The sequence below is a fragment of the Balearica regulorum genome, chromosome 8, assembly GCF_011004875.1.
Source record: "Balearica regulorum gibbericeps isolate bBalReg1 chromosome 8, bBalReg1.pri, whole genome shotgun sequence".
NCBI classification, from domain to species: domain Eukaryota; kingdom Metazoa; phylum Chordata; class Aves; order Gruiformes; family Gruidae; genus Balearica; species Balearica regulorum.
Window position 1 is genome coordinate 26,520,787 of NC_046191.1, and position 243,793 is coordinate 26,764,579.

Sequence of the window (243,793 nt, forward strand, 5' to 3'; positions counted from 1 at the left end):
TCAGTTTGCGAGTTTCAATTATTATGTTCAACAAGTACCAACTGCAAATGACTTTTTATGTTTAATATGTCAGTGTAACTTTAGGATATAGTTCAAGCAGTCATTGTAGTGATTTCTCCAAACATTAACACCTTCTGTTATGCATCTATTTCCAGCTAAATAAGAGAGAAAGCAGTTGCTGGAGGTATTTCACATGTACAGTCTCGCATCTCCTTCACAGCCTGGCTGAGAAAGTCTTGCCTTTAATTAAAGAATTCATCCAGCTCACAAAAGATTTTAACACAAATTCTTCAGTCTTGACTGATTTCAGAAGTTTTAATGAAGCTGCAGAAAATTACAAAGTCAAATCACATACCTAATTCACTACATTTTCCACCTTGCTTCATTTTCATACCACAACTTGTTTACAACAAGACAACCCTGTTTAAAGTGGAAAAAAATATTTCTATATTCACTGTAGGAAGCCAGTGATAAGCAGAAAAATCGCTATTAAATTCTCTTTTTCCCGAGTTATATCACTGAATATCACCAAAGCACTTACCTTTCCAAACCCCAGGTCCTTTCCTTTGGACTTGTATAAATGTTTATAGGGGGATTTGATTACATTTGCCTCTACTCTCTTACCAATCTCTTCTGCCAGCTGATTTCTTAAATGCCAGGGGAAACAAAAAAATCTGTTTCTGTCCTTCCACCAGCAAATCACTTTCATCCCTTGTTATCTCAGAGTAACCAACTTCAAGGCATATTTGTTGTAACTTCCAGTATTGACTTTTTCCTCCCTCCTTTGTCACTGTTATCACACACAGACACCCCAAATAATTTTAAAAGGTGGTAAGTAATAAGGACAAACTGTTTCCGAATTGTTGGGAGGGAAAAGTAACTTTGTTATTCAAGCTTGTTCCCACAAACCTTGGTGGATTGGTTCTCAGTCTTCTAACTACTGCTAAGGTTTTTAAGACCTCTGTAGCCTGTGGCTGCAAACTTCTAAATTCGCACAGGCCAACCTCTCTGCTGGCACAATTACCTCTATTTCTTTGGATTTAGCTTAGCAGCAAATTTGCCCTCTCTATCTCTTTGTACATTACTGAAACTATTTAAAAATTCTAGAGCATATGGATGAACCTGAGAGGATTTCATAACTGGCCATAACCTGGGGAGACACAATGTTATATGATGAAAGAATCTACACCTGAAACAGGATAAACAATGCTGGCCTGGTGAAAATTGCTAGTGCCAAGTATTCAGAGTTTAATGGTTAAAGATTGTTTCCTTGGTGTGATGGAAAAGGCAGAGTGAAAGTTTGAACAAATGTTTAGTTATTTTCCATTTTCCACAAAGAATAGTTTACATTCCTATCACATTTAAACTTAAGTAGGAATGTCTTTAATTTCAATTGTATGTCTGAAGTTTCTTTAAGAACAGCGTGCTATTCTCTTCTATTTCTAGCTTTAAAATTTCTTCAGCCTAATTTAACAATGCAGGTGAAACAAAACAAGCAATTAGCTAGTCATTAGTTACTGTAAATCAGCGTGGACTTTCTGAAGACAGTGAAGTGATATCAATTGGGTAACACTACTGACTACCCCCCCTTTTTTTTTAAACTTGAGATTTGTAGGAAATTCTATCATGATGCTAGAAAATAAATTTTTATATATTCAGTTTTCCTTTCTTTGACATCAGGTGTCCATTCCGACAGTGAAAATTGAAAAAAGATAATATACCTTTTAGTGTTTTGTTTGGGTTCTTTTGTCAATAGCACACAAACCGTATTTATCTTCTAAATGTCAAGGTAGATTTTAAATGTGTTGTAATATATACTTAATTTTTTAGGGAGGAATGAATAGGTAATTATCTTTCTTAATGAAATGTGCTGTAATTTCAGTTAAATTTTAAATGGGGCATGACTCATATTTAAAAGCACCATTGCATAAATACCTATTCATTGCAGTTTAATGAGTTAATACCCAACTTGTATTTTTTCTATCTCTTTCTACATGATTCTTACAAACTTATTCAGTACAAGGGAGCAACTCGCTTTCTTCAGATTAGGATGAACCACTGTAAAATGAAATTATTGAGCATTGTAAACAACTGTGCATTCCTTGCTAGCCCCTGCCTGTAACTGAACAGCAAATGAAAAGAATTAGAACTTGAAAGCAGCAGAATCACATAGAACTTACCAGTTGCTACCCAAAAATAATTACAGTGTTATCACGGTAGTGGCAAAGTACTAGTCTTCATGGTTAATAACTCTCACAAGGCCCCTATCTTTACAGGGACCATTGCCTTTAAGTCATTAATGTATAATAGATTTGCAGTGGTGAGTAAACAGGATGGATCCTCTTCTGCCTCTTACTTTACCCTTTCCACTGAAGAGGCCAAACTGCCTGTGTTTAACAGCTTTCCACTTCTAGTGGTGGAGAAAGAACTTTGCATCTCAGTTAATTACCGTGTGCCTTGGTTTGTTTACTTGATTTGCAAAGCAGATGTCTCACTGGAGAAAATGAGAATTTGAATATATGTCCAAAGTACTTTGCTAAGCACAATTGGATTTCAGCATATACGTATTTACTTGCATTATATCTATAGTACTACATCTCTGTAAGGCATTCACTCCACAATATAACTTCACAAAGTCCACGTTCCAATTTTCACCCCTATGAATCGCAAACATGTTTTATCTCACAGATTGCACAGGAGGGATATCACGCTTGTTCATACATGTAGATACAGACAGTGATTTATCACTGAACTTGGAGTCATCTCCAATAAAAAAAATTACTTGCTAGCTAAGAGACCTGGTAAGAAAGTGGGATCTAAAGTGGATCCCTAGTGTGGATAAGGTATTTCCATTATAGTAATGTTTGAGACATGATACGCATTCTTTCTAAACTTCTAATTTATTGCTGTTATTATTTCTTATTCTTCACTGAATTTTAAAACTGTAACAAAAGGAAATTGAAAAGTTCATGACAGCAAAATCAAGCCTTAAGTGTATTCATCACACAAACAACTTTATCCCTTGGTATTTTATGCTCCAATTCGAACAACACATCTGTTCGTAATTGCATGCATGACTCGGTAAGATTACTACAGGCTATAAATTTATGTCTATGAGTACTGGAAATATTGTAGGAAGACAAGGATAAAGCATTTGAAATGGGAAGACCTTTAAAATAGTGTATATAAAATATAATTTCAGACTTTAAAATATATCTTAATATGGGTTGTTTTTTTTTCAAAAAGCCAAAGTATTTCTGTACCCAAGTCTGGTTGTATTGATGGTCTATCACACAATTACTTTAGAGAAAAGAAGCATTTTTAAAAAAACTTGGAATTTCAATCTCCAAGTAATCAGTACTTAGATAATCACCATAAATCCCAGCTTCCATAACAATATACATCCAACTTCCTTCTGGTCTTTTACTGTTCCCTACCAAAAAAAAAAAAAAAAAATAATCACCTTTATCATATACAACTCAGGTCTAGCTTTTCAAAGTTAATTCTATATCTCACCTTAAAGCTGAGAAATATTTTTTTATTCCATAATACTGAAATATTGATGAATTTATAGCTCTTCTATCAGGACTCTATAAAATCCTCCTTCCCCAAAAAACTACATACTCCTCCCAACATCCGGTGGCATCAATATGCAAATGGCAGCTGTCCCACATTGTACACTTCCAGAAAAGATTGAGTAGAACAGAATAAAACCAGTGGAAAGCAGCTTGTATTCTGAGCAGCATGAATATCCTGATGAAAGTGTGAGATGGAAACTCTCTCCAGACAATTGAGCTTGAAGATTGTGCCTATCACTAGAAAGGAAAAATATCAATGACTTTCAGCAAGGGTTTGTCTTGACCCAAGAACTCAATATTATGAAGCTTCATTGCATTTATCATTCTCATCTTATTGCAAAACTACTAAGTTCACCTTAATGCATAAGGAGGAAATTACAGAGCTCGTACACTCAAAAAAATTATGTCTATAAATGAAACATAACAATTTGATGTTAGGGCAGTGCTATTAGTTAATATAGCATTGAGCACACCTGCCACTGTTTAGGAAAAAAAAAAAAAAAAAGCAGCACTAATGCTAATACCTCTTCCATCATAAAGATCTTTCTGGCTGAACTTGCTACCCATGATGTTGCACAATATAAAGTTGTTTGAGCAGAATGAAGAATGAAATCTTCTGCCCTTTGTTGTATATCTGTATGTTGCTTTCCAGCCATTTACAGAGTGTTTAGATTGAGTGAGATCCTTTCTGCTTATGCAACTCTCATGCTCACAGCTTCACTTACTGCAATGACATTCTTGTGTGTAATAGCCTGTAAAGAACTGAAAACGTGTATCCATTACCACTTCCTGATGACAATTCCAGATCTAATCAATTTTAACTTGATGTTACAATGAACCTGGGGGTATCCCAACAACTTTTTCCAATTTTACAGGACCAATTGAATCTGCTGAACCAAATAGAGATACCTACCATCATCTAGCATTAGACTGACTGATATTGCACATCCATATGAAGGAACAAATAAGAGGTCCCAACACTCCAGAGAGCAGAACTATTTCCTTTACTTTTCCTGGTAGGTGGATAGGAATTCAAGCCAACTGAAAATGGTCTTGCTAAATGTAAACCAAAAAAGAAAAATGTTCTTGGGAAAAAAAGTGGGAAATGTTTTGGAAAGAAGAAAGCTCTTATAATTACATTTCCAGAGCATGTGTTAATGAATAAGAATAAAGACATTCGTAAAAGGATTTTTCATGGAAGACACTGTTTCCTAAACAATTCTACCAAGCCCTGTAGGGCAGCTCAAGGTATAAGTCTGACTCTCTCAAAGAGGAATTAGAACCTCATTACTTTTATTCTGTCTATAACTTATTCTGTTTTCTTGGAAGAGTATGGAATCACAGAAAATGAAAGCTAAAAGTTAACTTAAGAATTCTACAGAGATCAGAGATTATTTATTTTTTTAAACAGGAAGCTAAGTCTAAAATTGAAAAAACTGCAGAAAACTTGAGAAGTTTAGCACCCTGATAAAACACTTCCATTCAAGACTGAAGTTTTTATATCCTTGAAAATGCTTCTGTAATGAGGAAGATAGTTGTTCCATTTGAGTAACAGTATCTGCCCTTTCACTTAGCTTTGTCAAGGATTTTTTTAATTCCTGAACACTGTACCAATCAATACTTGTTCAATAATATACATGATTACTGCAGTATGTACAACAGTGTTTTCTGTCTTTTAATGTAATAGAGAGCAAATATAAGGAGAGATTCATTAACCCCTTTTGGACATTATTCCATGAAGAGTTTTGTTAACCCTTTTGAGCTATTTTGTACATTTTAATTTAGAAAGCTCAAATATCTAAACATGCAAATGACATTTTTCTAATTTCTTAAAATATCAGAGGTACATCACTGAGTTGCTGAACATATCAAGCAGTTATTAATAAATTGAAAAAAAAAAACCCACCAACCTCTGTGCAACTTACTTTATGATAAGAAATCATTGCTTTTAAATAGATAAAAGGCATTTCGGAATTATATGAAAGAATAATTTCCACGGCTAATAACGCTTCTCAGGATTTCAGCTGCCTGATTCTATCACTTGAAGATCCCAGAACTCTTCCTAAAAACATGCCTAAGCTTTACAATTCTTTGAGATCAGTAATGTTAGTCCTTTATAGCAAAATGCTTAAACATTTGCATTTACAGGCTTAAATTCAACCATTTGCTTGATCTGATTTGGATACATTACCTTCATTTTACCAACTGCAAGCAGGAACACAGGAAAGCTAAAGAGTGTTTATAAAGCCAATCTATGTCAGAGAAAGAAGCTGAATTCAAGATGTCTAATTCCTGGACTCTTTCTGGAAGTCCTTCATTTCTAGTTATTAAAAATTAAATAAAATTATTTAAGCTTTTTCCTCCTCTTTGACACTTTATGCATTGCTTTCCCTGGGTACAGAGTCTATAAAAGAATGAAATGCAAGGTATTCCAAATGGTTTATCTAAAATGAGTGCTAAATCAATGCTAAAGTTGTCATATAATCTTGTACACCTTCAGTCTAAAAGTTTAGGCTGCAATAATGTCTCTAAGATGCCTGGAAATACAAATGGATACTATCTAGAAGTCAATGAAGCTGCTGAACTGAAAGGGCAACCTTCAAGATTGGATCAATGTATCATGCCATGTTATAAACATGATTGTTGTTGCCTTTCTGTCTGAGATAGGCTTGTATTAATCAGAAACAGGAAAACAAACAAGCAAGTATTTAGTAGCACAGAATCTTTTTTGAGAAAAAAAATAATCAATCCACTTTTGCCTAAATGCCTGTTTTCAAGCAGCAGTAACAGAAGTGGAGACCAGTCTTATAAAAAAGTGACTGATTCTACACACACTCCCACAAATGTTTCAAAGGGCTTAACTGTCTTTTAAGCAATTAATATTATAGAAAATCCAAGGAGGGAGAGGCTGAGTTATGAAAATAAAGCAATGTTTGGGGAATACATTCTGTTCTTATCGTGAACGTTTTACATCTCTAGGGTGTTGTGCATCCTAGGCCACATACCATGAAACTAAATTAATACCTGTCAGAGTCAATGAGACCATTTCTTCTGACATCGATGAACTTTGTGTTAGGCTATGTTTTCGGTGCAGAATGTGACAATGGATAAAAATACAAGAGAGACTATTCAGACATCTAGTGTCTGTTCCCACTTTCATCAGTACTCTATTGTGTGGCCTTAGGCAGCTCCTACCTTCATTATGCTTTAGTTTGCCCAACATGTAAACATTTCTTGGACTGGGGAATGTAAGGCACAATGAAGCCACTAATAAGTGTAGAGGCCCATGCAGTAATTTCCCTTTGAACTGGATTATTTGCAGAAAAGGCTACCATATATAGTCATCAAAAGATGAGCATCTCAAATTTTCAAGGCTGAATAAGAACCACCTTGCAAATAAAATCCTTGTTATCCATTAAGCATCTCTTGCAGACACGGTCAAGTTATGAGGTTGCTGAGTCTAACTTCCACGCCAATATCTCCCTCTCAGACTCCGAAAATACATTTGACTCCCGGCCATGTCATAAATAATCCACAAAACCACCTTCCTGACACTGGTAATATTGTTAATTACAGCATTACTTTCTAACTGAACAGAACACAACTTAACCAGTAGTAAAGATGCAACTAATGAAGCAGGACTTTTCACAACAGTATTAAACTGCTGCCTTTAAAGTCATACACATATGTAAACATTTTTCATCTAATTACATGGAATGTGAGCAAATAAGAAAGCACGACTTTACACATTCACATTTTAGTGGTGTTCTTAGTAAAATTTAAAAAAACCTCAACAACAAAAAGCCTGTTTTCATGATTACATATACTGTGAAAAATACCCAACCTTTGCTAATAGATATAGCCAAATTTATCCTATGTGAGGAAGCTGTAATAGAGAGACAATAAAAAACCAACTGTGCAAATAATACTGTCAGAAACTGGGTAAACATTTGTGCAAACACATAATATACATCCCTTCTAGTTAGACAAAAATGGTCCTCGAGTATTTGGAGATCACGAAAATTAAATGTAAACACCTGACAAAAAACCAACACCCAAACCTACATATTAGAGTCTACTGACAGAAAAGCAACATAGCTTCTTGACCTTCTGCTTCTTAAGATCTTGACCATTTGAGGAAAAAAAAGAGATTCCTTTGTTAAAATGGCTGTTGCTTTTCTCAGCATCTTGATACTTGGATCATTTTCAGTAGGCGTATTGCAGATAAACTGAAGGCTGATGATTCCTAGTTTAAAAAGAATGCATGCATATAATACTAGTTTTAAAACAATATAAATTTCAGAAACATTTTACTAAACCCAGAAGACTTTTTTCCTTCAGGAAATTGTGTTTTAAATCTGGAAGCCATAAGCTGAATACCAGTCTTTAAGACATAGGAAAAGGAAAAATTGATGCCCACAAATCCTATGCTAAATATAGTAACTGTGACCCATAGTAACACCAACTATTTTCTAGCTACAAGAAATATATTGCTAAATCATTGTAAAGATAGTCACGTTCTGCTTCTGATAACATTTTCCATGATTTCAATCTAATCTTGTTAGATAGGCATAACTGAGAGCAGAATTTTAACCATTAGTTTCAATTTAGTTAGATTTACCATAGGTAAAGAACTCTCTCCCTGTTCATTGCCAAACCCACTCACCAAATAAGATTGTCTACTCTAGAGACCAAACACTAATCACATAAAGATTGTAATTAATCTTGCTTTTGGTGATTGCCAATTCCCTTTATATATGCTTATACCTATATTTAAGAATCTTTCAATGCATTACTGAAGCATGTGAAATATTTTACTAATTCTTCTCTCCAGTGACATTTAACTGTATGTAATTCATGGATAAAGCCCATTTTACTATCTCTTGTTCTTTGTAAAAATCTGATAAAAGCTGATAATCACATGTACTAGTTTCTGTACAAGCCCTCCAGCATCCCTTTTCCCTTCTGTTGTGTTTTTTTGGGAGGTTGGGTGGGTTTTTTGTGGGTTTGTTTGTTTGTGTTTGGTTTTGTTTTTTCTGTAGTACAACATCTTAAAGATACAGCAGTCCATAGGCAGCCTCAAAGAGGCACACACTTTTATTCAGATATGCAACATAGGAAAAAACTTCATCAGATGATTTCAGAAAGAATTACAGAAGTCCTGATTTTCAAAAGTGCTGGGCACTGGCCATTCCAGCTAGGCTCAGCTGAAGTATGCATACACTAGAGAACTATGCAAACAGCTCCTGCTTCCTGCTGTTGCTACCTCACATTCTCATCGTCTTTGCAAAAGGCATAGAAATGCAAAAAAATTTAGTCAATTACCAGAGTGGAAGTTAAAATGGATGCAGTGACATCTGCAAATGGACAACTTTTAAATTGTGATTGATCTCTCCTATATGTCTATGTGCCCTCACAGGACCAGCGCTAATGCACTGTTAACAAGTGTTCCATCACCTGATTTGGAGCTCACTGAGAAACTGGATTAAAGATTCAGGCACGAGTCCTGACTCTGTACATCTTTCTATGCAAATGTAACAAAATTGTTCAAGACAAACATTATAGGTGGCTAATTTCCTTAAATTGTCTTACTGTAAACGTATAAGTTTTTGTTGTTGTTCCAAGCTCATTTTCTGACACTTCTTCCTTTACTAGTTTTTAAAAGTAGAAAGAACTCTCCATCTCAGGAAAGGGTCTGCTTGCATCCACAAAATGAATCAATGAGAATGAATCAATGAGAACTTTTTATCATTATAATTCTACTATAAATAACAACCAAAACCTTTGTGAATGACAATAGCTGAAAATAGCGGTAAGGTTTGAAACAAAATAACAGTTGCTCTGTAAGAGGTCTCTTCTATTCAGCTGTTTTTCACATGTGTACATAGGCAGCACCATTCGCATGCTTGGCATTGAGCTGAGTGGATAGACAGACAAACACACACAACAGATGCGAGTAGAAAGCTTACTGTCAAACCAATAATTCACAAACAATATTAAGATCTATACAAAAGATGTTCAAATTTATAATTGCCAATATAAAAAAAAAAAAAGACCAAACCAAAAAAAACTTCACAACCATCCAGTTATTCAATGATAGACATCAGCTTTGTCACTTCAAGTGTCAATGAAACCAAATATATCTGTTAGCACTGAAAAAGATCTTCTGCTGCAGAAACATACTTAACGTGATCAGACTTAAGTGTGGAGATACATACTGAGCAAGGTAGATACAGAACACAAGCTCAAAACCTAGGGGTCATATTTTGACAAAAAGAGCTGAATAATTCCAAAAGCTTTAGCCTTCCAGGCACTAAAAGGAACCTGATCTCAGACCACTTCTTGGGGTTAGGACAAACTGTCCTTCTGAATGAGAAGCTCTTGGCAGATTTGGTTTGGAAGAACATCTCTTCTGTTTTTTTAATCTCTCCCTGTACACACAAGCCCAATTATACACAGCCCTTTGTGAGCAAGCCTCTTTTGCTGCAAGAAAAGCTCTGTTGTGGCTGCCAGTTTACTCTTACCTTACGTACCCATTCAGCACAGCACAAGATGGCAGCTTGAAGCAGCCGGGTCTCTCTCATTTTCTGTCACCAAGAGAAAGCGGAACGTCTCCTGCAGAAATGTACTGGCCTACAGCATTGCTCTGAGCCATCTAAGCAAATCATTTCAGGCAAAGAAACAAAGCTCTTAAACATAGCAACAAACAACATTTCACAGAGAGAGGAAACTGGCTGAGAACAACAATGTGAGCATTTGAGATAGTGCCAGTGTATGCAGCAGAGAAAAAAAGACAAAAATTCATCCAACTACCGTAGGAAAAGATGTGACAATAAAGGATAGAGTACGGGAAAGGTGCCTTAAACGGGATGAAACTGAGAGGCGTTAACTTGGATGTGAGAAAGACACATGGTATAGTGGTTGGTTATTCATGCTAATGTAAAAAGCACATGAAACATAAAGCAAACTGAGGCAAGAGGGTTTTCCTCAAAATACTACTTATTGTACTAATGTTACTTAGAAACTGACAACTAGACTTCAATATTAATATTTCATTCTGAGTAAAGCAACTGTTTTCCTAAATAAAAGTACAAGGCTCTGCTCATAGTTACTCTTTATTTTCAAACTTCTTTTATGTGTATGTTTTCTGTTGAGCAATTCAATCTACATACAAGATCCCGATTTCCTATATTGTTCTAGCATTAGAAATACTATTTCAGAATGAATCCTTATATTATAAGGTAACAGTAGAGATAAGAATATGTCTGCTAATTTTGCACAGCCAATACCACAGGCAAAAAAAATGTGCTCAGACAGCAGACTAAAGCACCTACTCTGTTTTCATTGTGTCATAATGTATTCCTTCCACGCAGAAAGGAGCTCAGAAATTCTTCTTGATTCTGATCTGACATTTGAATCATATGTTCTTGTGCTAATTAAATCTGCTTTTGTGTAGCATTACACTCGCATTGATATCATCATGTGTCAGATCTCACTGTGATCACATGGATGCATAGCTGTCTCCTCCCTTCATCTATGTCATAGATTTATTTGTTCCAGGCAGTGGTGGCCGGGTAGTTATGTTTCAGAAGCTCTGTTTCAAGACATTTGCTGTTTAGGAAAAGAGACATTTCTTTCAACAGTGTAAAAACCACTCTAAAAGCAGTCATTCATCTCTCTCTCTCTTGTTTAGGAATTTCTACCTGCTGGGGGTTTACAGATCCAAACCAGAAATATTTCTAAATCCACCACAAGTAATAAACATTTCTGCAATGTTCAAGATCTTATTTATTATACAAAGAGGAAATACAATCTATGTTGCTTATAGAAAGGCTGACCTACAGAAATGTAAGTTGCACTCAGTGTTTCTAGTAAACATAAGCTGTTCTCTGAATAATTTTTTCATTGCATGAATAAACATTTCTCTACCTTTCATTGTGAAGCAAGGGTAACACCTAAAATATGTGCAACAATGTCTTTTTATCATTACTAGAAGCAAATGAGAAGACTAGAAAAATTTTACTTAAGTTTGCATTGTCTCCCTTTCATTCAGGCTTATTGCTTCTTCCTGGGTCTAATACAGAGCAGTGAGGTCACTCTGAACATATACAAACATAACACACTTATACACCTCTTTCAAATTTCCTGAGCCAGAAGCATTATGGAGAAAGTTGCAAGACTTTCTTACATCTCCCCAGCCCTCTGTATAACCATACAGAGAGAAGAAATCTGAAAATGTATTGTGTAAAAGGTAGTACAAAAGGTGAACCTAAAACAAACGAGAGTCTCTCAGGCATCATAGGAAACTTGAGAAGCTGAAGTTCTAACATTCCCAAGGACATCCACACCTGCTGCTCTTAGACACAAATTAACATGGACACCAAAATCAAAACTAAATGGATTAAAAGGGGGGGGTAGGGGGGTGGGAAGCTAAATTTGCACAGCCAATGTTAAAGCGAAGGATTAAAGACAAAAACTTAACTGCACTCTCAGTCTGTGCTTAGGAAAATAATTATGAATTATAAATCATGTTTTGTGACATCCCTAATCAACATAGCTATGTTGGAACAAATCTATATACTAGAGGAATTTCTAAGGTGAACAGAAGTACTTTGGATGGTATGTATCTTCTTTCTCTCCTTTAACAAAATACCCCAAACTCACACTAGGTAATATCTAATTCAGCACATAAAATTACCATCTCCAATGGGTCTGCTTCACACTACATGAGACATACTAACAAGGTAGGAAGATTCACACAAAAGCCCTTAAAACTCACAGGAGAGATTTCCAGCTGATGTGAAATGTCACAGCTCCATTGACTTCAAATAGAGCTATGCCACTGTATCCTAGTCGAGGATGTGGCCTGCAAGCTTTTACCTATCCAGCAGGCTAACTTACCATTCAAAGTATTAATGTCATCCGTTAGATTTGCTCTGAAGAGTATATGGAAATTTCAGCCTGCGAGCCAGCAGGAAATACATGTTTTTACAAGCATGAATTCATAGCAGCACTGCTCAAATGAAGCGCTGAGTTCAGAACAGATCCCTCCATCAGAAATGATACCACTTGGAACCTGCCGCAAAAACGGCTCCTCTGTGGCTCCTCTCAGAAGAGGGACAGACCAGAGGCAAGAGGCAGTGTGAGAAATACAGGGCAAAAAAACTGAGTGTTTTCAGAGAGATCTTTTTTCTCAAGAAGTATCAGACATAAAAAGGAAAATGGATTAACTGTCAAAACAGCACGGTAAACATAAAAGGGTAAGAGATACAGCCGTATGGAAAGGTAAGATGTTAGGAAAGTATGTGCCGGGGCTACTTAAACAGCACTTTTAAAGCATAGTTGTAAAAAAAAAAAAAAACCACATTCAAAGATAAAATGTTTCTATCTAATATTGTTCTTAATAATGTCTGAAATTATCTAAGAGCAATTTCAGGCAAACATTCATGGGAGAAAAAAAAAAATCCATTTTCTCAGTTTATGGTATGCACTTTGTGGTACAACTTGCTTAGCTGTTCTCTATGTGTAGGTAGTTTGGCACCAGTCCCATGAAACTTAGGTTATTTAGCAAAAAGGAGGCTAAGACATGAGGAAGTCTACAAATTTATCAAGGTGTAGGTACCTTTAGAGAGAATATATGATAACTAAGAGGCAATGCTGGGCCATGAAAAAAATGACTGTACGCCGGCCAATACGTTTAGAGTTGGAATTAGGGGTAGGTTTTTAACCATGAGAGGAAAAACATCCTGGAACTGTCTTCCATTTAGAGTATCAGAAAGAAAACTTTGCCTGCTTTAAAGATGGAATTATTTACATTTCTAAAAAGGAGAATATAATAAGGGGCCTGCAACAGTGTAAGATTTGATACTGTTTGATAGTTTTGTGTTTCAAGGGAAGAAATTTGATGATCCCAAACTAATTCCTACTGTATAGGAATCAAGGACTGTATAGGAATCAGAAGAAAGGCTAGGAGCTGAAAGTCAAATAAAAGAAGTCCTACAGACTCAGTTTCACAGATTCCAGAAGTCTAGGCTGTTACTTTGTGCATTTAATTCACTCGATTACTTGCATTTGCATGGTCAGATCCATGCCTTTACAAAGAGTATAACATTAGGAACTCTGAACATCCCAGGGGAGCTAGAGCTGATCAAAACCTCAAATTTCCCTTTTTGTGGTTAAACACGGATTTTACTAGAAGATTTGTTGTGCCCTGGAATGAGAAGGAAGGAACTTTAAATTACACATCTGCACAAAATGCGTAGCTGTATCAATTCTCTATTTCCTAAATGAAACAAAACATGCAGCCCTTGATGCCTGGGCATTCATCAGACTGCCCAGAGCCTGTTGCTGTAGTTTCAAGGGCTGATGCCGAAAGCCGAAGTTCCCATCGGGATTCTTCCAAACACTTGCACAGTTTATGCAGAGGAGCTGGGAATAAACTCAGAGTTCCCATGACTTTCAGGCTTCGAGCATTTCTGCATGATGAGGCTGCACAAATGCACCCTCAAATACCTGGCCCTTGCAGCCCAAATTGTAGAGCTGCTTCAGCATTGGAGCTGCAGGAAACCTAGCAGTGTGCCAGGTGATTTTGTTAGAAAGCAGACTGGTTTCCAATAGATGCTTGCCTGGCAAACGCAATTCAGTCAGGACTATAGAAACCAGACAAAATGTTCCTAAAACACTGCTTGCTCTTGAATTCTTGACTATCTGTAGTTTATTCCAGCTGTACAGTACATTTCTTTAAGAATATTTGTAAATTCCGGGGTAGATTAGATACAAAACAAATATTAAGCACAAAAAGACAACTAGAAGATTACATACAGGCCTTTGGAACATAGACCAACACATGTGGTGTCACCTCTAAGACCACTGATGCTTCACCCACAACTTCAACAATCATAAAATCCCTGGTTAGACATTTGACTGCCTTGTAACTTATACAGGTTTGCTTAGCTGTCTGCACTCTTAAGTAAAACTATTATAATTGAGATAATTGAGTGATTTGACTTTAATGTGGAATTTGGTACTTCTTTAAGTATATTTGGTTTTGCTTGGCAATAAATTAGTCAAATATTTAAAATTAATAAATTCAGAATAATGTATATCTCCCTAATTGCAAGTAAATTGCTTACAAATACAATTACTACTTCAATTAAAGTACAGGAGTTGAGTCTAATAAAAGACTTATGAATATTAATCTTTAACCTGTCCTGATCCTTTTGTCCAAAACTATCATAACTTGCTTTTATCCTCAACCATAGGTTTGCTTGGTTTTTTATCAATGACCAGTATAACGTGCCTCTAATGTAATATGGCAATATCAAAAACTCCTGCAAAGTAAGATGTGAGGACTTACTTCATCTCCAGCATCTTACTGCAGTTTAAGGCCCAAATTCTACAAGAATGCTTAAAGGGAATTCTCCAGGTGATTTGGTACATGAGATCAGAGAAGATACCCATAACATCACTTCTGGGATTAAAATCTTACAGCAGACATGTGTGCCCACATGCAGACAGTTCTGGCATCTGGTCTATTCAAGACCAAACAGTTCTTTCTAACAGCGCTAGCTTTTCCCTTCCAGTCATCTCAGATTTTTAATTGAGATTGCTTAAATCCATATGGACCATTATTTTCTGAAAGATATTACCAAATCATTTATCTCAATCTTGTGTGTAATGGAATACACGATAGCATATTAATATATGCAATTCCATGCTAAAGTTAATTATTTACACAATTAATTACTCAGGTAGCATAGTTTCTTAATTTTCTTCATTGATTTTATTTCCTAAATTAACTTTACTTAAATGAAGTTAGACATAAATAAAGCATATTTGATTTATACTTTCCATAGGATCTGTCTTCATTTCTATTTTTAAAAAATGGCAGGGAAGACTAACTGAATCAAATTAGGCATATCTCTGTCATAATTTTTCTAAGGCTTGAACTGGTGGGCAAATTAGCTACCCATTTAAAACTTTAGGAGAGAATGATCACAAAATAAGGGACACAGGATGAAAGTGCAAGGAATCACAAAGGCAACCCAGAATGAGACGGAGATGCTGGTGAAGCCCACTGCCTGCTGCTCAGGACCCTGCTAGTGAAGTGTCACTTGACTAGCAACAAGTGCGTATTGGAATGCCTTCAAGTAAATAGCAACACACTGGCTTGTCGTGGGCCTGCGAAGGCATCTCTGCAAGCAAGCATCCACACTCGTGAGCCTGAGCTTCAACTTGTACCACAGTTTGCCTCCAGACAATCACAGGAGCAGAACATTAAACAAGGAAAAGGCATATAGGCAGATAGTTGCAACCAAAATCTAAATGAAAATGCCAAAAAGGGACAAAAGAATTCTGGGCAAAACATCCACCAGTCAATGGATATAGTTCAGAGAAAACTGGCAACCTTGGTTGTTGGAGTCATCCATAGATTAATCTGTCCCCAGTCTCCTTCTTCGCTCCACCAGACACCTTTTAAATAATTGAATGAAACTAAAATTTACCCTGAAAGAAAATCCAATGTTCAACTTTGACAGCAGAGGCCATTCTGCAATCACACTTCTGAGCTATTTTAATTGTAGAGGAGCCAGATCAGTAACATCAACCTCAACAGTTTTATTCACTACAAAGTAACAGGATAAGGCCAAGGGGAAGAGGTAATATTTGTGTTACAAAATAAGCTAAGCAGGGAAGTTCTCTGCAAACATTTAACCTAAGGAAGAGCAAAAATATAGATTTGGGCTTTTCATTTTTCTTTTTCTGCCACTTGAAAAAGTGGCATATATCATAGAAGAATCACCAGAGACATATATCATAGAAGAATCACCTTCATGTCTGAAAAGTGTTAGCAATGTTTGTCAATAGCAATTCTAAAGCTCGTATGTCTGGAAAGCTCTTTAGTAACACATTGTTTCCTAATATTTTTACCACCTAGATCAGTACTGATGAATTTCAGTTCTAGTCAGAGACAGCGCAGCCTACATAGATGCTATGGGAAACAGCCTCATTCATTAAGCTCTATGAAAAATCACCCATTAGGTAAACAACCACCACTTTAGCCACAATTTTTAAGGGAGGTTAGGATTACCATGTCCAAGGCAAATGTCCTGGGCAGAATGGGAGCTATGGGGTTGATTTTACTGATTCCTTTCATCCTAAATGGTTAATGTCACTTCTTTATTCTCACAGAAAATATGAACTCTCCTTTTCAATGGTTATCTCTCAGCTCTCAGGAAAACACAAGATCTTTTGGCATTCTGTATTATAATTATTCTATATACCTTAGAAATAAGTTCAGTATTTTCATTCAAGGTATTTTAAAAGGAATGCCTAGAAGAATAATGTTATTTCTTGTGCTTGCATGTCAAACAATAAAGGTATATGAACAGTGAAATTTATTCTGGTCTTAAGAGATATTTACTGCAGTGCTATGATGTAGACTCCTCATTATAAAGTAAGAGACCATTTGCGAGCAAGCTTCAGGTGCAGAATGAGGCTTGAATTTCAAACGACAGCATATTTTGGTAGTGTTTTCATCAGAGAATGTCTTAAACTTTATGCACAAACTTAAACATATGCCAAAAACAACACATCACAAATATTTCACTGCTATGGTATTTTAGTTTTGGAGATTTGTCAAATACCTGTCACCCTTCTTTTTTTTTCCTCTCATTTTTTAGGCAAAGCCAGAGAATAATCAAATGACATACGAATACAAATGTATAGACTTCTTCCCAATCCAAAGCAAGAATGGGAGACTGAATGGGTCATAAATAATTTTACCTGTTCCATATTCCATGAAGTTAAATCTGAGTAGCTCAGAATGAGCTGGCTGCAGCTGCCTCTTATGAAACTGCAATATATTTGGTAATTTAGGTCAAAATATCTTCAGGCACAGATTAAATCCAAACACAGAGACATATATCATTTAAGTTTGTCTTTAATCTTTCATATTGCTTCCATGCTTCCATATTATTGCAGTGAAAGAATTTGGAGCCTGTCTGTATAATACTTGTGAAAGACCTTGAGAAAGCCACAATAATAGGAAATTTTATGCCTCAATATTAACTATAAATCAGTGCATAGGAGAGAGACATTTTCCAGCATTAGGAAGTGGGCACAAAAGCATGACTTAAGCAGGAACCAAATGAAGAGGATGAAAGTTATAATGGTGCTCCATAATCAACACAGCTGTGCAATAATTTGATTTTTATTATAATGACGCTATTTAGACATGCCCTGCATATTGAAGATTGAGCACAGTACATAATTATTGATTACTTATAAACCATTTGTGTTTTATGTTTATTTCATCTGACAATAATTATCATACATTTGCACTAATTAATTCATCATCTTTTATTACTGGAACTGAAAGGTAACTAGCACAAAACAGAAGAAAGGGCATTGAAAAGAAAAGTAGGAGGCCTTGTAAAGCAATGGCATTATTTGCAATACAATACTACAATGATGTTCCTTCCTGGTTTTATTTTTATAACATAAATAGGGGCAAATGTTTTTCTAGCTAAAATTTACTTGAAATTACTAGTAAATTGCTCTCTAAACCATGCTGAAGTGAAATTCAACAAATATGCTAATGAGATGGATATTGACCTATCATTCAGTGTTAAATTTTTTTTCATGGAGGTCTGTGAAATTATTGGTCATTTTGGAATACATTTTAGAAATTATGCAGAAGATTGTCTGGCTTTGGGAGTAGAAATTCTTACACAACGCTTCTCATACAACAGTGTATTGAAAACTTTATAACATTTTGTGAACTGAGGTTTGTTCCCTAAATAGAAATAGGAAAGCTTGCATTTCTACTGATGGATGGCTTCATCAGCTAGTAATACAATTACTATGAAGTACTGATATAAAAACACTGTGCAACACTGCATGGTGCAGATAGCCCTAAGCCAGAACCAAATGAGATAGACGCTAGAGACATAGACACACATCAGCATGGCATTGCTACAAAGCCTTATCAAGAGATGCAATACACTAACTAGCAATACTAATGTGGTTTTTGTTGCAAAATCTGAGCTTGTAACTAACTTCTGTCTTGTATGGAAGTACAAACTGCCCTATAGCTATGCTGAAGATACACATGACACTCCATTGTACCTTGTGAATACACCTAAAAGGGATTAAATAAGGCAATGATAAAAAAAAAAAAATTAGAAAGTACAAAGAAATATTTGAATACATATATAATATGATGGAAAGACATATGCAAGGAGCAGCCTGCTCTTCCAGATACCCAGGCACCCATTCCTTAGGAGACATCCATAGACAGTAGTGAAATCAAGGGCAGGCAATGACCTGAAAGTTTATGAGCTAAGTGTCATGCTGGAGGCATGGCGTGATAAACAGCGCGCAGGGTGCAAGCCAGAGCTCCTGCATGGGATACCAATGGAGATGTGGCTAGCAGAGCCATGCACTTGCTCTTTTTAATTACATGCACCATGCGTATTTAGTCTATATCTTGCTTCTCTAGTAGGGTTCAGATTGTTTTCGAAATGTGAAAGACTGTGTAAAAGTGTACAGTGCAGTTCCTGTACGTTACCATCATGTTACTGGCTCATGGTTGAAACAAACTCCAAAATTATGTTTATTTTGCCAAAAAGACCCTTCGTCTATTTTACTAGTGAATTTAATGCCTTTTGAGACACTATAGTAAATTGTACCTATCTTGATATGTGAGAGATCCATACTGAACTGGAAGACCCTGATTTACTAAAGTGAGGGAAAGGCAATTTCAGACCACTTAGCCTGGTGGCTTATGGGTGATCAGTAAGAACTTGTGGTGGTGAGAAAAAGTGGACAACTAAGTTTTACTTTATCAAACCTGCACGGTCCTAGCAAATATTTTCCCACTTTTATATCAGCTTTATTCTTAGCACATCTGCCAGGAGGCTTGTGGTGTTCTTAAGCATAGGAAAGCAAACAAATGACAAGAATTTTGTATAAAACCTTAACACTCCAGAAACAGCAAGCAATTCTTTTCATGCTTAAATTTGATCTTTAGGGAGCAATAGGATAAACTCTCACAGAACAGCCTGATAACAACAAACAGAACCCTTGAATAAATGCAATTTTGAAGATAAGACTCACAGAAAAGCAGGAAATCATACAGCAAAATGCCACTGAATAAATATCAAAACACTTGATATAGTCTCAGAGCAATATACATCACAACAACTTGCTTTTTTTTTTTTTTTTTTTTTTTGGCAGCTTCACCTGATTTAAACATGTTCCAAAGATTGTTTTAAGTCCCAGAGTTTGGTTCAGTAATTTTGTATTTAGGATATTCAAAGGTATACTTATGGTACCTCATTTTTTGTGGCTGATGATATACTAGTATTTTCTTAAGCACACAAAAACAAGACAGTGACGAACAGATTGCTAAGGTAAAACAAGAAACGTGACTTAATCATTTGTTTCAGCCCTCAAGTTGTGAATGATGCTGCACATCTACTTACATTCACCGCCCTTTCTGCCATTTTTCTCCCTATCAAATTATTCCTGATGAAAAGCTCCATCTAATACCTGACACCTATTCGTGTTCCACTGATTTCTCATTATCCTCCTGGGGAAGCTCCCTCTTTTTCCCTGATTCCCACCCACTGAACATTCCTCCTACTTCTACCTCCCCTGCTAATGATTCCTCCTGCACATCTGCTGACACTCTTGGTTTATATCTAGGTACTGGGACACCGATCACCTCTTGAGAAACAGACACAGCAGCTGTCCTACACAAATTTCCCAGGTAAACAAGATACTAAGCCCAGGAAGCATTACATGCCTTTTATACAGGGTGATTTAGGAGTTCGCTGGTATCAAAGACAGTAGCTGGCTTATCACCTGGACCTGATTCAGTACAGTCTTTATCTTCATGTGCAGTACAAGGTTTAGATAATGTATTAATGGCCCTGTAGCTGAGAAAAAGTCCCGAAGTGGAAGAGAGCTTCTTCCAATAGAGTTAGCAGCTCTAGTTTACGGGGCAGAAAAAAAAAAAAAAAAAAAAAAAACAACAACAAAAAACCAACAAAAAAAAACCAACAACAAAAACCCACCCAACAACAACAACCACAAAAAAACCATATTCACTTATGAAGTCTGCTTAACATGTTGAAGAAAAAAGGTCCTGTTGTTTCCAGTGACTGTTTCTTTTCAATGGTACAAGAAGATAATATGGCTACAATTCATTCTTTTCATTCATTCATTGTTGATTTTTACACTGGGAACTACTGTAGCAACATGTGAAACATCATTACTAAAAGACGTACCCCAAGGTTCTACTTTCTAAGCTCCTTGTTTAAGTATGCAGATTTCCTTCTTGTTTATTTTTGTCCTATGAACAGGCTTGCTTCACCCCATCATAAGAATATAAACAGAATATGTAAAGCAGAATAACTGTGTTATCATCATAATATTTCCTATATTTGCAGATTCTCTAGTTTTGTAGCCAGACTAGATATCTGGTGTAATATTAAATACTCTCTTATGATGTATATTTGTGCCAGAAAATACCAACACAATTCAAAAAAATGTCTGAAAAAAGGGGGTTGCAAATTCTTCAGAATTTTCGTCAGTCCCCTCAGAGCTGATATTTTCTGCCTATCTCTTCACCACGCTAGAAAGAGCCAGCAGGTCACATCCCCTGCTACATCAATACAATCACCCTGCTGTAGAGGGTTAATGACAATCAAAGCACATTTTAGCATGACTGATAAATGCATTCATCCTTCATGTGATTATAATCAGGAAGTTGATTATCAATAGCAGAAAGACCACTGGAGAATGCTTACCTGATATTAGCTGGGCAAAGTTAAAATACAGACAACCATTATTGATTATTTTTCATCAGACCCCCTGATAATAGCTAAAAGATAGTTAGATTTAAAGGGAATTCTTTCTGCTTTAAAACTCTGCTCACATGAAGCAGAATCATGTTGCACGACATGCACGTGTAAACACACACCCATGTTATGCTAAATGCACATGTAAACACGCACTAGAAAACAACTATAGATGTACAACATGACAAAGCAGCACAGTAATGGGAGATGCACCATATTATTGCTTTCATTTTTACATCTGAACACAGAAGCAGAAAAGAGATTCATTGATTCGTGCGTAATCAAACAAGAAGTTTCTGGCAGTCCTTCCCTAAGAGGGAGTCTAACTGAGCTGTAATTACAAGCCATTCCAGACACAACTGAAAGCTAACATGCATCATCCTCCACATTAACGCTCATAGTGCTGTCCTGCCCTGTAAAAAACCAAACCAGCCTTGGCTGCCTGGAGTGGCTGAATTACATCTTCTCTTGACCCTCCCTTGACTTCTCTCGCTAGATTCCCTGACACAACAGTTTCAGTGAAACTGCTGTATATACAAATTTAATTAGTGAAATTTTTAAAACTGGTGATTTGTTTGTTTTATTGTTTGCTTAGGGAAAATCAAATGGGAAACTGTTGACACATTGTAAATTGGGACACAATTTCTAAGCCATTACTAAATAATCAATAATAGTTAATGACTTGTTTGATGGTTAAATGTCAAGAGGAAAAGGCCAATGAGTTTAATGCTGTAACAGATTGGTGTATTAGCAAATATTTTTGCTGTTGAAAACTGTGATTACCAGGTAAAGTAAACAATAACCTGTTCTCAAAAGAAAAATACCACAGCTGACCTATCTGAGGTAGGATGAGAGCAAGGAAATGTGTCCAGTCTTACAAATTAAATAAAAATAACTGTGATATAATACAGGTAAATTTTGCAGTTCTGCAGTAGAGAATTTCTCTCTATACCTACCAAATAAATGGAAAGCAGGATTACCCTAGCTTTTGTAAAAAATAAAAAATAAAAAAACACCAAAACACCACACCACAACTTTAAATTATCTTTTCATCTTCCTTCCATTGTTTGATAATATACATCACTGTTTTTAAATGGTGCAATTAACCTGGTACAAACTAGCCTCTTCTGTAGGAAACCCTCTGGTAGAGGTTCAGTCACAAGGAATCTGCAGTAAGTGTTTTTACGAAGAGTACATTTACCACCAGTATAATTTGGGACAGTATCTTAAAATGCCAGAACCCTATGAATCCTGGTCTTTGCCACTATCTTCTGTGTGCCTCCACACCAAACAAAATATGTGCATATTAATGTGCACTGCAAAGATAACTAAGGCATTCTTAGCACACATTGCTGTGTGCGAAGGAGAGCTAAATCAGTAATAAAAAAAATGTGTAAAGTTGTTCTGAATGCTTGTATAACAAAAGCTAACGTTATTCAACTTACAGAAACAAATGAATAGATCATACAAAGTATTGACAATGATTTATCAAACCTTGCTAGGTTTCTGAGTCAGTGACTGATTCTGGTTCCAACCTCTTTTCACATACGCAGTTGATGGGAAACATGATAATGCAGCATACACAGCGTAAGGATGAAGCCAGTTCGAATGCTGCCTTTCAACTGCTCTCCTCACAACAGTCAACTTCTTTTGTTCCCCTCTCCCCCAGGTAACTATGTTCAGGATTCTTTATGTGTGTATGCTTAGAACTTGCCCGTAAATTGAAGCAATTCAGTAGAATATTGGGGAAAATGATGTCTTCACCATCTCCTCACCCAGGGTCATCCAGTAATTACTTTCCCCGGGGGATTAAAAGCCAAAGTGCTTCAGAGCAAACTAGTCCACACCTTTGTCCTGAGACACAGGGAATTGCTGTCCAGCAACAACCCAGTCTGCCCTTTTGCCTTCAATAAGGTGAGTATGGATTTATTTTAATGCAACTGCAACCAGTCAGGCCCTCAGGTCCATTAGCGATTAAGAAACAATCATGCAGTGTGCATCCAGCATAAAATTCTTTAAAAAGAGGGAATGAGAATGTTGGTATTTTACTACAGTTGCAAAGTCAAGCCTACTATAAATACCTCTGTCAAATAAATTGTTATTGGAAAAATACTATATTCAAAGAGGAATTGAATACCAGTTATCCTGCTTGTAAGCCTGAATTTTTAAAATGTAATTTCATGAAACCTCAAAACATTTTACAAAGTGAAGCCTTATGGAATTCAATTTGACTCACACCTGACTTTGATCAGTTAGCACACTTACGGTGATTGCCTCCATTGTCATGTTCCCTTCCCATCTGACAGTCTTCAGGACTAAATGTAGTCTAAAACATCCAGTCTCCAAATCTAGCTTGCTATTACAGAATTCAATAGAACATTCATGTTTAATTGCACATAAATTTGATAATTCTACACTCCATGAGGGATTATGAAATAATTGCTTCTCTTTTCCTGGCCTAAGGGGAGAAAAAAAGAAAACCCAAAGTTTGCAAATTCCATTTGCCACATGCAAAGAATATTTTAACAAATGCAGAGCACTCAGGTTTGCAGTACCTGCAGGATGTATACAGTGGGTTGCAGCATCAGACAAAAGAGAATTGTCAGCAGCTTTGCAACTGCCCTTTCTGGCTAGTTCTGTGGTGAAGGTCCCACAGATATATTGTAGAGGAAAATACAGCTACACACATTAGTGTGTATATACTGTACATAATGAATAATGAATACTAGAACTTGGGTTAACTTGATTAAAATTACAAAAAGTAGTTCTTCAGTTTTCTAACTGCAGGAAAATGCTCTGGAAAATATTAAAGAAATGTCCAGTTTAGCATACTCTGGGGATTAGAAACAGGATGCTTCAGCTTCCTTTAAGACATCTGGTTTTAGCCTTTTTAAATATAGGGTTCCAAAAAAGATGGATTTTTTTTTTTAGTCTCATAAAATAGTTCTTTTGTTCTTTGACAAGGTGGTTTTATGAAAACATAAATAGTATTGTAATATCATCAGATCACATATTTTGACTTAATAGTTTAATGAATGTGCCTTACCTAGACATAAATAAAAAGTGAGTCTTAAATATTTCTGTTATGGCAGGATGAAAGGACCTTGTTATCTTTTTAGAAAAGTATTATTTCAAGAGCAATTAAGTATTGCTTTAAGAAAAGATTTAACCAAATTGAAGTTAAAAACTTTTTATTTAATACTTCTTTTGTAGCATCTAGTAGGTTTCACTCTGGGATTTAGCTGGTTATTTAAGATTAATGAATAAAAGCTAGCTTTACGAGACTTTTATTTACTGAAACTCACTCTTAATTCACATAATACATTACATACTGTGTGAAAGTGCAGTTATTGACTGTCCTATAGCAAGTTTATTATCCTGTTAAAAGTTAATGTTGTAATTGCTTCTGGTCCATTGCTTTTTTAAAACTAATATAGGCCAACGTGTCATTAACTGTGTGCAATTCAAAGAAGCCCAAGAGAATTCTTAGAGCGTCAGGATTATGGGCATATGTTTGTCAACAAACTGGAGTTGGAAGTATAGCATTAAGTAATCTGATATATCTGGGAGCAAAAAATATTTATATGCAAGATAGTGAAGAAAGAGGATGGATTTTTCTCATAGGTAGCTTGTAGGTAAGGTAAAATCAAGAGTATATACAGTACATCTTGAGGGCAAGATTATTTTGAAGGTGCTACCACAGAAAAAAGCAAAATGTTAAAAAATTAATAAAACTCCATTTTACCATCAGTCTCCAGCTGCCTTTGCCACAGCCTCATTTGGAACCAATACTTTCAGAGTTGACACTAGAGGAGGAAACATTCTCTTTCTGCCTGGCAGTAGCGGAACCTCGCCCAGCTTTTCAGAATAGAGAAAAAGGCAGCATTATTTCCAAGAATGATTCAGAAAGGATAGTGTTCCCATGCATGTCTTCACATTGAGATTTCACTCAGTAGTCTCATCTTCGTTGCAAGACTACTCAAAATTAAATAGCAGAAAAAATTTCCGGCAAAAATTTATCTAGTCAGATATAACACACAAATACATCGTGAAAAGTAAGTATCACCAGCAAGGATTTTGTCTCCCTTAGTAATTTGCCAGTTACTCAAGCAATTGTGTAATGTATTCAGCCTAACTTCTGGTCACACAAGCAGATTGTAATACTAAAATTGTCTAAACAAGGACAGAAGCTTTGTAAATTTAACTGAAGTTCATTTGCCAGTAGTAAAACGTAAAGGCAAGCAGACAAATGTTTTTTCCAGCAAAAATTCAGCTGCAGTCAAATGTCATTTGCAGCTCAGATGGCTAACTTATGTGAAAAGTACAAACTATCAGGATTTTACCTTACTCCAATCAATTAAGGTTACCATCTTTTTTCTCCCACAGCTCAGACCCAGCAGAACATCTTATTCCACAAACAAGCAATATAGACTTCCTTCCCTCTGCTTCTAGTTACTCAAGTCACTAGACTTTCAAGCATCTGGGATGGTGACTATTTTTTATCAGTTACAATTTAGATAACATCCACAATCTCATTTCATGACGGAGTACACATTTAAGACAACGGGATTACTGAAATGAATAAATACTCAGCAGACTGAATAAGGTGCCCAGAATCTGGACTAAATTTTATAACAGGCTCACTTCAAGAAAAGTGTTACCTTCAACATTTACACCTTTGCGATGTTTATTTTTGCCTTTGCTTAAATATTTTTTAAGTATGTGCTTCTGTGAATGCTTTTACAACAATGCAGGATTTCCATGTCTTCCTTTACCTCTCTAGGGCCAGGCATGAATTTGCCAGGGGTATAGAACAGCTATGTGAGAATGCATTAAGCTCTCGTACAGTTCTAAAACAGCAGGACAGCTCCCTTTTGCACCTCCCTGGCACCAAGAATTACATTAATTTGAACATCACTGACAATGGTTAAGTCTCTATTGCAGGAGGAACTGTTTAAATAACACTGCACAAGAGAGATTTTCATTCAGAGTCTTTTAACTACTCCACTTATAAAGAGAGGGGTTGGCACCAATGACTTAAATGAGTATGTGCAGAGTTGTAATAAGTGCAAGTGTAGTATAAGATACTACAGGATACTGTACAGCATACTGCAGGACATCCTTGTGACTTTGTCCTTGCATTGTAAGAGCATATTCCTGAGTGGATTTCTTCTTGGAGACTCTGACAAGGAGGTCAACCAAGCCCACTTACTATTCTAAAACATGTCCTTGCAAATACATTTACACTGGCAGGTTCAGCCTCACTGAATCCCATGCTTGAATCAAATTAAATCATTTCAAACATAAGAAGCCATTATCAGGAGTGTGTCTGCTTTCTGCTCAGTCTAGCCCCACATTACAGCAGACAGGCATTCAGTGAGTGTTTAATCAAGGAGAGCTTATTAAACTGCAGGTTTGTGCTGTTTCTAGGGAAAATATAAAAATAGAAACATACTCTAGCTGTCAGTCAAGATGATTATTTTAATACTGCTACTCTTAGTTTAAAAAAGTTAGAAGCAGCTGAGTTTAAATATGTATACTGTGCATATTCACTATAGTTCTGTACCTTATTAACCTTTTTGCATTACACCAAGTTCAGTCTAAACTACTATACTCTGCAACTTAGCCACATTTTTTATTGTCATACACCTATGGTGTCTTTAGTAATCTTGTTCATACAACACCTCACTCTACTGATTATTCTTGTTAACAGAGAAAGGTTGGGATGGTTTGTTTGTTTTTTCTTTTTTTCTAAGCATTGCTGAACAGCGAGTGAACTCATAGTTGGAATATTACAGGTCTTTAGTAGTAGTATTTTGACTTTGGAGGAAGGAGACAGAATATTTGTCGCTAGCATTAACAAGTACAAGGTAAAAGATTGAACTGAGGGAAAAAGTAGGAGAAACTCTGGCATAGACAGCCAGGAGATGATAGGAGACAAGCCAACTGATGTGAATTATCTTGCTTCCTTTTTTCTGCTTCCAACACAAAAAGGATCAAGAAAAAAGTCATGACTGAGCCACAACTTGTTCTGTGGTTTGCACCTGAGTAACTGTAATTATCTGCTGTCACACCTTCCCACCAGGCAGACTGCAAGACTGCAGAGTAAGCCCGGAGTGAGATGATCTGCACTTCAGTGGATACAGGCTGACTGTACCTGAATATTCCCTGTGGCCAGCAGTGTGGAAGAACAACCACCAAATCAGAGAAGTTTGAAAAGCAAAGAAAAACAAAAAAAAAAATCTAATTTTTGAGATAATTAGGCAGGGGGGAGTTTATGCTATATGCTTGACACTAAATGACATTTACCATATGCCAAAATTAATCATAGAATCATAGAATGGTTTGGGTTGGAAGGGACCTTAAAGGTCATCTAGTTCCAACCCCCCTGCTGCGGGCAGGGCCACCCTCCACTAGACCACGTTGCCCAAAGCCTCATCCAACGTGGCCTTAAACACCTCCAGGGATGGGGCATCCACAACCTCTCTGGGCAACCTGTTCCAGTGCCTCACCACTCTCACAGTACAGAATTTCTTTCTAACTTCTCATCTAAATGGACCCTCCTTCAGCTTAAACCCATTACCCCTTGTCCTGTCGCTACACTACCTGACAAACAGTCCCTCACCATCTTTCCTGTAGGTCCCCTTCAGGTACTGGTAAGCCGCAATTAGATCTCCCCAGAGCTGCCTTTTCTCCAGGCTGAACAACCTCAACTCTCTCAGTGTGTCCTCATAGGAGAGGTGCTCCAGCCCTCTGATCAGCTTCGCGGCCCTCCTCTGGACTCTCTCCAACAGCTCAATGTCTCTCCTGTACTGGGGCCCCCAGAGCTGGACGCAGTACTCCAGGTGGGGTCTCACCAGAGCAGAGTAGAGGGGGAGGATCACCTCCCTCGACCTGCTGGTCGCACCTCTTTTGATGCAGCCCAGGACACGGTTGGCTTTCTGGGTTGCAAGCGCACACTGCTGGCTCATGTTGAGCTTCTCATCAATCAGTACCCCCAAGTCCTTCTCCTCGGGGCTGCTTTCAATCCATTCCTCGCCCAGCCTATAGTCATGCTGGGGATTGCGCCAACCCACATGCAGGACCTTGCACTTGGCCTTGTTGAACTTCATGCGGTTCGCACGGGCCCACCTCTCCAGCCTGTCAAGGTCCCTCTAGATGGCATCCCTTCCCTCCAGCGTGTCGACCATGCCACACAGATTGGTGTCATCGGCAAACTTGCTGAGGGTGCACTCGATCCCACTGTCCATGTTGCCGACAAAGATGTTAGTGCCAGTCCCAGTACCGACCCCTGGGGAATGCCACTTGTCACCGTTCTCCACCTGGACATTGAGCCGTTGATCACAACTCTTTGAGTGCGACCATCCAGCCAATTCCTTATCCACCAAGTGGTCCATCCATCGAATCCATGTCTCTCCAATTTAGAGACAAGGATGTCGTGCGGGACAATGCCAAATGCCTTGCACAAGTCCAGGTAGATGATGTCAGTTGCCCTTCCTTTATCCACTGACACCATAACCCCATCATAGAAGGCCACCAAATTTGTCAGGCACGATTTGCCCTTAGTGAAGCCATGTTGGCTGTCACCAATCACCTCCTTATTTTCCATGTGCCTGAGCACAGTCTCCAGGAGGGTCTGCTCCATAATCTTGCCAGGCACAGAGGTGAGACTGACCGGCCTGTAGTTCCCTGGGTCTTCCTTTTTACCCTTCTTAAAAATGGGGGTTATGTTTCCCCTTTGCCAGTTGGTGGGAAGTTCGCCAGACTGTCAGGACTTCTCAAATGTGATGGAGAGTGGCCTGGCCACTTCATCTGCCCTGCCAGTTCCCTCAAGACCCACGGATGCACCTCATCAGGTCCCACGGACTTGTGCATCTTCGGGTTCCTTAGATATTCTCGAACCTGATCTTCTCCTACAGTGGGCAGTTCTGCGTTCTCCCAGTCCCTGCCTTCTGTGACCTGGGCAGTGTGGCTCAAGCATTTGCCAGTGAAGACTGAGGCAAAGAAGTCGTTGAGTACCTCAGCCTTCTCCATAATCTGGGTAACCAGGTCACCCGTTTCATTCCGGAGGGGACCCACATTTTCTCTCAGAGGACAACAGGGATGGTCAGCTATTTTCCAATAAAATAATTTTTAATAGAATAATTCATTTAACAGAAGAGGTTTTGATGACATTTTTGTTGAAAATTAGTCCCTGAATCCAGAATGGAATGTCTGGTCAAACAAGGAGAAATACTAAATGCAAAACAGGAAGGGGATCAGTTTTAAAGGGAATCTTAACAGATGGAGAAGGCCTAGAGTCAGGACCATATTCAGTCCTGTTTAACCTTAGGACATGAGCTCCAGTTTCTTACAGCAGATAAGTGGAGCTGACTAGAGAGAGAAAATCCTCTGTGGCACAATGTTCAGCCAGCTATGAAATGGCTCTGGCAGGATCAATGCTACCTACCTCACAGAATGAGTAAGCTCCTGGTCACAAGCATTCCTGTCTCAGGGAGGGGGGTTATGGAAAATCTGGAACAGTGTAAGGTTCACCCTCATATAGATCAGGAAAAGTTTTTAAATCTCAAACATTCACAGAACAGGAAAATCATTCAGCTCTATCCTTATTAGGAAACATTTTTTATTTTATCACATCTGCTTATATAAAGCAAATGCAAAGCTAAATTCTGGTTTTAATATGGGTAAAAGCTGTAGTTGGGGCCTAAAGCCTGACTTACAGTTCTTTTTGTATTGGATGAAAATATTTTAAATTATAATCTGGAATACTAATTAATGGTCAACTAAATATTCTGATTTAAAGAACCCAACTTGCATTGATCAAAAATAGCCTAAGTTGTAAAATATTCTAAGAGAACATGAAGATAAACTGGACTGAAGAAAAAAGCATAAATATAACTCATATCAGGTAAATTTATTCTTCAGTCTCAGATTGGCATATCTAAAAATCACTCAAGACACTGCTTTGAAAACATCCACACATTCATCATGTAAGACTGCCAAATAGAAAACAAAAGTATTGTAGGAGCACTGTTATAGACATCTTTTTGAATACCTTGTTTGCTGACTTTATCTGAGCCTCAATATATCAAACACAAATGGGAAAATATCCTAATAAAGGACAAAGAAGAAGCCACAATGCCAGCTGGCATGAAGAGGGTACAAACTTTAGTTTCATTCCAGACAAATTAGAAGAAATAATGGGGGAATATAACATCTTAATATTTATACATGCTCATAAATCCATATACTTTTACTCAAATCCCCAAGTGCTGAATTATTGCACAATTCAACATAAAGAATAAAGAAGATTGAAATGATTCATTGCTCTATTGAATATAACAAAACTGTCATTCATTCAACGTTTCACCCCATAGTGAAAAACAAAATGCTATTGAGCCTTTTGGCCTCTGCATCCTTGCAAGAGCTAAAACCATGAAACTCATAAAACCCACCCTCTTTTTAAAATGAGATTTGCTGGTGAGTGAAGAACTGAGATTAGAGGCAAGTCCTAAAACAAATATTCATCCTTCTTCAAAGTATATTAGAGTGCAGACAAAAGTGATTTACACTTCTGCACAAAATCAGATGTTCACCAGTTACTTTCTCTTCTGTTGCTGGAAAACCTGTTCCTCTGGTTTTGCCATTCTGCTCTCTGCATGTAGAGACATTACTACATCCCCATAGTCTCATAGCCATTAATTTCTTATCAAGCGTTCAGCATGTCCAGGTAGGCGCTGAAAACTGAATTGTCAGTTCACTATGTTCCAGTCAACTGACTAAAACTAAGGATCAAACACAATAAAAGAATTAAAGTTTCCTCAGCAGCAGTATTTCTGAATCCTGATTTCCCATGGTTTTCCTCTTTGCAGATTTCCCTACTATCTAACCATATGCTTGAGGTCTTGCTTCTACTTTTCCTTCCTGAGAAAACTGGGGTAAACCCCAAAGCATTCATTGATGATAGAAATACAGATTTGCAAAGGACCTTGAGATCATCCAGTGGGATATCTGCAGCTGGCATACATCTCGCACGTGAACATGGGAGCCATATACTGTCCCTGGACTTTGCACCAAAGGAAACTTCCCAGAGACAGTATCTCCATCTAGAGCACAACCATTTTACTTTAGATATCATACTGTACTCCAGAGAAAAGGTCTAAATTCTATTCCAGCCCTCTACTTTCCCTCAGCACTGATGTGGACTGCCTCCACCATAACTAGAGATACAGCTTGGAAGAAAATGAGCAAAGCATGTGTGAGGAGGAGGCATTAAGGAGCTAAGGAGGAAATAGGAATAAATGAAAAAGGGGGAAAAAACAAACCCGACAACCCAAACAAACCTCAATACCAAGGGATCTGAACCAGAATAATTCCAAAATATGCAAAGGAATGAAACAATTTGCCTTCTCCTTTATGAAGGATTTTCTCTCCCATTTCTAAATCCCAGTAATTCCAGGTCTACATTTAAAAGCCAACTGCTATATAGAAGATAGAATTATTCTTTTTCCTTAGAATGGTAAACTGATGCTTAATTGGACCCCTAAAAAGCCTTTTTGTGTTCCTTTTCATTAAAAAGTAGTTGTGTTTACCAGAAACCTTAAAACAAAGGATGTCTAGCAGAGTACTAGGATCAATATATTTCTTAAACATTGTTTTCTCATAAAAGCATTTTCATTTGCTCTTCTCACTTTTTAGTACAGATAAGCTGCTTCTAAACCATAGCAACTGAATTAGGATTTATACTCTAATTTTAACTATCCAGGTTTGACTCCTTACTGCTCAGAGTCAACATACACTAAATAGGATTTTTTTAAAAAATAAAATATACAGGATAATTGCTAGAGTTTTCACAAGGCATTCTTTTCTTTATTGAAACTGTAAGCAGGGTAAATAGTGCTGTACTTTCCAATGCTAGGATTTCAATCCATTTCCAGTTAACCACTACAAGAAGTATATACTCTAAAGACTTTTGACTAGCCTAGAAATGTATCACTGTTACATTAAATCCATTGGTGTGTCCATCACAGCAGTTCAATAACTAAGCCACTAGCTGTGGAATTTGATACTAGGCCAAGCCACCTTTTATCTAAAAGCAATGCAAAGTTTCTTACTGTTACGGCTGTGGGAGGAAAAACTGAATCTGTAGCTCAGATGACAACCCAATATAAGGGCAGATTAAAGGATAATAGCTTGGGTTCCTTTTATTTCATGATGTTTGAGTGCTTGGATTGGCCACGATGCACCCAGGAGTTTTAAGGTTCAAGAATGATGAAAGATCAGTCTGAAATAACAGAAGCTACATTTAAAATACATCTGGATCAACAAGATGAGATTCATTGTTAAGGACAAATGTGCAAAATAGCAAAATAGATAGAAAAAAAAGCTCCAAAAACATGAGAGGCAATTTTAGACTTACAAGGTAGAGCACAGTCTAAGAAACATAAAAGTACTGTTTTTCTCCGCATTTTTCCAGTGTGAATAAATGCACTCTGAACTTAATTATATTCTGTGTATCTCATTAGCGCAAAGAATTTGGTGAATCAGAGAAGCCAGACAACAACAAAATTTATAGATATGCAACTTAGACTTAATTATAAAGGATAATTAAAAGAAGCAATATACACCCATGTAGCATGGCAACATACTTAGGAAAAAAAGGAAGTGAGAGAGGAAGAAAATTGTTTACAAATCTTTTAAAGCACCAGGAAAGACAACTAATTAGGAATTATAAAGAACAAAGGAGAATAGAGTAGTGATGGATATCTTGAAACGTATTTGAACAAGAATTTTCTTCAGCTGTTGAAAAGTTCCCCAATACACTTAATTGATCTCTTTTAATCAAAAATACCTTGGATAAACACTATGAAAACATATATTGGTAAACAACCAACCTGTGCCAGCAAGAGTGACTGTACAGGACTGCTTCACCTCTAACTCCTATAAGAACTGGAACTCCTAGTGGGTAGAAATCACCTGAAAAGGAGTGAATAGACCTCTGTGTATGATTAGGCCAGTAACAACAGACACATATACACTTGGGGGGGAAAAAAAAAAGAGAGAAGACAAAAAAGCACTCATCCTTCATATGACAGGAAAGTATATTATAGAAAGCAGATGATCTATTCCAAACAAATTCCAATAAATGAAAAATGGTCCTAAAGAGGCAAAGAGCAGTATTTCAACTTCTGTGTCAACCTATACTAAAGGGGACTTTCTGTTTTAATTTCAGATTTGACACATTTTTCCTCTTATGAGCATGAATAGCAGCAATTAGGTATCTTATATCAAAATACTATGGGGATATTAATGATCATCTTGTAAAGGAAAATCCAAAACCAAACACCTCTTGATCTCAGTGAAGCCACAAGAATTTACACCAACTGAGAATCAGAATCCAGGTTGTTGGGGGTTTGGAGGGGTTTGTTGGCTGGTTGGGGTTTTGGGTTTGTTTTGGGTTTTTTTTACACTTTTTTCTTACTGTTACGGTGAGGTGATTTTTGCCATAATTTCTAGGGAAGAAGGAAAAAGTATAGATTCTGGGGGGGGGAAAAAGCACTGCAGTAACACTGCAAGTGAGCTAATTAGTGGATGTGCTTTATTTCAGAATAAATCTGCCAACAATATTAACACAAACATACTTGAAGCAGGCTTAAGAGTTAAAAGTAAGTAGCTATGAAAATACTGAGGACAGCTACCTGTCTCATCTCTAAAAGTAAAAATGTTAGCATCTTTTGAACTTGAGTGATTCTTTAATTAATTGCCATTTTGATGTCAGCCTCTAGATAGCATGAAAGAGAATAGAGCATTGATGGGTGGATATGACAAAATCCAAGACATCACCTCTCCTTCCAGATTTCCTAATCATCTTTGTTACTTTCAGAACAGTGGGTGAGATCCAAGGAAGTTACAAGCTCAAAAAATCCCCAGCCTCCCTCAGTACAAGACTTTTTTCCTCTTTACAGCAGCAGTGAGGTTGTTCACTAAATAGCGATTCAGGCTCTAGGGAATAAGCACCACACTAAGCCTCGCTTGGAAAGGAACACAAACTCCCTAAGGCTCAGAAAAGAAACACAAGACTGCAAGCTGCCAGTGTTAATATTTGAGATTCTGTTGGTTTTTTCCCAGGAAATGAGGTAAGTCAAGGAGAAATAACATCTGTCTGAGGCAAGAACACACACACATTTAAGTGCTTTCTGAGGGTGGAAAATGAAAGAAAGGGGTTCTTTCCTTTTGACTTATTTAAGTTCTCCGTGGGTTTGTATACTGTTCAAGCTTTTAAAAGAGAGACTGAGAAAAATAGGAATCAATAGCATCAGCTAAAGGTGACAAACAGAGCACACGGTGGCTACTGGAGGGACACACAGTGAAGACGGTGGCTGGGCAGTGATCAATTGCATTTAGAGGTGAAGACAGACAGAAGGAACAAAAAGTGGAATCGATCCAGTCTAGTACATCTGCAGATATAGGCACCTGGAGCAGGTAGCATTTGACAGACAAGGGTTTAGTCTGTCAATAATTCATACTGCTTCACTGCATAACTTTTAGTAAGAGTCAGTCTTGAAAGCAACACTATTGACATATGTTGTATGGTAGAGTTTTACTAAAACCTGGCATCTCCAGTCAAGAGCGATTCAAAGCACACTACTCAGAATCCAGTCACCTTAGTCCTTTCTGCCGCATGAGTTTTAGGCCAAACTAAAATAGCATTTGAAATACCGGTTTTGCCAGAAAAAAATAACAAAGAAGCACTTCCAAAATGAGACACAAAGGGAAAAATCAAAAACAATCCTTCTCTTTTAGGCGGATCATTCAATCCAGCTCTACATTGTTGAAAATGCTGCCGTCGTATTTGGCCAGCATGCCTGATGTGATATACTAATGAATTCAGCTCATTATAAAGGCCTTGAATCTGAGTGGGAAGAATGATCTAAGACATCTGAAAGCAGAGGCTGCAATTGCGAGATGCTTCCTGGGCCAAGGGAAAAGAAGGATGCTATTCACAGCCTGGATTGTTCACAGCAGCTAAGAGAAACATCCTGTATTACTGAAATGTCACTAGTGGGCTGGTACTTAAAAGCAAATAGGGCTCGGCCCAATCCAATTTTTCCAAACCCTAGACGTTCAACTATACCAAGTGTAAAAGTAAATATGAAAATGGAATTTTAATACTTATCCTCAGAAGAACACAAGAATAAGTCACCCCTCCAATAGTCTCCCATAGGTAATAAGCATCATAAGAAAAAGTTGATTTTATTTGTAAAGAGGCAATTCAGCTAATTCTTTTAATAAATGCTTTACTGTCAATACTTCTGGTTTTATTTACTAACTTCAATATGGCCATTCTCAGGAGAAAAGACCGGTCCCTCAAGCAAAATAACGTCACAATTGTCAATTAATATTAGATTAATTTATTTCAAATCTTCTAAGTAACATTTAATTGGTAATTTACTTATTGTGACAGTTAATGTTATGCAAGGTCAAGCCTTTGATTAATTGCATCTTCACCGCTAAAGTTGGAGATAAAAACTGGTGGTGGCTATTTTAACAAAATCCATATGGGCAACTGCAGTGTCTTTAATGAATTATAGAAAAAGTATAAAAGTATTATTTACCAAAACTTAGGCACTTAGTAAATCACTCACAAAGGTTCGAAATTATCCTCCCACAGAAATACATATCTAAAGATAACGGGGTGGCTCAAGGAGGTCCACACATTTTAGCCCTGGTGACATCCTTTCCTGGCTGCGTATTTGAAATAATGTCAGTCATTTCTGCAAGAAGCTGTCATTGCAGTGTGAATTGTCTTTCAAACCATATGACTGTTTTCTTCCTGGCTGCTGACAAAGGCTCTGGTAAATTTTGTGACCCTCAACTGAGAACATTACATGAGGTGCATCTAAATTTGGTTTCTCTAAGAAACTATTTAAAACGATTGTATTGAAGAGTTTCTAAATCATCTATCCACCGCTACTGCTGCTTCTTCACCTCTCTCTCTTCTTCCAGGTCTGGAACTGATGCATGGTTATTAATTTAGGACATGGTTATTTTAGAACATGTTTTGGTTCCTTGCATTTGCTTAGTCCATATTATGTCGCTTCTCCCAGATGAGCATGCTGTACACAAGCATCATTAATTTGGTACAGAAAAGTTCATACTATGCTGAACCACAGGTCCCTCCTATTATAAAACAGGCCACTTGGCTGCTCTAGTGAAGTCTCTAGCAATCATTCACAGAGAAAGTAGAAATGATTCAGCAGAGCCTTAAATGTTTCAGAAATCTGTTTTCCAAAGCAATTGCTGGTACCCTGACAGCTATGCTTAGGCTTTATACAATGCCTACAGATAAGTACATTTCCAACCTCATTACAGTGCTATCAACAGAAGCCAAGCATTCTAAATGTTTTATGCATTGGCTGAACCATAATTTAGTTTAGAAAGAGCAGGTAAGATTTGTTTCATCACAAATACACTAGAGATTAAAGTAAACAAATCAACAACATTATTCTATGCTGTAAGATCAAAGCAAATATCGATTGCTACATTCCACTGCTGCCTGCCAATAATTAGTAAAATTAATTTAAACGGGTTGATTTTTTCACTTTCATTTTTAGTGATTATCCACAATTTCATTAGTTCCAAATGTAAAAACTTGTTTAAGTCATGATGCCTGTCAGAACAAGAGATGGTTATAACAAGCCCTTGCCCTTAGATGAGCACAGCAGGTTTTCAGCTCCTCAAAAATAAAGGCAGCAGGAATAAAGTCTACTTGTGGTTGTTCAAGCAGTATGGTACATACATCTTAAAATGTTCCATGTCATAGCCAATCTGTAATGCATCATACCTGCTTCATTAAGCTTCAGATGCACAGTTACTCTGATCATTTTGGGGTATTCATCTGCAGTTTTCCTAAGGCTAACATCATTTGCTAATTATCTCCCTTCTCCAAATCAGACCCATCTAAATCATTACCTTCTTACCATTCAGAAATTGAGTCTCTTGTCCAAAATCACTAGACAGTTCAAAAAAAAAAAATAAAAAAAGGAAGGAGAGACAGTCAGCACTGAGTTACTTCACAGGACCAAAATGAGTGGAAATTCCATGACATAAAGTCCATATGAGAACTGGACTGCATAAATTTCTAATGTGCTCATAAATGAAGAAAGTTACTTATTAAATTCTTATCAGCTGTAGTATTGTCTCCACTAATATGTTTCTACACACTTTTTTTTGAAGAACATACTTTTGGGGCCAGATTTTTTTTTTAAAATCTCTCTTGCAAATATCTTCTCTGAACAGAACAAGGTTGTTTCTAAAGTAATTTAGTGTCTGTGTGTGCAAAAAGTAAAAAACATGGACAGGAATCTTACAAGTTTAAATAATAACCCCTGAACACAGAAATTAGCCTGTCATGTACAGAATTAAATTGTTTAAAATGCATTTTTGCACGTTGCACTCTGATAAAGGAGACAGGCTTTTAAAGGACAGAATTTGTTCTAATGATCCACCTGAAAAGTATTTTTTAATTCAAAATTAGAACTTTTATAGAGAAGTAATGGAGTATTTCTTTTTGATAAGCCACTTCACAGAACAGGGATCAGAATGCAAATTACAGTTATTTGCTCTAAGTGGTTTTCCATTAGAATGGCATTAATATGAAACATTTTCTTTTTCCATCTCATCAAGACATTTCACAGTATTTCTGCTACCTTTAAGACATGGTGTATTAATTTAACAAAATTATATATAATCTTACGTGTATTATGTATGCTTCATTTACTTTTTGTAATGTTCATTATCTTATTTTTCATGTTTGAACCTGTCAATTGATAACACAGCTACATCTCCTTTCAGAAGATCAGGTTTCAGATCAGAGAAGCAAAGTCTAATTACAATAGTCATTTGTGAAAAATTGAGGGCTTTGTTAAATAAAAGGATGACACAAGCCCTTTTGTTTAATAGTCCAAAATCTTGTAGGTAAAAGCTTTCTTTTTCTCTCTTCCTTCTTGTTTGTAGTTTAACCAGTAACGCAAGTAATTAATAAATGTTTGGGTTTTTTCCTCTAATGTAAATGAAGGGTGCTGGCACAAAGGTGCTGTAGCATGAATGATCTGTAGCATCAAGAACACAGATAAGAATTATTGAATATATATAAGTAAGAAATAACAAACTTTTATCGGGGGCTTTTTCTCAATGACTGTTCAAAGCTACTCACACGTACCCGTCGTAGACAGCGGGACATCACTCCACCAAAGGTAATCCAAAGGGCGTGTACAATCATCAGAGCACATACTGCATCACCCTTTCTTAATGCCTGAAAATTGTGGTTTTACCAGCTTTTGGCTTAGCTGCAGCACCTGTGAAAATTTCTTCATTCCCCATCCCACATAGTATATTCTTTCTTTCTTCTCACTTGAACAACAGTTTCTGCGGTTGTGCAATGAAAATAGATATGTAATAGATCTGGGATAACCTTTTTCTCTGGCTTGTTTTCTATTAACCCCAAATCTTTCCCATATCTGTTTTCAAATACAGATGCACAAACAATTGTACTAGCACTGCTCAGAAGGTCAAAATATACATGCAGATATAAATCCTGTTTAAGCTTACACTCCTATAGAAAGATATGCTCATTAAATGAAACAACAATGAGAAATGGGTCACATTAAGGACCCCTTTATAGACTTGACACTCCAGGCCACTAGAAAGGCCATTGGGTAACCTGTGTCAGAGTAGCTTTGAGCCTCTTCACTTTCTTCACACCAGGGCATCAAGAAAGCATAAGAAGTGTTTTCCTTACTCCTCTAATCTCTAATAGTTTCCAAGGATGTGAACCATCAGCAGCCTATAACAAAGAAAACTTCAAGAAACAAACCAAAACAAACAGAACACCCTCTAAGACCCACTTGGTGCCACCACAAAGGTTATACAAGGTTTTTGTCTTCCACAATCAGCACACACATGGCTTACTACATAGTCATAAAAAGCTTGGGGAAAGTCAGAAACAGAAAAAACAGAATCAATGATCAGTTTTGTTATTTATGAAAATATAAAAAGGGGGGAAATTTTTTGTCTTCCTCCATTCTGTCAAGTGCAATCACTTCCACAGTAACATGCAGTGGTCTCAACTTGTAAACACAGCACTTAACACTTCTAAATTAAATTAGTAAAAATAATCTTTTCATTTTCTTATGTTATAATTTTTATTCCCTTGTCTCAACCATCTGGCTTTGTAGAGAAGGCTAAAAACAGCCCAGTGGAAATTTCCAGCACGCAGGCTGTGAATCACGGTCCTGGATGTCTATTACAGGACCCAGTGAAGTCTACAAATAAAGATTTTATAATACAGAACTCTTTAAAAAACACAATGTTGAAAAATAAGAGATATCCAGTGACATATCTGTGGTAATTACCTGCTAGAAAAAGTTGTGACAACTATCAGTGAATATAAAGAAAAGGCAGCGATAGCAATTGTTCCACTGGAAGAGGTGGACAAGCAATAGCACTATAGGATGGAGATAATGTCAAATGAAGTAAGAAAGAGACTAGTAAAAACGAGTGCTCTCCATCAAAAATGCAGAAAAATGAAGGTGGCAAGTGGGGTGAAGGAAAAGCAGGAAGAAAAAAAATCCAAGATGATGAGGAAAGACCATGTTATTAATAATTAAAGTGGAAATCCCTGCACTAGTGGCCATTATGGACAATTAACTATTGGTTTATTATTTTAATTACCCAACCAGAAGGCAGTCACATTAAAAAAAAAAAATATATATATATATATATGTAGTAATATTAGGTTTCAAGGGGATTAGCTCCCTTATAATCTGTGTTAACTAGTTTACAACAGCCATAATGTGCTTTTAAGTATGTTGGTTCTGTGGCTGCTGAGAAATTGATCTCTCTTCATCAGTTGTGTGTTGGTTTTGCGTGGCAAGGTTTTGGTAGCGGGGGGGCTACAGGGGTGGCTTCTGTGAGAAGCTGCTAGAAGCTTCCCCTGTGTCTGACAGAGCCAATGCCAGCCGGCTCCAAGACGGACCCGCCGCTGGCCAAGGCCAAGCCAATCAGCGCCTCTGTGATAACGTATTTAAGAAAGAGAAAAACAGTTAGAGAGCGCTTTTGCAGCCAGAGAGAGGAGTGAGAAGATGTAAGAACATCTGCAGGCACCAAGGTCAGTGAAGAAGGAGGGGGAGGAGGTGCTCCAGGCACCAGAGCAAGATTCCCCTGCAGCCCGTGGTGAAGACCATGGTGAAGCAGGCTGTCCCCCTGGAGCCCATGGAGGGAGGATGAGGGGGTGTAGCGATTCCACCTGCAGCCCGTGGAGGACCCCACGCCAGAGCAGGTGGAGACACCTGAAGGAGGCTGTGGCCCCGTGGGAAGCCCGCGCTGGAGCAAGCTCCTGGCAGGACCTGTGGACCCGTGGAGAGAGGAGCCCACGCCAGAGCAGGTTTGCTGACAGGACTTGTGACCCCGTGGGGGACCCACGCTGGAGCAGTTTGCTCCTGAAGGTCTGCACCCCGTGGAGGAGACTCACGTTGGAGAAGGTCATGAAGGACTGTCTCCCGTGAGAGGGACCCCACGCTGGAGCGGGGGAACGATGAGTCCTCCCCCTGAGGATGAAGAAGCAGCAGAAACACCGCGTGAGGAACTGACCGTAACCCCCACTCCCCGTCCCCCTGTGCCGCTGGGGAGGGCGGAGGTTGAAGCCGGGAGTGAAGTTGAGCCCGGGAAGATGGGAGGGGTGGGGGGAGGTGTTTTTAAGATTTGGTTTTATTTCTCATTCCTCTACTCTGTTTTGCTTAGTAATAAATAAGATGAATTCCCTCTCTAAGTTCGGTCTGTTTTGCTCGTGATGATAATTAGAGAATGATCTCTCCCTGTCCTTATCTTGACCCACAAGCTTTCCATTATACTTTTTCTCCCCTGTCTAGAGAAGGAGGGGAGTGATAGAGCAGCTCTGGTGGGCACCTGGCCCTCAGCCAGGGTCAACCCACCACAAGTTGACTATTGATTTCCTATCAATCCAAACACTATACTGTTTCACCATTTATCTTACATGTTTTCCATTACGTTTTAAGATAACCTCACACATAGAGTATGCAAAAATGGCTTTTGTTTAGGGTTTGGTTTTTGGTTTGTTTTCTTTTTTCAAATGTAGTGATTACTATCTAAAAGGAAGTAGCCCAAATCATTCGGTCCTTATTCCAACAAGTGTCCTGGAGTCAAATCCTCCAAATGCCTTATGTTTCTCAGGTCACTCATACCACTGTGACCTGCACATAAAATCAGAAAATGAAACAGACAGTACAAAATAAAAAAATCCTGTCTGAGATCGCAAGTTCTGAGCTGAAACACTTTAGATCACTCTTGTCCCAAAACATTTTCTATATCTGTATTTGTTTCAGTGAAAGAAGTGATCATGCATTTCAGAGCAGAATGTGACTCAAATATTAAACCAAAACCAAATCAGTAAAATACAATCTTTGCAGTATCTAATTCACCCCAGAGAGCAGAGCAGGAATCAGTACAAATCCCTGTGGGGGAGAACAAGTGAAAAAGCCCATCCCTCCACAATGAAGAGTTAGACTTGATCTCACTCAGCGTACAGAGCTGTTGGCTGGCCTCAGCATCTCATCTAGGCTTAAATGTCTTGATAAACTATCTGTGGTATTGGACTGGGGGTGTAACTCATTCATGCTATCACCATCTAAATAGGTAGACTTTGAAAAAATCTCCAGCTGATGCAGTTGGACTCAGGAGACTCATTTTATTTCAACATCTTATTCCTCCTCAAATAAGTTAAAGCCCTCTGTTCTAGTCCTTCAGTGTGCTTGTGTGGGCACCCCACCAAAATTCCCCTGTGACAACCTTGAAAAGGTTGGTATAAATGAAAGCAAAAATGCTGTTTCTTATGCTACATTTAAGAAGAATCAGAAAAGGCAACATCAGTCAGCAGTCTCGTGCAAACAAGTGCCATTCTAGATGTTACCATAAATGAATCTCAAATTATTTTGGAACAAACAAGACAAAAGTACAAGTGCAAAAACATATCTGGAAAGGATATATTGAAAAGCAGAAAGATGATAGAAAAAACCCCATTGTTTTGCATTAAGACAGAAAAACGTCAAACTTCAGATAGGTACAGAGTTGTGAATTTTAAGAGAAGGAATGACAGAAATTGATGCCATTTTATGTATCAGTCTTATGGTATTTCACAGAGATTCAGAACCTATTTATAATGCCAAACTCATTCAACTAACTCAGAAAGTGGTATTTTCCTGCACTACACCAGCCCCATCACTAGGAGGATTAAGGAAGAATACATCTGAAATACACACAAGTGTTTCTTCTATTGGAACAGAACTGAGATCATTTTTAAAAAGTCATAAAAACAAAGTCTATTAATCAAGTTCTCTTACATGTCTTGTTAATGTCATAACCAAACCTTTTTTAAGGTTAGACAAGCTCTCTAGCCAAATAATTGTTTGTTTATATAAAATAGGGCCATGCTAATAGGAGATACTGCACAAAAAAGTAGATCAGCAGATTTTTCTTATGATATCTCACTTTTAGTCCAAAGATTTACTACTGCTACTACTGCCAAAGGGGAAATACATCTTCCCAGTCCTCCCAGGCTTGAACTGCCTCCTTTTCCTTTCCAACATCTCTGGTACTTGCCTGGCTTCTCAGTGAGCCCATTCAGCTAAACAATTTTTTTTTTAATGCCTTTTTCTTCTAGTTTAGGAAGACTAGCAGGTTCTCCAAGGAGTCAGATGAGCACCAGAGCTCACATAACAGATTAGGTTCACAGAAACAGGAAAGAAAAGAAGTCCAGCCCTATCCTCAGTCATGGACTATCAGCCATCTCTTGAAACTTCACTTTAACTATACCGCCCTGAGGAAAATGCAGTGTGCAGAGATTCAGATTGAAGCCTCTATTCTAAATTAGACAGAACCAGCATCTATACCCCAGGAAGGTGTTCATCCTAATACAGATCCCTTTCACAGTGAGTTAGTCTGCCTTTGCATTATCATTCCTTTGTTCCTGAATTTCAGAAATGTCTCCAGTAAAATCTCTACTGAAATAGTGCATTTCTGCAAAAAGATCTGATCTCTCAAACATAATATATATTCAAAAAATCATAGTCAGTTTTCTATGGGATTTTTGTTTCATATTGTGGAGTAATTTATGGGGAACATATGACAGCAATTAGCTGGAGAATGTGTCATGCAGTACAACTGAAATAGTATTTCCATAGAAAGACAGTAAATCTGACATTACTGTTAAACTCTGAAGCCCTACTGGAACCCAGCAACTGCTCTTTACAGGGAGGGTGAATGGCTGATTACACAGGGTGGAATTTCATTATCTTCTAGACATAAATGTCCCATCATCATTACGCTCTTTTGCTCACTTTGAAATAATTATGGCACCTAAGAATGTTGGTTTAGTACATCATCCTTTTCCTGTTTGTCACTGCTTCTTACTAAGCTGCCTCTCCCCAGCAGACATATGCCTGCTCTGGTCTTAAAAACCTTCAAGGACAGAACGATCTATCCCTTAGAAATCCTAAACAGTTCCTGTTGTACTACATTTCCCTTTATGCAATTTGAGTCTATTCCTTCTTGTCACAGACCTGGACACTGGTGTTTTACTTCAAATTTCTTTAAATTCATTCAGTAAGATTTTTCTTTTTAAAGACTCCTAGATTGTCCTCCCATATTTACTGGCAAAATTCCCATTCTCTCTCCCATTCAGTATCTGGATCCATGACAATAAAAAAACCCCCATTTTAATCCAATATTCCTTTTCTTCCATGAGAAGCTTTCCAACAGAAAACAGGTTTAGTAAGTTGGATGAACCGTATGATATTCATCCAAGACATCTAAAGGAACTCAAAGACGAAATGTTTGAACAATTGACAATAACATTTTCATTAAAACTGCCTCTGAGTCACAGCAACGTAATGCCAAATTTTGAGAAGGGTCTCAGACAGTTACAGAGAAGGGATCAGCCAGAAAGACTGGCAACCTTACTGAGAAAAGGGGTAGGAAATAAAATACATAATACATTTTGCCCATGGAAATATGGACAAAGGTGATACATTGAAAGGAATACGTTATGGCAAAATCTTGTCTCACAAATACATTGGAGCTACTTGAATGAGTCTATAGGTATAAAAGATGGATCAAGATGATAAGAGTCAGCCTGGATTTCTGAAAGACTTTCTTTTAAAGTAACACAAAGTCTTAGGAAAACCGATTTTTAAAAGATTCAGGGAAGGCAGCAGGCCTTTTTACTTAAGAATGCTTGTTATTTAGAACTTGTACCAGGAGAGAGCAACTTATCGTCAAGCATATTGATATAAATTAGTAGACATTACAAATACCATCCATACTAATTGCTGAGAAGCACAAGTCCCCAGTTTAAAAGAAATGCTTCAAGGATTAAAGGGAATCTTGCCTTCTGAATTGCTGATACGAAAGCATTGCATTTTAATTTTCTTCTGAGCACAGTCTTGCATTTCAGTTTGGGCATCAACAGTCTGCATATAACTCCAGTGTTTACTCAGTTGCCAAAATTTGAGCTTCCTTACATAAAAGACAGTGAACAGTGAGGAGCTACTAATTTCATCACCTGCCTCATCTCACTGTAAGCACTTTAAACTACAATTATTTTTATACATCATGAAAATTAGGACCTCTTGGGACACTGAGACATCTTACTCAAAGTGCTATACAAACCTTAGAGAGATCAGGATCCATGTTAATTATTATGAAAGACATGTGCGTGTGTACAAGCAGAGAGGTAAGCTGCACGTTATTTGTAAAGTACAAATTAGCATATTAAAGTGGAATAAATTTTTAACTTAGCATCATTATAATTTTTATTTTTATGCTATGATTCTTTCTGCTGAAAGACCTGCAATAACAATTCACCTAGTATTATGCATTTATACTAATAAAATTCTATATAATGTGTAATGGCACATTATAAATACACATTGGAGTACGTAAACTTTATGATAATATCACATTTGGGGTTTTTTAACTTGCCATTAGGAAAATTTACTTATCTTTGTGAATAATGTTTGATGTCTGTTCTTTCTCAGAAAGAAGGTATTTCTAAACAGTAATTTACATTAGCAAGGATTTTTCTCCCCAAAGTCAGCTCAATTGGATCCTTTCTGAAGTGATCAGCAAACTTGTGAGGGAATAGAACTGACTACACAGGGAAGAATTTCAGCTCTGCCAAGCTTGGTTGTTTTTTCCTTCTTCCTTTCAGTTGTCACAGAAATAGATTTTATATAAATTACTAACATAACAGTACTGATAATTTTGAAAAGGTTATATGGAAATTGTACTAACATCAAAAGTCACATTTGGCAAACTCTGTGACAGCTTTTGCTATGTTGCTGGCTGATTCAAATTTCCTTGCAGAATACCAATCATATTGCTACATTTGTAGAATAAAACATGAATAAAATATGAAAGTTTGACATTAATAAATATTAATTTACAAGTCTTCCTTGACTTCTATTCCATCTCTGGCAAGTTCTAAGTAAAATCTTAGTAAGCTTACTTCACAATGCTCCATTGACCTCTAATGATCATGATGAAATTTGCTTTTCATAATGTTCTTTCATGGGCAGTCCATAACACTTTTATGTTGAATAAGGTTACATTTAGCATGTGAACCTTTTTTATGATAGCTACATAAAATTTTTATATAAATTAAGGAAAGAAAACATAAAAGATACAAGCAGGGCTTAGTAATACAGTTTTAAAACAACAACTGTAAATTCAATTGGTGATAATGAAATTATTTCAATACAACTCCAATATATTTTGTTATTAAAACTAAGTGTAAGCAAAGCATGATAATGAGAATTTTTCCTATTTTAAATGAGGATTATACTCTGAAAACTAATAGGCTGAAAATTATTCATCACATAATAGAAGTGCAGGCTCTATATGAACAGTAAGAATCAAACAGAATGGACAAAAAGTTACATACAAAAGATTGAATTTTGATAGAATGTCTGACAGGGTGCAAAAAAATACAAAGAAAATATTAGGAAAGGAGAGTTATCACTTTGCTCTATCTAATGATTCCCGAAATAAATCAATCAATCTATTCACACTCCTTTGTACATTATTGTTCCTATGCAATAACCAGATAGGATGTTGAAAAGGAATATCTCAGGTTCTAAAAGTGTAACCTTATGGAAATATTAAAAATCTGCTAACATTTTTTAAATATGGCCATGTTGAAAGAAACTATTTCACCTTTTTATTTTTTTCCCCATAAACATCATACACTTTTTAAAAAAAGGGGAGGGGGGCAGTATTTAAAGTCAGGTTTTATCATAGCATTTGATATTATTGAAAATGCAACATTTTTATGCTTTTAGTTTCTTACTTTTGGTATTTGTGTTCCCAAACAAATTACAGAATTTTCAGGTTTTTTTCTGAATTAGAAAAATAATTATTTTTAGAATGTTGCAGTGTCCCATTAAATGTACATTCCCATTTTTTATGAAACTGTTCCTAGAAACAGATAAAATCTTGGACTGTACTGAATTTTGTCACTTATCCCCATAAGCCAGGCTCTCAGCCCAGTGCTAGGAAGCTCAAGAGAACTGCTATCCAATGAGCACTCCTGCAGCAGAAATATTGAGCAACTTCCTCAAGAATGACATAAGGTAGGAGATCTACTCTTCTAATTTCTACTGAAAAGAATGTTTGGGGGGGGGCGGGAGGGGAGGGGAAGAGGAAGATGAATTGGAATTATCTACTGATTGTGTAATGAAAAATGGATAAATAATTAATAAATTATATTGAAAATTCCTTGTGCTGTTATATACCTTTAAAGTAACAGGTAGATTCCCATTTCAGCTAGACATGGTTCAAGGTTGCAAATATCCAAACCGGGGGACTGGCAATAGAAGTGAGGTAAATCATCCTTTTGCTACAGTTTCTGCTGAGCAATGATTAAACGATAGCCAATCATGTCAGCCTGTGCATCCTTTTCGGTTACCAACATACATTCCTCATGATTTTGGACTTCTGATTGTCAGAGAAAAAAAAGAATGCTGACAAGATGAAAACTTGAGTTTTACTAGTTCAAAATAGAAATTAAGGTATAACTGAAATAAAATATTTTTTAAAAAAATGTAAAAGTGAAGTGAAGCACTAGATCAAGCTGACCAATACAGAAATCTGTTCCTAATGGAATCTTTCATAAAAACAAAGACGGCTCTGGAAAAAGATTAACCTTAAAAAATTAGTTTTACTAAAATAAGCTAGCATTGGCTAGAGACTAATTTTTTTCTCAGTTTTGCATGAAGGTCAAATCTCAGACTGATAAATTAAACCCCAGGTAGCATAATAAAATTTCAAGATACCAGTCTTAAGAGGTCAGCTAGGGATAACATTAGTATGCTAACAAAATACAGTTTACAATGAGAAGGGAACAAAGATATCAAGATGTCAGAAAAGGATATGTAAGATGGTTAACTCTCTTTTTGACGAGAAACAGAAATTTCCACTGGAAAGTAAATAAATATTCATGAAAGGGTTTGAGCCACGAGATGAGTTTCTCTGATTATGACAAATTTCCCATCCACATTATGACGAGGCTGTCATCCTGAATATGAGAAGGGAGGGGAAGAAATATGGAGAGAGGTTTACTATCTCTCCAAGACAACAGAATATTCATAAGAGCCTTTCACACCTCTTGATGTTTCTAAAGCAGCAGTAACTCACTTTCTGCTTGGCTGTCAATAATGAAAGAGAAGCCTCTGCCTTTCCTTCTCTGTCTAAAAATGGTTTAACAAAGAACAAGGGATATTTTTATTCATATTATGTGTCCCTAGAAGGAATAAAATAAAGGTGTAGAATTACACAGACCCATGGGAGTGTTATAAACTTAACAGAATTTTTGGATTTCCTTGTACTCCAATATTTTCAAAGTTTAAATACATTCAGTTTCTGAAAGAAAATCCAATATGGGCATCCAATCTGAATTTCCTTCACAGTCCACATTTCCTTGCAGGGGATAGTCTGAAATTTCCTAGCAGAACAGGACACAGTTTAGAATATTTTTAGTAGCAACTGCCTTCATTACCTGGTCACTAAAACCTAAGATTAATTCTCATTCATCCCTGGCTTTTTCTGTGTAACGAAGGCTGCAAAGAGCAATAGCCATTGGAGCAGCCAGGGAAGATTGCGCTATGTTGTCATCACTACTAGCGAGACAAAGATTTTTCTGCGTTCATGTTTGGGTATAGAATAGCCTACCTCCAAGAAACAGAACCAGTAAGTCCAGAAGCATTAACATTTAACAGCAGAATTAACACCTGACAGAAAGACAAAACTAATTACTCTAGACACTGTATAGGACTTCTTTCATGTTCCTTTCCACCTTATGGTTACAAAAACTTCCCAAAAGCCTAAGTCCATTGAAATTGTAAATCAAGATAAACTTGCAGTGGTTTCTTTATAAAGCAACTGCTCACAGACACTTTGCAACCAAACTTAGGCACAAATGGCAAAAATTAGCAGGAAGGCAATCTCTGAGTGAAGAGAAAGCTCCATTTCACCTCTTTTTTTAATTTTTCTACACATAATGTGTTACACCTCTCTCCACATCCTGATACATATTTGTCTTATTTAGATTCAGACATGCTGTCAATTGGAAATACACTTAACATAAATAGATATAAAGTCTGGTTTTTGCTCCTACACTTTAGAACACTTGAATAGTAAAGCAATCTCCAAATTTATCTTTCAGACACAGAAAGCTCAGAAGTTCCTGAAGGAAAGAGAAAACCTTTCTTCTTCAAATCACTAGGCTTATATAGAAAATTATTTTACCCTAAAATTTGCAGCTTCTCTTACAACTAGTTGTGTCAGTTCATATCTCATTGAATGAGGTAACACAGTAAAACTGATGTAACCCAGCATGAATCATCACAAAACACACCAGTTAGAAAGCCATGCAAGAAACAGTTACTGCAATGGATAATAAACATATAAACATGTAATATGTTACGGTACTCGCAATGACGCAGCCAGTGGCTAGATGATGCAAAGCATTTCAGTAAAGTACCACCTTCATAATTTCCTTTCTGACAAGTTTCACTGATCATTTCATAATGAAAGTAATTTTATTCCAACATCCAGTAACTTCTGATGACTTTAAGCCTATGCAATATTTTCTAACTCTTAAAATCAGTAATATTCCTATATCTCAGGCAGAGTAAAAGTAAATTCAGTCACGCCCTATTTCAGCATTATGCATACATCCACTTTAAAAGAACCATCTGCACGTCTGTTTTACAAAGAACTCCAACATGCAACAATTCTTCACTAACACTTATTTGCCTTTGCCGGTCTCAGGCTGATTTACACTACAGGATATTACTATTAACAGATTGCTAGAAAGTCTTGAATTTGAGTCACCTGTGCAAAAGATTGCATCGCTATCTGAGATACTTTACAAGACTTGATTACAATGTCTGTATAGGCTACTCTTAGGTGAGCTGAAGTGATCTATAATGGAATTCCCCAAAAGAAAAATGGCATAGTGTGGAGTGCAGACTAAAATGCTTCTACCAAACAAGTATTGAACATGAGTCAGGTTCATATGCTCATTTTTTCCTTTGTTACTCATGCAGGAAATCCTCACTCATCTATCTTGAAAAAAGGAAAATAAAACGCCCAAAAAACAACCCACACAAACAAAACCAGAAGTAGTGCTTGTAGGGCAGTCCGGAAATTTGAAATCTCACTGTGTAACTCTGTAAAGACTGAAACCCTTAGACAATTAAAAAGATAACACTAACAGAAATTAGCCACCTCCATGTCCTTTAAAAATGCTAGTCTGGATTAATATCTGTAACAAGACAGTCTCACAAAATATAGCGTCTATATATAAATAAGCAACAGTTCAGCCAAGTAAACGAAGACTGCAGTAGCAGTCTTCAGTAGCAAGTAGCAATCTGTTTCAATGGACCATAAAGCAATCTTAAATGAAAGAAAATGAAAGAGCAGTTTAACTTTTTTTTTTTTTTTTGCAAAGCCTTATGACAATTACAACATTTACAGCCCACACACAGAAACACAGATGGGCAAAAATTAATCTGCCAAGATAACTTTCCCCAAACTTGTGGTTGACTTGCCTGAATGAAGGTTTTATTATGATATGATTAATAATGCTATTCAGAAGTACAGGGTCAAACAGTGGCATGGCAGTAAAGACGTGGGTAAAATTACCTATTCAGTGTAAAGGAGATCACTCATTTTTTTACACAAGTATGAAACCTATACATCACTGCATGCTGTTTTTAAGCATCTATCTACTCTTTTCACTGAAGTAATGGACATATAAACTACATAAAAAATTGTCTTGAATAGGCTATATGCTACAAATGCCATTGAGTTTATTGATACTGCAATGGATTCTGTGTTAATTTCCACAATAGGATGAGGGCAAATAGGTATATATTTTTCTTGGTTTTTTATAAAACAGATTTATGCTTCTAAGGTCAGTAACTAAAATTAATTCTGAAATATAGTGATTTTTCCCTCCTCATCAACACATTTACTTTTATCATGTCATATCAGACATTTCCAATTTTCAAAAGTACCAATTCCTTCTGCCATTTGTTCTTGTTATGCGACTGAGAATCTTACATCCATGTACAATTATGTTTATAAAAAGGTTATCCTAGCAAATTCCACTTAAAGTGTAAGATTACAAAAGCATGATGCAAGCCATTTACATGGGCTGTATAAGAATAGTTTCTTGTTTTCAAATATTATATTGCCCTTTCGTACCTTCCTCAAACTACACAGCAATCTGTTTTATAAACTCTTCCTCAAATGAGGCCACACTTATTAAAACACAAGGCAAAGTCCATACCACATGGACTTCAGGCCATTCTCTTCAGTAAAAAAAAAAAAAATTATGATTACCAGAGTCAACATTTTCACCTGTATGGTGTTCAAGGTCTGAATTCCTGGGGAAAAAAATAAAATGCAACAAAATTTTTATTGTCTATCTCAAACGACGCAGTAATTAATTTTTTCTCAGTAATGTTCTTCGTGGATGCTGTTATTCTTATGGTGACTGTTATAAGATTGCTTTAACATGAAAATGATGGCAGAATGACTAGAAACTTCAGAGGAAGATTTCTCTACCAGGGTCAGAGATAACAAGTGAAATACAGGATTAAGTAGAGAGTGTTGTTATAGCCAGAGATTTTTTCTTTCCCTTTCCCTCCTTCTTTCTTTTTCTTCCCATAACAATAATCTCTTGATTAAAACTGCCATAGTTGTTCAAGCGAAATTCTAGCGCAATTTCAACACACCAAACACCTTGGAAGGTTTTAGGATATCAAAGTGACCTTGAAATATTTGATAATACTTTGTTTACATCTTTCCTACTTGCCTTTTACTCAACAGTGATTTGAGGCAGAAAAACTAGAAAAGTGGAGGCAGGAAGATTTAATATCAAATTTAAATCAAGAAGAGACTATCTCAGCAGTGCAAATGAAGCAACACTACAAATATAAGAAATAGTGATTTTTTCCCTTGCTCTATAATCATAACTCTAAATAACATGTCTAATGTCTTTGCTCAATTTGAATTTGAGGATGAAATTATTCACACGCTTAAAGCATATACTTCAGTCCTTGGTGGGTCAGGGAATTTCTTTGTAAGTTAGACCTTATCTATAAGAAGATCTGCTACAATAGTTTCTAACATTTCTTGGTCCACAGACTGAGAATAATGTGTTTGAATGGCAACATCATGCTTAGATTTTTCTGGACAAACAATAGGATGCTCAGTTTTAAATTGTGGTTTGTGTGAATGCAAATGATTTCAGTATGATCTTATAAGCAATATGTTGCTCACAGGATGGGAAGCACCATCAATAGAATAGAACACATCCATATCCACTTCAAGTCATGCCCTCTCCCTCTATATTTAAAAAAAAAAAAAAGCATATTTTACATATTTTTTCTTATTTAACAGAATTACATTTCTTAGCTCAAACAAAAAAGGCTTATACTTTCAGGTAATTCAGTCTTTGCTATCAATGATCCAGTCAGGCCCAAAGTTTAAATGCATTTAACTACTACTTTGATAATTATCAATATGTATTCAATAATGTATATCAATAATTATCAGTGTGTGTATACATATATCAGTATATCAATAATTATCAGTATGTACATCTATATATGTCAACTATCAGTATTATCAGCATGGTAATACCCAATATGATAATACAGAGTATTATCATAAATGTATATTATTCTCTTTTCCATGCTCTTTTTCATACTTTTCCTGCTATATTCATGCAGTAATAGGTCCATTTCCTAATACAGATTTCTGACTTATACTTGGCACTGCACATTTACATTAAGATGAGAATTGGTTTCTTCTTAAACATCTGGAAGATCACTGTCCTGCTCCATATTTCTACTTAAAAAACAAAAAAACCCCAAAACAAAACAAAAAAACCCCAAATCTTGGAAAACAGATCTTTCAGATTTTCTGAATGTTGCTAGTATCATTGTATAATCATTCTTTCTCACATTCTAGTACAAGGAAGTGAGATCCCTACAGACAAACATCAAATGATAATGCGTTATGTTTATCATGCTTAAAATATTACTTGCCTTAGGCTCTGTCAGCAAAATTAGCCTCTCTCAATTATTTTCTGACTTTTGAAGCTATAAGAGTTTACACACAGTTTCATTAGGGGATGCCAGACTCTTCTTTACCCGTAGAGATTCTTACTCTAGAATGCCTAGGCACAATATTCTGTGCAAACAGAAAGATCCCTCAAAATGAATTCAGGTGAGTCTGAGATTATACCAGTAAACGACAATCTGTAGTTTTTCTCATACCTTCCTTAAGGTAATAGACGTTGTCATTTAGTCCAGAGGAGGGCCACAAAGATGATCAAAGGGCTGGAGCACCTCTCCTATGGAGACAGGCTGAGAGAGTTGGGGTTGTTCAGCCAGCAGAAGAGAAGGCTCTGGGGAGACGTTATAGCAGCCTTCCAGTACCTAAAGGGGCCTACAGGAAAGCTGGAGAGGGACTGTTTACAAGGGCATGGAGTGACAGGACAAGGGGGAATGGCCTTAAGCTGAAGGAGGGGAGATTTAGATTAGAGATTAGGAAGAAATTCTTCCCTGTGAGGGTGGTGAAGCACTGGCACAGGTTGCCCAGAGAAGCTGTGAATGCCCCATCCCTGGAAGTGTTCAAGGCCAGGTTGGATGGGGCTTTGGGCAACCTGGGCTAGTGGAGGGTGTCCCTGCCCATGGCAGGGGGGTTGGAACTAGATGGTCTTCAAGGTCCCTTCCAACCCAAACCATTCTACGATTCTATGAAAATAAAACAAAGCTGCTGCAAATGTACCAGACAAGTTTGCAATACTCTGAGTAGGTATACCTACAAAAAAAGTACTCCTAGCAAAGGTGCCTGGTAACCCTGAGACAAAAAAATGAGACTGTAAACTGAAATCATTCCCCATAGGACACAAACAGGGCATATAAATACAAGTACAAATACATTAATTGGTTTAAATACCTGGTGAGAAACAGTTTTCATCAATTCTAAAATTTCACTGACCTATCTTTCCCCTCATATATTTAAAATCCATTTTTAGAGCTCTAGCCTGATTTCAGGCAGTCATGTGTGTCATGACATCACCTGGAACATGAAGCATTACAGATTTCAGCAGTAGATTCTATACCATTCATTCACTTCTATAATTAAAGACAGGTAAGAATTAAGCCCCTAATAATTTCATAGTACTTAGACAATAATAACCAGACCAGCCCAACAACCTAAGCAAATAAGTTACTAGCAGAGATGAGATCAGAATAATGGAAGAAGCATGTTCACAGATGTTGAGCCATGCCAAGCCATGAACAGTATGAACAGGGGTTAGTTTCTGCCTCCTGCAAGAAGCATGGTGTTTGAACACCCTTGAACTGATGACTTAGAAAAGGCTCACCTATGTGGTCAGATGCACCAAATGCCATCACCACCTTTTTTTTTTTTTTTTTTTTTTTAAAAAAAAACAAAGACTGGTTTTCAAACAAAGGATTTTGGGGGGTTTTTTATTTCTTCAAAACATGAAGAAAAAAATAATTCAACAACTAAGGCTCTAACTAGGATTTAGAAAAACCTAGATTAAAACTACTGCACTGTCTCAAATTCCCATCATGATCTTGGGCATTCAGTTCCTAAGGGCTTGTGTAAATTGAGTATTGTATCACTTCTCTGCCTCACAGTGGGAGCATAATATTAGAACAGCCATACCAAAGCTCCAAATCCTGACAGTGACCACAGGAGAAGCAGACGCTTAAGGAACATGTTTCACCGCTGTATTTTGCCAGTTTTCATCAGTCTGCTATGTCAATTTATTTCATCTTCCTTAGATCTTGTATGGTGAGAAATAGTAAATAATTGTTCTCTATTCATTCTCTCCAGACAACTCATAACATTGCATTATTTGCTCTCTGGTAATTTTTTTTTTCCCCAAGATGGAAATTCTGTAAATGTTTAATCTCTTCTAGCAGGGAAGCTATTCCACACATTCCACTACTTTATTATCCTTCTGTCTATACTTTATGGTCCTCTACTACGTATTGTCAATATTGTCAACATTCTGAGCTGGTGGATTAGCAGACATTCACAGATTTATACAATAACAAGTATTTTCTGTTTTCTTCTCCATTACTTCCAAGTAATTTCTAACATTGTATTCACCTGGTTGACTATAGCAGCAAAATAGTCAAGTCATATCAGACAAATTTATTTTTATTAAATACATCCTCCAATTTTCTATCAAATGCCACTGCTGACAAAATGCATTACTATCCTTGTCTAGCATAACGAAGATCCCAATATATTGATAAACTTGAACAATCTCATTCAAAAAGAAACATATTTGTCTCTAAATTAATCACTCAAATATCCTCAGGATAATTATGGTATTAAAAGTTAGAAATTAAACTAGAAAAGTGAAGTGAACCTGGTTTGAGAGTTAGCAGCACTCAACAATGCCAAGTGCCGGTTCAGGTCAGGAAATTAAAAACATTATGGTCAGCTGAAACAGAGAAAGTGGCATGGATGAATAAAGTGGCCTCATAACTGACTTCTCTAAGGTGCAATCAGGTATTGACTGATTTCATCTAGTAAAAGCCTCATAATTTGAAAAGAAAGAAAATGGTATCTTTGCGAGCACTTCTGACATCAGAGAGGTGTTACGATTCCCATTTTAACGGCCTCAAAAAGAAAAACATTGTCTAACTGATACCATTTTATCACACCCTGGACTTTTCTAATTATATACTTTTCATGCTTGATAGAGCTGCCATTTCTGAGATCTGAAGATGTCACAACCTAAGGCAAGAAGACAACAGGTAACTGACGTTATCACCAAAGCTGCATAATTCTAGATCAGATGTTCATAGTGTGTAACTAGTGCTGGTGAATGAGGTGATATTGCAGAAACTATTAATAGAAATACATACAATTTAGGACAAACACTCAAGAATTTTTAGTCTTCAGTGTATCCCATACTAAAAACGAAAGAAAACAAAAGCACCTCTTTACTCATTCAGAAGGCATTCCTCAGAAGACAGAGATAGTGGGCTGCGTAGGCAGCATATTCCAGAGTAAAGAACCACGCTCTGATGTGCTCACAACTGTCATGAGGAATGAGAACCAGCTAATGCCATGAACTTCACCTACAAAATCAATAAAAAACTGGCATGATTCCTGGAAATGGAGGCCTAAGTGGTATTTTCTGGAGAGAACACACTAAGCAGACAGCTGGTTCAGTCTGCAGTCACTGCAATTTCTAAATGGCTATCTGATGTAGCCCACTGACAGCGTAAGCAGTAATCGACTCCAGAGACAAAGGGGGACGTCTAAGCCACAAGCAGCTGACATCCTGCTAGAGACACTTGTCTGTAGCACCTCGTGGAACCTGCCAGAGAGCAAATCCAGCCCTCACATTTCTATTTTCATTTGCAAGGGTTTCCCTTGGGATTATCTAAGAATGAAAATTAATGGTAGTACTTATACATACATACAGCATTACTTTCCAGCTTCGGGGCAAAAAAAAAAAATCTTTAATGCCTTATGATGCATAAAAATTTCTCTTCTGCATAGGGATATAGGATTATTGTTCTCCCAAAAGGCTGGAAGAAGATGGTAAATTAATTCTCTCACTGATAAATAGTTAATTTTCCTGTAAGAAAACAAAAATCAGGGGTTTTAAGTCAGAAAACTACTGACCATTACAATGAAGATATAAAAGATGAGAAGTCCTTAGATGAAAAGTCAAATGGCAGCTGTTAAGCAAAGACAGCACAAATAAAGCAAGAAAACATGCAGGAGAAGTTGTAGATGCTGCTTAGTTCGTACATAGCTCATTGCTTGGGCCTCATCTGCAGGATTATTTTTCTTACAATACCCTACCCTTCTTTCCATGACTCCACTTGAAAAACTGCAGCAATGAGATCTCTGACAAGGTATCGGCTAGAACGCAGGATCAGATATCCAAGTATGTTCAGCACACCAATAGTTGCCACTTCCTCTGCAAGTACTAGTAACTCCAGTTTGTACTGGTTATGGCTACGAAGCGCTTCTGGAAGTGGATAGAAGTCATAAGCAATTAAATTAGTCTAAAGTCTGCATGGCAAACGTGCCTCGAATAATGTTCCAAACTGATGCCAGGCTCAAGCTGCAGAAATGGTTTAGCAGCATCAGCCCAACACACTACCTAAACTGAAGAAACTTGGCTCCCAACAGGGATCAAAAAGCTCCTATTTTCATCAAAATGAATCAAAACCTTCTATGTACTTTTAAAAAAACATACTTAATTCACATCACTGACAAGCGAGGTCATTAGAAGGTGATCTTTCTTTTAAAATAGGAATTTTTTTTCCAGAAGCTCCCCTAAACAATCTTCTACACTTCATTTCTGTATCACTCTGTCTTCTTGTGGAAAAATGGAGGAGGAGGAAAAATGGCAGAAGTTACAAATGAACACATGCATAGAGTAGATATTTATTGTGAAGGTATGATGCTCTATCATATAAGCTTGTGAGGAAAAAAAATCAAATAGCTAAAAAATATTTTTGTAAAAAAACTACAGAGTGAAAAGTATTTCCACATTTTTCTTTAAGAATTCCTTTATTTATCTTTGTATTAGCAGTTTGAAAAATGCAACAGTAATCTCCACATAGCAATGCCTGTCTGAACTAAAACAAAAGCTCACAAATGCAGTAGAGTAGCTTGAAGATATTAAGATCATACACTGACTACAATCAGAAGGGACTACAACCAGGGGAAAACTCAGTCAAGACTATCCACTAAACATTTCCCTTCGTAACAAGAGAAGATAACAGTATAAGCATACAAATCAGCAGTCCAGATTTTACTACTAGGCACATGATTACTGGAAAACACCTCTGTGAAACTTGTGAACATGGATGGTGATGAATATTTGATAGAAACTTCTGCAGTACTTTGAATGTCTATATGTGCCTATACATGCAACACATACCTCAGTTCTTTTCTGTTACTTTTTTGTTCTTCAGTTTAGTCAAAGAGATCAATTAATTTTTAGAAGAAAATGAGAATGAAAAGTTAATATAAACATATAAATAGATCTTCTTTTTTATTGTCAAAAAAGTATCTATTAAAAATATTGGTTCCTCAGAATTATCTACCTCTTGAAAGTTATCTACCTATCCATTCCATCCTGAGCTTTTTCTCTGAGACGATAGAAGAAAACACACACTTGTAAAAGCTATTAAATGGAGATAATTAAACAAGCTACATAGACATATTGGAATATTGTCTTCTTGCATTAATGCAGAAACATGTTGCCCAGATGAAAGCAGAATGATGAAGTTAACTCTCATACACTTGGTATCATAATTTGCCTCTAACATCAGCATTAACACCAGAATTAACTTTCTGCTAAGTGACAGCAGATGTCTAGCCCATGTAGGACAGAAACGCTGAAAACAAAAGATGGTATATCCACATCTAAGTATATTTCATTTCCATGCTTAAATGAATTCTGAAAAAAAGATGATTACAGTAGCCCTTGGAGCAGTCCCGCTTTTTCAAAAACTTAGTAAATATGGTGTAAGACTTTTGTGCCATACACAAATCAATCACATGCAGACATGAAGAGACTACTAGTCTAAAACGAGAATCTTTAGGACCTAATTTAAATTTGAAATATGTAACTATACAATGTTTGAGGATAGTGGTGTCACAGAATATTCTTGAAAAAGAAAAGCAACTTATGCTCACCAAGCTATGGTTTTGAACTGTAATTTCCAAATATCAAGTACAGTATCAGTTTTAAAACTTAATTTAGGACATGTATAAGATCTTATTTGCAAATCACAAGAACAAGGTGCATTTAAAAGCTACAATCAACTGTGTAATGTTGAGGTTTTAAAACCCACATTTCACTAGAATTATTTTTTCACATTGTGTTGATTTTCTTTTTAGCTGGAGGATACTTCTCAGTTGTCCAGGGTTGCTCTGGCACATTGAAAAGACTTGATCATCAATTTCTTTGAATCAAATTGAGACAAAATATTATGAAAGATCAATTTCCATTGCAAGATACCACTGTTGTATTGCTTGTTTCTCTACAGTTACAGTACTTTTGGAACAAAAAAAAATATAGCAACAAAAGTTAGCATCTGTACCTAGGTACAAAGGCAGCAAATCCCCAAGGAGGCTGAGGGCAAGCTTGCAGCTGGTTTATGGAGTGAGAGGGTTACAGAGGCCTGTTCAAAATTGCATCTAAATACAGAAAAATGTCATTGTAACATACTTTAATTATTTATTTTTTTTTTACATTTAGGATTGAAAGCAAATCTTTCTAAATAGTAATAATATAATTATATTTTAGAGCACACAGTTATCAGTTTCTCCTGAAATCATCGGGCTACCTGCCATCACACATCATAGGGACACCATTTTTGCCATTATGAACACTTCATTTATATCTTAAAGCTAATTTTAGTTGAATTAGCTTTCTAACTTTACATTTCAGTATTACAATTACAGTAAACTTTAGTACCCTCTGCCTTTAGAAGTTAAAGCAGAGTACTTATTCAAAAGAAGAAAGAGCTATACAAAATTTCATTAATTAAAAAAATCTCACTGACTAAACTCTACCCATTACCAAGGAGATTTTAACCCCTTGTCTGACTGTGAGTCTCCTAATAATTTTTTTCTTTTTTGTTCACTCGTCTGAAGAACTTTTGATACACAACAATGACCAAGTACAATCAGAACTAGTCCATTCATTGACACACTAATAAATTAATAGTTGATCTAATTAAGCATTTGCCCAAATAGCTAGCTGTTACAGTGTTATTGCTTGGATACCATCATTTTGATCTATCCAGGCAGTTAATTTCTATGACAATTATATGCACAGAGATGCCAGTTTGGCATGCCAGCCTCGTTAACTCAGCTGCCTTCTTTCTCCAATCCTACCTGCCATCCAGTTCTGGGGGAGTCCTCCTATGCCTTGACACTGGTTTATTCCTGTTTTAGTTCTGTTGCACGGCTTGAGATTTTCAAAAGCCAAACTATAATTGAGGAAAGATGAATGTTCAAAATAAGTTAGCCTGGAGTTTAGTGTTATCTGGTAACCTTTTCAGCTGGGTAAGCAGAACTGGACCATCATGAGCCAATACAGAGAGCACTGGATCCCATTCAATTAAGCAGCAGATGATGTTCAAAACTCTCATTCCCATTTTCCTTTCTGGACAGGCAAGGTGTCATCTGAAGGTTTACAACTGAGACTGAGTTGGGTTTTGCAAAGGGCAATGCTTCAGTCTGGTTTTTTAGCATAAAAAATTCAGGGGTCTCCCATTCTCAAGGAGAATGAACAATTAACTTGTAAAATCATTAATGCATTTATTTTTGAGTTACAAAAATTAATCTACTCAAACTCACTACCTTTTTCAAATCTTAATATTAATGTGTTTTTCAGGAAAACCCAACCTTTGTCTTCTCCAAAGACAGCTTGACTTCACTCTTATGAGTAACAAGGAAAGGAAACCAAATATATAACTGAAATTAATATCATACAAGCTGGCTTAGAAACAGTAATAAAACAAACCCTCTCATTATTAAATTGTTAGTGTGGGGAAAAATAAGATTGCTTGGGTGCCATAAAAATGACTACTTTAGTAAGTTCATGTTTATTTTCAAGATATATTTACCTTTAGCTTTTCTGAACTTAGTGTTTTTTGTGGACAGTTGCAAGAGACTTCTGGTATATATTATTTGTAACTTTCCTCTTATGAAACAAACTATATGAAAATGTAGCTAAAAATACCTGTAAGTAGAAAGGAGATTATTACAGACATTTTAAAAACTCTGTTCTCCCTTTAAATTTTTTCTGAAAATATGATTTTGCAGCAAGAAAAAAAAAAGAATAAGCAAACACAGCAGCTTTTCAGACCAGTATAAGGACCTTCTTTACTCAAAGCATAAGTATCTGACAGTCTAAAGACATGAATGAAAACACTCATTCAAGTGAAATATACCAGATTTAGTCTCATTTTTAAACTTTTTACGAGTGAATTAAAAAAGAATAGAAAAGCTTTGTAAACTGGTAAAACTTTTACACATTTAAAGGAGCAAAACACTGAGGGTTTTTTAAATGAAAAGGCTTCTGTAATCTAGTAGACAATAGTCAGCAACATTGCAATAATCAGCATGTTCAGATCACAATATCTAGCCATCAGCAAAGTTCAAGACAAGAAAGTCACACTTTCTTTTACTCCTGAGAATAAAACAGCTGCTGAAACACCCTACCAAAGCATGTGCTGGCTTCTCCATTATTCAGACTTCACAAATCAAGTCAGGGTTTCTTTCTGAAAAATATGTTCCAGTTTGTCCACCAGTCCAGTTGAAGGGATAGTCTATGACTTATGTTGTCTCATGGATTAGATAACAATGACAGTCTTTATATGTCTTTAACGCCAGAAACAAACCATCTTATTGTTACTAATGGTAATAATCAGGTCAAAATTCAAGGACATGGAGGGCAATGTCCTACTTCTCAACTATGTTGCAGCTACACTAATGTTTATTAACTTACTGCAACATGAGTGGAAACACTCTGCTGACAGGTTTTGAAACAGTTTTATATCAACATTGTATGTGTACAAATCAATGAGAAAAAATACAGGTCCATGGAAAGTCAGGAATTTTTTCTGCATAGCTGATACTTAAAGCACAAGATGCACTAAGACTGGAATGCAGATCTCTATTAGATTGTTAGATTTTTAAATAATACTTTGTAAGTTATTCAAAGCATGTTGTGATCCCGACGTGTTTGAGAGTACTTAGAAACACAGATGAGAATTGGAACTGACAAACCATGCAAAGAATCTAAGTGGACTGTCATTTTTATTTATAGTGTCAAAAAGGACCTCTTCTTATGTTACTGACATCATGATTAGGAAGCCTGCATATCACTACATCTTTTGCACATTTTACAAGTTGCATTGTATCATGAATGAGCTAAAAATCTCTTTCCATACATTTTAGGATGAACGGAGATATCCTAACAGAAGTAACAAGCCACTCCTCCAGGAGAGATATTAGTAACAGAAACTAATATAAAGAGATGATAACATCATCAAGTATTGCTGCTCGTGACTTACAGAAATACATTACTTTTTAGTAGTGAACTACTACAAAAAATAAATGCAAATCTCATTAGATACAAGGCAATAATGCCTTTGTGGTTCATATTCACCCAATATTCCAAACACAATTAGCAAGTATTAGCCTTCTTTGCCATCACCTTCTAGTTCACAGATGAAAGGCTTTAGCCAGTAATGTATCCAAATGTTTTGCTTTAAGTCTCAGAATAAGTCTTTGACAAAGTCAAGAATAGATCTTATAGCTATTGAATCCCGTCACTACAAAAGAAGCCTAACATATACTTTCATTCCTCCAACTAGGATACCGGAGCACTTTTAACAAGTCCTCAGTTCTTCATGCTATTTGGGTAACAAACCCATCATGCAACATCTTCAGGTGAATTAAACAAAGGAAATAAGGAGAAGAAATGCAATGAAGGCAGTAGTGTTGGATCTGAGGTTTAGCACGTTTTGCATATGCATTTTGAACAAGCTTCAGACCTTCATAAAGAAAAAAGACTGGAAGAAGATCCTAACCATGCAGAGGATGAATGGAGATTTTTGACATTTTAGGGCACATAGAATTATGAGATAAACATATTTGGTATTGCCAAGCTCTCACTGCTCTAATTCAGTTGCCTTCCAAATCTCCATGTCCTGTTTCTGCTCTTCTCGCATGACATCTCTCAAACTTCTACATTTTTCCAACCCCAGTTTCTCTTTGTCCTGTTGAGGAGACCTTTCTGCCTAAGCAGCACTTACCATAACATGTCTACCTGCCTCCCCAGCTCACTTCTGGCAACTGTTAATTCTTTCATGTGCTTCTGTCACCTCCAGCTCACCAAGATGTTTCTGTCAGAGCACATCTAGGGTTAGCACAGACTCGTGCCTGTGCCACGCTGTCAAGAGAAGAGGTCCTGAGGCAATCTGGCTCTAACAGGAGCTCTTTCAAGCCCCTTCTGACTAGTGGTACAGACAGCAATAGCAAGAAATAAGTCTGTCTGTGGCTGTCTGCCCTGAGGAGCTGAGCTGAGGCTGGTTTGTCACACCTGTGCACCCAGCTGCAAGAATTTAAGTTCCTGGAGGGGAGGGAGGGGAGCTATTTCTGTAACATGCCACAGCAATCTCTACTGATGTAATGCAGCACACTGTTCAAGGAAACAGGAAATTTACTAGGGGATGGTTATTCACATTTAATCCTACCCTTTCTACAGAACATGCAACATTTTCTCTGCTGTGAAGGTGAATCTGCAGGGCCTGGGGATGCAGGGGACTTCCCCTCTCTGGCTCGGGGGGCTCCACGGCAGGACTCCAACCATCCCAGTCAGACACAGGTGGCTGATGCAGTTCCCATTTGTGGGTCTGGCCAGTGGCAGCACTGAGTATGTACACCACAGGCACAGATACACACACACAGATTCAGTAATGTGCCTACATGCACACACAGAAGAGAACACACTCATACAGAAAACAGTCAGGAATAGAGCTTAGTGAGAAGATAGGGTAAGCTGTGGTGACAACGTGCAGTGCTCAGCCAGGCAAGGGTACGGACCAGCAGCCTGCTTGTACTTAACTGGCCCTTTTTATCTCCCCTCTCTCATTCTTTCCCCATTCATCTTGATTAGCCCTTATGTCCCCCCCAGATGAACAACTCACTCCTATATACTTTTCCCCATTGGTCCCAGTTTTGCTACATGTTTGGTGTTTTTGATCCAGTTTACCTACGTCATCTAAGCTTTCTACCATATACTGACAGGGTTACTTAAGTTCTGTTGGTATTGCAAGATTTCACTCCCCCAAAGGTTCCCAATACTGCCCTCCAATTATCTGTGAAGTTCACTGTCTCACCTAACTCCCCGTTAATCACCTGTGAAATCAGCTAAGCTCACAGCACTGTCTGTACCCAAAGTTGGTATTTCTGATCCCATCACCAAGGTTATCTCAATCTTACACGGTATTACTGACATGGCTACCTCGATACTGTTGGCTTTGCAAGACTCCCTTTCCCAAAAGGTCCCCCTTGCAATTATCTGCGAAGTTTGGATACTTCCCATGTAATTCCTCCTTGGTCATCTGTGAAATCTGACCATTCCCCACTCTAGCACACACCTTCCCTCCACTCATTTCTGCTGTCACCTCTTCTCACACTTCTCTGTGCCTTCAGATTTCCCTTCCTGTAAACCTGCCTATCCTTCCAATTGCTTTGCTTATTCCAGTATCATCCTTCTGATCTCTTCTTTTCATGCCTGAAGATACTCAGAGAAAAACTAGATGATTCATGAAATCTAAGGAAATATGACTTTCACTTGGATAGGGGTGGAGCTATCCAAATTTTTACATGTAATTATCCTCCACCAAAAGATAAAGAAGTCTTTTCATTTATATTGTTATTTTTTTTCTCTCTTCAAGCCCAAGAAAAACAGTATCTTAATATAGTCTCACTCCCTTTTCCTCTATCAGATTTTTGCCTCTTAACAGGAAGACAGTCATCCATAAGAACTCTCTCCAGCAGATGTCAGCTCCTACTTCTTGTAATGAGAATTTTGCAATGAAAACAAGTAGAGAAAAGGGGATGATGAAGCAGGGCTCTTCAGCATCAGGAAGATGAAAAGTTTCCCTTCTCATTTACTAGTGGTGTAACAGCTGAGCTCCCATTAGTTTAACTCATGCACTCGGGATTCATTCCTTTGCTACCATTAATCACCTGATATCTCGCAGAGAGCAGAAAGACACAGGATTCTGCTTTTTGGGATCATGGCAAGATACCTCTGATGGAGTAAATTACGCAGGAAAGAGGGAATAAAGCATATTTTTTATCAAAATTGTCAAAGACTCCTTAATGTTGATATAAATAACTATGCTTTGATGTTTGGGATATTTGCACATGGCTAATGCAGTCGGTACAGGGCTGAGCCAATTCCAAAAGGAGTTGTCAAATTAAAACCCCATTGCTTATATCACCTATTGCTCTAATCTCCTCAGATCACACACAAGTTCAGCCAGTCCTGTTTCTAAGCTTTCTGATTTCCTGCAACACCAAAACACAATTGTGATCCACTTACACTGCAGAAACACCTGCCAGAGAAAAGATTCATTAGCAATTGCTCTTTCAGTATGCAGAGATATACTGTAAGAGCTCTAGCAGGAACACTGAAGTTTTGCAATAAAATGAGCATTTTTCTAAGTGTCCTTCAGCACTATGCTGTGCTTGACCTTGTTCTGAGCAGGAAGCATCACTATCCCCTCTCTTTGAAATGGTACGATGTGGCCCAATGAAGCCTAGAATAAAGAAGGGACCACCCTGGTCACCAATAATTCCAGGTATTCATGCAGTATCTAGATAAACAAGGCTCACACAGCAAATTCCTTCAACTTCTTTGCAATAGATACGGCTCTGTAAATAACTCAACACCAACAGAAAAGGTAGAGATTAAATCAGTGGAGCAAGGAAGCAACTTTGAATACCTAAAGAAAGAACTGGGGGAAATGGGCAAATAAATCACACCCTGTTGTCATTGTTATATTTAAGTTAACAGGAGTTGAAGGGGATTCAATCCGGTAGGCCAATACTTTGCAGAGAAATGTAATTTTGACAGCATTCAATTTTGGGCATCCCCAAAACCTGCTTTCCAGAGGTTATGGAATGTCTGACTTCTGATAATCAGGGCTCCTATTTTCAAGTTAGGCATCTAAAATGACTTTTTCGAAATCATAGCATTCATTATTAAGACACAGAATATTAATTATCGGTTCACTATGTCCATTCAAATTCTAAAGAATATTCATTTGTTCAAATGTCAAAACTGACACTTAGGCACTTGGAATATACTCTTAAGCAATGGCTCTCTAATTAAAGTGTAACCATAAAACTAATGTTTAAGAACCAGCCAAGAGTGAGGACTCATTATTGTAAACGCTGTAAAAGCTTAGTATGTTACAGCAAAGAGCATGCAGCCTGAACAGAAAACAGGCAAAGTGTGGAGAAAGGAATATAAACACAAAACAGAGTAATCAAGGATTTATTCTTATTTCCTTGGAAGAAAGAATAGGTTAGCAAGCTAGGGATAATCTAAACAGAGACACTCTCCACAGAATAACTAGTTGTAATTACTTTGTGTTAGTTTAAAAAAAAATTCACACAATGTTAAATGTTATGCCACACAACTATACAAAGCTAAGCAAAAGCTAAAATGAGGTAGGTAATAGTCCCTTGGTCACTAGATAATAATCTAGCAGCAGTTAGATGATTGCTGTTACAGCTAAACAAGCTAAAAAAAAAAATCTCCAGGCTGGCCAAGATAAGCTCAAAGCCTGACAGACGTTGAAGCACTTTTAACATAACACTGTGACCAGTTACAAGCAACAGCAGGCAACTCCACATTTACTGGGCTACAGGAGTACATCATAGGTCATACAAACACCTCCACTGTAGTAAAAAGATTTACACAGCTCTAATTTTCTAGGTAACTATGCAGAACTATAACAAGACATTGTTACATGATATGGTTTCATTCAATGATAATAGAACTTTGCTTTAGTAAACTTACTACTTTCAATTTCCTATTTCTTCAGACTTTAATATTAGGAATTTAAGTAAGATTTCAGCTGTTATTTCTGCTCCATGTACCACGCTTACTCTAAAGAGCATCTGTGTATGTGGTTCGGTTGCATCTTTTTTTCAGTTAATATCCACCTTTCATTTCTTCTTATAAATCCATTAGGATACAATTACATTTCCAGAAACCCAGGTACATAATATCTAAAGGAATCTCTCATCATTCAAGGACAAAAATGTTTTACACATTCACAAATTGAAGATTAAACTCCAAATCTACATTTCCTACAGAAATCTTGAGTAAATGTGTAAATATTCAAGCATATGCTCTTTAAGCAATCAAAGTGTTTGTCACTTCCAAATAGGACTGATACTAATAAAGAATAAGATTATTTGAAAACCAGAACTGAGTAAGCTTGTTTTGATTTTTCTCCCTCTGTAGTTTGTGATCCTGTAAATTATGCTTGAGTCATATCTGCAAGACTATCTTCACAGTTATAGTGGTTACAAATACTCATGAATTTAAGAGTTATTGAAATACAGAGGCCCACATCAAAATCATTAGAATTAACTTTTTAGGAACCACAAGTCTGTAGCACGATAAACAGGCATGGGAAAAAAGTAGGCAGGGATCCCATGAATTCATTTTTCTCTGGGACTCAGGCTGTAAATTTGACCATTGAGTAACATGTGTCATACCACTGCATTTCCTGCTGAAATCCCTTTGAAGATTTTAAGTTTCTCATGCTCCTTCCAGTGTCTTCAAAGTGGTTTTGTCATTTCCTTAACTTAATTTCCTTCCATTTAATGTTTTAACTCAGAGATTTCTCTGCAATTCTTTAATAGAGCAGTAAAATCATTGCAGTTTTTTCCGTAAAAAAATCTTATGGGAAATATTTTATAGTGTTTTCTTTTTAAAAAATACTTATGGCAAAGTTTCTGTAGTGACTTTCTAGATCTTGGAGTGAAGAGTCTGTAATGCAGGTAAGAAAAGTTTGGAAAAAATACCATGTAATTGGTTTCCATTAACATAACTAGGAAGCTGAGCTGAAGTTTATACAATTTTATACTTTGGGAATTGATAAAGAGCAATTTTGTTTTAAGAGATGAAGGTATAGATGGAAATCATAAGGTTCCATCATAAGAATTTTCCACTTTTGTTGGTGTGGTTGTGGGAATACCAGTCTTAAACAAAAGGTCAAAGTTGAGCATGGGAAGAAGGGGTGATAACTCAGGAGAAAAAAAAAAAAAGAAAAAAACAAACAACCCCCCCCAAAAAACCAAATCACAACTGTTTCTTTTTCTTTCCCCTATACCCCATTTCCTTCAGTTCAAAGGTCTTCTGCCTAAGCCTCCAAAAAGCTGGTTTCTCAAAGTTACCCAAATTCCCTGCCTGATTTCAGTTGGAAGCTCCGACAAAACCAAAGCATTCCTAGGGAATATTACAATTTCAAGGATGCAGTGTTTTACAACAGAAAGGCATTCTTTCCAAACATTGTGAACACTTTAAATATCAATACCAGTGCTGCCTCAAGATACCATTTTAGATTAACATTTCAGTCAACACTTCTGAATTTTGTTATATTAATTCATTTTCCCGCTATTCCCATAGCTTCAAGGATTTGAACTTAAAAATTAATTTCTGCTTATATTGAAAAGTGTTTCAGAATTCCATTTAAAAACCTCCAAGGAGAAGGCAAATAAAGAAACTTCCCTGCTAAACTTATTGCATTTTTAAATTCTTGTGGGTTGTTGTTTTTTCAGTCCTTAGTGCTAGAAAATGGAAATGGCAACTCATGAGAAGGTCCAACAGAGAAATTGGCATATACACCGTAGTAGAAAAGGTTTTATACACAACCCCTACAAATAAATAGAAAAATCTCTCCAGCTCCAGTAAGCTTAGTGCCTATACCTGATTTTATTAAGATGAGAGTTTTACCTTTTTTCCTGTCAGGTGTTTGTTTTTTAAGTACTGCTTCTTTCTTTAAGTTTCCCTAGGTTTTAGAGAACATTTGTCTGTTCACTCTTGTCTGAATACTGGGAGTTTTATTATGCCTTAAAGGAGTATAAATAAAGCTATTAAAAAACCATGTATTTTTCTTTTCCTAAATCTCAAGGTGAAATTTATTTTCAAACTAGACATGTTCTTCATTTCTCCTATTGTTTGCATATGCTAATTTCTATGCAGATCAAAAGTTTGACACATTCTAGTGCTTCAAGTTCATAATCACAAGACAAAACATATTTATATATGACTGAAAAGTGGCCTGCCCAGTTTTTACTCCATATGAAAAGGGTACGGAAGAAACCACAGCCCCAATATACATGGGAAGTGAAGGAAAGGTAAAATTTTGTTTTATGACTGCTGAATAGAGACTGGATGAGAAAATAGCCTCTTCGCCCACCGTCCCAGAGACCACCTGAGAACTTCGACTTATGAAAATAAACTGCTCAAATAAACTATTTTTACCTGTTCTGAAATGTCATGCTTCTTTGATAAGAATTGCTTAACTTCCACAGAAATTAGTGGCACTAAATACAGGTGTAATGAAGAGCACCATACTATGCTGAATGTAAAGTGAGCTCAGTTTACAAAGATAAAGCAACAAAAAACACCTTTGCCTGAAAGAGCGGTTCTTGACCCTGCAGTCCTTAATGGTGCTAAGTGAACTTGCCCCGCTGCAGTCTGCTACACAAGGCTGAGATAAATTTAGACAGTGCCAAACCCTACGCTCTCTTTCCTGACTTTTGCCAGTTATAGCTGTGCCTGTCACTGCAAAGAGCTTAAAAGCATATTGTCTAAACACAGGATGGGTTGGATTTTTTAGATCTTAATTTCAGCTTATATGTGGATCAGTAGAGTGTGTTGAGCTGGCTCTATTCCATCACTGCATTGCATCAGACCACCCTTTTTGGGCAGGCAGTAAATAACCATATCTTGTTTGGTTGTGACAATCGCTATAACACTGGCAACCTAGCCTGCAAATTTGTATGGCCTTTTCAGACCCATGAGGCTATTTCCAAAAGCCCCGCATCTGCAAACCAATATACACATAATGTCTCCTGTCCTTTTTTTGGATACACAAAGTTATGATCTATTTAGTTCTAATCAATACATTAGGTGAAGTTAATCAGTTTGTCTTATTACAAACTTTTAAATCTTAAGAATTCTCAGATTGGGCAACAAGTATGAAAAATAGCATTGCTGATACTAAATTATTGATAATTACTAAGTTCCAGCCCCTTGTGAAATTATTTCTGTATTTTCCTCTGCTTCTCCCTTTTTCCTCCCTAGATCGCCTGTTAGGAGTACTCCTACATATTTTTTCAGACATTGAAACCATAGATATAAGAAATGTTCAAAGAGTGATTTCAATTTGCCATCATACCTATGTGAAGTAGAATCTAATGAGTTTGAAAATAATTTGTTCTAATTCTTTTGGGAGTGCAGGGAGAAATAACCAAATTAAAAATGCCCTCTAAAACTATTCATTCTTCTTTCTTCTAAACAGAATTTTTCTATGATCCTGCCTGTAAGCCAAATGTTTCAGAAGCCAACCAGCATCTCAACATGAATTCTTTCATGTAAAAGACTATGTATTAATGCAAAGCACACAATGTCTACATTGAGGAAAACAGTGGTCAGATGAAGGTGAAGACTCAACATTTAAAGGCTGTTGAAGCTAGAAATGAGTGAAAACATCCTTACAGTACAGAAACAGCTCACAAGTAAATACAGAAGAACTGCTGGGTATTGGCAAATTCTGCAAAGGCTTCTGAAGCTGAGGTGTAACTGGATGCAGACTGCACGTCGAAGTTGTGGGTTTGGGGGTTTTTGTGTTTTCGTTGTGAGGTTTTTGTTGGGTTTTGGTTTTGTGGAGGTTTTTTAATGCGCTCAGACTGCAGGGACAGCAAAGCTTTTTCGCCTTTAATTCCACAGAGAAATGCATGAGATAAACAGCTGTCATTTTAAAAGGTGTTTTTTGTGCTATCTGTATGCCCCTTCTTTAGCCTCATCTGAGAATACAGTGCCGGGGAAAAGCACTACAATCCTGCATTGACAGCCCTAGGGATCAGGAGATTGAAGTTATCCCAAACAGGGGAAAACCTGTGCAGGTACAGCAGGCACAGCCTCCTCTCCACTCCCCTTCTTCAATTTGAAATCAGCCTGAGATTTCAGTTGAGCTGTTTCCAGCTATCAGGATAGCAAAATATTTATAAAGTTGATTTGGGGCTCTCATGGTACGATACCATACAGAGTCTGACACTTCTTCAGAGAACTGAGTCACATCAAATCAATAGTCCCTGGCAGAAATTATATTTAAAACATATGTTGCTCCCATAAAGTGCTGGTTTTATTTTAGGAAGAGATGAATCTGAAGCAGTCCGCATTGCATAAAGAACTACCAATATTGCCATATGCATATGCAAAAGATTTGGTTCTGAAAGCTGCCTTTTACTTCTGAAGGAAAAACTGTTTTCTGTCTCCTAAATGAAGTACAATAGCACCAACTGCTGCTATCTCAACCGATGACTGCTAGATCCTATTACTATAAAAGCATGAACTACTTTCCAGCACAAAAGCTCATTTACCTCATGAATCAGCTGCAACCCATCTTTGGCCTTAGCTGCCAATGAAGCTCTTTCATCTCTGTTCAGATGCAAACCTCCCTGATCTGTGTAATAAGACAGAAACCACCCTGGGGAGAGGGAGATCCAGCTAGAAAACATCTTCCTGGTTACAAAAAACAACAAAAACATCTCCCCCAGAAAAGTCAGTGGAGAAGTATTTTATTCTTGCAATTAGATATTATTACAGAACTCCTGTGTCATTCTTTAGCTTTGAAATGGCCCTTCCAGATGTTACATATCTCCGTCACATATTTCTATGTCTGTCCTGCCTCCTTTGACTTGCTCAGTGATCATGAGCAACACAGAGCTGCACTGAATAACCAGAAGCAGGCTTCAGGGTCTAACAAAAGAAGAACTGTTGGAGCTGAAAGCTTTTAGCAGCTGCATTTATCAAATGTTTTGAAGACTTTGACTTGCTCTCCTTTTCTAAAGTCTCTATTCTAACAGAGTATTTGGGAAAGGAAGAAATTTTTACAGCGAAAAAACACATTGCACTCTTCTGCTCTATTCTTATTCATAGAAATCTTCTTTCACACATGATGCTAATGCATCAATAAAATACAACAGATTGTGTGGCATGTCTTTAATAACTCGGAGGTAATAATAATGGAACAATTACAAGATAACATATACACCTGTAAAGAACACTGATGCTCATAATTAATGGCTATAATATCCAACATCAGTAAGAGGTTAAAGGTTATTTGTAATTTCTGGTTGCCTCTGAAGTATAGCACACATCAGGACCATATAATTTTACAAAGTCTTCACTGTGGTCAGAGATAATTGGCAGTTTTCTAAGTATGATTATGTCCTCTAATCTGTGCTACAATTTGGTTATTACAGCTTAGTTGTTTAACTGCATTATAACAACTACAGAATTCCAGAGCACTAAAGCTTTCTTTGCTGCTTTTGAATAATTAGAAATATGTAACAAACCTCAGGGAGGAAATTTTAAAATATTATATACAAAGGCATCAGACTTAATTAATGCAAATATATTGATGACATCTATAAACACTGTTTGGAAAGACAGCACACCTGCTTTTCACTTCTAACACTTTTACTTAAAGAACTAGGAACTTTTACTTTAAGAACTAAATCATATTAAGGTACCAACCAGCTCTAACCCAAAAGACAATGCTCAGAATCAAAACCAATGTCCCAAGATAAACTGCTCCTCAGCTGATAATGTGCTCTGGAAAGCTAGATAATGGTCCCTTCATTGGCAGTGGGTACATACCTTATGCCACCTTCCCACACAGGAATTCACTTTGTCATTTTGATCCACTGAATTTCCCTGTAAAGCAAACAGATTGTCTTAATCAAATGAGTGAACTCTGGAACTGGTTCAACATCTTTCGGGGCAAGACATTTTCAGCAATTGTTATTTTTTAACATGTATGAACCTCTTCTACTAAATTTCCTTCTAGCATTGTCCAAATAGACATGTCTGATTATGTAAATGTTTCATATGTTCTGCTTTTTCTTTTTTTTTGAGCTACTTTGATAGCAAATGATGTTCTTGTGACAGTTCTAGCAGATTGTATTTTCTGGTACAGTAAAGCAAGTCTCTCCAAATTTTTTTTTTTACAGTAAAGCAAACCACTCTAAAAATTACTTCATTTTAAGGCTAGAAAAGACTGATGATCACCCAGCTTCCCACAGAACAAATCAGAGTTTCATCCAGTAGTTCCTACATCTAACTCATCTCAAACTCATTATTCCATGTGTATCTTGAAGAATTTCAGTCTCTAATAAGCAACCAAAAAACAAAAAGCATTTTTCTTTTGACTTTGAGTAATAGTTTACATATCTATTTATACTACGGAGCATCGCAAGCAAGAATCCTACACTCTCATATTTATCAGACAAGGCATCTTGGTGTACTTCATACAAAGAAGAGTTGAACTGCTCTACTGAACGTTGAATCAGTCCTCGGTGCCTCAACAATAGCAGAAAAACTGATGAAACCCTTGAGTTTATGCTGAATGGTTCTTTTTATGTTAAGGATGGCAATGCTTCTCAGGAGGTTCATGAGCATGCCTGAGTTCGGACAGAATGTGCCATGAAGACAAGAGGAGGTTCCATTTGGAAGCCTCGTTGCAGGCCAGCAAAATCTGCAGTGCACTTGAAACAGGCTTGTGGCATTGCCCTAGTTTTGGATTTATCAGCTAGCAACACAGATAGTTGTCTGAAAGACCTATTTCTGTATGGGAAAGCCTTCCTGACCTCCCCTGTACGAAGAACAGGGTATCAAAGACATACTCTGTGAAAAAGAAGGCAAATTAATTTCTGAGTAATCAGGAAAAGCAGAGGGACTCCAAAGCACAAAATCCCTCATGTTTTGTATGAAGATATTTCATCAGAAGGGATTAAATTGCCTCCAATACCTTGTTAGAGGTGATAGCTATGGGGAAAGATGTCATTATAGAAAAGTGCAAGAGCAAGGTAAGCAGGTGAGTTACCAGTGGTTAAAATGCCCAACAAGTATAATCATATTGAGTTCCCTCACAAGACAGCCTTGGTAGAGGTACCTTTACTGTTAACCTTCTCAGGAACTGTAAAACAATAGGTTGAAAACCCAGATGCTTCCTGAAATTGGTAGGCTGATACATAAAAGAACTCTACTAAATTTCACTTGACATACAAGGGAGAAATTTGAGATCTCTCAATTTAATTAATCTAAAACATTCAGTACTCAGTTCCAGTAATGAGAAATGCTGAAAACCTGGCTCACTTTATGAGGTACACACATCTCGGAGATCTCTTTTCTGGTCATGAAAAGCACCTTTATTGGTAGCAGTAACACTGAGATTGGAAGACAAAATTTTTTACCTCTGTTTCATCTAACTGTTCAGCCCTCCAACCTTTCTTTTCACTTCCGTTCTCTAGATTCAACCCTGATTCACAACTATCTTCATTCTCCCACCCTATGCCATTTTTTCCCCTGAGTATATTATTCATTAAAAAGCATTCAGCATTAATCTGGACTTCAAGTTAAAAAGTTGAATTTACTTCACTTCTGTGCCCAAATTGTCTATTGGTCATGCGGAAAGAGTTATTTTCCCTATGAATACAAATACATTAAGGTTTGTGAAGGACAGTTACATCTCCCACAACTACCACCAGCAGCGCATCGATTTGCAGTAATACGTGGTTCAGTTCTACCATTTCTGTGAGAAATTACCACTTTAGTGTACTAGCAGGTTGCTTATGAAGTATTTCAGATGTAAGAGTTATGAAAATGAGGGATAATTATATTGGAAGTTGCCTATCTAAATCGTCTTGGCAACTCTGAAAATATGTGAAATTTCTATAAAAAGCTTGTTTAAAAATGGGGTTTCATGGTATGGTTTTGATTTCCACATGTAAAAATGTACTACACTAGTTGGAGGGAAGGTTTACAGAAACATTAATTTAGACAAGACTAAAACCACTGTGATTATTCTTAAAATGTTTGGATATAAATTTAAAAAACCCTGTGGTTGTCTCCATAATGCAGAATAAAAATCATAGCTAACACTTGAATAAAGCCAGTGATACATTTTTCCACAAAAAAATTTTACTACTACAGGTACAAGCTTGTATTTAAAGTACATTACAAAAAGTAATTTTCTCATCTGGATCTGAAAAAAATATGAAGCAACCCTTGTAAGTGCTTTTCTGCTTAAGCCGAGATAGGTGTGAATTAAGCAACGCTACTAATTGGCAGGGGAAACAATCAGCAAATAAACTTGATTGTTAATATTTACATAGGAAAATCATCCTGGCCATTATTAGAAGATTACTCAGAACAACATTTAAATAACATCATCTTCTGCTAATTATAAACTGTCTGATTAACCTGAGGAGACAACTGAAATACAGTAACAGCTGGGCAGGCCCAAACTTACTGCTTTCCTCTGCGTCCCAGTTCCTCCTGCCCCCCTGGCCAGGTACCTCACCGACATGGCAGCAGCAGAGAGAGGGGAAAAGAACTTTGTTTTTGTTAAATCTGCTGGGGAGCAGCAGGGTCAGTGGCCTGTGAGAGGGAGACGAGCTGGAGATGGGCTGCAGCTCCTGGGCAGGGCCTCCTGAGGCGGGAAAGGGACAGGGGGCTCCTGAGGCAGGAAAGGGACAGGGGGCTCCTGAGGCGGGAAGTGGGGGCAGCAGTGCTCTGCTGTCCCTGACAGGAGACAGTCAGTCTGTTGCCGCCATCAGTGTGTGATGGAGTCGGTCTGGCTTTGGAGCAGTGTATATTGTTCATTTTCCCTGGAAAGCACCAGTAAGGCTATTGTCATGGAAGCCCTCGACTCAGTAAGGAACATCAGCATGTGACTAACTTTAGGTGCTTCTATTTAAAGACAGGTATATGATTAACTGGGTCCTAACATTGAACGAGATGTTGTACATCTCTACCAGATACAAGAATGATCAGTGGCCTTGAACCACCATGAGATAGTAAGGAGACAACTCAGAGGATCTGTGGGCTCATGGAAAAGTCCGAGTCTTTGGAGATCCAACCTGTTAAAAGCAGGGCCATCGACAAGGTTATCTGAGCCCAATTAAACAAGTCTTGAGTACTCCCAGCGAGGAAATCAGTTTCAATTCCTATGCTGAATTGCTCTAATGAAGATTTTTTCTTTTTTTTTTTTTTTTTCTTTTGTCCAGACAGTTTCCCTTGAAGTAGATTGGCTGTGTTGCCTCTTATCCTATCACTGTGTATTCTTGTGACAGGACCGCTGCTGTCTCTACAGCTACCATTTAGGTACTAGAAAACACAGTGTATCTTTCCTGAGCCTTCTAAAAAGCATGTTAATTTCTCTTCCAGTGATGAAATAAACACCACTGAAATCAGATGGAGAGTTTAAACAACAGGAGAAACATAGTACATAAACAAAAGAAAACCAACCAAACAGAAAAACCCTAAACAAATTGCATCCTCCTTAGGAAAAAAACCCTAATGCTGACAAAATACACCCCTACCCCTGAAAAGTGAAAACAACGTAATCTGTTTACATTGAACCATCTCAATACAACCTCCATTTTTCAAATAATGTTTTACATAACACAGAAGTCCCCAGAAGGACTAGTTAGCAGGGCTTTCATTAGCCACAAAGCAACCCCCACCACTGCAGGATCAAGCTCAAGATGAAGGCTACTAGATGAATACAAGTTCTAGGCTAAGACTACAAGCCTTTCACTTACCCTGAAGGCTTAGAAGATCCTTCCACAGCAACTGAATTAACAGTAACAAGAACATGCCATGGATTTTTTTCATGAAGTGTCAGTCATCCATGACCATTTTATACAGAATTTAGAGTGAGCTTCAAAGGGTGCACCTACATTGGTGCTGCAGTTCGGACAAGGACTGTGTTCCCACAGAAAACCTGAACATTCCCTGCATAGTTTGCTTGTGCTCACTGTTGTTGCAAACTACGTAGACTTTCCACATCTAATTTAGTTAAAGTAAATTTACTTTAAAACTGGAAATACTTGATCTAGAATCATTCATTTTCTTTCTTTGTGCTCTTTTGCAAGCATAATCATTAAAAATACATCTGTGGAAAATTATAGGAAAATCGTATTAGCTCTGCATGACACAAATAATCATATTAGGGTTTGCATTTTATCCCACAACTTTGGTAAATCAGGTTTATCTTTCTGCTGAAAGATGCACATATTACTTCAAATAATTGGAGTTAAAAGGGGTGTAACAGGAAGGTAAAAGTTAATAGCACAGAATTTCTTTGTAAAGTGCACAAGGCATGCCATTTAGAAGCATAAGTCAACAGCAATTATTCATACTCTCCAGCAGACAGAATTTTTGCCTTCCAGGCATATAATATGATGTTGTCATTTGCTGCCCTCACAGGAAGGCAAAGAAGTTATCAAACACCAGTGTCATTGGGTAAAAGCAATGAATTTCTAGAAAATTTAAAGATTCAAAGTAATCCATCTCAAAATTAATACTTTACAATATCATTCGTATCAGTCATGTTATGGCATTGCTGATGCAAAATGACTCTGACTCGATGCAAGCAGCTGTTTTCTCAGGTGTGGATTTAAGGCTTTTTCCTAACTTTAAAATACTTAATAAAATTTTTTACATTGTGATCAATTTCCAATAGCAGAAAACCTGCTGTCTTTAGCAGTTATTAGCTACATACTCAGCTAATGTAAAAGCTATGTCAGTTTACCTCATGACCTAAATTAGGGTTTTGTAGGATGAACTAGCTTAGCCAAAGAGAAAGATGCAATAGTTAGCTGAGTCAGACAAGTACTTCATTAAGATTTAGTCACACATTCTAATCAAGGAAATGGCATGATGAAAAAGTGGTGTCATTTTTTAACATGTAAATCTTAAACTGAAAACTCCTCATATAGACTTTTTCTGGTATTTCAGTTAATACAGAAACTATATATCACTTCCTCTAACCTCCAGAACCTAAAACCACAATCAACAAAAAGTTAAGCTAAACCATGATTGCCTGTAGGACACTAGAAATATAACTCCTTGGATGGTCCTGAACCTCCTCACCATATCATTTTATGACGCTGCAGAACCCTAAAAGTGTCAAGGTTATCGCTGGTTTTTAAGGAGCCTTTTAGTCTGCAGACAGTGCCATACACTGCTAAGTGTGGTATGGAACATTAAGAGCTGCATTAAAGAAAACCAGACATTTATCTCTATTTTAGATGAACCAATGGACAGGATTGAAGAAAACTTTGCTACAGGTTGAGATAGTGTGGGAACGATGACTTGTTATGCATTTGTATTACTGTGCCCGAAAAATACAATTATTAAGCATTGACCACAATCTGTTTTTTCCATTTTTCTATTATGCCTCTCTTCCCAGATACACTACCACCCGCAATGAACATTACTTCCTGTTGCAAGAGATACTGTATACTTAAGAAGATCTATTAGAAAATATTTACACTTGCCCCTTCCCCTGATGTGACAGGTAACACATCTGAAGCTATTAATCCCAGAAATAACAGTATGTATCATGGTTCCAGAATATAAGGAAAGAAACACATTAAAAAATATGTTGCACAGTAATGCACAAAGAATCGTTGGGCTAGCGACGGCAAATTTATTACCATTTTGACTTGTAGATTGTGTGAAAGATGAGAATGAGAATGAAGATACCTTTATGACATTTCAGGACCATCTCCTATTAAATGGATAAATCCTGGACATATTCAATGTGTTTAGCAGATTTTTTGGCAGATTTTGTTCTTCTAAAGTTCTCAAAGGCTATTTCTTGGATTTTGGGAATGGCTCGAGAACAGAGTCTTCTTCAGTCTGCAGCAGTGTAAAAATAAACCTCCTGAGAGGCAAATTATTAAATGCAAAGTTCTCCTTACCCATAATTTCTTATGTAACTTAGTTACCGTATTGATTATTGTCTCCTGTTGTATGTCCAAATGTCAAATTTGTTCTGAAAAGAATTTCGACATATGGAGAGCACTGCACTTTAATTTTGATACATTGCAAAAGTAATGATGTACAAAATTACAACGCGAATCATGAGGGATGCGCATTTCTTCTCAGCGGAATAATAATGTGAATGTAGATACATGCATATAAACACAAAATTAACTGTAATTTTGTACTTACAAGATCACCCAGCTGCTGTGGTACTTGGGGGAAAGAAAAGGCTAGATGAACAGAACAGGTACTGACCAAAGCCAGAAAAAACATGATGATTAAAAATGAAAATTTATCAAATTTAAGAGAGATTTTATATCACTGAGTTAATTTACAGATCATTCAATTTGATAAAGCTAAAACAAGATTACTTGGAAGGTAATTTTGGGCATTAATCTGCTAAACACAGAAATAAATCTCTTCTACACAGATTTCACAATGAGTTGTTGTAGATGTATTTCAGTTTAGTAATCTCACTTTAGGAAGCTTTTCTATGTTTGGGGTTTGGTATTTTTGGGTTTTGTTGTTTAGGGTTTTTTCCCATCTTTAATCCCATTATACCCTTTTTAGCAACCAGACTAATTGCTTCCATCCTGCATAAAACAGAGGCTCTTTCATACAAGTTTTTTTACAGAATAAAAAGAGCTCCTCTCCAGTGGAACCTGCATCCTAAGTTTCACACAAGATGCAACAAATGAATTTAAATAGGTTGATGAACAGCTGAAAACACCTACCACACAAAGTGGCTATACATGACATTTTGAAGGAATCACATTAATCTTCCACTCCGACGTCTGTGTTATTCGCAGGATCTTCAGCACTGATATTTGTCATAAGAATAAGCAGAACAATACTAAATAATTTTATCCCCTTCATTTGGGTTGTATCTTTTTGAAACCCACAAACATACCTTCACAGTAGCATGTTAGCATCAAGAAAATCATGACAGCTGTCTTCAAGAATAGCAGAATGAGGAATGCCTGGTAGACAACCAAAACAAGCTCCACTTGGAGCTTAAGGGATTTGATTATGTAAAAGACCAGCTCCTTCCTCACTAGAGTAGGAACACCTGAATTGAGGAAGGGGTCAGCAGAGATGTCTCACTACATACAAAAAGGCAGCTCGTGAGATACCATTCAGTTACACTAGCTTTTTCTGTCACCATCTGAACTTTTTAAGGGCATCCTGCAAAATTTGTCAGTAACACAGAGTTCTAGAAGACAATCAAATCCACACTTTCTGCTCTTGTGATTAGTATTAGTTGCTGTGGTCACCTCACAGTTCTTATGAAATTGTAAATAGCTCTGTTACAAATGTTGAATAGCATCTGAAAAACAAGTATCAATTTTTTATTTTCTTCACTGCTCATAATTTTGTTATATTTCATCTGTCTCTCACAAAATCAATAACAAAGAAAACTAGTGTGATGCTCCCCAAATCATTTGCCAGCTGCCAGACAAAGGCTGCCAGGTAATTAAGTGTTTAGATTTCATTCAGTCTTTGACTCTTGGTGGAGTTCGGGGGATAATCATACACCATTCTGCTCCTAATATTTATCTGCAGTAACAGGGAGAAATCTGTAGTTAAACATCCTTGGAGAATAAATAGACACATAATAATAATAAAGAATAACTAGTATGCCCTAAATAATTTTATGTTAAAACCTCAAAGCTTCACTACTACTGGTCAAAACTAACTAGAAGAGAAGCATGATGAAGTATTCAGTATTTCATACTTGCATGCTTTTTATTCAGTATTTCATACTTGCATGCTTTTTTTTTTTTTTTTTTAATTTCTAACCAACTCCTTGATTTGTAATAGGGAGGAGCTTGTGCTTCTTGTGCTTCCACTGCCCTGTTGTGCACTGATGAAGATGGGGCAGGGGAATAATTCATATATGCGTGCTGAGCTGAGGTCCTCAGAAAGCTTGCAGGTTTGGGAACAGTCCCAGTTTGGGAGACATAAGAACGAATGAGACAGGGAAGAAGATGAGTCTCCTCGATAGGATTTCAAGAGGGCAGGAACAAGTAAAACATTAGGCACAGTTTAAGATACTTTTTACATCCTATTCCACCAATAAAAATCCATTATTATGGAACTATGGGGTTGGGCTTGATTGATAGGAAGAAGAGAAACATGCTTTCTTTTGTTTCTTTCACAGCCGAGTTGACTACAATTCTACGATTCAGAAAGACATCCCACCTTTGAAAGACTTCAAGATTTTTGCTAAGAATTTTCAAGTTGGACTTGAGCTGATACGAAGCTGTTAACTCTGTAAAAATGTCAATAATATAGTCCAGATCTTAAATAATAGATCAAGTGGCAAGACATCTAAAAAAATTTAAGATTTATCGAAACAGTAATTAAGCGCAAGTTTATGAGAGTCACGTGAGAGTTTAAAAGGCTTAACCTCAGGAGAGGTTTGTCTTCCCCTTTCATTCAACAGTGGCTGTAACCATCAGATTCTTAGATGATTTCATTTTAACTTGAACCTTCAAAACCGCTGTTAAAATTCGGGCCCACTGACAGAGTTAGGCCAGAATTTATAATCTACAAACTCATTTAACTTCAAGCAACTGCAGCTAAAGATTTACTTCTGACAGTTTGCAGTGATACATGCAGAAACTTTGTGAATTAAGTAACCAGTTTATCTGAATTTGAAATAAAACATACTAGAGCAAAAGAATTTACAGATGCAGCAAGTAAAAACCATAAACCAAGATTTTTTTTTTACAGATTTTATGTATCACCTCATCTCTTTCAGTTTTACATGTGAACTAGTCTGCAATAAGGTTTCAAACATTTAAGATTGTTCTTTGCATTTGCATTCTTATTAAAAAATGATAACGTTTTTGTTTAAAGAAAAATTAACACAGTAAATCAGTCTGGATGCATGGCCTGCCACTGTGGACTACCTACCAATGGATTTTGCTTGATTAAATCTCATTATTCTCAAAGTTGCCCTCTACAATAACATCACCACTGAGAAGAATGATCTACAGACAAGCCATGACAGTTGAACAATGGACTCGATGTTACCCACTGGATCACAGTTTCATTAAGAAACCATCTTTATCTTTGTCAAGTACAGGAGCTCCACTTAAACAACTTCATACTTAAAGTGTTTCAATCACTGCCTCAGAATTGTTCTATCATGGTAACAGTCTTAGGGTAAAACCAAACCAAAGGAGGTAAACTCCACAATTGCTATTAAGTATGGAACTGTTCAAAAAATGAAAGCAAAAAACTGCTGTCTCTCTTAAAAAAAAAAAAAATCAGTCAAATGAGCAACTCAGAACATGACATTCAGATATTCCAGTTTGTGGCACATTTTTCCACAGATTAGCTGAACTGTAACCTACTTGGCCAACAGTTTCTTCAGGCAGGGATTTTAATTTTTTATGAACACATTGCTCTAATAAAGTACTTGGCATTAGTTACGGCTTTTGAATTAAAATGCATTCATGACATTAAATTTTAAAATCACTAAGCCATTAATTTTGACCAGCTTTTTTTTTCTTTCCATATAGTGTTCGCAAGAATTAGCAACTAAGTGCATATTTCATCAGCAAAAGAATGAAAGCTGTACTAATAAAACTTACTTTTGCAGGTCCCTGCAGAGAATGATAATATTTTATACACTGACTGCATATTAAATGAAAGCCAAAACCAAATCTGCTGTTCTGATAAAGGCTTATCTGTCAAATATCACATAATAGTTCGACTTATGATCAAGGGCAACTTAACACGCAATCTGCTATCTACATTTTCTTCTGTATTCAGAAATAAAAAAGTTTACAGCATTGCAGAGCAGTTCTAGAATTTGTCTACCTCAAGCACTGACTTCAGTACCTATTTGTGAAACTATCTTGCTACAAAATTCTCCAGGTAATAACTGAATAGCTGAGCCTACTCAATTGAGGACGCTGATCTGCAATTTCTTCAGGTATGCAAGTCCCTGCAGTTGCCCTACTTTACATTACAAAAACTTTCCCCGTTGTCTGCTTGGTTCAGGGTAGCATTCAAAAAGCTCAAACAGTATAAATCATAGGTATTTTAGTTTTTAATATAAAATCATTATTTCAGATATATCTAGTGGCCCCTATAACCTTGCTACTAAAAGAAATAATCACCTGCTGACAGCATGGGAGCCCAATAGCAGACTTCAAACCAGTTTTCATCTTGTTTTATCTTATTTCATCTCATTCATCTTGTAGTTATGAAACAGTGTAGAGTTATGACACTTAAGACGTTTAATAGAAACGGCCAATTTGATATCTGATTCCCATGCTAGTATTATTGCCCTGTTCAATTAACTACAGTGAAGTAGCTAAGTTTTAGTTATACATTTCAATTGAACACAATTTACACACTTTATACACCTCTAAACAGTGCGTCAAATTTGCTCAACAATAAGAGTGCAGCTCACTAAAACAGATGTCTGATCCTCCAGCTTCCCCAGTTCTTAGTATTGGTTTTCTTTATTACTCTACATTAACTTGTAAATAAATTAAGCACAAGTGTCTAAAATTCCAGCTGTGTTGCAAAATGCTGCTGTAAGGCTAAATTTTTAAGTCCAAGTAGTTTCATAATCTATGTGCAGCTATTTATGAAGGCAGCAGGAATGCTATTCTGACAACCTAATTAAACTTCCAATAATGTCAGCAGGAATCTGATTGCAAAATGGCTCATTTTATAAACATCACTACTTTTATGACTGACAAAAATATGCACGATCAGGTGCCAACTCCTTCACAAATACATATTTTACAACTCATGTCGTAAATTGCTTGCAAGTATAAAACTTTAACATGTTAAAGGTCTATGCTCAATCCATATAAACCAGCACAGTTCATACAAAGATTTCATGGATTTTGCTCTTCAGTCAGTTTGACATCCATGTTAACTTCACTAGTTTCAGAGGCGTTACTCCCAATATATACATAAATTTACACCTAAATCAAGCCATCTCCTGTATACAATATTGGACCTGGAATTACACATGCATTTAAAACACAAGTGAAATACAGGACAGAGAAAAGATAATTGGACCTCGCTTATTTCAAGACCACTATATAGTCTGTATATCACCGTGCACATGAAGCACACATTTCTTCAGAATTTGCTTTTTAGGTTTGCTGCCCATTGCAGACGTTTCCTTAAAATTGCATGGCCATGAAGTACCGATTAAGTCTGAAAAAATTACATTTCTAATTAGAAACATTTAAGAGTTACAAAACCCATACATGATACCCCACTATTTTAAGCAGTAATGAACCCTAAACTGAACCACTTCCTCATGGCAGTGATTGCTATGTTGATAGCCATTACAGCTTTTCTAATTCTAGTACAGGTTAAAACAAAGTACTGAATGTTTTAGCTCACTCATGTATGACATGGATACATTTATAATAATCTTAAGTATTGGGAAAAAATAGTCATTTGATACCGACCAACTGCCCATACAAATAGGAGAACTTCTAGTAGTTCTGTATTGTCTGCTTTTCTCAGTCACTTTGCAGAATCCATTCAAAAATCCAGTCTCAACTTCTTCTAATCTTGGAGTCACCGGGGTTTTCTGTTTGGTGGTTTGGTTTTTTGTTTGGTTTTGGGTTTTTTTGTTTTGTTTGTTTGTTTTTTTGTGGTTTTTTTTTTTTTTTTACATTTCCATTAAGACCATTTAAAAATAGTAGTCTCGACATAGCAGGGATGGAAACATGTCATTAAAAGTCAGACCTCACAGTCCTCATAAATTTAATACATAGTTTTAAAAGCCTTTTAAGAAGATGTGCCTTCGGGTTTTATTAAAAATGAAGGTAACATCAAATAAAAAGCAAAACTAAAGAAGAATAGGTAGAACATTTTACTTTCATCAAACCTTAAATGTAAAGTATATTAAAAAAACATGGTTTGGAATTTCAAGAACAGGAATATAAACATGTATTTTTCTATCCCAGAAAACAATTCATGCGGGTGTTACAGTATTTGATCATTCTCTACATCCACTGGTATGTAACATCAACTTAATGTTATTAGATAGATACAGAGATACCATAAATTCATACAAATACCAGGGTCTTCCGGCCTCAGTTATACTGTAGATCAAGCAAATCTGTTCTTTGGTAACTGGAGTAGGCTCATTTTCCATCCCAATGCAGGACTGACAGGAGGCCCCATTAGCCACCCATCTCAGAAAATTACAACTCCTGTAGACAGTCTAGGCTACTTTTGTCACAACAAAATAATTGTAGATGTGGTATTAGAGGTGTAAATACAAACAAGTTAAAATTATTCATTCATTGTCATGGCTGTTTCAGGAAAAAAACAATCCAAACTCTCTCCTTCTCTATTCATTGTTTAATCTAGGTAACATTGAGACTCATATGTAAAGGTATTTTGATAGATGGGAATGTACACATGCACACTTTCAGTTTAAATAAAGAGACCTGTGTGGAGAATGGCAATTTAAAGTTAACATGACTTGAAGGTATTCCTATAATAAAGTTTAAAGATTTAGTAAACTGGGACATTACAAATCCAAAAAAATGTTTCTAGATTTTTCATCTTCCCTTTTTCAACAAAGACCGACAGAATATACATATACAGGTTGACATTTTGATTTATCCAAAACAATTCCACTTTGCTCAGTTTGCAAGTCCTATTGACTAAAATGTATCATTCACAACAAAATATTTTCAGTAAGTGAAACAATAAGCAAAGAAAACCAAAACTAAGCTCAGAAGCTAAGTGGTTTAGAAAGCCTGGTAACATCTATGTGTGTGTAGGTGTGTCTATTTTTTTTTTATACATTATATATATAGACACACACACACATATATATACACACACACGTGCGCACACGCGCACACGCACACACACACATTTGTAACCTGCAGTGAAGATCAATCTATTTTCTAATAAGGAACAAAACACATTATTTAAAAATGTGGCTAATTTAACAAAACAGAGAAGAAACTGCTGCTATCAAAATATACAATTTGGATTGCAGACTAGAAGGCTAACAACATTAAAAAAATAGTTTTAAGCAAAACCCCTTTGCTTCTGAATAAACAACAGGTATCAACCTGCCATAGCATGGAGCATCCAAACAAGATTTTATAAAAAGTTTAAACTGTGACCCTTCTTCATTTGTAAAGTTCTTGACATATCATATAGTGCGAGCTCTGGTCTCCAAATTGGAGCCCCTTTCATTTTTCTCAATCCATACTTCAGGAAATAAATGGCAGCTGAAGGATTCAGAATCTCAAGTGAGATTTGTGCTTCACCATATACCTGAAAAAAAAAATAACAGAAGACAACATTACTACTCTTCCGGTATTTATAGAAATTTCACTTTCAGCAATAATATGCATAGACTTTGTTAAAACAAAATTCTTAGAGAATTAGCAAGTTGCCAAAAAGACACAATGTTTTATATGCCATATAGCTCTGTCTTATGCAGGATATTTGTCTCACTGAAAGTCAGTCAGCTACTACCTTTGCTTCAAAGAAAATTCATGTTTTCCAAGACAGTGTGACTTCCAACATGGGAAGACCGTTGTTAAAGATAACACTAGTTCATTCTGGGAATTCAGACATATAGTTTAGCTCAGACTTTCAAGTAAGAAGCCACAGAAAATTTGATGCTTGGAATTATTTTGACAATTTCCATAGGACTTTTCTTTTTCAAGTTCACTCAATCATTCAAGCAGTTTGCTGTGCAATCAACATGAAAAGATTAAACATTTGTGAAATGCATGGGCTTCTCACTTCCCTCAATATTTCTTCAACTGCTTCATAATAAGAAAGTTTCTTCTCTACAGCATGGAAAAAGGTATTGCAATGGTCTTCCCATTCAGAGAGGGTTCTGAACCACAGAGAAGCAGAGCCAGAAGTAATGCTGCTCTTCACAGAGCTGCCAGTGCTCCTCCATCCCTCACTTCTCACACAAGGCAGGGCTAAGAACATGGAAGGCCCCTAAGATACAGAAGAATCACCAGTCCAAAACTCATTGTGGGCTGTATCTTTAAACTTATTTCCACTTCTACCCAGTGCTGTGGACTCACTCAAGGACATGAGGATAAGATAATGTTTTGTGGCTCTTTATTTTAAGGTACTTTCTCACCTCTTCTAGTATGTCATCTAGCGAGGCAGAGAGAAGAAGGAGGAGAGCTCGTAAGCTCAGAACTGCAGTCCACGCGGAGGGCTGGGGGAGCAAAGGAACACTCTACACCACCTAGCTTTTCTCCATTCCTTTCCTTCTGCCTAAGGGAGGTGGGGAGTCATGGTAATAATTGATGATTAATGGTAACTACCCTTCCTTTAAATCCATGCATATTACACTTTGGAGACTATTATTTATAGTTTATAATAAAATATAGCGGTATATATTTAACTGTATCATCAGGAGAAATCTAAACAAGCAGTATTTTCAAGCTAAAACATTGTTCAGATGTCTAAGTTGTATACGATTCCCTTGTTGCCACAACTTTTTATTTCCTCCAAACATCATAAAAGCATGAGCATAAAGGAATTTCAACAGGAAACATACCTGTCCAAAGTTTCCCAGAAGCGTAGAAATACTGGCCTGTCCAAGTGTCTTTTGTGGTAGCTTAGCTCTAACACTGTTACATCCCATTTCTGTACATTTGGATCCAGACGTACTTCATCATATTTGAGATGAAAAGCTTTAACTACAGGAAACAGGAAAACACTTAGTGTACAAACATGATGACTTTACAGTGTTTAATTACAAGTCAAAGAGAATTCCCACCCCTCTTTTTTCAGAGTAAGAGTTTGAGAACAAAATTATGTGCCCATCTCTCAAGAAAGTCAACTCGTTAATAAAGGGCACTGAGCTAAATATAGTGGTCGGTAGCCACTATCAGGCTCTCAAGCTATTACAGGTTTAAGTGAAAAGTGATTTTTAGATCCATAGATTCCAGGAGAATAGCAGCAACTCACTGCAAATTCAAGCACGTTTTCTTTGGAAAACAAAGATGTTCTTTCTGAAAAATCTTTGAACTGTCCAAGAATGGGGGGGGGGGGGGGGGGGGGGGGGGGGGGGGGGGGGGGGGGGGGGGGGGGGGGGGGGGGGGGGGGGGGGGGGGGGGGGGGGGGGGGGGGGGGGGGGGGGGGGGGGGGGGGGGGGGGGGGGGGGGGGGGGGGGGGGGGGGGGGGTGGGGGGGGGGGGGGGGGGGGGGGGGGGGGGGGGGGGGGGGGGGGGGGGGGGGGGGAGAGGGGGGGGGGGGGGGGTGGGGGGAAGCATTTCTGAGACCACTGAGAAGGAAGCCTGGCTATTTCCTGAAAGCCTGCGTAGAAGACTGATAGCAGAATGCCAGTGTAACCCCCAAAGCATTCTGAGAAATGTAGTAATGCCAGTTTCCCCTGATCTAGTACTCAGCTAAAGTGGTAAAATATTAAGTTATTTTGCTCTTGGGAAGTATTGTCACTTGTGAGCTATGTAAAGCCTACGCATTAACACAGTATTAAAATCTTCTTGCAATTCTTCTTGATTTCCTTAGCCAAAACCATAGTTTTTGACATAATCCAGTGCAAAGTCTTGTACAATTCCTATCTGGTAACCAATTTGATGCATTTTCTGTTCTGGATACTATTGGAGAAATAAAGCAGAAGCACTTGACCAGGCTTTTGGAAATCAGTTCTTTTAATGCCATGGTCATATCTTTTCTGGTACCACACTCTTCATTTTTTTCTTCCACAAAATCCATCCACAATTTTAGCCAAATAGCTAAACTAAATAAAATCAGTCCCCTTTCCCAGATACAGGTCAATCTAAATTGATATATGTAGAAGCTTTCTCGAAGAAAATCTGAAAGTATCTGCAATTCAGAAAGTATCTGAAATAAGCTTTTTTTTTTTTCTTCAATTAAAAAACTAAAGAATTGATCATCTGGCTTGTACTATTGCCAGATAAATTTCCAAGCTTTGTAAATGAAAACTAAGAACACAGATACGTTATCTTTGCCATACAGTTTGTATGGTTTAAAAATAAGTCCAGAGAAAGCAAATACAGATATACTGAGCCTCTGCATTTACAGAAAACTTAACACCTGCAGAGCCTCTGCATTAATGTTAAATGTTATTGAGCAGAAGACAATTCATTTCTGAATCTGAAGCAAATCAGTATTAAAGTGCACTAATGTGCTCCAGCAGCAAGACCTTGAAAATGGTATTCAAAATTAAGTATTTGTTCATTAAAGTGACATCATTCAAAATTTCACCTGAAATAATCACTTGCAGATGCAAAAATAAGCTTGTTTGCTATGTATTAAACACTCAGACCACATGTAAAGAACAATTTTAGAGACTCAACTAAAAGCTACATGACATAGCAATTGAACAAATAAAACCAGTTTGACAGGCTCTGGTGTAGTACAAATTTTACTGAGGAACTTTTTATCATAAGCTACCTACTTGTTTTCCAAAATGACAGTAATAAGCTTTGAATATTTGTTAATCTCTACAGACTCAATGACTTACACGAAGAAATGCAAATTGCAGAGGAAACAATGAATTGTTGCAGATCCCAGAAACCACATTCAATAAAGAATATGAAAGACTATAAATGTGGGCAAAGCAATAGCTTCAGGAAAAAGTAAACACTTACAAACCAGACCGATGTCACCTGTGCTCTCTCTCCATTACTTGAATTTTGAGTAAAGTCATTAGGAAAAAGCCCTACAGATACACTTATCAGGAAAATATTTTAAAAATACCTCGCTTTGAATGAAAGAAAGCACTTTTATGAGTCAAATAAGAACAGAAATCCTTCTTTCACCTTCAACAATGTAAGAATTCGTACACCTTTGGACTGAACTACGCGGGCTATTATTTTGATTTCCTGGCATAGTAAAGACTTCAAAATTGTCATAACAATTCCTATGGCCCTCCATACATTTGTATATACATAATTGTTAAAATTAATAGGAACTAGCATGCAACTACTAGCTAGATCTTAAATATTCAACAGCATTTTCTTGGTTTTGCTTTTCACAATTTCCGTTTTTCTCTATATCTTCACTTTGACATGCTATTTTCTTCTTTCATTAGTATCATTTGTTAAACTCTCTCCTGTGGTGTATTTTTTCTTTTACATTTACTTTCAGGCTCTTTCACTCTCTCCTTGTTCATTCTCAATCCTCCCCTTAAGCAGCACATTGTGTTTTCTTGTTCACAGATACATTCTTAGCCTTCCATCCGACTGTTTTCCTTTTTTTTTTTGGTCCTTACCAAACTAGCATTCTCCTTCTAGCCTCTTCACATACCATATAAGTGCACATATCAAACCTGATCAAATTTGTTTCCTCATCACACTGACCAGAAGATGACAGACTGAACTAAGGTGTTTTTTTGGTTTGGGTTTTTTTTTTCTTTTTTGTATATGCATTGGTTTGTGGGTTTTGTTTTTTTTTTTTTTTTAAACCTGTAGCTCAGAAACTACTGGACACTATAAAAGGTCTATTTTCTAAGGCAGCTTCACAATGATGACAGAGAAACAGAAGCTGACAGTTTCTTTAGATACCATCACACACCTTACAGCAGAAGAGCGAACTGTGGGAGAGAACTGCAGTGTGTCTCGAAGTATACCAGGTATTATTGTGGTAACTCAAACAAACTGTTCAGATCCATACAGTGGTAACATCTAGCTCACAACTTGAAAGTATATCTCATTAAACTCACAAGTTTTTGTCAGACAGCAGATTGTATTTGTAAAGCTTTCTTAGTGAAATACTAGGTGGTTAATCCTCTGCTCAAAGTAGTAATGAAATCTGAAGACAGCCTGTAAACCTGTTATCTATGAAGTGTTATAATATACATTGTCTTTTCACCTTTTTTTTTTTTTAAACAAGCTTGGAAAGTAAATTTATACACTAGCTATTTCTGAACCTCTTGTAAAGACGACAGCTCTGAGAAGATTTCAGTGAGCTTCCGCAGGTCTGACCAGAAGACCTGCAGAGAGCACATTAATACCTGCCACATGTGTGAAGACCTCAGCGCCTGTTTTGTCAACCACTCCAGTCCAACAGCACTTTGGCAGCACTGGGCCATACCTTGCCATAAACATAAACACCCCACAAAAACCCCCAAACAGAATAAAACCCCCAAAACACTTAAACAAAACAAAAACCCCTTACTTTTTGCAAAGATATCAACAGGTGATCCATCAGGCAAGAGCCAAGGCCAGCCTTTGAACTGCCAAGCAGGACCCTGTACAAACACCGCCACCACACGATCCCTGCCAACATAGAAAGAGATGGACACGTTGAACATTTAACTACGTTTTTCTTAAACAGGCAATATACCTTAGCATAGTTTCTTATTTTGGTAACAGCAGTATAGCACATTTAACAATCACATCTCCAGCATAACTGCTTTTTCTCTGTTAAGCAAAAAAAAAAAAATTCACATGATTTTTCTGGACTTTTAGCTCCATCCCTTTGCAGAATATAGCTCAGTTTTTCATGTTACATTTATAATAAGTCAAACAGTGTTTACTTCAGGTCATTATTACTTTGCTTTTTAAAAGTGCTCCAACATTTTACAGATAATCTTCTATGAATAACATTGTAAATTGTGTTTGTTATATCTATTTAAAAGCCGATAGTCTGAATACTGTTAAAACTTCTATTCTAAAAATTTATTAGAAGTGACAGCTGCTAAATTTCTGCCTCCAGTTGCAAAGCGCATCATTTATTGTAAGGGTATGTAACCACTACCTGTGGTCTAAGAAAATAAATTTGTGATTAAAATGAAGCTTTTACATTAATAAAAATTTAAAAAAAACCCCAACAAACCAACTTTGAGAACAAATGTCCTCCCTTTTATGGTCTTTCTTAAACATTTACATCATCTGGCCATGGTTCTTACCTACTACCACTAATACCTACCTCCTTAATCCAATCCCCAAATTTAATTCATCGTAAAGTCTACCAAATCCCGAATGGAAAAGAATAATCAAGATGGAGGGGTTTTGTTTTTAAAAAGACAGGCTCAAGCTTTGCCATTCCAAATGATGTTGCACGCTTTGTAATGGCTAATAGAAAGAAAAATAATCAGCGGCAACATGTTAATTTCTAGATAGTAATATCCAATTCTCCCTTGGATAAAAAAAAGTTAAAAACCCCACACCATCTCTTTGGTCAGAAGCACTTTAGGAACCATTTTAGATGGTTCTTACAGGTTTGTTCATTAAACATTAAGTGCTATTTGATATTTAGAATTTCAAAACCACAGATTCCTGATTAATTCAAGTTCTCAATACAGAGAACAATTAATTTAAGAACAGGACATTTTCAAAGTATTCCTCTCCATTAAAATCTACTTTGGAAGTTACAAAACCACCAAAAATGTCATCTTGCATGTCTAAAGTCCTCACATTTGTGAGGAAGAAGTAAAAATGTTGCCAAGTAACAAAAAGATGTTTCTCCAGAATTTTCCTACACAAAGAGAAATGTTTTCATAGCATTGAAGAATGGGCAACAGACAAAATAATCTGCAGCTTTTTATTAAAAGCTATCTAAGATTTTCCTTCCCCAACTGGGGCTCTCTCTTCTGAAGCCAGCTTCCATTATTGAGTCCAGTTCAATGAATCTGATTCACTACTGAAACCACAGTTCAGTCTTTACTATGTTCTCCTTCTTAAACTCTTAAAATTAGAATGTCAGATGCCAAAGGCCTGGAAACTTGTCTTTAATAGATCTCATGCAGAAAGCAGACAAGAAAGGAGGATTTTTCTCTCAGATCGTGTTTCAGTGACTTGCACATTACAGTACCACCAACTGGAACACTCATATGAATATTCCTATTTGAATTTCCTGAAGATTTCAGGCAAATCGAATAAAAATAGTTGTGCTGCTCATAGTGTTAAAATGTACAGAGTTGGATTTCATAAGAAACTTTTTTAAGAAGTCTTCCTCACCTGAAGAAAAGACAGTTAATAATCAAATCCATTTTTTTATCCATATCTTAACTTTTTAGGCAATTTAGTAGAATTTTATTGGTCCCCTCCAATTTCTGCATTCTCCTAAGAAATTTTGTAAAGGGGAAATCTATTTTACCAGTCTTGTGGCATAAGTTTCAGAGGTTGATCTACTACTCGATAAGGTACAGTAACGCTGACTGTAGTTCCCCCAGGCTGCATCTGGTCCTTCCTTCTCTGTATTAGAGTTTCATTTTCTCGTTGACAGCCTTGTTTCTTCTTTTCATCTGATGGTACAAACCTTGGGGAATAAAGAAACAGTCAGTAGACAAAAGCAATTTGTTTGATGTAATCAGCAGGAAAAGTAACAACTTTATCAGAACATTGCATTATTGGCAAGAGTCATTGAAGCCACTCACTTTCACTGTGCCAAGCCTCCACCACTACTCATTCAGAACAGCAAAACACATAAGAATAATATTTCATACGCCCTTATGATAAAAAGGACTAAAAGGTCCCCTGCCCCTCAAAACTATGACCAGACCCATTCTTACACCTTCCTGGCATTCCTTGCACACCTTACCCAACACATTTGCAGATGACAAGCCAGATCCCACCCTGCTGAACTGCTGGAACTCAGTCTTTTTTAGGGACCAAGGCTAACAATTGCTTCCTGGAGCAAATTTTGCTTGATATGATCTGGTGTCTTCCTCAAGAAAGCTGGGGATTTTGGTCAAAAAAGTTTTTGAGTGAGGTTTGTTGGGTTTTTTTGTGATGATGGTGATTTTACATTATCAATGATTCATCTGGTTTCTATGATGTATGATACTATGATTCTGGATTTATTTTTTCTTTTCTAAAAGCTTCTTTGATTAAGTGCTTGTAAAATAAGGATAATGTGATGCTCATGTCTTATGTAATCTACATATGACAAAAATAAATGCTTTTGATGTGACCCCCCCCCGCCCCCAAATGAATTACAGATCTTTGATTTTTCAGCCTCTTACCTTAAAAAAAAAAAAAAAAAAGTAAGCAATTCCATTTCAAGAGTCTCCTCTTTATGGCAATAATAAAATAAAATACACAGAACAGTTCTCAAAATTGTTATCATAATATGAGAGTCATGCAAGCCTTTTTACTGATGAATCTCAGTGGATTTTGTAAAAAGGAAAAGTAACAAAATCATGCATTTTATAGAACTAAAACTATGTCACAGAAAGTTAAGCTGGTGTGAGCGGTACCACCTACCAGGCCAGCAAAAGAGCTGAGCTCAGCCCCGTGCTCTCCTCACATTCTAGTCACAACCACCCAGCTGCACTACTAACACTGTTTCTTTTCCAAAAATTCTGATAAAAAGAAACACTATATTTCACTTAACTGCAAAAGTTATCAGGAGTATTGGTACTACATTTTAAAAACACAGTACTCCACATAATTGGTAAGATTTCTCTTCATTATAGTACAGATGGAGCTTTTTAAAAGTTTGCTACATTTTTGGGGTAAGTTATCCGCACCATTTCTATTTGTTCTCTTCAGCCTATTTCTATATTAATACTAAAAGCCAATTTGGATGTACTTAAACAGGAAGACCACGCTCCCTATTGCTGGAAAAATAGAAAAAAAAGGAATGAAAAATGAGGAAAAGTTCATTATTCAGTCAACTTGAAAATACTAGCGTTTGCTACTACCTTATATCCAATGAGAAAATGGCATTTTGGGGAAAAAACCCAAACAAGCATGTTTAAAGGCAGCAGGTGGAAATTGTTGATAGACTTGCAAGCAAAAGTCAGTATTTTCCTAATGTAAATAAACAGATGAAACCCCCTTATACTACTCCTCATGATTTAACAGTGCCTCAAAAACAGGAAGTCACAATATCTGAAGTTTGCCTCCAAATGCGTACAACTGCACTGGAAAATTTAACAAAACCTGCAAATGACTATCAATTGTGCATTAAAGTTAATTAGTACTGCAAATACAGAAAAAGCATTACAGATGTTAAATGATAAGCTACAAAGTAAATTATGCTTATCTGTCTAGTACATGCAAAATGACACCATTCTAAGGAAAATACAGACAAAAAAGCTATACAGGATACACTGGGAAAAGTACACTTAGGCCACCTAGAATATTACAAATATCTATTAAAACAGTCATTTCACCAATAATTGAAGTCCTTAGAAAACAGTTGATATTTACATATATTTTACCACACCGAACTGACACATACAATTGCGTGCTCCACACAGAAGCCTTCAACACAGTTCTACTTTGGAAAAAACTGCCAAACCTGACATCAGAATTCAGTATTTCTAATCAAGTCGGCAATTTAAAAACTCAAAAGTGAGATGCAACTTTAATCATGACCATACCTAATGGCCTGGCCTGCCAAAATGTTGCAGGCTTTGCTTTGCCAACACTGATAGGAAACCGTATTTATTTGCAACTTAAAATGAAGACTTGCTTGGTGGTCTTGAGTTTTTAAGAAAACCATTCATGAGTCTCTCCTCACCCATCATAACTAAGGAAGCTGGGCTGGAAAGATGGAAATAAAATAAAATATTACACCACCCCCCACCCCGCCCAAACACCTTTAATCCAAGTGGAAAGGTCTATATGAAAAGCCAGGATCACCTAAAAGGGCAGAGAGCTTGATAAGAATTTTGTTCTTTATTACACATGCCATGCTCTGAATGTGAACAAACTCATACGGAATTAGTAAATAACAACCAAACAGCCATATATTACAGTCATAATCAAATATTCATATGAACAGCAATCTAAAAGGTCACATTTTTAATTTAATTTGTAAATGTGAGGAAGCAAACACAGGTTAAATGGAAACAGGAAACCCAGCTGCCCCTGTCGAATCAGATGAACATGGACACCAAGAAGCACTATTGCTATTCTATGAAGAGTCTAACAATTTCACCACTATATCTGAGACCCCTCAAAATTTGGCTGAAACAGGCATTCCCAATTCTACTTCTAGCTTTAAATGTTTCTGTGTTTAAGCATTCATTTCAACCCTAGTTTATTGCTAGTTACTCTCCATTTCAGCTAGAAACTGTTACAGCCATCAAGGTACCATTTGGTTGTGCCTCAGATATGTACCTTGTAGACAATAGCTTCAGTTGTATTTACTGTAAAAATCTGAATGTTTTTGAACACATTTCTCCAGGACAGAATAGCAAATACCTTCTGAAGAACAAAAATATCAATGAGCAGATTCACATGGAACAGTAGAGAAGATGACTGTCATAAAGGAAGCACTGAAGGAAATGCTTAGATGTATGTACACAGAGAACAGGAATAAATGACAGCTTACAGAAAGGTTATGAAATATATGCTCACATTTCCGGGAACCATTGATTCAGTGAGTATAATAAAAGTCACATGCTTACAAATCAATAGAAATTACTGTACAATTATAAATATAATCATGGCTTACTCCACCACTGCTTGGACATAAAAAATAAGCTTAAGAAATCTGAGTATTAAAGAAAACAGCAAAAAAACCATCTTTGCTTGGGAATTACTTGCCACAATACTATAGCTGGTGGCTTAACTACACATTTGTACTTGACACCTTTTTAATCATCCAATACACTAGAAATGTGTTGTGAAACCTGACTGTGCAGGAGCTTACATTTTTTTGTTGCTTCACCAGATTATTATTCTCTAGTTAAAAAAAAAAAAAGAAAAAGAAAAAGAAGAAAAAGCCCTATCTGCTTAGAATCCATTTTTATACCCCTACTAGGAAATTAAGAGCACTCAATTATCTTGCCGTTAATTGCCAAAATCATTATTCACATAAAAACTGGTGCATTCTCTCACTTTACAAAGACAGCAGGTCCCTTTCCTAAGGTAACAGGCAAGTGATTGAACACGATCAAATTACAGGAGGTAATTGGTAAGATACTGTCCACTGAACTGCCAGAGCTGCTCATGTCTAGACTCTAAACTCAGATCAATTGCTAGCATTAACTTTAAAACACTTTCACTGAGGTCAGGTCAGCACTTTCTGGCCCCCACCTCAGACACACTGAAAAATGCATGAACAGAGAATAAGGCAACTCCGATGCTGGACAGTAACCGAGAGCATCATAATAATATATATTTGATTGTGTTCAGAACTGGAGACTTATTTTTACAAGCCCCTTAGTATTTTTGTTAGAGTACAGTATCAAAAGCTTCATACACCTATTTTTGCAAAAGAACAAAGCTTGGTTTTGTAATACGTCATCCCTGAATCTCTCAGAGAGCTTGCTCAGTATCAAAGCTGGATAAATCTCAGTGAGTTGCCTGGCCACATATGGTGAAACACATCATGAGTAAAAGCATCATCATAATAAAAATACATAATCAGCATCTAATCATTTACATGTGCCTGATATAATTCCTGCCTTGCTTTTGTTCCACAAAGCAGCAGCATTGCCTCTGAAAAGCCTAACTTCAGATACTCTCAAATACTTTGTCTGAAAAGCCAGATTTGACACAATAATTATGATATCCAGTGCTGCATTCAGATAGTGAATAAGAACAATGTGTATTATATGAAATATTTTTAAGAAGCGTCACAATATACCATAAAGTATTGCAATTCTGATTTTAAATGAAATTATATCTTATCTTTTTAATATTTTAGAAACTCTTCATTTTTATCTTATACTTGGCTCCTTCAAAAAATAACCTTTCAAAAAAGATTATCAGGAATATTTGTATATTATACAGCATGCAAATTGCCTATATTACAATTATATATAGAAATACAAGCTAAGTTGCAACAAATATATCCAACAGACAAATCCGATATCTTAAAATTATCTTAAACCAGTAACATGCTTCAGGTTTATCATTATATACATTTTATTCTACTCATGATAGATTTCCTGCTTTCCATATTCTCTACCTCAAGAGAGAACACAGCATGTTTAATTCATCACTAATGTTAAGCATCATACAAATGTCAGCAAAATTTAACAAGGGAAAAAGTCAACATACTACAGAGCTATGAAAAAGGTTATTAATTATACCAAAATTTTTAGTAAGTTTCTCTCAGTCCTGGACAAATGAATTTAACACACCATAGTACTGGATGAAGACTGTCCTGTTTATTTTACAGGAAATAACTGAAAATATCTGCCAATGATACCACAATTACTTTTTCTCATACCCAAAGTGACAATGTGTTGCAGTCCAGTTACTTATTAAAAAAAAAATCCAGCATCCTAGACAAAAACTATCCTAAAAGACAGATACTCCCAGCTATGACTAATTTCTGATTTTAAGTGGTTTGGTCTCCAGCTATAATTTCAGCTTTGTTCCTTATTTTAGAAACATTTAAATGGAGGGAATCGCAAAAGTCGGTTTTATTTATGAAACCCAAATACTCATTCTTTATTATCACACACTTCACAGAACTGTGCTGCCTCGCGTTTCAAGCATGAAAAAAAAAGTTGCCTTGTAAACAGCCTGTGTCACACGTGTATCTGAGCTACTGTACCCCAACCACCTTGGGGGCCTCATTCTTCCAAGGTTCTCCTACTTTTCATAACAGTCTCCCCTGCAACGATGGCTTTTACTCTTCCAGCTCCAGAAATCCCTTCTCCTCATGCTGTATCACTGCTCTCCTCTGATGGCTAATGCAAGCAGGCTGATTGCCTCTAAAAATACAAGAAATTTAAATCTACTTGTGTCTTCCTCAGGAGGGGTAAGGGAGGGAGTATTAATTTGGGTATGTCTTCTCTATCTGGACAATATCTCCTTATTCCAAAAGTGTGGCAATGACACATGTCTTCCGAATCTCTACTCCTCTGTCAAATTTAGCTGAAAGTGAAGAAGGAGTTAAAGGCGGCAGTGACTTTGAGGCAGAAATTAGATACATCTTCTTTCCTTGGAAAACCATCACATATCTATCAATCCACTCTATAGCAACGCTACTTCTACACACTGTGTACCTGAACAGTAAAAACAAACCCTGCAGCCATTCCAAAACAAACTACTGCAATAAATTTGAATGCGAAACAAAATACAGGCCAGGTGACACATTTTCTACAAGAGTACTGTAGAAACTGTCATGGCTAAACTAGTATTTTGCTCTTCTGAATTCTGCTATTGCACTTCTGATTCGTTAACATACCGTGCTTCTTCACTTTGCCTTTTATACTTCTTAACTACATCAGTGTGCTCCTTTGACCCCTTAAACTTCACTTCCTTTTTTTCTGGATCACGTTCTTTGCACTCTGGCACTCAGCCTCCTCTTGGGGCAGGTCTCGAGAAGTTAACTGTAGCTCTGCCCCAGTGGAGCTGAAAACAGTACAAGCCTCCTAGAACAGATATATTGAGACATGACATACAGGTGCTTCGTTCCAGTACAGGTGTTCCTGCACCAGAAAGTCACAAACTACATCAATGTAAAATCCAAGGCTTGTAGTTCTGCATTTTTTTCTTAAACATAAAACCCCACATAAACAAGCAACATCCTCTGTCAACACAATTATATCAGTCCAGTAACTGCTTGCACATTAGATTGTAATGCTAAAAGCCAGCCTTCTCTCCGATTAAATATTTCAGAAGAGGCACCAAGGGTCCAGTAACGCGTACTGGATCTTTGATCATACGTGGCAGTAATCTAGGAACTAGAAATAGCTGGAGATCAGAAGGCACCCGCTATCTCTCAGCACAGTTTTAAAAAATTCTAGGGCAACTCCAGTGAAAACCGTAGCACCACAATAAGAACAGCCTATTTTTGAAGAAGAGCAGTGTATAGTCTCATAAAGGACAAGCAAAGTACTGAAGGTAGAAGAAAGATGAGCTCTCCAGTTGTTGAACATACCATTGCGGACAACTTCTGTGAAAATGACTGCCTGTTTCAGAAAAATTAACTGGTATTAACTGATAGGCAACGCTAAATACACAATCTGTTGGACAAGCAGAAAGAATTTTTTGGGGGTTTTGTTTGTTTTTACCGTAACAGTGAATTTTACCTTACCATGAAGAAAGTAATCCGCAGTGTTGATTGCATTCAGCCATAATGAATTAAATCTTAGATTAAGATGTGTGATGCAATAAACAAGTGTTAGCAACTCATTAATATTTCCCTGAATTCATTTGCATCAATACTTACTGGCAATGCTTTATTTTTATTATATGTGAACTTCAGAAAAATTCTTTATTTAGACAACCAGCTGACCTGCTCAGCTGATGTAGCCTTCTACCTAAAACAAAGGTTCCCCTCTGGTCCCTTTCTCCTTTATAGCAACTGTGGTCATTTCCCAAAATCTTTTCTGAGCTCCAGGAGCACGTTGCCCTTGCTCGTCTTCTCTAAGCCTTCTTCCATTGTAAGGGTTCATTGATCAGTTGCACATGTGTGCATGTCTGTTACATGAAAGAAAACCACTGCAGACATTAGAAATGGCATTCTAAGAGTTTCTTCTTAATCTGCACATTTGGCCCACAGGTCACAACTGTGCAAAAATTCCAAGAACAAGTTTTTGCTTTTTTCCTACTATTCAAGAGGCATTCATTTCTTTTATACCCTGGTCTGGAAAACTAACTTGTCACAAGACAGTAGATACTCCCTCTCGCTTAATTACTGATTTGGTACTAGTACACCTTTATATCTGAAAACAGGTTTTATACAGTATGTTCTAATCAGCTACTTACTTCAGATCTTGCAGAAGGTCCTTTGCATTAAGCATCGTTATTAAAGAGGTTGTGGCTGCTGGAATAATGATTATGGGAGTTCGAGATCCTGTAGAGATAACACAGTTACCTTTGCCTGTTGGGGCTTTTTGGTGGTTTTAGTTGTTTTGGGTTCCCCCCACCCCCCTTTTTTCATTAAAAGAGCTGTACATAAAAACAACAGTCTTGCTTAATAGATCAAAATAATGGAAAAAAATTCAAGGAAAATTGTAGTAAGCCTTTTCTAAACTGAAGGTTTTCTTTCACCAAAAAACCATACCCCTGTATCAGGAGTCTCTAAATATGGGTAGGACCCATATTTAGCAAAACGGAATGCTGCCTGCATTCCATTGCTTCTTTAAATTCTTGCTTGTGGTTCCAGCAAAAGATAGAGTGGGCACATTTCACACAAAAATGAAAAGGATGGCGTAACTAAAATTGACTCACCTTTTTTCTGGTTTGGAGGAGGTCTTGCTTGAGAAACTGAGAAAAAACAGAAAGTATGGCAGAATGAATAATACTTAAATGCAAATGTCATTGTAAGGTAAACTTCAATGTTTTTAGTTGCAGGAGTGAACAGAGGAGAGTCACACTACAGTCATTAGATCATTTAGATCTTGTTCACAGATGCAATACGTGAAGTTGAAGAAGGGATTTATAATTTGGGTCTCAGTATTCAGAAGACAAACAGCTTTTGACTGTCTGAAACAGATGTTAGGACAGTTGAGTCACTCTCTCCTAATTTTAGTGAAACTTGCCATCTCTCTCCATGCTCCTTAAAAGGCTGGGGCACAACAGCATTGACAAAAATTGCCAGCAATCTTGAAAAAAGCTGCTTGTAGATCTTAAGTTCAACAGTGCTGAACCAACAGGAAGGCTGTTTCATAACAAACTAATCTTTACAGACCCTCACCTTTTCATTAGTAGTTATTGTACATGACACTGTAGGATTTAGCTATCCTTAACACATATAAAACTTTCCACAATCAAAATCTGAATTTGAGGCTTACTCAATTTTGGATTGCAGTTTTTGAGTTACATGAGCTCTTTGGGTGTCAGAAACAATGAAACTCAACAGATATGGTAGCACTCAAGGAAAAAAAAAAACCACACAAACAACAAAAGACCCTCCACCAAACAGTACTGGACAGATAGGAACCAAATAATTCCCTCCCCACCCATCCAATAAAATGTTTCCACTTCAGTCTTTCAAGTTGCGACCTCCTCAATATGGGAGACATTTCAGTCCAAAGTTGGAAAAGCATATATTTTTCTTCACTTTGGTGCTATTGCTGAATAATCTGGCTTCCTCCAAATAAACATTTTATAGTTCAGTTTTCAGGAGTCCTAGCTTAAGGAAAGAACTGTTGGGCTGGATAATTACCATCATATGTGTATATCCCAATTCAGAAAATGCCGAGTAGTAGAAAGATTGATGTCGACTAACTCAAGTCTCAACTGCTACTATGCACGACAAATTTCATATTAATTGACTTCCATTTCATAGCACCAACTTGCTCATGTTTATTTATGACCAACTGTTTCAGAACCTGCCTAGAACAGTATAAATATTCACAACACACAGTTGCCATTGTTGAAATATTGAGACCATATCCTTAATTATCTTTTCCTGACACTGTCAAATGCGCAGATATAATTGGCGACACTATACTGAACTACCTGAACTTTACCTATCCAATGATTTTTTAATTTTTTTTAAATTTAGGTATCGCATTAATGTAAAAAAGTTCCTGAGAGATATAGGCAGCATTAGCTGACAAAAACCAATCAAACAAACAAAAACCCCAAACAACTAAACCCCAGCTCTAAGAAATTTGATACCTGTACCAAGACAGGTTAGTAGCAAAGTTGGTACTGCAGAAAGGTACAGAAAAAATACTCTTAAATTAAAAGCACATCTGAGATTTTTTCAAATCAGTATTGTACAACTGTTTTGTCCAATTCAACTAACACTTATGTGCAAAGCGGCATCCTCCTGGAAATCACATGTTTTAAAAATACTTTTACTGCTAAGAACAGAACAACTGATTTTTTTTTTTAAAGTTCCAAACTCCAAAATATGCTAGAACAGGCAGAAAGGTGTTTTAATTTTTCTTTTAATGAAGCAGTATATAAGTTCTTCAGACTATACCTCTTCTCCTTTATTCTCTCCTCAACTGACAATATAGAGGCAAGATAATGGATTAGATTGCCCTTAGAGAAGGGCAATATCAGTATAACCTTATAATGTACAAAAGATACAGTTCTGCCAGTTAATGCCCATGAAGTCACAGCTAGCAGCAGGGACCTGTGACAATTCAGTCAGATTTCCGTTCTTGCCACTTCTACCCTTTTTATATCGCTGTCTGTCAACTCCATTTGCATTATCATGCTTAACAGGGCTAGTGAGATAAGTATGACAGGCAGCATGCCCTTTCCAGTACCAAAATAACCAAACAGAAGAATCTGTGCACAACAGCATTTAGGTATTCTGAGAATATTCAATATTAGAATTTATTTTTGAGGAAGAATCATTTGTACAATAGTACGTCTTAGCATTAAATCCCACTAATAAATCTCAAGGAATTAGCAAGGAATGCATTGAAAGCCTTTAGTATTCTCAACAAGAATATACAATGCTCAGGCAGTACTTCTAGAAAAAGTATATTCATTTTAAAAGGTAGCTTTGTTTCCAAAAACTCCAAAATGTTCCTTTTCCAATACCTTCATAACAACAATAACCATCATCTTGTTCTTAAACAACACCTTTCATTTGAGACTTTTTTTCCACCAAACTGCAAATTCTCATAGTATGTAAACTAGGTGGAGGTATGCACATAGCCATTTGGAAACACCAATCCTCTCATGCTGTCTGTATCCATACTCTTAAAACTTCTTTCTAAGGGTTTCTCATTGAAACAAACCAAAATATGTATATCATTCTTTGACTCTAAATTTGAGATTCAATCTGACGTACAAAATTGACTTGGTAGCTGAAGTCTACCAACTGGGAATTAAAAAGCCAGTTCAGGATTCTGGCCACATTACTAATACCTTATGTGCTAACAAGCGTGAAGAAGTAATGCTAACACATTCAGAGAAAGACTTATTTCTGATATATTAATAATAGAAGTAATAATATATCTCTTTTTGAGATCAGCTTTTCTATTGAGGTTGTTTCTCCTTGGAGTATTAACCAGCTCTTATTATATACTTGAGCTGGCATTTGTGAACTCCCAGCCGACAACCAAGAAGTTCATCACTTTTTAATTTCAGTAGCGCATGCTTTCAACGGGCTAATTGGGCACCACACTGAAGAGAATGAACCCAAGCCCTATGGTATAACATTAAGCAAAAAGTTGTGCATTATTTCCAATACATATGCTGTTAAAGGCCACAAATAAACTATCCCCACTTCATCCTTCAGCTAACTAAAGTTTTAAAGAGTACTTCTTTGAAACTCACACTTATTTGAGCAGCAGCACAAATGAAATCAGGCTATCTTACCTGGTCGTGGTACAGGCTGTGCTGCTGGAGTTTGCGTTTTTCGAGCAGAAGCACCTTCCTTTTAAAAGAAACAGAAGAGGTAACATTAACAGCTGGCCGCCTTGTCAGGTACACAGGATTTTTACATCAACACAGAGCTATAGAGGGTATCATGAAAATGAGGGCAATACGTTTCCATTAAAGAGAAGAAAGAAAATAGTAAGGATATTCAAAACTCTTTACACATTCTGTTTTAGACTTGGGGAGGAGAGAGAACCTCATAAGCTTTTACAGGTTTACATTTTAATCATCAAATGCCAATCAGAAACTTTTTTCTTATATTCAAAGAAACCTTTGCTATTTATAGTATTGTTTCATTTTACCTATGATCACTTTCACCAAGCGTTAATAATACAAGTGTAAGCAACTGGCTATAGAACTTTCAGAACAAGATCTGCTTATGCTCTGGATGGAAAACTAGGACCAAGAAATTGCAATGCATTCCTGCCTTGAAGAGTTTTAGTGCCCAGAAATAGCACTCTCATGATAATTAGTTCTGCTCATGCCTTATCCAATTACCTTAATGTAACAAACAAAAGACCTGCACTACTATTTATTCTTGTTAACTCTGCAGAGTCAACACGCCACGTAAGAGAACAGTGAGGTCACACGCGCCTGGTTCCAAAGCCACATTAAATTGCTGCAAGAACAAATTCTGCTCCGAGTTACTTCTGAGAAACCGCACTTAACAAAACATGTATTACTAACAATATTACTAACGCTGTGAAAAAAATGCCACATATTCCAACCACTTCAATTTGCAAGGCTGACAGAAAACGTTTTAATGTGAAACCATGAATTTTATCTGAAAATTACATAAACGCTATGTGAAGTATATCCTTCACCTGTGAGACACTCAGAAAGGTCAGAGATGCCACCCTGGGAAGAACCTGTTTGAAAGGACTCCAATATGGCATTATAGCATTTGTGCATCCACACAAAAATATGTTAATTCAAAATTTATAAAAAGTTAATGAGCTGGGGACTACACACAAGCAGTGTCATGTTCCATGACTTAAATAACTTAAACTGCTTTTAAGTTTCCACCATGAAAGTTAAAACTGTTTTTAATCTCAAGAATTGTGAAGTACAAATAGAAGAGAAGATCACTTGATAAGCCCTTAGAAAACACAAATTTACTCAAAATATCTCTTCCCTGAGCTTTAGCCAAAGCCACCCATGATTAGTTACAATGGACCGGAGCTGACACTTGGTACAGCGTGCAGCTTTTGTAACTTTCACAGTCAGCAACCTCCTATTAATCTTCAGTAGAAGGATTTAACCCCCTATTGCAAGAAATAGATTAAACTCAAATTTTGCTGTACTCTTTTCTACTTATTAAAATACCAACTTCTATGTAGGGCACTTGAGTCACTAATTGTTATTTTAAGGCTGACTTTTTAGTATTTGAGAAAAGGTATTTATGTCAATGCCCTTTCACAAGAATTACTCAGAAAATGATAAAAATCAAAACACCACACTCAAAAGGAAGGGCAGCAGGAAAGGCTGACTACCTTTGAGAGAAGCCCTGTGACTGAGAAACAGCAGTTATTTGAAACAGCCTCATCCTTCTTTTAACCAAAAAAGTGGAAATAAAACATTTTGCATCTGTTTCTACAGAAAAATGTCACTTTCTGTGTGAGAACACTGTTCCTGTGGTGTACTAATTACACCTTTTGAAGAAATCCCAAGAATTCTCCCATAACACTTCCTTAAATCACAGTGATGAAATGGGAAAAAACCCCATCAAGCTAAAGAAACATCACTTCCTGCAATGCTAAGTCTCAACTTTCTAAATCAAATTCAGTTTGCTTCGATGCTTAACTCTTACCGTCTGCAGTACCGCACATCCGTTCCTCTTTCCTCCCCTACAGAATCAGTAGCGTGACTTTTCTGCCCCCCTTCCGCTTATTCAGTGCCTCCCACGTCCCAAAAAGACCCTGCAGGTCCCATGGCAGGAAACCACGAGCTGCTTCAGAGATTTTGGAGTTTTCTGGAAATTCTCAGGAAGAATTATAACCAAATTACATCCAAAGCCTTGGCTCGTGCTTCTGATTTCTCTCTTCAACAAAATTTCCATAGACCACCAGAATCTACACAGAATCAAGCTTAACAAAATAACTGGCAAATCATCTATTTGGGAGTTTTTCACACTTTCTTCAATTGTCTTCTCTAAAGTGATTAAAGGGAAAAGGCAGGGCTTTGAGGACATTGCAAATGAAACAGAGTAAACCAAACCCCCAAAACAACAAATCACATTAAAAAATAATCACATGAAATATATGTGATTAATGGTAGGAAATAAGTTCATTTAAATAAGTAGACACAAAAGACAGCTACTACTTTCGTGCCCATGACCTTCCTATTTATAAGAACAATTTCTGCAAATCAATAAAGGATGGAGGCCACAGCTTTTAGTTCTGTAAATCACTGCCTTAGATTGCCGTATGTTCATTGATGAGCAGCTCACAGCTCCTGATACTCTTAACATCTTAGCAGGGAAGCTCAACTGTCACCTACTGAAGGCATAACATCCATTCTTTGCACCTCATTTACATCTCTCCTCTCTTTATGATTATCAGTGACCTAATCACCACCACCTATTACATAAAACCTGCAGACAATGTAGCAAAAGCAGCTCTAATCAATATTTCCACCCCACATTTCTCAAATGGTCTGTAAGGAGAAAAGCACCCTATTAAGATAAGGAAAACTCAAAAGTACAGAGCAGTGATGGTTGACAAGCTACACTAAGTGGAGAAACAACCTGCTTTCAGTAAGGAAATCATTAGCAGCATATTTTTGCTAACATTTCACACTGTCCTGAAAACAAAAGATCCTGAGTTTAGATACAAAATTAATGCTTTTGAAAAGCATTCAGATAGGTATAAGTTTTTTCCTGTGACAATGCACCAATTCATGCTACCAGCTCTGTTTACAAGGCATGCATAACCACAGATAACTACATGCGAGGATTTCTCCCAGAGGAAAAGAAAATTAAGTTGACAAAGTGAACTTCATAACTGGTTCGTTCAACCACACCAGGTAAGTGCTGCTGGTAATTCATGGCCAGGTAGCGACTCAGAGGCAACTTCTCCTTTGCATGCTCTAACTCCTTGGAAAGACAGTAGCCTATTTCTCAGTGAGCACACAGTAAGATACTTCCAATCTTCTAATGTGAAGCTTTTAATGTAAAAGCTACTCTTAAGTAACTAGCACACTGCAAATTCAAATTCCAGTTAGGGGAGCTTTTGTTTGTGCAGCTGTATCCTAAGCATCAGAAGTAGCAGAAATCACTGTTCAGTTATTTAAGGAACATCCATTTCCTCAAAGTTTCTGAACACTTAACAGTTTTGCACGAAGATGACATACCTAATTCTTATGCATAAGCTGTTCGAGACTGTTAAGGAGTATATTATGAATATTCATAAGTTGAAACTAATTTAGTAACAAAACCATGTAATTTGAAAAATACAAATCTTCTTTAAGACGACCACTTAACACTGTATTTTAATCAAAAACATATTACTTGGTTTAGTTGTGCTAATTTACCATAGAAGGTTATATATAGTTTACTTATGATTTACATTAAACATATGAGTATTTAACCATTCAGAAGCAACAACGTGACATAGAACAAAAATCAAGAAAACAGATACCGAAAGCTTCATACTTTCCTGGATTGCACTGCATCATTTACAGATACGCTGCTGGATATACTTTGCAGTGGAATTCATTCCATTTCAGTACCAATGTTTCCTAGCATATTAGACATTTACAACGTGTCTGCTCAATAAATGGCTTTATTTTAGTTTATGCCATCTGCTATTGTGCTACCTAAACACCTAAAAATACTGGGTTCACAAACCAATGCATGAGTAGAAAACAGGTTAGTGCATGTGAAAAAAAAAAAGTAAATCCAGATTCCCACTTCTAGTCAAACAAAGAAAAACAAACCCACACCCTAAAGGATGACTGACTTCTACTATTATTGTACGCCCTGGTAATTAAAGCTCTTAGTGTATTCTTTTCTTCCCTCGTTCCTTAATACAATTTCTATGCTTGTCTTAATTCAGACAATTGTATGTGCTCTGATAAGTTTTGGGAGAGTACAACAGAAGCTTTAGGTCTATTGCTTAAAGTCCTTTAAGTTTGTACATTTTGTACACAGCTTGCTTTACGCCTTTCCTTTCACATGTGCATCCACTTTCCCTTCCCTGCTTCTATATCATACAGGGAAGTTGCAATATGTTATGAAGATGCAAATTGTTTTGGACAGATTCTTACCACGTTTGTCTGTCCTCCAATATATTGCATCCTCAACCCATTTTAATGTAAAATGTCCAACAACTTATTAAAAAAAAATCTTTCTTGCAACAGTAAATCTGAGATATTCCATTGACACAGACGTCAAAAATTAACAACAAAAGTAGTAAACTATGGACGATTTATAGTTGTCTTTAGTTACCCTATAGTGGGTGGTGGTTTGTTTTTGGTTGGGTTTTGTTTGTTTTGGGTTTTTTTTTACAGCTTTTAAAACCTTCTGCAGTGTTTGTTGACCATTCTAAATTAAGAAAGGTCATTCTTTGTGTTAATTTGCAAAAACCCACCAATTACAAATATTCATCTGCCACCAGGATCAATTAGTATTTTTCTGTATTTTTAAAAAATGCTGTAGTTTAGATACCTAGTACTTTTAAGTCTAAATGAGCATTCACTCATTTCTCAAATGCAATCAGAAATTGCCTGAACATAACTCACACTACTTTTTAGGAAATGAACGCTCATGTTTTAATCAATAAAACAGCTTATCTTGGTAGAATTTTTTCTTGAAGGTATGTTTCACATATAGCCAAAGCAGTTTACTCGAAGCACAAAAAAAAAGCCATTACAAGTTTATTATTGTGGCTTCACAAGGTACAATTAATGGAAGGAAAACACCTCAAACTATTTCATGACATGTTCACTATGACAACTGGTTTCTGTGTAGAGATCCATACAGCCTGTAATATTTTGACCTTTAAAAAAAGGTTAGGAACAATGGATACAATTGACAATTTGATGCCATCTTGTGGCTTTTTTAATTTAGCAAATTTAATTTCAATTTTGTTCCTTTATAACATTTAAATTAGTAAAAGATCTTTACCCAAAAATCTAGAAATTATTTGGTAACTTGCATGCTCCTGCACAGAAGTAGTACAAGTGAAAAGTAACAGCTGATTCTGGAAGAAGTATTAGCAACTGCTTGCATATCCAACATAAAGCAGCCTTCAGCTTCGCCATCCATGACGGAAGACAATTCAACCAAAGACTGTTCTGTTCATAAAGATGATCGTAGTAATACCGCAACACTCGGATCTCAAATGAGAAAGAAAATAAATACATGTGGATGGTAACCTTGTAAAATTGTATTTGAGAACAGACTTCAATTAATCTATACAATTTAGGGAAGAGACTGTAAGAACTCATTATAATTACCAGCAACTATACTACCATTGCCTAAGCGATTTAAAGTACTGAACCTTTGAAAACTCTTGTAAAGCCAGCCTAAAGAACTGTGTCAAAATCTAAAACAACTGCATATTTAAAAAGAATATTGTTTTTCTAGAAATTACAACTTGTATATATCAATGTACGACAAACAGCCAAAACAAGGGGATAACTTCAAACACAGGTAGCTAACATCTGGTCCAGATGCCCTACTTTAAGCTTTACAGAAACACCTAACTATCTCATACAAATAGCTTGGATTCTGAAAACACAGGGCTTTGTTCTAAAAATTTAAAGCCCTTAAAAGCCTTGGGGGGGGGTGTCTTCCAAAGAACCAAGCAAAACAATCCAACTACGTTGCTCTGCCTCTGCAGTCTTCCTAGTAATACCTGACTTCTGTTCATATCAAGAAAATGTTAATAATATTTTAACTAGTGTTTCATATCATTTTATTTACATGTGAAACTGGTTGGTATAGCTTATTTGCATACTTCTATGCACACAAATCTGCATATGCAGTCCCCCAAGACAGGTATTTAAATAATAAATTGCAAGCTTTTAATTGCCTTGCTAATATTAAACTATGCTGTAAAATAAAATAGAATCTGATAGCAGGATCTTAACTATTGTGCAAATACTGCTAATATCAGAGTCATTTCAACTTCTATTGCTTGTACTATTAATAAAAAGGTCCTTTCTTCTGTTTACATTGTTTCAACTTCCTCATAGTCTAGAAAAGAGAGTGGGAGTTCAAGCAGAATTAAAGATATTTTTACAGAACAAATTTAAAAAGAGGAAAAAATTTACCATTATTTATCAAAGGCTGCTAATACCAACTGCCTAAAGAACGTAACACCACTGCTTCACTATTTCCTACTTCAACAACTAAAAAACTGATATGATGAGACAAAAGGGGATAGTAAAAATTAAATAAATCATATTTATTTCAAAATACAAAACTGCTTATACTGAAGATCATGTCTTATCAAACATAGTTGGAAGAAAAATACCAACAGAAAATCACCAACCCTCAAAATCAGTTGCAAGAAAGAAAACTTGATGCCCATCTGATTACAAAGATAAGGCAAATTTCATTAACACTATTTTGAAAACTATAAAGTTACTCAAATTCTGAAACACTGACACTGTAAAACATATTAAAGAACAGTTTCATTGGAAGACATGAAAAATCCTCACTGCAATTTCTTGTTTATTACAACCAGGTTAAAAGAAATTCAGTTTAAACATGAAAAAAAATAACTGAACTGATTGGACTGCTTATAGATCGCTTAGGCAATATGCTGGTTCTGTAAAGAAAGTGGTTCTAAGCAACACAAATCGCAACTGAATCTAAATGAATGCTGCAGTGACTAGTGATCAGCTAGGCACAAAACCATACACATACACTAAAATAGTAATAATAACAATTATTGGAGATGCTTTTGGAAAGAGTTAATGAAATAATTACTGAGATGCCTTAAAACTTAAGCATTACCCCCAAAGCTAATCTTTCAAAACATTCCTGCACAGTCTTCAGTGAAGCATGCTAGAGCTCCTCCCATCTTTATCCTTGCACAAAATATCAGTAAAATTAAGATCTTCACCTTCAATTTACGTCAGCTGTGTAATTTCCAACTGTGGCTATTGAAATAGCAATTTTGAGCTGAAGAGGAATGTTGGTGACAAAGCCAGATTAAACATGTAAGCACTTCCATTTTCCTGGGGATAAGCTATTTTCATCAAAAACAACTCTTAATCCTGAGAAGAGAACTCCAGAGGTTTTGTTTGGTTGGGTTTTTTTAAAAATAAAAGCCTGGCTATAATATACCTACCTATGTTTATTTAAATGACTCATTCCCTTGAAATGCACAAAAAGACAAAAGTCGGTATCACTAAAACATTATTTTTGCTTAGAATTCTTTCCCTTTGGGTTAATTATCTGAGCTGGCCTCACGCATCCTACTTGGCAATTGGTAAGATTTTTGACAAACACAGTTTGAGAACAAAAGGATTGTTTCATCCTTCTCAAAAGTCAGGTGCGAAGGTTCAGACACTACTGGCTTTCTGTATACTATAATCAGAACATGCCACATCGATTCAATACAACTGGAGTTGGCATAATTGTGCATTTACCACAATTTGCTAATGTTTTAGTCCCCAACATTCAACTTCATGCATTCATGAATCTCTAGTTCCAATACTACTGGTAACTGCAAGTATTAGTCACTTGTATGAAGTGGTTTTTTTATCAGAAACATCACAGACTATGGGGCTCAAACAATTAATTTGTGTAAAAGCACTGCTGACATGCAAACTCTAAACATATGTAGAAAAGCGCTGTTATTTTTCTATTCAGATCCTGCCTTGAAAACGGTATTCAAGGGAACAGTCCTATGTACATTAAAGAAAATGTTGCTCAGTACAGAGCAACAGGAAGATCCCACTTACACCTGCATTCAGTGAGCAATAAATTTGCAGAGGAAAAGGCTTAAAAGACCTCAAAAAGGCTTCTGGAAAGACTTGTGAAATGCTTTGTGAGAGAAGAATATTTTTTAAAGCTCCACAGATGCCTGAATACAAATAGATCCTTGTGTGTGATTCCCCCCCGCCCCTCAAAAGCCCCAAACTGAACCAAGACCCCAGCAACTGATTAACTTTACGTGATGCTGTTTACGTCTCAATGCAAGAGAAACTGATGAGACTCCTTCCAGACTGTCCCGGGTTATACTGAATCCAAGTGCCAGAACAGGAGATGCTGTAATAGTGGAATTCTAATACGTAGGAAGCTACTAAAGACCTTAATTTCTTTTTGTGATTGCTTGTTCAACAAATTATCCAGTACCACTTTTTCCCCGGTTGTACTTCATCCTGATGTGAACATCTGTTCACTGAAAAAAACTTTTAATATTATTCTTCCGTACCTTACCAATTTTAGTAATCCCAGCACTATGGTTATAGATACAATTATCATGGGTGGTCATGGATAGAGAGATAAAAGCAATTTCCAAGTCATCACTTTGGACAACTTAAAACATCAGGAGGAAAACCCTGAAACTGAGGGGGAGCCAATGCACAAAGCTGAACAGTGGAGCAATGAAGTCTTAGTTGTTTGTGTTGCCTAGAAAAGTAACTGCTGAGTTCAAAAACAGCAGGAGCTTTTTCAGGATCAAAAGCTTTAGCTGCAGCTATAATAAATTGTAATAAACAAGTCAAGAGATAAGAGGGCTCGAGCGATGACAGTGATGATTATAAGAACACAACGGACTATAACCACTTCGATGTGGAAAGGGCTATTTTGAACTGTCACAGGCCAGGGAAAAGTCTAGAAAAATGTTCTAACTGCAGGTTGTCTGGACACTCAAGGCTTCCTCCTTTATGACTAACAGCTAATCTACAATGCAAGTTCAGCTGTCAAAGAGTGGTGGGTTTTTTTTAAACCACAAAAGGTGATCATCTTGAGGCCTGTTGTAACTTGAATGGGCTGCTAGTTCTACTAAACTACAGATCCGTGCAGTCAGTTGAGTAATATTGGTCATGAAATTAATGCCATCTGAAATTTTCTTAACTCTTTTTATATTTATTTTGTGAGTTGTACACTAAGACACCACAAGAGAGTCTTGCTGAACACCCACTTGCTGCACTGGCTACAGCAAAGTTAAGTGACAGCAATTGTCTGTATAGGAAATAAAAAAACACTATAAAAAGGGAAAAAAAAGTGCCGTTATGAGAGTTATTTGTGCCATTTGCAAACAGAGTACTAAGCCTCCAGCACAACACCTATTAAAGCCCTCCTATCAACAAACTGTCTGCTGAGACAGAGCAGATCTATATATCTAGGGTGCTGCTGATAAAAATATTGACAAAATATTGAGACACAGGAGATATCTGTACAACATCACACAAGCAAGTTAGAAACAGAACAGTAATTTACTGCAAAAATTTCGGAGTTTAGTCCAGCATGAAAGCCTTACGATTTCTAGACTTACTGCAGCGATCCACTAATTTCCCCAAACTGGGAAGACTGGACATTTTAATCTGCTTACAAGATAACTAGAATACTATCTCTAAATGTTTGTCCTGCCCCAGATGCATAAGTTCACCGGTTTGTTTTAAATTGTCTTTTATTCACAAAAACCCTCAGATTTTGTCATGCTCTTACTATACGTCTCATTGCTTTAACTCATTTAAAAACACACATGAAAAGGAAGAAAATATGTTGTGTACCATTAAGATGGGAAGTGAATCAAATCAGGATGTAAGCAGTTTTTTGGTGGATGGGGGTGGGAGGACAACGGGTGAACAGACTTTTTTTGTTTGCTTTTATGGTAAGAACGCATATTCAGTCATTTCCCCTTCTCTCACATGCCTAATTTTAGCCTTACATTTTTAGTTTGTAAAGTCAGAAAAGACCCTGTGAAATGTTTGCCAAGCACTATACAGAAACACAGCATTATTCAAGATTAAAACACATAGGAACAGCAACCAAAACTTCAGATAAAGGTTTTTAATAATAAAAGCACCTCTAGCTGGGGGGATGGGACAGGACGTACTGGCATTACTGCTAGCCCCGATTCTGTTCCCCATCTCCTACCCTAAATATGTGACAACATAATAGTCTTTGTCAACACGTCGATAATTTGTTCAGGGGAACTGGTCTACACTCAGTTTTTATCACAAGAAGCTGGGAAATCTGGGACACAACAATCTGCCCCCAAACACAAAGTTGATCAGTCATCCTGTGAATCAACCTTCATTTCACTAAAAATACTAAATCCAAGAAAAACCAGCTATTTTGAACTGACACACAATACCTTACATTTTCAATGTACAGCCTTGGTATATGGTGCCATATGAAAAAGCACTATTTTGAAAACTATTATGACTGGAGCTGACATTTGATTGCAATGCTTCTTTCTGCCTGGTGATTTCATACACTTGTATCAAGTAAAACAAAAGATTTCAGTAGGTTTAACTTCAAAGAAAACACATCTACTACTGGATCAAAATGTTTACATTCGAATTTCAGAAGAATAAACAGATCCTTGGAAATATTTCCCCCACATTTTAACACAGGGCACAGAGGCAATTTGGGATTCAAAAGAATATACATACAAACGTCAAGAAGTAAATCTACAAAGTTCATAAGCAGCATAGTATTAGTACTTCAATCTTCTTATTAAACTTTAGGAGTCACAGAGCCTCTAGCTTCCCATGCTTTATATATTTAACACAGTAAAACATCACGGGAAAACAACTTGCACTCTTCAGTATCCTCAAATGGCTGCTCCCACCACTAGTAAAAACCATTAACATATCTTCCTCAGTGTGATATTCTGAAGTCTGAGCATTTCCAAAATTTACAATAACAGCAACCCACTTCTACCAGTCACAGGAGCTGTGACAAACTGTCTTCTAGACTACGTAGATCTCTCAATGGACTGCATTATGTAGCAGTTTCACACACACCATCATAGTTAAAGACCCAGAATAAAGATGTAATGTTTTTGGTACTGTTAAATGCCATTTATGGTCCTGTTCTGCAATGCTCCCTCCCCCCAGCTTTCCCAGTGAGATCCACTGCACTACATGCTTTGCACTGTAGAACTCTCATTCCAGAGAGAGAGAATCCAGAGAGTTCTGTTTTAATTAAAATACAACTTTATTTACAACTATGAAGAAGTACTCAAGTTAGACCAAAACATTTCCCTCCCATGCACTAACACGTGTGCAACAGAACTTGAGTGTATTATTGCTGCAATAGCATATACCAAATAGATTGTGCAAACTGCTATTGGTATTAGTAACCTGAATTAACATATCTTTCATACCACCCTATTGTAGAATATAAAAGCCGATGATGCTATATGCCTCTATCAAAAACTAACTGTAATGGCAATAAATCATGCATTAAGTTAAAACACAGGAAGGATTCTGGCTGTATCACACAAGAAGAATTTTTCCATTTGGCCTTCTGCCTCTACTTTCAGCTTCCTTTGGCATTATATCTAAATTCCCCATTATTCTTCTCTCTTTAGTAGAGAAGATTAAATTAAGCCCTTCTCAAAGCACTAAGAAGACAGCATTCAACTTTTATTTTTTCATTTTATACACAATCCATACACTAGATAGACTATCTCCAAGCTTCTATCTATGCATTAGGAGATCTGGTTTATAATCTGACTGTTCTTTGCAATGGCTACGGCACAGCTGTACTTGCGGCAGTGCACAAATGCATTCCTCTTAACTGAAGGTCAACTGGCAAGGTCTCATTCATACTGTCTGGGGCTGTTCTATTCAAAGATGAAGACAGGATAAGGGCTGAACAAAACTTCTACAAATTTCAGGATCTGCTCGTTATGCTATGGCTTGTATACAGGCTTCATCCATCACTGCAGAAAAAATAACCCCCTGACTAAATAAGCAGACTTAGAAGCATATTTTAAAACAGATTTTAAAAGTTTTCTAATGGCTGCCTCTCTCAATCTCTCTCTACATCCCCCCCATGTGTATGTATAAACACACACACAAATTCATCTTTAAGAACTTCCCACTGTGAATAAAGTCAGCACAGACACAGGTGAGGTTCACTGCAACTATTATTTCTGCTACTCACGTGTTAGCAAATATCAGTCATCTATAATGATCCTGCAGATTTCACAGTTTATCTGAAGGAAATCTGCCTTAAGCAGCAAGACCTCTTCAGCTCTCCTTCAGCCCTCACATCTGTCCTATTACTTCAAATAGTTGTTTCACCTTTGAAAAGTCTACTGTCAGTGATAAAAAATAAATAAGATTATTTTTTCCCGCAGCAATCTGGGAAGGTCCCCTCACTGGAAAACTGAGCACTTTAGTGGCAGGAAATAAAAATGAGTAAGCCACTAAGAGCAGACAATGTTTTGGGAAAAAAGTTAGGCTTCCAATGCCAAGAATGATTTTGATGAGAAAAAAAACCCCAAAGTGTAACAAGATTCCTCTGTTAGGACACTCTGGAACTCTCTGTACGTGCTTACGAGGGTTTCACCGCTCACAAACAGGTTCAATTTCATAAAGACTCAAGCAGTAACTTCCTTGCCTTACTCTGGTGGTGCTCTATTTTATGAGAAAAACAACAAACAGAACAGCAGCATCACCTTTTGAGGAAGTGCAACGTAGTAATTTTACGTGTAGCTCAACAGGCTGGTAATAAGTACAGAAACCTCACACTTTTCTGTTTATTCCTGTTTGTCTAAAAAGACACCTTGAAAACATAAGAAAAACCAAGTATTCAAGAGCTAATGCCAGACTACATATTTCTTCCTTATTTTGCAGCTTCTGCATTGTCATATTCTTGGGAAAACGAATGTATGCTTATTTTGAAGGAAGAGCAAAACCCTTTATCTTCTCAGACAGACATTTTTGTCACTGACTGGTGCCTAGTTTGAAGAAAAACATCTGAAGGCACTACCAGCATAAAAGCTGTTCTAAAAAAAACCCAACTCATTATTGCCATCAGATCTCAATCAACTGAGAGCAGATATTCTAGGCAGCACATTTTCCATTCGAGATGACAGAGGTGCCTTGGATTTCGTGATTTCATGAGCTCAGGGCGGCTTCGTAGAAACACAGCTAGATTACTTCCCAGGCCAGCAGGGCTTCAGAAACAGCACTGCCACACAGCATGGAGCTACTATTTATAAATCTTGCAAGCATCTCATGTATGCCGCAGCATTGTTTCAAGAACAAGCAAGCAATTCTACCCAGAGTCATCAGAGCTTATTAGCTCCGGCCACACGGGACCTGAACCGACTCCACCAGACCATTCAGAGCAGGCTGATGCATCTATTCCCTAATGGGCCACATTCCACAGGGCTTATTAGCTTGTGTGCATTATCATGTGAACACACAGATCCAATTTTAATCTGGCATTGGTCCCAACCAACGTGCCAGCAAGAGAAGTACAGAGATTCAAGCGACCTGCTCTAACTTTCCCCGCTGCATCCAGTGTTTTCCGCATTACTGACCTATCTCCTTCCTCAGTGCACCTCAGTAGGTGACATTTCATTACACGTAACAAAACCCCTCTTCTTGTCATTAGGCAAACTCAGCAAAAAAGTACAGATACTGGTGCATACTTCCACAACTGTTAAAAAAAAAAAAAAGGAGAGAGAAAAAAAAAGGGGGGGCAGGGGAAAAAAAAAAAGACAAACAGATTTTTTTCACAGCAAAGAAATCTTCTCCATATGAGGTGACCTAGATTCTCAAAAAAAAAGGGATTCCCTTTTTGTACTGTATCCAGACCTCATTAAATTAAGAAGGAATTTTTATTCTATTTTATTGCTTTGCTTGCAATAGAAGCAGAAAACGACTTGTCTTTTTTGCATTATTATGCTTCTTACTGATATTAACAGAATTACAGGGCTTTTTATATTTGGCAAATAAGTAACTCCAAGGAAATCAGTAAGGAGGAGATCCAAAGGTGCAAGGAGAGAAAAAAAAAAAAAAAAGGTCAGGGTTGGCATCCCAAAAGTTGTTTCTTTCCTTCTGCAATGTAAATCATAATACTTGCACTGAGTGAAGCACAAACGTGCATTAACAAAAAATTACAGAAACAGCATTTGTAGAAGTCTAAACGTTTAGCTACGTAAATCCTTGAGAGGAGAAGACTTAAAAGATCTGCAATATGTAACCCATCATCCAAGGTCATGAGATCTGTGGGGTTTTTAAGAGGATGACAGGTTTTTGTGTGGTTTTAAGAGGTTGGTTTTTGAGGTTTTTTTAGGTGACAGATGCTCTCTATAAATTTACTCTACTTTAGTAAAACGGATCAGTGATAGAAAGCTTTGCAGATGTTGATTAAGAGCTACAAGAATATCTATCACTATATTACATAAAAGTATAATATTTAACTTTAGGCCTGAATTCAGTATTATTATATTAAATATATCCAGTATTTTTTTCTGTGAAACACACACCTCCCTACAGCGTACGTGAATGATTCTTAATATATATTATGTCTTGAGATGAACAAGATGCAAGAGAGCTGTTTGATTTCTTCTTCTGTTAGAAGCCACTAAATTACAGAAAATAAAAAACCTGGAATTTAAGTTTGAAATATAATGAGCAGAAAAGAACAAAAACTCTCCAGTTCTGAACCAATATTCTCTATCAATTATCATAATACAAACAAATCCTAAGGATTTCCTCTAAATCATGTATTTGAGTCCTGGTGACTGAGTTTACATTCCTAATTCATGTGAAAAAAATCCTCCGGAATCTTACACTGATTACAGAAGGAATTATGAACACAGCTATTCAGACAAAAAGCATGATTTCCAAGCATAGCTTCCTTTTCCTTGGAAGTTACTAAAGGGATGTTATCATTTAAGTTCAATGTGAATTTCAAAAGTGGAAAGAGAAAGTCCGCAGGACAGAGTGGCAACTAGGAGTATGCAAAGTTATTTTGTATTGTAACTTAATTTCTTGTTCACCAGAAGCATATACAAATGACCACTTATTGCTGACGGATTTTTGCCACAAAACAGAATTAACTTTGAAATAACTGGAAATCAGTTCAATGATATTAAGCATTCTACATGATAAAACTCAGCACATATTAAAATCAGCTTTTCATTAATATACACTGACTGGAAACTACTTCAGGTTGAGGGCATCATTAACATGGAACAACATCAGGAAAAAAAAGGGATACGTGAAACTGGCTAGCCAGCCTGAAGCAGATCTACCACACCAGGTGGTGTGCAGGGTGTTTGGAGTAATTTTAGTTCCCCGAACATGTCACAGACAGGGCAGCAGGGAACTGCTCTTAAATGGGGACTAATTCTCTGTTTAATAATTCAGGTTTTCTGTTGGATATGAACAAATATTGCTTAAATTTCTTACAACGATAGAACCTCTTGGATCACTGGAGAAAGGGTTCTTCCACAGATTTTGTGGTTTTTCCTAGTTTAAGCATCTGTGCTTGAAGAAATGGCTTCAGGCATTTCAGACACTTGCTAAACCTTTGTTATTTCTGCTGTAAACCCCGCATGTCCTACAGAATTAGCTGTAAATGAGGATACCTACAAGATGGAGCTGTAGGAATTAATGTGCTAAAGCTACTGAGGAAATGTGACAATCGAGAGTCAATACAGGTCTCAACCCCAAGACACATGAAATTCTGACAGCTCTGAAAGTCCAGTTCTTCAATTTCACATTATTTAACATTAACTAAACATCCGCGTCACCAATTTCAACTTCAGAACCAGGAGTTTTTGAGGCTGATAAAATACCGCCATATTTATGTACATATCATGTACACAGGGAAAAAACGTAGCGAGCAGATGAACAGTTGGAGCTGCTAATCTCTTAATCAGTCTCACATCAAAAGGAAAAAAAAAATAAGAAAAATAAACTCTGTGTATCTCATCCAGCAGTCCAAGGAAGAGTGCTGGGCAGGAGGTCTGCATCCTGGTAATGAACCCCACGGGCCAAGATTCTTCCCATCACTGGGAGGGAAGTGCTGGATGCCTCAAGAGCCTGAAGACAGCCTAAGGGAATAGGTTCTTTCTGTGCCTGTTGCAGGAAGGAATCAGGCAGACAGAAGGGGCTGGACAGGCGGTAACAGCTGGAATAATGCATTTTTCTCCTCTGGCGTAAGAGCTGGTGGTCTATTAACTCCCACAGGATGCCATCTTCCTGCTTTAAGAGATTTGATATGTAGTATCAGTATTTCCTCAAAGTCTCACTTTCTGTAAGCATTCAATTGTCACATTGGGGGTGTGAGGCTGGGTGTTAGGGGTAACTCGATCGTATATACAGGCAACTGGAATGAAAGAAGTCAGAAGGTAAGGGGGAAAAACAGAAGTGTATTTTCCACATTGGTTCTTTAAACTGCCTGTGAACATTTGGTACTTCTGCTAGTTGGCCTTCTCTCCCCTGCTGTGCTGAATCAAAGCTTCATAAAGTCCCTGCTCTTCTCAGAATGCAAAAGGAACACTTGTGACAAGCAGAAAATATTACTGCTAGCACTGGATTGTCAGTTCATCAGGAGAGAACCATGCAACCAAAATACTGCACAATACAAATGAAATTATGTTGTCCATTCCCCAGAAAAAAAAATAATCTGCATTTAGCACTTGAGATCAGCAATAATTGGATGCAAAGCCTGGGGGAAACCATTGCAAAAATTGGAATACAGAAAAGAAAGAAGATGTGATAAAGCAAACAACATATTATTGAGGACAGAAACATGTCTCGACAGTAGTCCAATACGCAAGATCTGCGTAACACACAAAACCAGAACAGAAATCAAGTATACTGAAACTATTTTGTATTTTGGCTATTCAAGTGAATTTTGAAGCACTCCAAACCTGTGTTCTTCACAGGAGGCTGTGATAGGAGAATAGATTGAATTCCAGTTGGATACCTAGAATGCCAGTTTACTTAAAAAACTATAAGCTTTAGAATAATGAAACATCCCCTTGAAATGGTTCCTAAGGCAGAGTAAGCAGCACCCTCCTGACCTGAAAAATATTACTTGGTCTTTCTCTCACAACTTTGCAAAGTTAAGGGATGCGCTTACATTCCTTACTCAGTGATAGACCAATTATCAACTACTCATTAGCAAACACACACGCATTTCAGAATAACTGGAAAACATTTCTAGTTCTCTCACCATTTTGGATTGATCTATATTGCTGCATTTCTGTTTTAAATTTAAGACATTCAAAGATTAATGAAATCACTAAGTTAATGGCTTGGGTGTGATGAGAATGGAGTGTAAAATCTTGACCATTTACCAAAAAAGTGTAGCAAGCGTAAGCTGGGTTTCACAACTAACAGCAATGGTGAAAATCTGCTAAGGAAAATAAGGCAGGCAATACTGACACTTGTGGTCATTTCTAGATTGCTATTTTTCATTCAGTTACAAACATGCTTGTGATTGTTAAGAAAAGTGTTGGGATTACAACGCAGCCAAGCAAATTACAAATATACAACCCTGTCCTCTCCACTCTAAATGACTTATTGGAGAAGTATTCTTTTTGAAGCAAAGAGAAGAATGGCCACTGGCCATATACGTAACAATTCTTAAGACACAAAATTAAAAGTAAGCATTTAGGACATTCTGTATTAACACATTTCTAGAAGGAAAAAATAATGTTTGAAAGCAAAAATAATCAACCTTGAACACGTTGCCATTAATCATTGTGAACAGTCACTTGAAAGGTTTTCTACACATTACAGCTGAAATAATACTAGATTTTACTATGATAAAATGGAATAAACTTTGCAAAGTATTCACAGAGTATCCAGAAAGCATGGTCCATATGGGAACATTCAGTCGACATGTCAGCTATCATGTACGTATTTAGTTTAAATTCCATGGGACTTGTGGCCACCAGGCATAAAATTACCAAGCAGTACACACCTGACTATCGCAACCACTCTAAAGTGATTTGAGAAACTTCTATTAATGTTGCCAAGGCAGAACTTTATTTAATGGCTCAACCTCAGGGTCTGATTTATTTTAAAACCAGTCAGACAAGATTCAGCTGATACCCTCTAAAAATAACATGTAGGAAGTTTTTAAAGTTTTTTCAAGAAAATATTCCCAATCTACACACCCTTGCTTTGCGTAAGTACATTTTGCATGGTTCACAGTTGTCACGCGTACAGGTTATTCTAAGTAAACATCTCTTCTAACTCCTTGCATCTGCTTCTAGCTTTGCAGAACTCACTCAATGAGTCAAAACTTTCACTGACCACGGGAACTCTATACTGTTCCTTACACACACGCTGCACGTCTTCACATCAGAGTAACTCCTTCTTAGTCTTAATAGATGGCAGCATTTCAGACACTAACATTACGGCTTCTAATTTAAGATGTAACCATAGTAACTTTACAGAACATACTACTCCTTGGATCAGGAACAAGCAGTCCACTGACCCTTCACGGTGAGATTTAGCCGAAATAAAGCTCATTCCAATCTGCAGCCCAGCAAGATTACTCAAACCTTCAGGTCATATTTCCAATACAAAGCATGCTCTGCCCTCCTGAAACACCCAGAAACATACAGTATTGTATAAAAGTAGTAAAGAAGAAAGCGTTATAAAAGAAAAGGAATTTCTTCCTGAAACATTGACTCTCTACAGCTGCAGTAGTCACACCTGGATAAAAAGTAGTAGAAAAATCAAAGCTTTTCCTTACTTTTCTGCAAGATAAGCAAAGACCTGCTTATCCTTTACAAGAAAAGAATGAGTGAACAAAAGAAATTGTTCCGTAATATTTAGGAATTCAGTATTCAGCTTGTTCACATGGCAAGATGACAAATTTTACGCGTATCAACAGGCAACAGCTCTGCCTGAACTTTACAAGCTATGCATATAAACGTATAATTAATTAAAAGTCATATAATTAAAAGCCAAAGCTGGTGTCTGTTCCCTTCTAGAATGACTTTAAAACAGATTCTATTTCAAAAAAACGGCCTTGGGATTTCTGTACCTGTAATATTTATTAATGAGCATTTACAGAAAAATAAATACAGCTCTGCCCCCCTCAATGTAGACAATACTACATATAACTCACAAACCTTCAGAGATACACTCGCGGTATAATGAACCAGTAGTAAATAAAGTGGAAACACTAGGCATTTTAATAATCATTCTGTTGAGATTTAGACTTGCTTCCTGAATACAATGTTATGTGTCTCATCCGAAAATTCAAAAATCTGAGGCAGACTTACAATGCTGGTATTCAAAAAAACTTTACTTACTTCTATGGAAATCAACGCTGGAAAATTAGCTACATGAATCTCTCACTTGATCTCTTACTTGTAGCCCAGAATGCAGCAAATTGACAATACTCCTAGCCAAAATGTGTCATATATTTCTACACATACGGCAAGAGATTATATAAAGTTCTGTATATTAGATAGGGTAAGGACAAGAAAGGTTTGTGTGTTTAAGTGGAAAATTCAGTAGACTGAGCACACATGCAATGTTCCCAAGCACTGATTCTCAATTATTCATAACCGTCCCGGAACGGTTAAGTGGTGCTGGACACAGGTCTCTCCTCTCGCTCCACCACCCCACCCACCCCCATACATTTTTTCAATACAAAATTGTTTTAGAGTGGAGGAGATCCAAATCTTCACTGATATACATGTTATATTTATAATTAATATTTAGGGAATATTCTCATGCTCCTAAAATGTCCTCAAATAGGACAACAGGATTTATGGAAAACTGTCATTAGGATAGGAAATGCATACATTAAAAACAAGCCTAAATTAATAGAGAAAGTTAGTGTACATAGGTGATTTAGTTAGGAGGATATAAATCTGATTATGTTTCTAGTAAATTATCAGACTATGCATCTAGAATAGTAAACCACACTGACAGCCTGGGGAAGCCTTATTCACCAGTAAAGGACATACCTACTCCCAATCCTGCTAATGAGAGATACTATATGATAGAGCAATTATATTTTCTTTATCCTTTGGCTAAGAAAAAAACCCCAAACCAAACCAGTCTAAAGAGCTAGTCATTAGCTTTTCAAGATCAAGTGGTCAAACACAGTGACTAACACATACTTGGGTAAGTATGCTGGTAGCCTTCTGTTTTCTGAGCTATCTATTGTGGTATTTTATTTATAACATATAGAAAATATAGTTAAGATGCTTCAGCATAGAAGGGTCAGACATTGAAAGGGCAGAAGTGAAAGGAACGCAAGTTTCATTAGGACTAGAAAAGCAAATTCTATAGTATAACTATGTCTGTAACAGACAAAAGACATTTTAGATCCATCAATAAATGAAATCAAGTGCCCCCGATTCTGCAATACCAGACTCCGACCTTTACCGAGGAAGAAAGCCATTAACAGCAGAAAGGCAGCTTAACAGCATGTGCTTCTACATTAGTGTCGTCTGGCTTAATTGACTAACCTAAGATTACAAAAAGCAGCTTTTATAGAGTAAGTATGTGTAAAGGAAGCATGAGCAAAGAAAAACATTTTTTCTTTGGCATGAAGGCACGAAAGATTTATACTCGAAGGGAGCCAAACGGGTTAAATCAAGCTTCGGTATTTAAATGCTTATAATTCCTTTGCACTGCAGAACAGCTTTTGGAATACGGGAATAGAACATCTAGCATTAAAATTCCCCTAGAGAATCATAAGTTACAGTGTCAAGGAAAAGTGAAAACAATTTGAAAAAACCCTCAATCATTCATTTAATAATCATACAATTTTTATACTATTCACCTATCATTGTGCTTGAACTGAGTATGTATCATTTATCAAATAGGAGCAAGAGCCTGTAAAGCTTTCTGGCTGCCTTTGGATTTAGTCAAAATGAATGCAAACAATCACGTGGGATTCAGCCAAGCAATGACGTTAAATTCTGCTCTGTCAGAAGACAGCATCTGTCAAAGCCCACATTTAAACTGCTGCCTGCCTGTGCAGCAGCTGAAGAACTACGGAATGGATTTTATAGACCAGAATCCTCGGTTAAAACAGCTCAAAACCATTTCTATTACTGCCTAGCAACAATGAAGGAAGGAGTAGAGGGAAATCCTATTACTGAAGGCAACTGAACCACTACACGCTAGCACTCCCTGCTAACATAACCATTAGAAATATGGATACTGAGGAGAAGCGAACACAGCACTGCATTGTCCGACAAGGGAAACACCAGATGTAAAAGCTCCAATACATCGGCCGTGAACGCCAGACAGCCCCAATCAGAGCAGAAACGAGAACTACTGCCCTTTTGTTTGAAGGATGAACAAAAAGCCCCAAGACAAGGACACTACTTATGAGCAAGGAAGGTAACACAGCAACGAGCAGACAGATGGACAGATTGGATACCGTGAAAAGCAATCGCAGGAAGCAGACTGTTGGGGGATGTGCGCATGTTCGATAGCATCTTTTTTGCTGAACCGATGGCGTGCCAAAACTATTTTCTGTGGGTATAATCCTCGCACCATAAATGGCCTGACCAAGGAAGGTATGTCAAATCCTTGTGTGTGATATTCATTCGATTGTCTGTTACCTTTTCAGCCATTACAGATAATGATGGGTCCTAATTTGCAGAGCCCTGAGATAACATGTCTCTGAACAGAGAGGAAGAATTCTAGCAGGTTTTCCTCTCCCACGGCACAATGTCACTACCTTACACTTACTAAATGCATTGCTTTCGGTCTGCACAAGGTTGCTGTGGCTAGAGAGGAGGGATTAAAGGGATAAATGTTGCTACTGTAATGATTGCTTTTAACTGAGAAATTAAAAACTCAAACCCCTCCAAATACAGAAAAAACAGTTAGAAATCCTCTCAAACTAGGTCAGAATTAATCCTTATCTGAAGTAATCTTAAAGCACTGGCAAAATTGCCATGCTGTGACACACTGAGAGCACTGAACCATCAAAACAGACCACGCAGTCAAATTACATTACCTTAGAAGTACCTTCAGACCTTTTTACACTTGCTGTTTCCCCCCGAAACACAAGCAAAATGTCAGCAGGCTAGTATCAGCCAAGCATAAAGCAGGAGTGTGCAAAAGATTGTACAGGATTTATATCATCAGCAGTGCAATCAGGCACCACGTTGTACAAGTAACATCAGGCTCCCCGACATCCCAAAAGGAAACCGTCAAACACTATACACTCAAAATGGTGAGCACGTAACTTATCTCATGCCATCATTACAATTTCTGTTTAATATGAAAACACTGACTGTTTAACTTTGATTGTAAGATGACATTCCATCTAATTGCCATTCATTTCTATTTATTGTTGAAATTTAAATACTTCATCACGAACAGCAAACAAACAAGATGAATATTTGCAATACAAATTTAAGACCTAAATCTATAGCAATTTAATACACCACAGAAAGTGCTTATCTGCAGAATCTATAAGCTATAGTAAATCATTTAATGGCAATATAAACGTGCAATAAAACAACTGCAGCTGGAAAGAGTTCACATACCTAAGGATGCAGCATACAACAGTCACTGGTTTCAAATCACTTTTAAGACATTTTGAAGGTAAAGTCACTTTCCGGAACTTTGAAAACAAAAAATTCTACCCTGAGGCAATACCCCTAGAGAAGCATGCCTCGCTAGCGGTGTGACGTTCCTATGTGACATTTAAAAACCTGCACAAACCTCATCTCGACTACTGTTTTGTGCAAAAGATTAATGCAGTTTGTAAGTGAACTCAGGCACATTATGTGAGGCCTAATATGCAACCACTGCTGCTGTTTATTAGAATACCGACTCATGCTGCCTTTTGAACTCTTCCCTCTAATTAAAGAGTTTGCCCACACAGCTAATCAAAATATGAAAATCCAGGACATGTGAACAGGAAGTCGAATGCTTCAATTTGCAAAGCTGTAATTATAGAGCAGGACTGAAAGTACAAGGAACCGAAACATCAGCAGAGCACAGACCACAAATAAAAATTCAAGAGGCATTCAGAGTTTATATATTTGGCATTTGATAACGCATCAGTGACTGCAGTCAAGTGCCAAAAATGAAGTAGAACTATTATAAATCATATCGTCAAAATGCAGAGCTACATGCAACAACACACTTTCAGAGGACAAGGTAATTGTATAGAGACCTTTTGCTGTACTTTGGGTTTTTTACCTACAGCCAATGGTTGGTGCCTGTTCAGGAGCCTTCTGTAAAACAAAATTTTAAATATTTGAGCAAAAGCAGTGACGCTCTAACCCTAATTAAAAAATGAGAGAAAAATAATAATTTTATGATATTATTTGATGGTGGTTTTAATATATATTGACAGCTGCTTACATTAAACAATGCACCTAGCATGTAGTATTTCAATTCTTAAAGGAATTATTGCTATTGCTGTATTTCAAATGCTTAATACCCACTGTATATTTTGAAGTGTTTTACACCTGAATTACAAAGAAAATGACACACAAAGTTATTTGGTTTTTTCAGTCAATGGTTTTATGAAGCTGAGAAATAGGTATGGGTCCTTCTCCTACCCAAACAATGCCTTTTTAAAGGGCAGAGATTGAAGATTTTCTAGGGAACTCCCACCTTGAAAAATCAAGGAAATATGTAAGTGAGAAAATACTTTCTTTAAATTCCTTATGATTCGTCCCTCACTGTAAAACTCATTTTTATGTGCACAATGTGAGCATGCAGCCAAAAAAAGGGGTTTCAGCCATTACAACTGCTTTTTCTGGGACACTTTCTCAGTGTGTCATGAAAAGACAGCACCTGAAAACAGTTTTCAGTTTACACAAACATTTACATAATTAAAGATTCTCGCTTTGCCTATTGCCATATGAAAGTAGGTGCACAACAAAATACTACCTCAATTAAAAATTAAACACGTATTAGTAGTGCAGTGTAGATGCTGAAGTATTTGCATCTAATGACTGCAGTCTTAGAAGTGAAACAATTCAGTGTGACAAAATTAATCCAAATTCTAGCTGCTACTCCACATTCGTGAAGTTCTGGTTTTCACTTTCTTCCTAAACTGTGTGCACATGCAATGGAATGATAATTAATTAAATATTCCCACTGCTGCCCTCCAAACTGGCATCAAACAATTAATTTCCCTGAGATCTAGGGTGCCCTTTGTAGCGACATTTATGTTTGCTTATGCAGAGATATTCTTCCCAAATAGCTGAGTGTTCATTTAGAACACACTGCACACTGCAGAGAAACTAAAAAATATTGGTTTTTGAGGGAAGGCTTTTATTTTCTAAGCATGCAAAAGCAGGTGCAAGTGGTCAGATAGTCATAAGTCTTCTACATTTGGGGCTTATTTTCTTTCACGTAAGGAAAGTGTCTGAGCTAAAGCAGCATAAAAAGAGTACTGGGGAGTTTCAGGTTCATTCTCAAGCTACATACTTTAGACACACATGTTTGGCAGCTGTGGACTGGAAAAATAATTTTTAGAAAGACAGCTCAGTCTCCAGTAAGTGGCATCAGTCCCAAGCAGTTTAAAAAAAAAAAAAAATCAGAAATACTTTCCATGAGCTTGAGAACAAAATTCCTGAGTGCTGTGTAACAGCACAACGAAGGGAAGAGCTTAATAGATCACTAGGCAAATATTTTACTATTTCAGAAAGAGAATTGGGGAGCAGTGTCACCTTTTAGATACGCTTACCTTGTCACAAACCAGTTAAAATCCCCACTTACTTGCTCCTCCTAGTGGAGGTTAGCAAGAGACACAGTTCCGACTGGGCGCAATACTGCTTTCCCCCTTGCTTCCAAATACTGTCAATGAGGCATCTTCTCCATACACGGTATTTTGTTTATATATAAACTGACATACAGTAATTAAAATAAAGTTCAGTTATACGTCTCTCCCTACCCTTTTGAAATACCAATTTTCCCTTACATGAATCAGGCAGATTGAATGTTGTCATACACACACAATTTAATGACATATTATTCTGCCATCTCATCTTAAATGATTTCCTTATGTAAAATCCTATAATTTCCCATATAACATGCCACTTAGTTCTTAAATGCAGAAATTAATTCAAATGTTGGTTTTAGAAGATAGTGAAGTAATTAATAAAGTACACATTTATATTAGAAATAGCATTTTCTATGGACTCTTGTTCAACTGTCATCCTTTTTCCTATACAAAACCCTAGGGCCCAGAAATAAATTAGAGCAAATTGAAAAATCACAAACGAATTGCTACTGTGCAGTGAAAGGCTCATTTACGAGATGATGTGATCAGCTTTTAATATGCAGCATCATGAAGCTGCCATATTGACTCTGCTCTTGAATATGAAAAAAATTTAAGAGAAAATGAAGCACAGGCTACTTTGGCACTTTTTCCTGCAGTTACAGCTGCTGGTAACAATACCTGAAATTTCTGCATGATACCAGCAGTATAGTAGCTACATATAAATTTATAGAGAAAAAAACCCAAAATCACGTCCATCAGATAGTTTGCCAGAAATTTAGTGCTGTGCAATTTTACTTCCAGTTAATACAGAAGTTTACCTAAGATCTCTACCTCCTAAAAAATCAACAGCTTAATTTTACATCAGCTGCGTATGAGCCTGGCACAACGGCCAAGTGTTCCATTCAATATTTTCCTTCAGCGTGGAGTAGAAGGTTAAAGGTGCCTGAAAGGCGACTGAAAACGTTACCCCGCGTTACCATCTGAGGGCTGTGCAGTGAGGTTACTGAACCCTGAAAATTAATTTTGACAGGTGCATCTTCTCATTGACTTTTCGGAACACAGCCGGGGCCGGTGGACACACGCCAAGCAGTGTACTGTGACTAACACAACTCTGCCATAATCAACCTTGCGCCGTCTGTCCCACCACCAATACATGACCATTTTACAAAAAGGGTTTTTAAACTGTGAGCTGTACTAGCCTCTGCATGTCAAATCAATTTTAATTAATGCCAATAAACCTTCCATCTGGTATCAAGGCCTTTTCATTCAGTCCTTCTCAAACACTGTAGAAGGATTTCACAGTTAGTATACATGAAGCTATTTAGGGCTACTTCACACTTTTTCTACTAATGTGATCAATGTCTTTTTTTTTTTTTCTCTTTTTATCTTTGGTACCCAGGATGTTTGTTAAAACTTTTACCAAGGGGGAAAAAAAAAAGCATTTCTAAAAGCTAACAAATCAAGTCACTTTTAATCACAAAACAAGGTTGGCTTTTAGCGTAAATCAAACCTTGTTTATATTAACACGTGCTTTTTTTTTTAAAAAAAAGGAACTCAATTTTATGTTTATATCTAGGTTCTCTTGTAACCTTTTGTATTACAAGTGTGTAAAATTAAAGATTTCTCGTTTTCTTTCTTTAAAATCTTTGCAGAGTGAGCCATTTGCAGACAATTACTCAATATGAACAAAAGAAAATGAATACCAAAGAATAGCAGTGGATTCAAAAACGATCGGAAAAGCATTTTGCTTGGCCATTGTCTCATATCCCGTCATTGGATTCTTACAACATGCTTCAGTGGAGAAGACGACACTGCTGCTTTGCAAAGATGACCTGGAATACCAAGAGGTCTCTGTTCCGCACCCATCTCATTGGCCTGATCTCTCTCGTATTTCTTTTTGCTATGTTTCTGTTCTTTAATCATCACGACTGGCTGCCAGGCAGGGCTGGATTCAAAGAAAATCCCATGGCTTACACTATACGAGGATTTAGATCTACAAAAAGCGAGACGAACCACAGCTCTCTAAGGAATGTGTGGAAAGACGCCGTACCTCAGACGCTCAGGCCTCAAACAGTCACCAACTCCAACAACACGGATCTGTCACCGCAAGGAGTAACTGGTTTGGAAAATACCCTCAGTGCCAATGGAAGTATTTACAACGAGAAAGGTACTGGGCATCCAACTTTGTATCATTTCAAATACGTCATCAACGAGCCTGAGAAGTGCCAGGAGAAGGCCCCTTTTCTAATACTGCTCATAGCTGCAGAGCCAGGCCAGGTGGAAGCCAGGCAAGCTATTCGACAAACTTGGGGGAACGAAAGCTTGACACCTGGCATCCAAATTGTTCGAATTTTTTTGCTGGGGTTAAGCATCAAGATAAACGGACACCTCCAGCGCACCATACTACAGGAAAGCAGACAGTACCATGACATCATTCAACAAGAATATTTAGACACCTACTATAATTTGACCATTAAAACTCTGATGGGAATGAACTGGGTTGCATCTTACTGTCCACATGTTCCATATGTTATGAAAACTGACAGTGATATGTTTGTCAATACTGAATATTTAATACACAAGCTTCTGAAACCAGAACTTCCTCCAAGGCACAAATATTTTACAGGTTATTTAATGAGAGGTTATGCACCGAATAGGAACAAGGATAGCAAGTGGTATATGCCACCTGATTTGTATCCGAGTGAACGTTATCCTGTATTCTGCTCTGGAACTGGTTATGTTTTTTCTGGAGACTTAGCAGAAAAAATCTTCAAAGTCTCCTTAAGCATCAGACGTTTACATTTAGAGGATGTATATGTGGGGATCTGTCTTGCCAAGCTGCGAATTGACCCTATGCCTCCACCCAATGAGTTTGTCTTCAATCACTGGCGAGTTTCTTACTCCAGCTGTAAATATAGCCACCTAATTACCTCCCATCAGTTCCAACCTAGTGAACTGATCAAATACTGGAACCACTTACAACAAAATAAGCACAATGCCTGTGCCAATGCAGCGAAAGAAAAAGCAGGCAGGTATCGCCATCGTAAACTGCACTAGAAGGACAACACTCCCTCCGTCCCATGTACTCCATGTGCAATTTGTAAATACTGCTGAAAGCATGTACAGTGAAAATGGATGAGCTTAATGGGACAGCCTTTAGTTGATCCCCATCACATAGTGGAGTCTGAAAATTATTTTTTTAAGTTAAAAAAGTATAGTTCTTGATAACACTAATATGATGAACCTATAACCAAAAGGTTTTCCCAGCAAATTTGAGAAAAAAAAAAGACAGTATATAAGGATTTTTTGTGTTAATGTGCAATAATAAGCATGCACACTTTGGTGGTACAATTGCTGATTTATGTGCCAATAAAATATAATTGAGCATATTTTCCACACTAAAACTTTATTTTAAAAATGCATTCATAGCTCTAGCTCTCTTCAATGTAATGATTTGTTGTTATCTAGAATTGCTATAAAATGAAAAACTAAGGAAATGCACGAAGAGCAGATTAGTTTTACCTTCAAACACCACAATGAAATAATTATACACTACTTTAATGTACAATACATTTAGCAATGCCACATTTACGATTACCAATTAACTCTAAACCACTGAGAAAGTACTCCCTTGAAGTCGGTCCAGTTTTGGGAAGGTTGCTTATTTTGGTTAGGAAAGAGGGATAAATGAAATCATAATCCAGAAAACTGCCACTCTGTACATCACCTTTGGCAATGCAAGCGGCATTCTAGACTCAACCGCAGATTCAACTAGATTCTCCTCAAAGAGTTGACTAAAAGTTACTTAATTCTCAGAAGTCATAGGGGGACCTCCTCAAATCTGGTGCCAAGTAACATTCATCTTGGCATCTTCATGCAAATTCATTGAATCGGCTATTAATTTCCTTACATAACTTCAAGGCAGCTTTCAGGCTGATCAAAAATGCAAAAATGGAACTTCAAGTCTTGCATCGTAATCTCAAAAATGTCTTGTTTGATGGAAAGAGGGAGAAAACCAACCAAGTCTTTTCTGCCTACCAAAAATAAAGGATCAGTCTGGAGAAAAACAGGTCTGCTAGAGAAAATTAAGCCACTCAGCTTACTTCATAGGTGGGGAAGACTAGGTCATAACAAGATTGAGAGTTCCAAATAGCAATATGGGCGAAAACAAAATCTAAGCAATTTTAAAAGTTAAAGCCACAACATGTACCACTGAAAATAAATTGTGAGAAGTAGGTTAAATCTATTTACAGGTTTCCAGTTTTCTAAGAACAGAACTTTTAAAGCTTATTTTCCAACAGAGTTACAGCAGAGTTTTATCAGATTCAGGTTATTACTGTTTGTCACAGTGCCAGGGTAAGCAATACCCACCTCTGATTTAGCAGCAAATGATGTAACTGAGATTAGTTTTCTGTTTGACTGGGACTTTTTAATTGGATAAGATACAAATATTTGATGTACTTTTATTATTTAATAAAATTTATTATATTTATGGTCCTCGGACTTCACTTTCTATGGAAAAGCTGCTCAGGAAGAAGTAAGTTTCTAGCTTTAGCACTACCTGACTTTTCTAGTGTTCCCTAGTTCTCATACTGTTTTCATACAAAAGCCTAGTTTTCATACTATGCACAATACAGAAAACACAGCAGGTTTTTTAATTTGTGATGAAAACACAAGTCATCTTAGTGAGTACTCTCAGCAGCCCTAAGGCTGTCTGTATACAGGAACTCAGACACATGAGCAGAATCTATTGCACTGGACTAGCCCTCTTCAGAAATTCTAGGAACTCTTATTAAAGATGGGTATGCAAATTTGCTACTCATCATTTTTTGGGCGATCCTCCACTAAATTTTGTGATCTGCTGTATTTCAGGTATGATAATTATACATTTGTGTATTTCCAAAATACCTCAAGTCATAGAAATGACTGTTTCTGGGGAAAGTAAATGTGTGTAAAAACTCTCTGCAGAAGAAAGTTCTCCAACTAGATTGAAAGTGCATCCACTTAGTTTTGGTGGTGACTATTGGCATTCATGTAACAGAGATTCCAGCTGCATTTGAAAAAGTCTTTGTGAGTGTTCTTTCAACACCCATTTGTAGTTTTCTTCACACTCAATCTGCCTGCTTCCTTCCAGGTAATGCAGGCCACAGTTAATAAATACTCCAGCTGAAATCCACCTGGCTTAAGTTAACTACATGCAAGCTTTACACAACAGTTCAAGTTTTAGACAACAAGAGTGAGTGTTGAAAGCCAGCTACTACTCAAGGATATTCGGTTCTGGAAGATGTACAATCCCATAAGTGGCCTGTCCCAGAGCAAAACTGGCCAAGAACACAGTCCATCCTCTTGGAGAGGACTTCAACGCTGTTCCCTGCCTTCAGCACTTTCAAGCTGGACTGTCATATATTCAGATTTTACCAACTCTGGCTAGTGCAAAATGCTGTTACTGGCTTGTGGGTATAGTCCAAGAGATTAATAACTAAACCTTAAATAGTTTGGCACTTGAATCGTAAAGTTTGGCAGCCAAACAACCTCTCGGGTACTTCACTTTGGAGCTCATGCATGACGCCGATCTGCCCAAGCTTGGCAGAATTACAGTACAATGCCTACGAGGTCAGTACATCAAACTTCTTGCTAGTTAAGATACTAGTGACAAGTATAAGAAGCTAAATAAAAAGCCATTTTTAATGCCCTTTTAAGGGTCCAACATAATTTCTAAAAATTTGTATTAATGTTTGGGTATAAGTTGAAACTACTCTATAAATATATTTGAATCGTTATGAAGACAGCCAAAAGCTACTTATATTGTTTGTATCCAAGTACTGTTTTCTTGCACAGTTCATTACAAAGCTTTCAGAAATAGGAGGGACAGCTTGTATGATGAAATATGCAATTGTGGAATGAAAGATCTACATTCCATCCTCTGAATGTTTTTACTGTTTTCTAGCTTGTGTTTAAACTACTTGCTCACTTTACTAGAATATAAAAACAGTTCATGTTAAAAATAGTGCAATAATTATTTATATCATTAAAATCTTCAACAAATTCTCTCACTTCCTTTCCCCATAAAGCAAGACAAAAAAAAATTCATTAGCAATAAGATACAAGCTTGTATCTAAAAGTCTAACGTCTGCAATGCAGTAAAAAAAGGATTTAACTAGTTTAGTCATTGAGGTATAGAAGTTTGTATAATATTTGCTTTAAATGCGTTTACTTCTCTGTGTGTCTGTTTCAGGTTGAAAACAAATACAAAAAGTCAAGTGACTCAAAACTTATTATAGGAAAAAATGCAATGTCATCAGTACCATCACGATGGCAAAGAAAAAAAATCTTAGAAGAGTGAAGCATGGTAACAAAAATTAGAAATTGGAATTCCATAAATTTTCCCTATTTATTTAGCTTTCAGCTAAATAAAAGATTTACGCATTGATACTAGATGACCAAAATGAAGTCCCACAAAAAATTTGTTATTCGTCAACAGAACTGTTCCTTTCACATCTTTAATTAAATCATCGATGTGGGTTGTTTGCAGATCACACATCAATAGATTTGAGCATGGAAAATGCACAGCTACAGGTTTTGGTATAATGAAATTGATCCTATCCCAGCCATTGACAGATTTTTCATGGGTAAAGTTCGCAATCTGTTCTAGTCTCAAAAAAATTCCAGGTAAAGGTACTTCCAAGCCACAGTGGTTGGTTTGAGGAGAAATTCAGTGTCCATTAAGATCTTCACTTACACATTATAAATTATTTTTATGTCCTATAAATTTAAAATTATAGGATGGCAGTGATCTAGAAGAGATGAGACACTGGCTTTCAGGTTAACCTTACTAGAATAATAATTTAAAATTTGTTTTCCTTTGCAAGGCAGTAATATAAAATGTGTCAGTCCATACTTATAAAATATTTTCAGAATATATTATCATGTTAAGACATGCATTAACTGCCTCAAAATCCATGCTAAATCAGGCACTAGAGAGGAGGGAAGCATATAGAAGCCATTACTTTAGAGTGCCCCCCCCTTCCCCTCTAATTTTCATGATACGTTAACACAACCCACAATCATACTTCAATCTAAAATACCTACATAATCCCACAGTGCAAGAAAATCTTACCTCTTGAATGCTCATTGCAATGTGTGAAAACTTTCTAGGAGGAGATGAAAGGGAGAGGGAAGATGCTAATGTTGAAGCTACTACTGCTTACATTTGTGCTATTAGCAAGAACAGGCTTGTAACTGATTTGCAAAAGCATCAGTAGTTGTTTACACATTTTTTTGCAATTTTAAACCCCATTTCTCAATCTCTATTTTATGCTGTCAAATAACACAAAAAAATATTGGACAATTACTTAATTACTCTCTGATAACTGCACCTATCAAGTTTTGTGAGCATAATCTTCATTTCAGATTGTTCTCCTAAAACAGCAAGCAGTCTCGCCCTGACTGACCACAAAAATTTCAGTTTGCAGATCACACCTAATAGACTTGGCATTTGCTGGGGAGTACGGGGGGAAGGAGGGAAGCAGGGAAGCTGCACCGCCAGCTATGCAATGCTCCACTGTGAAAATGTAGGTCAGAAAGGAAAGAACACTGTGTTTGCTCCACGGCGAGAGTGAAGTCAAAGGCTTTCTGGGCAGGAGGCTGGGGGAGAACAACTTCTTATAGCAAGTTAGTTAAAAAAGCTCTTGAATGTCAGAACACAGAAGAGTGAAACTAAAAATGCAGTGTCTGACCACAGTTTAACCACACAGGTTAAAAAAATATAGGGCAGGCTCAGCAATAAGGGAAAGCATTAAAAGCGAGGCCAAATGAGAGGATCTGAATTTCCAGTGATAAGTGTTTGCATTTCTCCCCTTCCGGAGAAAATAAGAATCTACGTGGTAAATCCATTCTTCTAACAAAATGTTTAGTTTGTGATTGCACTGCAAGCTTTTTATTATGGCCTGACCCAAAGCAATTACAGACATGACACGACGGCATGCATAGCAGGTCAGTAACTCCACAGAGAGTATTTTATATATAGGACTGTCAGCGCACAGTCGAACCAAAAGCAAAGAAAACTAGATCACTTGTATCTCAGATTTACATTTCATTTTCAAAGAAAGAGTGAATTCCAGTCTTCATTTGTCCCTGGTTAACTCAAAAGAAATCTAGCCTGGTACAATATGGTATCTTCCTTTCACAGTTAAATGACTGCAAAGGAATTTAGCTGAACATGGGATATGGATGAAAACTACCACGTTGTCGTTCTGATATTACCATGGCAACAGTTACAAGAGCTCTCTTAAGCATTTAAATCTGACAGTTTTCATGATAACACTAACTGGATGATAGTAATGATGCATTTTGGTTCATGAGCCAACTGCTGTAGAACTCAAACCACAGGGTAAGAACCATTCCCTTTGCTTTTCTCAAGACTATACTTGTGGTCAAAATGTTCTGACCGAGACAGTAACCTTGAATTACTACTCTCAAAAAACCAAAGTCTCTCTAGCACAAGGAGTACTCATGGCTCAAAGCTTTATGTACTCTCAAAGGTTTCCATGTGAATGCTTAAGTTGTGCACAGTTGGTGTACAGGGTGGAGAAGTCAAGACTGCTAAAATCTTTGACGGGATTTTTCTCAAAGGGCTTTCATTCGCCTGGGAAGGATGAAGAGAAAAACATGCTTTCTAAAGAGTGAATTGAATTGCTGCTGCTGTCTTCCAGGTATCATTTGCCTGAGAGGAGGAGGAGACCAGTGTTTTTCAATAATCTTTATCAGTTTGTAACAAATATACCCTTGTTAAAATAAGAAAACACTGCAAGCTGCTTTACCTCACTGGAGGTCAAAGTGTACTGAAGAATAGCCAAGTATGCCTCTGAGAACAAGTGCATCCATTTCCTTTTAGCCTATTTAACTTTATCTAATATTAATTGACATTTCAACTGTTTAATATGAGTATTTGGTGAACTACTCACTGATCTCCCAGATGCTCAGTGTGGGCATAATGGAGAAGTCTCTTTCTCTTTACCTCATTAGAAAAGTGTGTGAAACGCATTTCTCATGCTAACATTTTAAGGATACCAGCTTTGATATTCTCTTGCAATTAATTCAATTGAAAAAGATGAAGAAACTGAGAACAATGTGAAATCCTTAAAGGTTTAAATTTTCCCAAGATAACAAAAATCAGACTAGAGGAAATAGTCATGCTTGCAAGTATGCAAGAGATTAATCTTTCCAACATAAAAAAGTCCTCAAGAAGTTAAACATTCCTAGTTCTTTCCCCCTTAAGACTCTTTACAGTTTTGTTACTAAATTAAAAATTAAATACATCCATGCCATCACAAAAACACTACATCCCTCCACTCTTGAAAAACTACAATCCCATCTTTTCTTGTGGAAAGGCCAAGTGTTCCCACATCTCAGTAAACTCAAAGTTTAAAACAAGAAAAACCAACTGCCACAAGAAATCCTTTGTTAATAAAATACCAAACAAGTCACTAAGGAAAACAAAAACCTTGCTCATTGCCTTTACTAAATATTTAACATATCCTGCATTTAAACAAGCTGAGGTCTAAGAAATATTTTGAGAATAAGAGAGAGATTCTAAGTTTCATTCAGGATGTCTGTGTCACTGTCATCACTTCCAAAAGAAGCGTGAATTTAGTATTAAAAAACCCCCACAACTATGTCATAATTTAAACCTGTTGTGCCATAACATATAGGTTGATGCAAGATGATAAAACAAAAATGAAACACTGGAAAACACCATCTGTGACTCAGTCAAAAATTTAGTACTGCCACTTAATGCAAATGCCAGTCTTTTTATAGGCATTCCTCCAAAGTCCACCTAGGCATCGATTTTTGCAGACATAAAAATTCAACTCAATTATCCAGCCTTCTGAATCAAGAGAATAACCAATTTCCCATTGTATCGTCCTTGAATAATTTAAAGTATTGTATTTTATGGATTGTTTTTTAATGTAGAAAAGGGTAACATTTTGATGTCCCAGTAATTTAAAGAAACATGATTATAATTCAGAGGTACTCTTAACATTACTTAAGACTCTAAAATAAAAGCAAATATCATATACATACCTGAGGGGACAACTATCACATCTGTTCCTCTAAAAGCAAATTACAAAGCTTATGCTGTAAGCACACTGAAGCATGCCAAAGGGAAAAAAAAACACCCCACCAAAAACCAAAACACAAAACCAAACTCCAATAACCCACAGAAACCACATTGTTTCTATATAAATGTAAGTATTTTCAACAACGCCCCTATTAATGTCACAAAAAAATTCTGTGTTTCAAATCTGAAATGATTTTTAAAAGTTGATGCAGCAGATAAACCATCTGAAATTCGGTGAGATGATAGAAGTTACCTATTTTAGGAGGAAACCACATTATTTTAAAAGGAAGTTTTTTTCCTGAATTCTCAAAATAGCGAAAAGGAAAAAAAAAAAGGAAGACTGACAGATAATTACAATTCTTTTACTTTACAAAAATTTATTCAGATTTAAAAGCCATAGTAACTACTTCATACCATCCAGCTGTGAAGTATCCCTTTTAAAAGAAGTAGGCAAGTTTGCTTGCTACATCCAGCAAAGGTATGACTTTCTAATCAAAATTCAGTTGAGAAATGGATGCTGCAAATAACTTCAGATATCCAACTTTCATTGAAGTTAATAAAGAAATTACAGCCTTCTGCCAATAATTTGGGGGCCTTAAGCCCAAGTAAAATATAACACTGCCATATTCACTAACAGATGCACTGTCTCAGTCCCCCAACCATTTTAATTTTTTTTTTTCCTTTCCACCATCTCCTCATTTTCTACTAGAAGTTAAACAGTTCAAATGATTTATTGTCCAAATTTCATGCTAGCAGAGCGGAATGGAAAAGCTAAAGTACACAATTACATTTCTTCCCTACCCCTCCTCCTATTCATCAAAAAACCTTACACACATGAACACACACTTTCTCTAACATCTGCACATATTCCATAAATCGAGTCTTTTTGAGAAACACTAATTTTGTTGCATGTAAGACTCCTTATGAGAACCAGTCAAATATTAATACTTTACCTCTTCCAGTTCTGTAAGAGAAAAACATCTTTGAATCTTGCATTAAAAACTTCTCATTGTAAGAAATTTTATGTGGAATAAAGGAGTTTTTTTCTCCCTATTTCTTATCACAACATTCTCTTAGACTTGGGAGTATTAGCACCTGAGTTACTAATATAATACTTGGATTCAGAATACCTTGATTTACTCATAGAACAGATGAATCCTAGAAAGTTCATGACAAAACTGATCACCATAAGCATTAAGTGCCTTTTCATTTTTTCTGACCACACACCTACAAGTGAACTGCAGAAAGCAGTACAGGCTATCATCTTCTGGCTAGGATATAGTAAAGTACTTTTGCATTAGTTTAAAGTGCTGAAAAGAAAATATTCACTGGTACAGTCATTTCAGCATATACAACTATGATCCAGTGTAAAGATAAATTGCAAAGTTGGACAGTGCTTATGCTCTGAAAGGATGGACTGATTCAACCATGCCAGAAGGCTGAGTAGCTGGCCTTCACACTGTTTATCATATCCAGGTATATAGTGCAAGGTGCTGGATAATTTCAATTTTTTTTCTGTGACACTTAAGGACTCTTGGGCAAAAATAGCTTTACATATTTGCTGAACATATTTTACACTGGCTTTGCCAGTTACTTGAAGTGAAAAACGATCACAATGAGATGCGTTGCCATAGGAAAAAAAAAAAAAAAAAGACTGCCTCCCACCATGGCCAACTATAAAAAAAAATAAATTGATATTTCATTGGTTTCAGTGACCAATACAGACACAAGAATCCATGTTCATAGTTTGTCCCTAGCATTTGGGAAGTCAACAAAAGTGGAATTAATTTTGTAATGGTCAATAAAGCTTTTTTTTCTTGCTGTCCTACTTCCCTTTGACAACTCCACCTCTTTACAGCTAAACTTCTTCTCAAGTTATCAAAAAGATATGTGGTAGCCCACCAGAAGTGAACCTCAGCAAGATGTATTTTTCCCAAACAAACCCCGTAACAGTCTCCCTCCCCACCCAAACACCTCAAGAACATGCTAATGATGAATCATTCTTGCTCAGAAATTTCTAACTGGTCTTGTTTTAAAGAAGTGGACATTAACTCCCTAAATGTTGCTTTTTTAAGACCTTATTCAGAAGATGACACAAACCTGTCTGGTTCTGATAAATACCAAACTACAGTTTCAGAATTTTCTATACAACATTTTCAAAGCTTACTAATAAGCTTCAGTCCTTTAGATGTCATTAGAGAATTGGTCATATATCGCAGATCAACTCTTTGCTTAACAGTGGCATCAGATATTAGACCAAATCAAATTGACTTGTTTCAGTGGTTTGCCAATGTACCAATACAAATTTAAAAAAATTCAATAGGTACGAATAAATCTTGACTAGGACCTGTAAATACCAATACTCCCTCGCTAAACAGTTGATAAAATTTATCCACCAGTTCACAGAAATGTTACCTGAATTTCCCCATTTACTGAAAAATGTAAGGATAGAACACAGAAATTCACCTATACAGATTCAACTATAGCAATGTTTTAATCTGAAACCATACCATCCTCCATATATATGCAGTATGGAAGTAGAAATTATCAAAAAATTTACTGTGCTGCTGCTAACTACATTAAATGAAAAATATCAAAACAACTCAGTAGAAATACTTTGTAATTACTGTCCACTATTCTAAACTTTTAAAACTGAGACACTTTGGTAAGTGTCACATATTACATCTCCTTCTATTAAACAGAGAAAAAAAATGCAAAACCACACTCCTGGGGAAATATGTATGCAGGGCAAGCACCGAAGAAATTGTAAGAGGAAAATATACCGCCCTAAGCAGCTTATGTAAGTAAACGAGAGGATGAATTTTAAGTGGTAGGCTACAATTGATCAGTTTAAGTACTGGAAATGAGTGTTTTTCCTTGTGTAATGACAATTGAAGTAAACTGTGACAGGAGTGACTATGCTCTAAAATAAACAGTCACTCTACTAAACATTCACAGCAATTTAATTTCCTATTCCCTTTTCACCTCAAAGACCCCCAAACACACTATGTAAAACTGAAAGCAAAACCAACTCCCCTTGGGTTTGCCAACCAAAATAAAACCAGAAGTTAGAAAGACCTCTGTAACTTTTTTTTTTAATATGCACAGAACAACTGCATTATGAAAATTTTCAAAAGGTATTGAATTTACAAATCCAGAAGATCTTGCACTGCGCAGTCTTTACAGGCCAGTTAATAAATACCACCATAGTTCTGTATAATCTAGCCATTAGTAATGGGACTGAAGAGCAACAGTTTCATTTTATTTGTGGCTCTGATTCAGATCAAATCTGCAATCCTATGTGAGCTAGTAGTAAGATGCCCACAGCACTAAGAAATGGGACCTCAGCAACAAGAGAAGCAGGAAACACATACGACAGTCCAGGGAAGCTGCTCCCAAACTTAATGACCTTAACCAACGATCTAAAGGTTTATAAAGATTCAAGTAAAGGTGAGAAGTCAAAGCATATTAATTTAAATGCATTAAATTCCCATATGAATTTTCTAATGCAGGAGTAAATTGGCCTTCATTCACTGTAAACTAAGGAAGTTAAACTACAGCTAACTAAAGTAATTTTATTCCTAAAGACATCACCAGCCAATGGCAATTTAATGCATTATAACTTATGAATGTTGATGTTACACACTTTGGTAATTTGCTTTAATTTGCTTGAGTGCCTTGATCTAGATATAGCCTTAAGGAATACTTGTATATTGCCATATTAGATTGCATCATCCTTTGTATTAAGGAGAAAAGGTTATTTCTGAAGCCAGAACTATGAAGCACTTGCTTTAACAGGAAAACGGAGATGACTGTTAAAGACTCTTAACTTCCTAATGACTCCTAGCCACGCTCAGGTGGCAACAGCTTCCCCCTAGAAGACCTGAGGTGTTCAATTACAAATGAAAAATAACTTAAGATTTTAAGCCTTTAAAACAAATCTTGCACTGGGGAGCTCAGCAGCTACAAGAGAAGGCTGGGAGGAAGTCCCAGAAGAAACTCAAGTCCCTGAAGCACACCAACTGACTGAGACTCAAAGGTCACCAGGAAGAAAAAAGGTCACATTTCAGAACAAGGGAGGGTTTTTCCCTACAAAGCCACACACAGCTACTGTTTTTTGATTAACATTTGCGTGAGTGCAAAGGCATTTCCAGAAGTCTCCTTATTTGTCACAAAATCCCTAAACTATATGGGAATCCAGGAAGATCCAATGCTGAAAAAGGCAGGTAATTTGTGAACTTAAACTACTGAATAGCTCCCAGGTCAGCAGCAGGCTGGTGGCTACGACAGGCTACAGTGGTTAAGAATCAGTTTATATCAGAGAGAGAACGCCTGTGAATACTGCTAGAAAGCACACAGGGTCCACCACAAGTCTCTCCAACAGCAGCTTGGTAATAAGGCGTAAGCATGACTTCAGCCTGGGCTTTATCAACAGAAAAGAAAAATATTGGAATATTCAAATATAATCTAAAGAACTGAAAACTAACTGAACCCAGATTTAGATAAGCATATAGCTTTCTAAGTAGAGAAGTTCTAAGTTTTAAATATTTTACAGTGAAAAACAATTAAAAAGCAAATACAATTCACAGTAATACCTAAATTTACACCGAAGTATAACAAATTCACTACAGATCAGTGTTAGAGTGAACGATGAATAAATGAAACCAGAATACGTCTTCCTCCACCAAGATAAAGGCACAAAGCACAAGAAATTTAAAAATGACTGAGAGCACACCTTCCCCACCAAAAAAAGAACGCAAAACACCCAAACCCAAAACTTAGTACAGAAAGGCATAAATGCCTTTCTGCAATTTAACTAGATGCAAAACATTTTTCCCTCCACCATCTTCAGACTTGCCAAAGAACCTTATTCTACTTCCTTCACCTCTGAGAAAAGAAAACATCTGCCCACACCATCAGCTTTTAATCTTCTTACGGACAGAATTAATTTAGCTTCCTTCTGGGGAATGCGGTAGGAGAGGAAACTGGCCAAGCCTACTTGAGCCAAAGTGAGTCTTTTGTTTTTTTAAAAAAAAAAAAATGGGGAGAGGAAAAGGGAAAAAAAATCATACCATTTCTCAAAGCTGTAAGCATTCTTTAATTATGCCACATTTCTGAAGTATCAATATATCTCTATGCATTTTAATATAGTTTAAATATGGCTTCACTAGAGAAACATCACTTTACTGAACATAAGGCAGAAACTCCTTGAAGTTTGCCAAATATTAAATGTCAGGTTTATCAATCATTTTCATTCCACTTATGAGAGGCATCAGAAAAAGTTATATTATTTCCTTAAAGGTATGATTCTTATTCATAACTGAGAACTTTCACAAATATTAGTATACTAGTAACTACTGTTTAAATTTAATAAATTCTTGATCTTAACCTGGAGGATATGTAGTAGTTATTACCTTTTATGTTCTTCCCCTCTCAGCTCCATATAAAGGAGTGATAAAATAATACTTGAAAATATGTTCTGTGTATTGTAAATTTCCATCTATAAAATGTTCCCTGCATATGGATTAGTGTTACGGTACTCATTGTTTAAAAGGATCTAATACCTACATTCCTATTTGAAAGGATTACAATTCACACTGTTTGATAAAACAGGCCAACTACAGGCAGCTTTCTAGAGAAGAAAATAAAAGGACATTAAGAGTCTTGCTGAGAACTGCCAGGGGAAGGAATATAAGAAACATAGTGAATATGTGGTTTTGTTGTACAGTACAATAATGTGCATACGAAAGTTACCCTTATTAAATATTCAGTAATAAAAGGTGAGCAAACTGCCTGATCAGGCTATTCTTTCATTACTCTGAATGGCAACTGTAACAAACGAGTAAATACAATTTTCAAAAGATTTCAGGTATGAACAAAGAAGTTGATTTACATGTTCAAATTTCACATATGAAATTGGAGCCAACTGTAAAACTACTCTTTAAAACCAGATGTAACATTACACCAGGCAGTTCCAAGTCCCTTTAGATTTTAATTGCTAAGATAGCATTATGATCCATTTAGTATTCTACTATGTATTTTACTACTTTAATCTGCATTTCACCTGCTGTTCATGTCCAGCTATGCTTGGAAGCTTTTTCATGACATTATTTTCCAGACCTAATTATACATGTGAAACCTACTATAAAATTGGTGGTTTATCACAGCATACGATGTCACCCTAAAACAGAACGGATTTTATAGACCAATATGAGGTAGCCATATATTTGTGTGTATTATAATATATTGTATATATTTTTAGCTACACAATATTTGGCTTAAGGCCTTATAAAGCCCTCCCTATCCAGAAGTCTTTTGTTTTAACCACAATAAAACACAATTAATCAGGCAAGTTATCTTTTTATAATGACAACTAGATTCCATTTTAATTTCAGTAACATTGCAATCTGCCTGCCTGATTTACATCAACTGCTCCAAAGATAACTAGTAAGTAGGACTGATGAACACTGCTGCATGACACACCCTCGAGTCTCCTCGTTCCAAAGGAAAAGGAGAGGGTTTTCCCCATCAGGAAACAGATTTGTTAGCAGCCTACTTTAGTAACGTTCCCTGCCTTCTTCCACAGTATGTTTTGAACCTACTTTCCAATTTCGATAAAACCTGCAGAAAAGTTATTGCCTTTGTCAATTCTTATGAAAATTGCTGGCCAGGGAAATGAAACCCTCAAATTACTGTTCCCAAGGAGGGAAAGGCAGGCAGTGGGTTTTCTCTGTCTCCTCAAAATGGTAGCACCGAGCTACCCGAAAGCAAACATCTCTAACTCATCAACTGCACTTCCCTTCCAGGTCAAGGGAGGGTATGAGGAGATACCCACTTTACTTAGGTGGGGGTTATTATAGAGAAAAAAGACATTCCTTTTATTCCCTATGAAGAAACATAGAATTTTTAAAAAATATTCTAAATTAAAAGTACTATGAATTTACAGCAACTAGACTGACAGTTAACTACAAGCAATCTTATCACATCACTACATCGCTTTGCTTAGTCACACAGAATTTTGCTTCACACTTTAACTCAATTTTAAAAGCGTATCTGTCACTTATGCACAGAACCCACTCATGCACCTTTATGGAGGGAAAGCGGTGCCCACTTTTAATCTCAAAGAGCCAAAAAGGCGAGATATTTTAATTCCAATAGTTAAGTCTCCTAAAGGAGCAAACCAACTGAATAGTTCAACGTCCTAAAACTTAGCCTGCCAAATGCAATGGTAGTGTGAGGTGAAATAAAAACATGCTTTGTGAATATTCATGTTGTATGAAGTCTAACCAGAAATTTTATACTCTAGCTAAACAAAATATGTATTTGTAAAAAACCAGTTGTCCTCAAAGTTATTTATCAGTTTCCTTCAATTTACCAACTGCTTTAGATAAATCTGAAATGTAAGTACATTGGACAAACCTTCATTATTTGAAATAGTAAGTACTGAAGATTAGTATGTTCATATAGCAGCTAACAAAAATCTCAGAATGGCTTTTACACTTCCAAAGAAAATCAGAATGTTTTACCTCAAAGAAATTAACATTCACACTATGCATTTATCAGCTCACAAAGATTAGAAAGCAGATGGGGTTTCTTCCCCAATCAGTATCTTCAGTGTTAAGTCTCAAGTCCTGTATACAAGAGGTTCCCATGACTTTGAAAACCCCCAAACCAAAAACCTCCAGAAAATCCCACAATCCTTTTGGGACTAAAGAGGGGCAAAATAGAAAGTAGTGAATGAAAAGTAAAACAGACAATACATCTTTGAACACTTACCTACATGCACTTTCATACATACGCAGGTCTCCCCTTAACTCACTCAGCTTAGCTGAGCAGCATCCTTAAGAGAGTTTTAGATGAACAGAGACTAAAGAACCACCTTTCCAGCAGCAACGATGCAAGCCATTTCCGCAATAGCATATTGTTAGTGAAAACATAAATACAGCTCCAGATGGCAGCTCTGCAGATCACAATCACAGGTACATTCTGGAAGGTATGATCGGTATTGCCTAAACACTAGTTGAGTGAGCCATAACTAATGCAGAGTGCATTATATAGTCTTTACAGTCATTTACCTAATGAGAAACCCTACGCTGAAACAGACTGTATCTAGGATCACCAGAGACAAACCTAAGTAAACCAGAATTCTGCCTATAGATTCTTTTCCTAGCAAAGATAAATAAATCACATTTAAACATCCTGAAAGCGAGGATGCCGATTCATCAGCAATAGCACGTGGCTGCATAAAAGACATAAGCAGATTAACACCTGGATTTAGATGGAACAATAAAAATCACATAAAGTTACAGACCAAAATATGGCCAACCTTAATCAATTACCTTCTTAAATGGTGCAAGAAGGAACTGCCTCAAAGGCTTAAAAACATCACCTATTTTGCTATTTTAACTGGACTTTCTCATTAGTGATGTCACACTATGTTGAAAGAACGCTGAATGACAATACTTATAATCTCCCCCCCAAAAGACTGAGAACCAGGGTTCTTACATTAGCATGCCGTTAACATGTGAAAGATCTATCTCAATTCTGAGCTCTGCAGGTTTGATGTGCTTAGAGCTGAGCAAAAACACCCAACTACCTTTGTCTTACATAGTATTCTGATGCATGAACTAAAGAACCCCTGCCTATAACACTCTTGTAATAACTGTACATCCGTGACAAAAGCCTCCCACACTGAGATACCCGCTGGTTGGATTCAAACACCATCAGCCACATAATGAAGAGTTCAATATAAGGAAAAAAAACCCCAAACAAACCCACAACTGCAAGAAGAAAAGGAGGTGGATCTTTAAAAGAGTAACTCCAGAACAAAGTCCACAAATTGAAACAGGCAGTGAGAGTTTTCAAAGAGGGCCTTGGCAATAAGGACAAAGTACATAACTTAGAAAAATAAAAAAGTTCACAAAGAAGAAGGTGCTCTGGCTTAACTAAATAGTAGTAAATAGTATAAGTGAGATGTACATGAGACTGGACTTTGAGGCATGTTCCTATGGAGGCTGCTATTTGACTTTCCAAGCTCAGAACAAGGTATGACTCTGATGCTAAGCTACAGATAAGCAAGCACTCCAAGCAGAAAACTTGTTTGCAGAAATAATGAATTGTATCTTACTCCATTAAGAGCAAATAACCAAGTAGTAAAGTGTCACATGGCCTAATGACAATAGTATAATCTTAACAACTGAAGAGAGAAGGAAATCTTGACTCGATCGTCTCTTATAAGTTACATCAATAACTCAGCTGATCATTAACTACTTCAATTGTAACTTTGATTTAGTTACTGTATCATGAATTGCAAAACGTGTTAGAAACCTTCAAAACTTTGTTAAAACTCTCAAAGACAACAGTATGGCTACCCATGTGATTATTTTGCAAATGTGGATAAACTTGCAGGGAGAAGTGATGTTAAAGTGAAATACCTTCTGGTCCCACATCTGTCACATGCTCGTTTCTCCAGGGTCCATAAGCGCTTTATACCACCTTCAATAGCTGTGAATCAAGTACAACACTGTGGAACTGCTAAGTTGTTCTTTCCCCATTAGAAGAAATTTGATGACGAACTGGCAGTTGAAGATGCAGTTATTACACATTCAGTAGATGTTTGGAGACAATTTGTAGAGGGAAATATGTTAACAACATTGTTTAACATATAAGCTGTGTGAAGCACATGATGTTTAATGGTACAGAACAATCAGGACAAAGTTTAAAAAGCTGTAGCTCAAGTTTAGCTGGTATCATTGAGCAAGACCCTATAAAACGTTTATTAATAGATATTACACATAAATCTAAAGAGCTGAGAAACAAAAATTAATCTAAGCACCTATATAGGATTCAAGCATAAAGTGGACATCCAATTCAAAGGACATAAATGAAGTTTCCTAGACATTTTTATTTGGGGTCACATCTTCAAATGAGAGTGACTCCTGAAGCATTCGGAGTCCTAGTGCACAGAACGCATGGCAGATGAACTTCGAGGGACATCCCCAGGGCTAGCAAATAAACTCATACCTTTCAGCTTTAGGTCAAGACAGGTCCAGCATGTCATCTTTAAATTCATACCAAGAATTTTTACAGCTCTCAAACTTTTGTAAGTAAAGCTCCCTGGATGTCTAAAGCTCCACTTCAATGTATACTCATACTTTGGATTCTCATACTTGGCACTCCACCATTTAAATCAGTCAAGGGCCTGACAGGCATGCTACAAGCACACTTAGCACACTGAAACAATTGAGTTTTACACAGAACAGTGACTTCAGACGTTCATTCAGTAACAAAGCTAGATGGCTCCAGGTCTTGCTCCCTCTTTTGTTCAGTAGGGCAGTAAGCAACACAGCAATGCTTAACTTCCAGATGTGGGACTGGTTATACAACATCCACTTTTCTTGAATTTGCAGCTCAGTCTCAAAATAAAATAAAACCTATTATGAGGAACAAACCAGGCAGTTCTATTGTATAATGCAGTACAATGGCAAGATATCTTGGCACAGATGTACATGCTTTACAATTGCTGAGAAAACGAGAGCAGCATTGTTCAACCTAACACACTTTCTTGAAAGCAGCATTTGTATGCTATTTTCCTTGGTCTCTATCAGCTTGACTATTTATACGAAAACTCTCTAAAGGCAGAGCAATTCATTTAATGTTTGAAACATGACTGAGGCAATGAAGTGCTAACCACTGAAATTGCTGTGTGGACCTTTTAAATATAAAATACAGTAATAGTTCCTAGGAAACTTGGTTGCGTTTCATCCACTCTCATTAGAGCGATACAGACAAACAAGGCCACCTAATCTGTTGCCCGAGAGCAGTGGAAGGTTGCTGGCAGACTATCCTGGGGAAACATCCATTTCTCCAGCTCAAGGAGTTTGGGCCTTAGTGGTCATATCCTGGCCCTTAGCCCTTGTGGACCAAGAACCTCACGGTTATGTCTGAATTAGTTACAGATAAATACACTTAACATGAAAAAAATTTACGAATATAATGAAAACAAAAGTCTCCACCTCCAGCACCATCTATGGAATGCTCTTCTAATTATTACAAACACCCTCTTGATGGTTAAAAACTGAACAGTATGCACACAGAGTTCACAGAATGCTGGCTTGGCCCGCGGAGCGGGGGCACAGGCAGGCTGGTGTTACACTCGCGTTGAGAATAATGACCAGCTTATGCACAGTCTGCTTGAAAATTACGCTCTGCTTCAGAGCCCGTTTCAAATGCTTTCAAAGAGTCTGTTGTTTTGTTGACTCTTTCCTCAATACCACTGCTTTCAAATATTTTAATGAGATTAGGACATGACACAGAAAATTAGTGACATGTGGATAAGTAGTTATCTCTCTCCTATCTAATATTTAAGATGTATTAAATTTTTATTTCTTTTTTTAAAGGTAAGCACTATTTATCTGTATATTGAGAATCAACATCCAATTCCACCATATGCTTCTGAAAAGTCATTTCAAGTTTTGGCACTGAATCACAATCGTAATTCCTCACAATAAATTAAAAGAAGATCTCATGGATTTACTGACTTACACAGAAGCATATCAATTACCTTAAGTCTTTTATATAAAATATGTACGTACAGCATGTTGATTGCTTCTGCCCCAACACGCTTCCTCTCTGATGGCCCCGTCTTGAAGGTGCCAGAAACTTAGCATTTCCCTTCATTCTACTACACACTAATCCTTTGAAAAATATACCAGAGGTTAAAGGTCACTGAGATTATACCATACTCAAAAGATTTTGGGGGCAATAACAGTAACATCATGTGATTAGTTAATGCTCACAATCTGAGACTAACCACAAACCAATGACAAGTGCTGCTTGACCTTGGAGGTGCTGAACCAGCCTTCCAATTCTTCTGAAATTAAGCCTGTTTGTAGTGTGGCTTAATAGGGACTCTCTTTTATTAGCTGTTTTCTGTCAGGACTATACAATGTATTTGTTTCGACTGGAACATAATGTATTTTCTTTAATTACTAATAGTCTCATATGTTTACTCAATTTTACAACTGAGAGATTGTTGTAAAGCCTGGCAGTTTACACTGGAAAGATGGATGCTACTTTTGTTAATGTCTAGGAAAAGCATTATCACTGAATTCAGAAGCACCGAAAACTTACATAGAATTTCTTACTAGAGATAAAACTTACATGTTTGAATACACTACAGAAATTTGCATTGGAGTTTGCTACAAGCAAAGTGCCTCAACTGAAACCCTCACTAACTACACGCTGATTCTCCAAGCTAGCCCCAAACTATCTGATAAGTAGATCAATACCTAAAAGAGCTGTTGCAGCCACCTGCTTACCAAACTGTAAAAGAAAGAAATACCAGTAGTTCTAGCTGCTTATGAGCGGGATGATCAACAACAGATTCCATTGCTAGCAGCAAAAACAAGAGACAAAGGAAGCTTCTGGGCTTCAGCAGCTACAAATACTAAATGAAACCAGAAGTTAAAAACAGGAGAGCTTTCTAGCAATTAGGAAGGGCAACGAAGTAATTTCTACAAGGGCCTCCTGCAGTACTACACAGATCTTATTTGCTTGCATCCGAGTTTATAACCGCACTGACCCACAGCTCATGACTGGCCAGGACTCTCAGTACTCCACAGACTTCCAATCTATTCCTTTCTTTCATATTAAAGTTGTGAAAACTTAAGAAAAACACAAAGATGAGTAAAATCAGCATCACCATGACTGTCATGGAGAAACAGATGTTATTTGCATGTGCGCACAGTCAATACAAAGCATGCCCTCAGCTTGGAAGAGGATACACTTTCGCACCAATCTATAAAAGCCAGGTTTATCAGACACTGGCAGAACAAATAACTTCTCCTGTACCCTGATGTAAATGCAGATAGCTAGTTTGTTCTGATCTTGACAGCTCAAGCTATCGTAACAGCTAAAGAATTCGCATGTTCTAGTTACAGAAGCCATTAGTCCAAAATTCAATTTATATACAAAATAAAGGTCAGACCCACTTTCTAGGCTTCCACTAGATGACACTGGCTTAGCCTCCTAAGTTACCTTTGCTCTTTAGAACAGCAGAAGGCTAATGCCCTGAACAAGTCAAATTTACAGCAAAATGAACACATTGAGAATACCGGTTTAAAATTCTCTCTCAGCATTCCCTCGCACACAAAAATACTAACATAGCTCTTATTTGATCCATTTCAAACAGTAAACTTTCCTACTTCAAACCCAGAAGTTGCCCTGCTATACAGGGATACTATGAAGGTAGGCCTGGAGGTCTCCGAAAGTCATGCTGCACAATTTGCAATGTGAACCACAGGGAGACTAGATAGCAAGAGCTATCACCACTAGCTTACTTGTTTCCAAATCATCATCAATCCAAGCAAATAGAAGGTGCCACAGGTATTAAAAGAGGCTTTCCGAGGAAGATGTCTTGTTATAAACAATTCCAGGTCCAGAATAATGAAATCATGCCTTCACAATAAAAATTCATTAAATAAGTCAGCTCTTCCTAAGAGAAAGTAAGTGTGCCAATTAAGCAAAAACCCTGTTAGAGGGAAGAAGTGCCAGCAGCACAAGTTATTTTAGCTGACATTACTTCAGAAAAAGCCCACCATTCACCATCTGTTCTGGCACAAATTTTGAATGCTAAGAAAGTTTCCAACATCACTGATGAAAAGAAAGCAGTCAAGATGCAGAAGTTTTTGTTTTGCTGTTAAAAAGAACGAGCATCTAGGATAACTCGCATTTCAGCAAGAACAAACACAAACCAGAAGTTTTGCACATTTCATAAAAATCATTACAGAGAATTACAATAAGACAGAGTGCAAGTGGAAGCCATGTAGGGAATATAACAAACAAATAAAAGCTTCTTACAAATTTTACATGATAAGTGGGTGGGCAACTGCAGACAGCGGGTCATAGTGTACACTCTAGGTAATAAGCATATGTCTATAAAGTTTTTTTCCAATTGCTGACAAGATCAAAACTTTTGGAAGCTACTGCCTCTGTCAACCTTTTAAAGAGAAGACTAAGCATGAAAACAAACTGTTTTATTCAAACAAAGAAAATAAAGGACAATGTGTGTCAAGGAAGCCAAAGGAATCAATGTAACACAGAGAGAACAGAAGTCAGGGTAGATGGCATTGCCAATAATGTTAACACACTCAAATGAACCACCACACTGGGACAAACAATCTCTTCCAACATGCAACTCATAACCAAAGTGGAAATTAGACCAAAATAAGATGATGCGAAAAACTGATAAAGAACAAAGATAAAGTAATATACGTAATTCATCCATCTTAAGGCTGTATTTATAATTTCAGAAGCAGTAAGAAATTCTTAATGGCTTTTCACAAAGCATTGGTGAGATCTCACTTAGAAGACTACATGAAATTATACTCCTCCATGCTTGAAAAAAAGACTAATTCTAATTGGAATAGCTAGAGAGAGAAAACTCACATATGAATTGAAAGCTTATTTTACAAGACGACTTGTTTAGCCAAGCAAAACAAGAACTTAAGAGAATATGACTGCTCTCTCTAAATACATCAACCGAAAAAAACACCATAGAAGTAACAGAGGAGCTACCTAAGTCAAGGAGAAAAATGGCGCAGAAATGAACATTTCAAATTTCACCATTCATCCGGAAACCAGAGGTCTGAAGTTTGAAGAAAGTTTTGAAGTCTAACAAATAGCTCCCTAACACTTCAATCCCTTGAAATGTTTGATGAATTCACGAAAGGGATTATACCAATACTATGAGGATAGCAGATGACGTCACATAGGTAGAATACAATTCCATTACTATCCATATTTCTGTGATTTAGCCAATGAGTACAATGTACTTTTCCATTAAACCTCTAGGGGAAGAAATTACTTTCCCATTTCCTCCCTAGTTTTATCAAGCATAAAAAATAGGAACAACCCACAAAAAAGCCCTGAATAGAAACGTAACGTGAAATTTGCTAACCAGTAGGAGATTAAGCACTCTATACAAAACAACGATCTGAAGATTATGGGTTAGAACTATGTGGTCCATCACTGTGACAAAGTTTAGACAAAAACAGATGAACATTTCTGTGCCACATAATTAACAGATTTATTTCTCCCCCATCTGAAACACAAAGTCAGCATGTCACCGTAATTTATGAATGAGCTAAACATTTAGGGCACCTTTTTAATACTCTGGAAAATAAGGCTCCAAAAAATCCCTTACAAGTTCTTTCTTAGAAACATGCTAAATGACAGATGGAGTTTTAATATTTCTCATGACACCAGATGATGCTTTATGTGCAGTCATGCAATACCTCTTAAATAGTTATTTCAAAAAATTCTAGTTTATGTTGCAAAAAGATTTAATACTAATTTAATATCAGTTGTAATTTCTTTCTTAATGGAAGAAACCAGCAAGGACAGTTTAATAACTCTACCTCAAAACTCTAGGTAGTATGCCGAATATGTGAGCTAGGATTCCTTGAATGAAAAAACCTTAATAATTTTCTAATGAACTTTTAAAAAAATATCATTTTTAGAGATACTGCGCATCCCTTCACTTTTGCTGTTTTTATACTGACAAGCTTAAAACATTTCAACATTTCTATTTTACTACAACCTTGCTTCTCCCCTGCCTCTCTTTTTCCTCCCCACAGAGGAATTTAAATAGAACTTATCTACTACATCATTTCAAGACTCTGCCACTGGAAACAGATACATTATACCACAGAAACCTGGGCTTGGTATAACAATTTGATCCCTCAAAGTAGCCCTAAATTCACACAAAGTCCAAGAACAAATCTTCAGACATAATGAGTTATTTTCTTCCTTCACCCAATCAATTTCTGAATTATTCTAGAAACAACACTGTTTAGAACTAAGTGGATTCCTTCCTTAAAACACTCCCTTCCAATTTTTTAAAAATATTTTAAGTCCTGAGAAAGTTGGGAATGAAAGACTTAGGCAAGAACTTTGATCAAACAAGAAAAAGCTCTAAATGTTTTTAAAAAATTTACATTCAAGATACTATTTTATGGTCAAATTAGGAGTACATGGATTTAGGAGAGTGTTTAGTGCTGTCTATTCATCAGATTTATATAGGTATGCAGATGGCATAAACCTTAATGAGGGCTCTACATTAGTTTTGTAGCATCTGTCCTACTTACCAGCAGATCAAAACAGCATTTGTTTGAGAGCAGTCAACTCACTTCCACAAAAACAGACAAATATTGGCAAAAAAAGAAAATCTGTTTGAGGGTCTCTTTCTCATCCATATATGTAGCAATTCCCACTGACAGCATTGTAAAGTCATACAAAAGAAAGCTTCAACAGTAATGCAGAGGTCAAATTCTTCCACCACCAAACAAATTTATTGTTATTAAATGCAGAGCAGGAAAAAAAGCTCCAAAACCTAGTTTTATTACTTCAGTTTTGAGAGTATAGTTTTATCACTTATGATTATGAAAGATATCTTTCACAGACATACATAAGGCTAAAAAAAAACCTGAGTAGCTTAGTGTAGTCGAGCACAAATAGGCTGCATCTCCACAGGAGCAACCTGCCAACAAAGCCTTCCCAGCACACCTTTTTACTGCAGACAAATCCCTTGAGCAAAGATCTCTAAAACGTGCAGACAAAAATCAAAACATGTTTTATCTTTCCACAGAGAAGAACTTTCATTAATTCTGTTAGTCAGCCAAAGTGACCTTCCACAGCCTAGGCCAGGCTAACAAGATATATATAGGTACACTATCATTTCTATAAAACATATTTAAAAAAAGACTTTCAGCTTACCGTTACAGACTTCAGAGTCATTCCGTGATAGGTGCCCATAGTATCAATTTTAAAGCCTTCCGTTTCTGCAAAGGAAAATAGTCTCCTGTAAATCATTATGAACATAGGGGACATCATGTCTAAATGGACAACACTGGAAATATCTTTGAAATTATCTTTGCAAAGAACACACCTGGCTACGGGTAGTGTTTTAGGCTCTATTCAGAATACAAAACATGGCCAGTAATAAGGAAATCTGTGTTTTCTTTAGACAGAGGTCCATTTGGTATTTCTGCTTTCTGTAACCAGCGTAAGGTTTTCCTGGAATGATTCAAACCACTCCAGAGAAAGGATATAAATTTAAATCTTTGTGAGAATGTTACAATATGCATGCAGTCTCAGAAATTCTCTTCACCACAAAATGGAGAAGTACCTCATATTCCCAGAATGCATTATAATGCAACATATTCAACTTGTAGTATTAATGGAAAAACATACTTAATAAGAAACTGGTTTACACACTGAGTATAAAACTGTGGCCACTTAACACAATAAATTCACTTCTGGAATGCAGAAGTGCAACAAGGTCATTGTCATACGATACAGAGGACAGAATCTGCATAAATTCACACTACCAGACTAAAGGTGATAAAAAGGGTTGTTTTCAGGGGTTTTTTTTTAGGAGTTTTAAATCAGACTGCATTTATGCTGAGTAAATGCCAGAAGCCTGCAAGTGCTCAGTGACTAAGCCCACTGCCGCTAGCCTGCTTGCTTTTGAATACTCCTTCTCTGTCCTATTCTCAGCGCTCTAAGATCAAAGCCAGGTCCTGAATACTGCAACCAGGGCCTGCAAGAAAACCTTTTTCCTATTGTAAATTCCCTAGCCTCACGCATCTACTGTCAACTGATCCCATCAACCAACCAACCACCCAATTAATTCAATACTTAAAATGGTGTGATAATCACCAATCAAACCATGATAAGCAAGCATCTGTCTACACCTAAGCAACTTTTGGGCTATTTCAACTAGACTTAGGTAAAGGTAACTGATACTGTGCAGAAACAGCTATTGGGAGTTGAAAGATTTTTGCCATTTATTACACCACCTTCATACACTGCATCAGCACAAAAACGTATTAGACCAAAAACAATGCAGAATCAAAGTAATGCTTGTACCTGAGGCTACAAAAGTCCAAGAAAAATATTAGATTTTCAAGACTGTTAGAGCTTCTTATCATGAGTAAATTAACTTAAATTGAAACTCAGACAACCTTGAAAACAATGCAGATGCTCTGGGAAGCATCTATGGTTGCTGATTCTTTCTTCCTTAGACAAGGAAGATTATCAGACACTTGCAGGAAATGAGGCAGAAAAGTTTCCCAGATTTAATAACTCTCCAGTGCCTAGAAAAAGATACCCAAGAGTTGAAAACTGATCATACTCCTCTCACCACAGAGATAGGTAACTACTTTATGAACACTGTTTTTGGTTTTACCTTCCCCTTCTCGCCCCCTCCATTATGCTACCAGACGTACCACCAACTAAGTGGAGAGGCCTAGTGTTACCAACCATGTTTTGTTTTACACAAAGTCACCTCAGCTCCAGCCCTTCTTTACCTTGGCTTCTCAAGGCCACCCCTCCTCTTCTGATGGATTTAACATTTCTGAACTACACAGACTTGATTCCGAGAGAGCAAAATGCAGGTACAGACAGACATGAACGCATTCTTCACTACTAAAAAAAAAAAAAAAGCCTAGCTTCCCTTTATAAATTTGTATTGCCTTACCACCTTTCCTCCAACCTCAAGACGTAATTATGCATTGAGTCTTAGCTCAGGGCTCATACAGCTGAACTTGAGCTAAAGATATTGAAGTTGCGTCTGACCAACACTTCCACAGATAACTGGTTTTTCTGTGACTATATAGGTCACTGTTTCTGGCCAAGGAGCATATTAATATTTCAGGTGGCACCTGGAGCCTTGCAGAATACTTGGTAGAGCTCCCCTAAGTTGAAGAGATGTTTTTGCTGACCTGGAGTGACACAAATCAGAGGTGTATAATCTAGTTGTTTGTGAATTTCAGAAGGTCGCCAACAAAGGAACCTTCTCCCTTTCCAAACTGACCTATTAGAGTTTCCTCTTGCCTGTGACATGGAGAATTCCCAACTATTTCAACCAGCTGCTCTTCCCAAACACCAAAGAATACAGACCCCCCCTTAACAAGACCAGCAAAGCACCATCCCCCATTGTGCCTGGCCTGCCACGGTTTCTTTCCTCTCAGCACAAATCCTGGTTCCATAATTACATCTACACATTTGTTCCCCATTTCAGTTTTTTCTTTCCGCTGGACTCTTTTCCTGCTTTTTCCCTAATAAAACTTTGCATTCCTTCTCAATTAATTAAAAAACGCTAACCCAAGCCTCCACCAGCATTGCAAAGGGAATAAAGGCCCACAGAGCCAGCAGCACAGTGAGAAAGCAAATCAAAGGGGAGAGAGGCACCTGGCAGGGAACAAGCCTCTGCTCAACCACCAACTGTTTCATCTTTTGCAAAAATCTCCCCAAGTCCCTCCTGAAATCTGTCCTGGTTCATTTAATGAGCCACAAGAGCCAGTAACCAGAGCTCTAACTCTCACCAGCTTCCTGCTCCCAGCCTTGCGCTGAGCCTTCCTCCTAGCAGGAGGAGTAAACAACTAGGATCCTAAAGAGTTACCTGTTGCCTCAGGCATTAGAGTGGGCGCTCTTGCCCGCTGAAGGTTTCCAGCAGCTCCACAAGCCTTCCAATGCTATTTAACAGCTACTCAGTAAATAAAACATTTCTGATAATCTGTAAATAATGTCATAATACTACTTCTTATTGATGCAAATCTAAGAAATGCTAAATGGTCAAAGTAGAGCATAGTTCCCTACTTAGATTCCTGCAAATAGTTACTGCAGCCACATGAGGGTCTACTGGGGACCCCAGGGGCTGCTACCTAGAGGCAGGGTGGGATGAGAAGAAGAAACCACCTCCCAAACTGCCCACGAGCTCTCAAATTTCCTGCCTCAAACTCTCAAGCAACTGGTGAATGAGAGTTAAGGCCTGCCAGCTTCCAGATAGCCACAGCAACCCTCCTTTAACTCGTAACAGCACCAATACTCTTTTCTCAGAGAATAGCTTTTTTGACCGGATCCTCTCACATACCCCATGTGATATTCTACTAGTCAGCCATTCACTTTTCTTACAGAAACAAACACTGCTACAAGTGAGAGCTCTGCCACTTGCACTTTTATGCCTTTTTAGAAGGTCTCAACAGTTTGTACACTTGGCCATGTACAGTAGTACCTTCAGCTCCACCCACTGTATACAGCCTGTAGAAAGCAGAACACAAATGCCTCCAAGTCAGGGACCCCACAGTTACAGCTGCATTCCCACTTCAAGTATTGCTGAGGGTGTTAGACAGGTTAATGCAGCTGGTTGTAAAAGACATTCAAGGACTAGGCTAGAAAATGAAGAGGCACTTCTTCCAGAGCGTTCTCTGAGGGCAGTGGCTGACCCTGATGCAGCTGCTCAAAAGCAGACCTGGGATACAAGAGGAACCACAGGCCACAGTAGAGAGGAGCAGAACACAAAGCGACCTGGAGCACCAAGGGACATGCCCCCAGCATCCATCAGCAGAAATGCTGTACCATACCCTCTGACTAAGAACACAAAAGCATTATGTTCCTCCCCTCCCTCTCAAACCAGCTCCAACCTGTGCTGCTGAGTCATGCACCAGCACAGAGATGAAACACTAACGCCTGGCCAAGAATTAGTTTGCAACTCCCATTTCAAAATCACAGCTTCACTGATGGTAATAGAGAAGCAGTTAAAATTATAAGCCATCTACTAAGAAAAGGGTACTTAAGAAAAAAAGAGAGCCCTTTAAATAAAAAGTATTGTGATGGCAAGACTTTGGACCCTTATTTTTAAAACTGGAATTAGATGCAGAACTACTGCTAAGAAAACTTACTTGAGAGTTTTCAATACATTCGGATTTTTCAAAAAAATTACCATGCAGTTATATACATTTCCTTTAGGCAAAAAGCAGTCCATATTAAATACTTTAAACACAGGCTAACAGTAAGGAGTAAAGAATGCAGGGAAAACCCAACATCAATTTTTTGTGACCAACTGTACTACAACTTTTTCTGTTCACCAAATATAATCAGTTTTATAGACATACAAGCATTGTTAAAAACACAGACATCAACAAATGCCTTAAAAACTACATCTTGAGTCTAAACACAATAACTATTACTGAATAATCAATTCTAATCCTTCAAAACTATAAACTATCATCAGTTAACATTAAGACCACCTTTTCTTCTCCATTGCATGTATTATGATCACAATTTCACAGTTCAATGACCCAAAGACTGTCAAAAGAATCATATACTTTTCCAGCGTGGTCCATCACTAGGTACCTTTCTAGCATCACCATGCATCACTCTGAGTGCCTTCTCTCATTTAAAGAAATTAGACCTGGAAATGAAAATATGCACCCTAATGCATCAGCTTATTGGACTGATTATATTCTCCATCATCATTTGGGCATATGTTCCATTTCCTTGCATACGAGTATTAGTGTTCCAAGTGCCTTCCATTTGCTTCAAGCCCACTGCTCTACGTCAATATAGGTCACTCTGCATTTTGATTCTGCACCTGCTGCCGCTCTAGCCATCCAATCCGGGTGCAAACTTGAGCACAGATACATTACCAAAAGAATAATAGCTTTAAAAGGACTCAAATTAACCTGAATTTCTGGAAGGAAGTCTAGGCAAACAGAACCAGAACAAAGGAGCATGTCTGAAACACTGAAGAGCTCAAGTTAAAGACTTTGAATTGTGGATGAATGAGATTGAATAACCACTTCTTTTTTCAGCTGTATACTCTTCAAGCCTCAGATAGCAACAGCTCTGCAGACTGCCTGGAAATGATTCACTACTCCACTTCACACCCCTGGTAATTAAATCACTGACACCAAATTTCATTCTACATAAGAGTTTACTGAACGCTCCTTTTCAGTACCCTAACAAGTTAAAAGTTTCACGCATAAACTTCCAAGCTACACTAATTAGTTTACAAAATTCTCTGCACAGTTCATATATAACAGTTCAGTAATAATCTGACAAGTAATTAACACCACATTCTTAAAAGTTTCTCACAGTACTAATAAAAAAATTACAGTATGAATTGGTGTATGCTTTCCAGCACTGAAGTGAATGTACAGTACTGAAAGTTATCAAACTACTTGGTCACACAAAGCCAGAAAATAAACGGCAATCTTTTTCAAATGTGAATCTCTTGCGCATATTCTCCGCTAGAAAAAAGCGGAATCCTATACCGTTAAAAACGAATGCAATAAAAGTCTAACAAGGCAGCCAAGTTTCAGAACTCTGGATCTCCTGCTACCAGTACTCCTACTCTCCTTGCATAAACAGAAATTATAAGTATTTTCTTTTAAATTGTGTAATGAGAAATACTTTATAAAGAAACTTTCTTAGCAATGCATAAGAAAAAAAATAATTATGGTCCAGAGTCATCTCAAGTTTAAAAATCTTCATAGTCCTCTGTGGCCTCACTTGAATACTTACGACTGATTGAAAGCTATGCATTCTTCTGAAAAACTGCAGCTACGTTTGAAAATCCAACACAATTACAAGAATAATTCAAACATAAAATGACAACAGTATAAGTCAACAGCAAGCTTTCCTGAAGGAAACACTTCGATGTGGTAAACAACACTTTTCACCATTACAGAGTGAAGTCACATAGCTGTACAGCAAGACACTCTCCAATTTACACTAAATAGGACTAAAAGTTTGTGGTTTGTTTATTTTTTCAAATAACAGTTGGCTTCTGCTATGTTGAAACCTTGACAACCACAATAGCAGGCACATAACAACAACACTCCTGGAACACACCTGAAAGACCTAACACTTGGAGCAGCACAGAGAAACTTTACTTTGCTATCTATACTGAGAGATGAACTCAGTGGGTCAAGAAAATGTTACATCTTCAGGATTATCACTCCAGAACTGTTTCACACTCTGGAATTACCAAAGAAACAAGCATGTGAAAAGCAGGATCTTGGGTAAAGTGACCCAAAAAACTGGGAGGAAAAAAACCAAGGTATAGTATCCAAAACAGTTTAGTACCTAGAATGTCCTATAGAACAATCACATCAGCTCAAAGTCTCAGTGTACCACTGGCTGAGCTGCAAGCCACACACATCAATAAATCTGTACTTAAATATCAGACATTGAGGCACACAGAAAAGAAGATACCTTCCTAAGTGTCAAATGACATTTGAGCATAGAATTTTTAAATACTGAAAGGGACTTAAAAATTGTGTTGCTCAAGAAGATATGACAGACTGTAGTTTTAACAAAATGGTGGCATGAGAAAAATACCACTAGCAAAGATGCCCATTAATAAATGACATTAATAAAGTGTAAAAACAAGCTAAAGGGAGTAATATGAAGGAAAGGAGTAAAGCTACAAAGCGAAAAAAGCAGAGGAAGTTTAGCACAGAATGGAGCTCTATGTTGTTGAAGAGAGGACACCATCACATGAAAGAAACAAAATCAACAGGAAGGAAATAGCAGTCAAGGAAAGTAATTGCAGGGTGTTCACCTCTTCACCTCAAAACCATTTGAACAGTTCAGCACCATGGCTGTACTGCCAAGTCACACGTTCTTCCACTGTGGAAACATCTAGGACGTACAAGTCCCACCACAAGAGACATTCTAATACATTTCCTATGGCATATATCACAAAACTTTAAGAATGCCAAAGGAAAGATTTTTCTCTCCTGCCTAACCAAAGCTGCAGTAATGAGATGCCCATTTGAGAGAAAGCTAACAACTACTGACTCAGGGCTGCATAAGCAGTTCCGTTGGCTGCAGGTATAACTGATTATTTGCTCTCCATGAGTAGTAACTTACAATTACCATCCCCTCTCACATTTACTATTAAAACAATCCAAACCATTCCAGCAGCAAAGTCTGTCCCATCTGGCATAAGGATTTTAAGTAAGCCAACCAGAGAGGCATCCTGACGCACTGCATCGGAAATAACAATCATCACAAGAAACAGAGAAATTTGGCTGCAAATCAGCAGTTTACTTAATGCATCTTGTATTAAAATTCCTACATTTACTATCTTGGCTCTATGAGGTTTGAATTTTTTATGCTAAGAACAAGACTGGTAACGGAAAAATTCTGTATTAAACCACCGAACTATTCAAAGAAAAAAAAACAACACACACAAACAAAACCAGTTCACCTCTTTGCTGCCTAAAAACCTTCATGAATACCATAGCATTATATGAAGCTGCAGATAAACAATAAGCTGCAACCATTATCCAACTAGGAGAGGACTACTGTGAATCCTTCCTCTAGTTTCAATACCTCTGAGGAAACAACAAACAGGTGAGACACAAAGACAAGAGCTTAGAGGCATTGCCTCTCTTGGCTTTGTTTCAATCTTTAGCCAAAATCACTACTATACACACTGTTACACACATCTTACAATCCTCCCTTCCACCATCTCTAGCCAACCACACGCAGAGTCGTATAGGCTAAGATGTGGCAACCCTCCAGAGCGACACAAATCTATAGGGTTCAGCTTTATCTGAAGTATTGTCCATCATTACTAATAAATGTGGATACAATGGTATAAAGACTGCAAGTTATTATATCTAGAACTTAAATAATCATCTTTCTTTTCCTTCAGACATCTTTCCCAAAATCCCCAATACTGCAAGCTTTCCATGAACACATGTAATTCCGAGTTCTTACTAGATTAACTGTAACAAAATAGTCTTTAAGGAACAAAAAACTGCCTTATTTTACTTTTATTGATGACTATTTCTGCTTGCAGTCTCACTTTTGCACTGAATATTAGGGGATCACAATTTAATTCTGAGGGCAATTAAGAGTCCTTAGGAATGAGTTCACTTGTGATACAGTTGCAAGGGATGTGCATAGTTCAGTTTTAAGCAAATCACATTGCCAGTGCTGAATGGCACAGGAAAATGTTAATGCCTAATTATGGTTTTTGAAACTACCTTCATGGTGAGTTTCAGTTAGACTATAATTTTAAAGTTATAGTTTTACAACAGAATACTCCAGAAGTAAATAAGATCATCTGCTATTTTCTAAAGTTAATTTGGACCTGAGGAAGGTCTCTTGAATATCTCTGGATCGTCTTCTAAGAAATCGAGATGTTAATTACTAATTCTATGTAACTTCCACAAATGCTGTATCAGTATCTTTCATAAGTCAAGCTTGTATTTGAAATACAAATCTCGTGTTCGAAAGATTGTATTTCCAATGCTAGAACTATGGAAGTCATCATCTAGAAGGACACAGACCATTCCTTTACCTAAGTTTCTTGTTCTAAAAGAGTCCACAATTAATTATATGCATTGCTACATTAGAAATTAATGGACAATTGTAACTGTTCATTCTCCACCTTTTAGTTCATACTGTCCAGTATATATATACACAATTTTTAACTCTTAATAGGAAATGGTAGTAAAAGGAAAACTACTTGGCAAATACATGAGTCTTGAAGATTTAAAATATTATCAGAAGCAAACTGAAGAAGTACTAGTAAAAACCAAACCAACTGTTCCATGAACATTTATGGTTTTTTCCTCCTTTCTTTCCCAAATTCCCTTGGCTCTCATTATAACAATGAATTCTATTTGTTGGTTATTTTTCAATGCTGAAAAAGCTAGCAAATATCCTGCTTTGGCTTTTTTCTCCTACCCCCCAAGCAATTGTCAATAAGTAGCAGTAAATAAAAACACTGGACTAAAAAGTATATTGAAGCCAACAGGGAATAGACTTCAAGAGGATACAATAGAATATCTGACCAAATTTCCTATAGTAAGTTTCACACACACAAAAGAACCCCATAAACCTAAAGGAAGTATTCACATGTAAGCGCATATTTTAGAAAACTTTTTTTTTTTTTAAATAACTTCAGAGATGGCTACAGTCAGATTCTGAAGTTTTTGTACATTATCCAATATGAGATGCATGGAAAACATAACCTCCACGAATTTCTTACAGCATGAAATTCTCCATGGTATTATATTTTATGCTTTTCTTTCTACAGTTACAATCAAAACTGAATATCCAAGTAGTACTGTAATATACTCTTGCTTTTTATTTATTTATATAACAAAAAAATCATGTCATTTCAATATAAAATTGAGCACAATCAGCTACAGAACAGCACTTCCACAAAATCTGAGAACTCACATACACAGCATACGAATGTTATTCAGCTTCCCTGAACAAAAATGGTACTAACGTGGACAAAGCCAAATACTCTACAAGATGTAAGCTGAATTGCGCATCTACAGTTTAAAATGGCGTTTAGTAGCATGGAAATTCTTGTGGCCAGAAGAGAAAACCCTTAGAAACATGCATAGGAAGTTTCATTAAAGAGAAGAATGATTTTGTTTTACAACTAGAAGGAAGGGACAACACACAATTGTAACAAAATTTCCTTTGCCCTCCAGAAGAAACACAAAAACATCCAACCACCACAAACACAAGAATTGCAAAATAAAAACACAACAAGACACAGATGAAATAATTGGAACTGGTACTGAAACAGAAGATTTAAAAAAGGAAGGGGACCAGAAGAAGAATAGAAAGACAAATCATCACTGAAGTTCAACCTTCCACTCGTTTTTAAAATAAGTGAGAATTCTTAAATATTGTAGATTATTTCGATCTTCCCTCCAGAAGGTAGCTAGTATTTTGCACTGCTGTTACAGGTTTGTTTTGTAATTTAAAGGCATATAACAACGTAACAATATTTACCTGCAATTACTGGAAGCAACTTGTAAAGTAATTGTGATTGATTGAGGACAGGCAATCTATTTCATTTTATGCACCTGACAGTCTTATTTGCAGTTCTGCTTTTTTTATTAATTGCATATGACCTTCCCCAAACAAATATTTTTTTTTCCCCCCAAGAAGTTCTGGTTTTAAGCTTTCAGTGTGCTTCCTAAGAGGTTGAAATAATTTCTAATAAATAATATTTCTAGACTTTATTACTTGGAAAAGCTATCTTTAGGCATAGTTACAGCTTTTTTTTTTTGTCTTTTCTTAGGTTTGAAAAGTAATGGCAAAAAAAATCCCCTAACCTGTACTTTATAGTTCACTAGTTTCATTTCGCAATTATTTTTTTTCTTCTAAAAGAAGCATTACAACCAACTTACCTTCTTTGCCTTTGAATCTTTCCTGATCGTATCTGTTGTAGGCAGCTGGAATAGGTTGCTTATTTCGTAAAGTGGGATCCTAAAACAGTTTAAATAAGATTGGTAAAACATACTACAAAGTATTTCATGGTTTTTGAACTTCATGAAGTATTGCATGGAACTGCTTAAGAGTACAAAATTAGTTCACTTTTGTAGGAGTTTCAATGCATTTGAAAACTTCTGATACGTTTCCCTTCAACATCCACTTACAATCTTACAGAAACAGAGTTTAGAAGTACATACTGAAAGCAATGACAACAACCCGAGGTAAAACTAAAGTAGCAATAACAAACTACATTAGCTAAAATCTGTAAGTTTTATGAAATCACTGAGTTTTTGTTATATCTCAAGAATTAGCGGAGGGGGGAAAAAAAACCTGTCAACTGACAACTCATGATTAAGCCTTCAACCACACGCACACACACAAAATGTTCCTCACCAGCCTGATTAAGCTAAAACTCTGCTAAAACTACAGAATAAAAACAAATTCGGAGGAAAAATAGGCATTCTAGGGAAAAAGTTTAAAAAAGCACCAATCTAGAGGCACACTAAATACCAATTCAATCTTTTTTGTGGACAGCTTAGATACATATTCACAACTATTCTGAATAAGACATTTGAATAGTCCATGCACAATTTACGAAATTCAACACAAAGCAAATATTGAAATGTTGGTATTCATCTTGCTATTTAAATTTAGCTCTTTGTTAAATGCAGTAGCAGCAAAAACAAACCCATGTATGATTAAATAGCTTTTACAGGAGACTGCCACCGAGTTCAAGAATATATTAGATTTAGTAGAACTCAATAGTAAACACCACAATACAAAACAAATCCTGTCTAATACCTAGACAGACTTAAACAATAAAGCTCTAAGTCTGTCCTCCTGATTTCATTACAGGCAAAAGAAAGCTGGTTCAAGCTGTTCCCACTCATGAGTCATGTTCCAGATTCTTAAACATTTGCTACCCTATCTGTCAGAAAAACAGCAAAACATTTTATTTGAAACGGCAGTAGTCTCATCTAATACATTTTTTGCAAATAGATACAGGATGTCGCTAGTGTTTGATAGATGCAGAAGCTGGCACTAGCAGTTTAATCTCTAAATAACAAGAACATAATGAACAAATTACACTGATATATTCAACTCTTTAAATACCAGTAAATGTAATTTAAATCAAAGAATATCTGTGAAGTTATGCTTGAAAGTTGTGCAATCATTGGATCTAAACCAAAACAAATTTCATATTTAATAATGACAAGACACTGTACTCTCCCTTTGGTGTCACAGCCCTCACATTCAAAGCGCTGCTCTTACCGTTGGTGCTGTATTTGGTGCAGGTCTTTGCTCAGGTGCTCTGCCTTCTTCTCTGGCTTTTACTGACTGAAGAATTGCAAAAATATTCTTGGCAAAGTTCTGAAAAACATAACAGATACCCGTGAACCTTGCTGACTATCTGCATTTCATGTAATAGCAACACAGATAGAAAACACCATTTGGTTAACTTGTGCTTCACAGAAAAACAAAACTAGTGGACCAATTTTCTAAATAGATGTTTTCTGATCAGTTTTCTCTGACAGGATCCAAAATATAAACAGCGTTTTAAGGCAACATTGTTACCCCCATTCTTTAAGGGCCAAACTTGCTAAATCTACCTGGCTTCATTACACCTCAAGGTAAACCCAACTCTTCATGAAACGCTTGTAATCTCCTTATCCCCCCTTGCCTTATCCCCCTTACAGTCCCTGTAGAACTCTTTGTGCTGTAGCAAGAAGGAAAAACTTTTACTCAAGATTTCCAGGACAAGCCTCATCTCTGAGGCCCAGGCCTGTACCCACCAACAAGAGCCTGTCTGCTCGCCTTTGGCCTCTGGACAGGATATCTCAGGCACGGCCTAACCCTGCCTGCCTAACCCTGCACTGCCAGCAGCGTTCCCCCACCCAAGTGGGCTCAGCTACATTTCGGGAAGAGTCCTGGTGAACCCTTGGGAGGCTTCCCCTGGTCCTGCACAGAGCCCCTGAGGCAAGGCAGACCGGCAGCCACCTCCCGCGTTTTCCAGTCAGGCTCTAGAGCAGAACATGCTTCAGCCGGCTGCTGACGGCTCACAGGCACAACCCCGCCACATTGTGGTACAGCTCTTTTAATATTTATCTTGAATTATGACTTCGCTCCGTTTGGCACTGAGTAATTTAAGCATTAGAGCCTTCCATTTGAAACTGGAGGAAACAAGTACAGAAATCACATTCACAAATCTTTGATTGAAGAGTGACCCAGGATAATTCTAATAACTTCATGCAGCATTTTGTCCGATAACCAAATCATTGAGGCACAACTGAACAAATTATATCGATCAAGGTTTTTAAAACACATTCCTCCTGGCAATATTAGTAGGACTGCTTTATTCTAAACAAAAATGTAAACACTAATTACATGTTTGAAAGGCATATGCTTATTACATTACCACTCAATAGGCATTTTAAGTTAGAGATGCGTACACAACGTCTGTCATTACAGTCAATTTTCAGTAGCAGTTTATCAGTAAAAGAAACCTTTTATCAATTAAGGAAAATAGCTTTTTTACTGGTTCAGAATAGTATGAACCATTCACAAAATGTTTTGATTCTTGCAGAGTATTGTATGCTAACACTGATGTGGTGTTAATTAACACCACTGGCATTACGAAACAAATGCGTGAACTACAAAGCAAAGACTTCTGGGGTGAATTTGGTGGAAATCATTTAAAGAGAGCTGTGATGCAAAGCTTCTCTAAGCTTGTTCACTTGACCTCAGTCAGCATGTTGTCAATCTGCTCCAAGCTAGAGGGGCAGGAACTGGAAGACCACCAGAAACCACTTATAAAGGCAAAGCAATTCCTTGAGCAAACCTGGTTCTTTTTTACAAAGACTGAAAGAACTCACACAAAACTGTATTTGAAGTTCTTTTCAGTCAGAAAAATCCTGGGGGAAAAAAAAAACCCTTTAAAGAACTGAGAGCCATGCACACATCAATTATACGAGGATACTCAAAATCAGTTCTGTTCTTCAGAAACTAAGCCTAAACTACATGCTTTTACTAGAAATTCAGAGATTTCTCCCAAACTATGGACTGGCCAGCATATCAATCACAATTCTTGTCATTGCTGTGCTTTAACACATACACTCTCTTGGAAACAACAAGCTACTTGGTCTTCTGAAATTTAGGAAGAGGAACCAATTAAATAACTAGAGGAAGAATTTTAAAATAGTAATTGTCCCTGTAAAAGCCAAGTCTTCTTTCAGTCAAAAGGAAGCTGCAACCAGCTTTAACATCCATATTTCATTCATAAAACCTACAGTTAACATACTCTTAAAGTGCGCTTAAATATCAAATTATGTATTTTTCAAAGGCATTTTAGCATCTCAGATTTTAGTAGCCTGAAATTGCATGTCCTGGACCAATTTTAAATTCTTTCAGGTAAAAAAAAATCCACAGGATTTTCTCCCATCTGCTGAAAAGAAGTCGCTAATAAGCATGGAATTACAAAGTGTTCTTGCTGATGGTTTTTTCCACAGCATGAAAATGCAAGTCTCCCAAGGCCACAGCTAATATTTGTTTGGAAGGAGAAAAAAACAGCAGTGTTTTAACAAGCACTCAAACTAACATCATCACCTTGCTGTTCATCGGCTTGGTCGGGGATGTGGGATTACATTACTGTGACAGAAAAATGATTGAGCAGGAAGTCCACTGCAGGTACCAACTGATTTGCAAAGCCCTGAGGAGTTGCAAGACCACTAAGTTTTCATTGTTCATTCCTTCAGAGATCAGAATATGAACGTCCCCTAGCTCCTGCCCTAGATTTAGTTAAACTTAATACCAAATGCAACATTTTTATTACCAAAAAACTTCTGATCTGGGAGACAGAGCAGAACAAAAAAAGAAAAAAAAAAAAAAGCTGTTTCTCTGCACTAAGTCTTAAAAAAATTTGAACATGCTTTAAAAAAAAAAAAGATGCTTAAGAAAATTCTTAGTATGTAAAAGGACAATTCCATTGATTCTTCTTGTTAACTGCCTGGAGAGCTGCTACTCCCATGAAAGCCCTCTGTTGATTCCAACCATGTTTACACCTAATAATAATTCATCACGTGGGGGCAAAAGAGACAAAATGTTTCAGCAACTACCAAATCATGCTTTTGATATTGTCTTAAATAAAGCTCTATCATAATAGATTTTGCCACCCATCCTCACTCAAGCCTTTAAAAAGACGACTCCTGCACTAGATGTAAATTGGAAGTGAAAACAATGGTAGCCAAAAGATGATCAGTAACAGCAGCTCTGGTCAGATAAACATAGTCAATCATCTTACAGGAAAAAGTCACACGTATTCTTTAGGAAAGCCTGCAACAGTATGCAAATTCGCAAAATTTCCTGGCACAGATGCTCTGTCCCTTGCCAACATAGTCACTAACGTACACCAAGTCAAGTTACTATCACTGGTGTTAATTTAACACCAGGCTGTTTGAAAAGAAATACTAGAGCAAGTCAGATCAGCCTGCTCTGCTGGGGAGGACAACGAAGTTACATCACTAAGATGACTCGTTTTGTAATAAAAATACTTCCATTTAAATATATCACAATTTATTCTAGAAATTGCAATCTTCATTCTGCAACCTATCTTTAATTTCTGTAACTAGCCATAACTCTAACGCTCATTAACAAAGACTTCTAGTCACAACAGCAGTTTTATCATGCTAGCAAAAAAAAAATTTTTTTTCTAATAATGATCATCAAGGAGAAATACAGATTCCAACGTCATAGAAAAAATTCTTGAGGCAAAAAAAAATTTAAGTATACTTCATCTCAATCACCTGAACAAAAATAAAATATTAAATCTAACATAAAACTAGAAGCATATGCACTGTTACACAGCATGGCTCATAGCACTGTAAAACTTTCCTATAGCTAAGTTGTAACCAATTTTTGATCAGGTTTTACATTCTGGTATTTCACTGCAGAGAGAGAAGAGCCTAGGAACAACCCTAAAAACTCAAATAAACTCTTAATTGAGCTGACAATAAGGATTTCTTGTTGCACGTGCATCCCAGGATGATCAAGAGCTGCAGAACGCAGCAATATAAACAATGCAATATAAACATTGTCCAAACTTACAGTAGGGCCAGAGAAGGAAGAATCAAGCCCCTATCACACTTTACTTCCCACGTTTGCTTGATATGCTCAGACATACTGTGAAGTCCTCTGCAGCCACTGACAGACTGAAAGGCACGATGCAGTACCAGAAATGCAATATTCCCATCGCACATTTTCAGCAACTCTTGTGTACTGCATGACATGAAAAATGTAAACAGTATTCACGTGGTCTTGTAAAAGTACAGCAGATATTAAAAAATTGTTCATACGGAACATGAATTGATGAACCGTATATTTTAAAGAAAATATTTTGCACATTTAAATTTAAAGCACATTTAAATCTGGAGTCCTTCATTTAAGGCATCACTCTCCTATGCCTAATAAACTAGATCTTCAACTTGTAAACTGTTCACCAACATTGAAGCTGATCTTCTCTCCTCCTTGCTCTTTTAATTTAAAGATAGTCCTAAAGCACTGCACCAGCAATGTGCTAGGTTGCCCTCAGAATCAAAGGGTGGACACATGCAAGACTGATACTCAGGGACAGCCGCAAGCAAAAGTAAGCATGCAAATATATTGGTAGAACAGCTATGAGAACTATTGGTAGTTTCTGCACTGTGCTTATTCAGACCATAAAAATTTCCATTGTTTCTGACCCAGCACCATTCCTCTCTGTACAGAAGAGCCCTTCAGATAAAGGCCACAGCTAGAAACATGATCTTGAATTATATAGTCGTGATGAAGTAAATCCTCCTTTTTGAATTACATACACACGCACCTCTCCCACTTTCCTTATTTGCTTTCACTTGAGTAACACCTAAAATGCAGATGCTCAACTGCACCAACAGGCATGTTTGCAGAGAGATCATGGTACCTCTCAAACTATTCTCCATACACTTTTGATCTGTACATACTATACTACACTAAGTCATGCAACAAGCATACTACCACACAATTTTTAAAAGAACCACCTAAATACATAGGTCATCTTAGTTGTGCTTTCAGAACAAGAGTAGCTTAAGAAATTCACAATAAAGTACTGGAATTTACATAGCTAACTGAAGCAGAGTACAACATGACTTAATTTTTTTTTAAGCTGTCGGAGTAGGTAGAAAACTATTAATATAACTGAACTTGCTACTAACTGCTGGGGGAAAAAAAAATCAGACACTCCATTCCACAAAAAGTTACTCTGGGACTCAAACAACATTTCTTTATGTTCCAGTCACAAAGTTCATTTAGGTATTATTACGGTCTACTGCACTGAATTGAAGACGTAGCTATTAGCCCTGTATACTTGTGGACTATTTTTTTAGTAAAAAGTTCCACTCCTCGCTTGTTCCATATCATCATCACGAAGATTTCATAGCAAGAGCATTATATGAAAGACAACCGAAACACGTAATTTGAAAGAGCACAAAGGCTAAACCAGAAGTATGAAAGAGCAGCAACACTATAGTATCCTGAAGATACAGCACAGCATAAAATCTGCTCAAAAATCGCCCTCATGCATAATCTGAGTTTATTTCTCCTATGAATGCAGCATATGGAAATATATTTTTTTAATAGTTATAGAAACAGCATGAAGAATGGTGAAGTTACTTTACAGCTGACCTACTACTTCTTTCAGGAAACAATGGTTCTACAGTTTTCTGACAAATTCAAGGTATCTATTTACAAAACAAGATTCAGTATTGCTCAATATAAATACAATTTTTATGATCTGGCCCATCTTTCCTTTAAGTGCAGTATGCCCCGTAGCAATATAGTGGTCTTCCCAGTTTTACTATGTAAGCTCATACAGGATAAAGTTGAGTTTGGGAGCTTAAGCTATACCATGCTGTTACACTTGTGCACAGCCATTCAAAAACCATACGCTTGTTCCATTTGAAAGCACTAATGAGGATACTAGTTGCTATTAACCTGGCACACCATCTTTTCCGTTTTGCTATTAAATTCACCACTATTATGAATTTCAGGAACACAGAACAATTCTGCCACCTAGAGCCCATATATAAAATTGCTTTTGCAATCAAATAATTTCTTTTCAAATTTCCAAAATTTTACTCTCAAATCTTTTAGCTGTCAAAAGTGAATAAAATAGTGTATTAGTATTTCTATAAAATTATTTTGATTGAGGTATTTTCCAGTTACAAGATCATATTAAAGATTTTACTGAAATAACAACTGTGGTGGTAATCCCGTTGCAGGTGACTTCACTAGTAAGAATACTGAAAAGGCATGTGGAAAAAAAACATGCACTGAAGGTAACTGAAAGAGATTGCTCACAGCATTTATGTCAAATATGTTTGTTACTGTTGAAGAGATCAACCCTACTAATAAAAGACATTAATTTAAAAAATAAAGCATGTAAATACTAACTGCGGTGGGTAGTATTTTCCAGGCAATAACACAAAATTAAGAATATTGACCACTGTAAACATGAGATTCATTTGGGGAAAATGAAAAGCCCTACTATTTAATACTTATGTGCAGGAATACAGAAAAGTGGAGGAATAATATTCCGAAATAGTTCGGACCAAGACACTGCATTAGATAAATGTGCGATTGTGGGTTACATCGAGGTAAATGTTGCATACCAAGAAAGCGCTAATCCATGTAGCTAGGTCAGCTATAAACCCCAGTCATCTTACTCAGTTCTGGACTCCTCATCGCCATGCACACAAACATACCCAGAAGCTGGGGGTGGGGAAATAAAAGTCAAGATTATGCAATTTAATACATACAACTCACAGTCATGCTCTAGCAAATGAAGTTAGAGTTGAGTCCAATCCCTTCTGTATTAATATCTTTTTTACGGATACACAATACACTGGCATCATCAACCTTTTTTTGACCAAAGTATTGATAACTAGAACATCACAATAGGAATGCAATAACTAAAAGATATCAAATCTGAAAACTGATGAAGGTTTAAAAATATATTTAAAAAGTTGTTTATTTAAACAAATTGCTTGTCATACAAAATAAGATTCCTGTGCTTTCAAAATAAAGCTTAAGAGAAACATCCGCTGGATAGTCTAGTCTAAGGTTTTCACATAAGAACAAAGAATATGAAAATATCAGGATTAAGGCAGAAAACTAACATTTTATTTGATTCAGGCTTACTTTCTGCTTTATTAGAAAGGAAATAGGAATATTAGAAAGTCATAATTTGGTGTATTTTCTGTTAATTTTTTGGTACAGTAAATATTAAGCAGGGAGAAGACTAACTACCCAGACTGTGAGAGAATCACATTGATCAGTCTGCAGAAGGGAAGCAACAGCAAGTAATAAGTGAGACCTTTGCTTCAGAATTTCAACCTAGACCTAGCAAGAAATATGTATGTAAAGAAACAATCTTGTATTGACATAAAGATACAGTTTCATGATTCAAAGGTTAGGAACTAAGCTAGAGGGACCTAGTTTCAAATAACTCTGATCCCATACCAAGTTGTAACACTCCAAATAATTTTTCTGTTATTAACAGATACCTGCATAAGGAGGTAATCTGATCATTCTTCTATTTTATACACAGCTAATTCCATCAGAAAAAAATGTTTACCTCAAATTCAGATTTCTCATGTCCAACTTGTATGTTTCTGCTTCAGTGCTTTTCCTTGGGACTTATCCAGTCACACAATAATATTAAGACACTGTACAGGTCACTCTAAACTCCTAGTGCCTTGCAACATCTCCAAAAGATTTACACAAGGCTCAAGGAAGACAGTAAAGGAGGCATCTACAGATCCATTAAGAGAGGCCAAGAAATCCACAAAACCAGCAGCTGGACAAGTCCCACGCAGTTGCTGCACGTGGATATATAAATGTGATCTGTATACAGACTCACGGACACGAAGCGTGTAGAGCAACTGCTTCAGCTTCTTAGTCGAAGCTATTTAGAAAGGTTATGTGGCATAACCTTGGAGCCCTCCCATATATTTGATAGGATGGATTATGTTATTTCTCCTGTACGTAGGGTTAGAGTTCACTTGAGAAAAGGTAACAATATACTCACAACTGTAAGAAAATATGACTGAAGAGTGCTACCCCAAATTTGGTTTTAGCAATAATCTCTAGCATAACCCTAGAAAAGACGAAAGATTTCTAAAAAAAAAAAAAAAAAAAAAGTCAGAAATGCCAAGACCTCGCTATTCCCATAAGAACAGTGGTTTATTTCAAAAAGCTATAAATTCACAAGGCATTCACTAGTGCATTTCCAAGCTTCCAGTTTCAAGATTTCTCTACACACAAGTAGAACATGTTCAACCCGACTCGAAGAGTTATGTTGCTTATGTAAGAAATATATCTGAGCAATCTGGGAGGTTAAAAAAAATATTAAAAAATTAAAAAAAATCAAATACATCAAAAGTCACCAACAAAAATATGCCCTCCAAATACACCTGCGAATGCCGAAACTCCTGTTTAGGCTACTTTAATTTGTTCTTACAGGGAGAATTCAAGAGCTACAAACACATTTACAGTACAGATGGAATGAGGAAGTTTTTCCTTCAGAAAAGATTGCTGAAGCCTGTTACAGGAGATTATTAAAAAAAAAAAAAAAATCGAGAGATTATTCAGGAAGGAAAGAAAGAGGAAGGATGTGAAAAGAAGGAATCAATTTCAGTTTAAACAGAGTTTTTTCTAGGTGTTCAATGGTTTGTTTTACAAAAGCCAGACATTTATCTAAAAGCATGTATACAACAGAACTGAGACCTCTGCAAGGCAGCAATTCAAAACTTAACAGTCCAAACACTCATGATGGTAAATATTTTATGTATGGGTTCAAAGCTTCAGCTACTAGAAAAGATATCCTGTTCTACATACAGAAGTTCTCTCAATAATGAAGTTACAAAAAAGTTACTATTTCGCTAGTATTTTCCCTTAAGATTTGCAGTTTCAGAAGTGTCAATATTAATTCTGACATATCTTCACCAGACAATACTTCAGTTCAAACTGATTTAACATATATACAAATCTGGCAAACTTAACCTGCTGTTCAGAAATGGGTTCTACAGTCAACAGCATGACTACATTATCAAGAACTCATCCTTCTAACATGATGTAAGCAAGCATCCAAAACTATTACATCTGCTTTATACAAAAAAGGCCACCAAAAAAACCCAGGGAGACACAAGCAAGACACTTTGTCCAAACATCAACCTACAGATTAAACGATTTCCACTTTTTCTTCTTTAAACTTCTCTCCCCCTGCATATCCAGCTGTGTCGGGTCTGAAGATAGCAATTCCCTTACCCTGATATTTGTGTGTGTTTGTGAAGATTAAGAACAAGAATTGCACTGCATGAAGAGTGAGGACAAACAGGAGAGATGAATTTCTTAAAGTCTTCAACAATGGTGGCTGTTAAAAGAATGGTAAAGGAATTTAGAAGCAGCTCTAGCATCAAGTACTTTAATCGCTTTTGAAATCTGACTAAGTTTTCAGTTGGTTAGACTGTCAGTTGACTCACCAAAACAGCAATGTTATGTTGCATGCCTTTAGTCAAACTTGAAATTGAATTGCTTTAAACAATATATCCTCCCAAATAGTTCTAAAATTAAGCTACTATGAGTGGAAAAAACCCTTAGACTAAACAGATGCAATTTGATTATATAAAAATGTCACATTATTCATAAAATCTAAAAGACTCCACTTCAGACTTGGGGAAGGCCAACAGATGTTTAAAACAGACAGTGCAGGATGACTTATCCACTAGTGATTAAATCAAACACCGTATTTCCAAAAGAAGGTAGAACTGCATAATAATCAGGCAGAAAACTACAGAAAAATACCTCAACAAAAAGTTCTAAGCAAGCAAACAAATGCAAATTCTAGAAATCTTAAAACCAAAAGAGGACAGGTGAACTAGGGCTACGTTTCCAGTATGAATGGGACAGTACTGAGACTTCCAGAGAAGAAAACAGTAATTATGAGAGATTGCAGTTACTTTGTAGGCTGGATAAATGTCAAGAAGGGAAGTGATGCAGCAATTAATTCTTTAGCTGTCATCAGCAATTGGTTGTTGGAGCAACTGGCCAAAGGAGTCACAAAAGGAAAAGCATCTCTGGGTTTAGTCCATAGTACCTACTTTAGAGACACAGCTGCTGAAGAATACGCTACAACAGGAGTATCAATGCACCCAAATTCAACATTCTTGTAAACGGAAAAAAAAAAAAAAATCCTACATCCCAGAAAAAAAATCCTCCACTATTTAATTTCACTAAGGGGAGCTACATAACAAGGAAGATGCTATAAAACATCATTCAAAGCAGCATCTAAAAGGGTGAATGCAAGTAGCATGAAAACTTTTTAAAGATGTTAAAAAGAACAACAGTACATCACTAGAGACAAAAAAAAAATCCTGGAACAGTTCTATAAAGCAAAAAAGGCTATTTGAAGTAAAAAGCAAACTTCAGACTCAGTGTGTCGAGAAGGAGAAATGGTAAATACTCCAATACAGTCAAAATTATTGCCATCTACATAGAATTTTGAGGAGCATCTTGCTGGAGGAATCAGTAGTTTTTTCAAACATAACAAAAACAGAGGAAACCTACCAGAAAGTTGATAAGGATGACAGATTATTTTCTTTTTGCTGTAGCCTGATCTTCCTAGTGTTTTCCTTTTGCATCTTAAACTATCTCTGCATCTTTGTTTACTACAGAGAACACTGGGAAAGCTCACACACAGGAGTTTTTCTCTGTGGAGAAGAAAGCTTGCGGAGCTGCCTCAGACTGAAGCAATTTCTGGATAGAAACAATAAAGTTGACATTTTGGGATGCTCACACTTTGCTACCATTCTCTCAGGAGTTCTAAAGGAATTCAGATATGAAAAAGTCAGACACTATGTGGCATGTAAACTACTGAAGTCAATTTTGGTTTTAAACATTATAGGAGGATTCAACAGACTGCGGATAAATCTATACCAAGCAGATAATTCTTTTTATTGTAAATTTTCGCTATCAGGCACATTAGCAATTCAAGTATCATACGGAAAAGTCGTAACAGCATTTGCAGAAGGGTATCATGCTTCCCTGATCAAAATTCTTACAGCCAAGGAGATAAGGAATGATCTGCCTGAGAGAATATATCTGAGTTTCCTAACAACTTTTGAGAAAGTCTTCACAAAGATTGTTAAAAAAAAAATAACCAAAACCCCTCCCAATCAACCCACAAACAAACAAACAAACCAAAAAAAAAGAAAACCCTGAGCTCTTCTGGGATAAATCACAGCCCTGGGTAACAAGTGATGTTTCCCCATCTACTTACTCTCACTGTTACTTCTACAAAAATATAAACATTATCATTCGATGATTTCTGTCCACGCTATCAAGAATGCTCCTGCAATCCTGCGCAAACAGAAATAAAGACTTGCTATTATGCCTGTTATATTCATCAGGCTAGTCAAAGCAACTGCATGCTGGAGTCCAAGAACAAACTTGATTTCTCATCTTTCTCCCCATGTTAGGTTTTGCTTAAAATCACTACCTCATCTCATTATTATGACAAGCATACTACAGTAAAACATTTGCTTCTTTCCCCAATATTTTCGCAAGTTTCCCTTAGAAGACGTGTGAAGATATGAATGCCATGAATGAATCGCTAAAGGAGGAAAAAGCTATCTGGATTCCTTCAGTACAAACATTTCCAGTGACTAAAACGTTAAAGGCTTTCTGTTCAGCAGTGAGATTGCTACAAGTCTCAGACTCAAATAAGCAACACTCACTCTGCATGTAGCATGCAGGTACGTGCCACATACCTACTAATTACCCCATAATTCATGAATGAAATTATTCTACCACTAATGCCATGAGACCAGGTTGTGAAAATGAGCACTACGTAAAATACTGTTAAGACAAATGAAAACTGGGACCTCGTCTACTTCTAAACATTCTTTTCCTGTGACAGTACTTAAAGAAGTAAAGGCAAAGGATGCAATTTGACAATAACCTCAGGAAAACAGACATTTGCCTTCTTTTAGATATTGACTTACTGCTTCCTTGAGAAATTTAGAGCCAAGTATCACTGCAATAAAAAAAAGTCTAACTGTCCAAAGAGAGCAAGCTGTCAGCTGTGCTTGCAACCATGTTCTGGATGGCACATAACCAAGTGCAGCTAAAGACATGGATTAAAGGAGCATGAAGGGACAAAAATATACAGAAAAGCCTTCTCATGGTAACACTTTCTGGTTTTGTTCATTTTAGCATTTTCTCTCCTTACCACTTTGGTGTTTTCCACAGCTTAGCAGCCTTTGGACTTTCAACATACACACATTGCTACTTCTGTCAGTTACTTCCCACTTTTGTCTGTCTCAAACCCACAGGTACTTTCATACAGCCCTCCCAGTTGTAGGGCTCAAGTCAGCTTTAAGAGGAATTAAGCGATTGCTTGGTATCTTTTAAACGGCTGAAGCAAGTATTTTGAGATACATTTTAGGCTTACTGTAACGAGGTATAAGAACACACTCTTCTGTCACTGTGCCAACAGCCCTCCAAGCCTACCCTCACCTAGAACACTATGCCTAATTCCTCCCGGTCACCTACAGTTAACAAGCTAGAGATACAGAAAATAGAAAACGCAGTTTGTCATTTGGATCATAAAAATGGCTTGGTATCCAGAGCATTACCTTGCCTGTGCTTTGTAAGATTGTAGTTCTTGTCCTCCATACTCTCTCCCTGCTGACAATGTCTCTGGTTACATCCACTTCGGCATCAACAAAACTTCTCTGTTTAAGAGCAGTTATGTCATCATCCAGATCAGTTTTGATAGTGGATCTTTTCTTTGCCATGATTTTTGCTTTGATAGCAGCAATTTTTTCCACCGACATGGCTTCAGACAAGGACCTAAATGAGCAAAAATAACAGAAGAAACTGAATAATTGCACAAACAATTCTTCTGAAAGAATTTGTGAATGAGTAACTTCATCTTGCTTAAAGTTTATGGCTCTGCTATAAATCATAAAATAGTCACCTTACATATACTTGGAGATTACATGAACTTGGCACTGCTGTTTTGGGCCTGAGAATCAAACTTCTGACAAAAGAGTCCATCCCGGTATTAGCAGAAAAAAACATCAAAAAAACCGAACTATAACAAGCAGAAATAAAGACTGCAAATGTAAAGCACCAGGACTAACACTTCTATTTACAATCTCATCTGAATTTCAGCTCCCTGTTATTTTCAGTGGATTACAATTTTGTGTCCAGTCAGTCACTCCCTGGCTGAGTGGACACAAATCTAAATTTCAGCTGAGGTTCTGTTACGTGGACTTGGCCACTTGGAAGACATGTTAGCTTTTCAGAGCATGTAGGCCAAACAAACAACAGATGGCAGTAACTTTGTCCACGTTAATCTGTGTTTGAGGTAGCTCAGTTGAGTCCAAAAGTGCAACATCTTTATCTGTTTACTTTTAATGGAAAACACAGAATTTTGTTGCCAAACAGTGAGCCCTATTGTTTTGCAGGTGAGCTGAAGGAAAAAAACCCCAAACTGAATTTCACTATCCTAACTGCACATACCCAATACAATTTTACATGATTTTTTTTGAGATTACATTGAAAAACTAATACAAGTACTGGTTGTGAAGTATTCTCCTTTTACACGGAAAGGGAACTTTTCTGTGTTGCTGTTAAACAAAGTAACAACAGTGACAAACACAGAGTTCAAACTCACTGCCTGTAAAGGTTATCTGCACTTTTTTTAAAAGGGCAGACTTTTACATTAAGCATTAAAAAACATCTGTAAATACAGAATACAAAGGAATTATGAATCATACTTAGTAATCCCCACTACAGCATTGTCTCACACTCAAGCTAGTATCCAAATTATTAGTTTATACAAAACAATGTGTGTAACTTTTTGAATTTTTTTGACCCTAGACTTTCTGATTTTAAGTCAGGTATGCCAATCAGATTTTCTTTTTTTTTCCCCCATAGTTTCCTTTTAAGTACACCTATACAAAAGAGAGGAAGAAGACATTCAAAATATGTATTTTTCATGTGGTTAGGTGTAATTATAGATTCTATAAATGCCTCAACTCTGCTGTATTAATTGTTGCAAGGCTAACTGTAAAATTTAATCCCAGGAGGACAGACAAGCATTCACAGTATTGTTTATGCTCAGGAGATAAATTTCTCAAGAAGGCAGTTGGTCTATCAAGTGAAACTACTTCTCTCTAAAATCCAATGCAGACAAAGCAGTACATTAATTTGTAGCCATTCACCTTAACTGTAGGAAACACAACTCCCATTTTACATTATGGGAGATGACACACTAAAACTAAGCAGCTACCTTTACTTTAAGACCGAGTATTTGAAAATGACCTACTGGAGTCTGGTATCCTACTAAGCCCAAGATCCTTAGCATCAACAGGATCTTGCAAGAATTTTGTTTCTTGGCCCCCTCTCTTGGGAAGATATGGTGAAAGACTCAAAACCAGCTGTCATTCTCTGCAAAATTCTGGATGGATACAACTGAAGAGAAAAAGTGATGGGCAAGTTTTTAACCACTTGAATACTGAATACTACTTTTGGCAATGACAGTGCATTATTCTTTGGTAGCCTACTGCCTCTTCAGAAGCAAGAAGCTCACCTCTGTGGGGAGTCACACAGAGGTTGTGTTACCCTTTGATCTGTTCTCACAATGCTCTTCTCCTTTTGCATGCAAGACATTCCTCAATACAGGATATTTTTCTTTGAAACCGAGAGATAATCAGCTTCCCCTTGCAGTTCTGCTCATTGTATTCAACTGCTTAGACAAACGCCATGGCAGAAGAAAGCAGAAATGGCAGACTTGGTGGGAAGAAGAAGAGACAACTGATGAAGTCAAACCGAATCTCATGCCGCGACATCTGAACTTCCACAGGAGCCTGACCAGGCACAAAGTTCTGCCTCCAAAGGTGTTACTGATGATAGCACCTAAGGGAGGTTGACTTCCACTGAGAGCTGTTGGATAGAGTAAAATTGGCTGCCTTGAATAGCACAAGAATTGTTATTAGTCCTTTAATTAAGCATTATCCGTAAGAAAAAGTATTCCTACCTGATCTGCTCCGTTTGCACGATACCTTCTTTATGTCCCTCCAACCGAGCTGCCAATCGCTCCTTGTCAAGGCGCACACACTCTTCATCCTAACAGTAACAGTGATGTTTAACTGCAATGTTTAGTTTCTTGTGCATTCTCTTTTAAAAAATAAATACAACTAAAATTAAAGATATTTATTTTCTTTTTTTACATTTGCAAGGACAATCTTTATTTCCAATTATTTTTTGATCTGTGCACTAACATTAACTGTACAGCTATTGGAAATTCCCTCTCAAGAACCATAAAGTATAATTAGAATAACGAAAAGCACTACCACCTCCTCAAAGAGCTTTGCTCAGACAATTGAGAACAACTGAAAAATCAGAGACCTTAAAGCTGGCAAACAACGCACACATTCAGATAGGACAATACACACATTTAAGGTAAACTTATCGGACATTCTAATATGCCCAGATATTTAATCAGTGACATTTTTAAAGAAAAGAACTGCTCAGAACCATTCAGAACTGTTATTTCTTGATGCAGAACTTTTATAAATGGCATTCCTAGGAAATATAAAACACAAGTCAAGAGTAAGGAAGCCTCTAGTTACTCAAGCCAGGTTAGAGACAGACATGTAATTTGAGAAAGCAGTAGAGAGACGTAATTTTACACCATCTTTTCAGCTCCCTAATGCTGGTACCACTTGTGTTCAATCTGTCTTACTTCCCACAAAACTTAAATCAGCATCAAGCCTGTCCTTTTGCTAAAAGGCTGTTTGGAAAGGCTGAAGCACGGCAAAACCTGTCATGCCCATGTATCAGGTGAGACCTGGAATTTCTACACTGAGATGGTCTCTGAATAACTTAAAACAGACTTTACAGACTCCAAGCTGCCAGAGCAGCAAGAAAACAAAGACGATGGCCATAAGCTCATTAGGCTTATATGCAAAATTCTTGATTCTCCCAATTATGACTGTGAAGATCTACAGTTTCAAAACATACTGACATCACAACTACATACGGTCATGTAGAACAAAAATCTATAGATCACCAATAGGTCATCTCACAGCAATCATCTGCTCATGTGCCATTAAGAATACATCAAGTTTCTACGATTCTGACACAGTTATAGCTAAGCACAAATAATGTTTAGAACCAATTCTTGAATAATGGAATTTATGTATTTTGATAACTCTTTAGAAGAAATGTAAAGTCTCGCTACTCTGAAAATATATACAGCCAGATTTATAATAACTCACAGAGGAGACAACTGGATGAACATAGTTTAAAAAAAAATTTAAAAAAACAAAATCAGGAAAAACAGTAAGTCAGTTTTTAAAACCAGGCAGTTAAGTAATACAACGTGCATAATAACTACATACATTGCTTCCATTCAAGAGGTACTTGTGAAAAAACACTGTTAAATTAATTACCTAAGATGCAGCTTCAGAAAATAGTAATCACAGGGACAGTTTCATATACTGCCATAGACTATAATAGCAGATAAAACAACTAAGTATCCATTGATAGAGATAAGCCTGGCATTTAAGTTATAATGCCAGCTCATGGATGACAAATAACCATAATCAGTCATTAAATGGCACTTTTATTCCAATCCCATAGCTCTTAGCAGACATGTTATAATGCAACAGGTACTTACAGACATGTGGTCAAGCTTTCTCCTTTCATACAACATACATCTAGCAACTAAATTTCCAAGTTTAAACCAGGGGCTTAAGTTCTAACTCCTTCCAGCTCATGTTCACACTAACAGAAATACTGTGTGCACCCAGATGACAGGCAGCCCAACTGAATTGCAACAAAAACAGATAAATACTGTAATTTACCACCAACCCCAATTTGTATTGATGACAGTTACTGTCATTACCTCTATTCTTGGTTTCTTTGCTTCTGCTAATATTTCATCTGCTGCTCTTTTAACTACAAAAAAAAAGAGGACATTAAAAATACAAGACTGTAGTAGACTTTCATAAAATAAACCTCGAAGCTATTTTTTAGTTAAACTGTACCTTGAGTGGACCGCTGAAGACCAATTTCAAGTGGAGCACTTCTGTCTATGCTTGATGAGGTTGCTGTAATCAAACACAACATTTCATTTAAGTACAAAAGTTTAAGTATATAATGAAGAAGTACAACAGATAAATTGCAAAAATGGAAATTCTAACTAGATATTAGGTAGCAAAGGTGGTCAAACATTGGAACCTATTCAGAACCTGACAGAATATGAAGTTAGATCAGGTTGCTCAGGGTCATTTGGCCCTTCTTGAAAAAGGGGACTGAACCAGATGACCTCCTGTGGTTCCTTCCAACATAAATTAGTCAGTGATTCTATGCTCTGTATAGACCACATAAAAGAAAACAGTCACAAAGATAATTACTTTATAACCTGGAATCAAGATCTACTAGTTTGTCTAGTTTTTTGAATAAAGGCAACCTGCTGATCCCTTTAAAATATATATAAAAATGGTTTACGGCTCATATTCCAGTATACTTAAAATTCTAAGACCACCTACAATACAGAGCAACTTACAGAAGCAAGCCGTATTTATCTTTCTCTCAGAGAAACCTCTTTCCTGACTATTGTTAACAAAACATTTCAAGATGATGGAATACTAGGCAAGTCTATCAGACTGATAAAGCAGTGATTTGGTATCTTTTGTTATAACGAAGACTTTACCCCACACTCTCATTGCCTCAAGATCAATGCACTACTGAGTTTCCCACAATCTAAAGAAGGAAAAAATGTAAGTGCTAAGCGTTCTAACACAGAACTATTAACCAAAGAACGTCAGTAATAATGAAAAAGTAGCTTACTTCTAAACATGCACATAGGAATGCAGCTCCTATCTAAGCCCATAAAAATAGTTAAGTTTGGGACAAAATTAGAAAAATAAAAGAAATCCTAACTTCGTCTGAGAAGTCTGAACATATTCAGTTAAGCTGCAAACTGACCACCATTAACCATCCTTCCCCTCCCACCCCTCACGTGTCCCATAAACATGAAGCAGTAAAGCACACTATGTGTCCAAGTTAAAAGAGCATCACTCACATGTTTCCCCATTTAGGTACGCAAGCAAGTCTTTCCTATCAGGTCTTCTTACCACAGGAATGTTTTCAGTCTGAAAAGACAGCAGACTTGACATGAAACTGTTATGCCCTCAAAGGTTCTTGCTGAAGATTTTTCACTTTTATTGAAAACTACTCATTCACACAAAGACAGAAACACATATCCTGCCTCCCAAGAAAGCATAACTATCAAGCCTAAAAATACAATTACTTCCTAGAGGATGTTCAACTACACGAAATATGTTGTCTGCTATAAAACTGAAAGAGAGGATAGCCTTTTTCCTCCTTTGCTTCAAACTCACAAATAAGATTAAGAACTAGATTTTAACATACACACACTTCTCTGCCAGGAGTCAGCGTGGGTATGCAGAAATAGAGTATTTTAATTTTGTTGTTCCAAGCATGTACAACACGCAGCACTGTTGTATCAGGTAACCACGTGGCACAGGGGACGATGAAGCGCGGGCTCATAGAAAGCAGCCAAATGAAAATCAAAAGTACTTTCTCCTTCAGAGGTCCCCTATCTTTATTTGTAGGGCTTATCCAATAATTTCTTTATTTAGACTTCTGAGTCCACCCCAAAGCTATCCTGCTGTACTTTTCTGTTTCATAGATCCTTGCAATCTCAGGCATTAACAGATCACCTAGATTTGGATCGTACAACAGAGAAAATATGGACAAAAGTACTTTTGAAATAGGTAGTGCTAGAGACAGCTGTGACCACAGAATATCAAGAGAAATACTGCCACTACTGTTCATATTTGGGTGACAGACTCTTGTTGTAAATGCAAGCTGGTGGTTTGAAAGATATCTGTTAGGAAGTGAACTGTCAAGAAAAATATTCCACCTTGATAGGGATTGTCATTTATTCCCTAAGTAGGGGTGTTCTTTCTTAAACACACTTTGTTGCACGTCTTTTTCCCTTTCCCCAGCCAAATTCATACACTTAAATGCTACTATTGATCCCTGAAAATAACTATCACAACACTTATCAAAAACAAGACAAAATAAAGTTTTATACGGTCTACTTACTGCAGCACGGCGGACATAAACAGGATGTGAAAGGTGCACATTATTGAGCAGGAACAAGATAGAATCCAAAGTGTAGTACTCCCTGGGTTGGCCCTCTTTCCCTGTCCTGTAAAAACATGAAACAAAGATTTTAACATTTAACCTCTCCACCTCTGTCTCATGCACATACTTTTTTAGCAAAGTGCTCTTTTCTTTGCAGATGACAATTCAAAAAACAAGCAGTAATATTATTATCAGGCTATTGCCAAACTAGTGAACTGCCAATTGCATTAACAAATACAAGTGATGGATGTATGTTCTTGCAGCTTCTTTACTGAAGAAATTATAAAACCTGTCCAAAATAATCCAAAGTAAGAGTTGGATGGATTGTAAAATATACAAGCGGCAAGATTTGAGAAACTGTAAGAACACATTCTCCCACATTCATTCCGATTATCAAAGGAACCGTCTCCCTTATTTGGGATAGCCAGAGGAACATATCTGAACCGCAAATGAAAAAAACCAAAAAAATAGTATTACGTGCTCTTCAGGTGTAATGGGACAGAATTTTTACCTCTAGAGAAAGCACAGTGAAGAACTCGGAATACACAAATTCTGTGAAGGCCACAGAGAAAAAGGTTCAAAATGGTGCCAAAAGGTTAAAGTAAGGAGCAACTAGAAACTATCTGCACACAAAACCAGCAAAACCAAAACGGACTACAAAATCACAGTGAACTTCCATACTGGTCAGACCACTTCACAGCAACACGAAGCATCATCTCAGCTTTGAAACAGCTTGTTTGAAAGAGATGCCTTTTAAGTCTGAAAAGGAATCTGTTCTGTGTAACAATTTGGAAAAAATAACCAATCCCTCAAAACAAGGCCAAACAAAACAAAACATAGTTTCAGCTTGGCTCCATGTGCATCAAACCTAATTCCCCCCCCTCACACACAGGTTCAGCCCTTTATGCCGGTACTAGAAGACTTCATAGGGGAAGCAATGCCTGTCCCAGTTTCAGAACAAAACCTGCTCTCTAAACACTTCAGCTGCTCCCAGAAATGGGCCTTTCCGTCAGCTTCACAGCCCCCAGCGAGGCCAGGAAGTCAGCGAGACCAGAGATCCATCGCACTGCCCAGACTCGGGACCTGCTGGACCCCGGCTCCAAGCCGGACAGGGCTCTCCCGTCCCCAACCAGTCAATCCACCTCAAAGCCTGAGGAAGACGACTCACCAGAAAACTAGCACAAAACTGTAAAATTTAAGACTGGTACAGAATTTTGATCAAATCAGACATATCAGGAAGAAATACTTCATTAAAACCGTAATAAGGCGTTTGCCTTCCAAGTACAGCGGCTTTACTCACGGCTCACCAGCAGCATCAAAACACCATTGCAGAAGTGCCAACCTCAAAGGGGGAAGGGAGAGGAAATAAAAAAATACTCAACCATAACTTTCTTTAACCTGAAAGAGCTACACGATCAGCTATTAAATGCAACAGAAGTCTCCATACTGTGGATATAATGCCACTACTGCTTTTCTTGCAATTATTTTTCCGAAATTATCTAGATCAAAAGTGTCCAATAACCTGTTCAGAACGCATTATTAGCAGTAAGGCTGAAAACATTACTTTCATAATGATGCCCGAGAAAACCAATATACCTTTATTCATGCAGAGAAAAGTGATTCAAAAGACCAGGAGAACAGTAGAATAAAGGATCTTTCTATCACTGTTTCTTCCTTCCAAAAACTTAGCCTGCACGGGGTAGGGGTGCGCGTGTACCTTTTGCTGCTGAAGAGGAACGGGAAGATGTAGTATCTTTCAACTGCTAAGAAGCCAAAAGTTGGCTCCACAATAACAGCCAACAAAACTGGATTCCTCAGCAAGAAATTGCTTGAGTACTTTACTGTTTCACTGCTATCTTTGATAAGGTGCTATCTAAACATATTCAGAGCACTGGTAGAAACAAAAGCTTCCTCAGATAGACTTGGCTCTGAAGCAAAGTCTATGCCACACGACAGAGTTGTCACTTCATTTTAAAACAAACATTTTAGATTATCTCACTTCGGAATAACTTATTCTTTCTTTCAAGTGTGCCATATCCACTGAACATTATATATAAAGTCCAGCTGGTCATCTAATCAAGTTTTTATTTACACTATTTAGCAATAAATGGCATAATTTAGAAAACAAGTACCGAATGGTTATCTATTAATTTGAAAATACAGTATTACAAAGCCACAGGCATTGCCAAAGCTCAGCAGGGCACAGCTGGTACTTCATCACTTAAACCACACATGCAAGAAATCCCCATGCTCATTAGAGTTGTAAGAGGATGTTTTATTAGGAGGACAAAATACTGCACATTAAAGGGAAAGCGTCAGAAGGACAAGCAGTTGTACGCAAGGAGAAAATCTAAATCTGAACTGACATTTCAGCATTAGCTTGTGTTCCTTTCAGATTTTCCAGACAGAAAGAACTTGCTCAATAAACAGAGAACTAAAAGCAAGCTGATCTGAAGGTGGCTTACTTTGTTCAATTTACAAACACACAAAGTAACAAAAGAAATTAATTCTCTTATTTCCCATATTTAGCAATGGCATCAATTACTTTAAAAAAATAAATAAAATCTTAAGATTCAGACCTCAAAAAGTCCAGTATTTATATTTTTGCTTTAACAGTTATTGAGTTGCATCTCTCATAAAAAAAAACACACAACAAACCAAAAAACCCACAAAAACAAAAAACCCCTCCAGCTTAAAAAAATGGAGAAAATGTTTACATAATGCAAGAAAGTAAGTTTTACCCACTTGTTTTTAACATCAGAAAGTTATTTCCTGCTCATTCGTTCACCCTCAACCTGTGGGCACTAGGATTTTGTTCATCATTTTTAACTGCTTTATTTCCTCTTTCATGTTTCAAAGCATGATTTTTTTATAGAGGTCCTACAGACTGGTGTCTCATCCACAAAAGCAGGCAGTAATCTTTAAAAATACAAGACTAGGCATGCAGAGTACCACACAGATTACAATACCCGTGACCAGCTGCTCACTGTTTAAAAACTCCTCAGCTGTGCATACAAGCCCCTCTACTGGGTAAACAAAGCAAGCAAGTTTCTCTGTTAGATTGAGCCTTTTCTTTGGTTTTGAAACAGATTCTGTAATCACTCTTCAGCGGCCACAGATCAGCCATTAGATCAAAACACCTGACACACCTAATGTTAGACCATCTAGCCTCCTCCATGTGCCAGCAGGGATATTCATATAACTATGATCTGGAAACTAACCTAGATTAAAGTGAATTTCTGTTTTGTTTTTTTCCCCCTCCGGGTTACTTTTAACCTGGCGCAGTTCCTCAGACCAATTTGCTGTTTGGCTGACACTTGTGCTAGCACAGGGAGAAGGCCGTGCGGGGCAGCGCTGCCGACTTCTGCCAGCTTAGCTGCTCAAGGAGCCACAGTGTTAAATGTCTGGTGGGACTACTTCTAATTCTAGCAGGGACAGAATGCCACCACTGCTGTTTGGACTTGCGTTACTCTCTGTCTCTGGCAGCAGAGACGCAATTACAGCAACTGTGCTGTGGACACCTAAAACAGAAATCAAGATTTGCTTCATGAAAGACTAAGCCACTAAAAACTGCTCACTGCAAGCATGGTTTGAATCCTGTCGAGTGACCTGAATATAGGAGGGTTTGATTCTTAAAAGTTTTTTTAAAAACGTTCCTCAGAAGTCTGGCAATTACATAAATTAACAGCTCCTAAACTGTGGTGTCAAAGCTATTGAGTACAGCTTGCAGAACTGGTCTCATTCTTACAGTCTTCAATTGAAAGATTAGTCAGATAAAGATTCACAGTGGTTCACAAGAAATGTCGTAAACTGATAGCAGTCTGATCCTAGCAAAAGTTCAGAAGCCACAGGTCTGAACCAAGATGTACTAATTTATTTCAAACAGAAAAACCCCAAAATTCTAGAAGACATCTATCACAAGAGGTGAGGACACAGAGAGCTGTTACGATCCTACTGCTGCTGTTCTGAGCAGAGCATCCTCAGCTCACCCCACAGCTCCCTCTGAACCATGCTGCCCTAATGGACATAATAAAGTTTTTCTCTCCAATTGCTGTCTTTTTGTCTTTTGTTAACAAGTTCTGGGCTTAATTCAAGCTCTCTTAAGCAGCAGTAGCGTTAGGAGACATATCAGTTTCTCTGTTCCCTACAGGAGAGCAATGAAACTTGTCTGTCTAGTTAACCACTGTTTGTTACTTCTTGGGAAAAGTAACTTGTAGCAAGGAAACCACCACAATTATCTACACAGCTGCTCAGCAAAAACAGAACTAAGACTTTTCAAGAATTTTAAAACTTAACTGCTTATGCAAATATTTTTCTTTCTCTTCAGTCTAGCTACTAGTATTCCCCATTCAGCCAGGAAGTGCAAATAAATCCCAAATGAGTTTCCGAAAGCTTAACGTAGTTAATGAAATACCACGCTTCTAGTTTCTAAATAGAGTGCAAAGTAAAATCAGTTTAAAAAAATAAATCTGTCTACAAGTTAACATAAACAAATAGGTTTACTTCCTTTCTCAAACTAGAAGTCAGAATATTGCACCAATACTAATATTCGTATCAATTAGGAAAACTAAACCCAAAACTAATCCCTAGTCATAGACAGAACTACAAGGGCTTTTGTGAGAAAACTGCAGGTTCTTCTATTTTTCCATCAAGCTTCAAAGGATAATGTCCTCTCTTTGATCAGTACCTGAAATGTTTGCTATCTGATATTTAACAATAAGCTTTTTTTTTTTTCCTCTTGGGTTTAAAAGAGATTCATTGAAATCCTTCCAGTTAGGACGTTAAAAGCAAGCAGCCACTAAACTCAGAGGAAAGGAGAATGAAGAACTCCCTTGCGTTGTCAGCAATATATATCACACTAGAAAATTCAACAGGTACAAAACCTCATTTTCTAGAAGTTTTCTAAAAATAAGCCTTTTACCTAACGCAATCGCTTAAGCAACAGAAACCCTATCTCTACGTGTTTACGGCGATAAGAACAAGGAGGAAACAGCCTGCGCGGGGTCCAGCCCAGGAAGAGGCCTCAGCCAGGAGCGGGCTGAGGAGCAAAGCGCCCGCACGGTTCTGGGGGCTCCACGGAGGGACCATCCGCTTGGACCTCACGGGACTCTCCTACCCCAGGAAAAGAGAAGTAGCTTGGATAAACTGAGACAGTAGAAGCGTAACGCCTGCTTTTCACACAACACCCAGCGGAACTTCGAGAAGCTGCCTCCTGCCATCTCATCGCATGAGGCTGCAAGACCCGGCCCCGCTGCGGCTCTCCAGCCCCGCCGGGGCGCACGGAGAGGCCGACAGCTGAGGAAAGGCCTCGCCCCGGCCCCGCCGCTCTTCCGGCCCAGGGCCGGGGTGCCGGGTGGGGTCCCGGGAACCTTCCCGAAGGGACCGGCGAGACTTCCCTGCCCGACCGGGCTGCCGGCCGCACAACGGGAGGGAGGCATCGCCCGCCGCGCCGCGAAGGGTGCCGGCCGCACGCCGCCGAGCCGGCCGCTCGGACACCCCCTCCAGCGGGGCACCGCGCCGGCGGGCAGGCGGCACCTCGCCGCGCCCAGGCAGAGAGGAGGCGCACGGCCCCGGTGCGCTCCCGAGGGGCCCTGCCGGGAGGCGGCGGCCAGGACGCCCGCCCCCGCCCGCCTCGTTCCCTACAACGCGGCGGGATGCGAAGGGCGACGGGACTCCCCCCCTTCCCGCTCCCCCGCAACTTCGGGGCAACTTCTCCCTCCGCCCCCTGCCCGTCCCTTTCCCGGGCGAGCGGCCGCCCGACCCGGCCCCGCCACTTACCCCCAGATGACATAGTTGGTCTTAACGTTCTTGGGCCAGGAGAACTCGCCGAAGATCACCTCGTCGCCCTTCACCACGATCTCCTTCTTTTGCGTGTTATACTGCCGCAGCACGCTCAGCACGTCCGCCATCTTCGCTCCGGAGCCGCCGGCCGCCGCTCCGCTCCGGCCCAGCCCCTCTGCCAGCCGAGCGAGGACCCCGCCGACAGGCCCCGGGCTGCCCGCCGCGAACGCCTGAGCAGCGCGACCGCCGCCTCCAGGGGGCGACGCCGAACCCGTTGCCATGGAGCGACGCGGCCCCGCCCTCAGGGCGGCACCCGCCCGGGCAGGGCCCCGCCCCCGGCCGGCCGCGGAAGGGGAGGCGAGGGCCCGGGCCTGCCGCCCCGGCCATGGCTTCGGGCGGCGGGGAACGGCTCACGGACGCCGCTGCCGGGCACAGCCACCCCCGCCAGACCGGCCCGAACCGACGACGCTCCCTCTCACAGCCGCCGTGCAGCCCCCGGCCCGGCCGCGCTGCGCTCCCCACCGCGGCCGGTTCTCCACAGCAGCACCCGGCCGGTGGTGCGCGGGACAGCGCGGGGACAGAAACGCCTCGAGGGAACGGTGTAAAAGCTGGCTGAGGCGGCGCGCTCAGCTCACGCGGCAGGCGGGAAGAAAAATCTTCTGCAGCCTGGCCATAAAGGGAGAAAAGGATAGGAGAGAAAAAAATTCTGACAAGAATAAGCCGTCAAAAGACATAGCAAAAAAAGTCATCAGGAAAATATTTATTGTCTCTGCATCCAAAGAAGAAAAAAACCAGTAACGCCACCGGGCAAACGGTACTTCACCCTTCACGGAGCTCCTGTAAGCACAGCTGCCAGCGGAGGCCTCTGCCGGGCACAGGTTTGCTCTCTCCGTGTTCCAGGTTAATGTCTTCTGCTCAAGCATACAAGAAGTGCAAGCGTGGCACTTCACAGCAGAACCCGACAGACTGCTGTCCCCTGGGGAACACCAGTTCTGGGATGTTAGGCCTGGAAGAAAGCTCTCGTGATGGCTTATTCTAGTCTTTGATGCTCAGAATCTTCTTAACGCTTTTCAACCTTGGCAGAAAACGTTATCCCATTTTAAATCTGCAAAAGGCAAAATTGCATCATTGTTCTTCCCGTAAGTAGCATGTACCGAGACTGACAAAACAGACTAAAAGTCATCAGCGTATATGATTTCCTGTCCTGAGAAGTTTGTGATGTCACCCTTTGTGTCAGACCTACACAGCATGCTGAATATCACAAGTATATCACATTTCACATATGGTATCGAAATAGTCTAATACACAAATATACTACAATACCTAGTAACATGATGAGTTATACCAATTACTTTCAATATTTATTTTTCAACTGTAACAATGATGTTAGAATGACACAACAAAGCCATTCATTGCAGCTGTGCTGTGGGCTGTTGCTCGCTCAGCAGTGATGATGCAGTACATAAACAGCTGCAACACAGGGCTGCAAAGAAAATAATTTTCATCTTTCAAGAAAACATCGCAGTTCTAGTTTACATTTTCATTTAAGGATGCTTTCGTGAGAAGTTTTAAATGGGATTTTACAAAATAGCTTCCACAGTTTGCTTTGGGGATCGGAGTGAGGTTATTAACTGTTATTTTTATCACTAAATCAGGATTGAGATGCCAGAGAAACTATTTTCACATGGCACTAGATACCCGAGAGTTCATCAGTTTTACCACAGGAGATCAGGCCAGAAAGTCATTACCAGAAGTGAGAAAGCGTGTTACCATTGAGTAAAATGAAAGTATATCACATAGGTCATATGTTTCGATTGCATTTTATGACTAGTTTAACAGAGCTGTAGTCTAAGAGGTTATGTCAATGTTTTATATGAAATAAAAATTAAGTTGTGAAACAAGGTTTGACAATTTTGTATCATAAGTAAGCTCATTAAGATTAATAACATCCAGAAAGATTGTTCAAGTCTTATAATACTAGAGGAACGAGATATACCGTGTCTGAATACACAACATTCATATATATATATATATTTCAGTACACATCAGTTGATTTCTTTACGCTATTTGTTAAAACATAGGACCGACTACTGAGCAGTGATCCAGATCACAACTCTGCAAAACTTATCCTCTCAACAACGGGACGGGCGGAGAAGTTTCCGCAGGCCCTGTCAGACCCCCCAGCAGGTACGCTTCGCCAACGACAGCCGTGTCGGACCAGTCACCCGGGCTCCGTGGCGAGTTACGTGGGGGCGAAGGAAGAGAATATTGCCAAACAGCTCTTACTAGACAGTGTGAGAAAGAAAAACCCCAACACCTCCACATAAAGTAAAACCACCAAATTGGTTAGTTACTGTGCTTACACACACACACACACACACCCCGCCAGAAGTCGCTCCGGGGCCTCCAGGAAAGCCGCCCCATCTCTACCCGCCCTCCTAACCGCCAGCCCGCTGACAGGAGCGCTTCGGAGCATCTACACGGCCCCTACGCCAGAGGGTTTTTCCTCAGAAGAGCAGCCTGTCACCAGCCGTAGCACACCTGGCAACACCACCGCCCCCAGGGCCTGCCCCCGCAGCGTGGCTGCCGCTCGCCCCGTACCACCGCCTCGGGGAGCTGCCCTGCCGCCGCACCGCTCTCTTCCCCGCTCTGGAAGCGCCCCTTTCTCCGCGGCAGCCCGCTCTGTGCCGCCGACACGGCCGTGAGCAGGGCCCTCGCTTCAGGGACCCACCACCCCCTCCGGGCGGGGCGGGGCGGGGCCGTGCTGCCCGGCCCACGGCGGCTCGGGACACCGGCAGCGCGGCGGGCAGCCCCACGCTCGGCTGGGAGGCGGGGCGGGGGCCTGCGAGCGGGGTCGGACCGCCGTGAGGACTGCAGAGAAGCCCCGCCCCTTCCCCTGGGCGGCCATGGCCCTGCGGAGGGCGCTGCGGAGCGGGTGGGTCGCTCGGTCGGTGCGGGGCGGCGGCGGGGCCTTGGGCCTGGGCCGAGCCCGAGCGGACGGGGCCTGCTTTCTGTCTTCGTGCCCTTTGAGCGCACGGCCTCCGAGGAGCCGAGCGGCCGGGGAGCCCGGCCGGCACCGGGACGTGCGGGCCTCGGAGCAGCACACCTGCGGCACCCGCTCCTGTGCGGAGAACGGGTGCGGTCCCTTCGGTTAGAGTCGGGTTATGACGTCGAATGCAGCACGGTGTCAGATTTGACCCTTGTATCTGTATTACCGTTGGGGGAAAAGAAAACCGTTCCTGTTGTAAAAGCAGCCGTCTGGTTATCCCGGTAGTCTGCAACACGCGTCTCCCTTTCCATCTTCTCAGGCGTGTGAGAACTGGTGTGACTGTCGGTACTGCAGCTGAAGTAAGCTTACATGTAATGGAGAAATCACATCAAATATTTGAATTAAACAGTACAAAGCAAACCTTTAATTTGCAAACTGTAAAGTGTCATTTGAAAGCTCGGATTTCTGACTTTTAATTTCTTTTTAGTTTTAGAATGGGGAATAGAGTGCCTGCTTCTGTAGGATTGTCTAATGATGCTGCTGTGAGTCAAATACAGGTAACGTTATTTATGCAAGTCTTTCTTATTTTCAACATTTCTAAAAGCCATAGTTACTTAAAAGCTCTTGAGATTTATACAAATAAGTTCTGCGTGTTGAACCTGCTTCTTGTTTATTAAGTAATACTGGCAGGATTGTTTATCTACAGCCCTGGAACGTGATCTTCCTAGGCTGCATCCAGTTTATGTTTTTTCAGACCTCTCCTCAAATTCAGTGCTGCTATCAGTATTGGAGATTAAACCTTGTAAAATGACTGATATCAACTAAAGTAAATATTTAAAGAGTAAGTTGTTTAATTAAAGTAAATGTACTGATACTAAATGACAGTCTTAATTCACCTTGAGTTTACAGTAAAGTAGTAGAGGTATTTCTTTCTCCCACTCAGACCCCTTTTTGTCACTCTGCTCGCCACCGGCACGCCCCGTTTGCCTTACAGACAAGGAAAGCTGTACTACATAATTCAAGGAGATGCAGCTTGTTTGGCAGACTGTAGGAGGTCCGTGACTGCAGAGCATAAGAGGCTTCAGGGTTGGCACCATTCCATGGCAGTCCTACTGCATGCTCCACAATGATTCTGCTCAGTTTTGGAATCGAGTCTAGGTCATACACAGCTTCATATCATGATCCCTAGGTGATCTTTAATGTCCCTTCCAACCCAAACCATTCTATGGTTCTATGATTCATAAGTGCCAGCAGTGCTTCTGGTAGAGAATGCCAACTCCCCTCAATCTCTGCTCCCACAAGAAGATCATCATAGCATTCCTGAAGGTTAGATACTGCTAAGTTTTAACTGATTCCAGGTACTCTACTCAAAGCATAGAGCACACTTTCTACTGAAAAGCTGAAGTGGAGCAGGAGGAGTCACTTTACCTTCCATGTAGTTCTGCAAAGTGCTGAGGTTGCGCCTCACTCCTTACTGCGCTTCTGCACAGATGCTCTTTGGGATCTGGTCAAGCGCAACCGCAGTTTTTGAGGTGGCAAGTCTGACTTTCTTGGTAGTCAGGTGGGAAGCAATTTTCATTCTGATGTGAAAGTATGGGATGCATCCCTGAAGGAGGTGCTAGGCCACCAGAGAGCTCTTCAGAACCAGTGTGGGGTGGATACGTTTTGCACCTACCATACAGGTGATGTATCTTCTTGACAGATGCCTTGGTGAAGTCACTGTTCTGCTCCTTGTTTTTAAAGAAAAGTAGTTCATTCCTCACCTTCTGATTCTTGTGGCTCTAGATTAGAAGTAGGGAAAACTTAGAAGCTAAACTAGCTTTTCACTTTACCTTAAAAAACTGAGACTGAAGTACAGTGTTTTGGAAGATTTTTCAAAAGTAGCCAGCCATGGCTGTAGCGTGACTGGGAACTCCTCAGTTGTCCCTGTTAAAAATACCTCAGGAAACCTTCTGCAGAGTAGTTTTCTGTATTTGTTACCATAATAGCAGATTTTTAACTTCTGTATTTGTTTTCATGACTGTTCAATACTGTTAAAATATACTGACTTGAAAATTCTTTTGAACATACAGGAGATTATTTCAGACAACTGTGTGGTGATTTTCTCCAAAACAACATGTTTCTACTGCAAAATGACAAAGAAACTTTTTGAGGGTATGAATGTAAATTATACAGCTGTAGAACTGGACATGAATACAAATGGAAGTCGTTTCCAAGACATTCTTGAACAGATGACTGGTGGCAGAACAGTAAGTGTATTTTTTCACATGTAACAAGCAAAGAAAGAACTTGCACTACACACCTCCCTCAGGGGTTTTGACCATATCAAGTTCTTCATTTTTTTGAGAAAAGTAAACTTGGGATACAACCTCCTAAATTAAAGACAAGGTACTGCAGAAGGGTTTTGTACCATGTCTTCTTCTTGAGACCCTCTGGCTCTCCCTCTGAGGTGATCTTTTCCGTACTGCCACTAAGATAACTGAAGTATCAAAGTCAGTTTTTCTTTGTATAGGCATATTTAATCCATTGTATTTAACACTTAGCTTGTAATTTCTTAATTTTATGTAGTCTCACTTGACTCAATTATTTTAATTTATTACAATCTCCCACAAAGCAACTTTGTCCCACTTTTGAGGGGCATGTGAACAGTTTCCCACCTCTGTAAATATTATGGAAACTTAAGAGTTGTACAGTAACATTAAATATGCATACGTAAGATCGTAACTGCTGTCTCTGTATATTAGAATCCATACGGGCTTGCTTAGATTTTTATCTTTTTTTCCAAGAACTAACGCAACTTGTATTTTCTTGATAGGTCCCAAGAGTGTTTGTCAATGGGACTTTTGTTGGAGGTGCTACCGATACTCAGAGGCTTCATGAGGAAGGCAAACTGCTTCCATTAGTCTATCAATGTCAAGTAAAAAGAGAATCCTGAACAGCCATCTAGCTTCCTCTTCCTTTGTACAAATGGGGTTTCAGACAATTTGGAAGCTCACAGAGATACACTGCATCAGCTGGACTCAGCAACTTCAAGCCATGGATTTCTGAATCATAGATCATTCTCTGACACAGACTTTATGGACTGGGCAAATTACTTGGTGTCCTTACCTCAGCTTTACCACAACCAAAGCAGTGATAAAGCACATTATGTAACTCTTGGGGCTCTAAGTGTGAGATAGTGATGTCGTTGTATTGCTGTTACATCCTGATAGTATGCTTCAGAGAAGTATAGACTGTACAAGAAGAAGCCTCTGTATTTTTTTTTTTTTGGCTGCAAATCAGTTTGCTTTCTACCTTTGTTCCAACAGTTAGAATAAACAGTCAATTTAGTTTCATGGTTCCTTTAAATTTCATTCTTCTCTGAATGTCAAATTGTAATCATGAAGAAAGTATGAAGCAAAATAAGTTTGTAGTGATACTGCTGTACGTGTGTCTCCCTCTTACATCTCGATGTCTGATCACCTACCTACCAAATTGTATGGCCAGCTGCTACAGAAAAGGGAATAAAGATTCTTGCAGCTTGAGTGGGGCACGTAATTGCTTTCATCATTACTCTGCACAATGAAGTATCAGTCTCTACAGCATTGTGCGGGACTATCCTTCTAGGGGAGCCAGACAGCTCACCGTCACCAAACTCTGCAGCTACAAACTATGTTGTGATCAAGCTAACACTACTACGAAACTTAAGACCAAGTAAAATGGGTCTAATATGCATAGAGTTTATTTAGTACTTAAATTCTACAGTCAGAATGCAGTTAACTAGCGATTTTAACTTGCAGTTAAACGTCTAAAAGAAACGTCTAATACTCAATAGTTTCAGTACAATGTACATCCAAAGCCAGACCAGGCAATGCCAAGACTCTTGGTTATTTCAAGAAAGTTCATATGCAAGTAGAAAATTAGATCCCATTCTTCAGTAAAAGGGAACCATTACACTACTAAAGGTGCACAGTCTAGAATAAAAACATTAGTCAATGAATTTTTACTCCTTTCCATTGCTTTCAGCACTGCATGCGCCTAAACTACTTTTTTCCCTTCAAGGGGGAAAAAAGCATAACGTTTATCAACTCCAGCTACCTAGGACTGTAAGAGTGTAATTTAAATTTGACAGCTTCACTTTTGTGATGTGGGTTTGAAATAAATTTAAACCGCATCATTTGTAGAAAGTGTTTAGTATATAGTTGCCTGCACTGTGCATCTTTAACGTGTAATGAGCCAATTAAACATACTGACTTCATTACATTTATTATTGCAGTTTTCTGTATTTTGCTAGTTTCATCACTGCCTTATTACAATTTTGTTTACAAGGACACAGTCATCAAGGTAAACACACACAAATGTGCATCTCTCCCTAAATTTATGCTTAATAAAGCAATTTATTTTGCACATACAGCAGTAACCAAGTGTTCTTTTTCTCTGTAGAATTCTTAGACCAGTTGTTTTCTCAGAAGATTAACAACAATTTTGTACCTGAAAGCTGGTAAATCCATCATGTAATAATAATAATAGTATGCAAAGGAATTTTTCATTTTGTTCCCGGTTTAATAAAAAAAAAGTCCCAAAACAGTAGTCTAAAATAACCCTTTGAGTTCTAAGTCTCAGAAGTCCCAGGGCATTGTCACTTAAGGCAATAATCTCTTCCAACTGTTGAGAAAACATGCTGTGTGCCTGCAGATCCAAGTGAGTGCCCGTTTATATTAAAGAAGATAATGTCTTAAGGCGCTCAAAGGGTTAATGATGTTTCTTTTTAACCACATTAAGGCTCCCCATCCAAATAGTTTATTAATTTTGTATCCTTTCACGGAAAATAGCAGCAAGACAGTGCCTTCATTATTGGATGGCACAAAGCCATGTTATGTTTAAGTTGTTTAAACACGATATGGCAGTTAAAGTGTGGTTCTACTCTAGAAAAAAAACAACCAAAAAAGAAGGGACTCAAAAATAGTCATTAAGAACTTCCATATTTTTTGTTTAGCACTGTCACCAGGACAAAACTGTTTAAAATAATGCTTGCCCTGGGATGTGAATGTTAAAAATTATCCACTAAAAGATTCTGTACTTAAGCTTCAGACATACCTGCTCGTCCAGCTTAAATACCATGCTCCTATGAAGCGTGAGAAGCCGGAACCAAACATCAAGTTATTTAACTAAGCAGAGCTGTGAATGCGCCCATCTGCTGCTGCTTTATACAGAATTGTTTTTAAAGAGTAGAACTGCACTTTTATAGGAGAATGTCAGAGAAAAGACATTTTATTTGTAACTAGTTGTGCTTAAGTCTAAGAAGCTGGTAACATTAGGAAAACAGCTATTTATATTCATTATTTGTTAACAAAGAAGTTGTAAAAGTTCTCAACATACCACATATATATATGCAAATATATATATTTAAACTTAAATTCCAAATGCAGAAATACCTAAAGAAACCACGCTTTACAGTATCAAAATTATAAACCCAAATGTAAGCACACGTCTTTAAAGATACCATATCTTCTGCTGAAATTAGCTAATCTTAAATCTTAGTTCTCAGAGCAGCACATACATAGTACACGGTCCTAGTGTTTTACTTTTCCCTCGTAACTCTAACTCAGCAGTGTTGTACACTACACTGTGTCATGGTAAGATGAAATCCGTACCATTCCAACAATAAAGTCATTAAAACAGCTTACTTACTTACAGCATATTTGTCCACTGTGAACCACTGCAAATAGCAAAATAAAACTGATGAAATGCTTAAAAAAAAGATCAAAAGCACAAGCAAGACAACTAAGTCTTTGCTTAGGTTTACTTCTACATCCTATTCTTTGAAGACTTTCTCTAACCAATACTGCAAAGAAGCTGCCCATTTATCCAGAGTATTAATTTAAGTATTTACCTAATTCTGCATATAACAGCAGGTTGATAATATTTGACAGAACTGAAAGCTCCAAACCACTGAACTAATTCTACAAAAAAAATTGAAATTTGAAAAGCCAATATTAAGCAGTTATTTTATAAAAATAAAGCCAGTCACAGGCAGATGTTGGATTTCTGTAAATAAACAAAGTATACTTTTGTCACTGATCTTTACACAAAGTTTTACCAAAAATCTGATAGATACAGCAAATTAAGTGTTTTAGAAGAATTTTTATAATTAAAGAAAAAAATTATCCAGTTTTTTTAAACTAAGATAAATAGTATGACATCAGTTCTGGTATAAGTTCCTTAGCTAAGGTCGCATGCTCAATGATGACAAGGCAGAAGAACGGAGGCAAAAAAAAAAAAAAAAGGAATGGATGAGAGCTTGTGTGTGAAAAGAGATTCAAGTATAGGCCTGAGGTGACAAGGAGATGGGAAAGGAGAAAAAAGCCAACAACAACACAGAGAAAAGGAAGAGCAAAGCAAAAAAAGTGAAACAAGAAACAAAATACATGGAACCAATACTAATGCTTCCGGTATGGTGGCTATGAGTTAGGTACATGATTAAGCAGCGCAGCATTTTGCAATGGAGAGAAATATTTTTCTAGCGTTTTTACAGACAGAGCCATTATTAAAATACACTTCCAAAACTGCTGGTGGTTTTTTTTAAGCCAAGAATATATACTGTGTTGAATAGCCTGTTAAAGCCATACTCATTTACAGGCCCCAATTAAACAAAAATGAAAAAGAACAACACAATCCCCCTAATGATTTATGTTTAACAAACAGGTTTAACAGTGGTTTTAAGCAGCAAGATATTTTTGGGCCAGTTATTAGTGGCCCTCACATAGTGGGCACTTAGAGTGGCCCTGCTGGCTTCAGATCTACACCTACTTTTAGACTTCCCTGTTTTAAACACAGGACTGTAGGTAAAGACCCCATGTTTTGCCTGTAATCTAATTCTACAAGCATCCCGAACTCTCCTCCTCGCTACAGGTCTAAAATTCCTGACACGAAATTCTATTTCTTGGCAAAATTATTTCTGTCTTTATTACACGATGCTGATATAAGCATTGCAAGATTTTTAAGAAATCTTGAGTGCCTTCTCTGCTCTCTCCACATTCTTGATTGTATCCCTTCCATTAAGAAACCTGACCTTTGATGTTTATTTGTTACAGCCCTTCGTTACAGAATGTTTTACCTCTGCTGTGCTTCCAACCATTACACCCTTTTCTTCTTTCTTAAAGTGCCTGAACATTATAGTCTTAGACCTAATAGTCTAATACTTAAGAATTGTTAAGGGAGTCACAGTGAAATGGCAGTCAAACTGAAAGCCTATTAATTCTGTTAGATATCAGGAAACCTGCATTCACCCAGTCTACAGCTGCACTCTGCATTTAGACTTTTTTTTTTTTTTAATGTTTTGAATAAACTTCATTATCATTAAACTTGTCCCTGCTCAATTTATACTGGTAAACTGCAGTGCACAATTATAGCCCCGTTTTTATTCTGTTAGTCAGAGTGTTCCTCCAATGCAAACAACACTATTAACTTCAAAGAGTCAACGTCTCCTCTTTGCTGAAAGGGTAGGTTATTTATTGTGCACTGAACTAATGCTTAAGCTTAGCAACTTTGTCTTTGCTCACTTATTTTTTTTAAACCATTACAGTAATTATTGCCTCTTTACATGTCCAGATATCGTTTGGAAAATTATCAGTTTAATAACTAAATACTACAATCAGGGTAAATTTATGTTACAGCAAATGAGTCATACTGTCCCCTAAAATTCAGTATATGGGCAGATAAAAAAGATCCAGTCTACGGAAAAGGAATATGCAGCACCATTCTTCTATGCCCCTTACTGTAAGATAACAACAAAACCAGACTGAAAACAGTAGAAACAAAGGTCAACACACTATAAAGTTTCAGCTGTCAGCATTTACTTCAGTTTCCCCTCTCTGAAAATCTTAAAAGAGGAGTAGATGACAACATGATCTCGTTGGTACTAGCTTTACATCAGATAACCAAACCACTCAGAATATTCTATTTCTAACAAGATTTTTTTAGTACAGAGTAACTATTTCGGTAACTATTCAGGAGCATATTATGTACTCCAGCATGGATGGCTATCTTGAACATCCCATACAGCTATCCAGTGTCAATAGATACAGGGAGCTACATTTCCTATAAGTTCTACTGAAAAGTTCTTCACCTTCACTTACACTCTAGTTCAAGGAACTGTATTTTAAACTGGACTGCTTTCAAAGATGCAACACTACTAGAACCGTTCATTCAATCTGTTAGTAACTAGTCTATTAGTTGCAGTAAATTTATGCAATTAACTGCACAAAGTTACTTGAAATACCTGTTTTCACTTTATATTTAGTCAAAAATATTTCCTATTACTTCACAAATACTACTTCAAATAAGAAAAAGTACTTGCAAAAGATACTTATCTATTAGTTATTTTCAACATCTCTAGCTTAGGAAACACCTAATCAGATGTTTGACTATTGTGTAATTTAAAACACATTACTACCAAAACCAACCCCAAAACATCAGTGCACTTACTTGAAATAATTATTAACATGTATTGAGCAAATGAGTTTACTCCCCACGTTCATGGAGTTTATTTAGAAAGGAGACTAAAAGTGGTAAGAAATTTTTCGTAAGTAATGGCTAATTTTCTTTTTCAACCTCAAAGTGCTATGTCTCAGCTTTTGCAGGAACATGTTTTTTTCTAGATGTCACCTGACAAGCTGGTGGCAGTCCTGTATTCTTCAAGCATTCTGTCAGAGCTGTATCCCAAGAGCCGTGATAACTCAGAAGTAACTACATTCATGTCCACTGAAAGGTAACATTCCTACCATCAGTTCTTTAAGCCATGGTTTTCAGGGCAGAAAAGGCTTCCCTCCCTGTTTTGATTTATTCATAAGGTAGAGTATATGTATGTAGCAGGATACCTTTGGTAACATGTAACCTCACATTTTAGCACCAAAAGAGATATCCATCCTACAGAATGCAAGCTTTGCTTTTATAATCAATATGTACGAGGCAGAATGAAAAGCATTGCAAGTATCAAAAGTATAATATGAACTTGAATTTTACATTTAAAAGCTTGGGTTTTAGGCAGAAAAATATGGTCTTACATGTCATTTACCACAACTGGGTTATTTTTATAAATCATAATTATTTTCAAATTAACATCAAATTCACTGTTTAAAACAGCCAGAATTAGCATAAAAGAGGCTGACGTACATATGTCTTAGGGAAAGTTGTAAAAGCATCACTAAAAACCCTTTCTCGTCTTCTAAGATCGCGATCTACTAAAGAGATCTTTTTAACTTCCCCCCTATACACACATATATAAAAACACACACACAGAATTAAATACATATACACATGAATTGCTATCAACTCCTGTTCCAAAGTGATAAGATATTCACTAGCTTTCTCCTTATTTACTCACAATCTATCAGATAAAAAAATAATAATAAAAAAAAAATCCAGTTTCAATCACTTCCTAAACAAGATTTTGAGAACATGAAGGAGGCAACTGTACATTTCATAAAAGTTTTTAAGAATTGGTCACTATAAACTGGAGGTAGTTTTGAAAAACGTTAGCTTGAATTAATTTAAGAAATCAGAAGTAACGTTAATCTACAAAAGGATTTTTAAAAATGAAATTCTCTCCTATTAGGAAGATTGTTTCTGTATCATTGAACACATTCTTTTGAAGAAAATGTAGCTATTTGTTTCTGGTTGTTACCACTCAGCTATCAAGAGCAGGCCAAGACACATGCACTTGTTGATCTTCCTCACTGAAAGGATGCTGATGCTTCCTGAAGTTTTAACATGGACTGAATGTGGCTTCCTAGCCATTTCCAAGATCTTTTTCTACTAAAAACAGGGTTTAGAACTTCCTGTAAAGCGTAGTAATTCTAAAATAGTGCTTCTGAAACTACATTGTACAGAAACTGCCCCTCAATTTATCTGAAGAGAATTACACTTTACTCCTGAAAACCCAGATGATAATCTAGATAGAAAAAGATTAGCATGAGCTCTTCCACTTTCAGTTTTATCTGTATAAAATTTCACTGGGTAACTTTTATACTGCATCACAGTCCCATGGTCTCACATGTGCCAGAAAATACTTGTTTTGTAGATTTGAAGTGTAACAATGGAAACTGTTGAAGCTTAGTAATTTGTTTAAAATACAAAGATTAAAAAAAGCCCAAAGAAAAATCCCTTTCAACAAAGTTGTTGTTAAACTGATATTATTAAAAATACTAAACCCACTTTTTTTTCCTGCCCCATCCTATGAGTAACTCATCAATTTATTCTTGCAAACAAACATTCCACAACAATGGGGGGAAGGGGGGGGGGGGGAATCTCTCACTGTTTATAATCTATTATAAATGAAATTAAATTATGTCTTGTCTAACCCTGTAGTTACTTTTAGCAAACTTCCCACTGTTTATTTATTTAAATTGTGTGCAACAGGAAAAAAGAGAAAAGAGATTTCTCATCTGCTTTTCTTGTTTTCCCTTCACAAAAAGGTAACATTCTGATATGTATATAATGTGCCATATTCTAATAAAGTATATTTGGCTGGGAGTTCCCAGGATGAAGTCTGTTGCCAGCAATGGACCCACTGGGAAAAGCAGACGCCTAGAAAATTAAATCAAATCCAAAGTAAAGTTTCGAATAACATCCAAAGCTCCTGTATCAAAGCCACATATATCCAACATGCCTCTGTCATCTGGATCTGCGATCGTAAAACCATTTGAGGTCATTCCACAAACAATCAGTTTAGCAGGAATACCCATTTTCTACAGGAAAGACACACACACAAAAAAAGTAAATCAGAACATACATATACAGTAACTTAAACTTAGCCAAATCCTGCTATCTAGCTTGCATAAACCACTGTCTGAATAGGCATGCTGATAGAAACTAGATATGCCATAACCAGAATTGCAGGCTGCCCGTTAACCTGTACGCAACCTGCAGTAGACATATTTAAATGAATGGAAATAATTACAATAAGGTATGTTAGTGCAATTTTCCTGCAATACTAATATTCATAGATTATTTCAAATGGCAACATTGCATTTGCTATTCTGCAGTTTATTCTGAGAGAAAACTTTCAATAATAATTATCAAATCATCTAAGAGGAGTTAAAAAGTGTTTTTATCTAAGCCAAGGATTTGCAAACGTTGGTTCAACAAATACAGCAGCTGTGGCCTGGACAATTCTGCTAAATGAGCTGAATTTGCAGGTTAGTAACCCGTAAGGTAAAGCAAAGCAAGTGGCATGAAGGCCAGAGTACAGGATTCTTTGTTTAAAGCACAAATTTAGGAATGGGAGCTAATTGCAACTAAGAAAACTGAAACACAGTGGGCAAGTTAAAGGTTTTGGTATTAATTTCAGCTGGGTGGACATGATATGAAGATTAATGTCCATACATACATGTTAGTCAAAAAGTATTTTTTGTAGTTTAAAAAGTAGTTCCCTTAAAGCATAAAAGATTGTTTGCTGGTAAATAAGAGTTTCTAATATCAATGTGCTTGGAGAAGGTAGTTTTCTTAGTTCGATTTCAAAATTACAAAGCTGCATAGCTTAGAATATCCCTCGTAAAACATTATGACCTTTCTTCACAAGATACTATCACCTAATCCTATTGACAGCTTCCCTACAGGCTTATCTTCATTACTTCATTTAAACTTTGTGGTATCTACTGCAGATATCAAAGTTAAATTTAATTCTGTGAGCCGAATTTCATTTGTAAGAACTTCCTACAAAAAACTTATTCAATCAATTGTATAGAGAACACAGAAATTCATACGTTCCCTGAATACAAAAAAAAATAATTGGTGCTGCAGTACACCAAGCAGTGTAGGATAATTACAAAGCCTTTTAACGATTCAGTGGTTTAAAATATGTGCACTAATTCTGCCTAACTGTAGAATACTTCAGTATATAATTTTATATTGTTAAAAATTGATAAAAGTCACAACTAGTTCAGTCTCTAAAACATTTTTTTGAACTGGTATTTTTTGGTACTGTATTCATCAATTATAAACAGTCAGGAGCATACTTACCTCTCTGTAGTCTCTAAGAGCAGTTGCAGGATGAGTGTTTCCAGCAAAGGTCTCATTATCAGTAAATACAATGAAGACATCAGCAGCTATCTGAGTTTTCTGAGCCCATATCATTGGAAGGGAACAATCAGTGGTACCCATTGGAATCTTAAAAAAAAAATAAAATACGTGGAACACATTAATACAGCAATTAGTGAACCATGGAAAAATTACTTTTTATGTAAGCTTAATGTTTTATCACACACAGAGGCTTCTTTGTTAAATAATAGTTCACTTACTCATTTCATTTCAGGGGGGTCTTGTTTGATTTTTTTAATATTCTTTTCCAACTAACTCACTGTGACCTAACACTGCCATTCTAAAATGCAATGGTTAATATCCAGCAGTTGAAATAGTGACATTTGCTGGACTTTCTCTAAATAGAAGGGAGGGGAAAAAAACCATCCAAAATATCCAGTGTTTTACTAAACAGATATGCACTAAGCACAAAACTAGAATTGATTACAAAGAAAAGACAACATAACTGCTGAGACTTAAATTCTGATGTTAGCAACAGCTATTTCCTAAGGGGTTTTTTTGTTGAGGTTCTTTTGTTTGGTTGGTTGGTTCTGGTTTTTTGGGTTGCTTGGGTTTTTTTGGTTTTGTTTTGGTTTTTTTTTTTACATACTTCATACATTTTCACTAATACTTGAGGTAACGTCATATCAGCCGTCACTGGGCAAGGGACCATCTCATGTGAAAAGGCAACAATATGGGAATCCTTCTCAGTACGTGCTACAACCTGAGAAAGAGGAAGACAAAAATAATTTAGTTACATTATTCACAATTCTTGATGTCTGAATCAAGGCATTCCCTACCAAACACACAACGTGATATATCCTTTTGTACTTCAGTCAGCATTGCCCCTCATATGTACTTACGCTTCACACTACACTTCAAATATTCTGCAATATTACTACAAACAAACATTGCAAAAATCAGAGCTAAAGAAATGCTCTAATAGTAAAGATACTTCCACGTTTCTTCTCTCCCCCCTGCCATAAAACACTAAACATTTTTAACACAAACAAAAGTTCAACTCCTCTGTAATATAAATACACAAGAAGCTTTAGAATATCAAATTGAGGGGGAAAATTATTGTGATACAAAGGCTGTATTAATAACTCAAATACACACAAGAATTATCCCAAAATTTCTTAATTCAATCTGTATTATTCTATGAATGCTTCTGAAAAAAATTAAAATGTATTTTCAGCTAAGTGAAAAAGCAGCCTTGACCACTTTGATTTATACTGGAAACCAACTTCTTCAAATGGATTTTTCTGAATTTGGTCGCCAGTAGCTTTAAGCATCTGGTCTACCAGTGAAGCACAAGGTCACATCATCTTCTAATCAGCTTTAGAGCACCTTTGTCTCAAAAGAGCAGCTCAAGCTGCAAATAGTTATAAAGAAGTTTAGTGCCTCACCATACACATTGCTGCTGCAACTGTGCTAGCATTGAGCATGCTGCCCAGAACTTTTTGTGTCATTGATGCACTGACATCAACTGCAAGTAAGAAGCGTTTTCCTGTTGGTTCAACTGTCTAGAAGGAAAAAAGAAAAAAAAGATAATAGATACGCATAATTAATATACTAATTTTTTCTTCCTTCTTTCAACCATAGAAGTGGGGCTTTTTTTATTCTTTCTGGGGTAACATTAGGACAATAATGTTGCTGAAAGCTGAATATATCATAAATTTTTGATTCTTTGTTTAATAAAATCCCAATTCCTAAGATTTTTGTTATAAAGTTTCAAAATTGTTATCCACTCAACAAACTTTCCCCTATCATTTTATAAGCCTTCAGAAAATGGAGAATTCTTACAACGCTTAAAAAATTTAAGAACTACATTACCTTGAAAGTTTTGTAAAATGAGGCATCTAAAGCTTCTAAAATGTCTTCATCAGGACGCCACCAAAGCTTCCCTCTGCTTCCATGTCCAGTTTTATAGGTTTCTAATGCAACCAAAATATGGAATGGATGTATTCTACCCTACAGGCAAAAGAAATGAATGGTAAGTTTTTGAAAGTCTAAACTTCTACAAAAAAAAAGTCACAAACAAAAACTAAAAATAAGATCCTACTTCAAAAATCTCCGGTTTAGTATATTGTTACTTTAAATTTGCTAAATTTGAAGAGTTCATGCAGTCTTTATACAGCTGTTGCATTAACTACTACATTGTCTTTCTTCCATCAAGGTATCATGCCACCATCTTTGCGCTCCCTTCCCCAGTGCCTCAGGAACTATGTATGATTAAAGAAGAAACCAGAGAAAGGGAAGAGCAGTGGGAAGGGAAAAAAGGACCTACTCTTGTTCTTCTCAGTTCAACTATGGTCTTGAAGAAGTTAAGCGTCCCGATTTTAATCTCCCCGACTCACAAAACTATTACAAGGAGACACTTGTCTTCTCTATCTCCCATTAAATTCCTGAAAATTTTGTTCTCCCTTTGGGGAACCCTCTGCTCCCTCTTCTTTTCTTACCTCTTTGATGGATAGTAAAGCAAACTGAAAGGAGCAAGTCTCCTTGTTCTGCCGTCTTTTTCCTCTCACAAGCTATGCTAGTTTCTTCATTCACTTCCTAGGATCCTACACAAGTGACTTCCACTCACTTTTTAAGTTTGTATTGCCGATTCTAAATTACAAGACTCACAAGCAATGGATGAACCCAAGAGGCAAAGCTTGCCATGGCCCTAATTTAAGAAAAGATCCTAGTTGTCAATATACTTAATTTGTATAAAAGTTTCAGAAATGGGGAGGGGGAGATCAAAGAGAAATGATAAAGATCAGTTTTAAAATAAAGGTGCAGGTATTCGGGACTACAGCTTTTTTAAAAGAATAAACTACGCAGTTCCTCCAAAGAGCATCCCTTTTATTTTGTAAAGAGGTTACCTGAAGAAATACAATTTAGGAAGAGACTAAAACCAACAAAGGCTAGCACTTATTATGAAAAGGTTCTTACCTTTTTTAGCAGTTTCTCATTTCTCAGTCTTTCACACACTATTGCCACTTCTGAACCTCGTGGTTCAAGCACTGAATTTGCTGTCAGTTTTCCTAAATTTCTCAACAATACAGAAATAGACATTTCCTTCAGTAATGCCTTCCAAACCTATGGTCAAAGAAAGAGAAGAGAAAAAAAAAAAAAAAAAAGATGAGATTCCCAAACTAGAAGAACTGACATGTGTACATTAAATAAGTGTATTTTAAAATAAACATATGAGTTATATGAAGATTTTTGTTATTTTAAATTAGCTACTTGGGTAAATAACTTGAAAAACAGCATAAGGGCTATTTTTTATGGAAATCTAGACTTAAGACTCTGAAAAGTGTTACTTTAAAGAGAATACAAAGCTAATGAAGTTTACCTACCTCTTTAGATTTCAGATGGTTTGTCAGGAGATGCTCTCTAACTAGACCATACTCCTCTATTAAATGAGTAACTTCCAATTCATCTTTTGTGCGTTTTACTTTCTCCACTGCCTCCAGATACTTTAAGAGTTTTTCAGTCTCAGCAGAAACTGCTTTGTCTTTATACGCCTCTTGGACATCTTTCCACCCTTTGGTAATATATTTCGTGACGATAGCAATTCCTATTGAAAAGAAAAATATTAGCCAAGCAGCATTACAGTCTTTATACTGGCATTTAACATTCTAGCTAGCAAATGAGTTAGCAGTTTTCATTCTCAGACCTGCCAACCAGCTATAAAAAAGGTCAGCCACACACAACGTAGAGCAGTAGTTTTAATTACTGTATTATTCTCCTTAGAAGTAAGGACCCTAACTTATTTGAAACCAACAGATCTTCCCAAATAATGAAAAAGCATTATTTCATCACTTGTAAGCAAATAGGAATAAATTGAAGGAATTGTATTATTTTATCTTCTCTTGACAGAAGCAAAGAAAAAGAAGGAACAAACTTTGTTTACCCTGAAGATAAACAGGTCAATTGCTGATATGACCACTCACGTTTTTAAGGTGCAATTTACAGGATACCATCACTAAGAAATCATCAGTCTACAATGGTACTTGGGTTTCCAAAACAGTACCACAGTAAATAAAAAAGGTTTAAAACACAGACTTTTCAGGTAAATAAAAATGTATTACCTTCACTGGCAGGTTTTAGGTGGGACAACCTCAGAAGATCTTTATGAGACCAACCACTTCTTTGTTTATATTTTGTAACCGCTGAAGCAACAGCCATGCCATTCTTTCCATTGTACCAATCTGCAACAGCTTTCCTCAGCGCACGGCCCCACATGCCACATTTCATGCCCTCCTTCAGATCTTTTTTAAATTGGATGAAAGTAAAGAGATGGGTTGGTATGCAGCACACCTCAGGAACAGCTTTAAATGCTGCTTGTTTCGTTTTTGCATCAGAACACTGTGAACAAATTGCAAGAGCAAAAAGCAGAGGCTCCTGTTTTGCTGCTCTGCCTTCTTGACTAAATGTCTTTATTTCTTGAACAACTTCACAACCTCTACCCTCTTCAATCAGTCTTGTTAAAGCTTCTGCGTTTTCAAAGCCCAGCTTCTGCTCCTTGACGTAGTAAGTACCACCTTCTGAACCAAAGCACAAGAAACGTTGGAGTCGATTCATATCGGTGATGTGCCACACATATCCGCTTTCAGAGTTCGGCACCTGTTTCTCATTCAGGAGTTGTACTTGGTTTTCCTCGTCCTCCATTGTTTAAGCTTCCAAGAGGTCTGTTGAAAGAATAATAAAATTTATTAAGAACTATTGTGAAAAACTGATGACTCTACTCTTTTATCACTTCTCAGCAAACTAAATATATCTTATCTATATATTTGTAATTTTTCCTTCATAAATTTAATAAGAGTATGTTCTGAATGCAATAATATGTATCAGTTGGGGAAAAGAAAAAAAAAAAATCTGAGTTACAATGGTGACAAATTTATTTTCTTAAAACCAACTTAGAAACTGCTTAGCCCCAATAAGTGGCACAGACAAAACATGGCTGGTGTTACGCCCTTTTGCCACTAATATATTACATCACTTTCTTAGGTAGGTTTTTGGATTGCATATTAAATTGCTCAAAACTCAGGTCTTGCCCTACTGTATTTTGCTGAAGAATTGGTAATACTGACCAACTGAAGAAACATGATGCTAAAATAAAGAACTAAAAAACTGAAAATTGTTTAGTCAGAAGACTTTGTGAGAGGTTAAATATGGTAGATTTCAGTGAGGCTTAGACAACAGTTTTTTAACAACTGAGAGTACATCAAGAAAAAGTTGTCTTTATTACAGGCTCAAACAGGCTGCTGTTTCAAGTGGGATCCAAGAAAACACACAGACATAACAACAAATTCTGTACTGCTTTACATTTGAGGTTAAGAAGCCAAAAACCAGCACAGAAATTCACAATCTTTTAGGTCTTTATATACTCTTGAGTTGCAAGAGAGTTCAGCTGTAATATTTGTACGCAACAACACTGCTCTTACTTGAAGACCATCTAGTATGGTAAAATTCAAGCCATAACATTTAAACTGACATAAATGTAGGTGAAATGAAATCAGCAGGATAGGGGAAAGAAAATCCATCATCATCACTATCTCCAAAAGATTAATGTGTCAACAATAAATTCAGTTTTCTCAGTTCTCACCAAACAATAAAGACACTAAATAGCGCCAAGAGGCCCTATTTTTTTTAAAAAAAAAGTACCAACAATCCAATTAATTAAACTGCCTATTGATTTAAAATATGAACACACCAAAGTCTGAGCACATACAAATGCATTTCAAAAGAATCCACTTAACAATTTTTAAGTATTACAGATATCTACTTTTGACATGCTTGTTTGGTTACTAAAGATAAAAGCCATTTTGCTACATTTACCAGGATAAGCTAGCATAAATAAATGTTGCTAATGTAGACAGAGATATTTTTTCTCAGTTTAGGGAACTAGTAACACACTGATTTACAACCTCCCTACTTTCTCATCAACACAGAATTTTCCTTTCTCTGAAACAGACTAGAAATGTAGCCTTCCTCTGGTTTTGCCTATCTATCTGCAGTGATGTGCTATGTGCATCCGAAATTAAATAATCATCAGTGCTCCCATTATATCCTGTACGCTACTAAAATCATAAAAATAGAAGCCATATGCTGATATTTGGTTTAAAAATTCATGTTTCAGTTAAAAAATAACTAAGAAATATCTTTAATTGTATTATTCAGAGTATCAGTGCTCAGCTATTTTTCTTAGTGCTTAAATATTCTACTCATGTTTCCTGCCAAACCAATTTAAATACACATCATGGTTGAGCCGACTTTTTCACTGACATCTGAAGCATGCAAATACAGGGTGGTATTTGCAATGCATGAATACCATATCAGGACGTCTAATGTCTAAATACATTTTATTTCAATACATTTCAATTAGCTGAGTTCATTAAACAGTAGGTAATGTTTCATAATAAACATACAAAATGCAAACAAAAAATCCTGAAATCAGTCATCAACCATTAGTTTGCTTATCAGAAAAAAAAATTGTACAAGGAAAGATACTGAAAAACACCATTATCTTGAAGCAAAAATAAGAATGGGAAGCATAAAAGATCATGTATGAGTAATGAGATCTCCATATACAGGAAATCTTGAGAATAATTTCTTGTTGCACCTTTCATACCTCTGCTATAATATATATTACTACATTAAAATGATGCCAATGGAAAAACTCTTTTCAGTCACCTATGGATTACCAAGGCTTAAACTGAACTGGAAGGACCATGCGCTTGGTTAAACAAAACATTTATGATCCCACTCTGCTGATTATATTAAGAAATACCAGTATTACTTTGAGTATTTTAGAGTTTTTTCCTACATTTTTCCATTTGCACAGGTTCCATCTGATATGTCCATTCTATTTTAATTCACACTTGGAGAGTCTCTCTTGTCCTCACATGCTTAGTTTTACAGTCACTAAAACAAATTAGCTACCATTATCACCACCACCCTGAGAATGGGAACAAAACCTAAATGAGTATAACATTTCTAAAATTACAAAAAATATTTATCTGTTTTGAAATCTACATTTGTTTATAAAATACGTAACACAAGATCAGTATTTCCATCAAAGGTATCATCCTGAAAAGCAAACGGTTCACTACTTCACTGTTGGGTGTGAATATGCAGTGTCAAGTCAACTGTATTGTATTAAAGAAGTTTAGAGCTAACCATCAGAGAAAAAAATTCTCCCGATGCACTTCTCTGTTACACCGTATAACAAACCTAACTTACGCATGTTAATAATGGATAATTTTAATGTTTACTTCTGTATGGACTCATAGCACTGAAAAGAAGTATGTGCTAGCAACCATAGGCTTCTGACACAAACCCATATTTTAAAATAAGACAGTTGCAAATGTACACTTCTAGTTTTTCTGAAGCTACTTCTAGTTTGTCTAAAGCTTAGCTCTTTAATTTGCCTTCTTTGGAATATACTACGAGCTACAAAAAACAATGCTGTTATGATTTCCACCTTTTGTAAACCTTTATTTTTACTCAGCCCTTTAAGTTGTCTTCTCAGATGGAACATAGTATTTCAGAACGGAATGAATTATCTGCAGTACTTATCCCATTAAAAATGCCTACAACAATCTTCTGAAACCTTTAATGAAGTTATTAATGCCGTCCGATAAGCAATCTAAGATACAAACCAGACTTATCTCAAATGGCCTATTGCTGCCTCAGGGATTTAAAGAGCTTCAAACCAAAATATTCTTTTGGATCCTAATACAAATTCTTCAAAATAAATTTCTATTTTAAAAATTACCCTTGAAATCTGCAGTAGCTGATGCAAACCAGTAATTTCACTACTAAACAGCCACACTGGAAGTATTAAATTTAAACTTCACTAGGATCTGCTAGAAAAGCATTTATTCGTTGTTGAACTATTTAAATCACGTCGGATATTTCTAACTCCTGTTTAATATTTCAACCTCATAAGTTCCCAAAGATATTCCCTCCCTCTGCCCAGGCCTCAAGCTTATTTTCACCTTTACCACCTGTACAACAGCCAACTTTCACCCTCGCAGATGGATAAAGGCAAATACGCACCTAATGTATGCTCTACCATAACCCTACTCTTCATTCACTGAGCTGCAGCAGTGAACTTGAGTTTTAAACACTAACGGATGATTTATCAATGATATTCTGGCTCCATAAGCATTTCCAATTTCTGAGCTACTTGAATGCAAACAGCAATGTGAGAAGCCTTGAAAGTCACAGACTAAATATAATGAAAATCGCTGAACTAAAATTCAAGGTTACTTATCATTATTAATGAAAGAGAAAAAACACTAAGGGAAATTTATATATTCCAAACACCATATAAAGTAATCTGTAACTAAAATATGGCTTTGAGTGACCTGAAACAGCCTGTATCTTCATAGAATCATAGAATGGTTTGGGTTGGAAGGGACCTTAAAGATCATCTAGTTCCAACCCCCCTGCTGCGGGCAGGGACACCCTCCACTACACCACGTTGCCCAAAGCCTCATCCAACATGGCCTTGAAGACTTCCAGGGATGGGGCATCCACAACCTCTCTGGGCAACCTGTTCCAGTGCCTCACCACTCTCACAGTACAGAATTTCTTTCTAACTTCTCATCTAAATGGACCCTCCTTCAGCTTAAACCCATTACCCCTTGTCCTGTCGCTACACTCCCTGACAAACAGTCCCTCACCATCTTTCCTGTAGGTCCCCTTCAGGTACTGGTAAGTCACAATTAGATCTCCCCAGAGCTGCCTTTTCTCCAGGCTGAACAACCTCAACTCTCTCAGCGTGTCCTCATAGGAGAGGTGCTCCAGCCCACTGATCAGCTTCGTGGCCTCCTCTGGACTCTCTCCAACAGCTCAATGTCTCTCCTGTACTGGGGCCCCCAGAGCTGGACGCAGTACTCCAGGTGGGGTCTCACCAGAGCAGAGTAGAGGGCCAGGATCACCTCCCTCGACCTGCTGGTCACGCCTCTTTTGATGCAGCCCAGGACACGGTTGGCTTTCTGGGCTGCAAGCACACACTGCCGGCTCATATTGAGCTTCTCATCAATCAATACCCTCAATATCTTACAGAACTTATATCTTGATTGGTAAGTCAAGACCTTTATGTTGCTTTACCATACCATGATTGAGTTTTGTAAGTTAACCTCTGTTATATTTGCTATGACTTTTACAATTTACCCCTAGTTCTCCTAAGAAATGAAACGTCTTGCAGTAAAAATTTCAGGTACATATTGAAAAAAATACAAAAGCCACCAAGTTTTAATAGAACTACAAGTTCTAACTTAAGTTCTTAATGCTATGTTAACAATGATGAAATAGGCTTTGTAGGGAAAACATATGGAATTAAACGTTGACCAAGTCAGATCTTTTATGAAAAAAGCCCACCACAAAAAACCCCACACTGACATTGTAAAGACAACATTTCAAATTATCTTCAAATATTTCAAAATCATGTACACTTTGTTCTACAAGAAACTGCATTCTCCCACTCTGTTCTCCAAATATTGTACAAGCATTAAACTAAGGATTATAAAGAACACCTTCCAGTTTATTGAGCAGAGAGACTATAACAATCACACTGAACTACAGTTGTAACAAAATACACCTGGCCAACAGCAGAGCTCTGACAACAACATAACGCCTCATACTTCAGAACACAGGCATCTCTGTGTAAACAGGAATGCTAGGAGGACATTTCCCAAATCACAAATGGTACGGTCATCTGTATGATGACAGTACAGGAGATATCAGACTATACAAACCATATATTTGCTAAAAAAAAAATAAAAATCTACAATAGAATTTGCTTAAAAAAAATTATTGGCTGGAGGGAAAAGGTAGCTTAGCTGACAAATAACAAAATTATGAGGAAAAAGCATCTAAGGTTGATACCCGAAAACCTGTCAGCTTCTGTAACAGTGATAAATACCAGTGGTGGCGGAGCAGACGAGTAACCCCAAAGGACAGGCCCTTTAATCCCCTCACGGGGTTTCCAACGCCCAGGTGCCAAGCGGGAGGTGGCCATTTGCAGAGATGGCCTCTCCGGATTCCTTCAACAGTCGTGCCAACCCCGCCGGACAGGCCGCCCGCTCCCCGCGGGACTGGCACAGAGGGGGAGCCCACACCCCCGCCGCGCCGCGGGCTACCCGGCCGGGGCCAGCCCGCTCCCCCCGCCCTCAGCGCTCCCCCGGAAGGCGCGACTTGCCTGCGAGACCGCGGCCTGGGAGGGGCCGCGGGGCAGGGCCTGGCCGGGCCAGCGCGGCCTCCAACGCCGAGCAGTGGCGCAGCCCCGGGGAGCTGCGGCGGCTACCGGGCCACCGGGCGATGGAGAGAAGAGGGCACCCGGGACGGCGGGCGGTGGCAGAGCCGGCTCCGGGCGCGGGGAGCAGGCAGGGTGGGTCCCGCTCCGGCCACCGGAGGCTCCGCGTCTCCCACAGCCCCGCCCCACCAGCACCCTGACAGCATCCCCGGGACCCGGATGGGGCCGCGCCCACCGCCCTCCGCGGCCACACCCCAGTGCCCGGATGGAACCGCGCCGCCGAGCCGGAACCGCGTCCTGTCGCGGCACAGCGGCTTTCCTCCGCCCGCCGACTCTCCGCAGCCACAGGAGCGGAGCCGCAGGGCAGAGGCAGCGGCCCCTCCGCGGCCGGGGCGGTACCACCAGCGGGCAGCGAGCGGCTGCCCCGGATACAGTTCCCACCACCGCTTCCTGCTCCCGCCCCGCCTCGCCATAGAGATGACAGGCGCGGCGTGGGCCGCGGGGCCTGCCGGGAAGGGAGCGGCGTGCCTCGGCGTCGCAGCTTAACCGGCCGGCGGCGGCGCCGAGTCTGAGGGAGAGTGCGTGGGCTGCCGCCATGTCGGGAGGGAGCAGTGCCGGCGAGTGGTGCCTCATGGAGAGCGACCCGGGCGTCTTCACGGAGCTTATCAAGGGCTTCGGTGAGGGGCAAGGGGGAGCGGGGCCGGGCGCTGGGGTCGAGCCGCTGGGCAGGTGGGGCTGAGGCCGCGGCCCCGCTGGTTGTTCTGGCGGGGCTGCGGCTACTCCCGCGCGGGCGCAAGACCAGCCCGCCCGCCGCGTCTAGTGGGGCACTGCCCGCTTCCCTGGCGAAGGGTGCGGGGTTCCGGCGGGCTCAGCTCGGCCGTGGAGTGGCTGCGGCCCGACCGGGCGAGGAAGGGGACGTGTGGGACACGGCGGAGGCGACGCTTGGGCCGGGGTCCGGCGCGCCTCGCCAGCCCGCAGAGGTGCGAGAAGCGCCGCGAAACGCGCCCCTATGGGAGCTGGCAGCGTGGCGGTTAAACGGCCGCGAGCGGGAACGAACGCGTCTCTTGTGACCTCTGCGGCTCTCCCGGGCTCGGGCCGTGCTGGCAGCGCCTGGCGCTTCCCGCTTTGCAGCGCCGTGCTCGCCCTGCAGCTTGCAAATTTCACCCGTGTCCGCCGCAGGCTGGGGGGAGCTGCGAGGGCCCTGAGGCCCAGCCGCGGCCTTAGGCTACCCCGCCGCGGCCCAGGTGTTCCCGGTTTCAGGGCGGTGGGTGCCCAGTCGCAGGGCGGGCTGTGCAGCGGAGCCTGTCCTGTCGCCCAGGGCACATGTAGGCTCCTGCCAGAGAGCTTGCTGAGCACATGTCGCGTAGGGAGAATATCAGCGTTTGTAAGGCTAGATAGGCGCTCGGGTCGTGTGCCTGCTGGCTCGGTTACAGCCTCCAGGAGAGAGGACGTGACCCCGCTGGGCTGTGGTGCCTAGCAGTAGGCTGGGTAGCCTGCAAGGGGCTGCTTTGGCTTTTAGAATATTAAATTTTATGTTGAATTGCATTTAACATCTCTGACAATACTGTGATTATATGGTTATAACAACGGATAAATCTACGCAGGATTTTGGCCAAAGAAGTAAAACGATTTTATGCTAGGTAACATTGATTTATAATTCCTGTCGCATCTTTTTGCCACAAGTGAAGTCCAGGCATGCCTCTCCTTTTGTGTTTCTATATAACTAATAGATTAATCTTCCACATACTAAGTATTTGAACTTTTGGGGGCTCTGTTTTATGCAAATGTTTTGCTTGAGTGTATTGTTTACAGTATTCTCAGTCTTCTAGTTCCATTGGCCTTTCTCTGGAGATACAGGTTTTATGTTCTGCTTTGGACTAGCTAACAGTCTCTTTAAAGACAGTATTATTTTCAGTTGAGCAAACGATGTGAGGTGACCAAAGATATGTTAATCTCCTCTGCTTCTTTTTTAAATGCAGCTGTGTTATAAAGACAACATCACCATACACAGGAGAGATTCCTGAAATAACTTCTCTTCACCTGCCTTGGTTGGTTGGTTTGGTTCTTTTAATGAAGATGCGTTAGAGCCTGTAAATAGACTTTTCTATAACCTGGACATACAAGTTGTAAATGTTACTGTAGTTCTTTCATGTGTTTAGTTACTGGTTGTGTCCTTTTTAAATGGAGTAGTTGAAAAAAACCCTTATCTTTCCTTGTTTCAGGTTGTAGAGGAGCACAAGTTGAAGAAATATGGAGTTTGGAACCAGAGAACTTTGAAAAATTGAAGTAAGGCACTTTTCTAATCTGTATGGTTTTTATTCACATTTGTCTGAAGTTGCTGAAGGAAGGTGTACTAAACTCAGTTAGTTCTTTGGTGGCTTTTGTTTGTTTTCTTCAGTTTCCACAGAAGTTCATTAGGATTTTGAGTACTGAGTACCTGGCAATTAAATTACTTTTTATTAATGCCTTGGTACTTAGTTTAGCTTTTCTGGGTTTGGAAAGAGATGTTAATAGCAGCTAGAATGTGAAAATAGATTTCTAATGATTTTGTCATTGACTTGCATTATAGTCTTTGACAAACTTCTGTTCTTTGCTATTGTGTTGGGTTTGCATGGCAAGGTTTTGGTAGCAGGGGGGCTACAGGGGTGGCTTCTGTGAGAAGCCGCTAGAAGCTTCCCCTGTGTCTGACAGAGCCAATGCCAGCCGGCTCCAAGACGGACCCGCCGCTGGTCAAGGCCGAGCCCATCAGCGCCTCTGTGATAACATATTTAAGAAAGAGAAAAACAGTTAGAGCTTTTGCAGCCAGAGAGGGGAGTGAGAAGATGTAAGAAACTCTGCAGACACCAAGGTCAGTGCAGAAGGAGGGGCAGGAGGTGCTCCAGGCACCAGAGCAGAGATCACCTGCAGCCTGTGGTGAAGACCATGGTGAAGCAGGCTGTGCCCCTGCAGCCCATGGAGGGAGGATGAGGGGGTGTAGCGATTCCACCTGTAGACCATGGAGGACACCATGCTGGAGCAGGTGGAGGCACCTGAAGGAGTCTGTGGCCCATGGGAAGCCCACGCTGGAGCAAGTTCCTGGAGGGACCTGTGGACCCGTGGAGAGAGGAGCCCACGCCAGAGCAGGTTTGCTGGCAGGATTTGCGACCCCGTGGGGGACCCCATGCTAGAGCAGTTTGCTCCTGAAGGTCTGCACCCCATGGGAGAGGCCCACGTTGGAGCAGCGTGAAGGACTGTAGCCCATGGGAGAGACTAACATTGAAGAAGTTCGTGAAGGACTGTCTCCTCAGAGGAACACCATGTTGGAGCAGGGGAATGATGAGAGGAGTCCTCCCCCTGAGGATGAAGAACCAGCAGTAACACCTTGTGATGACCGTAACCCCCAGTCCCCGTCCCCCTGTGCCACTGAGGGGGGCGGAGGTTGAAGCTGAGAGTGAAGTTGAGCCCGGGAAGATGGGAGGGGTGAGGGAGGTGTTTTAAGATTTGGTTTTATTTCTCATTCCTCTACTCTGTTTAGCTTAGTAATAAATTAGATGAATTCCCTCTCTGTTCAGTCTGTTTTGCTTGTGATGATAATTAGTGAGTAATCTCTCCCTGTCCTTATCTTGACCCACAAGCTTTTCGTTACACTTTCTCTCCTGTCTAGTTAAGGAGGGGAGTGATAGACTGGCTCTGGTGGGCACCTGGCCCTCAGCCAGGGTCAACCCACCACAGCTGTATCTCCCTTCTTCCTCATATAATGTGATATTGCATCTGTTGCCTTAAATTAATTTACTCACATGCTGTTGTAACTCGTTTTTCCTGCAGAACCACTTCCATGTGTATGTGAAGGCATATAGTCTTTTTTTAACTGACAGTGACTGATGTCATATGGGACAGTTCTGCCTTCATAGGACAGTATTAATTTTTACCATTTTGTCCGTGATGTGTTGTTATCCGTGTTCACGTACAAGACTTTAAGAGGAAAATGTCATCTAACCCAGACCATGCTCTATTCCTGTGTGGATATCCTATGCATCTTAATCTTTCAGAAGATGTAATTGTAGAATTTTTGTCTGGCTGAAGATATTTGACAAGTGATACCTGAATGGCAGAAATGTTACTTGAGAAGTGGTTTGCTTGCTGCCTGCACTATGTAATTCATATGATACTTCATCAGAATGTTACCTATTTTGTTCATAAAGTAACAGCTTTGCTTGCTTGTACTGTCAGATGTGTGTCTTCTTGTCTTGAGTGATGGCCAGCTTCCTTCCCACGCACATATACAATATTTTAACTTAAAAACTAAGAGTTAAACAATATAATGACACATAGTATTTTTCAAATTCCCCCAGTGGACCCACTGTTTAAAAAGACATCTTAGACTTCTAGTCAGAGCTTAGAAAAAGTTTCTCATGCTGTACAGTGGCATCTTTGTGGTGATGACCTTAAATTCAGGTTGATACAGTGAATAAGTTTTTGCTTAATTGTAGCTGTAGATTTTGTGAGAATTGTTTCCTTTAATAATAAATTTTTGTTTTATAGAAGAATACTAAATACAGTGCAACGTGCAGTAAAAGCTGTTTACTACGCAAGACATGCAGTCTGAAGAGCAAGACACAATTTTAGTAGGAGAGAAAACTGAATTTCTCTTACTTCTCAGAGAGATAACTCAAAGTGTGAAGTTTCACAAGAGCTCCTCTTTGAGTATTTCATTTATCTCTAAGAGGATTACCAAAACTTTAGTTCTAGCTCTTGTGTATGATTGACAGATGTTTTGATAGCTATTTATCGCTAACAAATTCAAAAGTGTTGTGCAAGTTACAGTAACCAGGAAAACAAGTCCTGAGTTATGAAAATTACTGACTAAATGCTAATTCAGACTGGGATTGTTTGGCATATACAGAAAGAAGCCTGAAGTGTGTTCTGCCTAATTAAAAGACCACATCTGAAAATTTCAGTGCAAGTTCCCTATGTTTAGGAAGAAATAATTAACAGAATTACTCTACCAGCATACAGTTAAATTATGGTAGAGGTTTCTGGCTTTAGTATTTTTCATCAGTACAGGTAACTTATTTTTTTTCCTATCATTTTTATTTTTTAGGCCAGTACATGGGCTGATTTTCCTCTTCAAGTGGCAGCCTGGAGAGGAACCAGCAGGTTCTGTTGTTCAGGATTCCAGACTGGATACAATATTTTTTGCTAAACAGGTAAGGCAAGTTCAGTATTTTTCTTACGTACGTCATGAAACATAGCTTTTAATACTGGAAGGTAAACTAACAAAAACACACAAAAAAACATTTTGCAAGGTGAAATAACTTTAAAAAATTCTGTGAGACTAGGAACTGTGTATTAAAAGATAATTAACAAAGCAAATCAGATTGATTTGTCAAGTCAGGCAAACATATCATCAGGTATGGAAGAGTAAAGCTCTTATTTATTCGTCAGCCCTCTCCTATTAAAGTAACTCTTCTGTGTAATAATGAATTACTTAGTAAATATTCTCAGCAGAATGAAAAAATTATTGTTTTGAAACCACTTTCAACAAAGTCTAGGAAGAAATGTTTATTTTGCTCCAGTTTTTATTTCTTGTGTTTCTCAAATGCTTTGGACCCAGGGCAGTATAACTAGGATTATACTTTCCTTTAAGAGTTTGCAGACTGATTTGGCATGGAAGTTTTTAAGTATTTAAATCAGAAAGGTGAGTTTAAATTAGAAATTACAGGAAAAATTGTATTTGATAAAGTAATTCATTGTGTTTTGTTAAATACCAAGCAGTACTGAAATTTGTGTTAGCTTTGACAGGCTGCTGTGTGTATTGTTTACAAGCAAGAAAAGCAAAAGAAAGTAACCAGAATGAAAGTAGGAGTATTTAATAAGTGTTTTTAGCTCTCTTTAAAGACCTGCTTCTCAAACAGTGATAAATGTAACAGTCCAAACAAGAAGTGTAACAACACATGTGTTAATTACAAAGTAGTCATATCAAAGAGCAAATTATTAGGCTTAGACTGACATACAGACTAGTTGTTGGGTTTGGGTTTTTGGTTTTATGGTTTGGGGGTTTTGGTTTTGTTTTTCACAAACAGAAAAGTGTTTTGTATGTAAATTTCAAGATATAAAGAAGTCTCCACATGCTTCTAGCTAAAAGTATAGAAATATGGCAAACAATGGAAACATTAGATGTATCTATAGTTCTCCTGGCTACTCTGTACATGTGCTTCTGTTGTGCAGATATTATCTTTAATTTGTTTCTTTTATAATCACCTTACTCTTTCATTCTATTGTGGATGACTTTATTCCTTGGTCTCTTTTAATACAATTTTCTTTATTCTTCCTCTGCTGCAGCTCTTGAGTCCTGCCAAGCAGTGTCCACCATTCTTAGAATACAATGATCAGCAGTAGTTTGCCACAGTGTCTTTATAGATTGGCAGGTCTGGTAGGCACTGGTTTAGTTTGTGATTTCTACCTAATCAAACACACTTTTAGTGATTGGTATGCTGTGGCTACAGAATAGCCTTGATGCAAAGAACCTCAGGGAAAATCCTTGACATAACTCCCAAAGGGTTGTAGTTACCTGGGAGGAAGAAATTACTCTGGTGGGAATCAAGAGAGATTTTTTGAAGATGATGGCAGATTTACCCACATTCAAGGGATTTCATCTTTCTTGTTTCCTGTGAGTAGATTCAGTTCTCTCAGAACTGCTTTTCTTGTGGACACCGAAAAGTTTCACAACATTTGTCTGCTCGTTCCACTTATTTTGTGCTGCTTGCTTTTTCCCTCTCCATTTTCCTTTTTGAAGCATGACACTGTGTTTAAAAACAAGTAGTGAAGAGGAACTTTGAGCTTTACTTTGGGATTGCAGAATGTACATCAGAAAATTTGGATAATGCTAGACTTGCTAACAAAAACATGAGAAAATTGAAGACTAACAGTAAAAAATCTTCCTTAGCTTTCTTTGAAGCATTCACATTTTACTGTTTTCTTAAGCCTGGAACCTCTTTGTGGAGTTGTAGGAACTTTCTAATCTTCCCCCTCCATCTGCTTTAAGGAGGGGTGTGCTGGGAGTGATTCTTAAGAATTCGTTAATTTCAGCATGGAAAGCAATTTCTAGAAGGGTTCACTGTTATAAAATAATAGTACCTAGTTAGGCCACTTGATGGCGTGGAATATATGTATCAAAAGGAACTTGCAAGGAGTTTAAAATTAGAATACTTTCTCATGGTTTAGTGTTGTCTGTTGGTCAAGTGCAGTGGTTTAGCAAAACCAAAACATTTCTTGTAGACGTATATATGCTTGTGTTTCATGTCAGGTCAGTTTTGCCTGGACTGAGGGATTGTGACCGAGCAACTGGTGAAATAGTCACAAAGAAGTGAAAATTAAAAGTCAACAGATAAATGAAAGAAACTGCTTTTGATATTTTGGGGAGATTTGGAATACCAGTTTGGCTCTGGTGACTTTCACGTTGGAGGAAGTTACCCTTAGATCCAACTTGACAAGCTATGTTTTGAGGATCGTTAGTGTTTTCTCACACAAATGGCTGATCTGATGATAAGAGCAGTGTCATGGTCCTCCCAACCTGTCTCCTTTCGACTTCATAGTTCTGTTCCTCTCTTGCAATGGCTCAGCTGCTCATTGAACTTCCCCGAGCCGGTGCAGCTCATCAGCCAGCAGTTTTCGGTAGATTGTGCATATTTTCTGGGCCAGTCTCCTGCCACATTATGAGATGTATTTGTTCAGTGAGTCCGTACAGGCCAAAGCTGTTAAAAGGTAAGTGAGAGAGAACAGGAGTTTCTTTATAGTAGTGCTGAGGTTATTGCATTTCTTGAAACTGCAGTCTGAATCCTTCCAAGTCACTCAGGAGCACAAGGGAAGACAAGCATTAATATTAAGTATTTCTACTGTAAAATAGCAACTCCTGCCAGCTATCGTGCAACTGGGCTTGTGTACCTTTTTTTTATTTTCTCTGTGCATGTTTTAAGTCCAATTTTATGGTGGCTTTGAGGATGGGGTTTTATTATCTTTTAAGAATTTTTTCAGATGTTAAGACTTTTTTAATTACAAAAGTGATGAGTAAAATAGCCATATATTCATTTGTAGGCTGGAACCCCAGAATAAATAGATTTGTGTTCTGGGTTAGCAAAATTTTCATGACATTTAAGATTATTGGTCTTTTGATCTGTGTCTTCAAAATTGACATGACACTGGAGCCTTAAAAATTTCAAGAAGCCTTTGACTCTATTTCCCTTCCCATACATTTAAAGGGATTTAGTACAATCCATTTTATTGCAGAGAAGTTTTAAAATGTCATTCTGAATCTTGTATGAGCAAGACTAAGTAACTGTTAGTATGTAATAACAATTTAGTATGGGAAATAAATGATGCTATTACAGTGTGGCTCAGTTTCTGGTTAAATTTAATTTAAATGTTCCGTCTTAAAAATTATTTCATTTGGGGGTGGGGGGGAAACTTTAGGTAGCTGTAAAAGGCTCCAGCTTTCAAACTGTGTCTAGCAAACCTTCTTTAAAGTTGTGTTAGGAAACACATAATTTTGATAAGAAGCTTGTGCATGTTCACATTTTACTCATATCCACTTTCATAACGATGTAGTAGTTGAATTCCAAATGACAACTAGATCTTGTTTGAAATTAAATCGTGAGTATGTTGGGGGGGTTGAATTTTAAAGTCTGTCTAATATGCATGCATATTAAAGGATTTTTTTAATGGTCACTTTTATGTGCACTCATGTTAAATTTGGCCTCCCTGTTATGCCTAGGTATGATTTGGTCCTCTATTTGAGGCCACAGAACTCTGGATGATCTTACATACCCTTTGAGCTAGGATACCTAGGCACAATGAGGTGAGTTAAGGATACAATTTCAGCCTTAACTCTGAATTTCCTGATTTCTGTGTTGCTTAAGTAGGCCCTTGCTCTTATTTTTACATACAGTGGCTACACAATTGTACCACTCAATGTATTCAGCTATCTTCAGCACTGTATTGAATAGCTGCGTTCTGTGCTGATCACTGCAGAAGTGGAAGTGTCTCTTGACAAAAGAATGCCATTGTTGCAGCCTTATGTGCTATTTTTTAGTTTAATAACCTCTTCAGATTTTGTTACTGAAGTATTGGTATCATGCCTTTGTTTTGTGCCATGTATTTATTTTATGCTGTGTTGTGATGATAGAACATTACAGTTGTGATAATAAAATGTTAACTTCATTAATTGGGCATAAAATCTGTATACCTTCAGAAGGAGGATCTTCTAAATGATACTATTAATAACAAAACATTGGCTGTTAATTATCTTTGTACCACTAATGAAAGCATATTGTATGTATTTTTGTAACATTTCCAATGCTTCAGTTGATTTCAAACTCAAAATTTTTGACTTTTCAGGTGTGGTAACATTCAGATAGACCACGTTACAGCTAAACTTGGGATAACAGATAACCTTATAAGTAGTAAAATGAACTTGCAATGCATCTAATCAAAGTCAAAGAGATTTTCCTATAACTATAGGAAGATTGTATCTTTATTCCAAAGGAGTAAAAATAAATAAAATTAGATAGGGTTTTTAAACAAGACTAAGTTTCAGAACTTTGTGCTAATGCTGAATTTTTCATATTGAGCTTTGTAAAGCCAACTGTTCTGTAACATTGGGATGGTTAATAAGTGAACCCCAGAGATTTGCTGGTTATACTACCAATTAGAACACAGGGTCTTCCGCAGCTTTTTGAAAAACAAAATATATAATCCATCAGATAGAGGACATGAGTTAAGGACTTAAAAGTGCTTCAGCCTTAAGTTGATCCAGAAACTTGGATTGAATCCTTAGGGAAGGGTCACGCTTATGAAATTATGCATCTTAATTGAAGGGTATGACAGCAGCCTGTTGAGGTGGTTCCTTTGTTTTAAGCTAAGCTTTACTTGGTGATAAGGCAATTTTCTCAGGTTTTTTAAGATCATTTCACTAATATGCATATATATCTGTATATATTATTATTATTTTCTTTCAAGTATTATTAAATGCACCTTTTGGATTGACTAGCAAAATCTTTCAAGTATGGGTGTCTGCTTTAAGTTGGAGTCTTGAATATTGATCAATCAAATATCTCACCAGGACTTCCTGGACAGAAATATACAGGCAAACGTTGGGATTTCTGGACAAAACCAGAAAATCCTCTTATGTTTCCCCAAGTCAAAATAATAAGGAAAAAAAAATTCTTTCTGGGACACCTGTTGTCATGCTATCTAAAGGCAGAAAATGTTTTCTGCCAATGCTGAGACACCTTAAGTAACAAAGACAGATTGGAAATTAGGATAGATGGGTACCCTGACCAATTTCCTTCTAGAATGACTCATTAGTTTGTGTGTATAGCAGTGCTGGACTGGCTGTGTGCATTGATAGGATGCTGTGCTCGTGTGACAAATAAACCTTGCACTTGTCTACACTTGGTATTGCAATCACCACCTCCTTGCTCTGTGCTATTCACCCTGCCCATGAGCTACATTAGCTAAAAGTACCTCCTCCTCCTGTTTTAGTACTTCTCTCGTGTCATCTAGATCCTTGAACACACTGCTTTTATGCCTATCATCTGCACTTTCTTCTATTTCTCTGCTACAGGGCTATTCTTGCTGCCTTTTCCTTACCTCCTGCCTCTTACTTTCTGAAGAGTTTTTGTAGTTCTATAATATATTTCCATTTCAACAGCTGGGAGCCACTAGTCTAGGATCTGCTTCTGCTGCAGAAGACAGATGACTCTTGTACTGTAGTTGGAATATAAAAATATATTTAGGCTGGAAGGCAAATATCTGAGACCAGAAGTTCCCTGCTGAGTTTAATTTTTCCTCCTATTTTTGCTGTTATCCAGCTTGTCCAACACAGTTTCTGTGTTGATCTTGCCTCTAGGCTTCAACCCTCTCTATCTGAATTTACCTTCCCTTTTTTGAAGCCATTGTCATGTTAGGCATCTGCCAGAGCAACTGATTGTTCCATCTTGATTTTTCAGTAAGAATAGTTACCTCATAGTGCTGTCTCTCCCTATAATGTCCTGTATTAGTTATCATTTAACAAGCGCAGTTTGTTATAGCATCCTTCCATTTTAATAGCACCGTTCTAATAGTTTTTCACCGCAGGGGTGTCTACCTTCTTTCTCTCTCAGCTTAATTACAATATTTGTAATCACTGCTTCAGGTTAGCCCACTGTAATCCACTTAGGATCTTCCTGCTTTCATCCCAGTACTACTTTCACAACTGTCTCTAATGCTATTCCCTAGTCATATCTCAGAGAATCTTTAGTTCTTGGTTCCTTTTCCTATGTTGTAGTATTAATTTTCTCAAATTATGTCATTCTAGTAGTCTGTGGCTTTTAATTTTTCTGCTGCCATTAATTATTTCACTGCCGTTGATGGATTTTTTTCCTTCCATGTCCTTTATTTTGTAATTGTGTGAACTGTAGCCTTTAGCTTGCATTCCTGCAGTTTGTTGGAGTTTCAGTTGCTGTAATCTGTACTGCGTGGGTATGTGATTCCCTTGATTACCATTTAAGTCAACTAGATTGTATTTTTATTAAATTAAGAAGTGCTGTAGTACTTTTATCACTTGCACTATACAGCCATAATCTGAACTGAGAATACCCAGAAGTATAGAAAATGAATATGTGATGTGACATATAGTGTTAACATAGTAGGTTTTCCTTTGTTAGGGACTAGCTTTGTTTGTAAAACAGGTTGGTTATTTTTTCTTTCTTTTTTTTCCCCCTCCTTTCTTGTTGGAAGTGGTTTCACAGTCACAGCCTTGAACTAATTTTCATTTTTTAAACACAAAATCAACATCCTCTCTCCCAGTCCTAAGGTTTAAGTAGCATTTTCAATTGCAAAATAGTGTCATAGACTGAAGGTACATTATTTTTCCTAGCCTATAGCTCACTGAGGAAAAAACTGCTAATATGAAGTCTTTGTTGTATGGCCGTATACCATATGATTGCTGTGCTTTTAATTCAGTCTCAGATTATGTTTAATAATCCTTGTAGTCTCTGTCTCACTTCCTTGAATTACTGTATTTTAGTTTAGCTGTTACTAAGCAACATCAAAGACGTGGCTGTAATGTGTTGTGTTTATATTTTCTAAAAATGGAATATTTAACATAAGTCTAAGGAACAGTGTCATACAAACTAGTAACTTAAAATGTTGAAAAGGGTAGGTATATTGTAAATTGAGAACAAGTGAGAAATTTAAAATTTTTTATGGCTTATTATTCAGCAAACAATTTTTAAAAAAAAATCTTTGTATCTTGGAACACTTATAAACTTTATTAGTTTATCCCTAGGATATATGAAATGTTTTGTCCAACACAATCTTTAAATAAAAATTCTAGGTTTCATAATGTGCTTTATTGCCCCAAATGATTATTTTTTTGAGCTCCTACTCTTGGTAGGAATTCTGATGATTTGAAGGACACGCTCTTTGGGAGACTTGACTTTTTTAAGAAAATTTATATAACAACATAATTTACGCAGCTTGCTTTGAATAGCGCTTTGTCATTCCACTAAGATCAGAGTTTCTGTGTTTCTTTTATGTCCTTTATTAATTGCTTTAGGGAGGTGGGAGGCAGTACTGAACAAATTCTCAACATTTGCATTTTTTTCTAGGTAATAAATAATGCTTGTGCTACTCAAGCCATAGTAAGTGTGCTATTAAATTGTGCTCATCAGGATATCCATCTAGGAGAGACTTTGTCAGAATTTAAAGAATTTTCACAAAGTTTTGACGCTGCGGTAAGTGCCTACTATTTTCTGTATTTTAAGTATTACAGTGTTGCATCTACATCAACTTACAGTTTAATTTTGGTACTTACTTTCAGATGAAAGGTTTGGCACTAAGCAACTCAGAAGTGATTCGGCAAGTTCACAACAGTTTTGCCAGGTAACACATGTTTTAAATCTAGGCAGAATTTAAGCAAATTCTCTTTCATCTCAGATTGTTTTAAATTTTCTTTGCAGACAACAGATGTTTGAATTCGATGCAAAGTCTTCGGCAAAAGAAGAAGATGCATTTCACTTTGTAAGCTATGTTCCTGTTAATGGACGGCTATATGAACTAGATGGCTTAAGGGAAGGACCAATTGATTTAGGTAATTTTTATTTTTTTTTCTGACTATAATTAATTTTAACAATAGCTTATTGCAGTAAATTGGTTGTATGTTATAGGATCAAACCAAGTTATTTATTGAAATAAAGTATATCTTTAATGTTTTCTTAATTCAGCCTCGTACTCCTTTGCAATCATTTATAGTGTTTTATTTTTGTTGTCTTGGAAATGCAATTTTCTTATGCTTCCTCCAGGTTTCTGATTATTTCTCCTTTCATTCAGTAATCAAATGAACAGGCCATGCAATCCAGTGGGCTTCTAATACCTTAATAGTTTTGTTGCAAGAGAAGAGATTACATACCCCGTGTCTTGTGGATGTTTGCTTTCCTTACCTGAGGAAATACATTGTTGTTCTGAGCCATCTCTAAAGAAACTGCATAAAACCATGTAATTTTTTGGCTTTCCTTACCAAATATGTGCAACTACTTTTGCTGATTGTTTTTCCCCACGTCTTCCTTTTGTGGTATTGTCACACATGACCCATGTTATGTTTTCAAAGCTATTTTTTTTTTTCCAGGTTGATTATAAACTATCCCTTGATTTTATCTTTTTTTTTCTTCTGTGGGATCACATATACAGCTGACCCCATACACTTTTTATACATCGTGCGGCTGACGTTTGCACAGTGCCCTCTTTCTTAGATAGCAAGTATTTTCCCAATGGTTTCAAAGAGAATAGGTACCTTTAGCGTACTTTTAGTCTCTGTAAGACTTATTCCTGTTTTGTGTCTTGTAATCTTAACTTGCAGCGTGTGTGCCAGCTTGTGTATTGAAAAGCTCTACAGTGCCTATCACATGTCTGTGCTATCTTTTGAGTCTGGTATCTCAAAAAGTTCCACGCTCCATTTCCAGAGTGTTTTTCCAATTTTCTTGACGGTTGTATTTATTTCAAGGCTGAGTAATGGCTTGCTGCTAAATCTCATCTTTAGTCTACCTAGAGAGACTATACAGTCTGCAGACCTACCAGTTACATAACTTTTATGGTCACAAGATCATGAGCCTTTTCATTTCCTTTAAGGTCTTGAAATTGTTAGAGACATTATCAACTTAGAAAATTACCTTTAGTTATTCTCATTTACCTTAAAATCAAGTTATCTATCATATATCTTTTCGATGTGTGACTTTTTAACATCTACATAGTATTAACTTTTTATTTTGTCTAAATGAAACAGCTGTAGCTATTCATACTTTTTTCTTTTGCTGTCTACTTTTATGTTGTCATACCAACTAATTTCTTGTGTCATAAAAATCTTACATAATGTTTCCCCTCTCCCCTCATTGTTTCTTGTTATCAACAAAATAAACATTAGATGCTTATGGCCTTAAAATTTAGGTTTACTCCATTGCTTTGGCCAGTACTTTAAATATTGTTAGTAAAGAGTGTGTCTTCCACCTCCTATAAAAAATCACCTGAGTAATTTGAGACTGCAGTTGCCAAGGAAAAACTTGTCACTCTGAAGTAGGTTCGTAAGCCTGAATTATAAAAATCTTAATTTTGCAATAAATTTTGCAAAGAAGATTAATTTTATTTCTTTCTTTGTGTTTTTACTAGGTGCATGCAATCAAGATGACTGGATAAGTGCTGTACGACCTGTCATAGAGAAACGTATACAAAAGTAAATGGTCATGATGCTTTTAAAATATAGCACTTTATATATGTGTAAAAATTCCTTATTCTTAATTTTCTTCAGTTAAAGGCTTTCAACTGAATTTCTAAGGAATGACGCTTATGCATTGTTTTTATGCACATATCACTGTGTGATTTCAGAACTTATTGCCAAACATGAGCCAAATGTGATGATAGTTAAGTCTCAAATACACTGTGTTCCTGTATGATTAATCAAAGCAGATGTGTGTAGTGAAGTGAGATCCTGCTAGTACTCTGAAAAAGGAAGAGCAAGATTGACTCTGTTAGACAGCTGTGAGTCTTCGTGAGTTAAAACTGAGTGCTGTTACCATGGATAGAGTTTGGCTATGTGCTTATAATTAGAAGTACCAGATAATAACTATACCTATACAGCTGGTATTTACAGAAAACAAGTTTTCCTTATGTATGTGGCTTGTTTTAGAAATTTAAGCTAGAAAAACATACTATGGAAGTTCTACTTCTCAGTTCTGACACCAAACTGCAGCCCCAAATGTGTTAGAAGCAGAGTTGATTTTATGCCATTTTTAGAAAATAATTTTCCAAGTCTTTTACTTGAAGACTTTTTTGATAAGTGAAGCATTACTGCTGAATCCCATTTGGAGAATTTAAATTCTGAAAGGCCTGCTAGTCTAATTGTTGAATGTACTCTTCACATTGTGTGAAGACATCTCCGACATTTTCTAACAAGCAACAGTAACAAGAAAGTAGAAACTGTGCAACAGTCTTGTGCAAATATTGTCAACTATATCATGTTTTCTGTTGTGTTTGTGTTTTGGGTTTTTTGTGGTTTTGTTTTTGTTTTTTTTTTTACAGTTTCAAATACTTAATTCTTGTGACCACAGACAGGAATATTTTGGGAGAGCCTGTTATGAGTTGTGTATTGGATAGTGCTCATCTGAGGTCTGATTTTATTTCATGGCAGGATTGGATCTGTAGCACAACTTAATTTAATAGATCTGTTTGGTGTTTGTTTGAGTTTTTTTGGGGAGTTGTGTGTGTGTGTGTCCCCAGAGGTATTCCCTTATAATGAAGGAAATCATGGAGGAAGATTGTGAGTTGTCATGTTAAAGATTAATTTTGAAAAGTGTTTTTTTTTTGTTGTTGTTCCTCATTTAGATACAGTGAAGGTGAGATAAGATTTAACTTGATGGCTATTGTATCTGACAGAAAGATGATCTATGAGCAGAGGATTGCAGAATTACAGCAGCAGCTTGCAGAGGTAGGCTATTGTATTTAAGTTACTGGAGTAGTTCTCTGATAATAGTTCTGTGTCTTTGCTTTATTACTCACCTCCTTCTTCCCTTGCTCTGAATGGAGTATCACTAAAAAGAAGAGGGAAGGGTTACTACATGTCTGTCCAGCACAGTGCAGTGCTGTGTGGATGCACTGATGCAGCTCTGGTTAGTTCTGGGTGAGCTAATCTGAGCACTTGGTACGGTATGATGACATCATTGTGATGCTGTCTTGACTAATTTGCTGTGATAATGGAGCTAATGTGCTAACGTGCTTATAACTAGCTGCAGAAATGTGTAGAGTTCCTGTAAGTTTGTAAGCAAAACTGAGTCTTTCTGTGATAGAAATACTATAAAGACCAGACGTGCTTTAATTTAAAAAGAAGTGCGGTATTGTCATCTATTTAACATTTTCTGTTTTGTGGAAGGAGGAGCCTATGGATACAGATCAAAGTAGTAATATGTTAAGTTCTATACAGTCAGAAGTCGCAAAATACCAGATGTTAATTGAAGAAGAGAACCAAAAATTAAAAAGATATAAGGTATGTAACCTTTGCTTTTCTGATTAAATTGTTGGAAAAATTGTAGGAAAAAGCTAGCTTTTATATGTATGGCAGGCAGTTGCAATTGATCTGAAGGAATTGGATGGGTACTAGAAAGATGATGTTATGTAAACTCATGTTCTGTTCCTGAATTGCAGGTAAATTACCAGTTTGTTTCCTTGTAGCGTAAGGCTTGCAAGTCAGTTTGTAACGGTCTCTGTAGCTCCCTTTGTTTTGCTGCTTCTTCATATCTTTCTCACTTTAAAATATTTTTTGAAGCACAGTGAATTCCAGAACTCCTGCAAAGCAATTGCTCTGTGTGACCAGAAGGCTGATCAGCCTTTTCTTGCTGGAGTTGCTAATTATGCTACTGTATGTAACAGTGGCCTCTAAGTAGGATTTGTTTGTTTGTTTTTACTAGAAGGACATTGATGTGTTAGTCATAACTTTTTTTTTTGTAAAGAGCTTATATGAATGCTCAGCTTTCATTATCAGTTACGGAGAATGTTTATGCATCAGTCAATAACAAAGGCTAATCAAGAGATTCTGTGAACTTCACGTGTAGAGTCATTCTATGTTTGTACATACATCTTCTAATCTGACATATAGGTACTTGCATAGCTTTTAGTGAAGAAGCTCTCTTAGGGTACTTTAATTGTTCTTTTGTTATAGTTTACTTGCTGTCTTTCCCTGTGTGGGAAGCAGTGAAGGCACAATTGGCATGTTCTGCTTTTTTCGTAAATAAGTACTTCATGTCTCTGTACTGAAAGCATATCATTCTTTATAATGACAAGCGGTATTTAGGAAAATGAGGTATGGGAAAGTTTGTCCAAGACCATCACTTGCAACTTTTTTTGATAGTTCCCTAATAATTTTAAAAGAGTGTTTTGAGGGGAAAAAAGTTGGGTTACCAAATAGTTTGGTGGTTGGTTTGGTTTTTTTTAATCCCTTAACCTATTTTTGAGGGGTATAGGAAGTATACAATGGAATGGTTATATATATATAGATGTATACATAGGCGTGTGTGTGTATTAAAGTATGAGGGACTTGATCATGATGCAAATGGTATGGAATAAGGGGTGGTGATTGTATTGGGTCTGGCCAAGATGGAGTTAATCCTCCCCACAGCAGCCCCCATGGTGCTGTGCTGTGTATTGGTAGCCAGCAAGGTGTTGATAACACACCAGTGTTTCGGCTACTACTGAGCAGCGCTGGCACAGCACCAAGGCACGCTCTCCCAACATTTCTCCCCCCTCCTCAGCAGTAGGGTGGGGGTGCACAAGAAGCTGGGAGGGGACGTGGCCAGGACAGCTGACCCAAACTGACCAAAGGGATATTCCATACTGTATGATGTCTGCTCAGCAATAAGAAGCTGAGAGAGAGGGGGAGGAACTAGGGGCATTCGTGTTTACATTTGTCTTCCGGAGCAACTGCTATGCATACTGAAGCCCCGCTGCCTGGGAAGTGGTGGCCAGGCATCACCTGCTGATGGGAAGTAGAGAATAATCTTTTGCTTTGCTTCTGCGTGCGGCCTTTTGCTTTTGCTGTATTAAATTGCCTTTATCTTGACCCATGAGTTTGGGGTGGGTTTTTTTTCCATCTTACTTTCTTCCCTCCCTGTCCTGCTGAGGAGGTAAGTGATAGAGTGGCTTGGTGGACACCTAACGTCTAGCTAGGTTAAACCACCACACTAGATTAAAAATAAGTATTAAAATAAAAGTTGAATATATCACAGGATAAAGAAATTAAGGAAATGTTTTCATTAGATTTTGTGGTTTTTCATTAAAAATGAAAGAAGTGTTTTCACTAGTTTCTACAAGGTACAGACCAAGACTTGAATAATTATAATGATAAATTCAAATATATTTCTACAGTATATGTGTGAAGTTGTAAAGTGTTAGTTACCTATCTCTAAAGCAGCGTCGCTACATTCTATTCCACAGCGTAGGATGCGATTCAAGAAACTATACCAAAAAACAAAAACCCAAACCAAAGCATGTCCTTTACCAAGCAAGAGAGTAAGCAAACAAATGAAACGGCAGGCAAAACACCTTAAAACTCCTAACTGTGTGCAAATATTGTGGAAACTGCTTAGAAGTCCACTTTTTTTTTTTTTAATGCTAGGATACCTACTTGGGGTCTATGGAGGTCATTCTTCTCAATTAAAAAAAACAGTCAGTCTTCTGCCTTTCTGAAAGATTGAACCACTGTACAAGCTGCAAAGTGTTCAGTATAACAATAACAGTTACGCTTTGATGTTACAGAAATGTTTAAGCCTTAAGTCTAGGCTGAGACCACAGCTACGCATGGTCAAACTGCGATTTAAGTTGAAGTAGGCTAGATAACAATACTTGTCAGCAGTAGCTAAACCATATAACCTACTTAATCATTGAGGTTTTTTCAGCTAGTGTGACAAAAGACTGTGAGGAGAATTTGTCTTAAGCTTTAAATTCACCAGACATGTACTTTCTCAATGTGTGCTCAGAATTTTATTGCTTCGACTTTATTTTTATCTGCCTAAATTAAAAAAAAAAACAAACCACACTCCAGTTATTGGGGGGGGGGGGGGGGGAATGACGGGGATGGGGAAAAATTCCCATTTAGCCATATAATAATTCTGTTAATGCTTTTAATTTATTTTTAGATTGAAAATATTAGAAGAAAACATAACTACCTGCCTTTCATCATGGAATTATTAAAGACTCTAGCAGAGCACCAGCAGTTAATACCATTAGTAGAAAAAGTAAGTATTTCCTAGCTGACTTAAGAAACATTACTATAATTCCTTATACCTTTTACTTAAAATTGAAAATGCAGACAAATATTGTAGAAGCACAAACGGCATGGGTTGGTTTGTTTAAACAGCTACATTCAGATATATCGCTAGTTTACCTAATAGTCCCTTGCAGGTCTCCAGAGGCACAAGTCCAATGGAGGAATTGTCCCCTTTGATAACCTAAACAAATTTTTTTACTTGTGATATAGGAAGAAGCAATTCAAGATCAGCTAAACAATCACATTACAGGGCATAAGATGGTACAATACAAGAGACACATGATGTTGGGCTTTTCTACACAGCAAATTAAATGTCCTGTTAAATTTGTGATATTAGCTCCAGTTAGTATGTGCTAGAGCTCCCTCATACTATCCTGATATCCCTTTTTGAACCGAAGATTATTTAAATGCATATACACACAGAGATGTGTATATATAAGATTGATCCTTTTGCCAACCTGGACTCTTTAATACTCGGTTTTGTCGATTTATCCAGCTCTCAACACTAGATGGCAACCTTTGCACAAAGGTCCTGGTAATTAACGTAGCTTGAAATTTATTCTCTTCATTTTTTCTGTTCTTATACTGATCTACTGGCTCATTGTTTTCCCCTTTTTAATGTGTCTAGCTATTAACATTGATTTACTCTTAAGGTTTATTAAAGTATGTCTGTCACTCTGCCAAGGTTATTAAACTGTATGGCTAGTCAAGGACTTGAATTGTAATAAGATCAGTGCTGGCTTACATATGTACTCATTTGCCATAAAGAGTATCCCTAATTTTGAACTCACGCTGCAAAGGATCTCTATTATTATAAGGAGAAAAAAAAAGAGGTTTTAATCTTTTTCCTTCTTTGGGTAACTTGTGGAGTTTTAATCCAGTTTAATGTTAATAAGAGTTATTTATAACACCATCCAGCTTCTTTTACAAGTAAACTTCCAGTGGACCTGAGCAGCTGATGATAACAGATCTTAATTCTAAATCACTGAATTCGATCCAGTTCTGTTCAATACTAAGTGGTAACAAGCAGCAGTCTGGTTCAGAATGAAAAAATATTTTGACAGAAAGATGGCTAGTATTGCATCTGAATTGTCCCCTCTTCTAGCCTAATCTTTTTTCACTAAATTCATAAGGAAGAAAAATGCTAGTTCCCTGTCAATTTGAATTATCTATCAATTGATACAAGTTATATGAGAATCTGTTTGCAAATATCTTGTAGGAACTGTTGGGGGGGGGGTTTCCCTCTGCTCTTTTGAAGGATCTAAAAACCACAGATCTTGTTTCAGAGTTTAATTTGTGATAGTCGGTATATCTGAATGCAGCGTTTTCTTGTGACATAAAATGTCTTCATTGGGAAGAGTTATTTCTATATTAAATGAAATGAATGTGGAGGTATGAAAAACAAAGGTTAAATCATGTTTGAAATACAGTACTTTTTTCCACCTCTCCTTTTCCCCTATGTAAATGACCTAATCTTATAGTTTCGTTCGTATTACATATTTAAGCCTATATGTATTCTTAAAAGGTTTTATATATTAACCTGGTAAAATAGTAGTAGGATACTTCTGAAGGGTCTAAATCTACATTTAAAATGTCTCTTTCTACAGCCTATTTTGTTGAATGTTCAAAAATGTGATGAGTAGTCATTCAGAGCTCCAAAAAGATGATCTTTGTTTTAGAGCTTAACATCATCTTCCTCTGTTTTCTAGGCAAAAGAAAAACAGAATGCCAAGAAAGTTCAGGAGGCCAAGTGAAGATGACTGTGCAAAATACATACAATTATGTGCTTCTGAAATTATTTTCATGACAACAAATAAAACTTTTCATAAACTTTAAATTTTGTCCAGCGCACGTTTGACAATTGTGACAGTTTGTCTTGTACTGTATGCACGGGTCTAAATTTCTTCCTTCCCCTGCATCTTGTGCATGTTGTACTGCTAAGTAATGTTTCGGTTCTCTTGGTCAAATTCAGTATTTAACAGTCTATCTGATTTTTAAAAGCTTGGGAAGTGGACCTAAGAATGTGCAAGGAAAATGTACCCATTTTGTCCCACTTGAGTATATGATAATGATACAAATGCCAGAGTTTAAGTATAAGCATGAGCTTTCTTTGCTCATCCCTACTAACGATTATAATACTCTTCAATTGTTCAGTGACATACCCTTGTCTTTGTTTTTATGAAGTATGTGTCTAATTTTTTTACAGAATTGGAAAGTATGAATTTAGCTGTAGAAACATTTGCAAAGACTGATGTATAATCTCAAAAGATCTGCATTGCTTTAGTAGAAAAGATAATAAATATTCCCATTTTTATTTTGGCAAACTTTCTTCTGTGGTATTTTATTATTGGATAAGATGATTAGGATATGTATTTGAGGTAATCAGCCTTGTGAGTTTGAATATGTGCATTCTAAATTTGGGTTAGAAAGAATGCACATTATTGTTTTGGGGAGTTAATATTCTTGGATATAAGGTAGGTACAGGTTCTAGAGTATGTTAAATTTAAGTCTTTAAAGCAGTGCTTTTTAATTGACCTTGGTGGGTAATTTAGTATAAGAAAAAACATGTATGGAAGATTCTTGTTAATAACAATGTTTTAATGGAAGATGCTTGACCTGTCTTCCATGGACCAAAGGGAATGTCTGGGGGATGGTCTCTTACCTTCTTAGGGCTGCTCATATGTGAACTACAGATAGGCAAATTGTTTTGTTAAGGATAGTAACAGGCCATTGTAACAAGACATAATATTTGAATTACAGAAACACTGTGTATAGTGTATATAAATTCATTTAGAAAACTTCCAGTTTCTTCCTGAAAGACTCAGACAAGAAATAGAAAGAAAAACCAGCAAAAGAACTTGGACTGTTTGGAAGATGCTTAAAACCAGTGAAAGATGTTTGTTTCGCTTACTTTGGCTATAGGCAAACTCCATGGAACCGTGAGGTCCTTTTGGTTTTGTCGGCTTGTATGATGAGAATCTACTATATTTAGAGAATTTTTTGAAACCCTGATAAGAAACAAATTCTATTACCTGTTGGTGCTTCATATGTCTTTGACAGGATAAAATTTTGACTGAAGAAGGAAAACATATACTGTACTCTCCTACTGCTTAAAGGATCCACTGGATCATTGCTGTGACTGGAAGGGTAAGATCTCTTTCAGAAAAGAACATGAGATCCATGTCTGTCTTGTACAAAATTGATCAGTTTGAGAACGTAAACTGTGTATGAGAATACATGCTTATACATGCTTGAGCATGGACAAGAGGAAAAGGAATTTTGCTAAAGCAGCAAATTATTTTTGCAATTGCCAACAAATGTTAATAGTAATTTTTTTTAGAAATTAGACTAATATTGCAAGTAAACTTTCTGGATTTGTGGAATGAAAAAAGGATGAATATAAAGATCAAATTTTAACAAAATTTGTCAGTCCAATGTGTGAGTGAAATTTTTTTAAACTATTTAATGCAGGAGTAACTCAAAGCTAGTATACTTTGTTATATTATAGAATCTCTTTTTCCTGATCAAAATCCATATGCTAATTTTTGACCTTTTCCACCAAGCTTGTAAAACCATTTTTTGTAACGTGTATCTTGGTTTTAAAGGCAATTATTTGTATGTTGCCTGCTCTTAGGACAGTGTTACATGAATGTAAAGCTGTATGTGAAGTTGATGAATTACCGAATTAAAGGTGCCAAAAAAATCAAAATAGAGATTTGGACCTTAATCCATTTTACAGTTTTGAGGCACTGTATTTTACTGTCTATAGGATGGTGAAAGATTTGTGTTCTGACTTATTTCAAGGGCTACTGCTTTCTGCTGGTATAAACATATGGTGTGGCGTAGCTGTCAGAACTGAAATTTGGCTATAATAAGAATAAGCAACAAGTTCAGTTTCTGTGAAGAATTCTGCCACACAGCTGCTATTTCCTGTTGCCCAAAGACTTGTAAAAGTATTTTTCTCTTGATGTCTTCTGTTGACTTTGCTAGTCTTTTCATGGCACTACATAAAATGGGTGATGATCAGCAAGTAAAGGAGCTGTTTGAAATTATATTCTTGTCTTGTAATGATAAATTCAAGTCAGTGTTTTACCCGCAGTCGGTAGTGAAATCTTTAAGCATAGTTGCGTTTGTCATTGTTAAGGAAAGTTGTAAAAGTGTGTTCCCTTGCGTTTCTACAGGCTAAAGAAAATACACATGAAAAATTGTTAGCTTGCATTATGCATAATAGACTATGAACCTGAGCTTCAAGAGCATTCACCATGGTTTGTGTAGTGCATCCAGAGAAAGTGCAGACCTATATTTATTTCTAGATGACTGGTTGAGAGGAAGCAGCCCTCGAGAGCACTGGTTGTGAACTTTGAGATATTGTCTCTTGTTCCCTGACCAAGTAATAGAATTAGCACAAAAATTTCAAAATACTAAATCACCTTTCAGTTTGTACTCACTTTCCAAAAACAAAAATCCTGTCTTTTTAGCCAGTGATACAGCACTTACTGGTGTGATGAATAACAGTATTTACCCGTCCAAGATGGGGCATGGCTTAGTCTCCGTGTCATGTTTGTCAGATTTCAGGTGTGATCTTACAGCGTGGGCTGAGCTCTTTGTGTCCTTTATCCATCAGTATCATATCAGTAAATCAAAGTTTCATGTTAACTTTTATGTGGCTTCTTTATGTGATTAGACCTTTTCAGTTGATTATCCTGCAGCTTACTTAAAAGTTGGCTTACTACTGGGTTTGAAAGGAAGCAATTCCACCTTCTAGGCATTTGTGGTTGCTACTAAACCTTGTAGCAACATTTCGTCTTAAACTCAGTCACGCTATATATTTTGATGGTAAGTAAGTGGCTGATCAACCTCTTTGTAAGTTAAAGCATGTTTTAGCATGGCAGTGGTAGCAACCAACCTTATTGCATTTGTACGATGGCTACATGGAACATTCTGGCTTCTGATGAACATTGAACATAGAGTGTTTTAGTTGTCTTCAGAGTTGGAAGTACTTCTTCAATTCTGTCTTAAGAAAGGTAACACTCTTCATTACTCAAAGACAATCGTGCTTGCTTAATCGGCCTGGGTAGCTTGAAGGCAAGGAGATCTCTGGAAAAATTAGAGTTGATGCATATGCTGTCAGACTGGTTTTTGAATCTTGTATATTAAGAAGTCCCTTGAAAATTAGTGGGTGTAAGTAGGATGACTAAGCCACATCAAACTGACAGTGCCGTTACCCCTAGAGTAAAATAAACGTGCCCACCAAAGAATACATGTTGGAACCTTGATCAACTTTATTTGTTTTCAACTTCAAAGTGTAATAGGAAAGGAGTTCAGTGAAGAAGTGTCAAGTTTATAGCCTGTGTTCACCAAATACCTTTGAGAATGAATGCTGGTTTTCCCACAAAAGCATTTTAACATTATTTGCTACTCAAAGGGGCTGTATCCAATGTAAATCCTTGCAGAGTGCTCAGAAAACCTTGAATAATTAGAACAAAAGCTTTATGAATAGTGGAAGTATGTTACAGATACTAGTTTTTGTTGAGGAGGAGCAAAAAAGTTGCATTAAAAAAAGTAGATTGTTAAGGATCTATGGGCTTGATCATTTTGTGCCTTGCTAGTGAAACTTCTTTCTCTCAAAGTTTATGCATTTCTGAGATGGGAACTATGCGGGCTTATAAAATACAGATTTTCTCCGAAGTCCCTGAGCATTCATGTGAAATAAAAATAGAAATGCATCCTTAGGGAAACAGCTATAGAGGAAATAGTTATGTTTGTATGTTATAGTTCTTTTTTTTGTGAGTGCCTGATAAGGATATTTAAATCAGTCACCTATATGCAGCGTTGTTCAGTTGTTTTGGGGGTTTTTTCTCATTTAATGTATTTTTATCCCGTAAGATCAAAATGGTACCATAGCTCACAGTAAGTTCTGCTAGCATTCTCAATCTTTTGTGTTCAAGAAATTTCTTATTTAGCAACAGTGATGATAATGCAAAGTTGTTCCCACAGAGTTACGCTTTAAAAGGTTAACTGAAATTAAGGCAGGTTTCTCTGCTATGTCTAATAGCCACAAGTGTTGCAAAAGCTGGTTTAGCCATGGAGCCTTTTTGTCTGATCTGAATAATCTCACTTCCCTCTACTAATAAGATCTAATAGAGTTTGTTATATTGAAGGCACTTTTCAAGTCTAGTTAAATGTTTTGCCATGATAAGCAAGTATTTTCCATATTTTGTGCAGTTTGTTTGTGCTTCAGTTACATCAATTAGAGATTATATTAGTATTTATCTTTTTTTTTAGCTGTACACATTGCTAATTGTTAGGGTTACATCTCTGACAATAACTAAGCAATCATCTGCAACTTTATCAGTATCTGTTATTTACGGTTCAGTGAATGAAAAATAAAGTGTGCTTTTAAGCAAATATTTTTATTAATTTTGCTACTGTTATTGATGGCAGCCTGCTACCAAGATAATTGCTGTATCCCAATTTAAACAAGAAAACATGAAATAACTGTAAGATATTTCTCATAAAAAACAATTTCTGACTTGAACATCCCGTAGCACCTCTTATTTGAAACACTTTCTGCAAACGTGCTTGGAAGCATGTATGTGAATTACCATTTCTTCACAGCAAAAGCCAAAAAATGGGGTTTTTTATAGCAACAAGTCAGATTTCCTTGTCATTTAATGGACAATATTATATTATGTAAGACCAAACAGTTTGTGGTTCAATGTTCTCTGCGAAGTCTATTAAGATATTATTAAGCTGTCGTGCTTTTTGCAGGTGATGGAAAAGCAAAGAGTAAGTCCTGAGGAAATAAAACACGTGCATAACTCTGCTGGTAGTACTTAAAGTAACCTTCTGAGCAGCCTGGATGTGTTTGACTTAACTCATTGTGGTTACTATGTGGTGTGCTTCAAAAAATAAAACAGCATCGTGGCTTATGAATTTTGCTTCTCAATAGAAAAATTCTTTTCCAAGAGTGAAAGAGAATATTATGAACTTGTACCACATTTTTCTCATTCCACTTTTTATTTTTCCAGTAATACTTTAGTCATTTCTCAGTCACTTAGAAATCTACAGAGCACTTCAGGAAGTTTTGTGCTCAATATTTACTTTGAAGTCTAAATGTGGTAGCACTTAGAGGTGATCTACACATGCCTACAGATTCCTAGATTACTGTTGAAAATGCAGTTTGGTTTTAAGGGGAAAAAGGAGATTTACAAATGAAGCTTCTTCAGCAGCTTTTCATTTATTTTTCTGCTGTTCCATCTTTTAAATGGCATCCTGACCTCCAGCTC

The 243,793-nt window shown here is 37.4% G+C and overlaps 5 protein-coding genes and 1 long non-coding RNA gene across 15 annotated transcripts; 3 read left to right on the forward strand and 3 right to left on the reverse strand.

Annotated features, from left to right (window-relative positions):
• Nucleotides 1-84,635: 84,635 nt before the first annotated feature.
• CDC73 (cell division cycle 73) lies at nucleotides 84,636-192,075 on the reverse strand. Its single transcript, XM_075760171.1, has 17 exons — nucleotides 191,877-192,075; nucleotides 186,057-186,162; nucleotides 185,008-185,077; nucleotides 183,968-184,030; nucleotides 183,826-183,878; nucleotides 181,954-182,042; nucleotides 179,543-179,759; nucleotides 167,112-167,210; nucleotides 165,755-165,833; nucleotides 155,511-155,575; nucleotides 103,924-103,981; nucleotides 100,864-100,899; nucleotides 100,399-100,486; nucleotides 92,870-93,031; nucleotides 90,947-91,047; nucleotides 87,340-87,481; nucleotides 84,636-86,081 (listed from the first exon to the last, which is right to left on the reverse strand). Exons 1-17 carry the CDS (start codon nucleotides 192,005-192,007, stop codon nucleotides 86,045-86,047), a joined length of 1,596 nt encoding a protein of 531 aa, XP_075616286.1. The 5' UTR covers nucleotides 192,008-192,075; the 3' UTR covers nucleotides 84,636-86,044.
• LOC104636130 (beta-1,3-galactosyltransferase 2) lies at nucleotides 124,832-133,111 on the forward strand. Its single transcript, XM_075760175.1, has 2 exons — nucleotides 124,832-125,435; nucleotides 130,267-133,111. The coding sequence occupies exon 2, from the start codon at nucleotides 130,403-130,405 to the stop codon at nucleotides 131,669-131,671; it is 1,269 nt and encodes a 422-aa protein (XP_075616290.1). The 5' UTR covers nucleotides 124,832-125,435; nucleotides 130,267-130,402; the 3' UTR covers nucleotides 131,672-133,111.
• A 549-nt stretch (nucleotides 192,076-192,624) lies between the features above and the next one.
• On the reverse strand, nucleotides 192,625-194,770 carry LOC142602782 (uncharacterized). Its single transcript, XR_012836575.1, has 2 exons — nucleotides 194,481-194,770; nucleotides 192,625-192,984 (listed from the first exon to the last, which is right to left on the reverse strand). It is a non-coding gene; the product is annotated as an uncharacterized LOC142602782 (long non-coding RNA).
• On the forward strand, nucleotides 194,684-198,197 carry GLRX2 (glutaredoxin 2). Of its 3 annotated transcripts, none has more exons than XM_075760181.1 (4): nucleotides 194,684-194,814; nucleotides 195,356-195,425; nucleotides 196,941-197,117; nucleotides 197,684-198,197. In XM_075760181.1, exons 1-4 carry the CDS (start codon nucleotides 194,786-194,788, stop codon nucleotides 197,801-197,803), a joined length of 396 nt encoding a protein of 131 aa, XP_075616296.1. In that variant the 5' UTR covers nucleotides 194,684-194,785; the 3' UTR covers nucleotides 197,804-198,197. The 3 variants fall into 3 exon arrangements, with proteins under 3 accessions (XP_075616296.1, XP_075616297.1, XP_075616298.1); XM_075760182.1 differs by having other exon boundaries at nucleotides 194,755-195,227; XM_075760183.1 differs by lacking the exon at nucleotides 194,684-194,814 and adding an exon at nucleotides 194,821-195,191.
• Nucleotides 198,198-198,567: 370 nt separating this feature from the next.
• On the reverse strand, nucleotides 198,568-217,586 carry RO60 (Ro60, Y RNA binding protein). Of its 5 annotated transcripts, XM_075760174.1 has the most exons (10): nucleotides 216,854-217,136; nucleotides 211,008-211,607; nucleotides 210,273-210,493; nucleotides 209,866-210,012; nucleotides 208,762-208,899; nucleotides 208,335-208,451; nucleotides 207,536-207,649; nucleotides 206,869-207,015; nucleotides 205,517-205,595; nucleotides 198,568-205,434 (listed from the first exon to the last, which is right to left on the reverse strand). In XM_075760174.1, exons 2-10 carry the CDS (start codon nucleotides 211,585-211,587, stop codon nucleotides 205,313-205,315), a joined length of 1,665 nt encoding a protein of 554 aa, XP_075616289.1. In that variant the 5' UTR covers nucleotides 211,588-211,607; nucleotides 216,854-217,136; the 3' UTR covers nucleotides 198,568-205,312. The 5 variants fall into 5 exon arrangements, 3 of the variants coding, with proteins under 3 accessions (XP_075616289.1, XP_075616288.1, XP_075616287.1); XR_012836574.1 differs by having other exon boundaries at nucleotides 198,568-205,595; nucleotides 207,543-207,649; nucleotides 217,130-217,374; XR_012836573.1 differs by having other exon boundaries at nucleotides 198,568-205,595; nucleotides 207,543-207,649.
• A 27-nt stretch (nucleotides 217,587-217,613) lies between these two features.
• UCHL5 (ubiquitin C-terminal hydrolase L5) lies at nucleotides 217,614-238,828 on the forward strand. 4 transcript variants are annotated; one of them, XM_075760176.1, is made up of 12 exons: nucleotides 217,614-217,860; nucleotides 219,406-219,469; nucleotides 222,264-222,369; nucleotides 229,810-229,935; nucleotides 230,022-230,083; nucleotides 230,161-230,291; nucleotides 231,860-231,923; nucleotides 233,072-233,174; nucleotides 233,616-233,729; nucleotides 236,374-236,472; nucleotides 237,001-237,048; nucleotides 238,214-238,828. In XM_075760176.1, exons 1-12 carry the CDS (start codon nucleotides 217,779-217,781, stop codon nucleotides 238,256-238,258), a joined length of 1,044 nt encoding a protein of 347 aa, XP_075616291.1. In that variant the 5' UTR covers nucleotides 217,614-217,778; the 3' UTR covers nucleotides 238,259-238,828. The 4 variants fall into 4 exon arrangements, with proteins under 4 accessions (XP_075616291.1, XP_075616292.1, XP_075616293.1 ...); XM_075760178.1 differs by lacking the exons at nucleotides 217,614-217,860; nucleotides 219,406-219,469 and adding exons at nucleotides 224,758-224,926; nucleotides 225,933-226,016; XM_075760177.1 differs by lacking the exon at nucleotides 237,001-237,048.
• The last annotated feature ends 4,965 nt before the right edge of the window (nucleotides 238,829-243,793 follow it).

Coding starts and splice junctions, on each gene's coding strand:
- GLRX2 (XM_075760181.1), top strand. CDS start 194,786: ATGGCCCTGCGGAGGGCGCTGCGGAGCGG. Junction 194,815..195,355: donor CGGAGGGCGCTGCGGAGCGG/GTGGGTCGCTCG, acceptor ATTTCTTTTTAG/TTTTAGAATGGGGAATAGAG. Junction 197,118..197,683: donor AGATGACTGGTGGCAGAACA/GTAAGTGTATTT, acceptor TTTTCTTGATAG/GTCCCAAGAGTGTTTGTCAA.
- LOC104636130 (XM_075760175.1), top strand. CDS start 130,403: ATGCTTCAGTGGAGAAGACGACACTGCTGCTTTGCAAAGATGACCTGG.
- UCHL5 (XM_075760176.1), top strand. CDS start 217,779: ATGTCGGGAGGGAGCAGTGCCGGCGAGTGGTGCCTCATGGAGAGCGAC. Junction 217,861..219,405: donor GGAGCTTATCAAGGGCTTCG/GTGAGGGGCAAG, acceptor TCCTTGTTTCAG/GTTGTAGAGGAGCACAAGTT. Junction 229,936..230,021: donor CACAAAGTTTTGACGCTGCG/GTAAGTGCCTAC, acceptor ACTTACTTTCAG/ATGAAAGGTTTGGCACTAAG.
- CDC73 (XM_075760171.1), bottom strand. CDS start 192,007: ATGGCGGACGTGCTGAGCGTGCTGCGGCAGTATAACACGCAAAAGAAG. Junction 184,031..185,007: donor GTACCTAAATGGGGAAACAT/GTGAGTGATGCT, acceptor GTTTGATTACAG/CAACCTCATCAAGCATAGAC. Junction 167,211..179,542: donor TCTTACAAAGCACAGGCAAG/GTAATGCTCTGG, acceptor TATGTTTTTCAG/AACTTTGCCAAGAATATTTT.
- RO60 (XM_075760174.1), bottom strand. CDS start 211,587: ATGGAGGACGAGGAAAACCAAGTACAACTCCTGAATGAGAAACAGGTG. Junction 210,494..211,007: donor CCTAAAACCTGCCAGTGAAG/GTAATACATTTT, acceptor TCTTTTCAATAG/GAATTGCTATCGTCACGAAA. Junction 208,900..209,865: donor ATGAGAAACTGCTAAAAAAG/GTAAGAACCTTT, acceptor TTTTGCCTGTAG/GGTAGAATACATCCATTCCA.